The sequence below is a fragment of the Haliotis rubra genome, unplaced genomic scaffold (genome assembly GCF_003918875.1).
Source record: "Haliotis rubra isolate DU_JTF1 unplaced genomic scaffold, ASM391887v1 Scf46, whole genome shotgun sequence".
Classification (NCBI taxonomy): Eukaryota; Metazoa; Mollusca; class Gastropoda; order Lepetellida; family Haliotidae; genus Haliotis; species Haliotis rubra.
The window spans coordinates 49,498-301,016 of record NW_025767146.1 but is presented as its reverse complement, the minus strand read 5'-3'; the positions used below and the strand labels follow the sequence as shown (position 1 = coordinate 301,016).

The 251,519-nt window shown below is 41.6% G+C and overlaps 7 protein-coding genes and 1 long non-coding RNA gene across 16 annotated transcripts; 5 read left to right on the top strand and 3 right to left on the bottom strand.

The window, feature by feature from the left end:
* Positions 1-22,335: 22,335 nt before the first annotated feature.
* Positions 22,336-31,174, bottom strand: LOC124290250. Its single transcript, XM_046726962.1, is given in 6 exon segments — positions 22,336-24,061; positions 25,305-25,421; positions 26,715-26,748; positions 26,750-26,847; positions 28,135-28,440; positions 31,044-31,174. Coding segments are annotated over 6 exon segments (1,683 nt in total). The 5' UTR covers positions 31,090-31,174; the 3' UTR covers positions 22,336-22,979.
* Positions 31,175-49,327: 18,153 nt separating this feature from the next.
* On the bottom strand, positions 49,328-50,467 carry LOC124290207 (uncharacterized protein K02A2.6-like). The gene has a single exon (XM_046726920.1). The coding sequence runs from the start codon at positions 50,465-50,467 to the stop codon at positions 49,328-49,330; it is 1,140 nt and encodes a 379-aa protein (XP_046582876.1).
* A 16,620-nt stretch (positions 50,468-67,087) lies between these two features.
* On the top strand, positions 67,088-184,423 carry LOC124290257 (interferon alpha-inducible protein 27-like protein 2A). Of its 9 annotated transcripts, none has more exons than XM_046726981.1 (5): positions 84,981-85,169; positions 90,420-90,508; positions 92,514-92,614; positions 113,840-113,966; positions 184,004-184,423. In XM_046726981.1, exons 2-5 carry the CDS (start codon positions 90,445-90,447, stop codon positions 184,099-184,101), a joined length of 390 nt encoding a protein of 129 aa, XP_046582937.1. In that variant the 5' UTR covers positions 84,981-85,169; positions 90,420-90,444; the 3' UTR covers positions 184,102-184,423. The 9 variants fall into 9 exon arrangements, 8 of the variants coding, with proteins under 8 accessions (XP_046582937.1, XP_046582936.1, XP_046582934.1 ...); XM_046726980.1 differs by lacking the exons at positions 92,514-92,614; positions 113,840-113,966; positions 184,004-184,423 and adding exons at positions 99,695-99,698; positions 102,983-103,203; positions 114,104-114,302; XM_046726978.1 differs by lacking the exon at positions 184,004-184,423 and adding an exon at positions 114,104-114,302 and having other exon boundaries at positions 84,983-85,169.
* Positions 69,416-78,684, top strand: LOC124290260 (interferon alpha-inducible protein 27-like protein 2). The gene is made up of 4 exons (XM_046726986.1): positions 69,416-69,424; positions 72,908-72,996; positions 77,936-78,163; positions 78,307-78,684. The coding sequence occupies exons 2-4, from the start codon at positions 72,933-72,935 to the stop codon at positions 78,402-78,404; spliced, it is 390 nt and encodes a 129-aa protein (XP_046582942.1). The 5' UTR covers positions 69,416-69,424; positions 72,908-72,932; the 3' UTR covers positions 78,405-78,684.
* On the top strand, positions 112,441-114,219 carry LOC124290206 (interferon alpha-inducible protein 27-like protein 2A). The gene is made up of 3 exons (XM_046726919.1): positions 112,441-112,504; positions 113,739-113,966; positions 114,104-114,219. The coding sequence occupies exons 1-3, from the start codon at positions 112,441-112,443 to the stop codon at positions 114,217-114,219; spliced, it is 408 nt and encodes a 135-aa protein (XP_046582875.1).
* LOC124290261 lies at positions 139,863-159,204 on the bottom strand. The gene is made up of 4 exons (XR_006901871.1): positions 159,146-159,204; positions 158,415-158,614; positions 152,068-152,074; positions 139,863-139,872 (listed from the first exon to the last, which is right to left on the bottom strand). It is a non-coding gene; the product is annotated as an uncharacterized LOC124290261 (long non-coding RNA).
* A 3,007-nt stretch (positions 184,424-187,430) lies between the features above and the next one.
* LOC124290258 (interferon alpha-inducible protein 27-like protein 2A) lies at positions 187,431-199,675 on the top strand. Its single transcript, XM_046726985.1, has 4 exons — positions 187,431-187,501; positions 193,045-193,132; positions 198,960-199,187; positions 199,325-199,675. Exons 2-4 carry the CDS (start codon positions 193,069-193,071, stop codon positions 199,420-199,422), a joined length of 390 nt encoding a protein of 129 aa, XP_046582941.1. The 5' UTR covers positions 187,431-187,501; positions 193,045-193,068; the 3' UTR covers positions 199,423-199,675.
* A 12,715-nt stretch (positions 199,676-212,390) lies between these two features.
* On the top strand, positions 212,391-234,967 carry LOC124290182. Its single transcript, XM_046726878.1, has 4 exons — positions 212,391-212,418; positions 224,017-224,020; positions 233,326-233,414; positions 234,714-234,967. Exons 1-4 carry the CDS (start codon positions 212,406-212,408, stop codon positions 234,965-234,967), a joined length of 360 nt encoding a protein of 119 aa, XP_046582834.1. The 5' UTR covers positions 212,391-212,405.
* The last annotated feature ends 16,552 nt before the right edge of the window (positions 234,968-251,519 follow it).

The window sequence follows — 251,519 nt, the reverse complement described above, 5'->3', positions numbered from 1 at the left end:
GGGTTATAATGAGAGGAGATTCTTCTACGCTTCTGGGGTTATAATGAGAGGAGATTCTTCTACGCTTCTGGGGTTATAATGAGAGGAGATTCTTCTACGCTTCTGGGGATATAATGAGAGGAGATTCTTCTACGCTTCTGGGGTTATAATGAGAGGAGATTCTTCTACACTTCTGGGGTTATAATGAGAGGAGATTCTTCTACGCTTCTGGGGTTATATATAATGAGAGGAGATTCTTCTACGCTTCTGGGGTTATAATGAGAGCAGCTTCTTCTACACTTCTGGGGTTATAATGAGAGGAGATTCTTCTACACTTCTGGGGTTATAATGAGAGGGAGATTCTTCTACGCTTCTTGGGTTATAATGAGAGGAGATTCTTCTACGCTTCTGGGGTTATAATGAGAGGAGATTCTTCTACGCTTCTGGGTTTATAATGAGAGGAGATTCTTCTACACTTCTGGGGTTATAATGAGAGGAGATTCTTCTACGCTTCTGGGGTTATAATTAGAGGAGATTCTTCTACGCTTCTCGGGTTATAATGAGAGAGGAGATTCTTCTACGCTTCTGGGGTTATAATGAGAGGAGATTCTTCTACGCTTCTGGGGTTATAATGAGAGGAGATTCTTCTACGCTTCTGGGGTTATAATGAGAGGAGATTCTTCTACGCTTCTGGGGTTATAATGAGAGGAGATTCTTCTACGCTTCTGGGGTTATAATGAGAGGAGATTCTTCTACGCTTCTGGGGTTATAATGAGAGGAGATTCTTCTACACTTCTGGGGTTATAATGAGAGGAGATTCTTCTACGCTTCTGGGGTTATAATGAGAGAGAGATTCTTCTACGCTTCTGGGGTTATAATGAGAGGAGATTCTTCTACACTTCTGGGGTTATAATGAGAGGAGATTCTTCTACGCTTCTGGGGTTATAATGAGAGGAGATTCTTCTACGCTTCTGGGGTTATAATGAGAGGAGATTCTTCTACGCTTCTGGGGTTATAATGAGAGGAGATTCTTCTACGCTTCTGGGGTTATAATGAGAGGAGATTCTTCTACGCTTCTGGGGTTATAATGAGAGGAGATTCTACGCTTCTGGGGTTATAATTAAGAGGAGATTCTTCTACGCTTCTGGGGTTATAATGAGAGGAGATTCTTCTACGCTTCTGGGGTTATAATGAGAGGAGATTCTTCTACGCTTCTGGGGTTATAATGAGAGGAGATTCTTCTACGCTTCTGGGGTTATAATGAGAGGAGATTCTTCTACGCTTCTGGGGTTATAATGAGAGGAGATTCTTCTACGCTTCTGGGGTTATAATGAGAGGAGATTCTTCTACGCTTCTGGGGTTATAATGAGAGGAGATTCTTCTACGCTTCTGGGGTTATAATGAGAGGAGATTCTTCTACGCTTCTGGGGTTATAATGAGAGGAGATTCTTCTACGCTTCTGGGGTTATAATGAGAGGAGATTCTTCTACGCTTCTGGGGTTATAATGAGAGGAGATTCTTCTACGCTTCTGGGGTTATAATGAGAGGAGATTCTTCTACGCTTCTGGGGTTATAATGAGAGGAGATTCTTCTACACTTCTGGGGTTATAATGAGAGGAGATTCTTCTACACTTCTGGGGTTATAATGAGAGGAGATTCTTCTACGCTTCTGGGGTTATAATGAGAGGAGATTCTTCTACACTTCTGGGGTTATAATGAGAGGAGATTCTTCTACGCTTCTGGGGTTATAATGAGAGGAGATTCTTCTACACTTCTGGGGTTATAATGAGAGGAGATTCTTCTACGCTTCTGGGGTTATAATGAGAGGAGATTCTTCTACGCTTCTGGGGTTATAATGAGAGGAGATTCTTCTACGCTTCTGGGGTTATAATGAGAGGAGATTCTTCTACGCTTCTGGGGTTATAATGAGAGGAGATTCTTCTACGCTTCTGGGTTTATAATGAGAGGAGATTCTTCTACGCTTCTGGGGTTATAATGAGAGGAGATTCTTCTACACTTCTGGGGTTATAATGAGAGGAGATTCTTCTACGCTTCTGGGGTTATAATGAGAGGAGATTCTTCTACGCTTCTGGGGTTATAATGAGAGGAGATTCTTCTACGCTTCTGGGGTTATAATGAGAGGAGATTCTTCTACGCTTCTGGGGTTATAATGAGAGGAGATTCTTCTACGCTTCTCGGGTTATAATGAGAGGAGATTCTTCTACGCTTCTGGGGTTATAATGAGAGGAGATTCTTCTACGCTTCTGGGGTTATAATGAGAGGAGATTCTTCTACACTTCTGGGGTTATAATGAGAGGAGATTCTTCTACACTTCTGGGGTTATAATGAGAGGAGATTCTTCTACGCTTCTGGGGTTATAATGAGAGGAGATTCTTCTACGCTTCTGGGGTTATAATGAGAGGAGATTCTTCTACGCTTCTGGGGTTATATATGAGAGGAGATTCTTCTACGCTTCTGGGGTTAGAGAGGATTCTTCTACGCTTCTGGGGTTATAATGAGAGGAGGAGATTCTTCTACGCTTCTGGGGTTATAATGAGAGGAGATTCTTCTACGCTTCTGGGGTTATAATGAGAGAGAGATTCTTCTACGCTTCTGGGGTTATAATGAGAGGAGATTCTTCTACGCTTCTGGGGTTATAATGAGAGGAGATTCTTCTACGCTTCTGGGGTTATAATGAGAGGAGATTCTTCTACGCTTCTGGGGTTATAATGAGAGGAGATTCTTCTACGCTTCTGGGGTTATAATGAGAGGAGATTCTTCTACGCTTCTGGGGTTATAATGAGAGGAGATTCTTCTACGCTTCTGGGGTTATAATGAGAGGAGATTCTTCTACGCTTCTGGGGTTATAATGAGAGGAGATTCTTCTACGCTTCTGGGGTTATAATGAGAGGAGATTCTTCTACGCTTCTGGGGTTATAATGAGAGGAGATTCTTCTACACTTCTGGGGTTATAATGAGAGGAGATTCTTCTACGCTTCTGGGGTTATATAATGAGAGGAGATTCTTCTACGCTTCTGGGGTTATAATGAGAGGAGATTCTTCTACGCTTCTGGGGTTATAATGAGAGGAGATTCTTCTACGCTTCTGGGGTTATAATGAGAGGAGATTCTTCTACGCTTCTGGGGTTATAATGAGAGGAGATTCTTCTACGCTTCTGGGGTTATAATGAGAGGAGATTCTTCTACGCTTCTGGGGTTATAATGAGAGGAGATTCTTCTACGCTTCTGGGGTTATAATGAGAGGAGATTCTTCTACGCTTCTGGGGTTATAATGAGAGGAGATTCTTCTACGCTTCTGGGGTTATAATGAGAGGAGATTCTTCTACGCTTCTGGGGTTATAATGAGAGGAGATTCTTCTACGCTTCTGGGGTTATAATGAGAGGAGATTCTTCTACGCTTCTGGGGTTCTAACGCTGGGGTTATAGGAGGAGATTCTTCTACGCTTCTGGGGTTATAATGAGAGAGGAGATTCTTCTACACTTCTGGGGTTATAATGAGAGGAGATTCTTCTACACTTCTGGGGTTATAATGAGAGGAGATTCTTCTACGCTTCTGGGGTTATAATGAGAGGAGATTCTTCTACGCTTCTGGGGTTATAATGAGAGGAGATTCTTCTACTTCTGGGGTTATAATGGGAGATATATACGCTTCTGGGGTTATAATGAGAGGAGATTCTTCTACACTTCTGGGTTATAATGAGAGGAGATTCTTCTACGCTTCTGGGGTTATAATGAGAGGAGATTCTTCTACGCTTCTGGGGTTATAATGAGAGGAGATTCTTCTACACTTCTGGGGTTATAATGAGAGGAGATTCTTCTACGCTTCTGGGGTTATAATGAGAGGAGATTCTTCTACGCTTCTGGGGTTGTAAGGAGAGGAGATTCTTCTACGCTTCTGGGGTTATAATGAGAGGAGATTCTTCTACACTTCTGGGGTTGTAAGGAGAGGAGATTCTTCTACGCTTCTGGGGTTATAATGAGAGGAGATTCTTCTACACTTCTGGGGTTATAATGAGAGGAGATTCTTCTACACTTCTGGGGTTATAATGAGAGGAGATTCTTCTACGCTTCTGGGGTTATAATGAGAGGAGATTCTTCTACGCTTCTGGGGTTATAATGAGAGGAGATTCTTCTACGCTTCTGGGGTTGTAATGAGAGGAGATTCTTCTACGCTTCTGGGGTTATAATGAGAGGAGATTCTTCTACGCTTCTGGGGTTATAATGAGGAGGGAGATTCTTCTACGCTTCTGGGGTTATAATAAGAGGAGATTCTTCTACGCTTCTGGGGTTATAATAGGAGGGAGATTCTTCTACGCTTCTTCGGTTATAATGAGAGGAGATTCTTCTACGCTTCTGGGGTTATAATGAGAGGAGATTCTTCTACGCTTCTGGGGTTATAATGAGAGGAGATTCTTCTACGCTTCTGGGGTTATAATAAGAGGAGATTCTTCTTCGCTTCTTCGGTTATAATGAGAGGAGATTCTTCTACACTTCTGGGGATATAATGAGAGGAGATTTTTCTACACTTCTGGGGTTATAATGAGAGGAGATTCTTCTACGCTTCTCGGGTTATAATGAGAGGAGATTCTTCTACGCTTCTGGGGTTGTAATAAGAGAAGATTCTTCTACGCTTCTGGGGTTGTAAGGAGAGGAGATTCTTCTACGCTTCTGGGGTTGTAAGGAGAGGACATTCTTCTACGCTTCTGGGGTTATAATAAGAGGAGATTCTTCTACGCTTCTGGGGTTATAATGAGAGGAGATTCTTCTACGCTTCTGGGGTTATAATGAGAGGAGATTCTTCTACACTTCTGGGGTTATAATTAGAGGAGATTCTTCTACACTTCTGGGGTTATAATGAGAGGAGATTCTTCTACGCTTCTGGGGTTATAATGAGAGGAGATTCTTCTACGCACCTCGGGTTATAATGAGAGGAGATTCTTCTACGCTTCTGGAGTTATATATAATGCGAGGAGATTCTTCTACACTTCTGGGGTTATAATGAGAGGAGATTCTTCTACGCTTCTGGGGTTATAATGAGGAGATTCTTCTACGCTTCTGGGGTTATAATGAAAGGAGATTCTTCTACACTTCTGGGGTTATAATGAGAGGAGATTCTTCTACGCTTCTGGGGTTATAATGAGAGGAGATTCTTCTACGCTTCTGGGGTTGTAAGGAGAGGAGATTCTTCTACGCTTCTGGGGTTATAATGAGAGGAGATTCTTCTACGCTTCTGGGGTTATAATAAGAGGAGATTCTTCTTCGCTTCTTCGGTTATAATGAGAGGAGATTCTTCTACGCTTCTGGGGATATAATGAGAGGAGATTTTTCTACACTTCTGGGGTTATAATGAGAGGAGATTCTTCTACGCTTCTCGGGTTATAATGAGAGGAGATTCTTCTACGCTTCTGGGGTTGTAATAAGAGAAGATTCTTCTACGCTTCTTGGGTTGTAAGGAGAGGAGATTCTTCTACGCTTCTGGGGTTGTAAGGAGAGGACATTCTTCTACGCTTCTGGGGTTATAATAAGAGGAGATTCTTCTACGCTTCTGGGGTTATAATGAGAGGAGATTCTTCTACGCTTCTGGGGTTATAATGAGAGAGAGAGATTCTTCTACGCTTCTGGGGTTATAATGAGAGGAGATTCTTCTACGCTTCTGGGGTTATAATGAGAGGAGATTCTTCTACGCTTCTGGGGTTATAATGAGAGGAGATTCTTCTACGCTTCTTGGGGTTATAATGAGAGGAGATTCTTCTACGCTTCTGGAGTTATATATAATGCGAGGAGATTCTTCTACGCTTCTGGGGTTATAATGAGAGGAGATTCTTCTACGCTTCTGGGGTTATAATGAGAGGAGATTCTTCTACGCTTCTGGGGTTATAATGAGAGGAGATTCTTCTACACTTCTGGGGTTATAATGAGAGGAGATTCTTCTACGCTTCTGGGGTTATAATGAGAGGAGATTCTTCTACGCTTCTGGGGTTGTAAGGAGAGGAGATTCTTCTACGCTTCTGGGGTTATAATGAGAGGAGATTCTTCTATGCTTCTGGGGTTATAATGAGAGGAGATTCTTCTACGCTTCTGGGGTTATAATGAGAGGAGATTCTTCTACGCTTCTGGGGTTATAATGAGAGGAGATTCTTCTACACTTCTGGGGTTATAATGAGAGGAGATTCTTCTACGCTTCTGGGGTTATAATGAGAGGAGATTCTTCTACGCTTCTGGGGTTGTAATAAGAGAAGATTCTTCTACGCTTCTTGGGTTGTAAGGAGAGGAGATTCTTCTACGCTTCTGGGGTTGTAATGAGAGGAGATTCTTCTACGCTTCTGGGGTTATAATAAGAGGAGATTCTTCTACGCTTCTGGGGTTATAATGAGAGGAGATTCTTCTACGCTTCTGGGGTTATAATGAGAGGAGATTCTTCTACGCTTCTGGGGATATAATGAGAGGAGATTCTTCTACGCTTGTGGGGTTATAATGAGAGGAGATTCTTCTACGCTTCTGGGGTTATAATGAGAGGAGATTCTTCTACGCTTCTGGGGTTATAATGAGAGGAGATTCTTCTACGCTTCTGGGGTTATAATGAGAGGAGATCTTCTACGCTTCTGGGGTTATAATGAGAGGAGATTCTTCTACGCTTCTGGGGTTTCTATAAATGAGAGGAGATTCTTCTACGCTTCTGGGGTTATAATGAGAGGAGATTCTTCTACGCTTCTGGGGTTATAATGAGAGGAGATTCTTCTACGCTTCTGGGGTTATAATGAGAGGAGATTCTTCTACGCTTCTGGGGTTATAATGAGAGAGAGATTCTTCTACACTTCTGGGGTTATAATGAGAGAGAGATTCTTCTACGCTTCTGGGGTTATAATGAGAGGAGATTCTTCTACTACTCTGCTTCTGGGGTTATAATGAGAGGAGATTCTTCTACACTTCTGGGGTTATAATGAGAGGAGATTCTTCTACGCTTCTGGGGTTATAATGAGAGAGAGATTCTTCTACGCTTCTGGGGTTGTAATGAGAGGAGATTCTTCTACGCTTCTGGGGGTTATAATGAGAGGAGATTCTTCTACGCTTCTGGGGTTGTAAGGAGAGGAGATTCTTCTACGCTTCTGGGGTTATAATGAGAGAGATTCTTCTACGCTTCTGGGGTTATAATGAGAGGAGATTCTTCTACGCTTCTGGGGTTATAATGAGAGGAGATTCTTCTACGCTTCTGGGGTTATAATGAGAGGAGATTCTTCTACGCTTCTGGGGTTATAATGAGAGGAGATTCTTCTACGCTTCTGGGGTTATAATGAGAGGAGATTCTTCTACGCTTCTGGGGTTATAATGAGAGGAGATTCTTCTACGCTTCTGGGGTTATAATGAGAGGAGATTCTTCTACGCTTCTGGGGTTATAATGAGAGGAGATTCTTCTACGCTTCTGGGGTTATAATGAGAGGAGAGATTCTTCTACGCTTCTGGGGTTATAATGAGAGGAGATTCTTCTACGCTTCTGGGGTTATAATGAGAGGAGATTCTTCTACGCTTCTGGGGTTATAATGAGAGGAGATTCTTCTACGCTTCTGGGGTTATAATGAGAGAGAGATTCTTCTACGCTTCTGGGGTTATAATGAGAGGAGATTCTTCTACGCTTCTGGGGTTATAATGAGAGGAGATTCTTCTACGCTTCTGGGGTTATAATGAGAGGAGATTCTTCTACGCTTCTGGGGTTATAATGAGAGGAGATTCTTCTACGCTTCTGGGGTTATAATGAGAGGAGATTCTTCTACGCTTCTGGGGTTGTAAGGAGAGAGATGAGATTCTTCTACGCTTCTGGGGTTATAATGAGAGGAGATTCTTCTACACTTCTGGGGTTGTAAGGAGAGGAGATTCTTCTACGCTTCTGGGGTTGTAAGGAGAGGAGATTCTTCTACACTTCTGGGGTTATAATGAGAGGAGATTCTTCTACACTTCTGGGGTTATAATGAGAGGAGATTCTTCTACGCTTCTGGGGTTATAATGAGAGGAGATTCTTCTACGCTTCTGGGGTTATAATAAGAGAAGATTCTTCTACGCTTCTGGGGTTATAATGAGAGGAGATTCTTCTACGCTTCTGGGGTTGTAAGGAGAGGAGATTCTTCTACGCTTCTGGGGTTATAATAAGAGGAGATTCTTCTACGCTTCTGGGGTTATAATGAGGAGATTCTTCTACGCTTCTGGGGTTATAATGAGAGGAGATTCTTCTACGCTTCTGGGGTTATAATGAGAGGAGATTCTTCTACGCTTCTGGGGTTATAATGAGAGGAGATTCTTCTACGCTTCTGGGGTTGTAAGGAGAGGAGATTCTTCTACGCTTCTGGGGTTATAATAAGAGGAGATTCTTCTACGCTTCTGGGGTTATAATGAGAGGAGATTCTTCTACGCTTCTGGGGTTATAATGAGAGGAGATTCTTCTACGCTTCTTCGGTTATAAATGAGAGGAGATTCTTCTACGCTTCTGGGGTTATAATGAGAGGAGATTCTTCTACGCTTCTGGGGTTATAATGAGAGGAGATTCTTCTACGCTTCTGGGGATATAATGAGAGGAGATTCTTCTACGCTTCTGGGTTGAGGAGATAATAATGAGAGGAGATTCTTCTACGCTTCTGGGGTTATAATGAGAGGAGATTCTTCTACGCTTCTGGGGTTATAATGAGAGGAGATTCTTCTACGCTTCTGGGGTTATAATGAGAGGAGATTCTTCTACGCTTCTGGGGTTGTAAGGAGAGGAGATTCTTCTACGCTTCTGGGGTTGTAATAAGAGAAGATTCTTCTACGCTTCTGGGGTTGTAAGGAGAGGAGATTCTTCTACGCTTCTGGGGTTGTAAGGAGAGGAGATTCTTCTACGCTTCTGGGGTTGTAAGGAGAGGAGATTCTTCTACGCACCTTGGGTTATAATGAGAGGAGATTCTTCTACGCTTCTGGGGTTATAATGAGAGGAGATTCTTCTAGGCTTCTGGGGATATAATGAGAGGAGATTTTCTACGCTTCTGGGGTTATAATGAGGGGAGATTCTTCTACGCTTCTGGGGTTATAATGAGAGGAGATTCTTCTACGCTTCTGGGGTTATAATGAGAGGAGATTCTTCTACGCTTCTGGGGTTATAATGAGAGGAGATTCTTCTACGCTTCTGGGGTTATAATGAGAGGAGATTCTTCTACGCTTCTGGGGTTGTAAGGAGAGGAGATTCTTCTACGCTTCTGGGGTTATAATGAGAGGAGATTCTTCTACACTTATGGGGTTGTAAGGAGAGGAGATTCTTCTACACTTCTGGGGTTGTAAGGAGAGGAGATTCTTCTACACTTCTGGGGTTATAATGAGAGGAGATTCTTCTACACTTCTGGGGTTATAATGAGAGGAGATTCTTCTACGCTTCTCGGGTTATAATGAAAGGAGATTCTTCTACGCTTCTGGGGTTGTAATAAGAGAAGATTCTTCTACGCTTCTGGGGTTGTAAGGAGAGGAGATTCTTCTACGCTTCTGGGGTTGTAAGGAGAGGAGATTCTTCTACGCTTCTGGGGTTATAATAAGAGGAGATTCTTCTACGCTTCTGGGGTTGTAAGGAGAGGAGATTCTTCTACGCTTCTGGGGTTATAATAAGAGGAGATTCTTCTACGCTTCTGGGGTTGTAATAAGAGAAGATTCTTCTACGCTTCTGGGGTTGTAAGGAGAGGAGATTCTTCTACGCTTCTGGGGTTGTAAGGAGAGGAGATTCTTCTACGCTTCTGGGGTTATAATAAGAGGAGATTCTTCTACGCTTCTGGGGTTGTAAGGAGAGGAGATTCTTCTACGCTTCTGGGGTTATAATAAGAGGAGATTCTTCTACGCTCCTTCGGTTATAATGAGAGGAGATTCTTCTACGCTTCTGGGGTTATAATGAGAGGAGATTCTTCTACGCTTCTGGGGTTATAATGAGAGGAGATTCTTCTACGCTTCTGGGGATATAATGAGAGGAGATTCTTCTACGCTTCTGGGGTTGTAATAAGAGAAGATTCTTCTACGCTTCTGGGGTTATAATGAGAGGAGATTCTTCTACGCTTCTGGGGTTATAATGAGAGGAGATTCTTCTACGCTTCTGGGGTTATAATGAGAGGAGATTCTTCTACGCTTCTGGGGTTATAACGAGAGGAGATTCTTCTACGCTTCTGGGGTTGTAAGGAGAGGAGATTCTTCTACGCTTCTGGGGTTGTAATAAGAGAAGATTCTTCTACGCTTCTGGGGTTGTAAGGAGAGGAGATTCTTCTACGCTTCTGGGGTTGTAAGGAGAGGAGATTCTTCTACGCTTCTGGGGTTGTAAGGAGAGGAGATTCTTCTACGCACCTTGGGTTATAATGAGAGGAGATTCTTCTACGCTTCTGGGGTTATAATGAGAGGAGATTCTTCTAGGCTTCTGGGGATATAATGAGAGGAGATTCTTCTACGCTTCTGGGGTTATAATGAGGGAGATTCTTCTACGCTTCTGGGGTTATAATGAGAGGAGATTCTTCTACGCTTCTGGGGTTATAATGAGAGGAGATTCTTCTACGCTTCTGGGGTTATAATGAGAGGAGATTCTTCTACGCTTCTGGGGTTGTAAGGAGAGGAGATTCTTCTACGCACCTCGGGTTATAATGAGAGGAGATTCTTCTACGCTTCTGGGGTTATAATGAGAGGAGATTCTTCTACGCTTCTCTGGTTATAATGAGAGGAGATTCTTCTACGCTTCTGGGGTTGTAAGGAGAGGAGATTTTTCTACGCACCTCGGGTTATAATGAGAGGAGATTCTTCTACACTTCTCGGGTTATAATAAGAGGAGATTCTTCTACACTTCTGGGGATATAATGAGAGGAGATTCTTCTACGCTTCTGGGGATATAATGAGAGGTGATTCTTCTACGCTTCTGGGGTTGTAAGGAGAGGAGATTCTTCTACGCACCTCGGGTTATAATGAGAGGAGATTCTTCTACGCTCCTGGGGTTGTAAGGAGAGGAGATTCTTCTACGCTTCTCTGGTTATAATGAGAGGAGATTCTTCTAGGCTTCTGGGGTTATAATGCGAGGAGATTCTTCTACGCTTCTTCGGTTATAATGAGAGGAGATTCTTCTACGCTTCTCGGGTTATAATGAGAGGAGACTCTTCTACGCTTCTCGGGTTATAATGAGAGGAGATTTTTCTACGCTTCTTCGGTTATAATGAACCTTTTTTCATGTCGTTTTCTTCACTCCTGGCTGTGAGTCATGACTTTGCCAAAGATATCCACAATAACATGGAGATTTCCCTGCTGGGACGCCTGCTGATAACCGTTCGCTTGTGGTGACTATATCCTGACTCTACTGTTTGCTTTGTGTCATAATTTGCTCTATATTTATTAATTGCCCGTGAAGATCCATGTTAGAATTGGTCTTCAGTAACCCATGCTTGTCGTAAGTAACCCAACTTGGTTGACACATGTCATCGTATCCCAAGATCAATGCTCATGATGATCACTGGATGATCTGGTCCAGACTCGAATATTTACAGACCGCCAGCATGTAGCTGGAAAACTGCTTAGTGCGGCGTTAAACAAACAAACCTTGCTGAGAGACATAAAAAACATACTCACTCACCCATAGGGGACCGTTCATTATTTATGGCTAGGGGCATGATGATGATTTTTATGGAGAAGCATGTACATTGTGAATGACTCCCCCTAAAATTTATGTACAAAATCAATGACCCCCTCCCCTTTCCATAATTTCTAAGCACATTGCTGACACCACCACCACCCCCCAGCACGAGTGTACAACGTGATGCCCCAATTTCCCAGAACAAAATGGGTGACAACCCTTAAATCATCATCAAACACCGCCTAGCCATAAATTATGAACGGTCCCTATAGGAGGCAAGGATTGGCAACAAGATCCCTTATCTCCATGAGAGATCCCTTGCGATACAGACTTGTCACAATAATGTCTATTAGCGGATATATTAGAATCAGAAAGAAACCTTTCATCCTTCTTCAGATTCTTAGTCTTAGTTGGTACTGAAGAATTTTTGGGCGATCCCGATTGCCTTGATCTGTCCAGGCTATAGCCTCAGATGTGATCGGATATGTTAAATGATATTTTGATGTTTTCATTTCTTGAATATCCAGTTTTATTGCCTACAAAGCATAGGGTTCTCCCCACAACAAAAATATGTTCTCAGTGAATAAAACGTCTGTTGAAAATCCAAAGAATTTGTGATGACAGTCAAAACCAGATTAATGGCTATGACGTCACTGATTTAGTTTAAACAAAGGAATAATTTGTACCCATGTTGGAAATGTATATTTCACGGACTAACCGACATGTTCAGCAGCATTACAGATTGTTGTGGAACGTGGTCACATATCAGGTTAATTGGTGGTGGAATTGGGTTTAATGTGGTGCTTGAGAATATTTCGCTCATATGACAGCGTGCATGCGTGTGTATGTGTATATGCGGCTGCTTGTACTAGCCCAGACTGAAGCTGGTTTTATAGTGCTAGCTCACTGAGATACCATGCCGCAGTGTAGCATGAATACCCCACTCAGACACATTATACTGACTCCGAGCCGACCAGTCCTTGTTGTACCCATTAATGCCGAGCGCCAGGCAGGGAGCAACAAGTACCATATTTTAATGTCTTTTGGTATGACGCGGTCGGGGATCGAAACCGCGACCTTCCGCACTCCGGGCGGACGCTCTAACCACTACACCACGGAGGCGGTCTATCAGGTTAAGAAACATCGGTCATAAAGAATAGTTGGATGGGTGACTGCCTTGGGCTTCTTGATTTCTGGAGAGCTTTGGTCTGGCCCCGCACAGAAGCACGTGTTGTAAATATGGCTCCTTCTTAGAGACAGACCCATGGGTCACCTGTTTCCTTGATACTTTGTGGAAAGAATCGCTGACTTGTTATCTCTAATGTTCCAGTTAGTGAGTGAATCTGAGAGAACCTGACAGCACCATCGGTGATATTCCAAGTACATAAGGGGCGATGGGGTAGCCTAGTGGTTAAAGCATCCGCTCGTCACGCTGAAGACACGGTTCGATTCCCCACTTGGGTACAATGTGTGAAGCCCATTTCTGTCGGGGGACACCAGAAATGGGCTTCACACATTGTACCCATGGCAGGAAACAAACCCGGGCCTTCCACATGACGAGCAAACGCTTTAACCACTAGGCTACCCACCGCCCCACTGCTATTATTCACATAGAGTCAGATTAACGTGGGAGGAAAACTTGAACTGATGCCAGCCACCCTGCAGTCACCCATCAAAGCTGGAAATATCTGAGCTGTTTTAAAGCAACAACAACACTGTTTACTCTGTGAGGGAACAACAAACAATGTATTCAAAGCTGAATATATGTAAACCTAATAGATGGCAAGGTTAAAGCAGCACTGTGCCAGTAACTAAGTCCCAATGCTCTCTACAGCAAATGCATTAACAAAATGTACAACCACTGAGAAAGGAAATATAGGTGGGTGGTACAGACAACACACCTGGGTTATAAATCAACATCAGGCTGGGGTACCTGTCTTTCATTTCAAAATCCTGATATGAAACATAGGTTGGCGTTAATGGTGAAAATCCAGATGTAACCTTCACAAAAAATGCTTAAAGTACTGAAAATATAAATCAAGTAGAAAAATCAGCTCATACATCTTGTGAAGTTAAGAGGGCTAAGAGTCTTAAACACAAATGAATACATAAGAAAATTAATATAAAAGAGATTTTCAAAGTATAGCACAACCCTATACAATACCAACATTTAATTCGTACAAAAACTTGCTGAAAGTAAACAGAATTTAATTCAAAATACCAGATTAAAATTAATTTAATTCAGTAATTATGAATATATGGGAAATAGTGAGTTATCATTTAGATTGGTTGTATAATGATAACAAAAAGTATGAGATCTTACACAAGACCATTCTCATGTATCCAGGGAATAATATCTTCCGTCCATTATGATTAATAACCTCAACACATTATCATACATTTGTCTTGGCAAGGTCATCATGACAGAAGTTTTCGTTCAAGGGCTTCAAATAACAACCAATCAAAATGCCTTGTCTGACAAGATGTTTTTCTTCGAGTTTCAAGAGAGGGCTGTGAAGTCCTGATGCTACAGGGTGTCTCAATAATAGTTACCCAGCAATTATACAACTCTTTTGAGATGCAGTCTTCTGTTCAAATTTCTATTATAATGTTAGAAATCATGAATATTTTGGTGGAATATCCACAAATCTCCAAAATATACCCAAAAATATTCATGACCTTGAATTTTATTTTGTTCAGTATGTAGTCATATTCTCAAGTAAAGTCCCAGTAATGGGCTAGGATGTCGATTTCTTACAGGCTGGTGGTCCAGGAAGTTTATCACTGGTACTTACAGGCTGGTGGTCCAGGAAGTTTATCACTGGTACTTACAGGCTGGTGGTCCAGGAAGTTTATCATTGGTACTTACAGGCTGGTGGTCCAGGAAGTTTATCACTGGTACTTACAGGCTGGTGGTCCAGGAAGTTTATCACTGGTACTTACAGGCTGGTGGTCCAGGAAGTTTATCACTGGTACTTACAGGCTGGTGGTCCAGGAAGTTTATCACTGGTACTTACAGGCTGGTGGTCCAGGAAGTTTATCACTGGTACTTACAGGCTGGTGGTCCAGGAAGTTTATCACTGGTACTTACAGGCTGGTGGTCCAGGAAGTTTATCACTGGTACTTACAGGCTGGTGGTCCAGGAAGTTTATCACTGGTACTTACAGGCTGGTGGTCCAGGAAGTTTATCAGGCTGGTGGTCCAGGAAGTTTATACTTACTTACAGGTTGGTGGTCCAGGAAGTTTATCATTGGTACTTACAGGGTGCTTAATATGGTGAGGTACAGCTGAATATGAGTGAACGAGCGTGAATTGAGCATATGCGCAAACTAACCACTGCAACCATTCCTGTTGCTTGTGGTATCTATGACATGTATGTTAGAGATTTACATAACTACAAGCATTGTAGCAACTAATTATGCATACATAATGAAATGTTAACCCATAACAGCATACATGTGTATATCTTGTCAATATAATGAGCACAGCTAAATTCCTATATAAAACATTTTCATATCAAAAGTAAAAACATTTAGATGTCTTTCATTTCTTCAAAATTCATCAATTACGATTCACTCTGTAACATTTTAATTTGATTGAAAATATCATACAATATAGCATACAGATTAAAAAGTAAACCTTACAGAAGTTTCTTTGTAGACAGATGTAAAGGATGAAGATGTAAAACAATTAAGAAAATATCAAACAGTTAAGCCGAACCTTCAAAATATTCGGAAAGAGTTCTCAATTTTACACCTGTTTCTATAAGTTAATATACAATGAAAGGTTGAATGAATGAGTGTAATTTTACACCGCTTTTAGCAATATCCCAGCAATATAACGGCAGGAGAAACCAGAAATGGGCTTCACACATTGTACCCATGTGTGGAATCGAACCTGGTTCTTTGGCATGACAAGCTAACACTTTAACCACTAGGCTAACCCACCATCACAGACAGGTTGAGAGAGAGTTCGGCAAAACAGAAATTGCTCGACAAGGTAGCAGTGACCGAGATGTGAATCTGTTACAGTAACAGCAATTTTCAGTCTTTCATCTATTTCTGAACTCAATACCTTAGTTTGTTATAAGAATTGGTACACTATAATGCTCCTGATGGTCTTCCCACCCAAAAGAGTGAGTGAGTGAGTGAGTGAGTGAGTGGTATGACAGTGTGTCATTTTGATGTGTGGAGTGATGCAGGTATCAGACTTTAAACCATTTTCAAATTTTCTGTAAACCCAGAAGGCACTGTCACAATGTGGCTGAAATACTGCCAATGAGATTTTAACTCACTCACTAACTCACACAGAGGGCAATGGTGCTGACAAACCAAGAAACTATCGAGAGCAATCAGGATTCAATTATAGGTCTGCTCAAGACATACAACCCTGCACAGTACACCTTTGAAGACTGGGCCAACCATGCCCTACTGGTCAGAACAGGTCTTGTGGTAGATCTGTGTCAGTATATTGTAACTTACTAACAAAATATGAAATGTGCTAAACAGAAAAAAAAAAAGTTATCATCCTAATCATAATATCGTGAAAGAACAGATAACTAAGAAAAGTGATTTTTCTGATAGAACAATTTTGATATAATGTATAACTACACTGCTATATCATTCAACAGCACTGATTCAGATTAAACATCAGCGGTCAATACAAGGCCTTGATGTCATTTGAGCTCACCTGGTGCATGGAACAACAAAGGGCAGATAACTGTAGTATCTTAATAATAACTGTAATGTGAATCGTAATTGGGATAAAAGAGTGATCTACAACTACATAATGGCTATGTACAAGATGTATAAAAACAGACACCTTTCATTGGCAAAACTAGCTGCAAAACACAGGTAATGGTCATGAAGCCTTACTCTAGAAGTTTACAGAACTGTGGTCAAATCAGACATGATGGAACCAATTGGTCAGTATGAGCCTTCTGAATACACTATCTTCACATGATGCATGCATTGGTTACTGTGTTGGATTAGCACAGCTTAGAACTGTATCTGAGCGTTCTTTACTTGAAAAGTACAGTCTTATTAAAATCAGATCTTTTACTCAAAAACGGTACATTATAATTGCAGATCTTACAAAACATGCAAGAGGATGGATCAGGAGAACGTTCCAATCAGATAATCTGAATCAGACTTTGCGATATGAACCCACATGTTGAACAAAACAAGAACATGTGTGTCTCTCGCTGGTTACCATCATCAGTCTTTACACAGAAATACCTGTTTTATAAAGCCAACCTAGCACTATGACAAACAAAGTTCCATGCTGGGTATAGGAGCTCTTACACTTGCAGTGTTGGGACAACAATCAGTATTCAGAGGAACCTGGGATTTCATTAGAGACACTGTCTCCATTCTGGTAAAAATCATTATTTATTTCTTAATAAATTCCTGTGTCTGTCCCCACCCAGCTGGCATATGAAATGGCTGGTCCATTCGGTCTATTATAATACAATGATTTAAATATACCGCTAGGACTAAGATACTTTTACGAGCCAATGGCCAGCCTGGTACACAAGCTTCTTTCCGATTTCTAACTCTGTAGATACATGTGCATGTACATCAAAAACAGGATTGGTATAATATTTTGGGAGCAGTCATTTACTGAAGAGGTGGGTGGGTCAGATGGAATCAGGATCACTAAAACATATGACAGTGCCTAGGGTTATAACAAATAATACATATATTTGGCTGGGGTCATAAAGAAAATGACATGTTATGACCAAATTTCATTTTCATTTCATTGCAGGGAGGGTCATGAAAAAACCTTCAAAGTGATATTTGGTGGGTCATGCAAAACTATTGCAAGAAAATAGGGAAGGGTCAATATTTTCAGTACATTAGAGCATCCCAAATCTCTGAACCCACCTCCATGTAATAAATGGCAATATTTCCCTATCTATCTGCTCATCATATGCAGCAGAAACCCAGTTCTGGTAAGTATTACTTCTATTTACATGTACCTATATAATAAGCAAAATATTCATACAGACATAAAAAAGTAAAAGTGCCATTACATATCAAACAATGCTCATAGCAACTCCGAGCTTTTCAATGATTTCTCCCAAGCAGCCAATAAGCAGGGGAGATGACTCTATCAGACCTTACCTGAATTGAACACTATATAGCGAAACATTCAAAGTTACCGAGTAAAATAAATCATGTAAATCTGGCACAAAAACAAAAATATATTATATGTTGTATAAGGAAGCACAAAGCAAAAATCTATTAAGTTTGGGATGGTTTGGATACAACTTCAACTGATGAAAAAATACCTGAACTGCCACTACCAATACCAACAATGTGCATGACAAAATGTTTTTCATAACACCCAACCCCCAATTTTTTCATACGTTATTCTCTCACCAAATGAATAGTTATGAATGGTCAGCTGTTTATCTGTGACAATCATTCCATTTCCAATGTTTTAAGGAATAAATAACAATATCATTTTTTAAGTTTATATTTTGTGTTATTTTTCATAACATTATTCCTTTCTATTCTATCAAAATAACCATACTGAATCATATTTTGTTTAATTATGGAAACAGTAATAGGTTGACAGCCACTTCAGCTGATAATATATTTTCAGATGATTCTAAAACAATACCAAACTTTGAGATGCACATCATACATATACCTTGAAATAATCATGGCATATTGTTTAAATAAAAACACAACTGAACCACATATGGATACTGTCATAATGACAGGTTTACTTGAACTGAGCTGCATATTGACTGACCCGTGCATGTATTGTTATTGAAATAGAAAAATAAAGTTAACAATTCTAAAAGACGTATTTTGATCGAATCTCTCTTTGGTGATCTAAAAGCACAGTAACGTATACAAAGAACTGTTACTAAGTAAATCTCTACTGACTCAATGAAGGACCAGGTTGGACAAGGTCCCATGGACAACAGCAAATATTACAGAAAACATAGTTGAACAATTATCAGACAGTTTCTTACTTAAAACGTGCAAATATCATGCATGTGAAAAGCTGCGTTTTGGTGTAAAGTTTGTTACGAATTCGTCAATTTTCACTGAGTTTTATCATTTATTGAACTCATGACAATAATTTTGTCAATGTTACAAATGTGTTTTACAATACATCAGTTCATGTGTAAACAGTACCTTTAAACAGTATGGAAAGTTTTGCAAAATTTAGTTTAGAACAGATGACTTAAGTAAACGGCTACATTTACACTAGCGAGTCTAAACTTTTGATGGGGAGTATACATAAGAAGAATGGATTGCTATGTCATTAGTCAGTCTTTGTTTTGTGTACAGGAGCAGCTGCTTAAAACAGCCAGTGTTACCTAACTGGGCAAGTATCTTTGGTAATATCTCTTGGGCCCATAGCGCAATGTTTCGTTGACATAAAGATCGGCAGCATAACTAATCACCATTGTAAACACTACCGTCACTCTCAAACATGTCTGTCTCCACCACCTAACATCTGGATTGCACGTTAGTTAAAAGGAGCCCAGAGACTTCCAAGTTTATTAATATTTTATCGACTTCCATTAAATCTAAAAAGGCTAATGACAGTAATTTTTGCCAAAATACTATGCAAAATATGACATTATAATCATAATAATACAATTCAACAGATCTACAAAAACAATATTGCAGTGCCTATACAAATAGGAGCCAGCCTATATATAAAAACACCAGAAATCAGCATTTCCAGATGATAACAGGTGTGTTAAAAAAACCCATAAACACTGCAGAAAAATAGCCGAAAAAGTGAGAGTGGAGATAATTTAGCATCCCATGATCTACACAAAATCATAACATCACAATAATTCATACTTCTTCCATGTTACAATTGCTAAATCAGCAATTCTAAGTAAGTTGGCCTATAAAAAACATGTTCTGTAATTGTGACATGTGGCCTTGAGAGATGAAGTCAGCTGTTACCATGGCTACCAAGGAGGTGAGGTGAGGTATAAACAATTGGTAATAACACGACTTTCTAGATTTGACACAATATAAGGTAGAAAACTGATGAAATATGAAAAGGAAGACAATATTCTGGAAATTATAAAAAACATTCTCATTTGTTAGTCTAGATTTGTACCCACTGTTCTGCCTTCACTGTAAATACACATTTCATGTGTGGTGTCATAGTGATGAATGCTAATTTAGTCAGGTAAGCAAAGGGGACCCTACACAAGCAAACATACAACTCCAAATCTGTGTATGAACTTTGTGTGAACCAAACTGAAGTGGACAACAGTGACGCATGCTGCATGACAAAATTGTGCATTTGTTTGTCGTTAAATGCCACAATGAACAGATATCCAACAGTCCGTAACTAATGGAGTGTGGACCAGACAATCCAGTGAGCGACATCATGATCATCGATCCATGCATGCAGCGAGCGAATCTGATCCATTAGTTGCCATTTATCACAAGTATTGGTGCTTGCATGAGAAATATTGCCATTTGTTTGATACAACCAATGTGCTTACTGTTCTGAGCACTTGCATGTCTCCCTCTAACCTGGCCATAGTTAAAATCACAGTAAATAGGACGTAAATACAATTACATTAAGTATTTGGCCTAGTTAATAAACATTGTTTCTGGTGCTACTTTTTAGTGCTCCAGTAGCCCTTCCATTACCATACTGCAAATAATATAATCAGGGAAAACTATAAAATCCAATTTCCTAACTTATTTCGGTCACATATTTCCTTAATGTTCATCTAAGTCCAAGAAGGACAAGTCTCACCATTCGTTACCAATCATCATCAGTATTATTGTCTAAAACAGGTTAATACCTTTTAAAAGCAACATTTTTCGAGTGCTTCAGTAACATTTTATACTGTTGAAATGAAACCGAGATAGAGTTGTCATTCTTGTTTGACTGACTGACTGACTGAGTTTAGTTTTACGCAGCTTTTAGCAATATTCCAGCAACATCACGGCGGGGGACACCAGAAATGGGCTTCACACAATGTACCCATGAGGGGATTCGAACCCGGGTCTTCGGCGTGATGAGCCAACGCTTTAACCACTAGGCTACCCCACCGCCCCCATTCTTGTTTGAAGTAGTTCCAGAGGGGCATGAGTCAGTATTCGGCTTGTCCCAGAGTAACACAAGTGGGTCATGAATGATTCTTGCACATGTGTGTTTTTGTTCAAGCAATAATATGATTCCATAAAAACATTTGATTCAGAGGGAAAATTTTGGTTTGTTAAGTACGAAAAACAGCAGTAAAAATGCAGCCTCTTTGGAGAAGGAATTACAAGATAACAAAATAATACTTCAGACTATTGTTGAAGACTGGAATAACAGAAATGGTAAATATATTCAATATTTCACAAGTAAATGCTTTTTCATTGTGACTGGATTGTTAGGCCTTCTCAGTAAGGAAGGTCAAGGTGACTATGTCAGCTGCCATTGACATCCATGAGCTGCACAGGTCACAATAACTATAACGATGATCCACGATTGTGAGTGAGTGAGTGAGTGAATGAGTTTAGTTTTATGCCATTTTTAGCACTATTTCAGCAATATCACGGTGGGGGACACCAGAAATCAGCTCTCACATAGTGCCCATGTAGGGAATTGAACTCGGGTCTTCAGCGTGACAAGCGAATGCCTTAACCATTAGGCTACCCCACCACCGCTCCATGATTGTGATAATGTACCATAACCTGTATTAAATAATTCTTTCAATATTCATCATAACAATCCAATAAAATAAACAAAAATATTGAAAATGCCATTTTTAAACCAATGAATTTTGATTAGTTTCATCAACAAAATGAGACACCAAATGGGTGATGTTTGCTTCATAAGGCCAGATTAATTTAAGATTCTGTTTTCAGAATTTTATCACCCACAAATACATGCAGGAAAAATTTATTTTTTGTGTGTGTTAACATATAAACACCAATGACTCAATCAACAGCATAGTGTCTATGATCATATTTTCTTGAGTACATCACGTGCAGGTTATCCACTGTTACCATGCATTATTCCCCTTGACATCATCATCATCATTGTTTGTAACAAGTCAAAATATTTTAAAATCTTTTTTTTTTTGCTTCGGTAATGTTTGTTACTGTTAAAATTAAACGGGAAATGGATCTGTCATCTTGTTTGAAGTAATTCTGATGTTCACATGCCAATATGAAATCCTTTCCGAGGGCCTGTGTTGCTATTCGGCTTGACCCTGAAGTTACAGGTGAATCAATATAACATGAAGTCAAATTCATCTGGCCTCACATAACATCTGGCAAGTTAAAATGAATCAAATAATGGTTGTTCCCTCAGGATACATTTCTTCACTTCATATCATGGAGGTAGTTCTACTTATTTATCATTTTAAAACAAATACACTAAATTATGTTTTGCTATGACACGGGGAAAGTTGCAATACTGAGTTGCATAACAAGAACATTTAAATAGGAAAATTTTCACCTCGTCTTGTGTAGATACAAAAGATATATGTGATGAAGTTTTTTTCTCTCAGTCCAAAGTATAGTCTGTTTGCAGTGAAAACGTACCGATGAATTTCACTTTAAACAAAAAAGTAAATCAAATAACGTGAAATTAAGATTGCGAATCCTCATAATTTTACCTTGCCAATTGGACATTTAAATTTCAGGATTTTATTCAACTTAGGATAAAAGTTGTTTAACAAACAATCATAGTTTCAAATCGCTATTATTGGTTTGTATTACAAGGGGGTACGCACAGTAGTTGGAACAGTGAAACAAATGCACGTGCGGTGCGTGATGAGCGTTAACTTAGACTACCGTAGAAACCAACCCTTCCTGTTCTCAGGGTTTCATTCAATTGTGCTTACACTGCAAACAGACTATAACTACTTAAAGAAAGCTGAATAACACAATGTTTTAAGGCTGTGCATTGCACGACCCACTATGACCGATTAACTTTAAACTTACAGAAAAATTGGGTGTTCTTTAAATTATTTTGTATAGGATATTTTGAGCGTAAAACTGTTTACTGAAACTCATTGCTTACAATGATCACCTTTAAGTACAGAAGCTATATGCTTTGTATCTATTAAAATGTATAGAACTGGAGTACAAGGCCATTACCAACGTGTTCACTGAATTCACACATTAGAAATCCTTCCAACAGTAAAAGAAACTAAAGTAATGGGAGTAATTGTCGACCAAATGCAAAATAAACTACTTTTCAATATGACTTAGATAAATCTTAATCAAAGCTAACTAAATAATGCTTCATCGGTTTGGCCATTTGAAGTCAAATATTAGATGCATCAGTACAGCTTTCAACATGATAACAATTCTTTGACATTAATGGACAGTAGACATGTATATAATCAATACCCTGTGAATCTACTATATGTTTGTTCATGTTTCTTTTGGTCTGAAAATAATTTGTCCATCACGCACTTCAAGCTCCCCTGTTCCTCTCATGACACTATCTGTGTTGAGGGGCGACTGGACTCCGAGGTCACTACGAGTCACATCAGTAAGCACTATCTGACCTGCCTTGACCTCCAGGTGACACTGTCGAGGTCGTGTGTCATCCTGAGATGTGTTGAGCTGGTTACTTGAGCCTGCGGGTTCCAAATCTTCGGCACTTAACACAATTTTCCCACCTTGAACAGCCAGTCTTGCTGGCCTGGGCAGGGACATGGACCCGGTGTTGGACGCTAACGACTGACGTGAGCGTGACACTGTATCAGAGGTTGATGGGTTACAGTCTCTACTGCTATCATGAACCGACTCTCTATTGCTACTGGGGTTAGAATGGGAAGAGGTAGGGGTTGCAGCAGCGAGCCCTTGACCAGCCGCCACACCCCAGGCACTACCAGGATACACAGGAGGGTTAACGTCACTTCTACTGTTCCGTGATTCTTCTGTGGTTTCAGAAGTCAACGCCTCTACTAAATCTGAAATATCTTCCTGTATACTGGACATATCAGAGGTCTGGGGGGCTGTTTCGCGCACATCACCACCATTGGGGTTGGCGTGATCCTCAGGGGTGGCACCTGTCCCCCCTGGCTTTTGCCGTGGGGTGCGGTCTATTGTACTGTAAGGGGCCGGGGGAGAGCTGTCTCGTTCCAAGGCAACCACTTCATGGTATGGGGTCGGGGAATCCACAAACGAAGCAAAGTCCCCGGTTGGCACATATTGGACGCCATTATTAACATTGACAATAATATTGCCGTAATGAGAATTGGATCCTATAGCTAAGAACGGATCTTGTTCCTGGTTTCGACACTGGCTGGAGCTGCCTTGGTGCTGACGATGACGCTCAATTGCACGAGCGATTCGTCGGGCTCGTAGTCTTTTCATTTTTACACGGAATACAACAATCACAATCAAAGATATAAAGATGACAACAGCTACTGTGCAGCCAATCACTGTGTAGACAGTAGTTTTCAACCAATCAAAATGGTCATCTTCTGGAAAGGCTGGAGTTCGATCTGCAACAACATAAAGAGGTCCCTTCAGAAATTATGTCCCATGTGATATGACTGTGACATGGCAGTCGGTACTGCTGAAAAATCATTACAGTCCGTTTTGGTTCAAATGAGAACGATGACTGATTAAATAACCCAAAATAGGGATACGTGCACGAAACATAAATAAGACACATGGTCCTGAAACCTCTGTACCCTACAGGATCTGAAATCTGACGCTTTTTGGTCGATCACGGAAAATGTTGTCTAAGAAACTATCATGTAATATTTACTATTTTCACGCTTCACACCAAGGGGTGACAAACAGCTGGTGGAACACCGATGTCACGCACTGCAATTGCAGCTCAGCACAGCCAGGTGAGATGACCCCCCATTTGTCAGGGAACAGGACCATGTGTCTTATTTATGTTTTTGTTCATTAATCCCTCTTTCGAGTTATTTAATTATTCATCGTTCTCATTTGAACCCAAACAGACTGTAGTTGTATTTATCTGTGGCAACAAATTATAGAAGGGCCAGTAAAATGGCATGTGGAATTTGGAGTTATCTACCCATGGTTGCTACACAGGCATGACAGGCTTGATCATTAACCTTCCAGGATGAAACACTTTCTATAAGGCTGGCTGTACTTACATATTATACTACCAAGAGTGTGATTTGAGGTCTTACAGTTCGTAGCTTTGTAATATTCTTACCCACTGAATACAATATAATCTTATCACCTATAATGCAAACCCTACTATTAATTGTTTTGGAGATCACTTTTTGAAAAAGTGCAATCACCAAATCCCTATTTTTGCATCAAAAGAAATCTTAGTTGGACAAATTGTGGGACAAACAAACTTCTAATGTAAACATATATTTTTAACAGAAAGGTAACTTAACATAGTTGATAACATGTTGACTGGGGATGTCGCTCGGCATTATTCTTAAATTTATGAAATGCAAGGCAGTCATCATAAATTTTGAATACTTAATTCTTTTCAAAGACACTTTACAATTTTTCACCAGTTTCATAGTTGTCTCATCAATCCATCATCATATGGGAATTTCTGGGAGTTGTATAATGACATGGAATGTATTATTACTATCTGTGCACCCATTCTATGCAGTTGCATTTACTACTCAGAAGAAAACAGACATTATGTCCACAAAAATTGGGTAGAGTTATCCCCCTTTTCATTCGCCCAAAGGAGCTGTGTGAAACTACATCAGTGAATGGTGCTGTTGCCATGGCAATCATTACCCTCCTGACATCGCTTATCCTCGTCTGAGTTGTCCCCACAGTCATCCTGTTTATTGCACTGCAAGTCTTTGTTGATGCATCGGTGATTGTCACACACAAACTTGTCGGCACACTTGTCTGTAACAAACCATGACAAAGTTCAATGCTACTTTCATTTGTACTCTACATAATCTATTGCACTCATGTCTAATATTCGGATTTTGTTTTAGTGAGTGAGTGAGGAAGTAAGTAAGTTTAGTTTTACGCCGCTTTTAGCAATATTTCAGCAGCATCACAGCAGGGGACACCAGAAATGTGATTCACACATTGTACCCATGTGGGGAATCGAACACGCATCTTGGTAAGAGAGGCAAATACTTTAACCACTAGGCTACCTGTTCTGTTAAGGCTGCATATTCCAGCTATGACATGGTGGCCTTTAATCCATTTCGAAAAACCAGGGATTGGCATTACAAACGACTATCAACAATCAATTGTGTATTGAATTGTGTATTGAATTGTGTATTGAATTGTGTATTCATAACTATCAACAATCAAGCTTTGAATCAACACACAATCAAGTGAGTGAGTGAGTGAGTATGGTTTTATGCCACTGTTAGCAATGTTCCAGCAATATCAATACCAGAAATCGGCTTCACACATTGTACCCATGTGGGGAATCGAACCCAGGAGTTTAGCGTGTTGATGGCATGCTTTAACCATGTCAGACTCCAAGGTCGTGGACCCATGTTCCAAACACAATCACATGATTATCTTAAGTTTATGTTCCCCAATGCAATCACAACAATATCACTATTGTAAGTTTATGTTTAACGTATGTGAGCTGTGGTCACTGAAGCACAAAGAACACTTTGTGGCACAGGCCCAGCACAGGATAGAATCTTTCTGTACAGATAATAGGACCTTGAAATAGAAACTAATATTTGTACTAAAACATTACTCTGACAAAAGAAGTAGAAATCCACTAGTTAGCTCTGTTAATTCTTGATTGTTTGCAGAAACCAAAACTGGTCAAAGGGAGATAACTGCATACCCCACAACACCAAAACAAGCATATCTCACTGTAAAGTGCCAAATGGTGGTAGAATAACTCCACATTTGAAATCTTTACACACTTGTTACTCAAAACATTTCAGTATATCAACCGTCACTTGTAGTTTTGGCATTGTTTTTAGTGTATTTCATTCTTAGTTTGGGGCTAGTATTGTGTGATCAGATAACATCTGACTACACTCAAGCTTCGGACTAGTGGCTCAGGTCTCAGACTGTTTAAATACGAGGCGTCCCAGGTTAAAGATACTCATCAGGTCATACAGAAAGGGATGGCTCTGGAATTCCAATACCAATTTGTGAACCCAATGTGGAGTTGCAAGAACATGTGTACCAAAAAAGAACAAGATTGTTGTTCACCTTTCTCACAGTTGGTTTCATCGGAGCCATCGGGGGCAGTCATCGAAACCATCACAGCGGTACCTTTGGAAGATACAGTGACCTTGCGGCACACACTTGAACATCGGGACTGAACACTTCACTCCTTGCCTATCTGTAAGACAAAACACACAAAGTCCCTTAACCTTCCTTCCACCCAGCCCTAACTGAAATTGCAAAACTCTAAATGAAGCAAGTCTAGATTTCCCTCAGGTTCAGGATGTCCCATCTCACTGTGGCTCCTTTTCAATTTCATTGTTTCTGTATATATTTTCAGAGACTAAGCATTAGTCTGGCCCTGACTAAACTCTTCAGGCCCTCATTAAAACAGACTGCAGCATATTTCGTTTGTGTTGGGTGTTGTTTAACACTGCACTCAGCAATATTGCAGGTAGATGGCAGCGGTCTGTAAATAATCATGTCTTGACAAGCAGTGTGCGAAATGTTCGCTGATCCTGTGGTGCCTGACCAGTAAACATTCATCAGGACCACCAAATGACAAGTTTGCAGTGGTCATGGTGGCCAGTGACTGACTGAGTTTAGTTTTATGCCGCTTTTAGCAATTTTCCAGCAATATTACTGCGGGGGACACCAGAAATGGGCTTAACACATTGTGCCCAGGTGGCCAGTGAATTCTCCCCCCAAATCTACGAATGTTATTTTGGACCAGTGAAATACAGACAGGACCACTGATTATTGTCCACTCACTGGTCCTCTGGTCTTGCGTGAAATTTTGAAAGGTTTCTTTCCCTGACTAAACAACACAGTAATAAACAGTATGAGCATCAATCGATGAAATTGGAATATGAGGGCCATGTGGCAACCAAGTCAGCGAGTCTGACCACCCGATCCTGCTAGTCGCCTCTTATGACAAGCAATGGGTTGCTGAGGACCAGTTCTAACCCAGATCCTCGCAGCTTAATTTGACCAATAAACTGACACGTAAATTTACTGCAGCCGATAAGGACCAATACAGATTTGATACTATAGGTCCAAGTCAAGATTTCCTGCCACTGACCTACTGGCAGGCACTTATTTTGAACAATACTACTGACACCATGATAAATAAACAGTACAGTAGTTTGTAATGGACGAGGATTCCACATGGCTCACTGGAAAAGGAAAACCTTAAACTTTCCTTCTATTATTTTTTTGTTGTTGTCATCAGTACAAATAACATTAAAGAAACACTGATTTTTCAAACCTCAAGATGAAATGTAAAGCTAGTAACTTTGAGCAAATGTGTGACCAAGTTTGATTTTTTGTAACTGCATCATGGAACACTACTGGGTCCCGTTCCTCAAAGCGATCGTAGAACTCCCATACTTTAACATAGACTTACAATAGTCGTAGCGCTACGATCGCATTGAGGAACGGGGCCCTGCTCTGTGTCCCTACTAACCTTTAGGGGAAATAAATATGGTCAGCTTTTCCTTGACCTCATAGCTGTCTTGAGCTATGAGGATGCAGCTGTATCGCCCAGCATCGGAGGATGTGGATTTGATGGTGAGTTCCACGATACAGCCATTGTTGATGATCTTCTGCTGCAGGAAGCGCTTCTCGTGGGCCTCCCAGTAAAACCGCTTGTACAAGGAAGAACAGTTGCGAGGGGCATTACGTATCCTACATGGCAGTTTTTTCTCCCTACCCTCTGGAACTCTGATGGAGTGTCCAACATCGAGGGCAGGGTACTGTTTGGACAGCCCCCCTGCAAATAATAACAATGATGATAAAACCTCTTCACCTGAAGAAGAAGTAAGAATTAACTATGAAAGGTCTTATTAAACAAATATAGAAATTGATATCCAAAAACTCTTTGACTTATGTTTATCATTTTTAAAAGCCCTTCAAAGAATACATGATAATATAGGTCAGGATTGGATAATACAGGCCATTGGCTTCTGCATTTACCTTATAAATTAAAATTGTAGCTATGAACTTGTTACCTAATCAGTGCATTTCCAGTGTTCAAAACCCAAAGGAAAGTCAAAGAGTCCTAGTCAGAACTGTAACAATTCTAATATTAAAATTTAAATTTTAGAGGATCATAACACACAATCACCTTTGGAGTGAGCACAAATGACTTTTCTTAAATTAAAACATTACATTTCCTAAAGAGGGATAACTGACCAAGCTGTGTTCAGTTAATTATTATAATTATTCCACTATTACTTAAGGTGTCTACTTAGGACCAATAACCTGTGAAACTAATTGGCTATATCCTCATCACTGTGGCCATGGATGATCCTTACCTCTGCAAAACTGACACACTATAGATTGTATGGCACAAGCTGGTCTGTCTCTTAGACCCTAAAGAATACATTTATACTAAATTATAGTTGTCCTACTCAAGGTTAGAACTTAGAGTGGCTTGGCAAGTCTAGATGGCCACAGCTATATGGAACTAAGCTAAGATATTAAGCATAGCTCTGGACTCCATTTGAATTTGTTTTGTAGAAAAATATTCTTTTATATTTTTATAAGGAACTGGGACTCAGTGTCAGCCTAGGTACAAAAAGTTGGAATTCTTTGCAAATATGAGTTGAGAACTTACGTATATATATATTTATGTAACGCCAATATCCAGATCACCTGCTCAAAGGTGCTTTGTTTTTCCCTCGAGCATTGGATGTCAGTCTCAAACGGCACAATGCATTATCAATCTCAACTCCCTGGGGAGCATACAACTCTTGCAGCCACTAGGCGCACCGAGTTGATGTGGCTTTCCCATCCTAACGAGGTACCCATTCACAGCTGGGTGGACTGGGACACGTAGTCACAGTATTTTGTCCAAGTTTACAGCACGTTGCTGTACCCGCAACTAGGTGTTTGCACATATTCATGTGGCCACCATCTGGTCATATACCAACGGATTCGTGGGTTGTTTTAAGTACACAGGGTTGTGTACTGTACACTAGGGGTTGTGACAACACTGAGAGAGTCTGCACGCAAAGTTAACTCCAAGGTTTTTACACTCGGTCACAGGTGGGCTCGATCCCGTCACCTCAAGCTCGCTGGATCACTAGCCTGGCACCTTAGCCAGCTTGCCCACCATGCCCCCGAATAACATTATTAACCATCATAACTGGGTTTTGTAAAATACATATACAGCTCAAACGTAGTTAAAGAACACTTAATTTGTTCATTTGACTACAGTTCTCTGTAATATCATATGAAAAGATAGGTTGCTCTTGAACTTCTTTTGACAGGCATATAATAGGCAGTGGCTTAGCAGCTTACTTTGAGCATTATCTCATCATTCTGAAATCGGTAACATAGTCTCATGCAGCATATTAAAATACATTCTCTTCCCACATAGGTTACTTGTCATATCTTCCTACGAAACTCTGTTCTAATACAGCCATATTTCCCAGTTCTCGTAAAATCCCCTAGCGGCAAAGAAACGCAACACAAATTATCTCCCTTCTTCTATCCAATCAGAACATGTGTTACATCGACTTAGATCCAACTTGATACAAGCATATGTGGGGCCACAAATATCCCTCCTCTGCCGGTGACTTGTGTTGATGTGACACACAAGACATTGCTACCCTGTCTGTTGTCAACGAGGGCAATAATTGATCCACCATTACATGACTTCTGTCTAGAAGAAACGTTTGCGCATTACGCTGGGAAAGAGGTTTTAGTTTTCCTGAAGCATGCGGAAATAACTGAGGCCTTGTGAATGATCACTTTTGAAACAACATCGCTGATTGCACAACTAAATCCGATTGCAACGAATCGCGAATCCTGAACACTTGCACCATGAAAGGGGAGTATTAGAACAGAGGTTCGTAGGAAGATATGACAAGTAGCCTCAGCATGCAGAGAATGATTAAAATAGTGTATTTGGTAAAATGCACAAGTACAGCCACTGTTCTTCGTTTCTCAGCTTGGGGGTGAAGGGTGAGGTCAGTAAGTCCCCATGACATTAATACAATTCCATTGCGGGTAGCTACCAACTTGCCATTTTCATATCTTAAAACATCTTGAAAAAATATCTTCAAACACTCAGGTAAACGATCTCGTTTTCTCAATGCAAATGTGTGCTGCAACGATAAAATTGTCATGGGAAATTGTAACGCAGTGCCACGACAGTAAATTACCAGTGACATGTATAAGATCAACTATTACTTCCGTACTTGCTATACACAAATGCAAAAGAGCAACAAGTGGGGAATGACAATTCTGTAAAAACTTGTTAATTATACGTTTGCAAAACACTCCGAGTTTTATTACCCAAATCAAGGCCCACAAAGAAAATAAACTTTCGAAATTGCAAACAAAATAAAGCATGAATATTGCACATACACTGGACGTCTGCAGTGGCAAGAATTAGGAAGATGATGACTTTCATCCTCCAACCATTTTCTATCACGCTAAATAATTCCGAAATTCATCAATATTTCTGCTTGGAAGGATCGACGCCATCTTTATCACAAAGGTAGCTAACTCTGTCTCCGGTCCTATTGCGTCCCGCTAAAACGATTCAACGCGTTCCCTTAAATGCATACAGCAGTAGGCTATGCCGATGAAGCAGCAAAGCCGAACTTGGATTTTCTCAAAACTTCAAACCTGAACATTAAGATAGCCAGGAACATCGTATCCCAAGGAGTGGGTGAGGATCCCAGACAAAATGTGCACACCTCTGGGGACTCCTGTCAATAGTGTGCGAAAGAGCCACTGGCCCGCTAGCCCATGGCTAGTACAAATCCAGTCGGGCCAGTAAATCTCCACAGTCACTGGCCCGACTCACTTGTGAATTTTCTTGGGGTCATTTTTTAATTATATCACTCTCTCCGACTTGTTAAGTTATAATACACTTTTAAATCATGCAAGATTAAGGCCTGATAAATTATTTTGTGGGCTAGTAACTTTAAGACATAGCTTTCCCGACTGGCTAGCAAAACGTGGAAACTTTTGCGCACACTGCCTGTCAAGAACCGACCCCCAAAATCAAGCCTTGTGACTGCCATGTCCAGTGGGACGACAAAAGTGAAGTTAAAATGTGATCCAGCGAATTGTGTGTCATTATAACGCTTACCTCGGGGGTCACTGCTTATGGTTTTAAACCCTTGATTTAAATGACTACGAAGCAAAGCGTGGTTAAGTGTTCGCTCGTGGTTAAAGTGTTCGCTCGTGGTTAAAGTGTTCGCGCGTGGTTAAAGTGTTCGCTCGTCACGCCGAAGACCCGGGTTCGAATTCCCACAGGTATTAAATGTGTGAAGCCATTTCTAGGGCCCCCGCCGTGATATTGCTGGAATAGTGCTTAAAAACGGCATAAAACTGTACTTACTTACTCCTACTGTGTCTGCAAAGAATTCGTAGCCGAAATCTTTCATAACCCATTGTCCCTTCTGTACAGTGAAATATTTTTAATTGCGAACTAACCGTATAAGGTATAAACTTTTCAATCACTGCCGTTTACAACACTGAACTAAACGATATTATTTTTTTTAAAAATTATTACCTCTTCCAGACCGTGTGAAAGCCGTGTGCATGGAAGTGTAGCAAACGGAAATATTTGCTGAGTTAAAAAGAGAAAAAAACATCGATCAAAGGATTAACCGATAACACGTTGATTGATTGATTAATTACTTTAATCTCGCACAGCGGATTTGTCAAAAGGTAATATATATATATGTAGATGTACTGAATATACACACATTCTGTCGTGAAATGATTGTGTAAAAAACAACGTTTTTCCTTCAAAGAATTAACCGCCAATACGTTGATTGGTTGCTCATTGTTGTCTAACTAAATTATTTTTAAAAGAATGGCGGACATCATGTAGATAGTTGCCTGGTGTGCTACCTCGGGAGACCAGTGAGACTTTACACCACTGTGAAAACCTTGAAACAAAGTCACGTGACCAGTTGAGAAACTACCACTAGTCATATACAATTTGTCTATATTAAACTGATAAAAGACACATGACATGGAGCAGATTTTTTGTCAACTGCAAATGGACGGCATGTCGTTCTTCTATGTGGATATTAATGGATACATGCATTCCTCGAACAAGGTATATTATTGATATAGTCGGTTTTAATTTGGATAGTTGTATTTTGTTTTTATTCATTCAAAAAGATCATTCCATTTCATATTTTTTTTGCCGTGAAGTTCTTCGATCCGAGACGGACACCATGCACTAGGTCGCACTTAGGGCGTGTGCGAGTGTGAAACATGAATCACTTAGGCAATCTACAAAGTGTCCAGATATTACAGTCATTTTATAAATTCACTAAACAACAGATTGTGTACTTTTTATGAAGTTCCAAATTGATTAAAAATATAATGATAAATTAATTATGTTAGGATTATATGGCAAAAATGCAAAACATACATTGACTTCGTTTTCTTTCAGATCTAACATTTTTTACCCTTGGCAGATAAAGTTAAAACACAACTTTGCAGATTCTGATACCTTTCGGTATGGACTTACCAAAAACAAATCATCAAAAATGCAAATTCAACTTATAAAGTTGAAAAATAACGCGATGAAAAAAAACGCGCGAAATCGGAGTTCAAACGATTCACTAATTTTCCCCCGACTTTTCGGAGTAAAACTGGTTTCAACAGCTGGGCTGCGCTTATAGCACGTGCGCAGTGAAAAAGGTTCGCGCAACTTGGAAGCGGGCTGTCCGGTGAATACTCGGTGAAGGCATTGGTGTGAGCTATTTTCCTAATGTTTTGTTGATATCTCACAGGCGCGAGCTTTTTATATGTTATGACAGTAAATTAACTGTTTATATAATTTCATTTGTCTATTTCACCACACGTTCTTCTTACCGAGTCACTTTCTCAGTTCGATACTTAAAAGCAATGTCATTATTTAGCGTTGACAGAATTTCTAACTGTGATATAGATATGTCGTTGTTACAGACAAAACTCAATGTCTTGTTTTATTGACACCTATGTGTCAACTGGGATCACTGACCACATGCAATTTGAACTTAACACCAATCAGGCTATACACCATAAACAAAATGCATTGATTTATGGCCCGAGTTCGGTCTCTGTCACATTTTGTAATTACACAGACAGGCAGGTGTGATACTTGAACACATGACATGTTATGATGTCTGTTGATTGCAAAATGTTATCCACAAAAAATGAGCATGTATTTACAAAACCCAACATCTCTATATATACACACACAATGAGCCGCGAGGGCATCTGCAAATGAACCAGCCGTTACACTTGAGTGCACACCCACCCACTCTGACTGGGTTCGGTATCCCGGCTGCTTCGTTTCTTGGGAAGTAAACCCAAGTACACAATATTGCACTTTTGATTTGCGATTGTACGCTTATAATTTTGTTTATATGTTTGTTCATAATCAGCAATGTATATTATATGTCATGAATAAGTGATAATTGTGTTTTAATTATGTTTGATTTTTTGGTTGCATGTGACCTTTAAACTTCAAAAAGGTTTCATTTGTTATCATGATCACGAAGGAAATATTAATGGGGACAAAAGATGACTACATTTTCCAATTAATTCCAAGACGAAACTTAATTTCACCCTCGTTTATCAATGTTAGGATGCACCCTTATACTACAATTGCGCTTGTTGGGTTGCGCAGCAGAGATCTCTACCTAGCCAAGAATTATGGGATATTATCAGGGTAGTCTCGGGAGAAAAACAATAACAAATGCAACAACCAGTCCACGGAAATTGCTATGGATCAGTGCCCCTTTAATTTAAAGTTTAATTAATAATCTTTGCCTAATGAACTAACTCCTTTGACTGTTTATCAACAAAAATCACACATACAGTACTTATTTTTGTTTTGGCCGAAAGACCTTTTACAAAATGTAATTTATATTTCCATCACCGACACATAAATGGGAAAATAACATTAATGTCATAAAAAAACACGAAACCTTGGTATACTGATGACAATAGAAACTGTGTTTTCAGGCCATTCTCGTCATCACTTTTTTAATGCTATTTTTGAAACCCTTCAGGAAACGGAAAACAAAAGCCTAGGGGCTGAAACCCTGTTTAAAATGGCCCCCGCGCTCACCGACAGCCCGACCTACTTTTCTATTCCAGCTTTTCTATTCAAAGCTGAATGTAGGGTGGTGTTGAAAGTACATACTACCACAGTGGAGACTGGGGCCTACCTTTAGAATACAGCACCACAAACTTTAAAAATACGCCATAATACCCTTTTACGTAATGTAATGTGATTTTGTTCGAAAGCACGTTCTCGAAACAATGCCCTATGACACCTGCATGGCAACACTGTTGTCTGGCTCAGCGAGTGCGTATATAGAGAATACTACACGAGGTCTCATTACATACGAATTATACGAAACGAGTGTCCTTCCTGTGGTATCTGACCGAGCGAAAGCGAGGTCAGATAACATATAGTCCATTGTATTATGTATTTTCGTTCAAAGAAATTGGAGATTAGCAACAGTATACATTTTCTTAAACCAATCACTACACTTGATGTAAAAAACAATGTTTCCAATTTTTCCCATCATCCCATTGGCGGCCATCTTGGATTTCAAAATGGCCGCCACATTCAATAATGTGCCACCCTTTTTTTCACTTTTAAGTACAATTCTGGTTCTATTTTCAGTACATGTATATATTTGAAGCTTTTATGCTGTAAAGGATTACTTGTATACACCCCAGTATCAAAGACACTGTTAATGTGTATACATGAAGGGGAAATGTGTTATTATATACAAAATCTAAACATTACATATTTCATATCAGCTATTTATGATATATATCTATACACTGAACTCCCAGACACTTGTATTTTGTTATACTTATTTTGCTCTGTATAAAACAAGAATATTATGAATCTTATGATAACCACACTAGCTGTTAAAAATCAATGAAACTACTAACTTGTTGATCAGTGGTGTAAGCGTAGGAACAGGTTGAAGATGAATGTCCACAATGTCACAGAATTGATAGCTTAATGTCTATCCTCAGATGTTGCAATCTTCAGACAATATAAGCACCAAATACACAACACCATTTACAGCAAGTCATCAATATCATCGTGATTTCCATTTCAGACATGTAATCATATCTCCAATCGAAAAGTTGTCATTAATGATGAAAGTATATATCCACAATGTCACCGAAAGGAGAGGTCTTTCACACTCATCATAAGATATATTTACAGCAGTTCATCAAAGTTATCATCAGGAACTGTTTCCTCCACTTGAGACTCTTCATTCTCACACTGATTACTGCATTGACAAAGTTCAGTACATGGTAAGTCCTTTGATTTGCATGTACACCGCTGAGTTGAACAGTCTGTCTTGCACTGGCATCGAACCATCTCGAGAATAGCCTGGGCAGCTGGCAGAACATCTGTGGTGACTGGTCTAAGATGAGCATCTTTATCCCTATGAAACCCGTATCTCATTGGGTCCAAGAAGACTTGTTTGGCAACATGAACTTGAGCCCATACCCATGCCTGCATCTGAACTCTGTGAATGTGCTGTTTCAAGGCACCAAGTGTTGGAGGGAGCCTATCACTTTCAGCCATGTGCTTGCAAAAGAGATACCATCTGAGTTCAGGAATTTCATTCAAGGTGATTGTTTTTGGACAATACACAGCACATACAAATCTAGCTAATGTTGAAAAGGTTTCTTCATCAAGATCTTCTCTACAACACAGCAGCTGCAAAGCTTCAACAGTGTCTTCGGTGGCTCTTAGAAACGTCTTGAACCTTGTCTTCCCAATGCGAGAAAATCTACCTGTGTTATCAGCTCCAGAAAAGGCATGGAAGGCTGGCAGAGCCTTCGCTTTTTCAACCCCAAGTGATTTCCATATATGCTGTATTTGTACTTCACCTGATGCCATGCAGATAGATGTCTTTACTGGCAGGTGGTCATAATTTGCTATGATTAGCACGAGGACGTCAGTATCTGGAGAGAAGAAAACAAGTTCAGAGTCACACGAGTTTCGCTGAGATGCACATATGGCTTGGTAGATCATCAGTGTGTCAGCCTCTTCATGGTTGTTTGACTCAAAGTTGATGCTGCTGTTACTTCTTGTGTTACCCGAAGCTGAGGTGATGAAGAGCTTTGATGAATCCTTGTTGTACTCCATGGTCTTTGTTGCTAGGTAATCTGCAAGGTCATCCTTGGTTTGGTCGTGAGATAAGAATCGCTTCAATGTGATGTGCTTGATTCTTGTTTCATCAGTTATTTGGTACTGGACTGGATCCTTGCCATGACGTCTTTTTTCCCTTGTTGACCATTTAAGTGAATCAGGTTTATAGGTATCAAACACAAGAATGACTTCATCAAATTCTCTTGTAAGGCTCATCAGTCGGTTATTGAAGCACTGACTTAGATCCTTTACTGTCTCCACTGCAGGAGGTAACTGTGTCATCTTCTGAAGAAGAACCATACCATCAACTACAGCAATCCTATACACTGCAGAGTTAATTTGGTCAAGTTGAGGGGCCATTTCCGGATCACTGATCATATGACTTTTACCCAGTTCCTCAAGGCAACTGATGAGTTTTGACTTGTCTGTACATTGTAACAACATGCCATCCGGGGAAAAGAATGCCCTTGGTGTCAGTGTGAATTCATAGTTCCCTATAGCATGTTTCAGGTCAATATCGCGGCTTGATCTGGCTAAAATCATCAGCCGTCCATACAAGTCCTTTGTTTCTTTCAGGTCCACAATCTTGTCCCGAAGTTTCACTGTTTGTTTCTTGCTGTCAGACATGTAGAGATGGTTGTTTTCCTTCTTCACTGGCGCCCATAGGCTGACTGTTCCATTGATTCTTTCTGCCACATATTCTTCATACAACTTTTGCCCGTCTCATCTATGTTGAGTATCTGAGAGACATACTGATCTTGAATATATGCATGTGTTATCAGATTCTGCAGCTTGTCCCTTCAACAGTAAAAGGATTCCCATGACTCAGGATAGCATTCTTGATTTTGTCAACTGCAATATGGTCCCGCTGGATAACACCTGGTGCAAGGTCATGATGCTCCTTGACTTTAGCTGCTTCAAAATCAAACTGACTTTTGAACTCATTTGCTAAGCGTGACAACTCAGGTGCTGCCAGAAAAAAACGCTGTCTTGCATTTGCATTCCGTGATATGCCAACGAGACCAGAGTGTACCTTCATTAGTCTGTTCAGTTGTTCACATGCATGATCAGCTCCAATGGACACAAAGGGGATACCTTTCTTCGAAACTGATATATTTCCATTAGCCAGCTCATTCCATGTGTATGGATCCTTTGACCTCAGTGCATACATATCTGCTAAGTATCTGGGCCACAGTCTTTGTATTTGATCCGATCCATTGCAAAAAAGAGTTTGCTCAGTTCTTCACCAGCCTCTAGATGCAACCTAAGATCTGCATTCCTTGATGCAGCTATGAAGAAGAGAATGTCTTCAGCACGGTGCAAGTAGTTCATCATTGACTTGAACATGGCATGTTTGCACATCTCTTGCTCCCAGGACTGAAATTTGGTCATTAGATCATCCATGGCAATTTGTCTAAGCAGCTTGGAATTTGCACACTTCACGGATTCTGCCTTTTCACTTTTGTCAACTACATTACAGGCTCTGACAATTTCCTTGGTGAAATCAGAGTAAACCACTTGAAGCCCAGGATTATTCCTGAAAAACTCCTCAAGTGATAACTCATACAGTGCAGTGTAAGAGTACAGATGAGCTCGGAGGCAGCGTTTGTAGTGGATACATTTTAGTATCTGTCTTGTTGTTGTTGGACCAAAAACATCAGCTTCCATCCAGGCATCATCAATTCCAGAATTTTCAATAGATGTACAAGAGCTCTAAGAGCAGCCATAACAACATGCAACTCACCAAGCCTGGGCACAAACTGTCTTTTCAAGTCAGGACTGGAATCCAAAAGTTTAACAACTTTCTCGTGATAGAGCCATGTCTAATGATATAACAGTTGGGTGATCTTTCCAATTGCCAGTTCTTTCAGATTCTGAGCCTGTATCATTACTGTCAGTAGTGTTGACCATTCGTGTGCGACTTCAGGGAGTAATGGCAAAGCACCCACTTGTGTCATTGTCTTGCTTTCAGACAGCAAAGAATTGTATGCAGCCCAGCCTGGAATCATGTTAGCTTCTCTCTTCCCTCATTCTGGACATCACTGATGCTACTATCCATCCAAAGTGTGTCAAGTAATAGCCTTTTGAAATACCATCTCTATTGAAGTCCAGTTTTGTCCCATTTGTTGATAACTGAGATGTTGTTTTCAAGTCTGGTTTTCTGCAGGGGATCAGCTTTGTATGATAGGGAGCAACTGTAAGATTTTGGCCTTCCTGTATGTCCAGGGGTTGGGATATCAGTTCTCCTGAGGCATCAGCCTTCTGGTAGACAGCAGTCACTGTTCCATGTGTCGTTCCCTTCCCATCAGGTTTGTCTTCTGCAAAGTCTATGTTGTCAACAGCAAAGAAGACAAATGAACTTTTCCGAAGAAATGGTGGAACGTATAAACCGTTGAAGTGTCTTGTATTTTTAACTACAGCATTGGCAAGTGAAGTTTCTAGAAGAAGAGCACGCCTGTAAGGAATGCAGTAGTTGTGGGCACTGAGGAGATCCATGATCATCTTGTTTCTGGTGTTGTAGTGAACTGCAAGGGCTAATCCAAGCACCTGAGGATTTTCCTTTCCACGTAATCTAAATGCTCCAGACTCTCTTTGCTGTTTATATTTTACCTGTCTTCTGGATTTGACACCATACATGATATTTTGGCAGATTGTAAGTACACTTCTGTCAACAGTACTTGTCTTTTCTTCACTGCTGAACTCAAGTTTTGTTCCTGCCATTATCCAACGAATGAGAGAGTAGAGTTCAGAAGGAACATCATCTACAGTACTTGTAACTTGCATAGAAAAGTTGCTGTTATCTTCTTTCTGAAAGGCCTCAATGCTCTTGCGTACCAGCTTGGCAGATTGGTATATGTGTTTCATATTTTCCATGCTGTTGTCTCTCTCAATAGCATTATGGACCATTTCTTCCTCACAAGCATTTGGGGAATACAGCACAGCAGGTTTCCGGCGGTCTTGTTGAAGGGCAGATTTCACATTGGGAAGCTCGGAAAGGATCTTTTCCTTCAGCCACTGCCTTGTGTAGGTAGGCACATGCTTGTCCAACGTTTTAACCCCTCCAAGCATAGAGATATATGTTTTCTCAATTTCCTCTAGTGATAAAAAAAAGCCTTGTTTGCTGTTTGCTGGTCCACCAAATCAATCAATTCAGTTATACATGCAGTTTGAACTGGATGCTTACTTTCCTTGTTTTCCTGGCGTAGGACATGGAAAACATGGTTGGTCCAACAAGTCTTGTGATATCGGACATCAATGGCATGTGCATCAGTTGGAGAAATGGTAGAGTTGAATCTTGTTTTCAGAAAAGGATTTCTTGAAATCTCAATTGCATCTCTGAGGGTTGAGCCAGCTTTTTCTGTCCTGACTTTGAAAAGCTGCTGTTGATCATCCTGTTGACAGAAGAAACAGAGATTGTTGTAAAATGGAGATGTTGATGATCTTGTGAAAGGAATTGCTGAACATTCAGGCTGACTTTCGTGTTCAAACCCCTTTCTTTTCCTTCCCCTCTTGCTGCATGCGATTTGTTCAAAATCCTGAGTTTTATGCTTTCTATTCCTGGCACTTTGTATTTGGTCTTTATTTGTTGCATTAGAATAGCAGCCTTGTGTAATTCAAGTGTCTCCTTTGTGCAACCTTCAAGTCTCTGGCAGATATCAACGTACGGTCCATCTTTTAAAGTAGCACGCTCATGTATGATTTCCAACAAGTTGTCATATGATTCCAATCCTGGTTGTGATACAAGAGGGAGTTTGATTTTGTCAGTGGTAGCATTTTGACATAAAATGCACAAACTCCAGTTAAGGTCCTTCTCATTTGTTGTTCCATGACAATGACTTAGCTGTGGTATTGTTGTCATGGTGACCTGAAAATATAAATATAATTCATCTATTTTTTTGTCATATCAACCCACATGAATTAGTTATTGTAAAATAATCACCTTGCAAACGTCTTTTCAAAAACCGCACAATTCATGACAAAATGTGAAGCAATTATAGTAAAATCACTACATTATGATCAATTGCAAGTCAAAATCTTACATGGAAATAATAGTATAAATTCTTTAACAAATAATCACAATAAGTACCAAAAATAAGCATTTTATAAACTGTAATCACTAAAGGATACAAATACAACACCTAAGTAAATTTAACTATAAACTATCTTGCAAAATTGAGATATTTTGTAATTTGGTTCACCACAGGACCCTATAAGGAAACATTGTTCTTGTTTGTTGTAATGAAATTATCATCTGTGACTGCATCATAACATATTAGGGGCCCTTTTAGGGGAGGATGTTTTAATGGCAATATTGTGGTGATACAAACCATGTTTCCTGATTTAAATAATTAAAATACATTCTATATTGTCAGAGATGTGGACTTAATAAAACACTTGATATATAACATCATGAGAATAGCCTTAAGAACACATCATATACAAAACAAGTAAAGAATATCCCCAAAAAAGGCCCCCTATGTTGCATACAAGCACAAAGACCAAACACTTGCATTTCACTTATTTAAGCAGATATGTAACATTCTATCTATATGATAGCATGTCAAATACTATGAAAATGTCAATCAATTTACTACTAAATGACTCAGGAAATGACATATACATCTAAAAATCAAAATAATGCTAAGGAGGCAAGTGGTCTCATGTGATAGAATTAATTGATATCACATTTTATAAAGTATTCTCAATCAAAATATATAGAGAGATATGTCAACACTTGAAAATATTGTTATACTGACCTTCAAGTCATGCTTGATATCCACTGTGTACCATCCTTTAGACACAAAATTGTCTACAAGTTCTTCCTGTTTTGCAAGTCATCACTGCCATGTTGACTTCATAGGACAGGGTCAAAAAGGGAGACAACTCATACGGCAGTAATCTCCTACAACTTATTATGCTTCCACAACTGGGAAGGAACTTCATGGTGCCAACTATAATGAAGTTTTATTCACTTTAAGAGAAAGTGAAAATTTGGAAACATTGTTTTTTTGTAGAAAGTAAACCCTAAAGAGTGTAAAATAACACAGAGAAACAAATCTCCAATTTTTTTGAACGAAAAATTAAAAGTGAACATAATGCAATGGACTAATAGGAAGGTCACGAGTTTCGTATAATTCGTATGTAATGAGACCGAGTGTGGTATTTTATTTATTACCCACGTCTTACATACATTTAAATTGACAAAATAGCGTATTTTTGTTATGTTTTTTGTTTCAAACCGAAACCGGTTTCATAAAGAGGTTGCGGAAGAGTTTTGTACAGTAGTACAATATTTGCATGACGTCACACTAATGACGTCACTGCCATGGTAACCGACGTCACGATGCATGTCAGTTGTCATCGCCTCGTACAGCCTCCTACAGTAAACTACTCCGTTGCACCTCGTTTCTTGGTTTGCAGTTGCTTCATTCGGCTAACATCACTGGTGGAAACTAGGGCTGGGACGGGTAGGAAAAAATTGGAATCGAGTACCCGCATGTACTTACCCGAATCGGAATCGAGTACCCGGAAATGTAAGGAATACATAGCTTCAGTCAACTTTCTGAATATTCAATCACGATTTGACCAAACCTCAAAGGATGGCAATGGGACATTGGAACTGATCTTAGGCTATTTGATTTACGTCTGTTTATAACTAATATAAAGAGTAACACCATTACTTACATTGTTACTTAAAACACAAAACATTTGTTAAAACACAGAAGTTTTCATTCCCGCTGTTACTGTGATTTGACTTCTCACTGCTCATGCGCAGATAAATTACCGTCGTTGATAATAACCTCCATTAACTGGACAATGCAAAAAATGTGTGTTACGTTAATAATGAAAAAGACCAGTTATTCATTCAGCCAGTGAACAACTACGTTCATGTGTGATATTCTAACTGAACATATAATGTTTTACATGCAGACTTTATGTAAACTTGCATAGAATACAATTTGATTGATGTATTTACTGACCGGAGAATTGTGTACGAGATATACAGACAGGCAAACTCTAATGCAACTGAGTTAAGCAATATAGCAAAATGCTTGGCTCGCATCTGGGAAGACTGGTCATTTTGCTCTGTTGCGCAACTCAGTTGCATTACAGTTTCTATTAAATGAAAACAAAACTATTGTTAAATCGATATTCTAAAATTGTATCTCTTCATTGGAATAACTGTATGCTGATTAATATTTGTTAAACTATAAAATGTATATGTTACGTGAGTTCTGCTTCTATTTCTGATCATCTTCCTTCTTATTGTAATGATAACCAGTCGAACATTGTATTTGCAAATCAGAATGTTAATTCCTTAGTTTTAATTTATATTCCCAACACATTCAATCATTTAATTGCAATCTCTTTAATAGTCAATGTATTCATGTTAAACGCAAATGTAAAAACTGTGTTTCATGAAATTGAAATAAAATAGAAATGTACATGTAATCTTAAAAGCTTGATAAGCAATGAACACAAGTACACAATGTAATGAACACGTTTATTGTTTAGGTTGTGTTTTAGTGCAAGATGTTTTGCATTGACCTTGTACAGCTTCCGCAGTAGATTGACATATTAGATTGAAAACCGTATGGGTCTTCAAATTTGTAACTGTGTTAAATTATGAGATTAAGTATATCCTGATCTTGGCGTGTCAGCTTCATAAGGGATGAAGCCCAGGAGTAGCGCAAGTCCCACACCTTCACCACTTCAGTAGAATTCACTTGCAGGGTCTAACACTGATAAATCTCAAAACCATAAGCAGACTGTACTATCAATTTCAGACATGATACCACAGAGTCGGCATTTGGTTCTCTTGCCATTTGCATCAAGCTCAAATTGAGCCCAAACACTCAACTTAGCATGCGTGTCGTCCATATTGCTCTAGGTTAGAGTTACCTGCCCTTGTCATTACTGAGTTCTCTCCCTTTCCGGGTACTCGATTCCTTGAAATAGGACTCGATTCCAGCTGTACCCGACCCGGATTCGAGTACCCGAGTATCCGTCCCAGCCCTAGTGGAAACATTGCGTTTATGTTTTTCGACAGATATAATGTCTCAGTTCGACTCAATATTATACAGCGACACGGCAACGTTCGCAATACATTCCCACCCACGTGTTTGTTAAGAATGAAAAAATAGTTACGTCAGAATGTGACCTAATTGAGAGGTCATCGGTTATCCAATCAAATCGTTAGAATTTCAGGTCAAGTCGTTACGACACAGGTCAACGCGATACGACACTCGTGTGACGTACGAGATTAATATGCAACTACCCATACGTTGACCACGTGGGTAATAAAAGCTCCGCTCACTGGTGTTTCATCTCTACGAGCTATGTCATTGCATAAGCCCAACGATGTTGAGAGTTTCCAGTAGTTGTATACCGGCGGATACTTTGCAAGCACCAGTTTGAAATATTTTTCTTTTTTCACTAATACGCTCATATTTATTTGTATTACGGGGTGCTGAGGTGTTATGCTTTGTGTATTTTGTATTTTGTATTTTTTAAATTTACGAAAAGTGTTTTATTAGTATTTTATTTTTCGAAGCAGTAATAATGCATTACACTAGACACGTCAGTCATGTTTGTGCCGGTTCGATCAATGCATTGCTATTTATTAGGATTAATTCAAGGGGTTAAGGTTAGGGTTAGGGCTAGAGTTAGGTTTAGGGTTTAGGGTTAGGGTTAAGGTTAGGGACCTAATCCAATATAGTAGGTACATGTCCGGTGTAATACGTGAGTACCATTTGTTGTTTTTCCTCTTGCATTTTAATATTTTTTTTCACACAAAAACGGGAAACCAAAAACGTCGAAAGTACACTATGAAATGGTTTAACGTAGAAATTTTGGCCTGGTTCGCTTCTTGGGAAGTAAACCCAAGTACACAATATTGCACTTTTGATTTGCGATATTACTCTTATAATTTTGTTTATATGTTTTTTCATAACCAGCAATGTATATTATATGTCATGAATAAGTGATAATTGTGTTTTAATTATGTTTGATTTTTTGGTTGCATGTGACCTTTAATGAACCCGTGTTTGTTCTAGTGCGATCATGCCATCTGTAATGAAACCCTTCATGAAACAATAAACAAAACCTAGTCCATGAAGGCCTTATAATACAGCAGGGCTGAAATCCTGTTTCAAATGTTTCACCAGCTTTTCTATTCAAAGCTGAACGGAGGGTGTGTGTTGAAAGTACATACTACCACAATGGAGACTGGTTGTGCCAACACGGGTTGGGAGTGGGAATGTATCATTCTAATAGATGTAGCAAAAATATGTAACATTTTTAGCTAAATGAAAGTGAGCAGAAAATGATTGAATTCGTATGATGAGCTATTGAACAAATGGATAACTTTAAGACATCTAAGTTTCGGAGCATTTAAACAGAAACTATTTTAGTATATCTAATATAGAAAATAATGTGTCATCTAGAAAGTGTATGGAAGTCATGATCATTATTGGGAAAGGGACGTAAACTGTTTTGTCATGGAACTTTTGACGCGAGGAAAGTGATTTATGTTTAAAATGTTCATCCTTAATCCGAAGAGAAAAATTATTTTATCATCGAAATTGTAAATGCCAGGAAAATGTTCATACGTAGATACAGGTTCCTATTGAAAATTGGATACAGGGTGTGACTTGAAAGTTGACTAAAGGCTGCTGTATAAGGTTAGGCATGACTTATCACAGTTTACAGTTAATATGTCCTGGAGTGGAATGTACAGGAAGGAGACAAATACAGCAGTTACACAAATAACAACAAGCGGAGATTTTGGTCAGTTTAGACATGCAATTAAATACACCGGGATACCGAACCCAGTCAGAGCGGGTGGGTGTGCACTCAAGTGTAACGGCTGGTTCATTTGCAGATGTCCTCACGGCTCATGTGTGTATATTTAGAGATGTTGTGTTTGTACGTACATGCTCATTTTTGTGTATAACATTTTGCAATCAACAGACATCATAACATGTCATGTGTTCAAGTATATCACACCTGCCTGTCTGTGTAATTACATAATGTGACAGAGACCGAACTCGGGCCATAAATCAATGCGTTTTGTTTATGGTGTATAGCCTGATTGGTGTTAAGTTCAAATTGCATGTGGTCAGTGATTGAAGTTGTGTATTGAATATTGTCATTAGCAGACAGGCAGGCAGACACACAGTTGTCAATAAAACAAGACATTGAGTTTTGTCTGTGACAACGACATATCTATATCACAGTTAGAAATTCTGTCAACGCTAAATAATGACATTGCTTTTAAGTATCGAACTGGTGAAATAGACAAATGAAATTTTATAAACAGTTAATTTACTGTCATAACATATAAAAAGCTCGCGCCTATGAGATATCAGCAAAACATTAGAAAAATAGCTCACACCAAAGCCTTCACCGAGTATTCACCCGACAACCCGCTTCCAAGTTGCGCGAACCTTTTTCACTGCGCACGTGCTATGAGCGCAGCCCAGCTGTTGAAACCACTTGAATTCCCCCCAAACGCTGGGGGAAAATTAGTGAATCGTTTGATCTCCGATTTCGCGCGTTTTTTTCATCGCGTTATTTTTCAACTTTATAAGTTGAATTAGCATTTTTGACGATTTGTTTCGGTATCGGAAAGGTATCAGAATCTGCAAAGTTGTGTTTTACGTTGCATGTGACCTTTAACTACAGGGGCTTGTATTGCTGAAAATAATACGTCCTGGGTCCTACAAGCGTACACTGATATCCATATTTCTAAGATGCCTAGCGGTTAGAACAATCGGAAAACAAATACATTATCAGACAATAAAGGTATAGTTTTTTGATGACGTAACAATTGAATGACGTTATCCCGTCACTGCGCCATTCTAGTGTGCCCCCTCGTAATCGAACCATTTTACATTACGTCACAATGTAAGCGACGTCACGATGCATGTCAGTTGTCATCGCCTCGTACGGCCTCCTGCAGTAAACTACACCGTTGCATATGGATTCTGCCATCCAGTTTCTTGGTTTGCTGTTGCTTCACGCAGCTAACATCACTGGTGGAAACATTACGTTTATGTTTTACGACGGTTAAAATGTGTCATTTCGACTCACAAGTTTTCAGCGACACGGTAACGTTCGTAATGTTTACATTCCCACAATGCAATTGTGGAATGTCGCTTGACTACTCAACTTCCTCTGGATGCACTGATCTAAACTTACGCTGGTAGTAGAAATGCAACGTTCATATTGCCCCATATGGTTTACGTTAATGACAAATGTAATTAAAATAATTCAGAGAAGATAGTTAATCCGAACGTAAACCGTCATCAAACTGTTGTCATTTGTTTTTTTCTGGTAACGTTCGTCTTAACGTAGGGGGCAGACACATCAATAGAACAGCGCGCCAGTTAGCCCTGTGCGAGGATTCTTAATTTAGGTCACCGACACCGTCGTTTGTTTTCTGCCTTAAATTAATCGTAATTATCTTTAGAAAGTATTAAATTTGGCATCTTAGAAAAGAAATACACTTCGCCCTACCACCATGTATAGTGTAATAAAACACACTTTCGCCCTGAACTATTATAACGTTAAAGCACTCGGACGCAAGCGTCCTCGTGCTTTAACTATAATAGTTCAGGGCAAAAGTGTGTTCGTCCGAGTGCTTTAACGTTATAATAGTTCAGGGCGAAAGTGTGTTTTATTACACTATACATGGTGGTAGAGCGAAGTGTATTTCTTAAACATATAAAGAAGGAAAGGGATGTAACGCACACAAACTTGTCAAAAACCCCCCTCTCGTAAATGGGCGAAATCTGGGTGGGAAATTGTGAAAGACATAACCTTTTCGTAATCGCTAGATATTCCGCTTTCGCATTACAACATCTCAAATGAAATGAGTTACTGATTTTACCTGCCATACACGACTTTATTGGAAAATTAGCGGTATCGAGTGATCGACGCCACCATGGTTGTCCTTCACCTTCAATAGACTCGCACCAACGACGAGCTACTCTCTGATTGGTTAAAAATAAAATGTTGTAATGCGAAAGCGGAATATCTAGCGATTACGAAAAGGTTATGTCTTTTCGCCGATTGCGTGTTTTCCATTGAAATACTTAGTATTTCTTCGCCGAGAGGCGATGATTTTCGTAGGCAGGTTTTTGGCGTACAAATGAAAAAGTTGTCTTTTCCCGAGTTCCAAGCAAAGTTACTCGGTCAATAGTGCACCGATTTTGATAATTTTGGATTTAATCGAAAGGGAATTCATCTGGCTTTATTTCAGTAAGAATCCCGGCTGTGTATTTCACAATTTCCCACCCAGATTTCGCCCATTTACGAGAGGGGGGTGTTTGACAAGTTTGTGTGCGTTACATCCCTTTCCTTCTTTATATGTATATGGATATCAGTGTACGCTTGTAGGACCCAGGACGTATTATTTTCAGCAATACAAGCCCCTGTGCCTTTAACTTTATTTGCCAAGGGTAAAAAATGTTAGATCTGAAAGAAAACGAGGTCAATGTATGTTTTGCATTTTTGCCTTATAATCCTAGCATTATTAATTTATCATTATATTTTTAATCAATTTGGAACTTCATAAAAAGTACACAATCTGTTGTTTAACCTTTAACCTTTCTGACCTGAAATGGTGGAGATCTGCAATGAGAGTAAACACATCATGTACAACATAGATAATTAAATAACATATAATCCTCTATCCCTCCCTAGGTCATTGTCGGATCTTGACAAAGATGTGGCAAGGACTGAAAGAAACAGTTCTGACTAGAACTCGGGTTTGAGTTAAATAAAGCATAATGTCTTGAATTGTCCTTAAGTGATTGGGAAAAGTCTAAACGTTTGGAACAAACTGGAATAAAGAGAGAAACTGGCAATAAAGCATTCAGGGCTTTCACTGGGTAGACTGTCCTTTGGCCCAGGGACTATTCTGACTCAATAACATGCACGTAATCAGACAGCCAGTTTGGCTTTTTCTTGGTGCGGGTAGAACGTCGTGGGTGGATCACACTTGTGTCTACTGTTAGGGTCGATGAAGGATCGATGCTTGGTGACTCTGTCAGGACAGTGGGTTCTCTGATCACAGGACAGAGTGGACGGGATCTATCAGGTGAGGGTGGTGTGGATTGTGAGACATCAGGCGTAGCAGCTGGTCTGGACGGCACTGGCTGTTGATGCGGAGTGCGTTGTTTGTCACCAGTAGAGACTGTTGTTGGTGTGGTCAAGTGTTCTGATGTTGACTGAGCCGGATGTGGACATAGTCTGGGGGTGGTGGTATTGTCAAGGGTAGATGTTTGTGGCCTTAGCAAGTCATCAGCGATTGAGCGTCTAGATGGAGGTTGGAAAGCAGGGATGTACTTCCTGAGGAACTTCCGATTGCGTACTACCTGATCCGTCTACCCGTACAGCATACTGGTCAAATTGACGAACTTCGACCACACATCCTGTTTTGTCCCATTTGAGAGGGTGAGGCCCTATCTGGTTCTGGATTCTGACAAAGTCACCAACTGCGAGAGGTGGGAGCTGTTTGGTGTGCTGAGTGAGACGTTCTGCCATCTTCATGTCGGTTTCTGAGTGCCTCCTCCCTCAGTAATAGTGTATCGCTCCATGTCTCATGAGGTTTGTACCGACCGGGTAGGATGGGGATGAAGTCCTTTATGGCTCTGCCAAAAACACTCATAGCAGGAGATAACTTTGTGTCTCTGTCTGGGGTGTTCCTGTACTGAAGCATTGCCCGCTGGAAAGCATCCGTGTCAAGTTCACCTTGGGGTCCGGTGTTGTCAGTGATCATGCGTTTGACTGTCTTCACGCCAATTTCTGCCCTGCAGTTGCTGTGGGGGAAGGCGACAGAAGATAGTCGATGATGTACTGACCATGTGTGAAGGAACTCTCTGGTTGCAGAGGCTGTGAATTCGGTTCCCCCATCAGAGGAAAGTTCATCAGGTATGCCAAATGTGACAAATGTGCGTCGTAAGCAGTTGATGAGTCCAGGTGCACCTCCAGCAGTTCTCTCCACTATTGGCCAGTTGGAGTATCTGTCGACCAGCACTAGATAGTTGACGCCCTTGTAATGAAAGAAGTCAGCGCATAGACATTGGAAGGGGTAGGATGGGTATACTAGTGGTGTTGGTGGGGCTGATGGTTGTGATGGAGCCATCCGATTGCAGTGAGCACAGTTGGTTCGGAGGGTTGTAACGGCCAATGTGAGTCCGGGACAGAAGATAGATGCTTCAGTTCTGGACATCATTGATGAGACGCCTTGGTGTGCAGAATGGAGGGCAGTAAGGGCATCTTCACGTAGTGCTGGTGGGATCACAATCCGGTCCTTGTATAGCACAACTCCGTCTACCATGTGGAGATGCTCTCTGAACTGATGATATTCACGTAGTGCGGTAGAAAGTTCAAGGCGGGATTCTGGCATCCCAGTTTCAATAAGATCAACGAGTTTGGCCATGGATACATTGCTAGTGGTGGCAACTTTCACCTTGTTCCACGTGATTGGTTCCAAGGAGCTGATTGCAGATGCAGCAGACTGGAGAGTGGCATCCTCTACACTGTAGTCAGGCTCTTCACTGCATCTGATGGAGGCAAGGATGTTATGACAAACATCCAGAGAAGGGGAAAGTTCAGTACAGTCCATGGCTGCAATATCATCCAATAGAACTATCCTCTCAGGGTTACCAGTTGGGTGACGAGATACAGCATCGGCAGCTCTGTGTTTGGCTCCGGGGGATGTGAACCATGTGGAATTTGTACCGCAAGGTCTTTTCCTTCAGGTTACGTAGTCGAGCATTCGAGATGCATTCAAGTGATCGATCCCCAAAGATCTTTAGTAGAGGTTTGTGGTCAACTGCAATGGTCAAATCATTACATCCAAGGACAAAATACCTTGCTTTCTCCAGGGCATCAACCACTGCTAGTGCTTCCCACTCGACGGGTGCATAGCAGGATTCCGCGGCGTGGGTGAAACGACTTCCCACCAGGGTGACTTTCCATCCATCTCTACAGCAAAATGGCAGGGTCTTTGGGCATTGACAGTGCTTCTGGAAGAGCCAAAATCCAATTCCGTGTTTCGACCAGTCTGTTGCAAGACAGGTCGGTTTGTTTGCGTCAAAGATGCGCACACCTTTCTCAATCTCATTGACAATGACGGTCTTGGATTCCTGAAACAAACGGTCCAGATTGTCATCCCAACGAAATGGTGTTCCAGGCTTTAAAAGTTGACGAAAAGACTGCAACCTCTCAGCCATGCTGAATGCGTATGACACTTGATTGACAAGTCCAAACCAAGAACGCATGTCCGTTATGTTCTTTGGTGTAGGAAAGTCCATGATGGCTTGTAGGTACTTCAAGCAAGGTCGAACACTGGTGTAGCAGGGTCACAATGACGACACGCAAAAAGTGAATGCAGGGTTGTACGTTCTGTTTATTCCAAGTGGATGTAGATTTCAACATACACGATAAACGCTGAAACAATTGTAGCAACAATATAATAACAATATAATAACAATGTTCGGCATGCTTGTAGAACATACATTGACATCTATTTATATATATTCAGTGTATTAACATTATAAATGTTAATAGAGCTTGAATGCATGAGCGCCGACAATATTATCTGTACATTAAAACATTACGGAAATATAATGATCGCCGAGGGATTGAACTTTACAAAGATCAGGGGCGATAACTCATGACATGACTTAAACAAAGCCATAAATGATATCGGCGGCAATCACCGCACAACATACACTATTTACCTTAGAAGGTTAATATAAAGGAACGATGATTCTGTATGCTAGAATTATATATACACATGATATAAACAGTATTGTACGGCACATTCTTGATCTGGTCCCCAAATCCAGTTGATTCGTTCCAGAGGTTTCCACGACTTGGATTTCTTGACTGTTCCTTGAGGGATTAGCATGGAAAGGGGTCTTGCAATCGAAGAGAAATCCTTGACAAATTTCCGGTAATATCCTGCGAAACCGAGGAACTTCCTGACCTGATCTGGGTTTGCTGGAGTTGGCCAATCTTGGATCTTATTTACCTTGTCTGGATCTGTCTCAATGCCATCCTCTGAGATGATGTATCCCACATACTTTACTCGTCTCTTGAAGAACTTACACTTCTTGGGGGCTAGTTTCAATCCTGTCTCCTGAAGACGACGCAGTACAAGTTCCAACCTCTCAATGTGCTCTTCATATGTCCGTGAAAAAATAATTAGGGCGTCCAAATATATCAGGCAGATATTTAGGTTCAGACCGGCAAGGCACTCCTCCATGAGACGCTGGTATGTAGCTGGGGCATTACAGAGACCAAAGGGCATTCGGTTAAACTCGTAGAAGCCTAGAGGACCAACTGTGAAGGCTGTTCTCTACTTGTGCTCCTCGTACAACTCTACCTGGTGGTAATCGCTTTTCATGTCCAGCACAGAAAAGTACTTCATTCCACCTAAGTGGTCCAAAAGTTCTTCTATTCTTGGCAGGGCGTAGGAATCCTTGATACTTCGTTTGTTGAGCTGGCGAAAATCAATACACATCGCGCGCAGCTTGCCATCTTTTCTTGCGTGCCAGTACCACGCTTGATGCCCAGGGACTATGAGATTCTATGCGTATGACTCGCACTAAGTAGCTGAGTCAAGTGACTTCGAACTTCATCATACATGGACGGAGGTATTCGTTGGTGCCTCTGTTTGAATGGTGCATCATCTGTTAGGTTGATCTTGTGCTTCACAGCAGAGGAATGTCCCAAATCGTCATCACTCTTGGAGAAAATGTCTTGAAACTTGAGGATGAGTCCAAGTCCTTGATCGATCTGGCTGTCAGTGAGATCCTTCAACTCAACATCAATGTCCTTTAAGAGAGTGTCTTTATCCACTGGCAAACCTGTGACAGGTTCCTCAAAGAGAGACTGGTTGTAACTTCGCAGAGGAGGGCTTTAGGTGGCACAACAACTGTCCTGGTAGTCACGTTAGAGATGTGCACATCAACAATCCCTGGAAAATTGGCATCATAATCCACAACAATAGGAGCTATGTCGAGGTCCTGAGAGATCCTACTATCAACAGTGGGTTGCAGTAGAGCACAAACCTTGGGAAACTGCAGTGCTTTCGTTAGCTGACCCTTGATCACTACTCTGCTATTTGGTCCAATCAAAACACCTGTTGGTTCACAACTCCTGACATAGGCAAGTCTCCAGTTGTTCCGACGGATGTCCTTCTCCTGTAGTGCTATGGTCCTAAATGCCAAATAGTATGGTGTAAACAATTCTGCTTTCTGTAGGAACTTGGTGCCATACAAAGTCTTACACTCTTCCAGTAGAGGTTTGAGCACATGGTTCCAAGGAGCACTGGTACTCGGGAGTTGTACTGGGTCTCCGGAACTACAAGAAGGAGGCACGATCTGGAAGAAATGGAAGAACTGATGGTCTGTATTACAACATCCACATATCCAAGGTAGGGCAGGTTCTCCCCTCCAGCACATTCAATATCAAGAAGGTCTCCTAGAGGATGAATGGGGATGTGACTAAGATGACTCCTATGAAATGATTGAGACATTACTGAAACTGTGGCACCTGTGTCCAAAAGTGCCGGAACTGATATGTCCTCCACAATAATGTCCACTTCTGTTGAATGTCCAACTAGTCCATCCGGTATCTGTGAAGTGGAGCAATCCTGAAAACCTATGGGCGACCCCTTCCCATAGGCCTGCGAAAGTTTAAAGGTCTCATCCTATGATCCGTCCTGACAGTACATGAGTAGTGAAGATGCCCTGTATATCCACAGTTCCAACACACAGCATCCTGTCTTCTCTGTCGATAATGTGGTTGATTCTGGTTGAACGTCGTGTATGGAGCACTTTCACTTGGTCCATAAGGTAGGTGAGGTTCAAAGTTAGACGGATCCTGAGATGTCGCTGTGTATAATGAGTTATCATATGATACTGTACAGGATTGAGGCTCAGGAACAGATCCTGAAGGCTGGAAATCCATGCTAACGTGTCCTCTTCCCTCTCTTCCAGAAAAGCGAGGTCCCCTGCTTTTATTCCGGGTGTATCCGTGTACTTGATTTGGCTGATGAAAAGTAGGATTGGCCTGTTGACTCTTCAACTCCGAAACCTGAGTAGTCAATGTCTTGATCATGGTCTGTAGGTTCCCGATCTCCTTCTTCCATTCCGCTCAGATGTGGAAGCCATCTTGACAGATGCTTGCCGCTTAGAAGTGTTGCTGTCATCCACCTTGGCCTGATCCACTTCTATCTCACGTAGAGCCTTGAGGAGATCGTTCAAGTTTGACGTCTGATCGAACTTGTATCCTGATTGGTTCTTCAGTTCAGGTCTCAAACCACTCCACAGCATGTTTCTGAGCATCTCATCTTTCCTAGCCACACTGATGTACTCTGGGTTGTTCTCCAATGCCTTGGATAGAAGAAGCTCTAGACGACAACACCAGGATGAGACAGACTCCTTGTCCTTCTGCCTTGCACTATAAAAGTTAGACATCCGGCTCTCTGTCTTGTCAACCTCACCAAACATACTCTGGAATTTGGATAGCAAAGTAGCTGTGCTTGCCTGTGGTCCAAGATTCCTGGCTATCATGGCAGCTTCTCCCTTCAGTGACCGTCGGATTATTTCATAGAGATCATCTTCAGAGAGCTTAGTCCTCTTGTTTATAAGGCATGCCACTTCATATCGCCAGTGTGCATAGTCCGCATCCTTACCAGAGTCTCCACTGAAGAACGAAAGTTTTGGTAACTGATGGTAGAACAATCGAGGATCCGGTGTAGTTGAAGCGGATGTGCCAGGCATAGGAGGAACATAGTTTGAATCCAGCCCTGAGTGTAACCGTCCAGACAACTGAGAAGCAGCGGGCAAAGTACCATCTATTGCATGGTATTCCTCTTCCTCCAAATCCTCTTGTTTGAGAGCTGCATAGAATCGAACCAGGACTCAAACTCCTCAGGTGTATCAGCAGTAGGCTTCACATTCTTCCTACGAAACACTTCTAACATGTTTTGGATCTCCTTATCCGTAAAATCCATCGTTGACACACAAGTGTAAAACGAAGATAAAACCAAGTATAGAGAAACACAAACCACGAAATTATTTGTGACCACCAGCAACTTAATTGCTGATAAGAGGGTGTAAGAAACTAAGCTAAGATGTTTCTGTACGCAAGCGCTTGTGTAACAAGTGTGGTTACAAGTGTGGATGCAAAGTAATCAAACGAATAATGAAGCAAAGTTGTAACCTAAAAGATAACAACTTTAAACCAATCACTTCCGGAACCTGAAAGAAAAAATAATGTGAAATAAAGCGTTTGCTTGTTTGTTTACATGAAAGAAAACAAATATGTATATCAACAAATTCAAGAAATAAACAACAAACACAGTGCTGTTGCGTATGTGTGCATTGCAATATGGTGAACTGTCAACGTACCGTCAAGTTACTTGTCAAGTCACTCGTCACCAAGCTTAGTTATTTATTAACTGAGCTTTACTTAAAAATAATTTGAGAATATGTTGTTGAGGCTTAATAAGAGGAAACACAAACACACCTGTCAACCATTCATCATAAATGCACAAGTAAGGCAAATAATAATGAAGCAAAGTACTAACGTATACGAATTAAGAATACAAAGAAATGATATGCTAACTAAACTTTTAAGAAAAGATAATTTAAACACTAAGCTGTAATGCCGTTTGAAAAACTATATGAGAAATGCAAATTACACTACTGAATTACTTTTCAACTAGAAAAAAAATCAGCTGAATTAATAACTTATTAATACCAATTTAAATGTAAACAAAATCAAATGTAAACAAACAATATAGTCGACTAAAAAAATATAACTATAAATGTAAACAAACACTTAACAAAGTTTACTTGAAGTTAATCAAAATGTAAACAAATGAAAAAATGCACTATCTATGAGCTCATAACATAATACTACAAGGCGCCAAGAAAGTCAATATGCTAGCTAGCAACAAGTAAAGTCACAATACCACGGTATTATAGGAATGTCCAATAACACAAACATAAGTGACGAATCGTGGGGGTGTGTGAAGACATCACGTGACGATCGTAGACCCGGGGTGTTGTATCTCACTAGGCAGAGGCAGTGTCCATCGCTGAAACTTTTTCAAGTCCACAAATCACTGGGGGCTCCATTTTGTAGCAGGGTCACAATGACGACACGCAAAGTGAATGCAGGGTTGTACGTTCTGTTTATTCCAAGTGGATGTAGATTTCAACATACACGATAAACGCTGAAACAATTGTAGCAACAATATAATAACAATATAATAACAATGTTCGGCATGCTTGCAGAACATACATTGACATCTATTTATATATATTCAGTATATTAACATTATAAATGTTAATAGAGGCTTGAATGCATGAGCCGACAATATTATCTGTACATTAAAACATTACGGAAATATAATGATCGCCGAGGGATTGAACTTTACAAAGATCAGGGGCGATAACTCATGACATGACTTAAACAAAGCCATAAATGATATCGGCGCAATCACCGACAACATACACTATTTACCTTAGAAGGTTAATATAAAGGAACGATGATTCTGTATGCTAGAATTATATATACACATGATATAAACAGTATTGTACGGCACATTCTTGATCTGGTCCCCAAATCCAGTTGATTCGTTCCAGAGGTTTCCACGACTTGGATTTCTTGACTGTTCCTTGAGGGATTAGCATGGAAAGGGGTCTTGCAATCGAAGAGAAATCCTTGACAAATTTCCGGTAATATCCTGCGAAACCGAGGAACTTCCTGACCTGATCTGGGTTTGCTGGAGTTGGCCAATCTTGGATCTTATTTACCTTGTCTGGATCTGTCTCAATGCCATCCTCTGAGATGATGTATCCCACATACTTTACTCGTCTCTTGAAGAACTTACACTTCTTGGGGGCTAGTTTCAATCCTGTCTCCTGAAGACGACGCAGTACAAGTTCCAACCTCTCAATGTGCTCTTCATATGTCCGTGAAAAAATAATTAGGTCGTCCAAATATATCAGGCAGATATTTAGGTTCAGACCGGCAAGGCACTCCTCCATGAGACGCTGGTATGTAGCTGGGGCATTACAGAGACCAAAGGGCATTCGGTTAAACTCGTAGAAGCCTAGAGGACCAACTGTGAAGGCTGTTCTCTCCTTGTGCTCCTCGTACAACTCTACCTGGTGGTAATCGCTTTTCATGTCCAGCACAGAAAAGTACTTCATTCCACCTAAGTGGTCCAAAAGTTCTTCTATTCTTGGCAGGGCGTAGGAATCCTTGATACTTCGTTTGTTGAGCTGGCGAAAATCAATACACATGCGCAGCTTGCCATCTTTCTTGCGTGCCAGTACCACGTTTGATGCCCAGGGACTATGAGACTTGCGTATGACTCCGGCACTAAGTAGCTGAGTCAAGTGACTTCGAACTTCATCATACATGGACGGAGGTATTCGTTGGTGCCTCTGTTTGAATGGTGCATCATCTGTTAGGTTGATCTTGTGCTTCACAGCAGAGGAATGTCCCAAATCGTCATCACTCTTGGAGAAAATGTCTTGAAACTTGAGGATGAGTCCAAGTCCTTGATCGATCTGGCTGTCAGTGAGATCCTTCAACTCAACATCAATGTCCTTTAAGTGTCTTTATCCACTGGCAAACCTGTGACAGGTTCCTCAAGAGAGACTGGTTGTAACTCGCAGAGGAGGGCTTTAGGTGGCACAACAACTGTCCTGGTAGTCATCACGTTAGAGATGTGCACATCAACAATCCCTGGAAAATTGGCATCATAATCCACAACAATAGGAGCTATGTCGAGGTCCTGAGAGATCCTACTATCAACAGTGGGTTGCAGTAGAGCACAAACCTTGGGAAACTGCAGTGCTTTCGTTAGCTGACCCTTGATCACTACTCTGCTATTTGGTCCAATCAAAACACCTGTTGGTTCACAACTCCTGACATAGGCAAGTCTCCAGTTGTTCCGACGGATGTCCTTCTCCTGTAGTGCTATGGTCCTAAATGCCAAATAGTATGGTGTAAACAATTCTGCTTTCTGTAGGAACTTGGTGCCATACAAAGTCTTACACTCTTCCAGTAGAGGTTTGAGCACATTGGTTCCAAGGAGCACTGGTACTCAGGAGTTGTACTGGGTCTCCTCGAACTACAAGAAGGAGGCACGATCTGGAAGAAATGGAAGAACTGATGGTCTGTATTACAACATCCACATATCCAAGGTAGGGCAGGTTCTCCTCCAGCACATTCAATATCAAGAAGGTCTCCTAGAGGATGAATGGGGATGTGACTAAGATGACTCCTATGAAATGATTGAGACATTACTGAAACTGTGGCACCTGTGTCCAAAAGTGTACGGAACTGATATGTCCTCCACAACAATGTCCACTTCTGTTGAATGTCCAACTAGTCCATCCGCATCTGGTGAAGTGGGGCAATCCTGAAAACCTATGGGCGACACCTTCCCATAGGCCTGCGAAAGTTTAAAGGTCTCCTCCTATGATCCGTCCTGACAGTACATGAGTAGTGAAGATGCCCTGTATATCCACAGTTCCAACACACAGCATCCTGTCTTCTGTCGATAATGTGGTTGATTCTGGTTGAACGCCCACTGTGTGGAGCACTTTCACTTGGTCCATAAGGTAGGTGAGGTTCAAAAGTTAGACGGATCCTGAGATGTCGCTGTGTATAATGAGTTATCATATGAAACTGTACAGGATTGAGGCTCAGGAACAGATCCTGAAGGCTGGAAATCCATGCTAACGTGTCCTTTGGTTCCCAACACTCCGATCTCTAAGGTTGCAGCTCTTGTCCTGAGATCATAGTTAGTCTTCTGTCGTGACTGAGCAGTACTGGTATTCTTCACTGCCAGGTCATATGCAGTCTTGAGTCGGTCTTGTAGTGCCTTTGTGTACTTGGATACAGATGATGACTTGGCATTGGTGATGTCCAATCCAAAAGCAAGGTCAATAGGCAGACGGGATGGCGCCCAAACATCAGGAAAAAAAGCGGTGGTCTCGTCTGGTACAATTATAAGAATGCACCAATGGTCCCACGTAGCTCTTCCAGTCTTTCTTCTTGTCTGGATACAACTTCACGATCCGATACAGACTAGGGAAAACTAACATTGATGCGGATACGCTGTCAAATTGAGCAAGACGAAGGAGGACCAAACTCCCACAGATTCTGTACAAGCCATCTGCAACCTCGCAAATACTACCAACTTTGTGGAGAGTCTCTGTTTTGCAACCAGTATCACCATGGAGGATGAAACACCACTAACAGATGATATATGTGAAACCAATGCACGAGACTGGAGGAGAACTCAGGGCAAGGATCCAGTCTTATCCATCATCATGGAACGTGTACGATCCGGCCAACGATTGGATAGAAGCCAGCACCTTGGTGATCCTGAAGTTCTCAGCTACTCAAAGGTGTTTCAGAGCCTTAGGAGTAGAGGAGTGCTTTTTCGTATCATCACAGTGGATGGTGAGGAACAGGAACAACTTGTTCTCCCTAAGAGATGTCGGCCATCAGCCCTGCAAAGCCTTCATGATGATGTCGGGCATCCTGGACGAGATAGAACATTATCACTGATACGGGAGCGATTCTTTTGGCCAGGGATGACAAAGGACATAGACAGCCACCTTCAGAGGTGTGATAGATCAAATCGCAAATCAACCACGATGAGAGCACCTTTTAGAAGGCATTCAGACGTCACAGCCACTGGAGCTTGTGTGCATGGATTTCCTCACACAGGAACCTTCTAAAGGTGGACAACAACACATTCTCGTCGTGACAGATCACTTTGCAAAGTATGCCCAAGCCTATCCTACCAAGAATATGACTGCCAAAACCACTGCGGATGTGTTCTTCAACAACTTCATTGTATACTCCTGTTGCTTACCCAAAAGGATACATTCTGATCAAGGCCAGAACTTTGTTGGAAAACTCATGACGGAACTGTGTTCTCTAACTGGAATGGACAAGTCCAGGACAACACCCTACCATCCAATGGGCAATGGGATAACAGAGCGCTTCAACAGGACTCTCCTAAGCATGTTGGGTACTCTTGATCCAGACAAGAAGAAAGACTGGAAGAGCTACGTGGGACCATTGGTGCATTCCTATAATTGTACCAGACACGAGACCACTGGACAGTCACCGTTTTCCTGATGTTTGGACGCCATCCCCGTCTGCCTATTGACCTTGCTTTTGGATTGGACATCACCAATGCCAAGTCATCATCTGTATCCAAGTACACAAAGGCACTACAAGACCGACTCAAGACTGCATATGACCTGGCAGTGAAGAATACCAGTACTGCTCAGTCACGACAGAAGACAAACTATGATCTCAGGACAAGAGCTGCAACCTTAGAGATCGGAGACAGAGTACTGGTGAAGAGAGTTGCTTTCGAAGGCAAGCAAAAACTAGCAGACAAGTGGGAGGAGGAAGTATATACTGTGTTGCATCAGCCCAACCTCTCCATACCAGTCTTCACTTTGGCTAAGGAGAACGGAGATGGACCTAGAAGAACACTTCACCGGAATCTTCTTCTTCCAATAGGTTCATTATCACCCCAGCAGCAAGTGAAGACACCACCTATCCCAAGGCCAAGGAAACTTAAGCCAGAGAGCATTCCAAATGTCACTGAGGATGTCACCATCGAGGCAAATGATGAAAGTGAGGAAGAAGATCCAGTAGAGATCCTCGTCTTCTCATCCAAACCTGCGGTAGCAACTGATAACCCAGCTGCAAGGCCAACCGAGGAGAATACAGAAGACACTGAAGATGCCACCAGTTCACAAGTAGTGCCACTACCATCGGAACAGGAAGAAACTTCAGTGAGTACTGAACCAGCATTGGAGCTTGATGTTCATATGGATGAGGACCAACACGTGGATGAATCTGGAGATGTTCACGACTCTGGGCATCAGGAACCTCAGGAACTGGACATTGACGCAATAAAGGAAGAGCCTCAGGATCCAGAGGAGGAGACACTCACAGAGACTACAGTGTCTACTGCAGTACCATCACAGGAGACTGATGGTTTGGAGGAGCAGTCCACGGAGGAAGAGACAGTCCCAAAGACATGTGACGTGGCCCCTGTAAATCCATCACCGGAACCTGATGGAACAGCCGAAGAGGTACCTTCTACATTGCAATCACCACCGAGAAGAAGACGACTGTTACTACCGCAAGTACCAGTTACAGCTTTGAGGAGATCGACACGGCAAAGAAGAGCACCTCAGCGCTATGGTGACATTGTGATGTCAACGTCCGCATCTCAGGCAGCCTGGAGGGAGAGGGCCGAGTATCTGAGGTCACTGTATGATGACGGAGCTTTCGACAGGATGCCAACTCACATCTCAAGAGCCATCATGGACCTGGTACATTGCAAGCCCTAATGATGAGGACATCATTCCCCTGTGGAGGGAAGTGTGTGGCAGGGACATACTTTGTATGTCTGAGTGTTAGGATTAGTTTGCGCCAGTTAGCTTTAAAGTATTGTAAATAATCATTAATTCTCTGTCTTTATTTCAGCATCCAATAGGCGCTGATATATGCAATGTACATATGTATTTTAATATATTGCTTTGTTTCAACTCACTACGCAGTGACTGAAAATGAAACACCACTAACAGATGATATATGTGAAACCAATGCACGAGACTGGAGGAGAACTCAGGGCAAGGATCCAGTCTTATCCATCATCATGGAACGTGTAATGATCCGGCCAACGATTGGATAGAAGCCAGCACCTTGGTGATCCTGAAGTTCTCAGCTACTCAAAGGTGTTTCCAGAGCCTTAGGAGTAGAGGAGTGCTTTTCGTATCATCACAGTGGATGGTGAGGAACAGGAACAACTTGTTCTCCTAAGAGATGTCGGCCATCAGCCCTGCAAAGCCTTCATGATGATGTCGGGCATCCTGGACGAGATAGAACATTATCACTGATACGGGAGCGATTCTTTTGGCCAGGGATGACAAAGGACATAGACAGCCACATTCAGAGGTGTGATAGATGTCTCAGGCGCAAATCAACCATGATGAGAGCACCTTTAGTAAGCATTCAGACGTCACAGCCACTGGAGCTTGTGTGCATGGATTTCCTCACACAGGAACCTTCTAAAGGTGGACAACAACACATTCTCGTCGTGACAGATCACTTTGCAAAGTATGCCCAAGCCTATCCTACCAAGAATATGACTGCCAAAACCACTGCGGATGTGTTCTTCAACAACTTCATTGTACACTACGGCTTACCCAAAAGGATACATTCTGATCAAGGCCAGAACTTTGTTGGAAAACTCATGACGGAACTGTGTTCTCTAACTGGGATGGACAAGTCCAGGACAACACCCTACCATCCAATTGGCAATGGGATAACAGAGCGCTTCAACAGGACTCTCCTAAGCATGTTGGGTACTCTTGATCCAGACAAGAAGAAAGACTGGAAGAGCTACGTGGGACCATTGGTGCATTCCTATAATTGTACCAGACACGAGACCACTGGACAGTCACCGTTTTTCCTGATGTTTGGACGCCATCCCCGTCTGCCTATTGACCTTGCTTTTGGATTGGACATCACCAATGCCAAGTCATCATCTGTATCCAAGTACACAAAGGCACTACAAGACCGACTCAAGACTGCATATGACCTGGCAGTGAAGAATACCAGTACTGCTCAGTCACGACAGAAGACTAACTATGATCTCAGGACAAGAGCTGCAACCTTAGAGATCGGAGACAGAGTACTGGTGAAGAGAGTTGCTTTCGAGGGCAAGCACAAACTAGCAGACAAGTGGGAGGAGGAAGTATATACTGTGTTGCATCAGCCCAACCTCTCCATACCAGTCTTCACTGTAGCTAAGGAGAACGGAGATGGACCTAGAAGAACACTTCATCGAATCTTCTTCTTCCAATAGGTTCATTATCACCCCAGCAGCAAGTGAAGACACCACCTATCCCAAGGCCAAGGAAGCTTAAGCCAGAGAGCATTCCAAATGTCACTGAGGATGTCACCATCGAGGCAAATGATGAAAGTGAGGAAGAAGATTCAGTAGAGATCCTCGTCTTCTCATCCAAACCTGCGGTAGCAACTGAAAACCCAGCTGCAAGGCCAACCGAGGAGAATACAGAAGACACTGAAGATGCCACCAGTTCACAAGTGGTGCCACTACCATCGGAACAGGAAGAAACTTCAGTGAGTACTGAACCAGCATTGGAGCTTGATGTTCATATGGATGAGGACCAACACGTGGATGAATCTGGAGATGTTCACGACTCTGGGCATCAGGAACCTCAGGAACTGGACATTGACGCAATAAAGGAAGAGCCTCAGGATCCAGAGGAGGAGACACTCACAGAGACTACAGTGTCTACTGCAGTACCATCACAGGAGACTGATGGTTTGGAGGAGCAGTCCACGGAGGAAGAGACAGTCCCAAAGACATGTGACGTGGCCCCTGTAAATCCATCACCGGAACCTGATGGAACAGCCGAAGAGGTACCTTCTACATTGCAATCACCACCAAGAAGAAGACGACGGTTACTACCGCAAGTACCAGTTAGAGCTTTGAGGAGATCGACACGGCAAAGAAGAGCACCTCAGCGCTATGGTGACATTGTGATGTCAACGTCCGCATCTCAGGCAGCCTGGAGGGAGGGCCGAGTATCTGAGGTCACTGTATGATGACGGGAGCTTTTCGACAGGATGCCAACTCACATCTCAAGAGCCATCATGGACCTGGTACATTGCAAGCCCTAATGATGAGGACATCATTCCCCTGTGGAGGGAAGTGTGTGGCAGGGACATACTTTGTATGTCTGAGTGTTAGGATTAGTTTGCGCCAGTTAGCTTTAAAGTATTGTAAATAATCATTAATTCTCTGTCTTTATTTCAGCATCCAATAGGCGCTGATATATGCAATGTACATATGTATTTTAATATATTGCTTTGTTTCAACTCACTACAGTGACTGAAAATGAAAAAGTTAACAATTCATGTATTTTAAATAAGTTTCTTGATTTCAGCTCATATCAGCTCTGAAACAATTCATATAGTTAATCGCTTAGTTTTAGTAATACAACCAATAGTGTCTACCCAACCGTGACAACACGTTACGATTGGTCCATTCAAACCTGCATGCTTTTTCTATGCCTGAACACCTCGCACCCTGACACAACTGACAAAACTTGTGTGAGAGACAGACAAACATAGGCGTCAACTTAATTTTCATCAGCACACAGTATTCCATCGTCTGCTATGGCAGCCAGGCATAAACACGGGCCCCTGTGCCATACATAGGGGTTTATCGTGTATGTTGAAATCTACATCCACTTGGAATAAACAGAACTTACAACCCTGCATTCACTTTGCGTGTCGTCATTGTGACCCTGCTACACTGGTATGAGTAATCTCAAAGCCTGCAAACTCCACGGTGTCTTGTGCAAAAGTGAACTTTTCAGGGTTTAAAGTAATGCCATTCCTTCCACAGATGTCAAGCCAATTAAATGCCTGGAAGAAGGATCTCTCAATGTCATCAGCCCACAGGAGTGCGTCATCCACACACTTGGTTTTGTTTGGCACATCAGACACAATCTCGTCAAAGCGTCTTGTGTATCCATCTCCAGAGGCGATATATCCTTGTGGAGCAGTGCGATATCTATATCGGCCCCATGGTGTGATAAATGTGGTAAGGTGTTTATCCTCATCTCGAATGGGGACACTGTGGTAGCCATTCCATGCATCGAAGACAGATTTCTTCTTATTCTGTGGCACTGATCTGGCTTGGTGGAAGGGGGATTGTGTGTGATGTGTCTCTCTAATGGCATGGGCATTGAGAGCCTGAAAGTCAACAGTGCGTCGCGGCTTGCCATTCTTCTTTGGACAGACGACCATTCTGTGGCACCATGTAACCGTTTCTCCAATTGGCACTGGCTCCAGCACACCTAGTCTGACATCCTGGTCTAGTCCGGCTTTGACGTCTTTCTGCCAGTGAAGTGGGACAGGGACAGGAGTGTGGTGAGCAACAGGCTGGGCTACCAGATCGACCATCAGTTTCATGGGAGGTCCATCAATGAGGGGGGAGAGGTTGGTGCTAGGGAGATGTTGAATGTGCTGGACTTATAGAGGTCAAGTAGGTATTCTTCCAGTTTACCGCGGTTCTCTTCTGTTGCGGGGGAAAGGTAGTTTGGTTGGCAATTTAGGAGGTGGTCCACGCTTTGGGCAGTCACATTTCACATCATTTATCTCTGAAGCATCGCTTAGTGTAGAATCATCATTGAAGCTGTCATTTCTGGGCACTTCCCCAATTGTGGGAAAATTTCCTGTGATCATCCCCAGTGAGATACAAGCCTCACGACTGAGGAAGAACTTGTCAGAGTTGTCTGTGATATAGACCACCTGTCTTGTTTCAATTGTTTTCCCTGTTGGGCTCCTGCCATACAGCCGTGTGATGAGGGCACCAAGGATATTGATACCCCTGTTATTGGCAGCACGCATCTTGAGAGTCACCGGAATGAGATTCTGTGTTTTCAGTCCAAGTTTGTGTGCGATCTTAATGCCAGCAAGGCAGCTCTGACAACCTGTGTCTGCCATGACGACAACAGAGGCTCTTCTTGGTCTTGAGGATAACATTGAGCCAAAGCCTAGTCTGTCATAGTCTTCTGCATGGACAGCCATCGATAGGTTGAGGGAGGGCTGGGGCCGGGAGGCTTGTTTAGTCCATGTGTCCATCAGCTGATCATATAGGTGGTGATCAAGGTGAAGTGTCTTCTTTCCTTGGCGCCAGCTGATGTCAGTGAGTGAGCAGAGCATGTCAAAGACCGCACCGTGGAGGCTTCTCAGCTCTCAGTTTCACTTTGCTCTGGCACACTGTGTCAAAGTGATTGTTGCGGTTACAGGATGAACACATGCGACAGAAGGCAGGACAGTGTTTTTTTCCTGATTTTCAGGGATGCACTTTTTCCATGCCCCTTTTCTTCCACAGTAGAAGCATGACTCGGACGTATCCAGTTTCTTGGATGAATTAACAGCTGTGTTCTTGTTTCTTCGGTAACCACTGCTAACAGCTTCCACAGACTGGGAGTCCAAAAGTCGAGATGCCGAGCTTTTGCCTGATTCCTTGGCTTCCACAAATTGAAACACCTGTTCGAGATTCATGTCTTGGTTCTTGTCTCCAAGGAGATCTAACTGGATTTCAGGGTCATTTAGTCCACGGGTGAGTACATCGCGTAGGATTGTCTCCGTGTAGTTCACCTCCTGATAGCACCCTGGACATGCAATGGTGAATTTGCAGACGCCAGCCTGACCTCTTAGCCTTGCACCGAAGGAGCGAACAGTTTCATCTCGATCCTGAGTCATGCTGTGGAGGGTAACGCGAGCTACCATGGTGTTCTCCTCTCTGACAGCAAGGAGTCTAATGGCCTTCAGGACATCTTCATCGGATTTTTCTGTGAGGGATCCGCCAGCCGAACGTGTGAGATCTCTGCGCAGTGTCTCGTCACAGCATTCAAGAAGCTTCCTTCCCTGTGACCTTGGTCGCCTGGACATAGTCTTTCCATCTGGATTTAAAGTATGACCAATCTTCGCTTGTTCCGGCAGATGATATGCTTGGTCGTTTCACTTTTTCTACTTTGGCAGAGACGGCAGGTCCTGTAGTGTGGACTGTTGCATGGGCTGTTAAGAGTGCTGCTACCACCACAGAATCAAGGTCTTCTGTCACGAAGTCGCATGACGGAATAGGGCATCCAACGACTGGCATGTTTGTGTCTTGAAACTGTAGGTTAGAATCTCTGATGTACCAAGTTGCAGAGGTGAAAGATCTCCATCATAAATAAGTAGGCAATACTTTTTACAGATGACTGTTTATTCACGGTCGATCATAAATGATGGAGATCTGCAATGAGAGTAAACACATCATGTATAACATAGACAATTAAATAACATATAATCCTCTACTCCGAAGTCCAGGCACCCTGGCTTCTGTGCTCTCACCCGTGGCAGTACGATCATGCAGATGTAGTACCCGGATGTGAAATTGTCAGCTATGTAGACATATTGAAATGCAAGTCTAGACAGTTTCCTATGAAATTTAATGTGAATATACAATGCCTTTTAGAAATGATCAATTCCAGCATGTGGTATGTTTACGCCTCTGGATCAATACTAGGTTGGTGAAAATCTGTTACGCGAAGCAGCAGTGAGCTATTCATCGTTTCAGGGAGCTATTCAGGTATTCAGGGAGCTATTCAGTGTTTCAGGGAGCTATTCAGTGTTTCAGGGAGCTATTCAGCTCATATGTATATTCTGGATTACAGTAAAGTACAGCTGAAGGAATTTTGGGAATTGAGCATGTCATAAGTCACGCACTATCAAGACACTGAGCACATCGTGGGAATTTTCATAATTGTAGTATGAGTCAGATGGATTATTGACAGGGGCAGCAGTGAGGTGTAAAACTTGGGGGACATAGCAGCAGGACCCAGCGTGGCTTCGTAGCGTCGGTCGGAACTATGCATATAGTCACAGATGGCGACAATGACAACTGTATCGACATTGCTAATACAGTATGTAACTAATTTATCAATAACGTTGGCGAGCCTCAGCCCAGACACGCCCGACTCCAGCATATATATTTTGTGGTTTATTCTCGACGAAAGTTGCACGCTGTGAATGAGTAGCCGACCAAATAAAACTTCTCAATCTTTTCATTTCTTTTTCAAAACAATTAATCTATGAGTCCCAGTGGTAATGTATCCAAATTTAATGCCCACCGAACGTGATACAGCATAAGAATTCGATTCCGTAAAGTCAGCCCGTCCATTATAATAAAACCAGATGCGTTATCCAATGTACTTATAGAACGGTGTCTGCACAGGACGTCGACCCTTGGGTGAAATGTCACGGTTCAGTTAAGAAAAAAGGTCGACGTCCTGTCCATTTGACCTTATACCAATTAACAGGGGATTAGAAAAGACAAAGAAATAATCCAGTGTTTTCACAAGGCGATAATACCAATTATGCGGTTGAGAGCACAGACAACAGGAGAAAAGTACTGTATTTCGTCCATTTTATTTCTTATACAAAATCATCCAACATGAAGTAGGTGAGATGCACCATTTGCAAACTGGTTCATCTGAAAGATAGTCAAAGTAAATTTATTATTTCCTTTTACACATTATTTTACAAAGACCACGTTACACCTCTCTACTGCTATATACACATAAATATATATGTATAAATTGTAAGAATTGTTAACAAAATCTATTAAACGATATGCAAAACATGGTCACGTACATTATTCAGATTTGATATATCTATTTTACTTTTATATGTTCCTTAGTAACAGATTGATATCAGGCATTGACAAGATGCTTACCGTTATGTCTACTTGGACACGGGGATGAGCATGGTCACCTTTCATCATCGTCACAATGTCACTGACAGTTGACGCAGTGAAATTACACTTCTTGTCTGTGCACTTCCAGGATATCCAGTTTCGCTTCACTCATAAATCCACCAACACACAGGTATCTTCCACCACCAGATGTAACTGTGTATTTGCCATTTCGAAATTGAATGCAATCTACCGCGTGTTCCTTCCTTAAATATGTTCATCATTGTGAAATTCACTCTCATATGTATGATAACATTGATGACATGTTGAGTGAACTATGTTCACGCCTTACGCGATGCTCCGGTTATGGAAAATCTTAAAACAACACCTACTAGCGGATTAGCGTGACTCTAGCAACGCCTTCAACATCAAAGTTTACCGGGGGTCGACTTCATGTCCATAGCGAAATTTCAAAAGGTCGACTTCTTGTCCATAAACCTATAAACATATATTGACTGTTTTTGCAACAATTTTGACAACATTATAACCAACACAAGCCCCTTATCAGCACAAGCCCCTTCCATATATTTCTTAACTGGGGTGTGGAAGAGATCTGATTGGGTATTTAAAGACATGGATATTGAAGTGGAACAAATCCTAACTTAGCTGATTTTCTGTTCAGTTGTTCATAGACTTGTGTAATGCAATGTTTAGCCACATCTAAATGCTTGCAGCAACAGGTAAATGCTTTCAGCAACAGGTAAATGCTTGCAGCAACAGGTAAATGCTTGCAGCAACAGGTAAATAACCCAACAGGGCGTGTGTATTGTGTTACATGTAACCTGTGACACGAGTTATATTGACAAATAAGGTTAAGGTTACATCCGGCTATAAGTTAGCTTTCATAGCATCAAGTATAGGGTTATCATGCATGTGTTAGAAACAATGTTCCACATCAAACCCATGTACTCTCTTAGTGACACCAAGACACAAAAATAATGTACATACAGCTGTGAGGGTCACGTGCTATTCTATGACTAATAACGTCACCAGACCAAAGATAGTTCCAGAAACGAAAGTGAAAGTAGAACGGTTTCTGGTAGATACACGCCCCTTTAGGAACGTTCCACGTGATGCCACGTAGCTCATATATTGACTGACGAGCTTACGTCCATATAAAAGCCGAGCGCTTCACAACACACGCAGAAGACTGTTGGGGTAAGTCATTCATTCCTTACCAGTCAGTTTCTTATCAAAACTGGCCGTCTAGTTTTTCTTAGTTATTGTACTGGATCCAGTTGTATCATTGCTTCATTAACTAATGTCAACCTTAAACCCTAATGATACATTATATCCTTAATCCATACCAAGTCATTGCAACTCAGATCACTTGGCGAGAATTTGTTGTGAATAAGGACACTATATTTTCGTACGAAAGCCCAGAGGGGTCAAAATGGTTTTTTGAATTTTCTGTTTTAAAATTGGTAACTACCACTTTTTTCTGGTAATTGCCACTTTTTTCTGGTAAATACCACATTTGAAACAAGTAATTTATATATTTTAGATTTTACTTATTCATATTCATTTTATGAGTTTTAAAATAATCTCTTAATATCACGATTGAACTTTCATTTTACATACTGAATGTTATGTAATTGTTTTTCCATTTTAAAAAATAACGCCATCGATTATTGATTGTTGCATTTAAGTTTGCATATAGCTTCTACAAATATATTTTTATCATTTCAGATTATCTAGATACAATTGTAACATTTTCAGCTTCGGTATTAAAGATAAGCCAGAGCTTACATTTTTTATGACATTAATGTCTTGTCTAAATCTAGAGTTTATTTTGTGCATTTTCATTTTGTAATTGACTGATGATTAAACTTCAACTTACTCGTTTAATACACATGTATAGAGAATCTCACCCGAGTGTCTTTGATTATCAAATATATCACCACAAGTTGATAAAGTCACAAATATCCGAGGCATGTCGAGGATATTTTTACTTTTATAAACGAGTGTTGATATACCTGCATTTGATATCAGAAGACACGAGGGAGAGATTCTATTTATCATGAAAAAATCACTCTTCATTAGTTTTCAATATAAAAAGTGTACATCTCTGATCTGGTACTGCCATTAGACTTGCACAGTAGCGATGATTTTGCATTACCATAGCGGAATGATGCCCCCTTATCTTTATAAACATACATGACCTTTATGTAGCCATTTGACGTGATAGGGGAAAATCCATTTCAACACATATACAAGATTGAGTGTATAACGTTATATACAAGAACACAAACTAATTTAATACATACCTATGTCATTCAGGTATCAGGCAGAATTTTGTTCGCTCACACTTTCCGTAAAGATGCCAAATTGAAAATATAGTAGCACAGTACTTTTATCAGTGCACGATAAAAAGCAGAGAAATTTACTGTTTTTAACGCATAACAAAATTAGGAGTAACATTTAGCAGTGTCTACTTTTCAAACCGAGTTTATACCATGAGATAGGACATTTAATACTCTAGATTTCTGTGTAATTTTATAGCTGTAGGTAGATCCAGTGCGGCGCAAACGAAATTCTGGCGCAACGTTCACTTTTCCAGTAAGTTTGACCCGTGAAGATCCGGGGTAGAATAGGTCTTCAGCAACCCATTCTTGTCATAAAAGGCGACTATGCTTGTCGTAAAAGGCGACTAACGGGATCGAGTGGTCAGGCTCGCTGACTTGGTTGACACATGTCATCGGTTCCCAATTGTGCAGATCGATGCTCATGCTGTTGATCACTGAATTGCCTGGTCCAGACTTGATTATTTACAGACCGCCGCCATATAGCTGGAATATTGCTGAGTGCGCCGTAAAACTAAACTCACTCACCCACTCACTCATTTTCAGTAAGTTTAATGACGCTCTAATGATACCCTAGGACCTTCATTAAGTTAATGACACTCCAATGACAACACGACGTCATTAAAACGTTAGTACAACAGAATTTAATGATACATTACGAAATGAACGTTTAATGGCATGTAAATACGTCATTAAAGTTTGATACAACCGGGTCCTGGGCTTTCGAACAATTTCCGCCAAGCCCACTTTATGGCGAAGGAAGATATGGGACATTATCGGCGACATTCACGTGATCAAACGTGATAAAATGAAGATGTCATCGATATTTAATTAATGTGGAATGAAGAATGAGGACATTGTTAATCGATATACAACTTATTTATTCTGCATAGGCGACGTTTCGACATAGATTCTGATGTCGTTGTCAAGCAAGTGGTACATGGGAAGTAATTTGGGTGATTATATACATGTGATGTTTATACAACAGATGAGGGATGAGGCGAAAATGGGTTGTTTATGCAATAGAAGAGGTTGAAAACACAGATGGTATACAGGATTAAGTAGATTGATTGGAAGCCAGTTGAGAGGATATACATATGTTGATTGTCAGCCAGTAGAGAATGATGTTCATATTTGTTTACACAGATGATTAAGGCGTCAGGAGGAGAGTATCTTATGGCTGACAACTTCTTTATTATGAGGAATACACGTTTCGGAGTATATCCTTACCCCTACATCAGGTGAATGAAGGAGTGAGGATATACTCCGAAATGTTGTGTTTTTCATGATAAGGAAGTTGACATCCATAGAAAAAACTCTCTTCCTTGCCTTGTGTGTATCACTTCTTTAATGACATTCAAAAGACCTCATTCTTCATCTCCTCAACTTCTAGAATGCCAATCAGAGAAGTTAATTATCCCCCGCCGCGCGTTTACAGCGAAGCGGGGCATATAGTATTAGGCTCCGTCCGTCCGTCCGTACGAATTGGGATACCTTAAGAACCATTGACTAGATTCTTTTCATATTTGGTACCTAGGTTCATCACAGTATAAGAAAGGTCCCAGTCAGGTTTGGTGACCTTGACCTTCATTTCAAGGTCACCAGGGGACTTTAAAGTTTTTCTCTTGTCAACGAGATATCTCAAGAACCATTCACTTCATATTTGACATCAAGCTTAATCTGGGGAAAGTGCAAGGCCTAGTCGATTTTGGTGCCCTTCACTTAATTTTCAAGGTCACAAAGACTCTTTGAATATTTCAGCACGTTAAATTGTATGTTGAGATAGTCAGCAAGCTTCATCTAATGAAGGCGCAGGGCCCAGTCAATTTTGGTGACATTCACACAATTTTTAAGGTCACTGTGACACTTTGAAGATTTCAGCATGTTAACCTGAATTCACTGGATTTACTTCATATACTTTCAAGACTTTCCTTAAATGTTTTTCAATAAGCAATTTCTTTTGTATCATTTTTGCATACTTCATACACTATGTATTCATGTCAAGGTCAATGTCAGTCTTGAAAGTATTTGTGTGTTTGAACAACTAAAGAGCAATATATCAAGAGAGGTTGACTAGTCATGTTTTTGTTGACATTTAACTTCAGTTTAAACTTTCATTACTTTTTACGTTTGATTTGATAATTTGCGGTTGGGGATTATGTCACCTTACTGACAATGCTTGTTATAATGTTCAGTTCGATGTATTGTGTGCACAGTTTCGTGACAATAGCGAGCTGATACTTAATATAACACGCACAAGTCAGTGTAATTTAAAAAAAATGTTCACATGCTTAAGTTAAACATTGTTTACTAACATTCCGCTGTCTTTCATCCACAGACTATTTACAATCACTTGTAACAACATGTTGCGAACGTACGTCGTATGTTATCTGCTCCTCATCAGCGGTCTGGGCGTCCGTGGCACAGGTAAGTGGACCATCACAACCACCTGTCATGTTCCGTTAGGAAGCAGCTTCTTCACGACAATGTTCGGCTGTACTGACGGTACTTCAGCTTCTTCACGACAATGTTCGGCTGTACTGACGGTACTTCAGCTTCTTCACACGACAATGTTCGACTGTACTGACGGTCCTTCAGCTTCTTCACACGACAATGTTCGACTGTACTGAGGGTACTTCAGCTTCTTCATCACAATGTTCGTCTGTACTGACTGTACTTCAGCTTCTTCACACGACAATGTTCGTCTGTACTGACGGTACTTCAGCTTCTTCATCACAATGTTCGTCTGTACTGACGGTACTTCAGCTTCTTCACACGACAATGTTCGGCTGTACTGACGGTACTTCAGCTTCTTCACACGACAATGTTCTGCTGTACTGACGGTACTTCAGCTTCTTCACACGACAATGTTCGGCTGTACTGACGGGACTTCAGCTTCTTCACACGACAATGTTCGGCTGTACTGACGGTACTTCAGCTTCTTCACACGACAATGTTCGGCTGTACTGACGGTACTTCAGCTTCTTCACACGACAACGTTCGACTGTACTGACGGTACTTCAGCTTCTTCACACGACAACGTTCGACTGTACTGACGGTACTTCAGCTTCTTCATACGACAACGTTCGACTGTACTGACGGTACTTCAGCTTCTTCACACGACAACGTTCAACTGTACTGACGGTACTTCAGCTTCTTCACACGACAATGTTCGGCTGTACTGACGGTACTTCAGCTTCTTCACATGACAATGTTCGGCTGTACTGACGGTACTTCAGCTTCTTCACACGACAATGTTCGACTGTACTGACGGTACTTCAGCTTCTTCACACGACAATGTTCGGCTGTACTGACGGGACTTCAGCTTCTTCACACGACAATGTTCGGCTGTACTGACGGTACTTCAGCTTCTTCACACGACAATGTTCGGCTGTACTGACGGTACTTCAGCTTCTTCACACGACAATGTTCGACTGTACTGACGGTACTTCAGCTTCTTCACACGACAACGTTCGACTGTACTGACGGTACTTCAGCTTCTTCATACGACAACGTTCGACTGTACTGACGGTACTTCAGCTTCTTCACACGACAACGTTCAACTGTACTGACGGTACTTCAGCTTCTTCACACGACAATGTTCGGCTGTACTGACGGTACTTCAGCTTCTTCACATGACAATGTTCGGCTGTACTGACGGTACTTCAGCTTCTTCACATGACAATGTTCGGCTGTACTGACGGTACTTCAGCTTCCTCACACGACAGTGTTCGGCTGTACTGACGGTACTTCAGGTTCTTCACACGACAAAGTTCGGCTGTAATGACGGTACTTCAGCTTCTTCACATGACAATGTTCGGCTGTACTGACGGTACTTCAGGTTCTTCACACGACAAAGTTCGGCTGTAATGACGGTACTTCAGCTTCCTCACACGACAGTGTTCGGCTGTACTGACGGTACTTAAGCTTCTTCACATGACAATGTTCGGCTGTACTGACGGGACTTCAGGTTCTTCACACGACAAAGTTCGGCTGTAATGACGGTACTTCAGCTTCTTCACACGACAGTGTTCGGCTGTACTGACGGTACTTCAGCTTCTTCACACGACAACGTTCGACTGTACTGACGGTACTTCAGCTTCTTCATACGACAACGTTCGACTGTACTGACGGTACTTCAGCTTCTTCACACGACAACGTTCAACTGTACTGACGGTACTTCAGCTTCTTCACACGACAATGTTCGGCTGTACTGACGGTACTTCAGCTTCTTCACATGACAATGTTCGGCTGTACTGACGGTACTTCAGCTTCTTCACACGACAATGTTCGGCTGTACTGACGGTACTTCAGCTTCTTCACACGACAATGTTCGGCTGTACTGACGGTACTTCAGCTTCTTCACACGACAATGTTCGGCTGTACTGACGGGACTTCAGCTTCTTCACACGACAATGTTCGGCTGTACTGACGGTACTTCAGCTTCTTCACACGACAATGTTCGGCTGTACTGACGGTACTTCAGCTTCTTCACACGACAATGTTCGACTGTACTGACGGTACTTCAGCTTCTTCACACGACAACGTTCGACTGTACTGACGGTACTTCAGCTTCTTCATACGACAACGTTCGACTGTACTGACGGTACTTCAGCTTCTTCACACGACAACGTTCAACTGTACTGACGGTACTTCAGCTTCTTCACACGACAATGTTCGGCTGTACTGACGGTACTTCAGCTTCTTCACATGACAATGTTCGGCTGTACTGACGGTACTTCAGCTTCTTCACATGACAATGTTCGGCTGTACTGACGGTACTTCAGCTTCCTCACACGACAGTGTTCGGCTGTACTGACGGTACTTCAGGTTCTTCACACGACAAAGTTCGGCTGTAATGACGGTACTTCAGCTTCTTCACACGACAACGTTCGACTGTACTGACGGTACTTCAGCTTCTTCATACGACAACGTTCGACTGTACTGACGGTACTTCAGCTTCTTCACACGACAACGTTCAACTGTACTGACGGTACTTCAGCTTCTTCACACGACAATGTTCGGCTGTACTGACGGTACTTCAGCTTCTTCACATGACAATGTTCGGCTGTACTGACGGTACTTCAGCTTCTTCACATGACAATGTTCGGCTGTACTGACGGTACTTCAGCTTCCTCACACGACAGTGTTCGGCTGTACTGACGGTACTTCAGGTTCTTCACACGACAAAGTTCGGCTGTAATGACGGTACTTCAGCTTCCTCACACGACAGTGTTCGGCTGTACTGACGGTACTTAAGCTTCTTCACATGACAATGTTCGGCTGTACTGACGGGACTTCAGGTTCTTCACACGACAAAGTTCGGCTGTAATGACGGTACTTCAGCTTCTTCACACGACAGTGTTCGGCTGTACTGACGGTACTTCAGCTTCTTCACACGACAATGTTCGGCTGTACTGACGGTACTTCAGCTTTTTCACACTACAACGTTCGACTGTAATGACGGTACTTCAGCTTCTACACATCACCATGTTCGGCTGTACTGACGGTACTTCAGCTTCTTCCCACGACAATGTTCGGCTGTACTGACGGTACTTCAGCTTCTTCACACGACAATGTTCAGCTGTACTGACGGTACTTCAGCTTCTTCACATCACAATGTTCGGCTGTACTGACGGTACTTCAGCTTCTTCACACGACAGTGTTCGGCTGTACTGACGGTACTTCAGCTTCTTCCCACGACAATGTTCATCTGTACTGACGGGACCTCAGCTTCTTCACACGACAATGTTCGGCTGTACTGACGGTACTTCAGCTTCTTCACATCACAATGTTCGGCTGTACTGACGGTACTTCAGCTTCTTCCCACGACAGTGTTCGGCTGTACTGACGGTACTTCAGCTTCTTCACACGACAATGTTCGACTGTACTGACGGTACTTCAGCTTCTTCACACGACAATGTTCGGCTGTACTGACGGTACTTCAGCTTCTTCAAACGACAATGTTCGACTGTACTGACGGTACTTCAGCTTCTTCACACGACAATGTTCGGCTGTACTGACGGGACTTAAGCTTCTTCAGACGACAATGTTCGGCTGTACTGACGGTACTTCAGCTTCTTCAAACGACAATGTTCGACTGTACTGACGGTACTTCAGCTTCTTCACACGACAATGTTCGGCTGTACTGACGGGACTTCAGCTTCTTCACACGACAATGTTCGGCTGTAATGACTGTACTTCAGCTTCTTCACACGACAATGTTCGGCTCTACTGACGGTACTTCAGCTTCTTCATCACAATGCTCGGCTCTACTGACGGTACTTCAGCTTCTTCACACGACAATGTCCGGCTGTAATGACGGTACTTCAGCTTCTACACACGACAATGTTCGGCTTTACTGACGGTACTTCAGCTTCTTCATCACAATGCTCGGCTGTACTGACGGTACTTCAGCTTCTTCACACGACAATGTTCGGCTGTAATGACGGTACTTCAGCTTCTACACACGACAATGTTCGGCTGTACTGACGGTACTTCAGCTTCTTCATCACAATGCTCGGCTGTACTGACGGTACTTCAGCTTCTTCCCACGACAATGTTCGGCTGTAATGACGGTACTTAAGCTTCCTCACACGACAATGTTCAGCTGTACTGACGGGACTTAAGCTTCTTCATAGGACAATGTTCGACTGTACTGACGGTACTTCAGCTTCTTCAGCACAATGCTCGGCTGTACTGACGGTACTTCAGCTTCTTCACACCACAATGTTCGGCTGTAATGACGGTACTTCAGCTTCTACACACGACAATGTTCGGCTGTACTGACGGGACTTCAGCTTCTTCAGCACAATGCTCGGCTGTACTGACGGTACTTCAGCTTCCTAACACGACAATGTTCAGCTGTACTGACGGGACTTTGCTTCTCTCAGATACAAAGTCGGGGTGTAAATGGGGATGCAGAATGTATTTTCTCAAATTTGACCATGGTTGCTGCAAATGGTGGTCTCAACCGAGCGAGTTTAATGGCAAAATATCTGTCATATAAATGGAATATATTAAAGGTGTACCAGCCTCTTTATAAACGTTATCCTCAAGATGAGATTTCTATCGCCTTATTTTATGGTTACCTATAAGGTGATGAAACATGGGTTTAACCGTCACCGCTTGTCAGTCTGACGACAAAATATAAATAAACATGTGGCATGTGTAATGATTATTCCATTCTTAAACTAATGTGAATACAGACAATGTGAACTAACACTCCCAGAACTAGAATGTTCTCGCATGTTTGTGGCTGAAATTTAGTATCGAGGTCGTCAGTTTTGTCATCTTGACTTTCTACCTAGTCCCGAATACCAATTTAGAAGAATAATAATCCTAATGCATGAGATATTTATTCAAGGGGGCAAGGAGAAGAGTTTCTGGGATGACCCGTGGTGCTGGGGCCCCGCTCTTGTGGGTGGAGCTATGCTAGGGGCGGTACTCGGGACATTTGCTCTTGGGGCCGTGCTCGGAGGAATGGGGTTCACAGGAGCAGGGATTACAGCAGGCTCCCTGGCAGCGGGTGCGATGTCTACAGCTGCGACCACGGGAGTGGGCGCGGGGGTCATTGCAGTAGCACAGTCTGCAGGTACATTTGGAGCTTCTCCTAGTTAATTAATCACATAATCATTAATAACATTCTTACATTTTTAATTCGACCTTGGTAAATCAAATACTAGTATATGTTGTCAGCATGATCTTGCAATATGAAATACTTTTGTCTTGTCACAGGGGCTGCTGGTGTAGCTGTAGGAACGAAGGTAGCAATGGCCGCGGGCGGGGCCGTCATAGGCTACTTCTCTAGCGGGTGCAAGGAGCCAAATTGTTAAAAAGGAGACGAAAACAATTTGATAAGAAACTGACGATGTCAACTGGTTGCAGGTCGCAAATAAACATCCATGTGGCCGAAGATCACAGATTCTATTAAATAGCACATGTATATTTCAAACCTTGAATTTGATGTTGAACCATACAAAACAACACTTCCAACTGTCCAAACAACTTAGCAATCTGTAAGTTAATATTTGATGCAAAATAAGCTTTCATACATAGTCAATGTTGTTTAGGTGAACTTCAGCAGTGTATTCTTAATAAAGACGTTGACATCCATACAAGTGTTTTTTAATGTGTACAGTGAGTTTAGTTTTACGCCGCACTCAGCAATATTCCAGCTGTAACATATGTTATATTGGGATTCCACTTTCTCCGTAAAGTACAGATTCTAGTACTTTTATTGAGTACTTGTATTGAGTCCCGTCCAGGATTCGAACCCACACCCTCAGAGTCAGGCACCTAGTCGCCAGCACACAAAGTCAGCCGCCTAACCCGCCCAACCACCGCGGCTTCCATCGTGTGGCTGAGCGGTATACATGTTATATTTGACCACTTTTTAAATGACATTGTTTTTAATACTCAAGCTATATGTCAGCGGTCTCTAAATGGTCGAGTCCGGACCAGACAATCCAGTGATCAACAGCATGAACGCCGATCTACGCGGTTGGAATATGATGACATGTGTTATCCAAGCACGGGCAAACTGTAGCGCAAATAGGGTTGCCCAATAGAGAGACAAATGACCAGTTTTTCTATAGGCGAGCAAAGGTTGGCAACGTGCTTCCCTTGTTTCGGTTTAAAAAATATTTTTAATATCCAAAATTCCGCTGCCAGATGTATCACCCACACTACTCGTCATGATAATATCACCCAGTACTACAGTCTCTAAACTGGCTCCCCATCTCTGCAAGAATTACCTTCAAAATCCTCATTCTGACTCATGACTGCCCCTACAACGATAACTTTACCGACTATCTCAAACATCTCGTCTCCGTGTATCCCCAAAGAAGTCTCCGATCCCCTTCTGACTCTCTCCTCACCCAACACAGATCTCCAAACCAACTGTCTGACAGTCTTCTTCTTTGACAGCCCTCAACTGTGGAACTCTCCTCCAACGGAAATCAGGAACACCTCATCGAAACTTTTCAATCCCTGCTAAAAACCCATCTGGTCACTGCTGCCTTTCTGTAAAAACCCATATGAACTACCTCCTTCCCCAATATTGTCGCAGCTCCACTGAGCATCTCTACGGTTGGTATTTATAAATTATTATGTTTTACAGATTAAAGATGAAAATGCTGCAGAAAAGGTTCGGGTGATCCTGACACAGTCAGGCTGGTAAGGCTCATCATCAGCTCAGGGCCCTTGCCCCCTCTACACGCAGCCCAGACAGCAAATGGGACTTCTCCTAGGAAACACTAACTAGTTAAAAACTTTCCGGAGAATATGAAGGCTCCCCAACACTGCAGCCATCTGCATTACCCAGAGTGTCAGAAGGGCTGTACTCCCAGTGGAGAAACTGGGCACTCTCCTGATCAGGAGATCAGGAGGTACCAAACCTAGGGAACCGAGAACAATGGGGAGCCTGACGACAGTGTACTTGGGATGCACGCAAGACATTTCAAAGGCGAGGTCCGCATACTTAGTATGCTTTTCCTGAATCTTGCCAATCACATTGCTGTCAAAAGGGACAGACAATTCAATGATATAAATAGACTCATTGTGTGTGTATATTTAGAGATGTTGGGTTTTGTAAATACATGCTCATTTTTTGTGTATAACATTTTGCAATCAACAGACATCATAACATGTCATGTGTTCAAGTATCACACCTGCCTGTCTGTGTAATTACATAATGTGACAGAGACCGAACTCGGGCCATAAATCAATGCATTTTGTTTATGGTGTATAGCCTGATTGGTGTTAAGTTCAAATTGCATGTGGTCAGTGATAGCAGCTGTGTATTGAATGTTGTCATTAGCAGACAGGCAGGCAGACACACAGGTGTCAATAAAACAAGACATTGAGTTTAGTCTGTGACAACGACATATCTATATCACAGTTAGAAATTCTGTCAACGCTAAATAATGGCACTGCTTTTAAGTATCGAACTGAGAAAGTGACTCGGTAAGAAGTATCCAAAGGGTTTTTTAATTTACCCAGCCCTTTTACCTGCCAGGTAGTTGCGTTACCTGTCAGTTATCCCACACCTGGGAGGGCGTTTCTTACCGGAACTACGGTATACCCTCGTACTTCGGTCCTGACGATAAGGGATGTGCGAGAGGTACCGTGTCAGTACCCGAGGGCCCTTTGGACCTTTACCGTAGTTCCTCCAGCAACCACAAGACGATGATCTTCGTTCCACAGTTTTATTAACACTGCGTTGCTGGTCCAACCCACTCTATTTGTCACATAATTAGAAGACTTCAGCTGGGAAGCTTCAGTCTCAGTCGAAATGCTGGTGCTTTGAGTTTGTTTCTTAGTACGAAAGTTAGTGACAATCAGATGAGAGCTGATGCGCCCTAGACCCCAGGCTTGGGGTTCCTAGGAGCACACTCGTTCTCGGCTTCAGGTCTCGCACCACTCTCTCGTCTCTGAGCTTTGCTCCAGCTTAAAGCTGGGTTCCTACGTCACAGCCAACACCCTTTCCCATTTTTTCTATTGGTCAATAACCCATAACCTGACTATCTATTACTCTCCCCCACCTCTATTTCGTACCCCCAATACCATATTTGTAAGACTGTGAGGTGGATTCCAGGAATCTCAGAGTCTCTCTCCCCTAGCCATATATGACTCGTAGAGTACCAAGAACTGGTAGCTAGGTCCCGGACACGCCGCTCCGTCTTGATAGTGTAGTAGTTTTTTCCTACCTAAGCTATGAGTCACCTCATCTTGCCCCCATCAGCTCCAACGACCTACTTTCATGTTTATTACCTCTGCTACTGACTTCCCACCTTACAACGTTATCAATCACTTCACATCTTAAATATATTATCAAATCCTCTCATAATTAGTATCTTATCACCTCCCAATCACCTTTTATTAATAATGTCAATTGTATATCTATTATTGTAGCAAGTACAATAATCTCATGCCTATAATAGAAGAACGTGTGGTGAAATAGACAAATGAAATTATATAAACAGTTAATTTACTGTCATAACATATAAAAGCTCGCGCCTGTGAGATATCAACAAAACATTAGAAAAATAGATCACACCAAAGCCTTCACGGACAACCGCTTCCAAGCTGCGCGAACCTACTTTACTGCGCACGTGCTATAAGCGCAGCCCAGCTGTTGAAACCCGTTTTCCCCTGAAAAGTCGGGGGAAAATTAGTGAAACGTTTGAACTCCGCGTCTTTTTCGCGCGTCTTTTTTCATCGCGTTTTTTTTCAACTTTATAAGTTGAATTTGCATTTTTGACGATTTGTTTCGGTAAGTCCATACCGAAAGGTATCAGAATCTACAAAGTTGTGTTTTACGTTGCATGTGACCTATAAAGGTCACATGCAACCAAAAAATCAAACATAATTAAAACACAATTATCACTTATTCATGACATATAATATACATTGCTGGTTATGAAAAAACATATAAACAAAATTATAAGAGTACAATCGCAAATCAAAAGTGCAATATTGTGTACTTGGGTTTACTTCCCAAGAAACGAAGCAGCCGGGATACCGAACCCAGTCAGAGCGGGTGTGTGTGCACTCAAGTGTAACGGCTGGTTCATTTGCAGTTGTCCTCACGGCTCATTGTGTGTGTTTATTTAGAGATGTTGGGTTTTGTAAATACATGCTCATTTTTGTGTATAACATTTTGCAATCAACAGACATCATAACATGTCATGTGTTCAAGTATCATACCTGCCTGCATCTGTGTAATTACATAATGTGACAGAGACCGAACTCGGGCCATAAATCAATGCATTTTGTTTATGGTGTATAGCCTGATTGGTGTTAAGTTCAAATTGCATGTGGTCAGTGATAGCAGCTGTGTATTGAATATTGTCATTAGCAGACAGGCAGGCAGACACACAGGTGTCAATAAAACAAGACATTGAGTTTAGTCTGTGACAACGACATATCTATATCACAGTTAGAAATTCTGTCAACGCTAAATAATGGCATTGCTTTTAAGTATCGAACTGAGAAAGTGACTCGGTAAGAAGAACGTGTGGTGAAATAGACGAATGAAATTATATAAACAGTTAATTTACTGTCATAACATATAAAAAGCTGACGCCTGTGAGATATCAGCAAAAAATTATAAAAATAGCTCACACCAAAGCCTTCACCGAGTATTCACCGGACAACCCGCTTCCAAGCTCCGCGAACCCTATTTCACTGCGCACGTGCTATGAGCGCAGCCCAGCTGTTGAAACCACTTGAATTCCCCCCAAACGCTGGGGGGAAATTACTGAATCGTTTGAACTACGATTTCGCGCGGTTGTTTTCATCGCGTTATTTTTCAACTTTATAAGTTGAATTTGCATTTTTGACGATTTGTTTCGGTAAGTCCCTACCGAAAGGTATCAGAATCTACAAAGTTGTGTTTTACGTTGCATGTGACCTTTAACCTTTCTGACCTGTGACGTCCTGCATCCATTACTGTTGCGAAAATGTTGTACTTTCAAACATGTATAACTCGTCCACGAATAGACTTTCAGCAATGAATTTTTACATCAGTTTAGAAGAAGTTAATGTCTATACAACCAAGTGGATAATTTTAAATAACGGAGACGTTGAGCGCGATGGTGACCACGTAGCACGGTCCCGATGTCGGGTCTCCTGGCTCTCAGTCCAATCTCTCTCAACCTGTTCCGTACAGCTTGACCGGATATCCTCCGAAGTCCAGGCACCCTGGCTTCTGTGCTCTCACCCGTGGCAGTACAATCACGCAAATGTAGTACCCGGATGTGAAATTGTCAGCTATGTAGGCATATTGAAATGCACGTCTTGACAGTTTCCTATGAAATTTAATGTGAATATACAATGCCTTTTAGAAATGATCAATTGCAGCATGTGGTATGTTTACGCCTCTGGATCAATACTAGGTGCTATTCAGCTCATAGGTATATTCTGGATTACCCTTTCTCAGTAAAGTACAGCTGAAGTTATTTTGGGAGTTGAGCATTTCATAAGTCACGCACTATCAAGACACTGAGCACATCGTGGGAATTTTCATAATTGTAGTATGAGTCAACTGGATCATTGACAGGGGCAGCAGTGAAGGGTAAAACTTGGGGGACAAAGCAACAGTACCCAATGTAGGCGTGGCTTCGTAGCGTCGGTCGGAACTATGCATATAGTCACAGATGGCGACAATGACAACTGTATGGACATTGCTAATACAGTATATAACTAATTTATCAATAACGTTGGCGAGCCTCAGCCCAGACACGCCCGACTCCAGCATATATATTTGGTGGTTTATTCTCGACGAAAGTTGCACGCTGTGAATGAGTAGCCGACCAAATAAAACTTCTCAATCTTTTCATTTCTTTTTCAAAACAATAAATCTATGAGTCCCAGTGGTAATGTATCCAAATTTAATGCCCACCAAACGTGATATACAGCATAATAATTCGATACCGTAAAGTCAGCCCGTCCATTATAATAAAACCAGATGCGTTACCCAATGTACTTTTAGAACATATATTGACTGTTTTTGCAACAATTTTAACAACATTATAACCAACACAAGTCCCTTATCAGCACAAGCCCCTTCCATATATTTCTTAACTGGGGTGTGGAAGAGATCTGATTGGGTATTTAAAGACATGGATATTGAAGTGGAACAAATCCTAACTTAGCTGATTTTCTGTTCAGTTGTTCATAGACTTGTGTAATGCAATGTTTAGCCACATCTAAATGCTTGCAGCAACAGGTAAATGCTTGCAGCAACAGGTAAACAACCCAACAGAGCGTGTATATTGTGTTACATGTAACCTGTGACACGAGAAATATTGACAAATAAAGTTAAGGTTACATCCGGCTATAAGTTAGCTTTCATAGCATCAAGTATAGGGTTATCATGCATGTGGTAGAAACAATGTTCCACATCAAACCCAGCATGTACGTTCTTAGTGACACCAAGACACAAAAATAACGTACATACATTGTATTCAAATTTAGTGGAGAATGAACCTGGCATTTGTCCAAAAACACCAAATTCCAAATTCCAAATTCACAAATTCATGCACAAATTAAATATGCAAACCTAACGACCCATGCGGGTCGCCTTGCCTTTCGGTCAAAATCGCCGCCCCCTCTGAGTAATCCTTGCTGTGTCTAAAGGTATGTAGGAGGCTATGATCGATCTATGTCTGTGTAAACAGAATCAATGCCAGGCTGGTGTCAGTACATATATATTCATGCTAATAATGGCTGTTTCCCCCTTCAATTGTATTAATAGGCTAGGGGGTGGCAACCATTATTGGCATGAGTATAGTTCTACGCCCTACATTGGTTATTGTTAGCCCCCCAGCCCCCAAGCTTTGCAGCTGTGAGGGTCACGTGCTATTCTATGACTAATCGTGCTATTCTATGACTAATGACGTCAACAGACCAAAAAGAACATACTTCCAGAAACGAAAGTGAAAGTAGAACGGTTTCTGGTAGACTTTAGGAAAGTTCCACGTGAAGCCGTGTAGCTCATACATTGACTGACGAGTTTACGTCACAGGTATTACAACCATATAAAAGCCGAGCGCTTCACAACACGCGCAGAAGACGGTACACATAGGACTGTTCGGGTAAGTCATTCATTCCTTACCAGTCAGTTTCATATCAAAACTGGCCGTCTAGGTTTTCTTAGTTATTGTACTGGATGCAGTTGTATCATTGCTTTATTAACTAATGTCAACCCTAATGATACATTAAATCCTTAATGCATCATTAGTTAATGGCAACGTTAAAAACGGTTGTATCAAACACTTATGAGCGTATCATTATCTAATGACGTCCTAATGTAAATATTTTCATTAAATCCGGGGATTTATCCTAAATCCTAAATTTTTCCCACAATTCCGCGACGTAAACACGGCTAAACCTCGGAACAAAAACAAATATTTCGCCGCTGTGAAGAAACACGTCTAACTAATTCTGTAACGTCGCCGATAAATCAAGAATCGGTTGGGATGTTTTGGAAAATACATGAACACGAACGCCGAAGTGAGCTTTCCGCCATATTGGATAGACCATTCTTAATGAGGCCTCATGAATATTCATATCTGTACCAAAACGAGGCTAAATGGGGCAAGGACACAATCGCATAATGGCGACAAATCTCAATGTATACTTCCTGGTTTCAATCTATTATATGGTCTCTGGTGGGACACAATGTGCAAGACAAAACCGGATGATTTTTTTCAAGTTTTTTCTTGACTGATTTGGAGGTGAATAATTAATTTACCTAAATGGACAAGTGGTACCTGCATGGGGAATATTTGAACCAATTTTCAATACTGTGTTACTATACCATAAAATTGATTTATTGTAGATCAGGTGTATTTATTCTGTTCCACTGTAACTGAAGACATTTTTAAGGAGAACATATCATAAGATTAACATAACAGGATTCACACTACAGCAAACAATTAACCCAAATAAATAACGAACACCTGGAGTGCAGTTAATAAAAAGAAAATTTGAAATGGTGTCTGAAAAGTCCAATAACAATAGACACATTCACAATAGCTTCCAACTGTAATACTGATGAATAACAATAAAATTTTCAGAGGATGCAAATTGAAAATATATTGGGTGCAATATTTATGTTGATAGAAGTATCCTTTTAGATTAGTCTGACATAAATGGCAACAATTACAGCTGGATCAATGCATAATTTATCATAGTTTTCTGCCCTTACACATTATCATAATCTCTTACCTATGAATGATATTTTTTTCTGATTCCCAACTAACACTTTTCAAACAGGATGAAATACATTCTTTTTCATCAGTTATTAATTAAACAGCAGCAAATGAGTTACATCTACAACTATGCCATTATGAAACACCTTTCTATTATTCAGTTAAATCCATCAATGTGTATGTATTACAGCTGTCTCTTTTTTCATCCATCATTTACACAACACAAAAGCACCAAACAATTTCATTTACATTCATGTCTGTCAATTTTTGTGCTGTTTGGGCAAGGTACTTCACAAAACCTGGGAAGATATTCAACAAATGAAAAAGTTCCAGCTAATCAGTGCCAATGTTTGAAATGATGGAATACTGTAAAATGTTCAATCAATTTTTATCATCATACATGAATTTACAAACTCCAAACTTTCCAAGTTCAAGTTTTCTGTTCAATTTTTCTTTTTTGTCATCCTTTTCCTTGAGTTGCCTCCCCTGTTCATGTAATGTTTGCTGGAGTTGTTCCATGTAGGACTGGGGGTCAGTGGCTGCTGTATCACTCTCTGCTTCACTGTAATATAAGCATTGTAAAGCATCAGTATTATCTCTTCGACCACACAAACAATAAATATATCTCTGGAATCAGTGTTTCCGTTCTCTGGTATATAGGAAAATTTGTTAGGGACCGGTAAATTGAAAGCCAGCTGGACACTGTGTCCGGTAAATAATCATGTACCGGTATTAACATAAAAAAATCATGGGTAAGCGAAATGACAGTCTTGGCTGTGCTTCCGTGGTCGCAAAAATTATTATGTTTTGGAAATACCCAGGCTAAAAATAACTTTAAAATGAGTACTTACAGTATGGTAACAGGATATGACCGGCAAATTTCATTCATGTCCGGTAACATTTTAGGTCGCCAGACACAGTGTCCGATACATAATTAAGTCAGCGAAAACACTGGGAATTACAAATATACATCAAGGAATAGAGGCTAACATCATTTCATATTTTAGACAGTATGGGCAATCAATATTTTTATATGTAAATAACATAGCATATAGGTCAAAGTTCAGTTGTATTAAATTCTTCAAAACCATGTCAGTTGGCAATATTAACTTAATACGATCTGACATTCTTACTGTATCTGAGATGGTGACTGTGGTAGATTCCTTATGGGAGGTTCCTGAGCTGGTGACATGCTCTCTGACTCTTAATTAGCAGCATCTGAAATGGATATTTAAACACTAAATATATTTCAGTTGGTGTAATTAGATTGTCCAGTAATATGTCCTGTATCCCTGAAGTACTGGTCAGTATGCAGTAATTTTGAAAGTAGATACATATTTAAGATTTTTTAACAGCATGTGTATGTCCTGCATATATACATGTATATGTACTTGAAATGTTACTTTGATTTGCAGCCAATCTAATTTCACGGATACAGAATATTTGCAAATAAAATTCCCATGCCATCATGACAAGAGTGTCTGCACATGTCCATATGCTTAATTTTTTTTAATATATTGGACCGTTCATAATTTATGACTAAGGGGGTGATGATGATTTTAGGTGCGGTGTTTGTGGGGGTTGGGGTGTCTCCCAGTTTGTTTTTGGGGGGAGGGTCAATTGTGTACATATGAACTAGGGGTGATCACTGATTTTGAACATGACAATGTGTGGGGGTGGGGGCGGGGGTGGGGTTTGAATGTGTCTGTGTGTGTGTGACATTCACATTGTACATGTGCCCCTGATATTAAAACCTTGCATAGTGAACAGATTGCACATTACACGGCAGATCTAGACTATGTCATGTGCCGTAATTATTTTGTACTTACTATGAATCATTTTCCAGGATCTCTCCGTATTTTCGTCAACCACTGCCTTCTTCTGATCTTATTCTTGGAAATATGGTGAACCACATAGGCAATTATCGGCATTTCTGACTTTTTCAATGAAAACAATAAAAACAAATAACCATACGCAGATAGTCAGAATGTTTCCGATTACTTACAGCATACATTTATGGACAAAGGTTCCCTCGCAAAATCGTGGGCACCCATATCCACCAAGCCGCCATTTCATGAGAAATCTGTCATCGTTAGTGATGTCAACATTTGTTGGACATATGCGGCAATTTCTTTGAGATGAAGGTCGGTTGAATAAGAGTAAACACAATCACACTGTCCTGTGGATTACACTTTTATTATTAATGTATATACTTTGCGTATCGTTCACATCGAAGTTAGTTTTTATGAAACTAACTTCATTATCAACATTTAGTATTTTAAACCTAAGTAAAACTGACACAATAAATAAATATGATTTATTTATATCATGAAATGTATATGTGCACACGTTTTAAAGGATATGTCTTGTTCATTGAATTTGTTTATGTTGTGTTATAGACAAAACAATGGCGAATAATCATTGGCCAGGTGCGCGTTTGTCACAAATGTTTTGAGTATAATTGTTTTCGATAATTCCGTGAACAAAGCATCACGAAAATATAGTGTCCTTATTCACAGCAAATTCTCGCCAAGAGATCTGAGTTACAATGACTTGGTATGAAGCATAGCGGAGTGAGGCCCCCTTGTCTTTATAAGCGTACATGACCTTTAAGTAGCCATTTGACGTCATAGGGGAAAATCCATTTTCAACACATATACAAGATTGAGTGTATAACGTTATATATAAGAACACAAACTAATTTAATACATACCTATGTCATTCAGGTATCAGGCAGAATTTTGTTCGCTCACACTTTCCGTAAAGATGCCAAATTGAAAATATAGTAGCACAGTACTGTTATCAGTGCACGATAAAAAGCAGAGAAATTTACTGCTTTTAACGAATAACAAAATTAGGAGTAACATTTAGCAGTGTCTACTTTTCAAACCGAGTTTATACCATGAGATAGGCCATTTAATACTCTACATGTCTGTGTAATTTTATTGCGGTAGGTAGATCCAGTGCGGCGCAAACGCAATTCTGGCGCAATGTTCACTTTTCCAGTAAGTTTGACCCGTGAAGATCCGGGGTAGAATACGTATTCAGCAACCCATTCTTGTCATAAAAGGCGACTATGCTTGTCGTAAAAGGCGACTAACGGGATCGGGTGGTCAGGCTCGCTGACTTGGTTGACACATGTCATCGGTTCCCAATTGCGCAGATCGATGCTCATGCTGTTGATCACTGGATTGTCTGGTCCAGACTTGATTATTTACAGACCGCCGCCATATAGCTGGAATATTGCTGAGTGCGGCGTAAAACTAAACTCACTCACCCACTCACTCATTTCCAGTAAGTTTAATGACGCTCTAATGATACCCCAGGACCTTCATTAAGTTGATGACGCGCTAATGACTAATGACAACACGACGTCATTAAAACGTTAGTACAACAGAATTTAATGATACATTACTTAATGAACGTTTAATGGCACGTTAATGCGTCATTAAAGTTTGATACAACCGGGTCCTGGGCTTTCGAACAATTTCCGCCAAACCCACTTTATGGCGAAGGAAGATATGGGACATTATCGGGTACATTCACGTGATCAAATGTGATAAAATGAAGATGTCATCGATATTTAATTAATGTGGAATGAAGAATGAGGACATTTTTTTATCGATATACAACTTATTTATTCTGCATAGGCGACGTTTCGACATAGATTCTGATGTCGTTGTCAAGCAAGTGGTACATGGGAAGTAATTTGGGTGATTATATACATGTGATGTTTATACAACAGATGAGGGATGAGGCGAAAATGGGTTGTTTATGAAATAGAAGAGGTTGAAAACACAGATGGTATACAGGATTAAGTAGGTTGATTGGAAGCCAGTTGAGAGGATATACATACGTCGTTTACGTAGGAGATTAAGATGTTGATTGTCAGCCAGTAGAGAATGATGTTCATATTTGTTTACATAGATGATTAAGGCGTCAGGAGGAGAGTATCTTATGGCTGACAACTTCTTTATTATGAGGAATACAACGCTTCGGAGTATATCCTTACCCCTACATCAGGTGAATGAAGGAGTGAGGATATACTCCGAAATGTTGTGTAATATAAAAAATGTTCACATGCTTAAGTTAAACATTGTTTACTAAAACTCTGCCGTCTTTCATCTACAGACTATTTACAATCACTTGTAACAACATGTTGCGAACGTACGTCGTATGTTATCTGCTCCTCATCAGCTGTCTGAGCGTCCGTGGCACAGGTAAGTGGACCCTCACAACCACCTGTCATGTTCCGTTAGGAAGCAGCTTCTTAACGACAATGTTCGGCTGTACTGACGGTACTTCAGCTTCTTCACACGACAATGTTCGGCTGTACTGACGGTACTTCAGCTTCTTCACACGACAATGTTCGGCTGTACTGACGGTACTTCAGCTTCTTCACAGGACAATGTTCGGCTGTACTGACGGTACTTCAGCTTCTTCACACGACAATATTCGGCTGTATTGACGGCACTTCAGTTTCTTCACACGACAATATTCGGCTGTACTGACGGTACTTCAGCTTCTTCACACGACAATATTCAGCTGTACTGACGGTACTTCAGCTTCTTCACACGACAATATTCGGCTGTACTGACGGTACTTCAGCTTCTTCACACGACAATATTCGGCTGTACTGACGGTACTTCAGCTTCTTCACACGACAATATTCGGCTGTACTGACGGTACTTTAGCTTCTTCACACGACAATGTTCGGCTGTACTGACGGTACTTCAGCTTCTTCACACGACAATGTTCGGCTGTACTGACGGTACTTCAGCTTCTTCACACGACAATATTCGGCTGTACTGACGGTACTTTAGCTTCTTCACACGACAACGTTCAACTGTACTGACGGAACTTCAGCTTCTTCACACGACAATGTTCGGCTGTACTGACGGCACTTCAGCTTCTTCACACGACAATGTTCGACTGTACTGACGGGACTTCAGCTTCTTCACACGACAATATTCGGCTGTACTGACGGGACTTCAGCTTCTTCACACGACAATGTTCGGCTGTACTGACGGTACTTTATTTTCTTCCCACGACAATGTTCTGCTGTACTGACGGTACTTCAGCTTTTCATACGACAATGTTCGGCTGTACTGACGGTACTTCAGCTTCTTCACACGACAATGTTCGGCTGTACTGACGGTACTTCAGCTTCTTCACACGACAATGTTCGGCTGTACTGACGGAACTTCAGCTTCTTCACACGACAATGTTCGGCTGTACTGACGGGACTTCAGCTTCTTCACACGACAATGTTCGGCTGTACTGACGGAACTTCAGCTTCTTCACACGACAATGTTCGGCTGTACTGACGGGACTTCAGCTTCTTCACACGACAATGTTCGGCTGTACTGACGGAACTTCAGCTTCTTCACACGACAATGTTCGGCTGTACTGACGGGACTTCAGCTTCTTCACACGACAATGTTCGGCTGTACTGACGGTACTTCAGCTTCTTCACACGACAATGTTCGGCTGTACTGACGGGACTTCAGCTTCTTCACACGACAATGTTCGGCTGTACTGACGGTACTTTATTTTCTTCCCACGACAATGTTCTGCTGTACTGACGGTACTTCAGCTTTTCATACGACAATGTTCGGCTGTACTGACGGTACTTCAGCTTCTTCATACGACAATATTTGACTGTACTGACGGTACTTCAGCTTCTTCATACGACAATGTTTGGCTGTACTGACGGTACTTCAGCTTCTCTCAGATACAAAGTCGGGGTGTAAATGGGAATGCAGAATGTATTTGCTCAAATTTGACCATGGTTGCCGCAAATGGTGTTCTCAACCGAGCGAGTTTAATGGCAAAATATCTGTCATATAAATGGAATATGTTAAAGGTGTACCAGCCTCTTAATAAACGTTATCCTCAAGATGAGATTTCTATCGCCTTATGTTACGGTTACCTATAAGGTCAAGGTCAGGGGAGCACGTTTGATTAAACGTGGGCTTAACCGTCACCGTTTGTCAGTCTGACGACAAACTATAAATAAACATGTGGCATGTGTAATGATTATTCCATTCTTAAACTAATGTGAACACAGTGAATACAGACAATGTGAACTAACACTCCCAGAACTGGCGTGTGTGGCTGAAATGTAAGATCGAGGTCGTCAGTTTTGTCATCTTGACCTTCTACCTAGCCCCGAATACCAATTTGGAAGAATAAGAATCCTAATGCATGAAATATTTATTCAAGAGGACAAGGAGAAGAGTTTCTTGGATAGCCCGTGGTGCTGGGTCCCCGCTGTTGCTGGTGGAGCAGTAGTAGGTGCGGTATTTGCTCCATGGGCCCTTGGGGTCGGGCTAGCAGGAATAGGGTTCACAGGAACAGGGATTACAGCAGGCTCATGGCAGCGGGTGCGATGTCTACAGCTGCGACGACGGGAGTGGGAGCGGGGGTCCTTGCAGCAGCACAGTCTGCAGGTACATTTGGAGCTTCTCCTAGTTAATTAATCACATAATCATTAATAACATTCTTACATTTTTATTCGACCTTGGTAAATCAAATATATGTTGTCAGCCATTATCTTGCATTATGAAATACTTTTGTCTTGTCACAGGGGCTGCTGGTGTAGCTGTAGGAACGAAGGTAGCAATGGCCGCAGGCGGGGCAGCCGTAGGCTACTTCACCAGCGGGTGCAAGGAGCCAAATCGTGAAGGAGACGAAAACAATTAGATAAGAAACTGACGATGTCAACTGGTTACAGGTCGCAAATAAACATCCATGTGACCCACGATCACAGTTTCTAATACATAGTATATTTCAAACCTTTTTGTCCTGATGTTTCAAACATTTTCATTTGATCTACCATGATGTTGAACTACACAAAACAACACATCCTACTGTCCAATCTGCAAGTTAATATTTGATGCAAAATAAGCTTTGATACATAATCGATGTTTTTTGGCGAACTTCAACAGTGTATTCTAAATAAAGACGTTGACATTCATACAAGTGTTTTCTAATGTATAATGTGAGTAAGTTTAGTTTGACGCCGCCGCTCAGCAATATTCCAGCTGTAACATATGTTATATTGGGATTCCACTTTCTCCCTAAAGTACAGATTCTAGTACTTTTATTGAGTCCCATCCAGGATTCGATCCCACACCCTCAGAGTCAGGCACCTAGTCGGCAGCACACAAAGTCAGCCGCCCAACACGCCCAACCACCGCGGCTTCCACCGTGTGGCTGAGCGGTATACATATGTTGTATTTGACCACTTTCTAAATGGCATTGTTCTTAATATTCAAGCTATATGACAGCGGTCTGTAATTAATTGAGTTTGGACCAGACAATCCAGTGATCAACAGCATGAGCAATTGGGTTGCGCAGCAGAGAGGAAAAATTACCAGTTTTTCTATATGCGAGCGAAGTTAGCAAATGTTGGCAACGTGCTTCCCTCGTTTCGGTTCGAAAAATATTTTTAATATCCAAAATTCCGCTGCCAGATGTATCACCCACACTCCTCGTCATGACCATATCACCCAGTACTACAGTCTCTACACGGGCTCCCCATCTCTGCAAGAATTTCTGACTCATGACTACCTTTTAGTCTAAGTAAACTTACAAAACGGTTTTGGGATTTTTCTTCCCCTGATCGCTGACACTGATCCATCAACAAACAAAAATCCGCACAAAACAGAGATATTTGACCTGCAGTATATACGCTTATGGCATTCGTCACCACTCGCCTCTTTCCATAACCTCCATTCGTCATCACTCGCCTCTTTCCGTAACCTCCAAGAAGACGCTATTCGGCTTGTCCTGGAATAACACGAGTTGGTCACGAATGACGCTTATGGGTTTCTGATGACATGGTTACTATTTGCTTATATTTTAGCAAGATGACATCCTTGAATATTGACAAACACGCTATTTTTAGTGACTGTTTACTCACTGCGTGTATCACTCGGAAGCGATCGTGTGGAAAATAGCAATTCGGAATCGTTCGAGTATTTTAGGTAAAGGTTCAAACGGTATGTGCGAATGTTAACTTTCGCGATTTGGTAAGCTGTATTCTGATTGGTCAGTCCTAAAGGTTAGCTAACGCGACCTTCTACTAGGTTTTGTTAGACTCAGTATAGCAGTGTAACGAATAATATTGAGCCGAGGTTTACTTAGACTGGACTGCCTCTACAACAATAACTTTCCCGACTATCTCAAACTACTCGTCTTCGTGTATGTACCCCAACGAAATCCCCAGTCCTCCTCTGACTCTCTCCTCACCCAACACATATCTCCAAACCAACTGTCTGACCCAGCCTTCACCTTTGCCAGCCCTCCACTGTGGAACTCTCATCCAAAGGAAATCGCGAGCACTTCATCAAAACTTTTCAATCTCAGCTAAATACCCATCTGTTCACTGTTGCCTTTCTGTAATACACATATGAACCATCTCCTTCCTCAATATTGCCACAGCGCCACTGAGCATCTCCACAGTGGGTATTTATAAATAAAGTATGTTTTACAGATTAAGATGAAAATGCAGAAGAGAGGGTTTGGGTGATCCTGGCACAGTCAGACTGGTAAGGCTCATCACCAGCTCAGGACCCTCGCACCCTCTACAAGCAGCCCAGACAGCGAATGGGACTTCTCCCAGGAAACACTGCCTAGTAGAACTTTCCGGAGAATATGTAGACTCCCCAACACTGCAGCCTTCTGCATTACCCAGAGTGTCAGAAGGGCTGTACTCCCAGCAGCTGGGAGTATGCATTTAATGTCCAGATCTGATATATTGTGCAGATACACACTAAACTCCAGACTTCCTATACTGGCTAGTTCTTTCCAGAGATTGTCGCGGAGTGTCATCGTGAGGTCACAGCCTGTTACTGCATGTACAGTTACATTGTCGTAAAACAGTCCTCACTTATGGCACAGTATATCTGATGGTTGAGTCCCATTTCGCCTACATCCTTTTTTGCCTACAGAAAACAGGTAGGCGAATAGGGAATAGACATTGCATCCCTGTTGAGAGAATGGCCTTGACTTGGAATTAAGGAAGGTCAGTTTCACAATGTGTGAGTAAAAAGATAAGTACATCTGATGTCGAGCTCCTCACAGAGGCACACGACCCGTGAAGGTTCCGGTTAGAATATTGGCCTTCAGTAACCCATGCTTGTCGTAAGAGGCGACTAACGGGATCGGGTGGTCAGGCTCGCTGACTGGGTTGACACATGTCATCGGTTCCCAGTTGTGCAGATCGATGTTCATGCTGTTGATTACTGGATTGTCTGGTCAGGAGTCGATTATTTACTGACCGCCGCCATATAGCTGGAAAATTGCTGAGTGCGGCGTAAAACTCACTCACTCACTGACAGAGACACACAGTAGAACATGGAAGTGTGCACTGTAATATGGGGGTACAGCTTACACAGCTTCCATGCGGAGTGCGTCTCTATTCTTGGGTGAATCTGTCTGAATATGTCGAAGTCTCTTTTGTTTGCTATTCCATCAGAGGCCATGTTCGATTTACGTCTCTCTGCAAACTTGATTAGTGCAGTGTATGAAACTCCAAAAATTTCAGCCCGACCACAGGGTTGGTTAGTTGTAAAACTTGCCAGCCCTGACCAAAACTTACCTGCCCACAAAATGTCTTCATGTACATGTCTAAATTTTAACCCGACCGTCGGGCAGGTGAATTTGAGAATCTGGCAGGTCGTGTTGAAAATAACCCGTCCCGGGTGGTCGGACAAGCAGCTATTTCGAACGCTGATTAGTGTCAGGTGGATAAAATCATTGTGCTACACGGAGCAGTTGTGTGGGTCACGAGCTATTTAGTCACTGGTAACGACACGAGACCCAGATGCTCATAGTTGAACGGTTTCTGGTAGATGGATGCCCCTTTAGGAAACTGCCACATGATGCAACGTAGCTTAAACATTTAATGAGGAGCTCACGTCATGGGTATTCCCGCTACTGTTGACAACCATATAAAAACTGAGCGCTTCACAGCACACGCAGAAGAGAAGTGGTAGACATAAGACTGTTCGGGTAAGTCATTCATTCCTGCCTTCTGGTTTTTCTTAGTTATTTTACTGGGCGTTCGAACAGCATTTGCCCTATACCCGACTGTGACGCCCCTTAACAACTACACGTCTAACACAGTGAGGCAGGCTGTGCTTTGCACGGCTGAGATTTATTTATCCAACTGTAATTGGGCTTCAACGAATTCATTTTCTTTGACTCGTGTACTCGAGGGGTCAGACTCGACTCGGACCCGAGTGGTTGTATCCCATTAGTCATACGCCCATTTCTCATACGGCCACTAGTCATACGGAACGGATCGGATTAGGGGCATGCTCCCATCGATACAATAGCCTCGTCCGCTTTTCTTGTGCGAGATACAAGATGATAGTCAAACATTATTCAATACGTCTACTCTGCATACCGATTGTTTTGAATATGTTCTTAGAAAAGGGGGTGGTGGAGTGGGGTAGGGTAAATATACTGAGTCAAAAAAGAAACTTCACAAAATGTAATTTGAAAAATAATGAATAATTTTTCTCTGATGATACATTTATGTATCCGAAATGGGATCCCTATCTTTCGACTCTAGAAAAACGTTAGCAAAACCCACTCAAACCCATCCATTCGTCGTGCAAATGACGTTAGTGCCAAATCAGGTTTTGCACGTGCAGTCGATCACGTGATCTTCGCACCGAGGTTTTCTTCATATGCACGTGTTTGTACTGGCCTCAAGAATTGAAAAAACACTTTTAAACCACAGTTATAACGGTACTTGAAATGCCACGATTGTCAAATGTGCAACGTGAACGTGCCGTTGGCATGTTGCAAGCGGGAAGATCAGTTATTGACGTCGCAAGAGCAATGGGATGCAGCCGTCGTACTGTGTATGACTTGCGAGGTCGTCTACAACAAACTGGCACCACTTCTGATCGCCCAAGGTCGGGTCGTCCACGTGTGACGACACGAGCAGAAGACCGTCAAATCGTCCTACGTCACCTACGTGACAGATTTCTGCCGGCTACACGAACCAGGGCTGAGATGTTTAGAGGTCGACTGTCCTCACAGACCATTCGAAATCGGTTGTGGGCTGCCAGTCTCCATTCTCGACGTCCATATCGTGGGCCAATATTGACGCCGTTTCATCAACGTCAACGTCTGCTGTGGGCCCAACGTCACCTCCGATGGACCGAGAGAGACTGGAATCGAGTCGTCTTAAGCGATGAATCCAGGTTTACCCTCAGATTCGCCGACGGCAGGCATAGATTCTGGAGACGACGTCGTGAACGGTATGCCCAATGTTGTGTACAGGAAGTCGGCAGATTCGGGGGGCGGAAGTTGCATGGTGTGGGGTGCTTTCTGTGGGAACAACCGTTCCCGACTTCTGGTCATCCGTGGAAACCTCACAGCTGCTGCTTACCGCGACCAGGTGCTCACTCCTGAACTCGTTCCTTTCATGATTTTTTTTCTTTTCAAAATGACGTTACAAATTTCATAACTGTAGTGACGCAATTTCCTGAATTTTCTAATAAAAAAGGGTTAAATATGATAAATGAAATGTCTTTAAGCTAGCATAATTTATGTTTTGCATAGTCAGATTACTACAAACGTAATCAACAACATTTCAAAGTGAAACAAGCAAACAAAACATGCCTACATGAAATATGCACAAATTTGGAGACTGACTCAAATAAACTCGTGTTCAATTCATTTTGTTTCGTTTCATGAATATGGATCATTCACTGTACCTACAGAGGTACTACGGGTTCATATATACGAGCAATCAACCATGTTTATTCAGACGCATGACTAATGGGCTGACACAACCCGAGCAATCGAAATACATAAGAACATTAAAAATAAATTAAAAATATCAGCAGAACATAACTCCAGATTCAAAGACAGGTGAACAGTTAGTATTTTGTCAAGTCACCATGGGCAGCAATGCAGGCTTCAATGCGGCGGGGCATACTACTGATCAAAGAAGTAAGAAAGTCGTGGTCCATGCTGTCCTAATATCGGACCACCTCTTCTTTCATTTCAGCAATATTTGTCAGATTTTTCTTATTGACACTTTCCTTCATAAGTCCCCAAACATTTTCTATTAGATTTAGGTCAGGGCTATAGCTTGGCCAATCTAATAATGTCATATTTTGGGTCCGAAACCAGGCCTGTGAATGCTTTGGACGATCATTTGGGTCGTTGTCCTGCTGGGAAATCCAAAAGTTTCCATAGACCACGTGAGCAGATGGAAGTAAATGTCCCTCGAGAATATCTGTGTACGCTCACTGTTCATATTCCCTTCAAATACACAGAGGGGCGTTGCCCCTAACACAGATATGCCACCCCACACGTTAAATTTCGGACTGTACTTTGGGCGCTGATATTATGGTTTTTCAGTTTGTTTGGTCCAGAATTTCAGTGTATTAGGAAACAGACACACAGAACTTTCATCTGAGAAAATCACATTGTCCAAGTTAAAATGTCTATGCTGTAAGCACCAGTTCAACTTTCGCTTGTTTCTTTCAGGTTTCATGATCGGTGATGGAATTCCTCGACTTTTCTGCCAACCCATTGCATGCAGCTCAGTTCTAATTGTCTCCTTACAGACAGCCACAGTTCCTCTATCAATCATATCCAGCCTTAAGTTTTCTTAACTCCTTCGTTTGTTTTTAGAAACAAGAATACCAAGCCGCCTCCTGTCACCGACAGTCTATTTTCTGGGCCTACCTGCGCATCCCTGGTGCTCAATGCCATATCCATTTGCAATATTTTTCAAAACACGATAAACAGTGGACAAAGGGATGCCTGTTCTAATTGAATTCACTTTAGCTTATCTGATGTCCTTGTTATAATACTCTAAAATCAACTTCCTCTTCTCTAAATCATCCATACTGAGGATCACTGAAAATGTCGTCTGCTAGCAAGTAAACAAAGGGGGATAACTCTTCACCAACTAATGAAAAAGGATTAACGGAGTTGTCTCTCTTGAATGAAACCAAGTACTTGATAGCTGGTCAAGGTTGTTTATACTAGAAATCCAATTAAATATATTCCTAAAATTCCCAATAAATTCTGGTCATACTATATCACTGCACAGGGGGTATTCGACTGTACATTAAAACCGGATGTTGTACCTCTGCAACAACCCATTTTCCACTGTACAGTGTTCCAGGGACAACCCAGCCTTCACGTTCACGGTAATTACAGACAATATTTTGAATAGAACCGGCTTAAAGTGTGTGTGTCGACAGATGAAGCTTTCTTGTAAAAGTGTCGAATACAGTGATATAGATGGTTTCTTTCATACAGTGTTTTCCTGTGCAGGCAGATTTTATTATATACATGCCGAATGCATGTATTGTGAATGTTTCAAGCCTTTGTTTTGACTGAAACTAAACTGTACGCTGAAGAGTGGTTGCTACTGTCCCAGGCTGTGACTGTACGGGTAGTTGCTACTGTCCCAGGCTGTGACTGTACGGGTAGTTGCTACTGTCCCAGGCTTTGACTGTACGGGTAGTTGCTACTGTCCCAGGCTTTGACTGTACGGGTAGTTGCTACTGTCCCAGGCTGTGACTGTACGGGTGGTTGCTACGGTCCCAGGCTGTGACTGTACGGGTAGTTGCTACTGTCCCAGGCTGTGACTGTACGGGTAGTTGCTACTGTCCCAGGCTGTGACTGTACGGGTAGTTGCTACTGTCCCAGGCTGTGACTGTACGGGTAGTTGTGCCTTTACAGAGTGACTGAGTCCTGTGATAGGTATTCGGAAAAGGTAATTTCTCAAAGACTTGCATGTTTATTTGGTGTATCATAAATAAGTTTCAGTATATCAGTTCCGGGTGGATATTTGTGAACATTTGCAGGTAAATGTGAAGTCCTAGCTATGTACATAGTTAAGATTCAGCTATCCGACAACTTCTTTACTAATTACATCACTGTTACGCCATATGCTATGTTTTGAACACTCATTTAGGAAAATAAATCGTGCTATACTAAAGTGAACATGCAGTTCGACGTGTACTGCACGGATTAAATTCTTTTCAGAAATGAATGTTTAGGCCCTAGGCGAGTCTAACCTTTCCTTAAAATCGTTACAAGTTGTCACAAGTACCACAACTACGACACTCATATGCGATGGATGCGGGCGAAGCTTCAAAACTAAGTGTGGCTTTAAGCTTCAACCTGACCGCATCTACAAGAACAAATGGAGATTCGAATGTGTTCAAGTCAAAACATGGATTACACAACAGTCTCGTTTCCTGCTGACTGGGTTCCGTTAATACACGACACATATGGTTTGTGATTGAACTTTCAGAGGATTTGAAGTATTTGTCACTTCATGGTATTTTGTTTAATGTGTATCCTGCTTTCCTAAAGTTTGCTTTCACACAGTTTGGACAATGTTTGTAAGTTCAGTATGTTTTATCCTGCACTGTACTTCCTGGGGATTAGTTAGTCTATCAAGCAAGAACACAGTTACAATGTTAAGGAAACGTGTACTCCAAAGCTTGGTAAAACGGGCCATGACTGCTTTCTAGGTGTGTGTTTTAATCGGTTTAGGTGGTTATCCCTTGTTCTAACGACCATTTCAGTGTTAGGATTCTCTAAGAGTGTACGTATCTTGTTAACTTGTTATATTTTCAAAAGTTTTCAATTCTTGTTGAATTCCCGTTGGATTTAAGCAGCCCAATATGTTACCTTGGCAAAATAAGTGATTTCACTCAAATACAACGTGATATTTTTTTCTATATTTTCGAGAGCCATTTGCACCGTTAACGTGAGAGCGTTATTTAAAGTGTCCATGGATATGTGAATTAAATAACATGCATACAGTAAATCCTCCATTAGTTCCTGTTTGCATTCGTTGAGGAACACGATTCCAGAGTATGTTATTATGCGGCGGGCAATAGCAAGATGACGGTATGGGAGGGTCGGGAGAATTTCAATGGAAATTAACAGTTTCGAACTGTCTCCTAACCACTCTCCGACAAATCTCAGTTTTGTATCATTTTTGTTTTCGTTTCTGAAGCCTCGTAATCTGTGAAGTGATGAACGTTTCACAGTCGTCAATATGTTGATTTTCAATAGCTACGCGAATTTGATTTAGTGAATTTATTGTCTCTTCATTGAACATTCGTTGAATTTTGTCACCCTCCCAAGTCCATGCATAATCCTTTTCAGCACGCAATTTCTGGACATCTTTGGTGGTCTGGTGAAATTCTTCTTTCAATGTTCAGATGTGGTCATTAGGGTTTCACCAAACGGACGCAACTCTTCACATCGAATTAAGCAAACGGACATTTTTGGGGCATTATTCACCTATTTACACATTACAGTATTGTTTACAACTGTCTTTCATCCACAGACTATTTACAATCACTTGTAACAACATGTTGCGAACGTGCGTCGTATGTTATCTGCTCCTCATCAGCAGTCTGGGCGTCCGTGGCACAGGTAAGTGGACCCTCACAACCACCTGTCATGTTCCGTTAGGAAGCAGCTTCTTCACGACAATGTTCGTTTGTACTGACGGTACTTCAGTTTCTTCACACGACAATGTTTGCTTGTACTGACGGTACTTTAGCTTCTTCACACGACAATGTTCAGCTGTACTGACGGTACTTCAGCTTCTTCACGCGACAATGTTCGGCTGTACTGACGGTACTTCAGCTTCTTCACACGACAATGTTCGGCTGTACTGACGGTACTTCAGCTTCTTCACGACAATCTTCAGCTGTACTGACGGTACTTCAGCTTCTTCACAAGACAATGTTCTGCTGTACTGACGGTACTTCAGCTTCTTCACGAGACGATGTTCAGCTGTACTGATTGTACTTCAGCTTCTTCACACGACAATGTTCGACTGTACTGACGGTACTTCAGCTTCTTCACACGACAATGTTCGACTGTACTGACGGTACTTCAGCTTCTTCACACGACAAGGTTCGGCTGTAATGACGGTACTCCAGCTTCTTCACACGACAATGTTTGGCTGTAATGACGGGACTTCAGCTTCTTCACACGACAATGTTTGGCTGTAATGACGGTACTTCAGCTTCTTCACACGACAATGTTCAGCTGTACTGACGGTACTTCAGCTTCTTCACGCGACAATGTTCGGCTGTACTGACGGTACTTCAGCTTCTTCACGCGACAATGTTCGGCTGTACTGACGGTACTTCAGCTTCTTCACACGACAATGTTTGGCTGTACTGACGGTACTTCAGCTTCTCTCATATACAAAGTAAATGTAAATGGGAATGCAGAATGTATTTGTTCAAATTTGATCGTGGTTGCCGCAAATGGTGTTCTCAACCGAGCGCTTTTAATGGCAAAATATCTGTCATATAAATGGAATATATTAAAGGTGTACCAGCCTCTTAATAAACGTTATCCTCAAGATGAGATTTCTATCGCCTTATGTTACTGTCACCTATAAGGTCAAGGTCAGGGTAGGACTTTTGATGAAACGTGGGCTTAACCGTCACCGTTTGTCAGTCTGATGACAAAATATAAATAAACATGTGGCATGTGTAATGATTATTCCATTCTTAAACTAATACAGACAATGTAAACTAACACTCCCAGAACTAGAATGTTCTGGCATGTGTGTGGCTGAAATGTAAGATCGAGGTCGTCAGTTTTGTCATCTTGACTTTCTACCTAGCCCCGAATACCAATTTGGAAATTCAAGAGGACAGGGAGAAGAGTTTCTGGGATGACCCGTGGTGCTGGGGCCCCGCTGTTGTGGGTGGAGCTGTAGCAGGGGCGGTACTGGGTCCAGTTGCTCTGTGGGCCGGGCTTGCAGGAATGGGGTTCACAGCGTCAGGGATTACAGCAGGCTCCCTGGCAGCGACTGCGATGTCTACAGCTGCGACGACGGGAGTGGGCGCGGGGGTCGTTGCAGTAGCACAGTCTGCAGGTACATTTGGAGCTTCTCCTAGTTAATTAATCACATAATCATTAATAACATTCTTGTATTTTTATTCGACCTTGGTAAATCAAATATATGTTGTCAGCCATTATCTTGCATTATGAAATACTCTTGTCTTGTCACAGGGGCTGTTGGTGTAGCTGTAGGAACGAAGGTAGCAATGGCCGCAGGCGGGGCAGCCGTAGGCTACTTCACCAGCGGGTGCAAGGAGCCAAATTGTTAAAAAGGAGACGAAAAGAATTAGATAAGAAACTGACGACGTCAACTGGTTGCAGGTCGCAATTAAACATCCATGTGGCCCAAGATCACAGTTTCTAATACATAGTATATTTCAAACCTTGAATTTGATGTTAAATAGTAAAAACTTATAATCTAATCTGCAAGTTAATATTTGATGCAAAATAAGCGTTGATACATAGTCGATGTTTTTGGCGAACTTCAACAGTGTATTCTAAATAAAGACGTTGACATTCATACAAGTGTTTTCTAATGTATAATGTGAGTGGGTTTAGTGTTACGCCGCACTCAGCAATATTCCAGCTGTAACATATGTTATATTGGGATTCCACTTTCTCCGTAAAGTACAGATTCTAGTACTTTTATTGAGTCCCATCCAGGATTCGATCCCACACCCTCAGAGTCCGGCACCTGGTCGGCAGCACACAAAGTCAGCCGCCCAACACGCCCAACCACCGCGGCTTCCACCGTGTGGCTGAGCGGTATACATATGTTGTATTTGACCACTTTCTAAATGGCATTGTTCTTAATATTCCAGCTATATGGCAGCGGTCTGTAAATAATTGAGTTTGGACCAGACAATCCAGTGATCAACAGCATGAGCATCGAACTACGCAATTGGGTTGCGCAACAGAGAGAAAAATTACCAGTTTTTCTATATGCGAGCGAAGTTAGCAAATGTTGGCAACGTGCTTCCCTCGTTTATGTTCGAAAACTATTTTTAATATCCAAAATTCCGCTGCCAGATGTATCACCCACACTCCTCGTCATGACCATATCACCCCCCGTACTACAGTCTCTACACTGGCTCCCCATCTCTGCAGGAATTTCTGACTCATGACTGCCTTTCAGTCTAAGTAAACTTAGGCTCAGTATTATTCGTTACACTGCTATACTGAGTCTAACAAAACCTAGTAGAAGGTCGCGTCAGCTAACCTTTCAGCGACCTATGACCGCCCAATCAAACGCGAGACTGCCGAACGGATTCACCCAGTCCGACTACTTGTTAGGGTTCGGCGGGATTTACAAAACGGTTTTAGGATTTTTCTTCCCTGATCGCTGACACTGAGCTATCAACAAACGCAAATCCGCACAAAACAGAGATATTTGACCTGCAGTATATACGCTTATAGCATTCGTCACCACTCGCCTCTTTCCATAACCTCCATTCGTCATCACTCGCCTCTTTCCGTAACCTCCAAGAAGACGCTATTCGTCTTGTCCTGGAATAACACGAGTTGGTCACGAATGACGCTTATGGGTTTCTGATGACATGGTTACTATTTGCTTATATTTTCGCAAGGTGACATCCTTGAATATTGACAAAAATGCTATTTTCAGCGACTGTTTACTCATTGCGTGTATCACTCGGAAGCGATCGTGCGGAAAATAGCATTCGGAATCGTTCGAGTTTTTGAGGTAAAGGTTCAAACGGTATGTGCGAATGTTAACTTTCGCGATTTGGTAAGCTGTGTTCTGATTGGTCAGTCCTAAAGGTTAGCTAACGCGACCTTCTACTAGGTTTTGTTAGACTCAGTATAGCAGTGTAACGAATAATATTGAGCCTAGGTTTACTTAGACTGGACTGCCTCTACAACAATAACTTTCCCGACTATCTCAAACTACTCGTCTCCGTGTATGTACCCCAACGAAATCCCCAGTCCTCCTCTGACTGTCTCCTCACCCAACACAGATCTCCAAACCAACTGTCTGACCCAGCCTTCACCTTTGCCAGCCCTCCACTGTGGAACTCTCCTCCAAAACAAATCACGAACACTTCATCGAAACTTTTCAATCTCAGCTAAATACCCATCTGTTCACTGTTGCCTTTCTGTAATACACATATGAACCATCTCCTTCCTCAATATTGCCACAGCGCCACTGAGCTCCTCCACAGTGGGCATTTACAAATAAAGTATGTTTTACAGATTAAGATGAAAAAGCAGAAGAGCAGGTTTGGGTGATCCTGGCACAGTCAGGCTGGTAAGGCTCATCATCAGCTCAGGACCATCGCACCCTCTACAAGCAGCCCAGACAGCGAATGGGACTTCTCCCAGGAAACACTGCCTAGTTGAACTTTCCGGAGAATATGTAGACTCCCCAACGCTGCAGCCTTCTGCATTACCCAGAGTGTCAGAAGAGCTGTGCTCCCAGCAGCTGGGAGTGTGCATTGAATGTCCAGATCTGATTTATTGTGCAGATACACACTAAACTCCAAACTTCCTATACTGGCTAGTTCTGTCCAGAGATTGTCGCGGAGTGTCATCGTGAGGTCACAGCCTGTTACTGCATGTACAGTCACATTGTCGTAAAACAGTCCTCACGGCACAGTATATCTGATGGTTGAGTCCCATTTCGCCTACATCCCTTTTTTGCCTACAGAAAACAGGTAGGCGAATAGGGAATAGACATTGCATCCCTGTTGAGAGAATGGCCTTGACTTGGAATTAAGGAAGGTCAATTTCACAATGTGTGAGTAAAAAGATAAGTACATCTGATGTCGAGCTCCTCACAGAGGCACACGACCCGTGAAGGTTCCGGTTAGAATATTGGCCTTCAGTAACCCATGCTTGTCGTAAGAGGCGACTAACGGGATCTGGTGGTCAGGCTCGCTGACTGGGTTGACACATGTCATCGGTTCCCAGTTGTGCAGATCGATGTTCATGCTGTTGATTACTGGATTGTCTGCTCAGGAGTCGATTATTTACAAACCGCCGCCATATAGCTGGAAAATTGCTGAGTGCGGCGTAAAACTCACTCACTCACTCACTCACAGCGACACACAGTAGAACATGGAAGTGTGCACTGTAATATGGGGGTACAGCTTACACAGCTTCCATGCGGATTGCGTCTCTATCCTTGGGTGAATCTGTCTGAATATGTCGAAGTCTCTTTTGTTTGCTATTCCTTCAGAGGCCATGTTCGATTTACCTCTCTCTGCAAACTTGATTAGTGCAGTGTATGAAACTCCAAAAATTTCAGCCCGACCACAGGGTTGGTTAGTTGTAAAACTTGCCAGCCCTGACCAAAACTTACCTGCCCACAAAATGTCTTCATATACATGTCTAAATTTTAACCCGACCGTCGGGCAGGTGAATTTGAGAATCTAGCAGTACGTGTTGAAAATAACCCGCCCCGGGTTGTCGGGCAAGCAGCTATTTCGAACGCTGAATAGTGTCAGGTGGATAAAATCATTGTGCAACACGTAGCAGTTGTGTGGGTCACGAGCTATTTAGTCACTGATAACGACACGTCATGGATATTCACGCTACTGTTGACAACCATATAGAAGCTGAGCGCTTCACAGCACATGCAGAAGAGAAGTGGTAGACATAAGACTGTTCGGGTAAGTCATTCATTCCTGCCTTCTGGTTTTTCTTAGTTATTTTACTGGGCGTTCGAACAGCATTTGCCCTATACCCGACCGTGACGCCCCTTAACAACTACACATCTAACACAGTGAGGCAGGCTGTGCTTTGCACGGCTGAGATTTATTTCTGCAATTGTAATAGGGCTTCAATGAATTCTCTTTGACTCGGACCCGAGTGGTTGTATCCCATTAGTCATACGCCCATTTCTCATACGGCCACTAGTCATACGGAACGGACCGGATTAGGGGCATGCTCCCTACGATACAATAGACTCGTCCGCTTTTCTTGTGCGAGATACAAGGTGATAGTCAAACATAAGGCAATACGCCTACTCTGCATACCGATTGTTTTGAATATGTTCTCAGAAAAGGGGGTTGGGGGTGGGGTAGGGTAAATATAATTCCATTTCCGATTTGAATTAATATATCATGCAGATTTAAGGAAATGCTCTAATTGTTTTTTTAAATTTGAGTCTACTGATGTTGTAGATTGTTTAAGAATAACTACATATATATTGATCTAAGATGGAAGAATCATCACTAGATATTCCAATATGTATGTACATTGAATAATATCAGTTTTGGATTTTTTTGTCTTTTCAAAATGACGTTACAAATTTCGTAACTGTCGTGACGCAATTTCCTGAAATTTCTAATAAAAAGAGTTAAATATGATAAATGAAATGTCTTTTAGGTAGCATAATTTATGTTTTGCATAGTCAGAATACTACAAACGTAATCAACAACATTTCAAAGTGAAACAAGCAAACAAAACATGCCTACATGAAATATGCACAAATTTGGAGACTGACTCAAATAAACTCGTGTTAAATTCATTTTGTTTCGTTTCATGAATATGGATAATTCACTTTACCTACAGAGGTACTACGGGTTCATATATACGAGCAATCAACCATGTTTATTAAGACGCATGACTAATGGGCTGACACAACCCGAGCACTCGAAATACATAAAAACATTAAAAAAAAAAAAAAAAATATTAGCAGAACATAACTCCAGATTCAAAGACAGGTGAACAGTTAAGTATTTTGTCAAGTCACCATGGGCAGCAATGCAGGCTTCAATGCGGCGGGGCATACTACTGATCAAAGAAGTTAGAAAGTCGTGGTCCATGCTGTCCTAATATCGGACCACCTCTTCTTTCATTTCAGCAATATTTGTCAGATTTTTCTTATTGACACTTTCCTTCAACATTTCCCAAACATTTTCTATTAGATTTAGGTCAGGGCTATAGCTTGGCCAATCTAATAATGTCATATTTTGGGTCCGAAACCAGGCCTGTGAATGCTTTGAACGATCTTTTGGGTCGTTGTCCTGCTGGGAAATCCAAAAGTTTCCATAGAACACGTGAGCAGATGGAAGTAAATGTCCCTCGAGAATATCTGTGTACGCTCACTGTTCATATTCCCTTCAAATACACAGAGGGGCGTTGCCCCTAACACAGATATGCCACCCCACACGTTAAATTTCGGACTGTACTTTGGGCGCTGATATTAAGGTTTTTCAGTTTGTTTGGTCCAGAATTTCAGTGTATTAGGAAACAGCCACGCAGAACTTTCATCTGAGAAAATCACATTGTCCCAGTTAAAATTTCTATGCTGTAAGCACCAGTTCAACTTTCGCTCCTTTTGTTCAGGTTTCATGATCGGTGATGGAATTCCTCGACTTTTCTGTCAACCCATTGCATGCAGCTCAGTTCTAATTGTCTCCTTACAGACAGACACAGTTCCTCTATCAATCATATCCAGCCTTAAGTTTTCTAAACTCCTTCATTAGTTTTTAGAAACAAGAATACCAAGCCGCCTCCTGTCACCAACAGTCTATTTTCTGGGCCTACCTGCGCCTCCCTGGTGCTCAGTGCCATATCCATTTGCAATATTTTTCAAAACACGATAAACAGTGGACAAAGGGATGCCTGTTCTACTTGAATTCACTTTAGCTTATCTGATGTCCTTGTTATAATACTCTAAAATCAACTTCCTCTTCTCTAAATCATCCATACTGAGGATCACTGAAAATGTCGTCTGCTAGCAAGTAAACAAAGGGGGATAACTCTTCACAAACTAATGAAAAAGGATTAACGGACTTGTCTCTCTTGAATGAAACCAAGCACTTGATAGCTGGTCAAGGTTGTTTATACTAGAAATCCAATTAAATATATTCCTAAAATTCTCAATAAATTCTGGTCATACTATATCACAGGGGGTATTCGACTGTACATGAAAACCGGATGTTGTACCTCTGCAACAACCCATTTTCCACTGTACAGTGTTCCAGGGACAACCCAGCCTTCACGTTCACGGTAATTACAGACAATATTTTGAATAGAACCGGCTTAAAGTGTGTGTGTCGACAGATGAAGCTTTCTTGTAAATGTGTCGAATACAGTGATATAGATGGTTTCTTTCATACAGAGTTTTCCTGTGCATGCAGGTTTTATTATATACATGCCGAATGCATGTATTGTGAATGTTTCAAGCCTTTGTTTTGACTGAAACTAAACTGTACCCTGAAGGGTGGTTGCTACTGTCCCAGGCTGTGACTGTACGGGTAGTTGCTACTGTCCCAGGCTGTGACTGTACTGGTAGTTGCTACTGTCCCAGGCTGTGACTGTATGGGTAGTTGCTACTGTCCCAGACTGTGACTGTACGGGTAGTTGCTACTGTCCCAGGCTGTGACTGTACGGTAGTTGCTACTGTCTCATACTGTGACTGTACGGGTAGTTGCTACTGTCCAAGGCTGTGACTGTACGGTAGTTGCTACTGTCCGAGGCTGTGACTGTAAGGGTAGTTGCTACTGTCCCAGGCTGTGACTGTACGGGTAGTTGCTAATGTTCAAAGCTGTGACTGTACGGGTAGTTGCTACTGTCCCAGGCTGTGACTGTACGGGTAGTTGCTACTGTCCCAGGCTGTGACTGTACGGGTAGTTGCTACTGTCCCAGGCTGTGACTGTACGGGTAGTTGCTAATGTTCCAGGCTGTGACTGTAAGGGTAGTTGCTACTGTCCGAGGCTGTGACTGTACGGGTAGTTGCTACTGTCCTAGGCTGTGACTGTACGGGTAGTTGCTACTGTCCCAGGCTGTGACTGTACGGGTAGTTGCTACTGTCCCAGGCTGTGACTGTACGGGTAGTTGCTACTGTCCCAGGCTGTGACTGTACGGGTAGTTGCTACTGTCCCAGGCTGTGACTGTACTGTATGGTAGTTGCTACTGTCCTAGGCTGTGACTGTACGGGTAGTTGCTACTGTCCCAGGCTGTGACTGTACGGGTAGTTGCTACTGTCCCAGGCTGTGACTGTACGGGTAGTTGCTACTGTCCTAGGCTGTGACTGTACGGGTAGTTGCTAATGTTCCAGGCTGTGACTGTAAGGGTAGTTGCTACTGTCCCAGGCTGTGACTGTACGGGTAGTTGTGCCTTTACAGAGTGACTGAGTCCTGTGATAGGTATTCGGAAAAGGTAATTTATCAAAGACTTGCATGTTTATTTGGTGTATCATAAATAATGTTTCAGTATATCAGTTCCGGGTGGATATTTGTGAACATTTGCAGGTAAATTTGAAGTCCTAGCTATGTACATAGTTAAGATTCAGTTATCCGACAACTTCTTTACTAATTACATCACTGTTACGCCATATGCTATGTTTTGAACACTCATTTAGGAAAATAAATCGTGCTATACTAAAGTGAACATGCAGTTCGACGTGTACTGCACGGATTAAATTCATTTCAGAAATGAATGTTTAGGCCCTAGGCGAGTCTAACCTTTCCTTTAAATCGTTACAAGTTGTCACAAGTACCACAACTACGACACTCATATGCGATGGATGCGGGCGAAGCTTCAAAACTAAGTGTGGCTTTAAGCTTCAACCTGACCGCATCTACAAGAACAAATGGAGATTCGAATGTGTTCAAGTCAAAACACTGATTACACAACAGTCTCGTTTCCTGCTGACTGGGTTCCGTCCTATTGCGTAACTTAGTACAATAACCAGTCCAGAATTTTGAGACAAATTCATTCAACTCGATACATAGATATTAATCAGTATTATTTGATATATCTAACCACTTGTATATTGCAACACTGCGCTCCTTCTAATCCTTGCAAACATGTCGTGCAGCGTGCTCTGTCGTACAGCGTGCTCTGATAAACAGCTCACTGATAATATAGATATTATATGGTCTCTGGTGAGCTTCAGTCGGGGAGCCGCTTGAAATAGACATTTATCTGATTCCAAATATGTGGAGAAAGTCTTTATATTCTCATATTTAAAATGTTGCATTTGTTAAAGGTGGGGAAATAATCGATCCCAGGCATGCTTATTGAATCGTTATATGATTGTTTTCAGTTTCAGTATCTTGAAATCTGCCCAGTTTAAGTCCATCTGAGGACAAGACAGTGTTTCTGAAGAGATGGCGTTGTCTGAAATGTTCGTTACTTATATAGTGGTTTATATTTAGTGGTTGGAAAACCATGTTTCCTCCTTAAATACACGACACACTTATGGTTTGTGATTGAACTTTCAGAGGATTTGAAGTATTTGTCACTTCATGGTATTTTGTTTAATGTGTATCCTGCTTTCCTAAAGTTTGCTTTCACACAGTTTGGACAATGTTTGTAAGTTCAGTATGTTTTATCCTGCACTGTACTTGCTGGGGATTAGTTAGTCTATCAAGCAAGAACACAGTTACAATGTTAAGGAAACGTGTACTCCAAAGCTTGGTAATACGGGCCATGACTGCTTTCTAGGTGTGTGTTTTAATCGGTTTAGGTGGTTATCCCTTGTTATAACGACCATTTCAGTGTTAGGATTCTCTAAGAGTGTACCTATCTTGTTAACTTGTTATATTTTCAAAAGTTTTCAATTCTTGTTGAATTCCCGTTAGATTTAAGCAGCCCAATATGTTACCTTGGCAAAATAAGTGATTTCACTCAAATACAACGTGAATTTTTTTTCATTATTTTCGAGAGCCATTTGCACCGTTAACGTGAGAGCGTTATTGAAAGTGTCCATGGATATGTGAATTAAATAACATGCATACAGTAAATCCTCCATTAGTTCCTGTTTGCATTCGTTGAGGAACACGATTCCAGAGTATGTTATTACGCGGCGGGCAATAGCAAGATGACGGTATGGGAGGGTCGGGAGAATTTCAATGGAAATTAATAGTTCCGAACTGTCTCCTTACCACTCTCTGACAAATCTTGGTTTTGTATCATTTTTTTTTTTCGTTTCTGAAGCCTCGTAATCTGTGAAGTGATGAACGTTTCACAGTCGTCAATATGTTGATTTTCAATAGCTACGCGAATTTGATTTAGTGAATTTATTGTCTCTTCATTGAACATTCGTTGAATTTTGTCACCCTCCCAAGTCCATGCATAATCTTTTTCAGCACGCAATTTCTGGACATCTTCGGTGGTCTGGTGAAAGTCTTCTTTCAATGTTCAGATGTGGTCATTAGGGTTTCACCAAACGGACGCAACTCTTCACATCGAATTAAGCGAACGGACATTTTTTTGGCATTATTCACCTATTTACACATTACAGTATTGTTTACAACTGTCTTTCATCCACAGACTATTTACAATCACTTGTAACAACATGTTGCGAACGGACGTCGTATGTTTTCTGCTCCTCATCAGCTGTCTGGGCGTCCGTGGCACAGGTAAGTTGACCCTCACAACCACCTGTCATGTTCCCTTAGGAAGCAGCTTCTTCACACGACAATGTTTCGGCTGTACTGACGGTACTTCAGCTTCTTCACACGACAATGTCCGGCTGTACTGATGGTACTTCAGCTTCTTCACACGACAATGTTCGGCTGTACTGACGGTACTTCAGCTTCTTCACACGACAATGTTCAACTGTACTGACGGTACTTCAGCTTCTTCATTCGACAATTTTCGGCTGTACTGACGAAACTTTAGTTTCTTCACACGACAATGTTCGACTGTACTGACGGTACTTCAGCTTCTTCACACGACAATGTTTGCTTGTACGGACGGTACTTCAGCTTCTTCACACGACAATGTTCGGCTGTACTGACGGTACTTTAGGTTCTTCACACGACAATGTTCGACTGTACTGACGGTACTTAAGCTTCTTCATTCGACAATGTTCAGCTGTACTGACGGTACTTCAGCTTCTTCACACGACAATGTTCGACTGTACTGACGGTACTTCAGCTTCTTCACACGACAAGGTTTGCTTGTACTGTCGGTACTTCAGCTTCCTACCACGACAATGTTCGGCTGTACTGACGGTACTTCAGCTTCTTCACACGACAATGTTCAGCTGTACTGACGGTACTTCAGCTGCTTCACATGACAATATTCAGCTGTACTGACGGTACTTCAGCTTCTTCACACGACAATGTTCGGCTGTACTGACGGTACTTCAGCTTCTCTCAGATACAATGGGAATGCAGAATGTATTTGCTCAAATTTGACCAGGGTGGCCGCAAATGGTGTTCTCAACCGAGCGCGTTTAATGGCAAAATATCTGTCATATAAATGGAATATGTTAAAGGTGTACAAGCCTCTTAATGAACATTATCCTCAAGATGAGATTTCTATCGCCTTATGTTACGGTTACCTATAAGATCAAGGTCAGGGGAGCACGTTTGATGAAACGTGGACTTAACCGTCACCGTTTGTCAGTCTGACGACAAACTATAAATAAACATGTGGCATGTGTAATGATTATTCCATTTTTAAACTAATGTGAACACAGTGAATACAGACAATGTGAACTAACACTCCCAGAACTAGAATGTTCTCACATGTTTGTGGCTGAAGTGTAAGATCGAGGTCGTCAGTTTTGTCATCTTGACTTACTCCCTAGCCCCGAATAACAATTTGGAAGAATAAGAATCCTAATGCATGAAATATTTATTCAAGAGGACAAGGAGAAGAGTTTCTGGGATGACCCGTGGTGCGTGGGCCCCGCTGTTGTGGTTGGAGCTGTAGGAGGTGCGGTACTGGGTCCAGTTGTTCTGGGGGCCGGGCTCGCAGGAATGGGGTTCACAGGAACAGGGATTACAGCAGGCTCCCTGGCAGCGGGTGCGATGTCTACAGCTGCGACGACAGGAGTGGGCGCGGGGCTCGTTGCAGTAGCACAGTCTGCAGGTACATTTGGAGCTTCTCCTAGTTTATTAATCACATAATCATTAATAACATTCTTGTATTTTTATTCGACCTTGGTAAATCAAATATATGTTGTCAGCCATTATCTTGCATTATGAAATACTTTTGTCTTGTCACAGGGGCTGCTGGTGTAGCTGTAGGAACGAAGGTAGCAATGGCCGCAGGCGGGGCAGCCGTAGGCTACTTCACCAGCGGGTGCAAGGAGCCAAATTGTGAAGGAGACGAAAACAATTAGATAAGAAACTGACGATGTCAACTGGTTGCAGGTCGCAAATAAACATCCATGTGGCCCACGATCACAGTTTCTAATACATAGTATATTTCAAACCTTGAATTTGATGTTAAATAGTAAAAACATGTTTCCTGATGTTTCAAACACTTTCATTTGATCTACCATGATGTTGAACTATACAAAACAACACATCCAACTGTCCAATCTGCAAGTTAATATTTGATGCAAACTAAGCTTTGATACATAGTCGATGTTATTTGGCGAACTTCAACAGTGTATTCTAAATAAAGACGTTGACATTCATACAAGTGTTTTCTAATGTATAATGTGAGTGAGTTTAGTTTTACGCCGCACTCAGCAATATTCCAGCTGTAACATATGTTATATTGGGATTCCACTTTCTCCCTAAAGTACAGATTCTAGTACTTTTATTGAGTCCCATCCAGGATTCGAACCCACACCCTCAGAGTCAGGCACCTAGTCGGCAGCACACAAAGTCAGCCGCCCAACACGCCCAACCACCGCGGCTTCCATCGTGTGGCTGAGCGGTATACATATGTTGTATTTGACCACTTTCTAAATGGCATTGTTCTTAATATTCAAGCTATATGACAGCGGTCTGTAATTAATTGAGTTTGGACCAGACAATCCAGTGATCAACAGCATGAGCAATTGGGTTGCGCAGCAGAGAGAAAAATTACCAGTTTTTCTATATGCGAGCGAAGTTAGCAAATGTTGGCAACGTGCTTCCCTCGTTTCGGTTCGAAAAATATTTTTAATATCCAAAATTCCGCTGCCAGATGTATCACCCACACTCCTCGTCATGACCATATCACCCAGTACTACAGTCTCTACACGGGCTCCCCATCTCTGCAAGAATTTCTGACTCATGACTGCCTTTCAGTCTAAGTAAACTTAGGCTCAGTATTATTCGTTACACTGCTATACTGAGTCTAACAAAACCTAGTAGAAGGTCGCGTCAGCTAACCTTTCAGCGACCTATGACCGCCCAATCAAACGGGAGACTGCCGAACGGATTCACCCAGTCCGACTACTTGTTAGGGTTCGGCGGGATTTACAAAACGGTTTTGGGATTTTTCTTCCCTGATCGCTGACACTGATCTATCAACAAACAAAAATCCGCACAAAACAGAGATATTTGACCTGCAGTATATACGCTTATGGCATTCGTCACCACTCGCCTCTTTCCATAACCTCCATTCGTCATCACTCGCCTCTTTCCGTAACCTCCAAGAAGACGCTATTCGTCTTGTCCTGGTATAACACGAGTTGGTCACGAATGACGCTTATGGGTTTCTGATGACATGGTTACTATTTGCTTATATTTTCGCAAGGTGACATCCTTGAATATTGACAAAAACGCTATTTTTAGCGACTGTTTACTCATTGCGTGTATCACTCGGAAGCGATCGTGCGGAAAATAGCATTCGGAATCGTTCGAGTTTTTGAGGTAAAGGTTCAAACGGTATGTGCGAATGTTAACTTTCGCGATTTGGTAAGCTGTATTCTGATTGGTCAGTCCTAAAGGTTAGCTAACGCGACCTTCTACTAGGTTTTGTTAGACTCAGTATAGCAGTGTAACGAATAATATTGAGCCTAGGTTTACTTAGACTGGACTGCCTCTACAACAATAACTTTCCCGACTATCTCAAACTACTCGTCTCCGTGTATGTACCCCAACGAAATCCCCAGTCCTCCTCTGACTGTCTCCTCACCCAACACAGATCTCCAAACCAACTGTCTGACCCAGCCTTCACCTTTGCCAGCCCTCCACTGTGGAACTCTCCTCCAAAACAAATCACGAACACTTCATCGAAACTTTTCAATCTCAGCTAAATACCTCTCTGTTCACTGTTGCCTTTCTGTAATACACATATGAACCATCGCCTTCCTCAATATTGCCACAGCGCCACTGAGCATCTCCACAGTGGGTATTTACAAATAAAGTATGTTTTACAGATTAAGATGAAAATGCAGAAGAGAGGGTTTGGGTGATCCTGGCACAGTCAGGCTGGTAAGGCTCATCACCAGCTCAGGACCCTCGCACCCTCTACAAGCAGCCCAGACAGCGAATGGGACTTCTCCCAGGAAACACTGCCTAGTAGAACTTTCCGGAGAATATGTAGACTCCCCAACACTGCAGCCTTCTGCATTACCCAGAGTGTCAGAAGGGCTGTACTCCCAGCAGCTGGGAGTGTGCATTTAATGTCCAGATCTGATATATTGTGCAGATACACACTAAACTCCAGACTTCCTATACTGGCTAGTTCTGTCCAGAGATTGTCGCGGAGTGTCATCGTGAGGTCACAGCCTGTTACTGCATGTACAGTCACATTGTCGTAAAACAGTCCTCACTTACAGCACAGTATATCTGATGGTTGAGTCCCATTTCGCCTACATCCCTTTTTGCCTACAGAAAACAGGTAGGCGAATAGGGAATAGACATTGCATCCCTGTTGAGAGAATGGCCTTGACTTGGAATTAAGGAAGGTCAGTTTCACAATGTGTGAGTAAAAAGATAAGTACATCTGATGTTGAGCTCCTCACAGAGGCACACGACCCGTGAAGGTTCCGGTTAGAATATTGGCCTTCAGTAACCCATGCTTGTCGTAAGAGGCGACTAACGGGATCTGGTGGTCAGGCTTGCTGACTGGGTTGACACATGTCATCGGTTCCCAGTTGTGCAGATCGATGTTCATGCTGTTGATTACTGGATTGTTTGGTCAGGAGTCGATTATTTACTGACCGCCGCCATATAGCTGGAAAATTGCTGAGTGCGGCGTAAAACTCACTCACTCACTCACTCACTCACTCACAGAGGCACACAGTAGAACATGGAAGTGTGAACTGTAATATGGGGGTACAGCTTACATAGCTTCCATGCGGAGTGCGTCTCTATTCTTGGGTGAATCTGTCTGAATATGTCGAAGTCTCTTTTGTTTGCTATTCCTTCAGAGGCCATGTTCGATTTACGTCTCTCTGCAAACTTGATTAGTGCAGTGTATGAAACTCCAAAAATTTCAGCCCGACCACAGGGTTGGTTAGTTGTAAAACTTGCCAGCCCTGACCAAAACTTACCTGCCCACAAAATGTCTTCATGTACATGTCTAAATTTTAACCCGACCGTCGGGCAGGTGAATTTGAGAATCTGGCAGGTCGTGTTGAAAATAACCCGTCCCGGATGGTCGGGCAAGCAGCTATTTCGAACGCTGATTAGTGTCAGGTGGATTTATCATTGAGCAACATGTAGCAGTTGTGTGGGTCACGAGCTATTTAGTCACTGATAACGACACGAGACCCAGATGCACATAGTTGAACGGTTTCTGGTAGATGGATGCCCCTTTAGGAAACTTCCACATGATGCAACGTAGCTTAAACATTTAATGAGGAGCTCACGTCATGGGTATTCACGCTACTGTTGACAACCATATAAAAACTGAGCGCTTCACAGCACACGCAGAAGAGAAGTGGTAGACATAAGACTGTTCGGGTAAGTCATTCATTCCTGCCTTCTGTTTTTTCTTAGTTATTTTACTGGGCGTTCGAACAGCATTTGCCCTATACCCGACCGTGACGCCCCTTAACAACTACACATCTAACACAGTAAGGCAGGCTGTGCTTTGCACGGCTGAGATTTATTTATCCAACTGTAATTGGGCTTCAACGAATTCATTTTCTTTGACTCGTGTACTCGAGGGGTCAGACTCGACTCGGACCCGAGTGGTTGTATCCCATTAGTCATACGCCCATTTCTCATACGGCCACTAGTCATACGGAACGGATCGGATTAGGGGCATGCTCCCATCGATACAATAGCCTCGTCCGCTTTTCTTGTGCGAGATACAAGATGATAGTCAAACATTATTCAATACGTCTACTCTGCATACCGATTGTTTTGAATATGTTCTTAGAAAAGGGGGTGGTGGAGTGGGGTAGGGTAAATATACTGAGTCAAAAAAGAAACTTCACAAAATGTAATTTAAAAAATAATGAATAATTTTTCTCTGATGATACATCTATGTATCCGAAATGGGATCCCTATCTTTCGACTCTAGAAAAACGTTAGCAAAACCCACTCAAACCCATCCATTCGTCGTGCAAATGACGTTAGTGCCAAATCAGGTTTTGCACCTGCAGTCGATCACGTCATCTTCGCACCGAAGTTTTCTTCATATGCACGTGTTTGCATTGGCCTCAAGAATTGAAAAAACACTTTTAAACCACAGTTCTAATGGTACTTGAAATGCCACGATTGTGAAATGCCAACGTGCCGTTGGCATGTTGCAAGCGGGAAGATCAGTTATTGACGTCGCAAGAGCATTGGGATGCAGCCGTCGTACTGTGTATGACTTGCGAGGTCGTCTACAACAAACTGGCACCACTTCTGATCGCCCAAGGTCGGGTCGTCCACGTGTGACGTCACGAGCAGAAGACCGTCAAATCGTCCTACGTGACCTACGTGACAGATTTCTGCCGGTTACACGAACCAGGGCTGAGATGTTTAGAGGTCGACTGTCCTCACAGACCATTCGAAATCGGTTGTGGGCTGCCAGTCTCCATTCTCGACGTCCATATCGTGGGCCAATATTGACGCCGTTTCATCAACGTCAACGTCTGCTGTGGGCTCAACGTCACCTCCGATGGACCCAGAGAGACTGGAATCGAGTCGTCTTAAGCGATGAATCCAGGTTTACCCTCAGATTCGCCGACGGCAGGCATAGAGTCTGGAGACGACGTCGTGAACGGTATGCCCAATGTTGTGTACAGGAAGTCGACAGATTCGGGGGCGGAAGTTGCATGGTGTGGGGTGCTTTCTGTGGGAACAACTGTTCCCGACTTCTGGTCATCCGTGGAAACCTCACAGCTGCTGCTTACGGCGACCAGGTGCTCACTCCTGAACTCGTTCCTTTCATGGCGGCTCATGGCCCAGGTCTACAGTTCCAGCATGATAATGCTCGGCCGTATACCGCGATGTTGACACGAAATTTCCTTCAAAACGCTGGAATCAACGTCATGGACTGGCCATCGAGGTCCCCTGACCTTAATCCAATAGAGCACGTTTGGGATGCACTTGGGAGAAGGCTCAGTGGTCTTAGGAACCAACCTCAGAATTTGCAGGAACTTGGCGCTGCCTTGCAAGAGCAATGGCGCAGAATCCCCAACCACGTGTTCACAAGCATCAGGCAGTCGATGAGGAGACGGTGTTTGGCAGTGGTGAATGCGCGGGGCGGCCATACACGATATTGAACTGAGAAATTTCGCATTTTTATTCTTGTGACTTGACATTCTGTATACCTATGTTTTGGAACGGCGGTGTAGCCTAATGGAACTGATTATGGCACTGTCAGTGTATCGAGTACATCACACAGATCTCAGCAATGAAATAATAACAATTTAACCATCTAACCATCTCTTGTTCTTTTATAGTGCCCTGAAGAAAGAATGTGAAGTTTCTTTTTTGACTCAGTATATTATGCAGATTTAAGGAAATACTCTATTATTTTTTTTAATTTGAGTCTACTGATGTTGTAGATTGTTTAAGAATAACTACATATATATTGACCTAACATGGAAGAACCGTCACTAGATATTCCAATATGTATGTACATTAAATGATATCAGTTTTGGAATTATTTTCTTTTCAAAATGACGTTACAAATTTCATAACGGTAGTGACGCAATTTCCTGAAATTTCTAATAAAAAGGGTTAAATATGATAAATGAAATGTCTTTAAGCTAGCATAATTTATGTTTTGCATAGTCAGATTACTACAAACGTAATCAACAACATTTCAAAGTGAAACATGCAAACAAAACGTGCCTACATAAAATATGCAAAAATTTAGAGACTGACTCAAATAAACTCGTGTTAAATTCATTTTGTTTCGTTTCAATAATATGGGTCATTCAATTTACCTACAGGTACTACGGGTTCATATATACGAGCAATCAACCATGTTTATTAAGACGCATGACTAATGGGCTGACACAACCCGAGCACTCGAAATACATAAAAACATTAAAAAATAAATAACAAATATTAGCAGAACATAACTCCAGATTCAAAGACAGGTGAACAGTTAGTATTTTGTCAAGTCACCATGGGCAGCAATGCAGGCTTCAATGCGGCGGGGCATACTACTGATCAAAGAAGTTAGAAAGTTGTGGTCCATGCTGTCCCAATATCGGACCACCTCTTCTTTCCTTTCAGCAATATTTGTCAGATTTTTCTTATTGACACTTTCCTTCATAAGTCCCCAAATATTTTCTATTGGATTTAGGTCGGGGCTATAGCTTGGCCAATCTAATAATATCATATTTTGGGTCCGAAACCAGGCCTGTGAATGCTTTGAACGATGTTTTGGGTCGTTGTCCTGCTGGGAAATCCAAAAGTTTCCATAGAACACGTGAGCAGATGGAAGTAAATGTCCCTCGAGAATATCTGTGTACGCTCACTGTTCATATTCCCTTCAAATACACAGAGGGGCGTTGCCCCTAACACAGATATGCCACCCCACACGTTAAATTTCGGACTGTACTTTGGGCGCTGATATTATGGTTTTTCAGTTTGTTTGGTCAAGAATTTCAGTGTATTAGGAAACAGCCACACAGAACTTTCATCTGAGAAAATCACATTGTCCCAGTTAAAATTTCTATGCTGTAAGCACCAGTTCAACTTTCGCTCCTTTTGTTCAGGTTTCATGATCGGTGATGGAATTCCTCGACTTTTCTGTCAACCCATTGCATGCAGCTCAGTTCTAATTGTCTCCTTACAGACAGACACAGTTCCTCTATCAATCATATCCAGCCTTAAGTTTTCTAAACTCCTTCATTTGTTTTTAGAAACAAGAATACCAAGCCGCCTCCTGTCACCGACAGTCTATTTTCTGGGCCTACCTGCGCCTCCCTGGTGCTCAATGCCATATCCATTTGCAATATTTTTCAAAACACGATAAACAGTGGACAAAGGGATGCCTGTTCCACTTGAATTCACTTTAGCTTATCTGATGTCCTTGTTATAATACTCTAAAATCAACTTCCTCTTCTCTAAATCATCCATACTGAGGATCACTGAAAATGTCGTCTGCTAGCAAGTAAACAAAGGGGGATAACTCTTCACAAACTAATGAAAAAGGATTAACGGACTTGTCTCCCTTGAATGAAACCAAGCACTTGATAGCTGGTCAAGGTTGTTTTTAGTAGAAATCCAATTAAATATATTCCCAAAATTCTCAATAAATTCTGGTCATACTATATTACAGGGGGTATTCGACTGTACATGAAAACCGGATGTTGTACCTCTGCAACAACCCATTTTCCACTGTACAGTGTTCCAGGGACAACCCAGGCTTCACGTTCACGGAAATTACACACACTATTTTGAATAGAACCGGCTTAAAGTGTGTGTGTCTACAGATGAAGCTTTCTTGTAAATGTGTCGAATACAGTGATATAGATGGTTTCTTTCATACAGTGTTTTCCTGTGCAGGCAGATTTTATTATATACATGCCGAATGCATGTATTGTGAATGTTTCAAGCCTTTGTTTTGACTGAAACTAAACTGTACGCTGAAAGGTGGTTGCTACTGTCCCAGGCTGTGACTGTACGGGTAGTTGCTACTGTCCCAGGCTGTGACTGTACGGGTAGTTGCTACTGTCCCAGGCTGTGACTGTATGGGTAGTTGCTACTGTCCCAGGCTGTGACTGTACGGGTAGTTGCTACTGTCCCAGGCTGTGACTGTACGGGTAGTTGCTACGGTCCCAGGCTTTGACTGTACGGGTAGTTGCTACTATCCCAGGCTGTGACTGTACTGGTAGTTGCTACTGTCTCAGGCTGTGACTGTACGGGTAGTTGCTACTGTCCCAGGCTGTGACTGTACGGGTAGTTGCTACTGTCCCAGGCTGTGACTGTACGGGTAGTTGTGCCTTTACAGAGTGACTGAGTCCTGTGATAGGTTTTTGGAACAGGTAATTTCTCAAAGACCTGCATGTTTATTGGTGTATCATAAATAATGTGTCAGTATATCAGTTCCGGGTGGATATTTGTGAACATTTGCAGGTAAATTTGAAGTCCTAGCTATGTATATAGTTAAGATTCAGTTATCCGACAACTTCTTTACTAATTACATCACTGTTACGCCATATGCTATGTTTTGAACACTCATTTAGGAAAATAATTCGTGCTATACTAAAGTGAACATGCTGTTCGACGTGTACTGCACGGATTAAATTCTTTTCAGAAATGAATGATTAGGCCCTAGGCGAGTCTAACATTTCCTTAAAATAGTTACAAGTTGTCACAAGTACCACAACTACGACACTCATATGCGATGGATGCGGGCGAAGCTTCAAAACTAAGTGTGGCTTTAAACTTCAACCTGACTGCATCTACAAGAACAAATGGAGATTCGAATGTGTTCAAGTCAAAACATTGATTACACAACAGTCTCGTTTCCTGCTGACTGGGTTCCGTCCTATTGCGTAACTTAGTACAATAACCAGTCCAGAATTTTGAGACAAATTCATTCAACACGATACATAAATATTAATCAGTATTATTTGATATATCTAACCACTTGTATATTGCAACACTGCGCTCCTTCTAATCCTTGCATGTCGTGCAGCGTGCTCTGTCGTACAGCGTGCTCTGATAAACAGCTCACTGATAATATAGATATTATATGGTCTCTGGTGAGCTTCAGTCGGGGAGCCGCTTGAAATAGACATTTGTCTGATTCCAAATATGTGGAGAAAGTCTTTATATTCTCATATTTAAAATGTTGCATTTGTTAAATGTGGGGAATACCTTAACCATACCGTGAACGTGAAGCCTGGGTTGTCCCTTAAAATCTGTACAGTGGAAAATGGGTTGTTGCAAAGGAGCAACATCCGGTTTTCATGTACAGTCAGTGACCATATATATGCATATATAATATGGTCTCTGGTACAGTCGAATAGGCCCTGTGTATATATTATATCGTCTCTGGTACAGTCGAATAGCCCCTGTGTATGAGCTTCGGCCATTATCATTCATTCTCAATAACTGGGTGCAAATGCGGTCGCCGCCATGCTTCTAATAAACTTCATTAGCAAATGTTATTACGAGTATGGTTGGATAATGCATATGGTACCACCCTGGCCAACATCTATAATGCATAAACAGACCAATAACACAAAAAAGTATATTTGTTACAGCTCCGGCCAATTTGAAATGTTCGTTACTGTCGCCGGTAACAAAACCTTACTTTGCAGTTAAACTTATGCAGTTTGGTATACAAATACTTGGATATTAGTACATTAGGACATTGATATTGGTCAAAAGTTTCATTTTCTGCAAATTGTCAAGACAATGCATTCTTTTTAGACAAATGAATGTGTTCAAATGCCACGTCTCGAGGAAATGTCCGTGACCAATTTTCAGGTTGACATGTACATATGTAGAACAAAGCATACGTTTACATTAATGGTACTTGTCATTTATTTGGGCTCAGAATATCTCTCTGCATAGTATATCTCAATAAACAGAAAACATTCCATGTGTTTAAATAAGAGCGAAATGTGTTACCACCGCCAAATTAGGGAATTGAACTTTTTTTCACATAGTTTAAGTTACATTTAGAACACAAAGTATGCCAGATGGGAAAAGAAAAAAACAATTCAATGTTAGTGTGTGGTTAACGGTAACTTACTGCTTGATTTGCCAGAATATGAAATCTCCGTTACTGAAATGTTCGTTACCAGGATATTCGAACTAAATTGCTTGTGAAGTTCTGATACTATTTTCAAATATCACGTCACTGCTATCCCATATGGGAAGTGAAATAGGAAGTAACGATGTAACGAACATTTCATTTCTAAATAAAAGATTGACATCATCACTTACTGTTTAGTTATTAGTAACGTTTCGGAGTTTACAAAGTAATGTCACTCTGTATTTGATAAGACAGACTTACATTTGGGCAATAGAAACATTACCATAACATCAATAACAACCACAAGGAACATTTCATCCTAGTAACGGACATTTCTGTCTCTTCGATTGGATTAAATTGAGCTTCAGTCCTATTATTTCCAGATTTTTTGTTGCTTGTCTCATGTTAAATAATTACAGCATCATTATTTGAAATTTATACCCCAAAAAGATTGAATGATAATAAGTAGATTTGAGAATAGTTTACTTTCTGCATTTAAACTGTTAAGATTTATGAAGATAATGTCAATTTTTAGTTTGAAAAAAAAATAGATCCCAGGCATGCTTATTGAATCTTTATATGATTGTTTTCAGTTTCAATATTTTGAAATCTGTCCAGTTTAAGTCCATCTGAGGACAAGACAGTGTTTCTGAAGAGATGGCGTTGTCTGAAATGTTCGTTACTTATACATTGGTTTATATTTAGTGGTTGGAAAACTATTAAACCATGTTTCCTCCTTAAATAGACGACACATATGGTTTGTGATTGAACTTTCAGAGGATTTGAAAGTATTTGTCACTTCATGGCATTTTGTTTAATGTGTATCCTGCTTTCCTAAAGTTTGCTTTCACACAGTTTGGTCAATGTTTGCAAGTTCAGTATGTTTTATCCTGCACTGTACTTGCTGGGGATTAGTTAGTCTATCAAGCAAGAACACAGTTACAATGTTAAGGAAACGTGTACTCCAAGGCTTGGTAATAAGGGCCATGACTGCTTTATAGGTGTGTGTTTTCATCGGTTTAGGTGGTTATCCCTTGTTATAACGACCATTTCAGTGTTAGGATTCTCTAAGAGTGTACCTATCTTGTTAACTTGTTATATTTTCAAAAGTTTTCAATTCTTGTTGAATTCCTGTTGGATTTAAGCAGCCCAATATGTTACCCTAGCAAAATAAGTGATTTCACTCAAATACAACGTGATAATTTTTTCAATATTTTCGAGGGCCATTTGCACCGTTAACGTGAGAGCGTTAGTGAAAGTGTCCATGGATACATGAATTAAATAACATGCATACAGTAAATCCTCCATTAGTTCCTGTTTGCATTCGTCGAGGAACAGGGTTCCAGAGTATGTTATTACGCGGCGGGCAATAGCAAGATGACTGTATGGGAGGGTCGGGAGAATTTCAATGGAAATTATTAGTTCCGAACTGTCATTTTTGTTTATTTTCGTTTCTGAAGCCTCGTAATCTGTGAAGTGATGAACGTTTCACAGTCGTCGATATGTTGATTTTCAATAGCTACGCGAATTTAAAATTGATGAAAAATATGATGATAAATTAATTATGCTAGGATTATATGGCAAAAATGCAAAAACATACATTGACTTCGTTTTCTTTCAGATCTAACATTTTTTACCCTTGGCAGATAAAGTTAAACTTCAAAAAGGTTTCATTTGTTATCATGATCACGAAGATGGAAATATTAATGGGGACAAAAGATGACTACATTTTCCAATTAATTCCAAGACGAAACTTAATTTCACCCTCGTTTATCAATGTAAGGATGCACCCTTATACTACAATTGCGCTTGTTGGGTTGCGTAGCAGAGATCTCTACCTAGTAGATACATGGAATCATGGGATATAACCAGGGTAGTCTCGGGAGAAAAACAATCACAAATGCAACAACCAGTCCACGGAAATTGCTATGGATCAGTGCCCCTTTAATTTAAAGTTTAATTAATAATCTTTGCCTAATTAACTAACCCCTTTGACTGTTTATCAACAAAAATCACACATACAGTACTTATTTTTGTTTTGGCCGAAAGACCTTTTACAAAATGTAATTTATATTTCCATCACCGACACATAAATGGGAAAATAATATTAATGACATGAAAAAACACGAAACCTTGGTATACTGATGACAATAGAAACTGTGTTTTCAGGCCATTCTCGTCATCACTTTTATAATGCTATTTTTGAAACCCTTCAGGAAACGGAAAACAAAAGCCAAGTCCATGAAGGGGCTGAAACCCTGTTTAAAATGGCCCCCGCGCTCACCGACAGCCCGACCTACTTTTCTATTCCAGCTTTTCTATTCAAAGCTGAATGGAGGGTGGTGTTGAAAGTACATACTACCACAGTCGAGACTGGGGCCTACCTTTAGAATACAGCACCACAAACTTTAAAAATACGTCATAATACCCTTTTACGTAATGTAATGTGATTTTGTTCGAAAGCACGTCCTCGAAACGATGCCCTATGACGCCTGCATGGCAACGCGGTTGTCTGGCTCAGCGAGTACGTATAAGCTCTGCTCACTGGTGTTTCATCTCTACGAGCTTTGTCATTGTATAAGCCCAACGGTGTTGAGAGTTTCCAGTAGTTGTATACCGGCGGATGCGCAATATTTTGCAAGCACCAGTTTGAAATATTTTTCTTTTTTCACTAATACGCTCATATTTACTTGTATTACGGGGTGCTGAGGTGTTATATTTTGTGTATTTTGTATTTTGTAGTTTTTAAATGTACATAATCAAATATAGTAGGTACATGTCCGGTAGTTCGGTCAATGCATTCTATTTATTAGGATTATTTCAAGGGATTAGGGTAAGGGTTAGGGCTGAGGGGTTAGGGTTAGGGTTAGGGCCCTAATCCAATGTAGTAGGTACATGTTCGGTGTAATACGTGAGTACCATTTGTTGTTTTTCCTTTTGCATTTTAATACTTTTTTTCACACAAAAACGGGAAACCGAAAACGTCGAAAGTACATTATGAAATGGGTTAATGTAGAAATTTTGGGCTAATGGAAATTGGTCTGGAATTTGCACTCAAGACTCTTTCACACGCAACATATATTTTGTAAAGTAATGATTCGAAGGCTAACTCACCCGAGTGCCGTCACTACACAAGCTCATGTTTCCCTCGTTCCTTAGTGCGATCCACATTATCCTTACAGTGTTCCCTACATCACTTTTCTGTCACAAAATCACCGATTTATATAAAAGCGCGTCATTCATGCACACACCTTGAAATCTACGTCTGACGCCTGACGTCAACAACCCTTTTCAGTTTCAGGCATATCGGCTCATTCCACGCCACACGTTATTTTGCAGATTACGGAATGGGACGAGTGTGCCAAATGGCATCGGGTCCATTCGGCAATTGTCCGTAGATTAAAATCACGAGACACCAAGTCTACCTCTAACCTTCGTAATTGTCCGTGACCTATTCGACTCTTTCCGTTCATTTCCGTGACTGTCACAGGAATGACTCGATAAATTTGCACATTGTGCAACAGTGTGGACGTAGATCAGTCGGTTAGCTGTAGAGCTTACAATCCGAAGGTCGCGGGTTCGCGTCCGACGGGTTCCCACAAACTGGTTGCTTGTCTTAATGACACGTGACCTACGGCAGAGATCGTTCTCATGAGAAGTTGTGGTGCTGTATTGTAAAGATGCTCCCAAACATAAGCTGGTTCCCGGCTCCCTTTGCGCGCGCTAACGTTCGCCAGAGCTAGGAGCCGGTATAGGCTGCCATTTAAAACGCTCTGCTCGTTTATTTGACGTCACATCCGGATTGGTGACACTGGTAAGTTCTGGAAATCATAAAGTTAACGTTGTGCAAGAATTGCGCTTACATGGTATATTGCGAGATGGGGCCCAGTTTACTCCAAAACATCGCTCACACCATTGTATTGTTACGTCGTCAGCTGTGATGACGTCATTAAAATCATATTGTGACGTAAAGTCCGAATGACGTCACAAATGAGCAGTTCCAGATGCTTAGCTGGGCCCCGTCTCGCATATCGCAATAGGGCCGGTAAGTAGGTCACGGCGAGAGCACCTTTAGAATACAGCACCACAACTTCTCGTGAGGACGATCTCTGCCGTAGGTCACGTGTCATTAAGACAAGCAACCAGTTTGTGAGAACCCGTCGGACGCGAACCCGCGACCTTCGGATTGTTAGCTCGACAGCTAACCGACTGAGCTACGTCCACACTGTTGCACAATGTGCAAATTTATCGAGTCATTCCTGTGACGTCACGGAAATGAACGGAAAGAGTCGAATAGGTCACGGACAATATTATGAATGCTACGGGTAGACTTGGTGTCTCGTGATTTTATTCTCCGGACAGTTGCCGAATGGATCCGATGCCATTTGGCACACTCGTCCCATTCCGTAATCTACAAATTAACGTGTGGCGTGGAATGAGCCGATATGCCTGAAACTGAAAAGGGTTGTTGACGTCAGGCGTCAGACGTAGATTTCAAGGTGTGTGCATGAATGACGCGCTTTTATATAAATCGGTGATTTTGTGACAGAAAAGTGATGTAGGGAACACTGTAAGGATAATGTGGATCGCACTAAGGAACGAGGGAAACATGAGCATGTGTAGTGACGGCACTCGGGTGAGTTAGCCTTCGAATCATTACTTTACAAAATATATGTTGCGTGTGAAAGAGTCTTGAGTGTAAATTCCAGACCAATTTCCATTAGCCCAAAATTTCTACATTAACCCATTTCATAATGTACTTTCGACGTTTTTGGTTTCCCGTTTTTGTGTGAAAAAAAGTATTAAAATGCAAAAAGGAAAAACAACAAATGGTACTCACACCGGACATGTACCTGCTATATTGGATAAGGTCCCTAACCCTAACCCTAAACCCTCAGCCCTAACCCTAACCCTAACCCCTTGAAATAATCCTAATAAATTAGAATGCATTGACCGAACCACCGGACATGTACCTACTATATTCCATTAGGTCCCCAACCCCAACCCTTACCCTAAACCCTAAGCCCTAACCCCAACCCTAGTCCTAGCCCTAGCCCTAGCCCTAACCCTAACCCTAACCCTGAATTAATCCTAATAAATAGAATGCATTGACCCAAGATTGACCGAACCGGCACAAACACGACTGACGTGTCTAGTGTAATGCATTATTACCGCTTCGAAAAATAAAATACTAATAAAACACTTTTCTATGTAATGGTGCAAATTACTGAATGACAAAAATATATATGTAAATCAAAAAAATTACAAAATACAAAATACACAAAACATAACACCTCAGCACCCCGTAATACAAATATATATGAGCGTATTAGTGAAAAAAGAAAAATATTTCAAACTGGTGCTTGCAAAATATTGCGCATCCGCCGGTATACAACTACTGGAAACTCTCAACATCGTTGGGCTTATGCAATGAAATAGCTCGTAGAGATGAAACACCAGTGAGCGGAGCTTATACGCACTCGCTGAGCCAGACAACCGCGTTGCCATGCAGGCGTCATAGGGCATTGTTTCGAGAACGTGCTTTCGAACAAAATCACATTACATTACGTAAAAGGGTATTATGACGTATTTTTAAAGTTTGTGGTGCTGTATTCTAAAGGTAGGCCCGTTGTTTAGTACTTCCGGTGACAAACAACCTTTTTTTGGCAATGGCGATAACACTGTTACATGGGGTATGCCGTGGATAATCATACTCGACACTGGCTGTGTGAATCAGAAACCTATGCCATGTAACATATATATATAGGAGCCTCACGCACACAATAGAATGTATATAATTAGGTATCCGGTATTCTGTAAGTGCACCGAACTCTACAGTGTGGGAACACTCTGATGGTCAGTGTTTTTTGATTGGTAAGGTAAGGTAGGTAAGGCTTTTAAATAAAGGGGGGTATCCCCTTTACCCCCATTATCTTACCTTTTTTTAGCTTTAATATTGTTTAATATTTAATATTGAACGCTGCTTCAACACGGCCTTCATTCATGGCGTGCCGTTGCTAAGGAAACAAAACGGAAGTGTGCAAAAATAAATGCGCAATCAAAATGGCGGATAGGTATCCGGTATTCTGTAATCTTGCCAAGAGTTCCTTTTCCCAGTATGCATTTGAATAAAATTTCAACACACGATTACTTTTTACTCTGTTTACGTCAGTGAACGCTGTTAAAATCCCCAGTTTAGGTCTCCTAAACCGGAAGTAAGGTGAGGAATTCGATTTTAACCTTATTTTTTACCTTAAAGTCGTATTTTTATTGGATCGCTCGCAGGCTCGCGCTCTCTGTTTCTTCTCTATATAGGAGCCTCACGCACACAATAAAATGTATATAATTAGGTATCCGGTATTCTGTAAGTGTACCCAGAGTTGTCACAGCGTCGTCTTCAGGCTGGCCCATTCATTAGTCGAGGTAAGTTTGTTGCATGGATTTCTTTGTTTTCATTTAAAGGCTGGTATTGTTTAAGCATGGCACGCACAGTAAGGGTGGAGTTGACGGAAAGAGTTCCTTCCGCCTCCAACTCTAAACCTAACCCTAAACCTAACCCTAAACCTAGCCCTAACTTAAATTTTGGACTTTTAATCATTTTGTGTGTTCTCTAGTAATTGTTGCGTTAAGTTTCGTTTATAATTCTAGAATATTTATACATATTGTTTGGGATGGGGGAACGTGAGGAACTCTTACCAAGTTGACATGTGTGCAGATTGGTGAATTGTTTGATTGCATTTGATATCTTACAGTGGCAGGCAGGTATCCGGTATAATGCATGTGTACATAAAAAACTGTGTTAATAAATGAGGTATCTTGCAGTTGGAATTATCCAGAAGATAACTTAATGTGCAATGAAAATCCAGGTTTAATTCTAAAAAAATAAATGTAATGAATTAAATAATAATTTAATAGCGCGTAAACAATGATGATTATATCCACACTTTGATTGATACCAATAGCTCTGAATAGGTGTCTCTCACAAAGGTATTCTACAATATGAGCTTGATTAATATATTATTACAACTCCATTTAGCCTTTGTTTATGGTGCAGCATGTTCAGTTAAACATAACATCCACATGCTTAATTTATCAATAATATCTTGATGTCAACATTGTAAGGAACTGTTTACATTTTATTAAGTATATCATACTTGGTCTCACGTGTGTTATGTATTTTTTTCAGTTGGAACAGATGCACATCTTTAAGAGGAGAAAGAAGGAGGAATAGATTTATTTATCACCACAATTACCATTGACATCAAGAGCAACACAAACTGAAACAGACCTTTAGATTTCTTTTAACATCTGGTGGTCAAGCAATATACATTGCAAATGAAGAAACAGCAAGACATTGAAGTGTTGTATATACAGTTATAAAACATAATAAAGCCCTACACATCATCCTTTGGACACTTGCTGGAACAGGAAATGCTTGTAACAAGCAAGGTGTTGTGGAAAGTCTTGTGACATCTTGGGACTCTCAGATAATTCAGTGAGAATTTAGATGAGTGACCATGAAAGAACATTTGTATTCCAGATGATACTGTTACAGTATTTTTTCAGGTTTAGCATCTGGGAAATGCAAAGAATGTTTGATATGTTATCAGTAATTATGTCTTTGGAATAAAATTGCAGAATAGTTCTAAAACTTGTTTTTTGTTTTTAAGTGTGGATAACGCAAGCACAAATTGAATGGTTTGGAAGATTTCTGCTTTTAGCCATGATATTGATTGACAGTAAATATACAACGATGGATGTAGGAGATTAGATTTTCAGTGTATATAGCAAAGGTTTCCAAGTGAGAGAGTTGGGTTTTACACCGCTTTTAGCAATATTCCAGCAACATCATGCTGGGGAGAGCAGCAATGGGCTTCACACTTTGCACACATGTGGGGAATCAAACCCGGGCCTTCAGTGTGACAAATGTCAACAGTTTAACCACTAGGTTACCCTACTTCTCCAGTTTCCATGAAAAAAACATATTTACCAATTAAAAAATTCTAGTCAATGCATAGGCATGTGATTTACATGACATTGAATTTTGTTGAAATATGAAATTTTGTTTTTATTTGCTGTAAGATTACAACACTGGTTCATAGCACAATAACCAGTACACATTATTCTTTTTCCATTATTTTACAACATATTGGTCTAACTGTATAGTTGAAAATATGGAATGCCAGTTGACAACCTTGGCCTCACTGGCAGAATATTTGGAATATATAAGTTACTAAAAATGGGTGAAAAACACTGTATTACATGACAAGTAATCATACTCATGCTGCTATCAGCCAGTGTCTGCAGAATCTACAGTCATGACATAGTATATATGCACATTTAGTTTCCCCATGTATTGATCAGTATATTTTACAATACAGGAAATGTCTTTGAGTGATTACTCCATATTTTGAGTGTATTTGGTCTTGCATTTTTGCCAATTTTGCTGTGTGCTGCTTCATATTTTGCTTACAGCATAGCAGAACCTCACCCCTGCATAACCAAGAACTAAGTAACACTCATGTACTTTAGATCATGCTACATAGTTCACTCACTCCAAGACATCTAGTACAAAGTGTGTTAAATATTGTCAAACAACCAGTTTTTATATATCACCTCTAAAATAATGTTTACATAATTTGATAAATAATTGTTTCATGATGAATATTCATATGGCTGAGGGTTTTCACATTTTTGTTTTGAATATCTGACAGTAGTAACCGAAATAATTGTAACCATGCCATCAAGGTTATTTTGTCGAGCTGTTGATTGATTTGTGACACTATGACTTCTTGTGTGAATAAAAACGTCACCATAAATGGGAAAGTTCATATATTTATAAAAAAAAATTATAATGTTACAAGAACTGCTATTTATTCCAGGCATTGGGAAAGACAGGGGCCATTTTGCACATTAGAATAAACATGCCCCATTAAAATTTTGAAGTTTACTATTGATACAAGGGCAGTGGCCCATTCTAAATTCAGAAAATGGCTAATAATCCTGAAATTGTCGAAGGTCTCCATCCCAATCCCTGTATTCAATATATCATTATCAGTATATTTACAGCATGGCAAAGAAACAATCTGACACATGCAGATCCCTGTCATCTATCTAAAGTAAAATTTATAATGCATTTTCTTTCACATTTGCAAAACAACAAACAATTTATTTCTTGTATCTTTGAGTCATTCTGTCACCTGAACTTGCACACAGTCATCCCTTGGACTTGGAAGAGAGTAAAATTAATAAGCCTACCAACTAGTTTATAAAGTATTTATATTAGTACCTCAAGTATTTATACACACGCATTTTGCATTGCATTAAGCCAATTGTCTCTATTGAATATTTTGTAACTATCCCAAATTAAAAAACTATTTTTTACATATCAATATTGATATTTGTTAGAAACTATTTGATCTCAAATAGTTCCTAACAAATATAAATATATTGAATATGTAAAAAATAGTTTTTAATTTGGAATAGTTACAAAATATTGCTGCAGCATAACAAATGTATTTAGAAAATAGATAACAAATTAAACAAACAAAAATATTCTATTTGGAATTACATACTTTAATTGAAAAGGGAAATGACAGAGTCAATGTGGCCAAATATGAATAGAACATCAACTTGATAAAGTTGGTAACACATGGCTGTTTTATGAATAGCAGTATATTAATTAATAGTTTTATTACTTCAATATAAATACAGTTTACTCAAATGCATTTTACGTTAACCATGTCATTGGTTCCCGAAATACAGTTTTGTGACAACAAACACTGTCCGCGATACTGAAAAGAAACACGTTTAGCGATAGAACTGCACTGGTTGTCAAAAATATATTATAGCTAAAGAAAGGTACTCATATGTTTTCGAATTGACTCATGGTTGTCGGTTGTCAGTAAGGAACCGATAATCCTTGAAGGAATAATAATTTTTCGATCTGTTACGACTGTCACCAGCTATGACAGCCAAGCATGGTAGTACACTTGGTCCGGTCTAGTAAGGTCATATTAGGCGGTCGCGCAATTTGGCACCACAACTGGTTCATGCGTATTCGCTTGTCACCGGAAATCTAGTAGCGGAAGTAGTGCCTCGCGAGACTTACGGGCCCTATATACGAGCCGGTACAGGCCAAAGAGACGATGGCTGTGAAGGCCTACGAAAACCAACATTGACAATGTTATGTCATTTTCCATTGGTTGCTATTTTTAGACGGCCGCGCTGTCCTTCATTGGAAGACGTCCAAAACACATTTTGTATCGTTTTTAAAAATCGGTCGTGCAGGCGTTTGAAAGACCTTTGAAAATATGAATTGTTCTTATTTCTTGGAAACTTCTTTTTCAAAATTCTTACATTCTGTTATTTTACATATATGATGTCAATATTCACGAGAAATAACAGTGAACGTAAATATTCGTTTTATTTGTGTGAAAGGATCGTTGCTTTCCAAATGCACACCCTAATTTCCCTATGCGACAAAGATCTTTATTATGAGCTTGTGAGAAAACTGTGAACGAATAAAATCATCTCTGATGCATGAACGAGACAAATATGCAGGTAATTTATACATGTGGACATCGGTGGAGCAAATTAAAACTCGTATTGCAAATATTCTAAACTTCCTCGGAGATGACATTAGAAAGGTATGTGTGTTTTAGAGCGTGTAGTTGCGCCAACATTGGCACAAAATCAGTAGTAAGTCGGAAAATGAATTTATACGATTTTGTGGCGATATATAAGTATTGATTTATTAACTTAGAAAAGGCTGACTTTGTCCTGTAGACACTTTAGTACAGCAACAAGAAAACTTTTGATGCAATGCATCAACACCGCGGCAAACTCTTTGTTCATCAATTTTCACCAAATATTAAATCAATATGGGTAGGCTCTTGTCATCAATACAAAGTGGTTATATGAATGTTGTATACAGTCTGGAATAGACGAAAAATGACGTCATCATCGAACACCTGGCTGACCTCATTTCACAGGGGTGTCAATGACCTTGTACTGAGCTGACCTTGGGATAAACCACTTTCCAAGGGGTATTTTTAGACTCAAGTGGGCAATATAAGGCCCCCGAACACTCCCCATGTAGATTTACATGTGTAAAAGTGTGATGTTCATTGTACAATACTGTGTGTATTTGTGACAATTTGAGAATAAATCAATTTTGGTTGTCATTGGTTGACGTGGTGTATAAAAGTCCTAACAAAAAGGTAGGTGAAGGGAGAGCAGAGTGGCACAGTGGAAGCGCACTGGGCTCATAACCCAGAGGACCGTGGATCGAAACCACGCCCTGCTAGCAACATGTTTTTTAGGAGTTAGAATTAGGGCTAGCATACATCTATATAAAGGACAGAAACGGTGATTTAGCTTCATTTAGCCGTGGACCCGTGATAGTGACACTTCATCTGAAACCTCTGTTTGAGAGTCAGTATTCATTCTGAACAAGAAAATGCACAGAAGATACTGAAGACCCTATTTGGACGATCCTAAGAAATGGACCAAATATTACTATTTGCAGGCTAAAGGATATCCCAATCCCTTTGCAGGCGAACGGGGAAACTGAAGCCAAAATAATGACTTCCTCCCAGTGTCGCACAAAGAAACGGAAGACGAGTTTTTAGATAAAAGCAGCTAGTAGACAGGTTCTTTGCCATTTAGACTCGGACCACCATGCAGTCAGCAAAGTGTCCCGTGTGCTATCAGACGTTTTCCAGAAGGGATGCCATACTTAGACATCTCAGGAATCAACACAGACGAGCAATGTAGCCACCACCACCACCACCACGAGCACCACACCATCACCACCACCACCACCACGAGCACCACCACCACCACCACCACCACCACGAGCACAACCACCACGACCACGACCACGAGCACCACCACAAGTACCATCACCTATGACGCAACCAGTGCAACCACATGTGGGTGCTTTGGAAGAATTTAGACTGATACACCCCTTCACCATGATTGTCTCAGGGCCCACCTCCTGTGGGAAAACGTACTTAGTGAAACAGATTCTAGAATGGATGAACATTAAACCTTATCCTCAACGTATTATTTGGCTCTACAAACGCTCTCAAACCCATGTTTATCCCTAAGGCGATCTCGAAAAATGGCAGCCCTAGTATAATCTGTTTACGGAAGGAACCTTCGTAACTCAGTGAAACCCATGTATTTTATCCCACACAACGAAGAAACTGCCTATCTGCTTCTGGCAGGACTTTGGCGAGGCAAATGTATCCAGGTAACACAGACCGTTTCATGGAGCCGTTTCAAAGGGCTATCCAGAAACCATATGGCTACTTGTTGGTTGATCTAAAACCCCAAACACCTCCCCATTTGCGACTTTGCCCCAATGCATTCAGCTTAAATGGAGACATCCAAGCTAGGACCATTCAGTCCGAGTTAGACTTTCGGCGTGAGCAGACGTGTGAAGAAAACTTCCCAGCCATGCCATCTTGTGATGACTGTGGACTCATGTTTCAAGACGTGCATGATTTGCAAAAAACACAGAAGAAACTGGTGTCCTGTAAAGTCTTCAGTGGGTCCACCGGGAATACCTCAAGTTAAAAGGAAGTGGGAGGAAGACGACAACTTCTCTCCTGTGAAGGCACCACGTACACTGTCAGATTGTGACTATTTTGGTCAAGTGTTTAGCAATAACCACAACTTACAAAGACATTTACAAGATAAACAATGTCCTGAAGTGGAAAATGATGATGATGATGAATCATTAAACGATGTCACACAAAACAACAGGAAAAAAAAGATGGCTGATCTCGAAGAGCAAGGTATAAGACAAATGTATTCACGTACACGTGAGCTGAATAAAGACTTTTTTGGATGAGAAACGACAGCTGTACATGAAAAGAGGTTTAAACGAAGACACGATTCAAGCCAAACTGAACAAATCCATGTGGAGCACGTTTAAAGAGACGTATGCCCGGTTTATTACTTATCTGTACCATATGCATTATGGTCCAAATACACAAGGAATACTGAAACAAGTAGGAGACACAAATAATCTGTATCATGACGTGTTTTCCAATCTGTACCAATATAAGTCTTGGGTCGAAGGCATGACTGAAGATGATAATGCAGACATAACATCTGATGAAGAGAGTGAAGGCCAGATGGATGAGGAAGGGTAATAAGACAACAGATGTAAAGTAGACTTCTGGGAGCGCTCCTATCCCGTAGTTTAACTCGTTTGAAACGGAGCTAATAAAAAAAATGAAATCAGTTTATCTTTTATTTTTGTCATGTATACCTCGTTAGGAGCCACATTAACTTGGTGCGCCTAGTGGCAGCAAGGTGCTCCCCGGGGAGTTGAGAATGGTAATATGGCTGTGATTGACATCCAAGGAAGCATTTGAGCATGCATGCGGGATGGACTATAGTGCTATATAAATACCCATATAATAATAATATACACCAGTGCGTTGTCATACTCTTTCATGCTAACACTATACAATTACACCCCATTCCTGATGAAATTTTAGAAAGTTGAAAGTTGCATTCCCAAATATGATGTACAAACCCCATGACGAGAATGCACATTTCTACAGTCAAAGCTGACACGCCCTAGCTAGTGTTCATTCTAACGAACATTTTTTATTTATGGGTGTTTTTACACTCGCGAGAAATGTCGTCAGGCTAACTGTCGACATAAACCTCCCTCCCTCTGCCACAGCAGTGCCCCCCGCCCCTCCCCTACCCCTCCCGTCACAGTATAGTCCCACACACGCAAATGTGGGTCACCAGATCGCGTCTAGACACACGACACAATCCCAGATATAACATATGTTATATTTACATGGAAGGTGCAATATTAGTCTCATGTGTTTTGGTGGTTGATTCATTCAATACAATCACAAAAATATTGGATTTGGGTATAACATCTCAATATCATCCCTGATTCCTAAATTTATGGCATTACAAGGCAGGATACAATGACAATATGGATTGGATATTCAAATATGGAATGTGAATAGCGGTAGGTTTGAAATACATTTGAAATTCTATTGAGTTGGGTTGTTTTGGTGATGGTCAAGACAAACTCAAACCATTTTCATGTGGCATTGAACGCTGATTGCATTGAACAAATGTGTTATAAAACCCGTGAACTGAACCCGTATAATTTCTTTTACACATATGTGTGCACATGTTAGACTAGACTAATGTTTAGTCTCTGAATGTATTATCTTGATAGTAACAAACAAACCTATTTAAATTGAAAAGGAGTCCCGGAAGACCTGGGGGAAATCTAGACTTCATTTAGAGCCTTAGCACTGCAGGGAGGGCTAGGCTGTAGGCAAAATAATATGGTTCAGGGACCGTGAGACAGGCTAATGTTAGACCAATGGTTTTGAATACAACTTGAGGAGGTATCATATTGCACCTTGGCTGAGTGAGACGAGGGAAGTGTGTGAAGGCAGCCAGTTTAATTCCCCATGCCTCAACGGCGCGCGCTCTGAGATAACAGATTTTCTCCACAGGCCACAGAAAAGGTTATTGAGTATGGAAAATATAAACATTTTGTAAGAGGACAAAATGATAACTTCAACTCACTGTCAGAGGGTTTTTTTAATAGGTAAGATTGAAACCGGATGAAACTAGTTTGTGGTCAGTGGTCAAGTGAGTTCCGTAGGTGCTATGCGCTGATTGGTGCAAATTAATGGCGTGATGTCATGGTGTGATGCTATGATGTGTTTCCCACGGGGTGCGCGGCCATTGACCCCTCAGTCAGCGTGAGTCACACCGGAGTGAATTTAATAGTTGCTGATTGGTCCAAAATAATGGCGTGATGTCATGGTGTGATGCTGTGATGTCACGCCGGATCCCACGGTCATTGACACCCCTGTGAAATGAGGTCAGCCAGGTGTTCGATGATGACGTCATTTTTCGTCTATTCCAGCCTGTATACAACATATGAAATTGAGCAATATAGATAAGGTGTGAAAACGAAGGCGGTGCAAACTGTACTTGTTTAAAATGTAAACAAATCATAACAATTCAGATCTTTAGCTTTAAGATTATGAACATTTGATAATTAGTTGGTTTGAACATACTTTAAGAGTCGTACGCACATCCAGGACCACGCAAGCGCAATTCTCGCACAACGTACACTTTTCAGACTTTATATTATTCAGTACGACGGAGTCCAGCTTGACCAAACGTCAAATAAACGAGCAGGGTGCCGTTCCACTAACCGATCTTAGCCCTACGCCAATCGTAAACCCCTTAAATCCCAATCTTAATAGCGTGACGTTAAGATCGGCATACCGTTCCACTAACCAATCTTACCTAAGTCAATCGTAAAGTTAAGATCCAAAGTCTAAGCTGCTCATGACCAGCTTAGGATCGCTAAAATCAATCGTAGAGAAACCAAAATGGCGACTTTCATTATTGTATGTGATTGATCTTAGTTAAGATCGGTTAGTGGAACGGCACCCAGAGCGTTTTAAATGGCAGCCTATACCGGCTCCTAGCTTTGTCGAACGTTAGCGCGCGCAAAGGGAGCCGGGAACCAGCTTATTCCAGATGCTACCATGGGAGACAGCCGAAACGGCCGGCTGATGACATTTCACTGCCGTACCCGTACTCGATGTCAATGAGTGCAGACACAAAAACGTGTGTGGACCTTTTGGTTTACTTTTGTGTTTACAATGTCGATAAACATCATGCGTTGGCCAAATTCCAGGTGTTATTGAGTATTTGAAGCACGGAAATATTTCATTTGCAACCTCAATTCCCGTGCTTCAAATACTCAATAACACCCGGAAATTTGCCAACATATGATGTTTATCTCCTAAGTGAATGTCGAAAGTGGTGAAATGCAGAAGGATCACACAACAAGTAGATAAAGTTTCAATAACGAGTTTATTTATGAAGCACCAAACTGAAAATACAAGGTCTCGACACGATACTGACTGTCATCTTGACTGGATACTTTGCTCGTTTTCCTGTGTCCTTGTGGCTGTCGTAGTCTTACAGTAATCTTGTAGTACTGTATCCCACTCGCGATAGAGATCCCTGGGCAGTTAAAACGAATTAACAGTACAATAAACTTCGAAACTTTAAAGTGTACGAACTTGCAGCAACCGGAACTGGATCCAGATAATGTAAACAATACATTCCGGAAGTCACGTGACCCGGAATGAATACCAAGGAGGCCACGCCTCCGACAGCTGTCAAAATGTGATACAAGTAAGAAAGGAAACAAATCCTAATTATGACTTTCAGTGAAGGGGTCCTAGTCAAAATGGCCACACGTCAAAATGGCCATAAAAAATCCAAATCAAACTGGCCACAAAAAGTCAAAATGGCCACAAACCCCTAGTCAAAATGGCCACACCAAAAAGTACAAATGGCCATAGAAAAAGTCAAAATGGCCACTCATTTATTTTATATATGTTTTAATACTGATAACTTTCCCCATGTTGCTTTATGTGATAACAAGGTGTAAAAATGACAAAAGAAGTTATATCAGACAAAACTTGATGTTTATTACACATCAACAAATAACAAGACAGATAAATGTAGGTTTTTTCTTCATGTACATGCACTTTTGTATTTGTTATATTTATATTTGTTAATATAATAAAACCCAAGTACCAAATATTGCACTTTTGATTTGCGATTGTACTCTTATAATTTTGTTTATTTGTTTTTTCATAATCAGCTATGTATATTACATGTCATGAATAAGTGATAATTGTGTTTTAATTATGTTTTTGTATTTTGGTTGCATGTGATCTTTAAGTAAGGTTACCCAATGTATGTAATCACATGTTGATTAGTAATTAACGAGCCAGTTAAAGGATAAGTGATCATTTTTTTAATACCCATGCATCTTACCTTCATCTTCACTTGTGACTCCTGAAGTTGTGACTCCTGACTCAAAGGGATGGGAGGTTAGGTCCATTCTACCCTTTTCTTCTTGTTTACAATAAACATATAACCATTTACATGTATGTATCTTCCATCACGAGAAGTAGGAAGAAATTTATTGTGCATTTGCCATAACTGCATTTGTGGACATGATGATGAAAACTGTCAGGTCAAACATTATTATAGCATGCAAGTTTATGTAAGAAATTGAACAACTCACAAATGAATTGAGTGAACTAAATTACTCACTAACCCGCTGGTTCACATGTCAACCCGCTAGTACATAACCGTTTTCACAACATCAAATATCAAAGGATTTTTACCTCGACCCAAAGGTCGAACTTACAGGACTACCCCGGATGGGAGTGTGGGGAAGAGCCCTTAGTAAAGGTGTCCTGGTCACTTGTTGTCATGTTATCAAAAACACTGCCCAATGATCAAAGGGTTTTGAAATAACACATGAAAGTATTAATTGAGTAAACATTGCGAGAGTATTTATACAGCTCAAAGTATTACATAAGAAAACATCTCAAAGTACAGGACAAAAAAAATTCTCAAAATATTAAATAAGTAACAATCTCAAAGTATCAATTAAGGAAGCATTTCAAGAACAATACTCATTAATATGAAAAAAAAATAATGTATGGCCATTTTGACTTTTTCTTTGGCTATTTTGACTTTTTGGTATGGCCATTTTGACTAGGGGTTGTGGCCATTTTGACTTTTTTGTGTGGCCATTTTGACTAGGGTCAGTGTGGCCATTGTGACCTGTTCCCGCAGTGAAGTACGTATATCTCGGCTTCAAAAGACCCCGTGGAAGAAACCCTTAGCAGAGACTGTAACTTGATAATGTAAACATAGCAGGTTGGAATGACATTGGACTCCCCGGATCGCGAATGCAATCAGCGACTGTCAAAGCAATGAATAAACTGTGAACTGTAATATTTCGTACTGACAATAAATCACCTGCGACTTGTGATTGCTATCTGTGACTGTGATTAATAACTGTATTTGTACTCGGTACATTTAAATCCGTCGGAATGAATCCGGATCGACTGTCGGATTCTCGGAACTGTCAGGCGAAATCCGGATGTCAACAAAGTTGATAATAACCCCCCTAAAATCACTTATCCACAACTGGATACTTAGACAGCAGACCAAGTGTTAATAATAGCATTGTCAATTAAAAGTTATACAAAAAAATGTCTTATAAAGTGAAAATGAGAATTTAGCTGTGACGTAACCCTGGAACCCTACCTTGCTTGTCAAAGTAAAAATTGCCGCACAGACGCTAACCTTGACAGCTCTATAGGGAATACTACACGTGGTCTCATTACATACGAATTATACGAAAGGAGTGTCCTTCCTGTAGTATCTGACCGAGCGAAAGCGAGGTCAGAAACCATAGGAAGGTTACGAGTTTCGTATAATTCGTATGTTGTGAGACCGAGTGTGGTATTTTATTTATTACCCACGTCTTACATGCATTAAATTGACAAAATAGCGTATTTTTGTTATTGTTACGGTTTCAAACCGAAACCGGTTACATAAAGAGGTTGCGGAAGAATTTTGTTCTGTAGTACACGTTTTGCATGACGTCAGACTGTAATGACAAATCAAAGTCTTTGTCTGGACAATTTTCCCCGAAAGTATTGATCACATGATGGCCATGTATGAAAAACCCGAAAAATGCCGAAAAAAACATTGGACAGCTCACAATTGATCTGAAATCTAGCACGAAAGACAAGGATCAACTGCATGTCAACTTCATAAAAGAAGACCACGGGAGAGCAACAGCTCAGTCTGAACCCAACCTGCTGGTAGACCAGTTCACCTTGAATGACTCTTTTGATATTTCATTGACTTCCGAGATAACAACAACAGAACAGAGGTCGTCTCCCGATCCTTAACTCACTCGACAAGGAGACATAGATTCAGACACGAGATTTGAGGGATCCATTACTATGGCCATGGCGTGTGCAGACTGCAGCGTGCTCATAGATAACATGCCCGACTTACAACGACATATCAAAACTTGTTATCCGGAAAATGCCCTGAAACCAAAGAGAAAATGTGCCAGATACGAGAGCGAGCACGGTAGTGTCAATGATGATGTTAACTACTTACCCTCCCAGAAAGGGCTGTACATTTACTGACATGGAAGCTGAGGAAAGGCAAACTAAAAATTCAAACACAACACTTATACCGTGAATTGTGTTTACAATGGACTTATACAACTGCAGAACTGTTGAAGTATAAACTATCTACCACGCCTATCAGCAGCATGTGAATATAGAGACTGACCTCAAACTGTTTTCATTTTATCACAGTCTATATATAGTCGAAGAAGGTTTTGTAGACCTGTGTTTTATTCCAAAACGTGATACATTCATTACTTGTCCAGGGATAAAAACCTACATGAACATTCATTCATACTTCACCACTATTCATTTAAATATATTTAATACTGGTTACATTTATGACAGATAACACATACACAACAAATAAACAAAGGTTCAACATGGCAAAAACCCATGACCTCTTTGATTTAACTACCTTCAAAATAAAAATGCATCCGCTCTTACCTATAATGTAATATATACGGTGAATGTATCGCTTCACTGGTTAAGCAAATACGTTCGTCACGAATAGATTGAATCTGGGATAATCTACGTCTTCTATTGTCCCTGACTGAATAGACTTCAAACCGAAACATGAGTCTCATTAACCTATTCAGATTATGATCTAGTTTTGAGCCGATCCGAATTTTCTCGTGTGAAAGTGAAATTAGACATCACAAACAACCATGGTTACACTGAATTCCAATTCCTTGTTTCATCAGAAAATGGTGTTTACAAATTAATTTTAATTTTAAACATCGTATTTCTATATTTTATTGCGAGGTGTAGGCAGCATGGCCTTAACTAAGACGTCACAGACTGCCCCTGTTTGATGAGGTCGAAAAATGATTCACAATGCATCTGGCTCATTGGTTACACCTATTATGTGTTTTTTGCGCTCATTCAGTGTAGTTCTGTAACGCACAATGTGATTGATATCATATCAATTCCGTACCAGACCGCCAAACTTGTCTAGCGGCAGAGCCTCGTTTTGAGATTTCCACGATTTCCAGGTTGCCGTTTGTCAGTGCTCGCTGTTCCACAGAGCACGCTGCACAACGTGTTTGCAAGGATTAGAAGGAGCGCAGTGTTGCAATATACAAGTGCTTAGATGTATCAAATAATACTGAATAATATTTATGCATCCAGTTAAATGAATTGGTCTCAAAATTCTGGATTGGTTATTGTACTAAGTTCCCAGCGGGCACACAACGTTGAATCAACGTTGAATTTTGGTTGTTTGGTTGATCAACCTTTCATAAACGTTGATTCAACGTTTATCATGCGACCAAAGAAAGTTAGTCGAGATTCGTTTAGTTGTCAACGTTGTTTCAACGTAAGGAACCAACAAAATGTCAACTAATTGTTTCCTTGGCAAATTTGATACATAATTCATATTGGTAATAGGTATCCAACTTAGCAACTATCATTTCGGAACATTATTTTCATAAAAGATCAAGATCGAGCTAGTGACAGATATAATCTTATATATTGTTGGATTGTGCATCGATCAACGGACGGAAATATTACGTAAATCGCAATTTTAGGTATAAAGTCATCAGTTATCCAAATTGCAGTACATTTGATATTTTCCAACAAAACTGTGAAAATTGTATAATTCCCGACAATTTGCTTTCAAACACATGCCAGATGTTGACCTTTCGATCGCCTCGTTTGGCCATATCCGGACATGCGCACAATTATCGCGCGCGCAAAGGCAGCTGATCGTTGTCAGTTCACTTTGGCGAAGTTCAACGCAATATCGTTCTATTTTCGCCATCTTCACGGCATGCTGGTGTTTATTTGGTAAGTATGTCCTTCATGTATTCTGAAAACGTAGGAATCTAGCAGGTCAAAGTAGCAAGAAACTCCGAATTAGGGCTCATGTTTTAACTCACAAGGTTACCGGTATGTCACAGTACATGTTTCTCAAAATTTAGTTGAAGCCCGTGTTTTCCATGAACTTGTTTTGTTATTTTTCAATATATTTACATGCATATATTTGGCATTTTATTATATAATCGAATAAGATTTCCTTTCGTACCCATCACTTGGTTTGAATTTTGCAAATAAACATTTTCAAATAATCAATGAAGTACATCAATATAAGGAACCGTTCATAATTAAATATATGGCTGCGGGTTGGGGTGATGATTGTAAGGGGTGAGGTGTCACCCATTTTTTTCAGGGGAGCTAAGGGGTCAGCATTTTTGTACACACGCACTATGTTTAATATGATGCTTAGAAATTATTGGAAGGGGAGAGGGCGTCATAGATAATGTACATGACATGCAGGGTGGGCCGTCTCACATTGGGGGAATTCACATTGTACATGCTTCTCCATAAAAATCAACATCACCCCAAAGCCATACATTATGAACGGTCCCTAAGGGCAGCTATACAAAATCGGATAGGATTAATCAACATTTTATATTGCATCCCATTATTATGAACATTTGTTCGTTTGAATAGATCTATCAGTAAATTATGCATTGAGCACGCCCTGAACCCTGTCAACATATGTATATTATTTGGGGGGAAGGGGGTGGTGGAGAATGGCGTAAGGAAATGCAACGAAATTTTCACATCAAAATGTCTTGTGAAAGTCTTTGTTAAGGATGAAATTGTATATAATTTATTTGAACTTTTATTTATTTACAAAAAGTGTAACTTCACTAATGATTCTTTGATGGGACAATTAACAAAACTGCACCCACAGACTTTCATTCTTACACTTGTTTGGAAGGGATATGATAATTCATGTCTCTTAAAGGTTAAAATCTTACATACAAAAAAGAAGTAATTTTAAAGTAAGGAACATTTAATTATGAAATAAGGTATCATTTTAATGGAATTTGCAGAAATCTCATCTTCGAAGACTGGGTGGCAGCAATTTTATGGATCACATAAAAGGAGCAATGCTAAGGTAACACGTTTTTAACATTTCACTTGTTTCCAGTATATCCACCACAAAGTTTAATAGAAAGATGATAATGCTCTTTCATTACCACCTGTTTTGAATATTTGTGATAATGTTTTGTCATTTTTGGTGATAATAGTTGGACTTTATTTTCATTTATATATTAAGGTTGATCATTTAAGAGAAAAACTTGACAATGATTTCTCCCGGAGATGTTTAGTTTAATGAGCACTCCCTTGCTTGGCGCCATATTGTTTTTCGCCGTAAACAGCTGGATGAGAGATAGGATGCGAGAGGACAGAAGTCATACATTTATAGATATATATAGATGTTTATTGCTGGAAGACACACTCTTCAGGTATTTGGTCAGCTGTAGAATTTGAATATGATGTTTTTTATTATTGTCAAAGGGTAGGTTTTTCATTATTTGCAATCTAATATGTGTGCAGTGAAACATACTGAGATTTGGAAGAGTCGAGTATTTAAAGTACAGGTGTTGTTAGATATCAGCATTTTATGTACATGTTCCCTTGTTAAGATCATCTATCGAGTATATTAGAGAGAAGGTGTATATTTGTAGTGTTTTAAATCAGAGTTATTTTCAGTGAATGACCTACATTTCCATATGTTTTGGCCACCTGTCACCCCTTTGGTCAAATAGAGTAGGACTTCCATTTCTTGGAATTGAGAGTCAGAGATGAACTGTTTCCAAGAATTTGCGTGTGCCAGCGATGTTTTTTACGAGTACATTTAAGTCTTTTTGAGTGTAGATTGGAGTTGTAAGAGATGTTATTCAATGTCTTATTATTCAGGGTATGATAGATTATTTCTGGCAGTGTAGAGTTTAATCTCATTATTCTATTGTTCATGATTCAGAGAAGCATAGTTATGACGTCGCAGATAATACGCCCACATAATTCATTATATGAGAGATTTTCTAAGCGTTCCTATAAGATATTAAGTGTAAACATTTATGAATTATAAAGAAGTTATTTATCTGAGTTTTATGAGTGTACAAATGACAAAGAGAGAGAGAGAGAGAGTAGATAATAGAGAATATATTGTATACTTATGAGAGCTCATTATTGTTTTCACAACTCCATGATCCATACTTCCTTGTGTTTGGGAACAAATGGTGTTGGGAGACCTCCCACAATAGACTTGTTCTTTGACCTGTGAACCACCACCCATTTTGTTTTCTTATCATTTAATGTAAAATGGCTTTTGTGAGTGAGTGAGTGAGTGAGTTGAGTTTTACACCGCACTCAGCAATATTCCAGCTATATGGCGGCGGTCTGTAAATAATCGAGTCTGGACCAGACAATCCAGTGATCAACAGCATGAGCATCGATCTGCGCAATTGGGAACCGATGACATGTGTCAACCAAGTCAGCGAGCCTGACCACCCGATCCCGTTAGTCGCCTTTTTACGACAAGCATAGTCGCCTTTTATAGCAAGCATGGGTTGCTGAAGGGCTATTCTACCCCCGACCTTCACCTTCAAAATTGCTACATCAGTACAACTCCTATTAATTTGAAATAATCATTTCCGAGAATCTCTAAAGAAAACTAAATCTGACAGAATAACAACAATCTTCCATTGTTTTGCAGGACAATGTCAAACAATTTGATGTCAGGAGTGAATGTTGATGGGCAAAACGGCTAGTTTTCTTTTAAGAATACAAGGTTGTATTCAATCATCTCTGGTAAGTTAATTACCAAGTGCAGCATATTCATCATGACCATAGCAAATAATATATGACAGTAAAGCATCATTTAATTCATCCTAATTCATAGTCTAATTGAATAATCAACTTGCAATTGAGGATTTTCTTTGAAAATGTTTAAGAAAACTTCCATTCCTTCGGTTGAAAATATAAATTGTTTACACTTTTCGTCATATTTTGTATTGATGCTGTTCATATGTTCACATGCCAAGTTACAGCAGTGAAATGAACCTTTCAAGTGATTGATTAAACAAATACTTGAATTATTTTAAAGACAATATATCTTCCATATAACTTATCATGTATTTAAATATCAAAATTTCAGAATGTGTCCTATCTCATGGGAATGAGATGGAATGCATCGAAGCAAATTTCAAGAAAGAGTTAGGGGACGTTTCTGAAGTATCCACCTGACCGCCAGGCTGGGAGTGGCAGAAAGAAGGGGAGCTGATAATTGTGTTTTTGGAGTTGTAATTGTGTTGAAAAATCTGAACTGTGGTATTGAAATTGGTGGCGTAAATGTCACTTTGATGCTATATGCAGATGATATTGTGTTATTAGCACTGTGAGATCACCTGCACAGACTATGTCATGTGTGATGTTTTACATTATGCATTAAACCACGTTTCTCTGTGCGTGTGTGTTCATAAAGATTTTCATGAAAAGTGACTTGTTTTATGTGCTGTTTTAAGGTATAGTTCCTGGTCATCTTGGATCCCTTCATGGTGAAAAGTAATTGCATCGTGTTTATTCAGGGGTCTGTCTAATAGCTGAAACTCCAGACAAAATGTCTTCTCAGGACAATTTCCACCTTTTCAAGATAACAATACAACAGTAAATAGTTTTTCTTAATTTGGAATACTTTTCTTTCTTGCTGGTATTATACGTCCAACTGACATAAAACTTATATGAACATTATATTGAATGTGGAATTTTAACCAAGTATTTTATCAGGTAAATATTTTACTGCAATTTTCTGTTTGAACACTGTTTATTGCAGGTAGCTTTTGGGTATTTTAGCTGGATGCAGGAGTTTGGTGCTACTTTAGTGTAGCGTTTTAAAGATGAAGTGCGAGTCTATTTACAGGAAAGCGTAATCCGTTCATATACAATTCAACGTTGACGGTCAAACTTCAACGTTGATTCCACGTCGGATATCAGGAAACGTCAAGACGTTGTTGTGTGATCAATCTATTTTCAACGTTGGAATGAATCATTCTCAACGTTGAGACAACTATTCTGGGATTCGATTCATTTATTGATCAATATTTTGACTTGGAATGTACGGAGACAACTATTGATTCGTACCTGTATGCTCAATTCAAAGGTATTACTGAACTGTTTAAATAAGACTGTGTAAGTAATTGCATGTCTAACCTGACCAAAATCTCCGCTTGTTGTTATTAGTGTAACTGCTGTATTTGTCTCCTTCCTGTACACTCCACTCCAGGACATATTAACTGTAAACTGTGATAAGTCATGCCTAACCTTATACAGCAGCCTTTAGTCAACTTTCAAGTAACACCCTGTATCCAATTTTCAATAGGAAGCTGTATCTACGTATGAACATTTTCCTGGCATTTACAATTTCGATGATAAAATAATTTCTCTCTTCGGATTAAGGATGAACATTTTAAACATAAATCACTTTCCTCGCGTCAAAAGTTCCATGATAAAACAGTTTACGTCTCTTTCCCAATAATGATCATGACTTCCATACACTTTCTAGATGACACATTATTTTCTATATTAAATATACTAAAATAGTTTCTGTTTAAAATGCTCCGAAACTTAGATGTCTTAAAGTTATCCATTTGTTTAACAGCTCATCATACGAATTTAATCATTTTCTGCTCACTTTCATTCAGCTTAAAATGTTACATATTTTTGCTACATCTATTAGAATGATACATTCCCACTCCCAACCCGTGTTGGCACAACCAGTCTCCATTGTGGTAGTATGTACTTTCAACACACACCCTCCATTCAGCTTTGAATAGAAAAGCTGGTGAAACATTTGAAACAGGATTTCAGCCCTACTGTATTATAAGGCCTTCATGGACTAGGCTTTGTTTATTGTTTCATGAAGGGTTTCATTACAGATGGCATGATCGCACTAGAACAAACACGGGTTCATTAAAGGTCACATGCAACCAAAAAAATCAAACATAATTAAAACACAGTTATCACTTATTCATGACATATAATATACATTGCTGGTTATGAAAAAACATATAAACAAAATTATAAGAGTACAATCGCAAATCAAAAGTGCAATATTGTGTACTTGGGTTTACTTCCCAAGAAACGAAGCAGCCGGGATACCGAACCCAGTCAGAGCGGGTGGGTGTGCACTCAAGTGTAACGGCTGGTTCATTTGCAGATGTACTCACGGCTCATTGTGTGTGTATATTTAGAGATGTTGGGTTTTGTAAATACATGCTCATTTTGTGTATAACATTTTACAATCAACAGACATCATAACATGTCATGTGTTCAAGTATCACACCTGCCTGTCTGTGTAATTACATAATGTGACAGAGACCGAACTCGGGCCATAAATCAATGCATTTTGTTTATGGTGTATAGCCTGATTGGTGTTAAGTTCAAATTGCATGTGGTCAGTGATAGCAGCTGTGTATTGAATATTGCCATTAGAAGACAGGCAGGCAGACACACAGGTGTCAATAAAACAAGACATTGAGTTTTGTCTGTGACAACGACATATCTATATCACAGTTAGAAATTCTGTCAACGCTAAATAATGACATCGCTTTTAAGTATCAAACTGAGAAAGTGACTCGGTAAGAAGAACGTGTGGTGAAAAAAGACAAATGAAATTATATAAACACTTAATTTACTGTCATAACATATAAAACGCTCGCGCCTGACAGATATCAACAAAACATTAGAAAAATAGCTCACACCAACAGGCCTACCATACAAACGGTGAACAAATCAAAACTGAACTCATATACACCAAAACAGAACAAAAACCACCAAAACTGCAACAATATCCTCTAAAACCGAAACAATACATCTGTAATGGAAGACTAATCGTTTGAAATGGAAACAAAACTCGCGTATCAGCTACAAGAGCGCGCGAGAACGGTCGCCGAGCGTACAAAACAGCATTCATAGCATCCCAAAACGGCATACAAATCGTCAAAGATGGCGGCGAGGGGAGACGAATAGGCTTTGGTACATAATTGTTTTTCGTCACTATGAGTCTAATCTTGAAAATTTGATATCGGGATGTAGTGTATAAACCCCCTATTGTAGTAAGCTTCAAACCTATGTCCATACTTCTCAGTGTCAGGCTTGCAATTCTACACAATGTGGTCCCTCGTTCGACCGAATAGGATTTCTTGTCAGCATGCCGTGGTCCTGTTTCTTTTCAGTTTTGTAAATAAAGTATTCATAGCATCACATTCAACATTACTATATTTTATTGATTTAAAAAGTTTACAAAACCTATGTTCATTTTTCGTGAATTACATATATAAGTGATCATTTTTAAAGTGTACGAGTGCAAACTCAATCCACTGATTAGGGCAGGGACTTCTGTTTCAAGTCCACAGGAGGCGACTTCTTGAGACTTACAATAACAAAGACGGACGCATGTTTGTACCTCAAGTTAAGCTTTATTTTTTGATAAATGATGTAAAATGTTTGGGATTGCATGGAATACTTTGAAGTACATGGAAAAGATCAAATTGCAGAATGATTAACTCTTTCCATGATATAACATAATAGGTGTTGGGGATACGATGCCAATTTTTATTCACATTGACACATAAAATAACAAACTTTTCATATAAATACATAAAATCCTCCTCTCTTAACACTAGTAAAAATCTATCAGTAAAACAGGTTGCCCAGGGAGGTGGGCGGGTGTCTTTACACGTCGACTGCAGCCGCGAGACTGACTCTTCGTCCCGTATGACGACGAGTCGCATGCCCGTACGCACGCCGCGCACGTGCAAGCTTGCGTGGCGGGGTGCCGTTTTCCCGATACTGGCGGTGAGGCGCCCGTCTGTCCATGACCTGGAGTTAAACTTTAATAATATAAATTATTACCCCTTAACTCTTTCCATGATATAACATAATAGGTGTTGGGGATACGATGCCAATTTTTATTCACATTGACACATAAAATAACAAACTTTTCATATAAATACATAAAATCCTCCAAACCCCCAACACCTATTCTGCACATGATGCTGCTATTATCATTGCTTTTGAAAGTTTATCATGGGTTACTCCATCTACAGAAACGTATCTTTCGTAAGCGTTTGATTTCCAGTCTCCATGGAGTTTAATGAGCATGGGTGACACGCCTATCTTGTAAGCGAAGGTACACCCCCCTCGCCTGAACGAATGGCCACTGTAGCTATCTGCCGGGTACCCACAGGCCCCCAGCACTTTCTTTAGTGCTGTAATAAAGGCGGTATACGTTAGACCACAGATCTTACCATCACACATGAAAGAAAACAGATGATTTGTAGGCGGTATCTTGCCTTGGATCTCACGCAGTGACCTGAGCGCTGTAACGGGGCACAAAGGGGAACCCTTCAGACTGGCCAGTGGCAGTCGTAACACCCTCTGTCCGAACTGAATAGTCTTAGAATGTCGAATGGTCACATAGGCAGTAGCATCATTAACAATAACATCACGAACACACAATTGGCGATCAGGAGACTTACTTTGTTTACCAGGTAACAGTGTAGACTTTCTCATGAAGGTGAAGAAAGCCACCAAACATGCACTCCAAAATGCGATGTTAAATGGGATAGATAAATCGAGTTTAGATCTGATTTGTCGCAGAATGGTTGGCGTGATAGGTAATTTCTGTGCCGGTGGCTTGCCTTTAATACGCATGACACCCCTTCTAACTAGACTTAACGTCCATGCAGTGAGGGGTTGTCAAAGCCAGAGTTGAGATGTAGTAGTCTGATGACGTTGAGGTATCCGGGTATACTGTTAGCGTTGAGAGAGCGCTAGGAAGGCTATGTACCGGCCTATAGTCAAAGTAGAAGCTGGAAGTGGTGTAAGACTGAAATATACGCAGAACCTGAGATAACATCGTATCATCGCAGAGTAGGTTTTCTTAGTCGTGTATGCATAGGCCGCCTGCTTGTATGATGTCAGCTCGGCGTCTAACCGACACAGATCTGCTACCACTGGGCCTGCAAAACGTCATAGAACTGAGAGTCATATGGTTTAACAAATTCATGTCATAACCAGCATTTTGTAACCATGGCATATTGTCTTTTCTGTGGAGCCGAGAGATTTTGTCACTGATTGTGTTCCTCACACCCGGAATGTGTCTAGAGGTTAAGTGAAAGCCGTAGGATGCAGCTAGCCAAAATAAATGCCTTACTATCTTCATTGCTGCTGGGTTATGTGAGGTACCTTTGTTAATAGCGTACATAGTTGCCGAGTTATCGGTATAAATAATCACATGTTTCCCGCTCCATGCCGCCGCCCATCTCCTCGCCGCCACGCCAACGATCGCAAGTTCCTTGATGTTGATATGTTCATTACACAAGCATACCATGCATTTACACGTCGACTGCAGCCGCGAGACTGACTCTTCGTCCCGTATGACGACGAGTCGCATGCCCGTACGCACGCCGCGCACGTGCAAGCTTGCGTGGCGGGGTGCCGTTTTCCCGATACTGGCGGTGAGGCGCCCGTCTGTCCATGACCTGGAGTTAAACTTTAATAATATAAATTATTACCCCTAAAATCTTCCTGACACATAATTCACAGTTGAAAGCATAAGAAAGTTCATGTTTCCTTCTCTGATGAGAACGCAATGTTACCCGAGTTTTGAACTTCTCTTTATAGATAGATAGATAGATATTCTTTATTTCCTCCAACTGAATGAAGATTACAATGTGTGGTGATAATATATTTTACATCAAATGATTAAGATAGGTTATTGATAGAGTCACAAATGTTCATATACATACAAGTGTTTTAGCAAGTATCGCCATTTCCTTATAAAATGGCTTACATTAATTATTACTTTTGCCCATACATCTCTTTCTAGTTCCATTATGCACGCAATTGGACATCCACCAAGTAAAAATGCAAGAATAACATCATCATCTTGATCCCAGATCTTAACAAAGTTTCTACATCCAGAATATCACATATGGAGTTAAAAGTTCATTTCTGTCATTCATATTTATCGTACATGACATAAACACGTGCTTTACAATATCATTGGCGACAGTTTTACATGAACATTCTCTTGAAACAATTTCAGCTGATCCATAGTATACAAGTCTTGCAATATCAATTAACTGGTCGTTCTTCTCTGCAGCTAGCATCCAGAGATAGTGTTCATTATTGGATCTTATATTGATATATCTTGACAGACTAAGTCCTGAATTAAGATGAACATAAAATAGATTTTTCTCGATGAGATTTAGTAGCATCATTTACGGCATTGGACCAGCATTTCTTACTGATGAATTGACCATTATTGACATAGTTAGCTAGTATATCGTGTTTAGGTTATACTTATGTACAAGTTGCAGCATGTTGTATATCGGGGATTTTCTACTATATACATTGCATGTAGGGCTATCTGTACACATAAATTGACCAAGGCGAACTAGAAACATTACTTTAAAACACAGTTATACTTTGCATTACATAACTTTCCTAATAGGTAGAGGGCTGTTTTATCTATGTAATACTGTAGTGGCATGATACCGATACAATCAATACAACAATACTGGGAGTGCGCTTGTGTAGTCCCTGAACTTTACAAAATTGTCGTTGTACAACTTCAAGTATTTCATACTCTTTAAGAGGAAGTTTACCCCATACGTTACATCCATAGAGGCCACATGATAAGATTACCCTCTCCCAGATACGTGCTGCAGATATTGGGTTAAGACCTCCAAAATACAATCCATTATTATGATTAGTGTTCATGAGTACTCGTAGCTTTTCACATGCAGATTTTGTACGTTCAAGTGATGATCTATCTGTACTGAGATATACACCTGCATATTTAATAGATTTCCTTTGTGGAACATGTATATCACCAATTAATACATTACTGATGTTAACGTTATTGTTTGAGCATTCAAAGTGTAGAACCGCACTCTTGCTTACATTATATTTTAGCTGCCATTTATGAGCATAGTTTTTAGCGACATCGAGAAGATTTTGCAGGCCTTTGGTAGAGGAACTCATCAGAGTAGTGTCATCAGCAAGAAGAATCCCAGGGCATTTACCCCATGGCAAAATTAAGCCAGAATCTGAATTCCCAAGTTCATATAGGAGGTCATTAATAAATAATGTGAATAGCCAGGCGGACATTACTCTACCTTGGCCTACTCCTTGATTGACGGGGAATGTATCCGATTTATACCCTTCAAAGCATACAAATGATTTCATGGAGCTATAGGAGAGCCTTAATATTCTCCATAGTTTACCCGTTATTCCAATATCATACAGTTTAATAAATAAGCCATCAAGCCACACCCGATCAAATGCCTTTTCATTATCTAAGAATGCACAGTATACAGGCGATATCCTTTCATTGTAATATGCAATGTTTTGGTATCACAGAGATATCTGTAAGAAATATATTCACTGAATGACTTCATAAAGTAAGATGAAACTAGAAGATCTTCGTCTGAGAACATGACCATACGTGCAGTGTGAAGCGGTGGCATACAAACATACAAACTAAGAAGAATATGTCAGATGACGAGAGGACTGACACGTCTCTCTCAGGAATCTGTGAATACAAGTTTGAGAAATTAAAAAAAAAGGCAGTTTGGGAAGTCAAAGTAGAAATGATCACTTAGGTATGCAATTCACAGAGAATGAACAAAGTTTTTGTAAACTTTTTAAATCAATAAAATATAGTAATGTTGAATGTGACGCTATGAACACTTTATTTACAAAACTGAAGAGAAACAGGGCCACGGCATGCTGACAAGAAATCCTATTCGGTCGAACGAGGGACCACATTGTGTAGAATTGCAAGCCTGACACTGAGAAGTATGGACATAGATTTGAAGCTTACTACAATAGGGGGGTTTATGCACTGCATCCCGATATCAAATTTTCAAGATTAGACTCATAGTGACGAAAAACAATTATGTACCAAAGCCTATTCGTCTCCCCTCGCCGCCATCTTTGACGATTTGTATGCCGTTTCGGGATGCTATGACTGCCGTGTTGGGATGCTATGAATGCTGTTTTGTACGCTCGGCGACCGTTCTCGCGCGCTCTTGTAGCTGATACGCGAGTTTTGTTTCCATTTCAAACGATTAGTCTTCCATTACAGATGTATTGTTTCGGTTTTAGAGGATATTGTTGCAGTTGTGGTGGTTTTTGTTCTGTTTTGGTGTATATGAGTTCAGTTTTGATGATTTGTTCACCGTTTGTATGGTAGGCCTGACCAAAGCCTTCACCGAGTATTCACCGGACAACCTGCTTCCAAGCTGCGCGAAACTATTTCACTGCGCACGTGCTGAGCGCAGCCCAGCTGTTGAAACCACTTGAATTCCCCCCCCAAACGCTGGGGGAAAATAAGTGAATCGTTTGAACTACGATTTCGCGCGGGTTTTTTCATCGCGTTATTTTTCAACTTTATAAGTTGAATTTGCATTTTTTGACGATTTGTTTCGGTAAGTCCCTACCGAAAGGTATCAGAATCTGCAAAGTTGTGTTTTACGTTGCATGTGACCTTTAACCTATCTGACCTGTGACGTCCTGCATCCATTACTGTTGCGAAAATGTTGTACTTTCAAACATGTATAACTCGTCCACAAATAGACTTTCAGCAATGAAATTTTACATCAGTTTAGAAGAAGTTAATGTCTATACAACCAAGTGGATAATTTTAAATAACGGAGACGTTGAGCGCGATGGTGACCACGTAGCACGGTCCCGATGTCGGGTCTCCTGGCTCTCAGTCCAATCTCTCTCAACCTGTTCCGTACAGCTTGACTGGATATCCTCCGAAGTCCAGGCACCCTGGCTTCTGTGCTCTCACCCGTGGCAGTACGATCACGCAAATGTTGTACCCGGATGTGAAATTGTCAGCTATGTAGGCATATTGAATTGCACGTCTAGACAGTTTCCTATGAAATGTAATGTGAATATACAATGCCTTTTAGAAATGATTAATTGCAGCATGTGGTATGTTTACGCCTCTGGATCAATACTAGGTTGGTGAAAATCTGTTACGCGAAGCAGCAGTGAGCTATTCAGTGTTTCAGGGAGCTATTCAGGTATTCAGTGAACTATTCAGTCACTGATTATCACAGGGGACCAAAAAAGTCATAGCTCATATGCATATTCTGGATTACCCTTTCTCAGTAAAGTACAGCTGAAGTTATTTTGGGAGTTGAGCATTTCATAAGTCACGCACTATCAAGACACTGAGCACATCGTGGGAATTTTCATAATTGTAGTATGAGTCAGCTGGATCATTGACAGGGGCAGCAGTGAGGGGTAAAGCTTGGGGGGACATAGCAACAGTACCCAATGTAGGCGTGGCTTCGTAGCGTCGGTCGGAACTATGCATATAGTCACAGATGGCGACAATGGCAACTGTATCGACATTGCTAATACAGTATATAACTAATTTATCAATAACGTTGGCGAGCCTCAGCCCAGACACGCCCGACTCCAGCATATATATTTGGTGGTTTATTCTCGACTAAAGTTGCACGCTGTGAATGAATAGCCGACCAAATAAAACTTCTCAATCTTTTCATTTCTTTTTCAAAACAATTAATCTATGAGTCCCAGTGGTAATGTATCCAAATTTAATGCCCACCGAACGTGATATGTTCAAATATACACCATAATAATTCGATACCGTAAAGTCAGCCCGTCCATTATAATAAAACCAGATGCGTTACCCAATGTACTTATAGAACATATATTGACTGTTTTTGCAACAATTTTGACAATATTATAACCAACACAAGCCCCTTATCAGCACAAGCCCCTTCCATATATTTCTTAAATGGGGTGTGGAAGAGATCTGATTGGGTATTTAAAGACATGGATATTGAAGTGGAACAAATCCTAACTTAGCTGATTTTCTGTTCAGTTGTTCATAGACTTGTGTAATGCAATGTTTAGCCACATCTAAATGCTTGCAGCAACAGGTAAATGCTTGCAGCAACAGGTAAATGCTTGCAGCAACAGGTAAATGCTTGCAGCAACAGGTAAATGCTTGCAGCAGCAGGTAAATGATTGCAGCAACAGGTAAATGCTTGCAGCAACAGGTAAATGCTTGCAGCAACAGGTAAATGCTTGCAGCAGCAGGTAAATGCCTGCAGCAACAGGTAAATGCTTGCAGCAACAGGTAAATGCTTGCAGCAACAGGTAAATGCTTGCAGCAACAGGTAAATGATTGCAGCAACAGGTAAATAACCCAACAGAGCGTGTGTATTGTGTTACATGTAACCTGTGACACGAGTTATATTGACAAATAAGGTTAAGGTTACATCCGGCTATAAGTTAGCTTTCATAGCATCAAGCATAAGGTTATCATGCATGTGTTAGAAACAATGTTCCACATCAAACCCAGCATGTACTTTCTTACTGACACCAAGACACAAAAATAATGTACATACATCGTATTCAGATTTAGTGGAGAATGAACCTGGCATTTGTCCCAAACACCAAATTCCAAATTCACAAATTCATGCACAAATTAAATATGCAAACCTAACGACCCATGCGGGGCGCCTTGCCTTTCGGTCAAAATCGCTTTGCAGCTGTGAGGGTCACTTGCTATTCTATGACTAATAACGTAGTTCCAGAAACGAAAGTGAAAGTAGAACGGTTTCTGGTAGATACACGCCCCTTTAGGAAAATTCCACGTGATGCCACGTAGCTCATACATTGACTGACGAGCTTACGTCACGGGTATTACAACCATATAAAAGCCGAGCGCTTCACAACACACGCAGAAGACGGTACACATAAGACTGTTCGGTAAGTCATTCATTCCTTTCCAGTCAGTTTCTTATCAAAACTGGCCGTCTAGTTTTTCTTAGTTATTGTACTGGATCCAGTTGTATCATTGCTTCATTAACTAATGTCAACCTTAAACCCTAATGATACATTATATCCTTAATGCATACCAAGTCATTGCAACTCAGATCACTTGGCGAGAATTTGCTGTGAATAAGGACACTATATTTTCGTACGAAAGCCCAGAGGGGTCAAAATGGTTTTTTGAATTTTCTGTTTTAAAATTGGTAACTACCACTTTTTTCTGGTAATTGCCACTTTTTTCTGGTAAATACCACATTTGAAACAAGTAAAATATAATTTTTAAATTTTACTTATTCATATTCATTTTATGAGTTTTAAAATAATCTCTTAATATCACGATTGAACTTTCATTTTACATACTGAATGTTATGTAATTGTTTTTCCATTTTAAAAAATAACGCCATGGATTATTGATAGTTGCATTTAAGTTTGCATATAGCTTCTACAAATATATTTTTATCATTTCAGATTATCTAGATACACATGTAACATTTTCAGCTTCGGTATTAAAGATAAACCAGAGCTTACATTTTTTATGACAGGAATGTCTTGTCTAAATCTAGAGTTTATTTTGTGCATTTTCATTTTGTAATTGACTGATGATTAAACTTCAACTTACTCGTTTAATACACATGTATAGAGAATCTCACCCGAGTGTCTTTGATATCAAATGTATCACCACAAGTTGATAAAGTCACAAATATCCGAGGCATGTCGAGGATATTTTTACTTTTATAAACGAGTGTTGATATACTGGTAAATACCACATTTGAAACAAGTAAAATATAATTTTTAAATTTTACTTATTCATATTCTTTTTATGAGTTTTAAAATAATCTCTTAATATCACGATTGAACTTTCATTTTACATACTGAATGTTATGTAATTGTTTTTCCATTTTAAAAAATAACGCCATGGATTATTGATAATTGCATTTAAGTTTGCATATAGCTTCTACAAATATATTTTTATCATTTCAGATTATCTAGATACAGATGTAACATTTTCAGCTTCGGTATTAAAGATAAACCAGAGCTTACATTTTTTATGACAGGAATGTCTTGTCTAAATCTAGAGTTTATTTTGTGCATTTTCATTTTGTAATTGACTGATGATTAAACTTCAACTTACTCGTTTAATACACATGTATAGAGAATCTCACCCGAGTGTCTTTGATATCAAATATATCACCACAAGTTGATAAAGTCACAAATATCCGAGGCATGTCGAGGATATTTTTACTTTTATAAACGAGTGTTGGTATACATGTATTTGATATCAGAAGACACGAGGGTGAGATTCTATTTATCATGAAAAAATCAGTCTTCATTAGTTTTCAATATAAAAAGTGTACATCTCTGATCATGGTACTGCCATTAGACTTGCACAGTAGCGATGATTTTGCATTACCATAGCGGAGTGAGGCCCCCTTATCTTTATAAGCATACATGACCTTTATGTAGCCATTTGACGTGATAGGGGAAAATCCATTTTCAACACATATACAAGATTGAGTGTATAACGTTATATACAAGAACACAAACTAATTTAATACATACCTATGTCATTCAGGTATCAGGCAGAATTTTCTTCGCTCACACTTTCCGTAAAGATGCCAAATTGAAAATATAGTAGCACAGTACTATTATCAGTGCACGATAAAAAGCAGAGAAATTTACTGTTTTTAACGCATAACAAAATTAGGAGTATCATTTAGCAGTGTCTGCTTTTCAAACCGAGTTTATACCATGACTAGTATATATAATGATAGTCCTGGATCAAGTCCAACAAAAGCCTCTGCAAAGCCTTATTTCACAAATAAAGCTTTTGTTAGGCCCTTAGATCTCGCCACCATTGTATGTACTATTTTTTAACTTCCCGACGCTATGACCTCGAATATACCTAGAGAAAGAGAGAAAGGTTCTAAAAAGTAGTAAAATGTCAGGTTGCCGTCGACTTTCGCGATGGCCTGCATGATCAAGTGAGAGTCGTACCCTCTCAAGTTGTGGAAGACCACGGGGATGTTTATTGTCTTGGGGGTGATTCTAAGCTTGAGGTTGCACGCGTTGTGAGCGGCGCCTCTATACTTACCGGTGACGTGGCAGTGATCTCTCACCGAATCACCGTTCAGTGGTGAGTCACACACGTGGCATAGAGTGCTGCAGGCGTGAGCTAGCCTGTCGGCTTGGGTCATACGCATGGGAGCGACTGTATACAGTGTATTCCTAATACTTTTCTCTTCCTCCTGCAAACACTTTAGAAACTTTTCAGCCGCGTCGGGATCCCTCTACACTACCGGAGCTTTCGTTTTCCCATCACATCGGACAAGCACGTATCCAAACCCACAGGCCTCATGCTCCTGTGTTTTCTGTGTGGTTGGGGTACCCCCAACAGCCCCGCCGGCTGCAGCCTCAACGGGTTTGACCAAGGCTTCAAAGTCGGCGTAGATGACATAAGGCACAGACATTTGGTTCTTGTGGTTGTCGAATTTTAGGATATTGTCACCTTCCTTAGGCATGTCGACTCGTATTGCCGTCTGTCCCACACCTTGGCAATCCCCCCGGTGGGATTCTAATAAATCAGCTCGTGTGAAGCCGTGTAGGCATCGTATGCAAAAGTGTTTTTTCCCAACGTGTTTCGACTGGTCGTGCAACAGCCTGCTAAGGTGTTTTATCCACGTGTAGTGATACTTATCGCCTCGCTGGGTCATGAATATATTGATAACGCGGCGATCCAACACTGAGCTGACCCTGTGCACTATTGTTGTGTTACCTTCGTGCCCTAAGATGTTTATGGCTATATTATTCTGTTTTTCTACTTTAGTGATCTGAGATATGGGGGTGGGTTCATCTATACCATCCCAGTTGAGCCCATCATCTTGGGGATAGCTGGAAGGCCTGTTCGAATTAGTGTCAGCTGGAAACAAGGCTGACCTGATAGCTAACCTCAGGCAATCGTCTCCTCTATTCTTGACGTTGACCATGGCCTGTTTTGCTTTGTAGTAGGGGGGCAAGTCTAGGTACGACCCGCCTCTGAACGGCACGTAGTTAGCTATGTCTAGATAAACATTATCGATTTTATCCACGACCCACCCGGACCCCATGTGTGTGTAGCGTTCTAGGTATTCTCGTATCTGCTGAAAACTGATATCGATTGAAGCATCTATAGTCTCGATATGAGTCACGACTTCTTGTTTACCTCGGAAGTAAGGCTGAACGTACTCAATGACCCCAGCAGTGGGGTTTCCCCCCACGTTCTGCTGTTTATCGAGCGACATTTTCACTGTGATTTGAACTTTTATACTTCCCAAATCATTGAGTTCCTCATTGACTTTATCAGCGATTAGAAGCTTGATATCGGCAATGTCTATGTTCCTATCAACATGCATGCGCCAGCCTCTCAAATAGTTACCTACAGCGCGCTCAGTGCGCATGAACTCTAGGTCAATAGCTCTATTCTGCCGTAATAGTTCTACAAGCTGTGGTTTCCTCATACGGGAATAACCTACTAAACCCAAATCGTGTGCCTCTTTCTTCAATTGTTTTACAGTGCGGGGCTTTGCTACGGGGTCGTGTAATAATAATGCCACTAACCCGGCTCTCCCCAGGCGGGAATAACCCGTCAACCCTAGCTCTTTTGCTCGGAGTTTTAGTTGTTTTACCGTGGGAGGGGCTTGTATGTTAAGTAACCTCAACAATGCTGGTTTGGTCATTCGAGAATAACCAATTACACCCCGCCGCCTGGCGATCTGCTGGAGCTCGCGAGTAGTAGACATAGTTGCGTACACACCTAAGTATATCGATCTCTAATTGGGCCGCCGGCAAGGGAGGTACCTTGATAAAAAAATAGTGAGGCGCCCATAAAATCCTTTAGTAAATATCTAGATAAACCTTATCGATTATACCCTCGACCCACCCGGAACATGCGCAGCATAGTAGGGTGATTTGTATTACTTGCAACGAGTCATCAACAAGTATATCTATCTCCCCATGCACATCTACTCGGCCACCATCAAAGTAATTCCAAGTGTGCCCAGCCCACGGAACATCAAACCCTACTTTCACCATGATTGTAAACAAGCACCCCTTATATAGTTCGCTAACAATCATGGGTTTGAGGACCCTGATATCTATACTTTCCCCCACATCCATCTTCCAGCTTCTCAGGCAACGACTTTCCCTGGGCTCAATTTCCACAAACATTGTTATACCTAGGTGTGCCCACAGTCTTTAATTGGGGCACTACACTGCTATCCTGAGGAGGCGCCTACGTTCTTTTCTGTAGTCCTTTTTCACCTCGTAGATGAGATGATGCCTGACTACGTTTGCCCCGTGAGCTTTGCATAGGCAGTAGTGCCCTTTCACCCCAATACCACACACAGAACACGTGTAGTTCGGGCTTCCCATGTGGAAACAACAGTACCCCTCAGTCCTGCAGTTTCTACCACAGGCCTCTGTCTTCCTTAAGTATATATTGGTATCGGTACGGAGCAGGTCTCATCTTTGGTATACCCATATGAGTACTTAGTATAATTGTTTTGCAACCAACGCAGTCGCTGCTAGACCCAGCGCGATAAAGATCAATTCCCGGTCCATTTGCCCAGGGGATGGTGTGTAGTACTGAGCGAGTGTGGGCTTATGGAGTGGTTCTAGCTGTTTACCTGTTAGTAGGTAGTATTCTCTCGCTGCGTCGTCGACATCATGGAATGTTTTAACGGCATGGTTCTCACGCCTGAGTTGTTCGTTAATGTAATCGATCCTCTCGACACGTCTCTTCGCGTACTCAGATTGCGCTGCTTGAAATTTCTCAAAGGCCAAATCGTGACGCTTCCGTTCAGCTTGTATCTCAGCCGCGTGTGACTCCCGTAGTTTCGAGAAGAGGAAATTACTCCTGGAAAATGCCAGGGCGTTTACTAACGCCCCGCCGACCATCATGGCAATCGTAGCCATCCTATATATAGTTACATTTACTTCAAAATATTTTCCGGTAGGATCCCTTGTTTTACTAGGATGTCCTTGGTGGCCATCGCCATACCCAGGTACATTATGAGCATACCCATATCCTGCAGGTTGAAATCTAGCTTGATAGTCGGTTGTTTAAGCACCATTTTTGTCAACCTAGTGTACCCTACAGCTAGACTGGCGACCACGGTGGCGTGGTATGCGTCGTTGACAAACGTTTTCCCCTCAGACATTATGTATATTATATAAAAAAATATATATTTATAACATGATATGTGGGTTGACCTCTAATTGTGGGGGTTCCTCCCAGGGCTCCCTGTGGGGTTATTTGTTATATAACCATGAGATAGCCACGACAGCAGTTGCGCCTGCAATCAACAGGAGTGGAGCCCGGCTCCACGTGTTACTTTTATGTTGGTTAGACCACCTTTTTTTACCGGCAGCTACTCTCTTAGGGTTCTTCTGCCTGGTGACTGTAGGGGTCACCTCCCTGGGGGTTTGGGGTTCCCCCAACGTGGGGATTTCCTCTGAAGGGGTTTGGGGTTCCCCCAGTTGGGGTGGGGTCTCCTCCGGAGGTGTCACCTCCTGTGTCATTTCTTGGGCAGCATCCATCTTGTATACTATTATCATTATTTTTCCCATCCTTAAATTGGCAATGCTTTGCCGTGATAATCGCCGCCGTCACCGGGGCTAAAAACATACCGTATTTGTGGTACAGCACGCAGCTGATAGAGCTCAAGGCGTGTTCAATAAAAGGGTCTTTCTCAAGGTCCTCCCACAGGTAAAGTCGGCGTTCCTGGGGAATGGGAAGGAAGTACGATGCAATACCAGTGTATATCTGGGTCATAGCCGATCCTATAGTCTTTGTCATCTCGGCCCCGAGAAGGTTAAATTGCACACAACGAGATCTTAAAGAACTATAGAACTGTAACAATTAATTTCTAAGCGCTAAGCATTGCTAAGCTTTGCTAAGCTTTGCTAAGCATTTGCTGAGCATTGCTAAGCTAAAACACCCTATAGGCTACGGGTTGGTCGGTCTTGAGACGAGCTTAGCATGTTTAGTTTCAGCGAGCTGTTTCTTCACACGTTCCCTATCATGTTTGCTCATCACATCGTTCTCTCTCAAACACTCCTCGAACGAATCCCTGTCCTTGCAGTGGACTAAGGCCACCCATCGCGTTTGCTCCGTGAGGTCTTTCAACACCGAGTTGAACTTCTGCGTTAGTACCCAGATGCTGTGCTTCGCGTGCCGGCCGGAGAAGGCCAGGTACGATAGCATGTCTCTCTTTTTTGTTATCTCACGATTAGCGCTGCAGTCGTCCAGTATGAACAGCATCGACTCCCCTTTAAATTTGTTGTGATAAGCCTTCAACCAGTCCTGCAGACGTGTCCCCTGGTCGACTCTGTGTACGTCCGGGTCCGTCATCACCCAAGGTCTTTCCGTGTACGTTCTATTCTTGTGCAGAGTAGGGCACATGATAACAATGTTATCAAACACATCCCGGTAGTACCCCTCCAACATATCCAGCACGAAAAACGGTCTTCCCACAGCCCGTCTGTCCGCACACTATGGCGCAGTGCGGGTCGCAGGGCAAATCAATAGATGGCCTGCCGCCATTAGTAGATGACTTGCACGAATCTCCCATTCTCTAAATTAAGTTGCGCGTCCATAATAACGTACAGATGTAATTTCAACTTGCCCGCGGGTTGAGCCTTCTTGGTAATCTGGATTGTTATCCCCTCGCTGCCGTTGTCTATGCGGCGACCGCTACCGTGCAGTTTATCGTCATCGGTGGATCGCATGTCCAACCATAGCGCGTACTTGGTGGTCAGGTGGTCGAAGTCGAGCGGCACGCGGAACCTGTTCCCGTACGCTTGGGCGATGGCCTTTTCACCGTCCGTGATCTTGTCTAGCTGGTCTGCCGTGAAGCCGTACCCCATGCGCAACCGAGTCGATTTGCTGATACCTTGGTACACGTCATTGACGCGTTCTCCCTCGCTTTTCCAGAGGTCCCCGTAGCAGTGAAACACGTCGCTGTCGTCGATGCTCAGCACCTCGTTACCGCTGATCTTGATGGTGGTTTTCTTGATGATGGCTCGACCTACGTTCTGCACTAGCTCGCGTTTGTCGTTGTCGGAGGTCAACGTGAGGTTGAACGTCAGTCGAACCGTGCCTGGTACGATAAGGTCATTCTGGCCCAGGTTTGGAAATCTAACCAGCAGCGTTTGGTTCTGGTCTATCTTGCTGGGATTGTTGGTGATGGTCACCGACTGGCGCACGGCTCTGATGCCTAGAGGCTCTCTTGATCTTCGGAAAGGATCTAGTTTCCTACCATACATTGTTATATAGATAAAATATAAAAGTTTAATATTAAATAATGGCTGAAGGCGGTCATGAGTACATCCCTATGGATGATATGTGGGATGCAAGTGCTGAACTTGTACAGCCGGCCGTCGATGATTATTACGACGCAGTTGAAAAGAGAGACAACATCAAGCCGTTGGGGCGGGACTATGCCAAGTTTACCGTCAATAAGAAGGGCACACGATGCGATTGAAGGCTCACCCGGGGGTCGATATCATAAAAAAAGACGGAAAAGGACCGTATGCTTTGTCAACACTCACCAGTCGCCCTGGTGGGAGTCAACTGATCCGTGATGAACTAGGCTTCATAGATTACGATGGCGCACGGCCTAAGCTTCCCCTGAAGGTCGACCAAGATCTGCAAGCAGCCAGGCCCGAACTCAGTAATACCGGGGACATACCCCAACGTGCTAAAGAAACATCAGACAGTCTCGGCAAAATATTGGCCACATACCATGCCCACCCCTTGCCTGGCCTCGAATTTACCCTGAGGGAACGCGAGAAAATAAAACTCGCCGAATCGGACGGAATATGATATGAAGCGTCGATTAGTAGAATAAAAAACTTGGAAGACGAGAGACGGACCCGGTTGGAATCCGCTTCCTCGAACCGTGAAGCCCTCCGATCACAGATCAGTAGTGTACGGGAAACCATCGATCAAGTCCTAAATGAGGACACCACGTTGGCCAACAGGATCCGAATCCTCTTCCGGGAGCAAGGGATCACCATCGCCAGCATTCTGACTGCATTGGGCTTCATCATATCAACCCTGGTGGTGTCACTGATGCCTGCCAGCGGCAGTGGTACACCAAGACCCCCAAGTGGTGGCACACCACCAAGTGGTGGTAACTGGATAAAAAACCACCTGAAATCCCTCGGGGAGGCCCTGGCTAAACTGGCTTGTAAGGCCGCCGAAGCCCTGCCCGGCATCCTGGGTAGCATCATCTCGTGGTTGCTGAGTGCTCTGGCTAAAACTGCCACGTGGCTCAGTCAAAACCTGTGGGCAGCCATGTCGCCGTTGCGGGTCGGGTGTACGTAGCGGCTAAGGAATTTTTAACCAAATGAGTCCCAATCCGGCCGCGACCCCACCAACCACCAGGGCTGTTTTACGGTCGATGTGCTGCTGATTGGATTGGGGCTGTGGGGGTGTGGGTTGAACCCTAGGCTCTGGGGGTGGCGCCACTATACCCGTTTCACCGGTCGTGGGTGGCGGGACTTGGGGGGTGTTAACATCGGGGTTGACGCCCAACTTTTTGGTCTGCCGTGGCTATGACTATTTCGTTGTTGTAGCCCACCACTTTGTTTACTCTCAGTCCCACGTCAAACACGTAGTCGACTCTCGACCCGGGCGTATTACAACACGTCTTGGTAGCGTTTGATGGCACTCGGTAGATCAACTGGAGCATTGATAGCATCCTCAACGTTAACAACAAACTGTTTCTGCGGGTCGTAAGCAGTCCCCTTACCGAGGATGTTGGAACGCGTTTGCGTCTGTGCACCCAACAGCCCCCACACGTACGTTCGAATCGAGTCGTTCAAGCGTTCGGTGCCGGCACGAGTAAACCCTTTCGACGTGTCCAGCATGAACATTTTCCAATCATCCGCGGGCCCCTGCTCGAACTCCAGACTCGGTAATCCTTGCTGTCATCGAAAGCCATGTAACGGTCATCACACTTGTTTGTTGTGATATGATACGACTTGTAACCCCAATCTTTCACCAGCTGTTTGCTGGCTTCCGCGATATGCATATTGTGAGCGATTGGGATACCCAACCCATGGTTCGGGCGCCCGGCAAACGCCAATCCGTCTTCGGGTCTAGTTCGAATTTGTTGCAAATACTTTCGTAGGCCCGTCTATCGTACTGGTTGTTTACTGCGTCCCATGCTTTGTGCTGTGGGATCGGAGCGCTGATCTTTTTGAGGATACGCCTGACCTGGTAGTACACGTGGAACGTGAACACAGACTGACTCAGCGGTCCCCACCGAATGTCGGCCAATGTCACACCACACCCTGTTGTAGCAAACAACACGGCGAAGTTGAGTTGATTCTGCCAGAACTGCATCGGGTTGTTGAACCAAGCGTGGACTACCTTAGCGTTAGTCACCGAAAACCTATACCTAGCAAATACATCTATAAACTGGTCGTTGAAATACAACCCAGCAGCGACCACGATCTTGTGTGGGAAATCTATGTCCAGTTTAGGGTAAAACACTCCCGGCTTGTACATTTTTAAAGTATTATATAATGGATATATATACTCTAACATGTACGTAACACTTCCAGGAATAACGAGCGGCGAGGCCGTTCAGCTGATGCACGCGATCGATAACACATCGGGTCAACTCGAAGTCGCACTCTGCGATATCCCCTACCTACCGCGATGGACTAACATCAATGTCAACAACAACAAGCTGTTCGTCAGTGGCGCCCGCAATCAGATAACTGACGGCTACTACAGCGTGTGCTCGCTAAGCGACGAGGTCTTCAAGCCCCTGGGAGCCGAACTCAAGATGAACGACTCAAACGGCACAGTGGTGTTAATCAACAATGGAAGAAACTCCTTGAGGCTCGGTTGACCATTGGCGAGGACACTCAGTTTGTCACCTGACGAGATAAAACCAACAACTACCGACACAGGCACGAAGTTACCCGACCTAGTACCGTACCGAGAGCTGTGCATTCATCTCAACCAGCTGAGCACAACGGACAACATTCAAGGGGGTCACCCTTCCACGATACTGAGAGCCGTACCGGTGAAAACAGAGAAATACAACGACGGCAGAACCGAGTCGTTTTCACCGCGGCAGTATAAGAGGTTAACCCGGGGCAACATCCCTGAGCTGATAATATCGGTGTTAGATATAAATCATAACCCTGTGAATATAGGATACCTCAGCATAACGCTGCACATAAAATGACTAGCGCACAAGGCCCCGGGATGAAGTTGAAAAAATGCATCAATGCGGGGATCTCCGACCTCGGGGACACACGCGGATTCGACGACCCCGGAGTAGATGGTAAATTGTACGCCTTGCAACTGAGAAACAACATTTACAAACGCGTTGAAGTCCCCTCCATCAGTGGTACTAGAAACCTAAGTGATATAGTAGATACCTCAAGAGCGGTCGTCAACACTCGGTACGCCCTAGCCAACACCGGTGATGATAAATGGATAGTATACCCATCGTTCGGGGGCAAACTGTACGACTTAGAAGATGTTGAGAGCACTACCGTCGCCCGAAACAAGCCATATACGCTCGTCTTCACCGACGATGACAAGTGGGTGTTGTTACCCGCTAAAGGCGACTGGTTTCTCAATATTAGGCTCGGCTCCCCCTTCGTGTTCACGGATAACAAAGACAACTACCGAAACAAAGTCGTGAACAACGGAACCCTGCTCGTGGCTTACGTCCCGGCTCAGAGGCGTAGCGTAGTCACCAGCCCAGTCGCCAGTATGGCAGCCCACATGCTATCGAGTAAACCGGGAGTGCAAGACCGGGCATTGCAGTTGGTGTCTGAATTCACTGGCGTGGTCAACGTCCTGGTGAGCATACCGGCGAACTCCACGCTGATCATCAAAGTCTACCTAGGGGAACCATCGACGGATGAAGTCGAAATCGTGAAGGGGGTTAAACTCGGGTGGGTGAAACGGCACCAGTATCAGGTTTGCACTGTTGATGTGCGGTTGGGTGTCGATTCCCACACCAGTCTGCAGGGGGGTCATCGTGGCCGTGGAAGACACGATATCACTCACCAAGATCTTCCTACCCGACAACATACACTTCATGGGGGTGAAGTGCACCCCTGAACTATTATCAGAAAAACAATTGGAAACTATATCGTAATAGTATTAAAGCAATGGCCAATCGGCATCGGCCCAACGCCACACTTAACGATCTAGGAGACATGGAGGGATTCGACCAGCCTGGCGAGGAAGGCGCCTTGTATGCCCTACGCTTGAAAGACAACGTGTATAGGCGGGCAGCAATAGTCGATCGCCCCAACGTCACACTTAACGATCTAGGAGACGCGGAGGGATTCGACCAGACCGGTGAGGAAGACGCCTTGTGCGTCCTACACTTGAAAGACAACTTGTGTAGGCGTGTATAGGTGTCCCTAGCAGACTATAAAGAACCCAAATGGTTGATCAGCATAACCCTCACCGCACCTTATATATCATTAGACAAAGATGGCTATGTCTCCGAAATTAAGAACAACGGCTTCATCCTCACGTCTTTCATTCCATCTCGCGAAAAGATGATAGTTTCTAAAATACCATTTTACTCGGGCAACGTGTTAGTTTCATCCGGGTGGTCACAGTTAATAGCCAACAGATACGATGCCATAGCAGGGTTTAGGACTATGGCCCCAGGCTCCACACTCATCATAGAAGTCGCTTATAAGGGCGAGTTTGATGATTCAGACCTGAACCCAGAGCTGCGACTTTTAGATGGGGTGAAAATAAGTTGGTATACCTTCGCACACATCTCCATACGTTGCCGTATCATTATACGATTGGGGGACCAGCCACTGGGATTACTGCCCCACTAAATAGACGACGAGAATGTTAGCATACGTCAGCATTTACCTATTGATCCTTCCCGTATCTCCACATACGAGAATCTAAGCGTTATAAGCCTCAAGTACATTGATCGGCTATTAACTGAAGCCCAATTAAAAAATATCTTATAAGATATATTATATGCACACAGGATGGGGCTGTACCTGGTCGTAGAGGAAGTAGCGAAGACCTTGGAAACCGTAGACGGGTTCTGCTTGAGACAGTTATGTGAGTGATGTAAAAGGCCAACTAGAACAAGACCGCGACACGCGGAAAGCACTATATAAGAAGTACCATAGAGCTTTCAATATCGTGGACGGGACTGATACTGCCCTTATGGCAACCAGCACGGGACTAGGGGCGGCAGGTGTTGGGTTGTTAGCTACCATCGTGGCTGCACCTATAGTGCTAGGCATCGAAATAACAGCTGGGGTGGTAGGGGTGGCAGGGTTGGTGTTTAAGTTTGCATCACGCAGACTGCATCGTAAGGCATTGAAACACGACGAGATCAGGGTTCTGGCTGAAGCAAAACTGAACACGGTAAGTGAGCATATATCAGCAGCACTCACTGACAGTAAGATCTCGGAGGAGGAGTTTCGCTCAATCCTCTCTGAACTCGACAAGTACCGTAAGATGAAACAAGAAATCCGGTCCAAGTCTCGTAAGTCTGCTATCAGCGAAGACGAGAAAAAAAAGGACATAGAACAGGGGGTACGAAAAGCCCAGCAAGCCTTTATTACGAACACCAAAGAGATCATAGGCGATTCACATTAAACTGTTTCATCGATGTCAACACGTCATAGCGGCACAATAGTGTCACGCGTGGTCGGGAAGTTAACTGGGGGATCAAAAGTAGTAGATACGATGGGGGCGAAATCTAAGGGCCTGACAAAAGCTTTATTTGTGAAATAAGGCTTTGCAGAGGCTTTTGTTGGACTTGATCCCGGACTATCATTATATATACTACTCCTTGAGATAGGACATTTAATACTCTACATTTCTGTGTAATTTTATAGCTGTAGGTAGATCCAGTGCGGCGCAAACGAAATTCTGGCGCAATGTTCACTTTTCCAGTAAGTTTGACCCGTGAAGATCCGGGGTAGAATAGGTCTTCAGCAACCCATTCTTGTCATAAAAGGCGACTATGCTTGTCGTAAAAGGCGGCTAACGGGATCGGGTGGTCAGGCTCGCTTGGTTGACACATGTCATCGGTTCCCAATTGCGCAGATCGATGCTCATGCTGTTGATCACTGGATTGCCTGGTCCATACTTGATTATTTACAGACCGCCGCCATATACATGTACCTGGAATATTGCTGAGTGCTGCTTAAAACTAAACTCACTCACCCACTCACTCATTTCCAGTAAGTTTAATGACGCTCTAATGATACCCCAGGACCTTCATTAAGTTAATGACGCGCTAATGACTAATGACAACACGACGTCATTAAAACGTTAGTACAACAGAATATAATGATACATTACTTAATGAACGTTTAATGGCACGTTAATGCGTCATTAAAGTTTGATACAACCGGGTCCTGGGCTTTCGAACAATTTCCGCCAAACCCACTTTATGGCGAAGGAAGATATGGGACTTTATCGGCTACATTCACGTGATCAAATGTGATAAAATGAAGATGTCATCGATATTTAATTAATGTGGAATGAAGAATGAGGACATTTATTTATCGATATACAACTTATTTATTCTGCATAGGCGACGTTTCGACATAGATTCTGATGTCGTTGTCAAGCAAGTGGTACATGGGAAGTAATTTGGGTGATTATATACATGTGATGTTTATTCAACAGATGAGGGATGAGGCGAAAATGGGTTGTTTATGAAAAAGAAGAGGTTGAAAACACAGATGGTATACAGGATTAAGTAGGTTGATTGGAAGCCAGTTGAGAGGATATACATACGTCGTTTACGTAAGAGATTAAGATGTTGATTGTCAGCCAGTAGAGAATGATGTTCATATTTGTTTACACAGATGATTAAGGCGTCAGGAGGAGAGTATCTTATGGCTGACAACTTCTTTATTATGAGGAATACAACGCTTCAGAGTATATCCTTACCCCTACATCAGGTGAATAAAGAAGTGAGGATATACTCCCAAATGTTGTGTAATGTAAAAAATGTTCACATGCTTAAGTTAAACATTGTTTACTAAAATTCCGCTGTCTTTCATTCACAGACGATCACTTGTAACAACATGTGGCGAACCTACGTCGTATGTTATCTGCTCCTCATCAGCGGTCTGAGCGTCCGTGGCACAGGTAAGTGGACCCTCACAACCATCTGTCATGTTCCGTTAGGAAGCAGCTTCTTAACGACAATGTTCGGCTGTAGTGACGGTACTTCATCTTCTTCACACGACAATGTTCGGCTGTATTGACGGTACTTCAGCTTCTTCACACGACAATGTTCGGCTGTACTGACGGTACTTCAGCTTCTTCACACGACAATGTTCGGCTGTACTGACGGTACTTCAGCTTCTTCACACGATAATGTTGAGCTGTACTGACGGTACTTCAGCTTCTTCATCACAATATTCGGCTGTACTGACGGTACTTTAGCTTCTTCACACGACAATATTCGGTTGTACTGTACTGAAGGTACTTCAGCTACTTCACACGACAACGTTCGGCTGTACTGATGGTACTTCAGCTTCTTCACACGACAAAGTTCGTTTGTACTGACGGTACTTCAGCTTCTTCACACAACAAAGTTCGGCTGTACTGACGGTACATCAGCTTCTTCATATAACTATGTTCGGCTGTACTGACGGTACTTCAGCTTCCTACCACGACAATGTTCGGCTCTACTGACGGTACTTCAGCTTCTTCACACGACAATATTCGGCTGTACTGACGGTACTTCAGCTTCCTACCACGACAATGTTCGGCTCTACTGACGGTACTTCAGCTTCTTCACACGACAATGTTCGACTGTACTGACGGTACTTCAGCCTCTTCATCACAATATTCGGCTGTACTGACGGTACTTCAGCTTCCTACCACGACAATGTTCGGCTCTACTGACGGTACTTCAGCTTCTTCACACGACAATGTTCGACTGTACTGACGGTACTTCAGCCTCTTCATCACAATATTCGGCTGTACTGACGGTACTTTAGCTTCTTAACACGACAATATTCGGCTGTACTGTACTGACGGTACTTCAGCTTCTTCACACGACAATGTTCAACTGTACTGACGGTACTTCAGCTTCTTCATCACAATATTCGGCTGTACTGACGGTACTTCAGCTTCTTCATCACAATATTCGTCTGTACTGTACTGACGGTACTTCAGCTTCTTCACACGACTATGTTCGGCTGTACTGTACTGACGGTACTTCAGCTACTTCACACGACAGCGTTCGGCTGTACTGATGGTACTTCAGCTTCTTCACACGACAATGTTCGGCTGTACTGACGGCACTTCAGCTTCTTCACATGACAATGTTCGGCTGTACTGATGGTACTTCAGCTTCTTCACACGACAGTGTTCGGCTCTACTGACGGTACTTCAGCTTCTTCACACGACAATGTTCGGCTGTACTGACGGGACTTCAGCTTCTTCACATGACAATGTTCGGCTGTACTGACGGCACTTCAGCTTCTTCACATGACAATGTTCGGCTGTACTGACGGGACTTCAGCTTCTTCACACAACAATGTTCTGCTGTACTGACGGTACTTCAGCTTCTTCACACGACAGTGTTCGGCTCTACTGACGGTACTTCAGCTTCTTCACGACAATGTTCGACTGTACTGACGGTACTTCAGCTTCTTCACACGACAATGTTCGGCTGTACTGACGGTACTTCAGCTTCTTCACACGACAATGTTCGGCTCTACTGACGGTACTTCAGCTTCTTCACGACAATGTTCGGCTGTACTGACGGTTCTTCAGCTTCTTCACACGACAATGTTCGGCTCTACTGACGGTACTTCAGCTTCTTCACATGACAATGTTCGGCTGTACTGACGGAACTTCAGCTTCTTCACACGACAATGTTCGACTGTACTGACGGTACTTCAGCTTCTTCACGCGACAGTGTTCGGCTCTACTGACGGTACTTCAGCTTCTTCACACGACAATGTTCGGCTGTACTGACGGTACTTCAGCTTCTTCACGCGACATTATTCGGCTGTACTGACGGTACTTCAGCTTCTTCACACGACAATGTTCGGCTCTACTGACGGTACTTCAGCTTCTTCACACGACAATGTTCGGCTCTACTGACGGTACTTCAGCTTCTTCACGCGACAGTGTTCGGCTCTACTGACGGTACTTCAGCTTCTTCACACGACAATGTTCGACTGTACTGACGGTACTTCAGCTTCTTCACGCGACATTATTCGGCTGTACTGACGGTTCTTCAGCTTCTTCACACGACAATGTTCGGCTGTACTGACGGCACTTCAGCTTCTTCACACGACAGTGTTCGGCTCTACTGACGGTACTTCAGCTTCTTCACACGACAATGTTCGGCTGTACTGACGGTACTTCAGCTTCTTCACATGACAATGTTCAGCTGTACTGGCGCTACTTCAGCTTCTTCACTCGGTAATGTTCGGCTGTACTGACGGTACTTCAGCTTCTTCACGACAATGTTCGACTGTACTGACGGTACTTCAGCTTCTTCACACGACAATGTTCGGCTGTACTGACGGTACTTCAGCTTCTTCACGACAATGTTCGGCTGTACTGACGGTACTTCAGCTTCTTCACACGACAATGTTCGACTGTACTGACGGTTCTTCAGCTTCTTCATCACAATATTCGTCTGTACTGACGATACTTTAGCTTCTTAACACGACAATATTCGTCTGTACTGTACTGACGGTATATCAGCTTCTTCACACGACAATGTTCGGCTGTACTGACGGCACTTCAGCTTCTTCACATGACAATGTTCGGCTGTACTGATGGTACTTCAGCTTCTTCACACGACAATGTTCGGCTGTACTGACGGCACTTCAGCTTCTTCACATGACAATGTTCGGCTGTACTGATGGTACTTCAGCTTCTTCACACGACAGTGTTCGGCTCTACTGACGGTACTTCAGCTTCTTCACACGACAATGTTCGGCTGTACTGACGGCACTTCAGCTTCCTCACATGACAATGTTCGGCTGTACTGACGGTACTTCAGCTTCTTCACACGACAATGTTCGGCTGTCCTGACGGTTCTTCAGCTTCTTCATCACAATATTCGTCTGTACTGACGATACTTTAGCTTCTTAACACGACAATATTCGTCTGTACTGACGGCACTTCAGCTTCTTCACATGACAATGTTCAGCTGTACTGGCGGTACTTCAGCTTCTTCACACGACAGTGTTCGGCTGTACTGACGGTACTTCAGCTTCTTCACACGACAATGTTCGACTGTACTGACGGTTCTTCAGCTTCTTCATCACAATATTCGTCTGTACTGACGATACTTTAGCTTCTTAACACGACAATATTCGTCTGTACTGTACTGACGGTATTTCAGCTTCTTCACACGACAATGTTCGGCTGTACTGACGGCACTTCAGCTTCTTCACATGACAATGTTCGGCTGTACTGATGGTACTTTAGCTTCTTCACACGACAATGTTCGGCTGTACTGTACTGACGGTATTTCAGCTTCTTCACACGACAATGTTCGGCTGTACTGACGGCACTTCAGCTTCTTCACATGACAATGTTCGGCTGTACTGATGGTACTTTAGCTTCTTCACACGACAATGTTTGGCTGTACTGACGGCACTTCAGCTTCTTCACATGACAATGTTCGGCTGTACTGATGGTACTTTAGCTTCTTCACACGACAATGTTCGGCTGTACTGACGGTACTTCAGCTTCTTCACACGACAATGTTCGGCTGTACTGACGGCACTTCAGCTTCTTCACGACAGTGTTCGGCTCTACTGACGGTACTTCAGCTTCTTCACACGACAATGTTCGGCTGTACTGACGGTACTTCAGCTTCTTCACACGACAATGTTCGGCTGTACTGACGGTTCTTCAGCTTCTGCATCACAATATTCGTCTGTACTGACGATACTTTAGCTTCTTAACACGACAATATTCGTCTGTACTGTACTGACGGTATTTCAGCTTCTTCACACGACAATGTTCGGCTCTACTGACGGCACTTCAGCTTCTTCACATGACAATGTTCGGCTGTACTGATGGTACTTCAGCTTCTTCACACGACAATGTTCAGCTGTACTGACGGAACTTCAGCTTCTTCACATGACAATGTTCGGCTGTACTGATGGTACTTCAGCTTCTTCACACGACAATGTTCAGCTGTACTGACGGTACTTCAGCTTCTTCACAGGACAATGTTCAGCTGTACTGACGGTACTTCAGCTTCTTCACAGGACAATGTTCAGCTGTACTGACGGTACTTCAGCTTCTTCACACGACAATGTTCGGCTCTACTGACGGCACTGCAGCTTCTTCACACGACAATGTTCGGCTGTACTGATGGTACTTCAGCTTCTTCACACGACAATGTTCGGCTGTACTGACGGCACTTCAGCTTCTTCACATGACAATGTTCGGCTGTATTGACGGTACTTCAGCTTCTTCACAGGACAATGTTCGGCTGTACTGACGGCACTTCAGCTTCTTCACATGACAATGTTCGGCTGTACTGATGGTACTTCAGCTTCTTCACACGACAATGTTCAGCTGTACTGACGGAACTTCAGCTTCTTCACATGACAATGTTCGACTGTACTGACGGTACTTCAGCTTCTTCACGACAATGTTCAGCTGTACTGACGGTACTTTAGCTTCTTCACACGACAATGTTCGGCTGTCCTGGCGGTACTTCAGCTTCTTCACGACAATGTTCTGCTGTCCTGGCGGTACTTCAGCTTCTTCACACGACAATGTTCGTTTGTACTGACGGTACTTCAGCTTCTTCACACGACAATGTTCGTCTGTACTGACGGTACTTCAGCTTCTTCACACGACAATATTCGGCTGTACTGACGGTACTTTAGCTTCTTCACACGACAATGTTCGGCTGTCCTGGCGGTACTTCAGCTTCTTCAAACGACAATGTTCTGCTGTCCTGACGGTACTTCAGCTTCTTCACACGACAATGTTCGGCTCTACTGACGGTACTTCAGCTTCTTCACACGACAATGTTCGGCTGTACTGACGGAACTTCAGCTCCTTCATCACAATGTTCAGCCGTACTGACGGTACTTCAGCTTCTTCAGAGGACAATGTTCGGCTGTACTGACGGTACTTCAGTTTCTTCAGAGGACAATGTTCGGCTGTACTGACAGTACTTCAGCTTCTTCATCACAATGTTCGGCTGTACTGACGGTACTTCAGCTTCTTCACACGACAATGTTCGGCTGTACTGACGGAACTTCAGCTTCTTCACGACAAGTGTTCGTTTGTACTGACGGTACTTCAGCTTCTTCACACGACAATGTTCGTCTGTACTGACGGTACTTCAGCTTCTTCACACGACAATATTCGGCTGTACTGACGGAATTTCAGCTTCTTCACACGACAATGTTCGGCTGTATTGACGGTACTTCAGCTTCTTCACACGACAATGTTCGGCTGTACTGACGGAACTTCAGCTTCTTCACGACAATGTTCGGCTGTACTGACGGTTCTTCAGCTTCTTCACACGACAATGTTCGGCTCTACTGACGGTACTTCAGCTTCTTCACATGACAATGTTCGGCTGTACTGACGGAACTTCAGCTTCTTCACGACAATGTTCGACTGTACTGACGGTACTTCAGCTTCTTCACGCGACAATGTTCGGCTGTACTGACGGTACTTCAGCTTCTTCACGACAATGTTCGGCTGTACTGACGGTACTTCAGCTTCTTCACGCGACATTATTCGGCTGTACTGACGGTACTTCAGCTTCTTCACGACAATGTTCGGCTCTACTGACGGTACTTCAGCTTCTTCACGACAATGTTCGGCTCTACTGACGGTACTTCAGCTTCTTCACGCGACAGTGTTCGGCTCTACTGACGGTACTTCAGCTTCTTCACACGACAATGTTCGACTGTACTGACGGTACTTCAGCTTCTTCACGCGACATTATTCGGCTGTACTGACGGTTCTTCAGCTTCTTCACACGACAATGTTCGGCTGTACTGACGGCACTTCAGCTTCTTCACACGACAGTGTTCGGCTCTACTGACGGTACTTCAGCTTCTTCACACGACAATGTTCGGCTGTACTGACGGTACTTCAGCTTCTTCACATGACAATGTTCAGCTGTACTGGCGGTACTTCAGCTTCTTCACTCGGTAATGTTCGGCTGTACTGACGGTACTTCAGCTTCTTCACACGACAATGTTCGACTGTACTGACGGTACTTCAGCTTCTTCACACGACAGTGTTCGGCTGTACTGACGGTACTTCAGCTTCTTCACACGACAATGTTCGGCTGTACTGACGGTACTTCAGCTTCTTCACACGACAATGTTCGACTGTACTGACGGTTCTTCAGCTTCTTCATCACAATATTCGTCTGTACTGACGATACTTTAGCTTCTTAACACGACAATATTCGTCTGTACTGTACTGACGGTATATCAGCTTCTTCACACGACAATGTTCGGCTGTACTGACGGCACTTCAGCTTCTTCACATGACAATGTTCGGCTGTACTGATGGTACTTCAGCTTCTTCACACGACAATGTTCGGCTGTACTGACGGTACTTCAGCTTCTTCACATGACAATGTTCGGCTGTACTGATGGTACTTCAGCTTCTTCACACGACAGTGTTCGGCTCTACTGACGGTACTTCAGCTTCTTCACACGACAATGTTCGGCTGTACTGACGGCACTTCAGCTTCTTCACATGACAATGTTCGGCTGTACTGACGGTACTTCAGCTTCTTCACACGACAATGTTCGGCTGTCCTGACGGTTCTTCAGCTTCTTCATCACAATATTCGTCTGTACTGACGATACTTTAGCTTCTTAACACGACAATATTCGTCTGTACTGACGGCACTTCAGCTTCTTCACATGACAATGTTCAGCTGTACTGGCGGTACTTCAGCTTCTTCACACGACAGTGTTCGGCTGTACTGACGGTACTTCAGCTTCTTCACGACAATGTTCGACTGTACTGACGGTTCTTCAGCTTCTTCATCACAATATTCGTCTGTACTGACGATACTTTAGCTTCTTAACACGACAATATTCGTCTGTACTGTACTGACGGTATTTCAGCTTCTTCACACGACAATGTTCGGCTGTACTGACGGCACTTCAGCTTCTTCACATGACAATGTTCGGCTGTACTGATGGTACTTTAGCTTCTTCACACGACAATGTTCGGCTGTACTGTACTGACGGTATTTCAGCTTCTTCACACGACAATGTTCGGCTGTACTGACGGCACTTCAGCTTCTTCACATGACAATGTTCGGCTGTACTGATGGTACTTTAGCTTCTTCACACGACAATGTTTGGCTGTACTGACGGCACTTCAGCTTCTTCACATGACAATGTTCGGCTGTACTGATGGTACTTTAGCTTCTTCACACGACAATGTTCGGCTGTACTGACGGTACTTCAGCTTCTTCACACGACAATGTTCGGCTGTACTGACGGCACTTCAGCTTCTTCACACGACAGTGTTCGGCTCTACTGACGGTACTTCAGCTTCTTCACACGACAATGTTCGGCTGTACTGACGGTACTTCAGCTTCTTCACACGACAATGTTCGGCTGTACTGACGGTTCTTCAGCTTCTGCATCACAATATTCGTCTGTACTGACGATACTTTAGCTTCTTAACACGACAATATTCGTCTGTACTGTACTGACGGTATTTCAGCTTCTTCACACGACAATGTTCGGCTCTACTGACGGCACTTCAGCTTCTTCACATGACAATGTTCGGCTGTACTGATGGTACTTCAGCTTCTTCACACGACAATGTTCAGCTGTACTGACGGAACTTCAGCTTCTTCACATGACAATGTTCGGCTGTACTGATGGTACTTCAGCTTCTTCACACGACAATGTTCAGCTGTACTGACGGTACTTCAGCTTCTTCACAGGACAATGTTCAGCTGTACTGACGGTACTTCAGCTTCTTCACAGGACAATGTTCAGCTGTACTGACGGTACTTCAGCTTCTTCACACGACAATGTTCGGCTCTACTGACGGCACTGCAGCTTCTTCACACGACAATGTTCGGCTGTACTGATGGTACTTCAGCTTCTTCACACGACAATGTTCGGCTGTACTGACGGCACTTCAGCTTCTTCACATGACAATGTTCGGCTGTATTGACGGTACTTCAGCTTCTTCACAGGACAATGTTCGGCTGTACTGACGGCACTTCAGCTTCTTCACATGACAATGTTCGGCTGTACTGATGGTACTTCAGCTTCTTCACACGACAATGTTCAGCTGTACTGACGGAACTTCAGCTTCTTCACATGACAATGTTCGACTGTACTGACGGTACTTCAGCTTCTTCACGACAATGTTCAGCTGTACTGACGGTACTTTAGCTTCTTCACACGACAATGTTCGGCTGTCCTGGCGGTACTTCAGCTTCTTCACACGACAATGTTCTGCTGTCCTGGCGGTACTTCAGCTTCTTCACACGACAATGTTCGTTTGTACTGACGGTACTTCAGCTTCTTCACACGACAATGTTCGTCTGTACTGACGGTACTTCAGCTTCTTCACACGACAATATTCGGCTGTACTGACGGTACTTTAGCTTCTTCACACGACAATGTTCGGCTGTCCTGGCGGTACTTCAGCTTCTTCAAACGACAATGTTCTGCTGTCCTGACGGTACTTCAGCTTCTTCACACGACAATGTTCGGCTCTACTGACGGTACTTCAGCTTCTTCACACGACAATGTTCGGCTGTACTGACGGAACTTCAGCTCCTTCATCACAATGTTCAGCCGTACTGACGGTACTTCAGCTTCTTCAGAGGACAATGTTCGGCTGTACTGACGGTACTTCAGTTTCTTCAGAGGACAATGTTCGGCTGTACTGACAGTACTTCAGCTTCTTCATCACAATGTTCGGCTGTACTGACGGTACTTCAACTTCTTCACACGACAATGTTCGGCTGTACTGACGGAACTTCAGCTTCTTCACACGACAGTGTTCGTTTGTACTGACGGTACTTCAGCTTCTTCACACGACAATGTTCGTCTGTACTGACGGTACTTCAGCTTCTTCACACGACAATATTCGGCTGTACTGACGGAATTTCAGCTTCTTCACACGACAATGTTCGGCTGTATTGACGGTACTTCAGCTTCTTCACACGACAATGTTCGGCTGTACTGACGGAACTTCAGCTTCTTCACACGACAATGTTCGGCTCTACTGACGGTACTTCAGCTTCTTCACACGACAATGTTTGGCTGTACTGACGGAACTTCAGCTTCTTCACACGACAATGTTCGGCTGTACTGACGGAACTTCAGCTCCTTCATCACAATGTTCAGCCGTACTGACGGTACTTCAGCTTCTTCAGAGGACAATGTTCGGCTGTACTGACGGTACTTCAGTTTCTTCAGAGGACAATGTTCGGCTGTACTGACAGTACTTCAGCTTCTTCATCACAATGTTCGATTGTACTGACGGTACTTCAACTTCTTCACACGACAATGTTCGGCTGTACTGACGGAACTTCAGCTTCTTCACACGACAGTGTTCGGCTGTACTGACGGTACTTCAGCTATATGAAATATGTTAATGGTGTACGAGCCTCTTAATGAACATTATCCTCAAGATGAGATTTCCATCGCCTTATGTTACTGTTACCTATAAGGTCAAGCTCAGGGGAGCACTTTTGATGAAACGTGGGCTTAACCGTCAACGTTTGTCAGTCTGACGACAAACTATAAATAAACATGTGGCATGTGTAATGATTGTTCCATTCTTAAACTAATGTGAACACAGTGAATACAGACAATGTGAACTAACACTCCCAGAACTTGAATGTTCTGGCATGTTTGTGGCTGAAATGCAAGATCGAGGTCGTCAGTTTTGTCATCTTGACTTTCTACCTAGCCCCGAATACCAATTTGGAAGAATAATAATCGTAATGCATGCAATATTTATTCAAGAGGGCAAGGAGAAGAGTTTCTGGGATGACCCGTGGTGCTGGGGCCCCGCTCTTGTGGGAGGAGCTGTAGGAGGGGCGGTACTGGGTCCATTTTTTTCTGGGGGCCGGGCTCGCACAAATCGGGTTCACAGCGTCAGGGATTACAGCAGGCTCCCTGGCAGCGGGTGCGATGTCTACAGCTGCGACCACGGGAGCGGGCGTGGGGCTCGTTGGAGTAGGACAGTCTGCAGGTACATTTGGAGTTTCTCCTAGTTAATTAATCACATAATCATTATTCTAAGATGCCTAGCGGTTAGAACAATCGAGAAAAAAATACATTATCAGACAATAAAGGTATATTTTTTTGATGACGTAACAACTGAATGACGTTATCCCGTCACTGCGCCATTCTAGTGTGCCCCCCTCGTAATCGAACCATTTTACATTACGTCACAATGTAAGCGACGTCACGATGCATGTCAGTTGTCATCGCCTCTTACGGCCTCCTACAGTAAACTACACCGTTGCATCCAGTTTCTTGGTTTGCTGTTGCTTCACGCAGCTAACATCACTGGTGGAAACATTACGTTTATTTTTTACGACGGTTAAAATGTGTCATTTCGACTCACAAGTTTTCAGCGACACGGTAACGTTCGTAATGTTTACATTCCCACGATGCAATTGTGGAATGTCGCTTGACTACTCAGCTTCCTCTGGATGTACTGATCTAAACTTACGCTGGTAGTAGAAATGCAACGGTCATATTGCCCCATATGGTTTACGTTAATGACAGATGCAATTAAAATAATTCAGAGAAGATATTTAATCCGAATGTAAACCGTCATCAAACTGTTATCATTTGTTTTGTTCTGGTAACGTTCGTCTTAACGTAGGGGGCAGACACATCAATAGAACAGCGCGCCAGTTAGCCCTGTGCGAGGGTTCTTCATTTAGGTCACCGACACCGTCGTTTGTTTTCTGCCTTAGATTAATCGTAATTATCTTTAGAAAGTATTAAATTTGGCATCTTAGAAAAGAAATACACTTCGCCCTACCACCATGTTTAGTGTAATAAAACAAACTTTCGCCCTGAACTATTATAACGTTAAAGCACTCGGACGCAAGCGTCCTCGTGCTTTAGCTATAATAGTTCAGGGCAAAATGCAAGCGTCCTCGTGCTTTAACTATAATAGTTCAGGGCAAAAGTGTGTTGTATTACACTATACATGGTGGTAGAGCGAAGTGTATTTCTTAAATAGCATTCTTACATTTTTATTCGACCTCGGTAAATCAAATATATGTTGTCAATCGTGATCTTGCATTATGAAATACTTTTGTCTTGTCACAGGGGCTGCTGGTGTAGCTTTAGGAACGAAGACAGCAATGGCCGCAGGCGGGGCAATCGCAGGCTACTTCTCCAGCGGGTGCAAGGAGCCAAATTGTTAAAAAGGAGACGAAAAGAAGTAGATAAGAAACTGACGATGTCAACTGGTTGCAGGTCGCAAATAAACATCCATGTGGCCCAAGATCACAGTTTCTAATACATAGTATATTTCAAACCTTGAATTTGATGTTAAATAGTAAAAACTTGTTTCCTGATGTTTCAAAAACTTTCATTTGATCTACCATGATGTTGAACTATACAAAACAACACATCCAACTGTCCAATCTGCAAGTTAATATTTGATGCAAAATAAGCTTCGATACATAATCGATGTTTTTGGGGCGAACTTCAGCAGTGTATTCTAAATAAAGACGTTGACATTCATACAAGTGTTTTGTAATGTATAATGTGAGTGAGTTTAGTTTGACGCCGCACTCAGCAATATTCCAGCTGTAACATATGTTATATTGGGATTCCCCTTTCTCCGTAAAGTACAGATTCTAGTACTTTTATCGAGTACTTTTACTGAGTCCCATCCAGGATTCGAACCCACACCCTCAGAGTCAGGCATCCAGTCGGCAGCACACAAAGTCAGCCGCCCAACACGCCCAACCACCGCGGCTTCCACCGTGTGGCTGAGCGGTATACATATGTTGTATTTGACCACTTTCTAAATGACATTGTTCTTAATATTCCAGCTATATGACAGCGGTCTGTAAATAATTGAGTTTGGACCAGACAATCCAGTGATCAACAGCATGAGCATCGATCTACGCAATTCGGTTTGCGCAACAGAGAGAAAAATTACCAGTTTTTCTATATGCGAGCGAAGTTAGCAAATGTTGGCAACGTGCTTCCCTCGTTTCGGTTCGAAAAATATTTTTAATATCCAAAATTCCGCTGCCAGATGTATCACCCACACTCCTCGTCATGACCATATCACCCCCAGCACTACAGTCTCTACACTGGCTCCCCATCTCTGCAAGAATTTCTGACTCATGACTGCCTTTCAGTCTAAGTAAACTTAGGCTCAGTATTATTCGTTACACTGCTATACTGAGTCTAACAAAACCTAGTAGAAGGTCGCGTCAGCTAACCTTTCAGCGACCTATGACAGCCCAATCAAACACGAGACTGCTGAACGGATTTACCCAATCCGACTACTTGTTAGGGTTCGGCGGGATTTACAAAACGGTTTTTGGATTTTCTCTTCCCTGATCGCTGACACTGATCTATCAACAAACGAAAATCCGCACAAAACAGAGATATTTGACCTGCAGTATATTCGCTTATGGCATTCGTCACCACTCGCCTCTTTCCGTAACCTCCAAGAAGACGCTATTCGGCTTGTCCCGGAATAACACGAGTTGGTCACGAATGAGGCTTATGGGTTTCTGATGACGTGGTTACTATTTGCTTATATTTTCGCAAGATGACATCCTTGAATATTGACAAACACGCTATTTTCAGCAACTGTTTACTCACTGCGTGTATCACTCGGAAGCGATCGTGCGGAAAAATAGCATTCGGAATCGTTCGAGTTTTTTAGATAAAGGTTCAAATGGTATGTGCGATTGTTAACTTTCGCGATTTGGTAAGCTGTGTTCTGATTGGTCAGTCCTAAAGGTTAGCTAACGCGACCTTCTACTAGGTTTTGTTAGACTCAGTATAGCAGTGTAACGAATAATACTGAGCCGAGGTTTACTTAGACTGGACTGCCTCTACAACAATAACTTTCCCGACTATCTCAAACTACTCGTCTCCGTGTATGTACCCCACGAAATCCCCAGTCCTTCTCTGACTCTCTCCTCACCCAACACTGATCTCCAAACTAACTGTCTGACCCAGCTTTCACCTTTGCCAGCCCTCAACTGTGGAACTCTCCTCCAAAGGAAAACACTTCATCGAAACTTTTCAATCTCAGCTAAATACCCATCAGTTCACTGTTGCCTTTCTGTAATACACATATGAACCATCTCCTTCCTCAATATTGCCACAGCGCCACTGAGCATCTCCACAGTGGGTATTTAGGAATAAAGTATGTTTTACAGATTAAGATGAAAATGCAGAAGAGCGGGTTTGGGTGATCCTGGCACAGTCAGACTGGTAAGGCTCATCACCAGCTCAGGACCCTCGCCCCCTCTACAAGCAGCCCAGACAGCGAATGGGACTTCTCCCAGGAAACACTGCCTAGTAGAACTTTACGGAGAATATGTAGACTACCCAACACTGCAGCCTTCTGCATTACCCAGAGTGTCAGAAGGGCTGTGCTCCCAGCAGCTGGGAGTGTGCATTTAATGTCCAGATCTGATTTATTGTGCAGATACACACTAAACTCCAGACTTCCTATGCTGGCTAGTTCTGTCCAGAGATTGTCGCGGAGTGTCATCGTGAGGTCACAGCCTGTTACTGCATGTACAGCCACATTGTCGTAAAACAGTCCTCACTTACGGCACAGTATATCTGATGGTTGAGTCCCATTTCGCCTACATCCCTTTTTGCCTACAGAAAACAGGTAGGCGAATAGGGAATAGACATTGCATCCCTGTTGAGAGAATGGCCTTGACTTGGAATTAAGGAAGGTCAGTTTCACAATGTGTGAGTAAAAAGATAAGTACATCTGATGTCGAGCTCCTCACAGAGGCACACGACCCGTGAAGGTTCCGGTTAGAATATTGGCCTTCAGTAACCCATGCTTGTCGTAAGAGGCGACTAACGGGATCGGATGGTCAGGCTCGCTGACTGGGTTGACACATGTCATCGGTTCCCAGTTGTGCAGATCGATGTTCATACTGTTGATCACTGGATTGTCTGGTCAGGAGTCGATTATTTACTGACCGCCGCCATATAGCTGGAAAATTGCTGAGTGCGGCGTAAAACTCACTCACTCACTCACAGAGACACACAGTAGAACATGGAAGTGTGCACTGTAATATGGGGGTACAGCTTACACAGCTTCCATGCGGAGTGCGTCTCTATTCTTGGGTGAATCTGTCTGAATATGTCGAAGTCTCTTTTGTTTGCTATTCCATCAGAGGCCATGTTCGATTTACGTCTCTCTGCAAACTTGATTAGTGCAATGTATGAAACTCCAAAAATTTCAGCCCGACCACAGGGTTGGTTAGTTGTAAAACTTGCCAGCCCTGACCAAAACTTACCTGCCCACAAAATGTCTTCATAGACATGTCTAAATTTTAACCCGACCGTCGGGCAGGTGAATTTGAGAATCTGGCAGTACGTGGTGAAAATAACCCGTCCCGGATGGTCGGACAAGCAGCTATTTCGAACGCTGATTAGTGTCAGGTGGATAAAATCATTGTGCTACACGTAGCAGTTGTGTGGGTCACGAGCTATTTAGTCACTGATAACGACACATCATGGGTATTACTGTTGACAACCATACAGAAGCTGAGCGCTTCACAGCACACGCAGAAGAGAAGTGGTAGACATAAGACTGTTCGGGTAAGTCATTCATTCCTGCCCTTCTGGTTTTTCTTAGTTATTTTACTGGGCGTTCGAACAGCATTTGCCCTATACCCGACCGTGACGCCCCTCTACACATCTAACACAGTGAGGCAGGCTGTGCTTTGCACGGCTGAGATTTATTTCTGCAATTGTAATAGGGCTTCAATGAATTCTCTTTGACTCGAGTACTCGAGGGGTCAGACTCGACTCGGACCCGAGTGGTTGTATCCCATTAGTCATACGCCCATTTCTCATACGGCCACTAGTCATACGGAACGGAGCGGATTAGGGGCGTGCTCCCTACGATACAATAGACTCGTGCGCTTTTCTTGTGCGAGATACAAGGTGATACAAACATAATTCAATACGTCTACTCCGCATACCGATTGTTTTGAATATGTTCTTAGAAAAGGGGGTGGGGGGTGGGGTAGGGTAAATATAATTCCATTTCCGATTTGAATTAATATATCATGCAGATTTAAGGAAATGCTCTAATTTTTTTTTTAAATTTGAGTCTACTGATGTTGTAGATTGTTTAAGAATAACTACATATATATTGACCTAAGATGGAAGAATCGTCACTAGATATTCCAATATGTATGTACATTAAATAATATCAGTTTTGGATTTTTTGTCTTTTCAAAATGACGTTACAAATTTCGTAACGGTAGTGACGCAATTTCCTGACATTTCTAATAAAAAGGGTTAAATATGATAAATGAAATGTCTATTAGGTAGCATACTTTATGTTTTGCATAGTCAGAATACTACAAACGTAATCAACAACATTTCAAAGTGAAACAAGCAAACAAAACATGCCTACATGAAATATGCACAAATTTGGAGACTGACTCAAATAAACTCGTGCTAAATTCATTTTGTTTCGTTTCATGAATATGGGATATTCAATTTACCTACAGAGGTACTACGGGTTCATATATACGAGCAATCAACCATGTTTATTAAGACGCATGACTAATGGTCTGACAACACCCGAGCACTGGAATACATACCTTTCAAGCAAACCAGAGCGTAACTGGCATGACATTACACGATACGATGATTGTTTGATCAAGTTTGGAGTTGGTAACTAAGTAATACACAAAGTTATCTTACTTTTATGTAAAATACTTTAATTTCATTGGTCGCATTAACAAGTTTCCGTGTCACCCCTCCCAGGAGGGTGACAACTGGAAATAATATCACCTGCTACCATGGTAACCGCCAAACTCACCCGCTTGATTAAGCATATTGCTTGATTTATTTTCATGGTCGACTAGATAGTTACCTAATCATTTTAAGAAGTGAAGTCTCAAACAATGTATGATATCAGACGTGGAAGGAGAATTCTAGACAATTGCAATTTTTGCTGAGTGAAACATTAAGTCATCAGAAACAGGTACCCCAATTTTTAATTAACAGATATGGTTATATATAGTACAACCAGAAATTATTGAGAATTTAAGATTGTATTTTATTATTTTTTTCACTCATTACTCACGTATTTAATGTGAATATTAGCAGAACATAACTCCAGATTCAAAGACAGGTGAACAGTTAGTATTTTGTCAAGCCACCATGGGCAGCAATGCAGGCTTCAATGCGGCGGGGCATACTACTGATCAAAGAAGTTAGAAAGTCGTGGTCCATGCTGTCCCAATATCGGACCACCTCTTCTTTCATTTCAGCAATATTTGTCAGATTTTTCTTATTGACACTTTCCTATTAGGAAACAGCCACACAGAACTTTCATCTGAGAAAATCACATTGTCCCAGTTAAAATTTCTATGCTGTAAGCACCAGTTCAACTTTCGCTCCTTTTGTTCAGGTTTCATGATCGATGATGGAATTCCTCGACTTTTCTGCCAACCCATTGCATGCAGCTCAGTTCTAATTGTCTCCTTACAGACAGCCACAGTTCCCCTATCAATCATATCCAGCCTTAAGTTTTCTAAACTCCTTCGTTTGTTTTTAGAAACAAGAATACCAAGCCGCCTCCTGTCACCGACAGTCAATTTTCTGGGCCTACCTGCGCCTCCCTGGTACTCAATGCCATATCCATTTGCAATATTTTTCAAAACACGATAAACAGTGGACAAAGGGATGCCTGTTCTACTTGAATTCACTTTAGCTGATCTGATGTCCTTGTTATAATACTCTAAAATCAACTTCCTCTTCTCTAAATCATCCATACTGAGGATCACTGAAATGTCGTCTGCTAGCAAGTAAACAAAGGGGGATAACTCTTCACAAACTAATGAAAAAAGGATTAACGGAGTTGTCTCTCTTGAATGAAACCCAGCACTTGATAGCTGGTCAAGGTTGTTTATACTAGAAATCCAATTAAATATATTCCTAAAATTCTCAATAAATTCTGGTCATACTATATCACAGGGGGTATACGACTGTCAATTAAAACCGGATGTTGTACCTCTGCAACAACCCATTTTCCACTGTACAGTGTTCCAGGGACAACCCAGGCTTCACGTTCACGGTAATTACAGACAATGTTTTAAATAGAACCGGCTTAAAGTGTGTGTGTCGACAGATGAAGCTTTCTTGTAAATGTGTCGATCACAGTGATATAGATGGTTTCTTTCATACAGAGTTTTCCTGTGCAGGCAGGTTTTATTATATACATGCCGAATGCATGTATTGTGAATGTTTCAAGCCTTTGTTTTGACTGAAACTAAACTGTACGCTGAAGGGTGGTTGCTACTGTCCCAGGCTGTGACTGTACGGGTAGTTGCTACTGTCCCAGGCTTTGATTGTACGGGTAGTTGCTACTGTTCCAGGCTGTGACTGTACGGGTAGCTGCTATTGTCCCAGGGTGTGACTGTACGGGTAGTTGCTACTGTCCCAGGCTTTGACTGTATGGGTAGTTGCTACTGTCCCAGGCTTTGACTGTACGGGTAGTTGCTACTGTCCCAGGCTTTGATTGTACGGGTAGTTGCTACTGTCCCAGGCTGTGACTGTACGGGTAGTTGCTACTGTTCCAGGCTGTGACTGTACGGGTAGTTGCTACTGTCCCAGGCTGTGACTGTACGGGTAGCTGCTACTGTCCCAGGCTTTGATTGTACGGGTAGTTGCTACTGTTCCAGGCTGTGACTGTACGGGTAGCTGCTACTGTCCCAGGGTGTGACTGTACGGGTAGCTGCTACTGTCCCAGGCTTTGACTGTACGGGTAAGTGCTACTGTCCCAGGCTGTGACTGTACGGGTAGTTGCTACTGTCCCAGGCTGTGACTATACGGGTAGTTGCTACTGTCCCAGGCTTTGACTGTATGGGTAGTTGCTACTGTCCCAGGCTGTGACTGTACGGGTAGTTGCTACTGTCCCAGGCTGTGACTGTACGGGTAGTTGCTACTGTCCCAGGCTGTGACTGTACGGGTAGTTGTGCCTTTACAGAGTGACTGAGTCCTGTAATAGGTATTCGGAACAGGTAATTTCTCAAAGACTTGCATGTTTATTTGGTGTATCATAAAAAAGTTTCGGTATATCAGTTCCGGGTGGATATTTGTGAACATTTGCAGGTAAATTTGAAGTCCTAGCTATGTACATAGTTAAGATTCAGTTATCCGACAACTTCTTTACTAATTACATCACTGTTACGCCATATGCTATGTTTTGAACACTCATTTGGGAAAATAAATCGTGCTATACTAAAGTGAACATGCAGTTCGACGTGTACTGCACGGATTAAATTCTTTTCAGAAATGAATGTTTAGGCCCTAGGCGAGTCTAACCTTTCCTTAAAATAGTTACAAGTTGCCACAAGTACCACAACTACGACACTCATATGCGATGGATGCGGGCGAAGCTTCAAAACTAAGTGTGGCTTTAAGCTTCAACCTGACTGCATCTACAAGAACAAATGGAGATTCGAATGGGTTCAAGTCAAAACATTGATTACACAACAGTCTCGTTTCCTGCTGATTGGGTTCCGTCCTATTGCGTAACTTAGTACAGTAACCAGTCCAGAATTTTGAGACAAATTCATTCAACTGGATACATAAATATTAATCAGTATTATTTGATATATTTAACCACTTGTATATTGCAACACTGCGCTCCTTCTAATCATTGCAAACATGTCGTGCAGCGTGCTCTGTCGTACAGCGTGCTCTGATAAACAGCTCACTGATAATATAGATATTATATGGTCTCTGGTGAGCTTCAGTCGGGGAGCCGCTTGAAACAGACATTTATCTGATTCCAAATATGTGGAGAAAGTCTTTATATTCTCATATTTAAAATGTTGCATTTGTTAAAGGTGGGGAAATAATTGATCCCAGGCATGCTTATTGAATCGTTATATGATTGTTTTCAGTTTCAATATCCTGAAATCTGCCCAGTTTAAGTCCATCTGAGGACAAGACAGTGTTTCTGAAGAGATGGCGTTGTCTGAAATGTTCGTTACTTATACAGTGGTTTATATTTAGTGGTTGGAAAACCATGTTTCCTCCTTAAATACACGACACATATGGTTTGTGATTGAACTTTCAGAGGATTTGAAGAATTTGTCACTTCATGGTATTTTGTTTAATGTGTATCCTGCTTTCCTAAAGTTTGCTTTCACACAGTTTGGTCAATGTTTGCAAGTTCAGTATGTTTAATCCTGCACTGTACTTGCTGGGGATTAGTTAGTTTATCAAGCAAAAACACAGTTACAATGTTAAGGAAACGTGTACTCCAAGGCTTGGTAATAAGGACCATGACTGCTTTCTAGGTGTGTGTTTTCATCGGTTTAGGTGGTTATCCTTTGTTATAACGACCATTTCAGTGTTAGGATTCTCTAAGAGTGTACGTATCTTGTTAACTTGTTATATTTTCAAAAGTTTTCAATTCTTGTTGAATTCCCGTTGGATTTGAGCAGCCCAATATGTTACCTTGGCAAAATAAGTGATTTCACTCAAATACAACGTGATTTTTTTTCATTATTTTCGAGAGCCATTTGCACCGTTAACCTGAGAGCGTTATTTAAAGTGTCCATGGATATATGAATTAAATAACATGCATACAGTAAATCCTCCATTAGTTCCTGTTTGCATTCGTTGAGGGAACACGATTCCAGAGTATGTTATTACGCGGCGGGCAATAGCAAGATGACTGTATGGGAGGGTCGGGAGAATTTCAATGGAAATTAATAGTTCCGAACTGTCTCCTAACCACTCTCTGACAAATCTTGGTTTTGTATCATTTTTTTTTTTCGTTTCTGAAGCCTCGTAATCTGTGAAGTGATGAACGTTTCACAGTCGTCAATATGTTGATTTTCAATAGCTACGCGAATTTGATTTAGTGAATTTATTGTCTCTTCATTGAACATTCGTTGAATTTTGTCACCCTCCCAAGTCCATGCGTAATCTTTTTCAGGACATCTTTGGTGATCTGGTGAAATTCTTCTTTCAATGTTCAGATGTGGTCATTTGGGTTTCACCAAACGGACGCAACTCTTCACATCGAATTAAGCGAACGGACAATTTTGGCATTATTCACCTATTTACACATTACAGTATTGTTTACAACTGTCTTTCATCCACAGACTATTACAATCACTTGTAACAACATGTTGCGAACGTACGTCGTAATTTATCTGCTCCTCATCAGCGGTCTGGGCGTCCGTGGCACAGGTAAGTGGACCCTCACAACCACCTGTCATGTTCCGTTAGGAAGCAGCTTCTTCACGACAATGTTCGGCTGTACTGACGGTACTTCAGCTTTTTCATACGACAATGTTCGGCTGTACTGACGGTACTTTAGCTTCTTCACACGACAATGTTCGGCTGTACTGACGGTACTTCACCTTCTTCATCACAATATTCGGCTGTACTGACGGTACTTTAGCTTCTGCACACGACCATGTTAAGCTCTACTGACGGTACTTCAGCTTCTTCATCATAATATTCGGCTGTCCTGACGGTACTTTAGCTTCTTCATACGACAATGTTCGGCTGTACTGACGGTACCTCAGCTTCTTCACACGACAATGTTCGGCTGTACTGACGGTACTTCAGCTTCTTCACACGACAATGTTTGGCTGTACTGACGGTACTTTAGCTTCTTCACACGACAATGTTCGGCTGTACTGACGGTACTTCAGCTTCTTCACACGACAATGTTCGGCTGTACTGACGGTACTTCAGCTTCTTCACACGACAATGTTCGGCTGTACTGACGGTACTTCAGCTTCTTCACGACAATGTTCAGCTGTACTGACGGTACTTCAGCTTCTTCACACGACAATGTTCGGCTGTACTGACGGCACTTCAGCTTCTTCACAGGACAATGTTCGGCTGTACTGCCGGTACTTCAGCTTCTTCACACGACAATGTTCGGCTCTACTGACGGTACTTCAGCTTCTTCACACGACAATGTTCGGCTGTACTGACGGTACTTCAGCTTCTTCACACGACAATGTTCGGCTGTACTGACGGTACTTCATCTTCTTCACACGACAATGTTCGGCTGTATTGACGGTACTTCAGCTTCTTCACACGACATTGTTCGGCTGTATTGACGGTACTTCAGCTTCTTCACACGACAATGTTCGGCTGTATTGACGGTACTTCAGCTTCTTCACACGACAATGTTCGTTTGTACTGACGGTACTTCAGCTTCTTCACACGACAATGTTCGGCTGTATTGACGGTACTTCAGCTTCTTCACACGACAATGTTCGGCTGTATTGACGGTACTTCAGCTTCTTCACACGACAATGTTCGGCTGTACTGACGGCACTTCAGCTTCTTCACACGACAATGTTCGTTTGTACTGACGGTACTTCAGCTTCTTCACACGACAATGTTCGGCTGTACTGACGGTACTTCAGCTTCTTCACACGACAATGTTCGGCTGTAGTGACGGTACTTCAGCTTCTTCACACGACAATATTTGGCTGTACTGACGGAACTTCAGCTTCTTCACACGACAATGTTCGGCTGTATTGACGGTACTTCAGCTTCTTCACACGACAATGTTCGGCTGTACTGACGGTACTTCAGCTTCTTCACACGACAATGTTCGGCTGTATTGACGGTACTTCAGCTTCTTCACACGACAATGTTCGGCTGTACTGACGGTACTTCAGCTTCTTCACACGACAAAGTTCGTTTTGTACTGACGGTACTTCAGCTTCTTCACACAACAATGTTTGGCTGTACTGACGGTACTTCAGCTTCTTCACACGACAATGTTCGGCTGTACTGACGGTACTTCAGCTTCTTCACACGACAATATTCGGCTGTACTGACGGTACTTTAGCTTCTTCACACGACAATGTTCTGCTGTACTGACGGTACTTCAGCTTCTTCATCACAATATTCGTCTGTACTGACGGTACTTTAGCTTCTGCACACGACCATGTTAAGCTCTACTGACGGTACTTCAGCTTCTTCATCATAATATTCGGCTGTCCTGACGGTACTTTAGCTTCTTCATACGACAATGTTCGGCTGTACTGACGGTACCTCAGCTTCTTCACACGACAATGTTCGGCTGTACTGACGGTACTTCATCTTCTTCACACGACAATGTTCGGCTGTACTGACGGTACTTTAGCTTCTTCACACGACAATGTTCGGCTGTACTGACGGTACTTCAGCTTCTTCACACGACAATGTTCGGCTGTACTGACGGTACTTCAGCTTCTTCACACGACAATGTTCTGCTGTACTGACGGTACTTCAGCTTCTTCACGACAATGTTCAGCTGTACTGACGGTACTTCAGCTTCTTCACACGACAATGTTCGGCTGTACTGACGGTACTTCAGCTTCTTCACAGGACAATGTTCGGCTGTACTGCCGGTACTTCAGATTCTTCACACGATAATATTCGGCTCTACTGACAGTACTTTAGCTTCTTCACATGACAATGTTCGGCTGTACTGACGGAACTTCAGCTTCTTCACACGACAATGTTCGTTTGTACTGACGGTACTTCAGCTTCTTCACACGACAATGTTCGTTTGTACTGACGGTACTTCAGCTTCTTCACACGACAATGTTTGGCTGTACTGACGGAACTTCAGCTTCTTCACACGACAATCTTCGGCTGTATTGACGGTACTTCAGCTTCTTCACACGACAATGTTCGGCTGTAGTGACGGTACTTCAGCTTCTTCACACGACAATATTTGGCTGTACTGACGGAAATTCAGCTTCTTCACACGACAATGTTCGGCTGTACTGACGGTACTTCAGCTTCTTCACACGACAATGTTCGGCTGTACTGACGGTACTTCAGCTTCTTCACACGACAATGTTCGGCTGTACTGACGGTACTTCATCTTCTTCACACGACAATGTTCGGCTGTATTGACGGTACTTCAGCTTCTTCACACGACATTGTTCGGCTGTATTGACGGTACTTCAGCTTCTTCACACGACAATGTTCGGCTGTATTGACGGTACTTCAGCTTCTTCACACGACAATGTTCGTTTGTACTGACGGTACTTCAGCTTCTTCACACGACAATGTTCGGCTGTATTGACGGTACTTCAGCTTCTTCACACGACAATGTTCGGCTGTATTGACGGTACTTCAGCTTCTTCACACGACAATGTTCGGCTGTACTGACGGCACTTCAGCTTCTTCACACGACAATGTTCGTTTGTACTGACGGTACTTCAGCTTCTTCACACGACAATGTTCGGCTGTACTGACGGTACTTCAGCTTCTTCACACGACAATGTTCGGCTGTAGTGACGGTACTTCAGCTTCTTCACACGACAATATTTGGCTGTACTGACGGAACTTCAGCTTCTTCACACGACAATGTTCGGCTGTATTGACGGTACTTCAGCTTCTTCACACGACAATGTTCGGCTGTACTGACGGTACTTCAGCTTCTTCACACGACAATGTTCGGCTGTATTGACGGTACTTCAGCTTCTTCACACGACAATGTTCGGCTGTACTGACGGTACTTCAGCTTCTTCACACGACAAAGTTCGTTTGTACTGACGGTACTTCAGCTTCTTCACACAACAATGTTTGGCTGTACTGACGGTACTTCAGCTTCTTCACACGACAATGTTCGGCTGTACTGACGGTACTTCAGCTTCTTCACACGACAATATTCGGCTGTACTGACGGTACTTTAGCTTCTTCACACGACAATGTTCTGCTGTACTGACGGTACTTCAGCTTCTTCATCACAATATTCGTCTGTACTGACGGTACTTTAGCTTCTGCACACGACCATGTTAAGCTCTACTGACGGTACTTCAGCTTCTTCATCATAATATTCGGCTGTCCTGACGGTACTTTAGCTTCTTCATACGACAATGTTCAGCTGTACTGACGGTACCTCAGCTTCTTCACACGACAATGTTCGGCTGTACTGACGGTACTTCATCTTCTTCACACGACAATGTTCGGCTGTACTGACGGTACTTTAGCTTCTTCACACGACAATGTTCGGCTGTACTGACGGTACTTCAGCTTCTTCACACGACAATGTTCGGCTGTACTGACGGTACTTCAGCTTCTTCACACGACAATGTTCTGCTGTACTGACGGTACTTCAGCTTCTTCACGACAATGTTCGGCTGTACTGACGGTACTTCAGCTTCTTCACACGACAATGTTCGGCTGTACTGACGGTACTTCAGCTTCTTCACAGGACAATGTTCGGCTGTACTGCCGGTACTTCAGATTCTTCACACGATAATATTCGGCTCTACTGACAGTACTTTAGCTTCTTCACATGACAATGTTCGGCTGTACTGACGGAACTTCAGCTTCTTCACACGACAATGTTCGTTTGTACTGACGGTACTTCAGCTTCTTCACACGACAATGTTCGTTTGTACTGACGGTACTTCAGCTTCTTCACACGACAATGTTTGGCTGTACTGACGGAACTTCAGCTTCTTCACACGACAATCTTCGGCTGTATTGACGGTACTTCAGCTTCTTCACACGACAATGTTCGGCTGTACTGACGGAAATTCAGCTTCTTCACACGACAATGTTCGGCTGTATTGACGGTACTTTAGCTTCTCCACACGACCATGTTCAGCTCTACTGACTGTACTTCAGCTTCTTCATCACAATGTTCGGCTGTACTGACGGTACTTCAGCTTCTTCACACGACAATGTTCGGCTGTACTGACGGTACTTTATTTTCTTCACATGACAATGTTCTGCTGTTCTTACGGTACTTCAGCTTCTTCCCACGACAATGTTCTGCTGTACTGACGGTACTTCAGCTTCTTCATACAACAATGTTTGGCTGTACTGACGGTACTTCAGCTTCTTCATACAACAATGTTCTGCTGTACTGACGGCACTTCAGCTTCTTCACACGACAATGTTCGGCTGTACTGACGGTACTTTATTTTCTTCACATGACAATGTTCTGCTGTTCTTACGGTACTTCAGCTTCTTCCCACGACAATGTTCTGCTGTACTGACGGTACTTCAGCTTCTTCATACAACAATGTTTGGCTGTACTGACGGTACTTCAGCTTCTTCAGACGACAATGTTCTGCTGTACTGACGGCACTTCAGCTTCTTCATACGACAATGTTCTGCTGTACTGACGGTACTTCAGCTTCTTCACACGACAATGTTCTGCTGTACTGACGGTACTTTATTTTCTTCACATGACAATGTTCGGCTGTTCTTACGGTACTTCAGCTTCTTTACACGACAATGTTCGGCTGTACTGACGGTACTTCAGCTTCTTCATACAACAATGTTTGGCTGTACTGACGGTACTTCAGCTTCTTCACACGACAATGTTCGGCTGTACTGACGGTACTTCAGCTTCTTCAGACGACAATGTTCTGCTGTACTGACGGTACTTCAGATTCTTCATACGACAATGTTTGGCTGTACTGACGGTACTTCAGCTTCTTCATACGACAATTTTTGGCTGTACTGACGGTACTACAGCTTCTTCATACGACAATGTTTGGCTGTACTGACGGTACTTCAGCTTCTCTCAGATACAAAGTCGAGGTGTAAATGGGAATGCAGAATGTATTTGCTCAAATTTGACCATGGTTGCCGCAAATGGTGTTCTCAACCGAGCGAGTTTACTGGCAAAATATCTGTTATATAAGTGGAATATATTAAAGGTGTACAAGCCTCTTAATGAACATTATCCTCAAGATGAGATTTCTATCGCCTTATGTTACGGTTACCTATAAGGTCAAGGTCAGGGGAGCACGTTTGATGAAACGTGGGCTTAACCGTCAACGTTTGTCAGTCTGACGACAAACTATAAATAAACATGTGGCATGTGTAATGATTATTCCATTCTTAAACTAATGTGAACACAGTGAATACAGACAATGTGAACTAACACTCCCAGAACTCGAATGTTCTGGCGTGTGTGTGGCTGAAATGTAAGATCGAGGTCGTCAGTTTTCTCATCTTGACCTTCTACCTAGCCCCGAATACCAATTTGGAAGAATAAGAATCCTAATGCATGAAATATTTATTCAAGAGGACAAGGAGACGAGTTTCTTGTATAGCCCGTGGTGCTGGGTCCCCGGTCTTGTGGGTGGAGCTGTAGTAGGTGCGGTATTTGCTCCATTGGCCCTTGGGGCCGGGCTAGCAGGAATGGGGTTCACAGCGTCAGGGATTACAGCAGGCTCCATGGCAGCGGGTGCGATGTCTACAGCTGCGACCACGGGAGTGGGCGCGGGGCTCGTTGCAGCAGCACAGTCTGCAGGTACATTTGGAGGTTCTCCTAGTTAATTAATCACATAATCATTAATAACATTCTTGCATTTTTATTCGACCTTGGTAAATCAAATATATGTTGTCAGCCATTATCTTGCATTATGAAATACTTTTGCCTTGTCACAGGGGCTGCTGGTGTAGCTTTAGGAACGAAGGCAGCAATGGGTGCAGCCGGGGCAGCCGTAGGATACCTCTCCAGCGGGTGCAAGGAGCCAAATTGTTAAAAAGGAGACGAAAAGAATTAGATAAGAAACTGACGACGTCAACTGGTTGCAGGTCGCAAATAAACATCCATGTGGCCCAAGATCACAGTTTCTAATACATAATATATTTCAAACCTTGAATTTGATGTTAAATAGTAAAAACTTATAATCTAATCTGCAAGTTAATATTTGATGCAAAACAAGCTTTGATACATAGTCGATTTTTTTGGGGCGAACTTCAGCAGTGTATTCTAAATAAAGACGTTGACATTCATACAAGTGTTTTCTAATGTATAATGTGAGTGAGTTTAGTTTGACGCCGCACTCAGCAATATTCCAGCTCTAACATGTTATATTGGGATTCCATTTTCTCCGTAAAGTACAGATTCTAGTACTTTTATTGAGTACGTGTATTGAGTCCCGTCCAGGATTCGAACCCACACCCTCAGAGTCAGGCACCTAGTCGCCAGCACACAAAGTCAGCCGCCAAACCCGCCCAACAACCGCGGCTTCCATCGTGCGGCTGAGCGGTATACATGTTATATTTGACCACTTTCTAAATGGCATTGTTCTTAATATTCAAGTTATATGGCAGCGGTCTGTAATTGGTCGGGGGGTCCGGACCAGACAATCCAGTGATCAACAGCATGAACGCCGATCTACGCAGTTGGAATACGATGACATGTGTCATCCAAGCACGGGCAAACTGTAGCGCAAACAGGGTTGCCCCAACAGAGAGACAAATGACCAGTTTTTCTATAGGCGAGCAAAGGTTGGCAACGTGCTTCCCTTGTTTCGGTTTGAAAAATATTTTTAATATCAAAAATTCCGGTGCCAGATGTATCACCCACACTCCTCGTCATGACAATATCACCCCCCGTACTACAGTCTCTACACTGGCTCCCCATCTCTGCAAGAATTACCTTCAAAATCCTCATTCTGACTCATGACAGCATCTCTCCGGTGGGTATTTATAAATTATTATGTTTTACAGATTAAAGATGAAAATGCAGCAGAAAGGGTTCGGGTGATCCTGACACAGTCAGGCTGGTAAGGCTCATCATCAGCTCAGGGCCCTTGCCCCCTCTACACGCAGCCCAGACAGCGAATGGGACTTCTCCCAGGTAACACTGCCTAGTCGAACCCACCAAGAACTTTCCGGAGAATATGAAGGCTCCCCAACATTGCAGCCCTCCACATTACCCAGAGCATCAGAAGGGCTGGGCTCCCGATGGAGAACCCGGCACTCTCCTGATCGGCGCCAAGAGATCACGAGGTACCAAACCAGGGGCACCGAGAACAATGGGGGAGCCTGACGACAGTGTAATTGGGATGCAAGCGAGACATTTCAAAGGCGAGGTCTGCATATTTAGCATGCTTTTCCTGAATCTCGCCAGAGGGACAGAAAATTCAATGTTGTAAATACATTCATTGGCCTTTTCAAAAGAACAAGCTCAAGTTTGTTGGCATGAATTCTTTTGAGGCTGTATATGGTCCTATTCGTATTCATTCGCTCGTCACGCCGAAGACCCGGGTTCCACTCCCAACATGGGTACAGTATGTGAAGCCCATTTCTGGTGTCATCGTCATCATTATCAAACACCTTCAAACAGCAGTCAAATTTAAAACACTTCTTATTTTTGTCATTCTCTATTAAGTATATCTCTTTTCTGTTAAGCCAGGTCGCGGTATACCTGCCACCTGTTTCAGGTTTAGGCAGAAGTGTTATTTCTCTGTCATCATATATTCACGAGGCCATGTTCGATATAAACCTTTATTTGCCCCAGTAAGGTCTAGGAAAGACATGCAGAGAGGGACAGTGGAGATAAAGACATATTTGAGTTGAGAGATGCCAGTGGTAGAAAAGGGTAGAGAGACAGATGATGGTGGAGACTCAGTCAGAGATGAGATAAAGATACAAGGGTAGAACACTAGGAGAGAATGACAGAAGAAGAAAGCGTGAGATAGAGACAGATAAGGGTAGAGAGATGACGAGACAGGTAAAGAAGTGCAGAGATGACAGACAGACATAAATGTAGAGAAAGGGGCAGACAGGCAGACATGGTATATCAATTCAGAATGTCTTTTTCACACGATTCTTCATGCATCCACATTGCAATGACCGGAAAAGTCGAGGTACCGTCGACTCATGGCTTTCACAAACTCGACAGCTGTCGAGAACTGTTCTTTCTCTTCAGCACATAATAAGTCACTGTTTTCTCTGGCAGCTGGGAGATCTGAGTTATTGTGCAGATACACACTAAACTCCATTTTTCCTATATTGGCTAGTTCTGTCCAGAGATTATCACGGAGTGTAATTGATTTTGTACATGACATGCAGGAGGGTCACTGATTTTGTACATAAATTATAGTGGGGATCATTCACCATGTACATGCTTCTCCATAAAAATCATCATGACACACCACCCACTCAACCCCCACCCACCAATCAACCAACCAACCAACCAACCAACCAACCAACCAACCAACCAACCAACCAACCAACCAACACACACACACACACACACCGCCCAACCCCCAACCCGTCCTAGCCATAAATTATGAACGGTCCCTTAGTCACTCATAACGACACGAGACACATAGTTCCAGAAACGAAAGTGAAAGTAGAACGATTTCTGGTAGATGGATGCCCATTTAGGAAGCCTCCACATGATGCCACGTACCTTGTACATTATATGAGGTGCTTACGTCATGGGAACCGCCTCCGTGGTGTAGTGGTTAGAGCGTCCGCCCGGAGAGCGGAAGGTCGTGGGTTCGATCCCCGACCACGTCATACCAAAAGACTTTAAAATATGGTACTTGTTGGTCCCTGCTGGTCCCTCCCTGCAGTACTACTACTGCGGTAGACGTAAGACTGTTCGGGTAAGTCATTCATTCCTAACCAGTAATTTTCTCATCAACACTGGCCTTGTAATTTTTCTTAGTTAGTTTACTGGGCGTTCGAACAGCATTTGCCCTATACCCGACCGTTACGCCACATAACAACTACACATTTAAAACAGTGAGGCAGGCTGTGCGTTGTGCGGCTGAGATTCATTTATCTAATTGTAATTGGGCTTCAATGAATTCTCTTTGACTCGAGTACCCGAGGGGTCAGACTCAACTCGGACCCGAGTGGTTGTATCCCATTAGTCATACGCCCAAATGCTGATGATGATTTCAAGTTTAACGTCGGCTTCTGGCTGAGGCCAATGTCGCCGACGGGGTAGATGGGAGCTAATATAATAATGAATATGATTATGATAAGGAGTAAAATCACCATACCCCATACGCCCATTTCTCATACGGCCACTAGCTATGCAGAACGGAGAGGATTAATTAAAACAACAAGAGTCATGCTCCCTACGATAAAATAGACTCGTCCGCTTTTCTTGTGCGAGATACAAGGTGATAGTCAAGATAATCTGACTAACCAAATTTCATTAAGTCAGCTTTTAAAGTAAAAATATAAAACTGGTTATTATTAAAAATGTCACTACCGTTATTGTGTAACCGTAACAATTAATGCCACTGCCCATGCCATAACATTTTACTTATTTAATTAAAATTGATTTATCTATTTATGTCTGGAATTTGTAGTACAAGTATGTTTGGTAGTAGTGCTTCAAGTAAGCATAACATAATTCATACCCTCATTTTGATTTTTTTTGCTACATATTACTTTATATTTGCAAATAAGAAATAAGAGGAATTTTTGGGGTCGTTGTTCCTTTTAAGCAATAAATTTATAATTTCAAAACTCATTAGCCATGTTATATTGTAAAACTAGATATTCCAATCTGTATGCACATTAAATAATATCAGTTTGGGATTTTTTTCCTTTTAATATGACGTTACAAATTTCGTAACGGTAGTGACGCAATTTCCTGAAATTTCTAATAAAAAGGGTTAAATATGATAAATGAAATGTCTTTAAGTTTGCATAATTTATAGGGGTGACTGTTGAGGGGGAAACAACTATTGCGATAGTGATAGTCTATTGCAGCATAACGCTAACGCTAACGCCGGGTATCAAGATGGATGCGAGATTGTTTGTGTACTCGTTTATGCTTATTGTCTTGTCGGGAGACGTTGAAAGCAACCCTGGACCCAGATCAGGTGCTCGGTACTATAATAGTGACTCCAGTAAGAACGGAGTACAAACAAGATTGTCAACAAAAGACGTGGCGGGCGAATGTATACCGGATGGGAGTGAACAGGCACAGTCCGACCTGGTTAGTATGGCTGCCATTGCAAAGACGTTGAAAACAATTCAGGATGAGATATCATCTATGAACTTAAAGTTTGATAGATTTTCTAAGAACTTTGAAGATAAATTAGTTGACCTAAAAGCAGAAAATGAGGATTTGAAACAGAAACTGTTTGATTTAGAAATTAAAACTGACAACATCGAGGCACAATCACGTAGATCAAATCTGATATTTCATGGACTCACTGAAAAAGGGGTGAATCGTGGGAGGATAGTGAAGCCAAAGTGAGAGATTTTCTTCGCGATACCCTTAAACTAGAAAACGCTGATACTGTACCGATAGAGCGGGCACATCGACTGAAAACAAAAGCAGCAAATCGCCCTATCATTATAAAATTTGCTTCATACAAGGATACAAGTAACATCATTACAGCTGGAAAATCACTCCCGACAGGTGATAAAAACTTTCGCATCTCATAGTATTTCACGGACAGGGTGAGATGTCTTAGATCACAACTCTTCCCTTTCATGGACAATGCACGTGGTGAGGGTTGTACTGCCTTCTTGAGTTATGACAAGCTTGGTATCAACGGCAGTGTCTATATTTTTTATGAACTTAAGCACGATCTAAAGCAGATCGGTCAGCGACGTAACTGGACCCAGAGACCCGCATCTACACAATGTAAGGACAAGGCCGACGCTCCGACGGGCGATAACTCCTACAGCATGACGTCAGAGACGTCCATTCCAGGGCGACCGGATACTGCATAGGAGCTCGGCCGTGGCCCCAGTGATACTCCGACTTGTACTGACCCGTCCCGTAACTCACCTGATGAAACTGTTTCCTTCTGTACGTGGAACATAAATGGATTAAGATCAGCTCTAACCTTTCAAGATTTTGTACCCTTTTCTAACATGTTTGACGTTATAAGCTTTACAGAAACTATGTGTAATGATACACAAGTTCTGCTTAGCCCTACACTGCCTACCTATTTCTGCTTTGCAAGCGAAACAAAACGTCGCCACAACCGTGGCAAATATTCCGGCGGTGTCGTTGTATGTGTTAGAGATCGGTTCAAGATATATTTTTCTAGGATTAAAGATACATGGGACAACTGTATTGTCCTTCAATAAGATAATGTTGATTTCCCTTATCCTATCTTCTATATATGTACGTACGTACACCGGGCAGGGGCGCCAGAGTACGACGGTCTTGATGATAGTGGGATCGACTTTCTGGAGAACAAACTTCACCAACTGAAAACAGAATTTGGTGTGAATTCAACTTTCATTGTATGTGGAGATTTTAATGCGAGCACAGCAACTGACGATGATTTTATCTTTGATGATAATGCCAATTATATACCTGTAGATAATGACTTGTATACTGAAGACCCCTACGTAACACCGAGATTTTCCTGTGATACAGTTGTGAATAAGCATGGTCTTGAGATGCTCACCCTTTGCAAAACCATGAACATGCATATTGTCAATGGACGTACTACCAGTGACACCCCTGCTAACTGGACATTTATTTCCAACAGTGATACAAGTATAGTAGACTACTTTGTTATCAGTACTTGTTTATTTCCTAATGTGGTGGATATGTCAGTCCTCACAAGAACCGAGTCAGATCACCTACCACTTGTATGTACTTTCACTAATATCTTACCTACTCAGGAATGTGAAAATGCCCATAATGACATCCCGATGGTACCAATCCCTCGCTTTAGAATGAATGATACTAGCTATGAACACTTTGAGGCAATGGTTTCTGATAATAATATAGATTCATTTATTGAGGAGTTTGTCTCATTCCTAGAGGTTGATGTCAATGTCGCTGTTTCCAAGTTAACGGATATTTTCCCACTATTCTGCTCTAATGTGGGCTATAATGCAAACAACTATAAAGAAAAAAGTAATAACCAACTGCCATGGTTTGACGGTGAGTGTAACTTTCAGAAAGCAGAGAAATATAAATATCTCACTAAACTTAGAAAGTATCATTGTCAAAATAACGTAACAAACAATTTGCAAGCAAAAGCAAACTTTAAACGTTGCTGCAAGTTGAAGAAAGCCCAATACCATAAAACACTTGCAGATGAGATTTCAAATGCAGCCTCACAAGGTGATTGTCAAGTTTTCTGGAGAACCGTGAAACGCCGATTGTTATCTGATAAAGGAAAGAGCAATATTACACCAGATGTATGGCTTTCCTACTTTTCTGATCTACTCAACCCAAAGGAAAATCCCGAAAATAACTGTTTCGATGAAGAAGTGTATAGTTTTATCGATAACCACACCTGTGAATTTTGTGATAATCTCCCAACAGACCTTACTAATGACATATTGAATAGTGTAATCACAGAAAAAGAGTTACTTGACAGTATTCGGGACTTAAAACCAGGTAAAGCCCCTGCTGATGACGGTATACCACCTGAACTTCTAAAGCTTAGTAGTTCATATTTCTTACCTTTTCTTCTCTTATTGTTTAATAAAATCTTGGATAGTGGCGTATTTCCCGATAGCTGGAACGTTGGTATGATAATCCCGTTATATAAATCAGGGTCAAGAAATAACCCAAACAACTACAGAGGCATATCTCTCTTGTAGTGCTGTGGTAAGATTTTTACATCAATTATAGAAAAACGTTTAAGAATCTGGTTAGATATTAATGAACTAATTGCTGAATCTCAAGCTGGGTTTCGCCCAGGGTATTCCACTGTAGACCAAGTATTTAATTTACAGGCCTTATGTACAAAATATCTGGGTAAGCACAATGGTGGAATTTACTGTGCATTTATAGATTTTAAAAAGGCCTTTGACCTCGTTGACAGAAGAAAACTGTTATATCTCCTTGTAAAAAATGGATGTCATGGTAAAATCTATAATGTCTTAAAAACATGTATTCCTCCGTAAAAGCAACTGTTGAAGTTTGTAATCATAAGACAACTTCTTTCAGTACACCAGCTGGAGTTAAACAAGGGGTGTATTTTAAGCCCTGTACTATTTATATTCTTTATCAATGAACTTGTACAGGAAATTTATAAAGCCTGCAATTACGGTATATTTGTTAACCAGAGTATTAACGACTTAATGTTGTTGTTATTTGCAGATGATGTTGTTTTATTTTCGTTTTCCACTATTGGCCTACAAAGGCAATTAGATGTCTTATTTGAGTATTGTTCAAAATGGGGACTGGGTGTAAACATAGACAAATCAAAAATCATTGTTTTCAGAAATGGAGGTATTCTTTCCAAACATGAAAAATGGACTTATAATAACATAAATCTTGAAACTGTAACTTATTACAAGTACTTGGGTATTGTGTTTTCCTCAAGATTGATATGGACAAAGGCCTGTGAAACTTTGGCTATGCAAGTACGTAAAGCAATGGAACCAGTGTTGATTTTGTTGAATAACAAAAGACATATTGATTTTCGAACTGCCTGTAAAATATTTGATTCCAAAATATCTCCTATTCTCACATATGGGTCAGAAATCTGGGGGGTAAAATACCACGAATTTATAGAAAAAGTACAAACAAGCTTCCTCCAAAGATTTCTTGGGGTGGGTAAATATGCTGCAAACAAAGCTATTCTTGGAGAAACCGGACGATATTGTTTATTCATAAAAACGCGGATAAAACTTATAAAATATTGGATTAAGTTACTAAGAATGAATGTTTCACGTAATCCTTTACATTGTTATGAAATGCTTAAATAACATGACGAACATGGTAAAATTAACTGGGTTTCTCACATTCGTGAGATGTTATTTACAAGTGGTTTTAGCTATGTATGGATTATGCAAGATGTTGGTGATGCCACTACTTTTATATCTACATTCAGAAGACGTTTGATTGATATGTACATTCAATCCTGGCAGCAAAGTATTGAATCATCATCATATTTATCACACTATTCTAGTTTAAAGAACTTATTCCAATGCGAAACATATATCCATAAACTTGATAATAGAAACTTAGTTAGATCGATGTGTAAATTTCGTATATCTGTTCATGATTTCAGGGTAAATCAACAACGTAAAAAGAACGTCAATGATAATTCTGATATAGAATCTAATTGTTTGCACTGTGTATATGAATGTTGTAGAAAATGAATACCATGTTTTCTTTATCTGTAATACATATTTTCTGCTCCGTAATGAATACTTCTTGTCCATCAAAAAATATTGTAAAACTAGATTAACTTTGCAACAAATATTAAACACACATGATGTAAATATACATGTATTACGTTTAACATCCATATATCTGCTAAAAATATTTAGCTTAAGATCTTCTTAATGTAATTTTGGTCATGTGACAACGACTGTATGTCTTACAACACAATTGTACTATGGGTCATGTGACCTCAAATACGGAATAAAAATTTGATTGATTGAGTATTGCAGCATACTATTGCGATTGCGATAGTCTATTGCTACCAACTATTGCAATAGCTTTTATTCTCCTTGAATTGTCTCATTTGAAGTCATTTCCCAAATTTATGCATTATATGAAATAAAAACAAGTTGAAGTAGTGCCAGTCTCGTTTACAAACTGACAAGAAATCCAGATCAAGTAAACAGTTAAAACATAAACTCAATGAAGTTGCAAGTCTGCACCAAAACATTCTGTATTTATCGCTGCGCATTTATCGATGCATCGATAGTTTTCGTTTCTACCATCGACTTATTGCTATCGGAGACTCAGCAATTGCAATCAATCGATAATTCGATGCATCGTTACAGCCCTTATTAATTTATGTTTTGTATATTCACAATACTACACACGTAATCAACAACATTTCAAGGTGAAACAAGCACAAAAAACTTACAATTTTGGCCTACATGAAATATGCACAAATTGAGAGAAAGGCTCAAATAAACTCTTTCTAAATTCGTTTTGCTTCGTTTCATGAATATGGGTCATTCCATTTTACCTACAAAGAGAAATCAACCATGACATGGGTTACGACTAATGGGACGGATGACTAATGGGCTGGCACCACCCGAGTACTCGAAATACCTCTCAAGCAAAGCATAGCGTACCCGGCATGACATTACACGATACGAGGATGGTTTGATCAATATTGAGTGAGTGAGTGAGTTTAGTTTTACGCCGCTTTTAGCAATATTCCTGATCAATATTGAACTTAGTAATACACATACATGTTGTTAAACCATTACAGGCATGCAATATGTTCCCATCATGCATGTTAATACTTACCTCATTCCGACTTGATATCGTGACTTACATTTTCCATTGGTATAATAATGTAAAATCAAAGACTACTACAAAATAAGGAAAACCACAGGCTTGAGTCTGCATATTGATTTATTTATTTTCATGGGAATTTCAGTTGTCGACAAGATAGTTACTTAATCATTTTAAGAAGTGAAGTCTCAAAGAATGTATAATATCAGACGATCACGGTCGCTCAATGTTTAGTACATGGCAGAGAGACAGTCTGACAACGTAACCCAATTAGAGTTACCGCCCCTTATCGAGTCCTCAAGTCCTAGAAAATGGACTCTAGTCAAGTTAAACCCGACGTGGAAGTGGAAGCCCTAGAATGAACATATGCCTTTAAGGCCTTTAAGGCATATGTTTATTCTAGTAGTAAATTCCAAGGTTAACCTTTGACATCACCAGGCTTTTGCAAGGCACCCATTGCCGTAGTCTCACAGCCCCTGAACCACATTATTTCCCCTACTGCCTAGCCCTCCCTGCAATGTAGTCTGTCTCACAGCCCCTGAACCACATTATTTCCCCTACTGCCTAGCCCTCCCTGCAATGCTATTTAAAGGGCCACTGATGCAGAGCAATTTCCGTGGACTGGTTGTTGCTTTTGTTACTGTTTTTCTCCCGTGAGTACCCGAATGATATCCCAGAATTCATGACTGGTTCATTACCTCTGCTGTGCCACCCTCATGCACAACTGATAGTATACGTATAGACTGATCAACGAAGATGAAATCTTTTTTACCCGATAATCTTGATTTTGTTGTAAATTTATGTAGACTGCATGTGATGAATAATTTGGTTTCTTATAAAAAAATATTCACTTTGATAAAAATGCTGATTTTGATGTAAAATTTTGATTTCAGAGTAATGTTGACTTGATAAAAATGTTAACGTAAATGTATGTAGAATTTGATTTAAGAAATAGTTTGACCTTGAATTTGGTGAGAAGCCTGATATAATAGCATTGTTTGAAATTAAGGCTAACTAAGCACATGGGGAATCTTGGGGAGAGTAGTGAGCTTGGGTTCACTACTAGTCAATCTGAACGTTTATTAAATGGCAATATTTTGCAAACAAATGAAAACAGTTTAAGTTTAACCATCTGCCAGTGGTTAAAAATGTTAGGACTGAAATAACGAAGTCAATGAACGTCTTTATAGTTTGTCTTATAATCCTAATTAGTTTATTATCATATTTGTATGCATTTTGAAACTTAATAAAATGCACACGATCTGCGTATACTTAGTGAATTTATAACATGACTGTTATATCTAGACATCGTATAGATTGCCATCGTGTATCATATTTCACACACACGCCCTTAGTGTGACCTAGTGTATGTTGTCTGCCTCATTAAACTTGACAGCAAAAAAAATGATTCTGTTGAATGCCATAACAAACAAATTAAAACAAAATGCAAACATTAAAATTTAAAACAGACTAAAGTTATAGCAACGATATCATGCTATTACCTTGTTAGGGGGAAATATCCATCAATATCCACTTAAAGGAATGAGATGCCATTCATCTGCAGCTGACAAAGAATCTTGTTCCATGTCATGTGTCTTTTAGCAGTCTAATGTGCGAAAAAGTGATCTATCGTTTCAGTTTTTTCACATTGGTATTATCCTATTGGTCCGCCATTCTTTATAAAGGTAATTTAGTTAGCCAATAATGAGCAATCAATCAATGTATTGGTGGTTGATCCTTTGAAGGAAGGACGTTGTTTTTACAAAGAGACTTTACGACAGGGTGTATTCAGTATAGATTAGTAAATATACATCCATAAACACTACCTTTTGACAAATCCGCTGTGCAGGATAACAGCAATTAATCAATCAGCGTATTATCGGGATTATTTCAGGATAACCTATTATCAATTGTTTCTTCTGTGTCAGAATAGACTCCGAGTTTATCGAGGATGATCTGCTGGAATACACTGAAACTCAAAACCATTCGTACTGGGACTTTCTTATAGACTATTTCCATCTTAAACGGTTCTCCGCCGACAAGGTTATAAACAGGTTTGGTAAAACACTTCTTGACATGTGCTCCGTTTTTAATATTCATATTATGAATGGTCGTTGTGGCAGGGGTGCACAACTCGGAGATTTTACTTACATAGGTCTGAATGGTACCAGTGTTATTGATTATGTTATTTCGTCAGCAGCATTATTTGACTATGCAAATGATTTCAGTATACAATCACGCATAGAATCAGACCATCAATCAAAAGCAAACTTGAAAAGTTGGTTTGACTCAGATTGCGAAAAACTAAAAACCGAAAGATGCAAAATTAATCAATAAGTTCCGGAAATGTAAAGACAAGCATTCATTTGATCAATATTGCATCGTAAGAAACCAATATAATGCACTTTGCAAGAAAAAACGTATTGACTATTTTAGAGAAAAACGTATAACAATAGAAAATAGAATATCTAATTCCAAACATTTCTGGTCTGAACATAAACGTTTAACTAACCATCAAGTAAGGCAAAACAATATTCAGATACACGACCCAGTTTTGCCAACATTGCCAACGTTGGGCCAACGTCCGAATGCTATCTGGGGATTGGTTGGCACACTTTGGGCAACTCTTTTGTGGTGTTCAAACAGTAGATTATAAAAATGACCATGATTATCATGACTATACAGAGCAGACCAACCTGAGCCGGCAAAATTCAGAACTTACGGCAGATATACTTGATTCACCAATCACTAGAGAAGAGATTTTTGAAAGTATTTGACAATCTTAAATCAAACAAATCACCAGGATTTGATGGCATGATATCAGAATTCTTTAAACGCTCGTCCTACCTTATCGCACCATACCTAGAACTACTATTTAATATCATATTGGAAAATGGTACTTTCCCACACTGTTGGACGTTTGGTATCATTGTTCCGATCCATAAACATGGTGGTGCAAATAACCCAAATAACTATAGTTAGTTAATATACTTAGTATATTTAGTAAAAGTTCACTTTTATAGTTAATAAGAGACTTGTAAGCTGGGGAGGTACAATGGATGAGATAAATGAATCTCAAGCTGGATTTAGACATGGATATACCACTGTTGACAACATGTTTATTTTACAAAGTATAATACAGAGATATTTGAATTTAAAAGGAGGAAAAGTATATGCCCTATTTGTAGATTTTGCGAAAGCCTTTGACTCTGTCCAACGCAACAAGCTTTGGTCTCTATTTCAATGTCATGGTCTCAGTAACAAAATGAGTAAACTTTTGACTAATATGTATGAGAACGTGAAGGCATGTGTTAAAAATAATCAAGAATTTTCGGAAACGTTGGAATTACAACTTGGTGTAAGGCAAGGATGTATACTTAGTCCATTCCTGTTTTCATTTTTCATCAATGAGCTTACTGTTCAAATCGAAACTAATTGTTCAAGTGGTATACAACTTCATCCAGAAATAGTTAAAATCTTCCTTCTGTTGTTTGCAGACGACGTTGTGTTGTTTTCAAGCACCGTTAGTGGCCTCCAAAATCAAATAAATGAACTTGAACATTACTGCGATAAATGGAAATTAACAGTAAACATACGTCATTCATGCAGTCGTTAACCATAAGACTCAAAGACATATATCTTCGAACATGGTGTGAGAAAATATCTTTGTCAAGTAAATGTTTTTACTATTCAAAATTTAAAAAAGATCTATTCAATGAAGTATACTTATCATGTGTTAATATAAAGAAATTTAGGCGATCACTAGCAAGATTCTGATGTTCATCTCACGATTTGTTGATTGAAAGCGGCAGATATAAAAATGTTAAAAGAGAAGAGAGAATATGTACACTTTGTCGTTTAAATGAAATTGAAGATGAATATCACTTTCTCCTCATCTGTCCATCATATAATTCAATACGTTGTAAATACATTAAAAGATATTACTATATCCATCCAAGCATCATAAAAATTCTCTACCCTTATAAGCAGTAAAAGTCAAAATATATTACAAAATCTAGCCATGTACATCCACAACGAAATAAAGATTCTATTCCATTATCAGTTAATCCTTTGATCGATGCTTGTTTTGAAACTCAGCTGATAATTTCTCTTGCTGCACTTCCATTCGCATATTACATAAGATGTAATACATTTGCCACATCAGACCTCAATTTCTAATGATGAGTATTTACTCCAGACACAAGAAATGCCAAATGGGAACCTTTGTCGGGTAATCTGAGTAGTGTTATCACTAATAATACCTGTTATAAATTCATTAACTGACCATCAAGTGCATGATGACAAATAACGTGTAGGTTTACCACCAAACAAGGGTTACAGCAAGAGAGTAGTAATCGCTGTATTGCATGCAAGTTTGATTGTCTGAAAAAAACTTATGGGCCGACACTGTTTTGAGGATACGAACAGCATTTGCTGTGTACTTCGTTAAAAACTGTATATACCTAAGTACCTCAGTAAAATTTCAGATTTCATTTAGCAATGGCAAAGTGGGTTTTTTAGTTTATGGATTCAAATATATCAAATGTGTGTTTTTGATATCATAGCATACGTAATAGACATCATATTTGTACACGATTAAATATCCAGGTAAAAACGAAGAAATAGGATCAAATTGGATCAGTCACTATACCATCCAAACATTTGAAAATCTGAAAAAGCCTACACTGCCTGGGATACTTTATAAATCAGACAAGAACTGTAGGGGATATTTTCAAAAAACGGCATCTTATGGGTATCCACCCTTATTATCATAGGGGGTCATTCTCTCTTATCTAGCACGTTTTGTGTTTTAGCATAACTATTAATCCCCTTAGCTGCTGGGTGAACGAGAAGACCCCTTCCTAATGTCCCACTGATTAGGTTGAAGAAATTCTGCCACAGTGGACAGCAGCCCATACCCCGTGTCCGTCACGGTCGAGGGAGCAGGGGCTGACCAATTTGCAGCTAGGTTTCGTAATTAGACTGTTGGCTGGAAACATTAATCGCTCTGCATCAGTGGCCCTTTAAGCCCTAAAAGAAGCAAGTCTAGATTTTCCCAGGTTCAGAATCTCCCAACTCACAAGGACTCCTTTTCAATTTAAATGAGTCTATTTGTTATTATCCAAATTATACAGATTCAGGGACTAACCGTCAGTCTACCTTAGCCCCACAGTCCTGTCCTGTAGATAACATCTACACTGCTGAGGAGTAGCCAATGGGAGACTCCGGCATGCATATTGTCAGTACAAATGTTCTTATTGTTGGTTCCTAGGTTGCGGTCTACGCATAGCGATGTAATTAGGTAACGCAGCATAAAATATACTTGTTAAGTGGTTTCATCAGCTGGGCTGCGCTCATAGCACATGCGCAGTGAAATAGGTTCGCGCAGCTTGGAAGCGGGTTGTGCGGTGAATACTCGGTGGAGGCTTTGATGTGAGCTATTTTTCTAATGTTTTGTTGATATTTCACAGGCTCGAGCTTTTTATATGTTATGACAGTAGATTACCGATTTAACTGTTTATATAATTTCATTTGTCTATTTCACCACACGTTCTTCTTACCGAGTCACTTTCTCAGTTCGATACTTAAAAGCAATGTCATTATTTAGCATTGACAGAATTTCTAACTGTGATATAGATATGTCGTTGTCACAGACAAAACTCAATGTCTGTTTTATTGACACCTATGTGTCTGCCTGCCCGTCTGCTAATGACAATATTCAATACACAACTTCGATCATATATGGGATAATTGTACGATTGAACAGGCGATTTTACTGGAAAACTTACACTTAGACGCATTAAGAACTATATGCGGAGCGGTTCGTGGCACCAGTCATGATAAAATATCCAAGGAAACCAATTATAGCACACTGAAACAAAGACGATATCGCTCTGTATCATCGTCTGACTCCTGATTATCTAAATGATCTTGTACCAGGTAGAGTATTTCAACAAAGCAACTATAATATTAGAGATAGTACTTCCATTCAAACTACTAACTGTAGGACGCAAAGATATTCTCAATCATTTTTACCGAGCGCGATTATGTCGTGGAATTCATTGCCCGATGGAGCTGTTAACGCTATTTCCGTGAGGCAGTTTAAAACCATGATAAATCCAACAGAAACTGACAACTACTTTGATTTAAATTTTGGGACTAGATTTTGTCAAATCATCCATTGTCGCCTCAAGCTCGGCTGTAGTGATCTGAACGCAGACAGATATAATCGACATATATCAGTAACAGCTAAGTGCTCATGTGGTCATTATAACGAAGACGTCATTCACTACCTTTTTACATGTCGGAACTATCAAAATTTAAGAACAACGGTGTATTTTTATATTCAAGGATACGATGTGAAAACTACCTTATACGGTAACGGCGCATTGGATAACTCAACAAATTGTGACATTCTCAACTCATTACACCAGTTCATTTCTAAAAGTAAGCGCTTCCAGTGATTATCACCTCTACATATACGTGTATATTCAATGCAAGACAAGATTGATATAACTTGATGTTCTGCGGCAGCTCTTTTCGTTGCTGGGCACAACCAACACCATAACCAAATATTTATTATTCAATCATTTTTCTGAGTGTAATTTGTCTCAGTATTATTCTTTTCTTGTCGGACTATTTCGAATATGTATCCAGCTATATTGGAACCGTGGACTGGAGCGGCGTTTATATAAGGCACTTGGCTTGTTCGCCTATCCAGGTTTCTGCATTGACGGAATACAAATATGTTTAAACCAACTTCGATCACTGACCACATGCAACTTGAACTTAACACCTATCAGGCTATACACCATAAACAAAACGCATTGACTTATGGCCCGAGTTCGTTCTATGTTACGTTATGTAATTACACAGACAGGCAGGTGTGATACTTGTACACATGCCATGTTATGATGTCTGTTGATTGCAAAATGTTGTACACGAAAAATGAGCATGTATTTACAAAACCCAACATCTCTAAATATACACACACAATGAGCCGTGAGGTGGATTTGCAAATGAACCAGCCGTTACACTTGAGTGCACACCAGTAGTATATAAGTAATCAGTTTCGGACATCAAAGCATTCCTATGGAGAACAATAGCATTCCTAAGGAGAACAATAGCATTCCAGGGGAGAACAATAGCATTTTTAAGGAGTACTCCTACATACCAAAGGAGTTTTCAGGAGCACATTCCATAAATTCCAGGAGCTGTCCTTTAAACCCTTAACCCTATTGTATACAATGATAGCCTACACTTTGGTTCTATACCAGCCGGTAAAGAGTTAAGTGACGTCTTTATTTAACATCATGACTCACGGAGATGGGTATGTGTATTGAAATGTTATGAATAGGAACCAAGCAAATTTGATATATTGAAATCATTGCTATTAAATTTGAAATGGGTGGAATGTTGGCCACCTACATCTTTTAAATATTTGTGTTGTTTGGCATTCCATTTATCGTGTCTTGTTAACCAACCAATCAGACAGCATGTGTACCACTCTACATCCAATCAGACAGCACAAGCACTACACAATCCCATGTTGCACCTTCCACTATAAGACATTTCAAATCAGTTATCATTGCTATCATAGACCAGAAGAGTTTTGGAAAAGCATTTCTGCTCGCAATCAATATGGCGCAGAAGGTGTTGGACATGAGACGTATAGGCTTCTCAACAGACCAGTTACTTACTAGTGTGTTTCAAGAAGTGAAGGATATTGTGAATACTCAGGTACATTTGCATGAAACTATGATGCGAACAAGTGAGTTGTACAAAACCACATACACCGAGATGGCAGAGCGAATGAAGACCTTAGAAGAGAAACTGCCATCAGTATCGCCCGCTCTCTTGAGTTTGCTGTTGGATTACATGAAAATTGCTGCCACATCTGCCAACGAGAATTCAGAGAACGGAAAGCAAAAATCTCCCATCGCATCTCTTCCTAAGGCTAAGAAAACTAGAAAAGTGAAGGAGAACGAGAGCAAACCAGTGGCAAAGAGTCCACCTTAAATGACTTGTGGTTGGATTACACTCAACTCATGGAAGACATTGAACAGCAAGAGAAACAACTCATGGAGATGAATGTCGCAGGTGATTTAACAGCGGAAGATCCATATGAAGAAGAGAAACTTACTCCTTTTCAACGAAATTGTAGCATTTGTCGTCACAATACTATGCTGCGTCACGTGAGTTGCAATAGTGGAAAAGTCCAGTGTCACGTGTGTTGTAATGAACTTATTGACTGTTTGTGTGACTATGATCCAGAGGGGATGATGGAAGACATGTTATCTCAAGATTTTGAAGGACATATCCTATCGGTGTAAATTCAGAGGTGTTTTAATCATGCTTTGTAACATGGTGATGATCATTATGTACTGTAACACACTTTTGTGAATTGTAATAGGGGATAGTGGTGGAATGAATAAATAATCAAACCAAATGTGTTTTATGTTATATATATTGTTTAGTAAGTCACATTCTCCTCAGTACAACATGAGTTCCCAAAAGAAAAGCAGTGAGTTGAAACAGCAAAAAGCATTAGAAAAGTATTATTATGACCCTCACAATCCGGGCGCTTATTATGGACCCTCCAAACTGCGTGATGAATTGAAGAAAAAGAGTCACCATAGTATCAAGCTATGGAAAGGTGGAACGATTTGTGAACAACCAAGATGCTTATAGTTTACACAAACCAGTCAAACATAGATTTAAAGGATGAAGTAGGAACTGAATATCTCAATCTGGTGAAATCGGGAAATGTGAGACTTGAAATTGAATTCAAATCAGCTCTCACCAAAACTTTGAGTTGTGTCATCATGAGTGAAAGAAACTCTATCATAGAAATTGATAAGGCAAGGAATGTGTATATCAAGTAATCATCAACATGAAAGCTTCAGAATTGCAATGTGCCATACAGTGTGATTCAGTCTTACAGAGACATGTCTTGGGAGTGTATGCTAAAGATACTTTACCCACACTCACACCTTCACTGTTGAAGAAAGGAGTGGGTGTCATTGTGAATACAGACAGCAGACAAAAGAGTGGTCGCCACTGGGTGGCTATGTATTCCAAAGGAACTAGAGCAGAACTGTTTGATAGTTTAGCAGAACCAGTTGATGCTGTATTTGATAGTTATCTAAAGTCTTATGTTAAATCTTACTTGCACAATGGTGAACGGTTACAATCTGTAGATTCAAATGTATGTGGCTTCTATTGTTTGTATTATCTCTTATGCAAATGTAAAACCAACTGGAGTTTTCATTATATGGAATGACACTTTTGTATCTCAATATATTTGTCACTACTTCAAATACTGTACACATTCTTGTTTCAGTTGTCAATGATGCTATTGATATATGTGGAAAAAAATGGAAAAAAAAGTAGTTTAGATCAAAATGATGTTTTGTTGGGTATAAGATGTGAGGTGAAATTGGGTTTTACGTCGTACTTGAGAATATTTCGCTCATATGACGACGTGCATGCGTGTGTATGTGTATGTGCGGCTGCTTGTACTAGCCCAGACTTAAGCTGGTTTTATAGTGCTAGCCCACTGAGATACCATGCCGCAGTGAAGCATGAATACCCCACTCAGACACTTTATACTGACTCCGAGCCGACCAGTCCTTGTTGTACCCATTAATGCCGAGCGTCAGGCAGGGACCAACAAGTACCATATTTTAACGTCTTTTGGTATGACGCAGTCGGGGATCGAACCCGCGACCTTCCGCTCTCCGGGCGGATGCTCTAACCACTACACCACGGAGGTCTGTTGGGTATAAGAAAAATATACAAATGCAAATATCATTTGCAAAAATATCCTGCATAGTAAGAAAGTAGAATAATACTAAACTGAAGTAAGTAATGACTGGCATTTCACTCTTGCCTGCTGACGGATAAGACGTCATTTTTCAACATGAGGAGAGCTTCTGGGGATATATTTGGCCCTACACCCATGTTCACAAAGTTTGGCAAGAGCAAGTCAACAAAAACGCGTCAGAGAAAAGCAATGGGATCGCTGAATAGACAGGTTATATCTAACAAGAAAAAAAGAAGGGCAACTGTGAAGGGCAAAAAGAAGACTGCACTGAAAATACAACCTGTGTCCAATATCATTATGAAACGGACTAAAGCTGCCTTTAACGTAACATGGCTGTAATCACCCACTCTTGTTACATCACTATGGAGCTTACTACCACCTGTCCAGACTGTGACAAGAGATTTACGTGAAAAGATAATTCACAAAGACATCAGAAGCAGATGCATATGCATGGATCAATTCAAGAGTTACATCCTCCTCTTCCTCAGGATAAACAATTTCCTTCTCCTCCTCCTCAGGATAAACATTTTCCTTCTCCTCCTCCTCAGGATAAACAACTTTCTCCGCCTCAGGATAAACAACTCCTCCTCCTCCTCCTCCTCCTCCTCAGGATAAACAACTTTCTCCGTCTCAGGATAAACAAATTCCTCCTACTCCTCCTCCTCAGGAGGAGCACAAGAAGCACGAACGATTCAAATTTCTGATTCCCTCCAATGGCATCATCGTCGGACCCAGTGGATGTGGAAAGTCAGTGTTTGTCTTCAACCTATTAAGACATGGATTCATTCAACCTCAACCTGACTGTATAGTCTGGTGTTATACTGTGTGGCAACCTCTTTACGATAGCATTCTTCAAACTTTACCCCAAGTACGTTTTGTGAAAGGAATACCTTACAATATCGAAGATGAAAACTACTTTGATGCCCACAACCAGAACATGATGGTGTTGGATGATTTTCTGTCTGAAACGATAAGCGGATTTCCCGTCTGTTTACTGAAACCTCCCACCACAAAAATGTTATTATCTTTTTGCTATTGCAAAACCTCTTCCCAAGAGGTAAGGAATCTCGTGACATTGCTCTAAATTCACATTATGTAACACTTTTCAATTCACCAGTGGACAGACAGCAGGTGAAGTTATTTGCCAGAAGGATATTTCCTAACGACATTAGTAGATTTATGACTCTTTATGAAAAGGCTGTTGAAACACCTTATGGACACATCACAGTGGATCTCAAACCTAGTACAAGTGAAAAAAATAGACTCCATGTCAATCTCTTGAAAACCAACCTCAATACATCTGATCAACAGAGTGGTTTGCAACAAAAACAGGTAAAAGAGGTCTCTCCACTATTAGACGTTCAGACAGCTTCCGACATGTGTGCTGATCACACATCCAAAGAAAGATCTCTTAGCTTTGACAACGAAGCTGAAACAGCATTCATCTCGAGTGACGACACAGGACCTCTCACCATGGCCACTGCGTGTACCGACTGCGGCGTATTGATAGACAATATGCATGATCTACAGTGACATATCAAAACATGGTGTCCAGCAAACACCAGTTTGAAATCCAAGAGGAAACGTCTCAGATATGATAGTGACGACAACAGTGAAGGCGAGGAACAACTTCCTGTACAGAAAGGAGGAGGTTCTGCTGGAAAACAATGTCGTGGGAAGCCTTCAAGCACTGACATGGAGGAGTGGCAAAGTGTGGGTTTACAACGCATCTGGAATCGTGTGTACAACATCAACCATGACGTGATGAAACTCAAAAGGAAAAAGTACAGACAACAGGGTCGAACAGAAGATTGGATTGACAGAAAAATGAAACAGATATGGGGAAATGAATTGGCCAATAGCCTTAACAATGTCATAGAGTTCACTCAATACTTTAAACAGGCACCTCTATTTCAACCCAACCTAGACAGCCTGAGTGATATGGACCCTGGCACTGATCAATCTATCATCAAAAACAAGATAACCCGTTTCATGAAAACTATCATGAAAGACATTCTGACTCGTATAGATATGCCCGAAGTAGAAAGTGACAGTGAATCTGTCATGGCTGCCGATGACGATACTGATGATGATGATGATGATGAGGGTCAGCAAGAATAAAATCCTTGTCTTGCGTTACAACCCTTCAGTCGAGATTTTATCATCCCATAATAATGACACAGAAGAATCTGTAACCAAGCCGACATAAAGGAAGGAAGAGATGTGGACTTATCCACATATTAAAAACACAACCTGCCAAGAAGACAAAACAGTTTTCTCGAAATGACACCAACAGCTCCCTATCAAAGAAACACTTGGTCCTATACATCAGGAGAGCAGCCAAGTTGGGACCCCCCAGGACACAAACATCTTTCTGTGGCATAAATGCCGCTAAGCGATAGTCTTCTCTGTTCTATACCTGCTGTATCTGAGTTGTTTCATGTTTCATGTTAAGACTAAAACACAATACAAGCTTTAAAATCATTGAACCAAAAGATTGCTTTTTTTCTTGTGAAAAATCCCTTGAATCCTACACTTGTGAAGAATGACACCTTATGTTGTTAAAGGTCACATGCAACCAAAAAATCAAACATAATTAAAACACAATTATCACTTATTCATGACATATAATTTACATTGCTGGTTATGAAAAAACATATAAACAAAATTATAAGCGTACAATCGCAAATCAAAAGTGCAATATTGTGTACTTCGGTTTACTTCCCAAGAAACGAAGCAGCCGGGATACCGAACCCAGTCAGAGCGGGTGGGTGTGCACTCAAGTGTAACGGCTGGTTCATTTGCAGATGCCCTGACGGCTATTGTGTGTGTATATATAGAGATGTTGGGTTTTGTAAATACATGCTCATTTTTTGTGTATAACATTTTGCAATCAACAGACATCATAACATGGCATGTGTTCAAGTATCACACCTACCTGTCTGTGTAATTACATAATGTGACAGAGACCGAACTCGGGCCATAAATCAATGCATTTTGTTTATGGTGTATAGCCTGATTGGTGTTAAGTTCAAATTGCATGTGGTCAGTGATAGCAGCTGTGTATTGAATATTGTCATTAGCAGACAGGCAGGCAGACAAACAGGTGTCAATAAAACAAGACATTGAGTTTTGTCTGTGACAACGACATATCTATATCACAGTTAGAAATTCTGTCAACGCTAAATAATGACATTGCTTTTAAGTATCGAACTGAGAAAGTGACTCGGTAAGAAGAACGTGTGGTGAAATAGACAAATGAAATTATATAAACAGTTTATTTACTGTCATAACATATAAAAAGCTCGCGCCTGTGAGATATCAACAAATCATTAGAAAAATAGCTCACACCAAAGCCTTCACCGAGTATTCACCGGACAACCCGCTTCCAAGCTGCGCGAACCTATTTCACTGCGCACGTGCTATGAGCGCAGCCCAGCTGTTGAAACCCGTTTTCCCCAGAAAAGTCGGGGGAAAATTAGTGAAACGTTTGAACTCCGATTTCGCGCGGTTTTTTTCATCGCGTTATTTTTCAACTTTATAAGTTGAATTTGCATTTTTGACGATTTGTTTCGGTAAGTCCATACCGAAAGGTATCAGAATCTGCAAAGTTGTGTTTTACGTTGCATGTGACCTTTAATAAAAGGTCTGTTGCAATTTTTGTTTCGTTGTTTTTAATTCATGTTTCTGTGGTGTCATACACATTGTAAATATGTTTCAGCAATCCTATTGTTCAAAACAATATGATCTTGATACTGACTGACTGAGTTTGGTTTTACGCCGCTTTTAGCAATATTCCAGCAACATCACGGCGGGGGACACCAGAAATGGGCTTCATACATCGTACCCATGTGGGGATTCGAACCCGGGTCTTCGGCGTGACGAGCCAACGCTTTAACCACTAGGCTACCCCACCGCCCCCGAACCCCCGAATATAAATATATATATTGCTGACACCAGTGTAATTGTCTTTTCACAAGACCGCCCCCGCTCTGGATCGGGTGATCAAGTAGTAGCATAACCTTATATGGAAAGGTCTGCTACGCCATGTTTTGGCTGAATGAAGAGTCTAAGTTAATATAGCATTAGTGTATTAGCATCTGTCATCACGTCTAACCTTAATGTCATGCAGACATTGCGTGTGTATGAGTGTTCATGCACTTTACATAACTACCGAGAGGTAACAACAAAGCAAGTTAAAGAAGCTTTGACCAAATAAGCAGAAAAACCTAAAGTATTTACCAATGAAACTATTCCTACAATACATCCAGGTGGTGTTGTTGAACTCGAATGTTTCGTGTGAAGAAAACACAAAACGATTACAGCTTAGATAATTTCATATTTTTGCAAAATGCTGTTCTTCGAATTCTGCTATCTACCTAAAAAGCTCACAAACAGGTTGTTGACACACGGCATCACTTTTCAATAGTGTCAAGTCGCAGCCCCTACACTAGTCAGTTGTGGCTCATGATCTATAATAACATCTCAACAATGACCACACAGTGAGCTTGTCACGTGAATACACATTCCTTTCTGTGTCAGCACTTCCCTATTTGGAAATGGCTACTACGTTTTTATACTATCCATTGTTTTGCTTTAATGAAGGCTGAGATGGCTGAATGTATCAGTGCATGAGAACAATACACCCAACCATGACTTGGCTGACTTGTTACGCCATGCATATCTTTAGCTATTAATGACTGACTTACTGACTGAGTTTGGTTTTACGCCCCTTTTAGCAATATTCCAGCAAAATCGCGGCGGGGGACACCAGAAATGGGCTTCACAAATTGTACCCATGTGGGGATTCGAACCCGGGTCTTCGGCGTGACGAGCCAACGCTTTAACCACTAGGCTACCCCACCGCCCCTAGCTATTAATGAGTTACATACATACTAAATAACCTTCCACAGAAAACACATGAAACTAAATCTGACCTCAGTTTAATATAAAGGTTGTAGTTGATGAAGTATCAATAAAATAGTTTGTGGCACAACTATTGCAATACAATGCAATAATCAGAAATTGTGTAACGAGGTCATATGGTATACTTTCTTATTTGTCTGCAAACAAAAAAGTTTGCAAACCTTAATCGTGACATTTTTAATAGAATATGTGTACTGAAAATTCAAAGGAATTGTAAGTCATGATATAGTGTAATATAAATCGTGACATTTTCTGAATAGCGTCTACCATTAAACATTCAAAATAAAGTGGTAAGACATTGAAGATATACGTGATTTTATTTTATGTTGGTATAAAAATATCACAGGTACAGGTGAACGCACACATCTCTGCCGGGCGTGTGATTCAGCTGAATGATAAGCAGTTGTGTGAAACTATACCTATCCTTAAAAGCAAAGTGAAAAAAGTGTTATCAATTCAAGACCAGGAACGGTGTTTCTGCAAACCCTATGTTGTTCAGTTGAAGGTATGTAATTGAAACTTTGTACAAATTGTTAGAATTGATTGACTTATAAGTAACATTTCTCATCCATTGAGCATTTGATATTTCATTTCTTGCAGAGAATAGTCTTAATTTTGACCTGCTTGTATACTGCAGAATTATATTCATATGCAGACATGTACAATGAGCTAGAAAAGGTGAGCTGTATTTCATACATTCTGTTAACCCTTTACCTGCTGGAGTAGAGAAATACTCAGTTGACATGCAATACACATTCCAATCTCAGAGAGTTATGTTTGTTGCAGAATTACGGAAATCGGAAATGACCTTGTTTTGTAGAAGCATGACCCATATCGAATTCATGCAAGTTGGCTGTGTAATGATATCTTGCAGGGTTTTGTAAATAATTAATCTTTGCCGCAGGTACCATTTACCTGTATTTTTACTTAATTTTCACTAGTGAGTTTAAGCTTTTGATGGGTAGTATATCTTAGATTGAACAAATTGCGATCCGCTGGAGTGTAGCGCCAAAACACAACTTTGAGGCGAGATGACCCAACTTTCGTCCCACTTTAACGTGGACGGTTGCGTTTGGGTGAATATTTTCAATTTCAGTAACTGACATTCCAGTCTGCGTGACTCACCAGGCTAAGCCTTCCATTCATATTGACATATGTTTGTACTTCTTTTCAAACTATTTGATTTAAACAATATGTTATTTCCAAAGAAGCTATATGGCCATGGTTTGAACATTGATATTACATATAAAAGGAAATAGACTGCTGCATTTCTAGGTTGGAATTCTGATGGAATATAACGTAAGAAGTGATGCATGCTTACAAGTTAGACTAACAACTAGTCTCCAAAATGAACATATTTTACTGAAAAAAGTTCATAATAAAAATAATAATAATATAATATAATGAAAAGGAGCCCTGAGACTTTCTTCATTTTCAGAAGGTGAGGAAATCTAGACTTGCCACATTTTCTAGACTTGCGTGGGCTTTCTTGGATATATTTGCTTCAGGGTCTGTACGACAGACTAGCTAACAAGTGTTAACAAATAAGATGTACTACTTAATGAACATATTATTTATGGTACCAAGCACTTATTGAAAGCGGTTAGAATCAGCTATGAATTTATAGACATGAGCAACATTCCACCCATTTCAAATTTAATTTCAATATATCAAATTTGCTTGGTTCCTATTCATAACATTTCAATACACATTCCAGTCAGCATGAGTAATCTCATTATATAATGATGTCATGGAATAGGTTCAAAGGACAGCTCCTGGAATTTATGGAATGTGCTCCTGAAAGCTCCTTGAGTATGTAGGAGCGCTCCTTGAAAAATGCTATTGTTCTCGCTGGAATTTATGGAATGTGCTCTGAAAACTCCTTTGGTATGTAGGAGTACTCCTTAAAAAATGCTATTGTTCTCCCCTGGAATGCTATTGTTCTCCTTAGGAATGCTATTGTTCTCCTTAGGAATGCTTTGATGTCCGAAACTGATTACTTATATACTAAAAAAAAATTCAATGTGGTCTTAAGTCACTTTCCAGGGGTGGGGGCAGGGGTGGGGGCGGGGTCCGAACTCCCTGAAAACACCCCCACCCCTGGATTCGCCACTGGCAGTTATGTTGATAAATCTAAGTCAGTAGAGGTGCCAGGTAAAAATAAGAGAAGGGGCCTTTAGTCATTCTGAATGTCTTATTGTATCTAATTCTAAGATGCCTAGCGGTTAGAACAATCGGAAAAAAAATACATTATCAGACAATAAAGGTATAGTTTTTTGATGACGTAACAATTGAATGACGTTATCCCGTCACTGCGCCATTCTAGTCTGCCCCCTCGTAATCGAACCATCTTTACATTACGTCACAATGTAAGCGACGTCACGATGCATGTCAGTTGTCATCGCCTCGTACGGCCTCCTACAGTAAACTACACCGTTGCATCCCGTTTCTTGGTTTGCTGTTGCTTCACGCAGCTAACATCACTGGTGGAAACATTACGTTTATGTTTTACGACGGTTAAAATGTCTCATTTCGACTCACAAGTTTTCTGCGACACGGTAACGTTCGTAATATGTACATTCCCACAATGCAATTGTGGAATGTCGCTTGACTACTCAACTTCCTCTGGATGTACTGATCTAAACTTACGCTGGTAGTAGAAATGCAACGTTCATATTGCCCCATATGGTTTACGTTAATGACAGATGTAATTAAAATAATTCAAAGAAGATATTTAATCCGAACGTAAACCGTCATCAAACTGTTATCATTTGTTTTTTTCTGGTAACGTTCGTCTTAACGTAGGGGGAAGACACATCAATAGAACAGCGCGCCAGTTAGCCCTGTGCGAGGATTCTTAATTTAGGTCACCGACGTTTGTTTTCTGCCTTAAATTAATCGTAATTATCTTTAGAAAGTATTAAATTTGGCATCTTAGAAAAGAAATACAGTTCGCCTTACCACCATGTATAGTGTAATAAAACACACTTTCGCCCTGAACTATTATAACGTTAAAGCACTCGGACGCTATAATAGTTCAGGGCGAAAGTGTGTTTTATTACACTATACATGGTGGTAGAGCGAAGTGTATTTCTTAAATCGAGTGATCCGAGTGAATCGAATAAATCGAATGAATCGAATTGAATCGAATGACCTAGGCCTTAACCAGTGATCGTATTTATAGGCATCATCCTTTATCATATGGTATTGTCCTTATGTGATATAAAGTGTCCGAAAAGATGGAACATGTTGGACAAATGAGATTTGTGCTAGCGTGTGATATAACAAGAATAAGGGCAACGATATTTTCAGGCCAAGCGACGGGACGACATTTTGTACGTCAAATGTATGCTAAGACCATTGACAACTTAGGCCCAGTGTAGTGTCGCCGGATGTATTTCCCCATACATTTGCGTATCTCTAACTTCATTCCTCTCTGCTCATTTACGAGCGCTTCTTCTCTCACTCTGGTTGTAATACCAGTAGTATCTCGTGCATTCCCTGTTCCGTGACATCGCGTGCATTACCTGTTCCGTGACGTAGGCATTTTCATATTTGCCTCTTCATGTCACGCCACGGCCGAGGTGAGTTGATACACCCCTCGGTCATACATCATCAACTGATGTTCTTATATATTTTACAGGAATGTATCTTTTCTGTATACTTTCGTATTATCATAAAGGTTCGCGATATCGTAATATTGATAAGATATCTATTGTATGGTGTCTTTGTCACCAATACCAACTGTCCAGATAAAATGAGACGAAACATATTGGGTGTGAAAACGAACGCTGTGCTCGAAAGACTGCGCTGGTTCGAAATGTAAACAAAGACAAATTCCGATTTTACACTGCGTAGCATTTTCTGAATATTTCCAACATTCATCCGTCTACTCATTGCTTGCAATGGCTAAATACCTTTGGGATATGCATGGTAAGAGTATCGTACTAAGAAATAAGAAATTATGAATAGATACAATGCAATGATTTGATAATTCATAAGAAATTGTCAAAGTTTCCGTGCAGCGTGACGCCATGACTGAAGGCAACATCACGCAGAACGACAACTGTAATTATCAGCATTTCTGGCTTCTTCTCTTACTTACAGTGAAAACGATAGAAACATATAACAATACACAGATAGTCAGAATCATTCTGATTTTTTACATGTCATATTTATGTACAAACGATCCCTGAATCAATGGAAGGGTCCTCGCAAAATCCTGTGTATAGTTGTCAGCAAAGCCGCCATTTTGTAAGAAATAGGTCATCGGTAGTGATGTCATACATCAACATTGTTGTACATATTAGGCAATTTCTTTGCGGTGAAGGATGGATGGATAATTGAAAGTTTGATAGGTGTTCGGGCAACTGGGCCCATTTACACCTTGCCCATCATAAAGGTTTGCTACGTTTATACATGTTTACAAAGTAGTAAAGCTGCCACAAGCTTTAATGTAAGCAAGAATGACATTCTGAACATCATTGCGAGTGATATTACTTGTACACAACAATCCAGTCAAGGAGAGGTCAATATTGCGGTGAAGGTCGGTTGAACAAGAGTAAACACAATCGCCCAATCCTTCCGATTACACTGTCAGTATTATGATTTATATTTTGCGGATAGTTCAGATACTTTTTCATTAAACTGACCCCAGTATGTACATTTAGCCTTGTCCAATATCATATCACACGTGCATATAGGGTTTACGGTGTTTTATTCTTTGAAAGTTTTTGATTGTTTGAATAATATTTACATAAGAAATTGACACATTTAGTGCAGTACACCATATTCTAAACCTTTACACAATTATTAGAAGATCAAACGTAGCCATAAATGCAACAACTTTAGTTCCTATGATGTACAATATTCAATGCATTTGAACTAATATTGCAGTTTCACATGAACAGGTTAATGAACGGCGATTTGATTAAACCTTATAAGTAAAACTGATAATATTTAATGAAAATGATTTATGTATGTTATGAAATGTATATGCACACACATTTAAAGGAATTGTCTTGTTCATTGCACATTTTTGTGTCGTTTTATAGAGAAAACAATGATGTATATTGATTGGCCAGGTGCGCGTTTGTCGGAAACGTTTTATGATTCACTATCATTGTTTTCGATAATATAATCAATTCATATTCGATTTAAACCATGTCATGTCTTAATTTGGACAAATCTTACATCCATATTCTAATATATAGTACGTACTAGTTCCATATATAAAAAGCTATCTTTTTTGCATCTTCCATTGCATACTTATGAAGAGAAATAGCTACATAATTATAAATAAAGAAAATTCTTATCCTAAACAAAATATTCGGGTGTTGTGAAATGTTATTTTTCATTTACGTTAAATTGATGCCAAACAGGTGCGCGTGTTGCTCATGATAAGATACACAGTCGAACTGTCTAATTGTTGATATGTTCAGGACACTATTTAAATGGAAAAACCAGTCATTTTATGTTTTGTCTAAAGAGTGTTAATTCTGACAAAGAATTCGAGACCTTTCACACAATTAATGGAAATTAGGTGAGATATATACTAATCAAATGCATAAAACAAGCAATGACGTCAACTAAAATGTTGTCAAAATACATCTACACAAACAGGAGAATATGGGAATCTAAGAACTGACTTATATATCGGATAGGGCCATCCAAACCGCTATTACGTGCTTTCACATGTAGTACGTTGTCATCTTTTCTTATATATTGTGAAACTACCAAAGCGTATCCGCTCACATTGGGGAACTTTGAATTGGAATAATTTGGTTCACCGTGAACAAAAAACCCCGAAAATATAGCGTCCGTATCCACAACAAATACTCTCCATGTGATCTGAGTTACATTGACCTAGTGTTAAGCATAACGGAGTTATGCCCCCTTATCATTATACGTGTATGACCTCTCTGTCGTCGTGTGACGTCGTAGAAGAAAATCCATTTTTGACATTTATTGCGAGTCATTTTTAATGTTGAGCGTATAATGTTATGCATAAGCACATAAATCCAATTCATATACACTTATGTCGTTCAGATATCAGGCTGTATTTTCTTCGCACACACTTTCCGTAAAGATGCCAAAATAAAAAAATCGTAGCACAGTGCTTTTATCGGTGCGCGATAAAAAGCGGAGAAATTTACTGTTTTTTAACGCATAACACAAATTTGGACAACATTTAGCACGGTCTATTTCTCAAACCGCAGAGGTAGTTGCACTCATATTATACCAACGGATAGGAAATTTAATATTCTACATTTCTGTGTAAAATTATAGCCGTACGTAGATCCAGGACCACGCGAGCGCAATTCTCGCACAACGTTCACTTTTCAAAGCGTATGAAAATGTGCGCCTGAAAAAAACCTCGGCATCCAGGGTGTTAATCTGCTCATAATATTCTACTTTATATCAAGTGCAATATTATATAAAATACTGTAAATACCATACCATGAATGCAATTTGTGCAATGGTAAAGAATGTGCGATTTTGATATTTGCGACTTCATGTCACGCCAAGGCCGAGGTGAGTTGATACACCCCTCGGTCATACATCAACTGATGTTCATATATATTTTACAGAATAAACAGATTTTAATCAACTACGCCTCAGTCTCCGGCCAGGACCTGCGACAGTAGCATCAATATTCCCTGTATCCAGGAATTGATGTCCTATGTGTCCTTTAACAATGCGGACACTAACAAGATTGCTAAAATATTTGGTAAATGCAAACAGAGAAAACGGACAGCAGACTGTCAATTAGTGCCTTGAATCAGGGAGACTATATAACGTGTTGTACATTATCCCTGCTTGAATGATTGTCGGCAACAAATGTCAAAACACGGAACGACTGTCATATTGCAGGTACAAATGTAGGAAATACAGGTTATATATTGTCCTCTATTTCTTAAAACAATGTATTTCTACCATAGAATGCAGGAAAATACCATATAATGAATATGTGGCTTTGATATAAAAACGGACATCCTGTTTGTGATTAGTCACTCAGCCTAACGTAAATGTTTTTTTGACAGGTCACCGCAACCTGAGAAATATCAAACAGATCAAATTCGTTATTCAGTGCAATCAAGTGTAATTTTCATTAGTTTCCATCATGGAATACACTTTAAAACACTTCTGAGCAAGAAAGTTATCAGAAAATCGTCATTAACAAGTGTAATAAGTCATTGTTTATCTGGGTGAATAGTCACACAAACTTTCTATAAATGGCCACGAAGCAGGAGTGTACACAAGAAATAGTCCCTGACAAACATCGTTGTTATCACTCAAAATACATACTAATTCCAGACAGTGAATAAATATATCATATGGAGGCATGAAATACATAAGCCTGCACAATAATAACACAGAATGACATCAGTAGTAGAATCCTTCATGGATGTAAATAGCGTAGTGACACACAGTGGTAGTTAGGTCATGTCTGACAAGTGCGGGTCCTGGCCGCTGATAAATCGGACTGAGGCGTAGTTGTAAAATACATATATGGACATCAGTATAATATGATGTATGGCCGAGGGGTGTATCAACTCACCTCGGCCGTGGCGTGACATGAAGTCGCAAATATGAAGATACGTTATCACGCGAGTGTGTTTTGGGATGGTTAATATCCTGCATTAGGAATAATAATTGTATTTAGCAAGCCTTGGCTGAGGAGTAGCCAATGTGAGACTCACTTTGATTAGCGATCCTTAAACTGCCATTTAAGTACGGTTTTGATGAGCTCTCAGCCAGTCAGAATCGAGTATCACACAATGTCTTGCTGGAATATAGATTTATCATCCAAACCAGTGTTCCACAAGAGATATTGCTTGTGTGAGATCAAACAATATCTCCTAGGGGATATCATTTTGACAGTAGATTTTGTACAATGCCCTGACAAGGCAATGACGTCATGAACATGAAGACCTCACAATGCTATGGTTTCGCTGCACTGCAAGTTTAAAAGCAGAACCGTGTTCAGATATGGATATGATAAAAAGAATCTCACCCACGTGTCTTCTGATATTAAATGTATCAACATTCATTGATAAAGGTAAAAAATATCCTCGGCAAGCCTCGGATATTTGTAACTTTATCAACTTGTGGTGAAATAATTGTAGCGCTAAGAATAAGATCATTCTGTGCAAGTGGACCCAGAAGGTCAGATTCTCTAATTCCCCAGGTTCAGGAAATCTGGTCTCCCTGGGGCTTCTTTTCAGTTTAAATGGGTTTATTACTGTACACTCGGTAATCTCACTACTTTCTTTTTAAATACATATTTGGGCGTTCCCATGGTGACCATGCAATTTTTCAGAAAACATGACTGCTATATATGAAGGAATACATTTTCACTATGAAGTGTATTTTCACCATTTTTGAGAATGCATGTGCTGATCCAAGCACTGCTCCACCGAACCATATAAAGCAATGTCAAGGTCAAAGGTCAAGGTCACAGTAATCCGATTTATTTGCTATTTGCTATTTTTGCCTGAAATGCTATGTTTTGCCTCGAAACTGCTGAGTATGGTGTAAGCTCAACGCCATGTATTTGGTATCATAAGACACCTCACATACCCAGCTTTCTGACAAAATACATTTCAGATGAGTTGGAACACTTGGGATTCAGGGCGTTTCCATGGTTACCATACATTTTAAGTGTATCACAGAAATGCATTATATGAGGCTTTTATGTAACTAAATGTTGCTTTTCAATAGTATTTACATGTGTTCATGATATAATGATCCCTAGGTGATAACCACATGTGAATAAAGCATCTTCAAGGTCAAAGGTCAAGGTCGCAATAACTTTGGCAGCAAATCTGGACTAAAATTGATTATTTCCTCATGTATCTTTTGTATTTCAACACAAATAAGACAGGCTACATTGGTTCAGAGCTCAGAGTCACTATTCAATAAAACCAATTGTTGCCAAATGAAAAGTGTCATACAATATACAATGATTATTGTGAATGAATCAAATATGACATTGGCATTTTGCATTATGCATATATAGTGTTTGCTTAAATAACATACAACTCAACTGTTTACAAACAAGGATATGAACATTGTGTAAAGGTCAAGGTCAAATAGACATACCTGATAATTTTAAAACAAGGTCAATTTCATATCAGTTTTGCAGTAACTCTCAACAGTTGCATATTTTCTTCCTTATGTTGGTTTGTAAACACAAATATTCGACAGGCATCATCGTTTCAGACACCACTTTCTCAACTTTATCAAATTCGACGTTGCAAAGATGAAAAATGGTGTACGGTACTATTTAAAGGGGTATGGGAGGAGAGGGAGAACTTCCATGGAAATTAATAATTCCGAACTGTCTAACAACAACCCTCTGACGAATCTGCTGTTTTTATCAGTGTATTGCGTTTCTGAAGCCTCGTAATCTCTGACGTGATTAGCGTTTCAGAGTCGTCGATACATTGATTTTGAATTTGATTTAGTGAATCTATTGTCCCTTATTGAAATTGTGTTGAATTTTGTCAACCTCCCGTCTCCATGCATAATCGTTTTCAGCTCGCAGTTTCTGACATCTTTGGTGGTCTGGTGAAATTCTTCTCTCAATGTTCCGATGCGGTCATTAGGGTGTCACCTAAGGGACGCAACTCTTCACATCGAATTAAGCTAACGAACATCTTATTTTTTCATTTTTCATGTGTTTACTTTTTTGTAGTTAAGTATTGTTTACTAAAACTCTGCCGTCTTTCACCACAGACTATTTACAATCACTTGTAACAACATGTTGCGAACGTACGTCGTATGTTATCTGCTCCTCATCAGCGGTCTTGGCGTCCGTGGCACAGGTAAGTGGACCCTCACAACCACCTGTCATGTTCCGTTAGGAAGCAGCTTCTTCACGACAATGTTTCGGCTGTACTGACGGTACTTCAGCTTCTTCACACGACAATGTTCGGCTGTACTGACGGTACTTCAGCTTCTCTCAGACACAAAGTCAGGGTGTAAATGGGGGTGCAGATTGTGTTTGCTCAAATTTGATAATGGCTGTCGCAATTGGATTTCTCAACCGAGCGCGTTTTTTGGCAATACCCCTTGGGAAAAATCTGTCATATGAAAGGATGATATTAAAAGCCTCTTTATAAACATTATCCTCAAGATGAGATTTCTGTCGCCTTATGTTACGGCTACCTTAAAGGTCAAGGTCAGGTGAGCACTTTCAATGAAACGTGGGTTTACCGTCGCCGCTTGTCACTCTGACGATAAACTATAAAAAAAATACAAGTGGCATGTGTAATGATTGTTCCATTCTTAAACTATTGTGATATAATGAACATAGACAATGTAAACTAACACTCCCAGAACTAGAATGTTCTCCCATGTTTGTGGCTGAAATTTAGGTCGTCAGTTTTGACCTGGAAAGTGTCGGTGATTGAGATACTTCTGGCTAGAAAGGTTTGGTGAACATTGTTCCTGGTTGTAAGAAAATCCAATGTCAAGGTCAGCGTATGAACATCAGGGTCAAAGTTCCGTTTGTATGCATGGTTGAATCAGCATCAGTTGTAAGGTATTGTCATGATAAAATGATTAAAGCAGCAAGACCCTTCGCTAGTCATGAAACACATTAAACCATTCACTATGTCTGCCCAATGTCAAAACCATTAATGTTATTGTGGTATTGTGGGTTTTAATAAGGGGACAGTGTTGAAATCATTGTGAAGAGAATGATTCTATGTTTTTTCAAGTACCAACTGTTACTCTACGCCTTCTTGACTTTCCACCTGCTGGCAAACAAGGATAAGTTGGACCGGTGCAGACAACGTGTTTACGAGAAGTAGGCGGTTCACGGCAATGAGCAAACCCATTTGGTTTGTGAAAGGAAGAGCAGATGTAGGCTAGTGCACGTGCATTGCATGACGATGGAATTGATTCCTGCCACTGTCGAACTCGGTGTTTGCTGAGACAGGCCACGTGCTTCACCCATTGCACTACACTTGATCGCGGGCAACCTGAGGCCCCTTTGCTAACAACTCATACATGCTAATATGGGTCAATTGTCAAGTCGGTGCTCAATTTATCCTTGTTTGCCAGTAGTCCCGAATACCAATTTGGAATATGAATCCTAATGCATGAAATATTTATTCTAGAGAGCAAGGAGAAGAGTTTCTGGGATGACCCGTGGTGCTGGGGCCCCGCTGTTGCAGGTGGAGCAGTAGCAGGTGCGGTACTGGGTCCATGGGCCCTTGGGGCCGGGCTAGCAGGAATGGGGTTCACAGCGTCAGGGATTACAGCAGGCTCCATGGCAGCGGGTGCGATGTCTACAGCTGCGATGACGGGATATGGCACGGGGGTCGTTGCAGCAGCACAGTCTGCAGGTATGACATCAGTGGAGTACAAGTAAGAATATGATCAGACATGTTGTCTGTTGAGGTTAGGAACACAGCATTGTTTCTGATGCCGATACCTTTTTTTCTTTCTTTTTTTCCTTTTTCTTTTTTTATTGGTTCCCAAGATTACAATGTCATATGTACAAAAGTGATGTACAGACAGATAGATGATGTACAGGTACTATGCCAATATCATGTTAATACACATATGTAAGTCAATAAAAGAGAAATATGATATCAGGTAAATATGGATACATTTTAAATTCATCAAAGTACTGGGAAGAGAGGGACCCATTTATGATTGAAATGTTCTATTTTATTATTTCTTTTGCATATATACTACTCAAAACAAGTTAAGGGTCAAAACTTTTAATGGCCTTAACTACAAATATAAATAACAGTAAAATGTAGCGATCATATAACAACTCGAGCCAACATTTCATGATAACCATAACGGGCGACAAAAACAGCAGGAATGTCAGTGATTGCTGATCAATAAGGTCAAAGTGACCTACTGTCAGAAGTGAAAACTCAAATGCCAACATTGGACTAATAACGGATGTAACCACCTCGAGCAGTAAGACAAGCAGTACACCTCTGTCTCATACTGTTCACCAGACGTTGGAAGAAGGCTTAGGGTATTGTCTGCCATTCTGCAATGAGATACTGGGACAGTTCTGTACGGTTGTTTGGAGGGCCGTGGTTGTTACGAAGCCGACGTCCTTGCTCGTCCCAAGCATGTTCCATAGGGAATAAATCTGCTGAATATGCCGGGCATTCCATGTGCTGAACATTGTTCTGTCTACGGAAGTCCGTCACAACACGGGCACGGTGTGGTCGGGCATTGCCACCTTCGAATATGGATCCGAAGCCGGTACATTGTAAACATTGCAAAACAAGGTGTCTGATAATCTCCCGTAGATAGCGATTTCCGGTCAGGGTACCATTAATGACATAGAGAGGTGTCCTTTGATGAAAGGAAAACGCACCCCAAACCATGACACCCCCGCCTCCAAATGGCAAACGTTGGTTGACGTTAACGTCAGCAAACCTCCCTCCTGGACGCCGATACAACCAAGTTCTACCATCATTGAACTGTAGAGTAAACCTAGACTCGTCGGAGAAAAGAACTGATGCCCACTGGAGCACGTTGCCAACGAACATGGCGTCTACACCAGTCATGTCTTGCCGTCGTGTGTCGCTGAAGGAGCAGTGGTTGTACTGCTGGTCACCGTGCCCGAAGATTGTTCCTCGTCAGTCGGTTCCTGACAGTCTGATCAGATACCAGGGTACTTGTGGCAGTTCTCAGTTGGTCACGGAATTGACTTGCAGCTACTGTGCGTTGTGGGAGAGCAATATTTGTCAGGTATTGGTCTTCTCTAGGAGTTTTTGATGGAGGCCTGCCAGAACGTGGTCGATTATTCAGCGTTCCAGTGACACGAAACCGGTGCCATAACCTTCCAATGACACTCTGACTCATATTTAGTCTCTGAGCCACACTGCGTTGAGGTTCGCCATCTTGAAGCCACGCAAGAGCTCTTCCTCTGTCTGTCATGCTCAGTTGACGTCTTGCCATTGTTGAATTTCAAGTGACAATAACAATGCGACAATCACAAGTTTTATAGGGAAAATAAGCATGCACAGCACTAATCCCACGAAGAACACGTGCACATGTTGTTCATGATGAAACATCATCTTTTACACGCACAGTGGTGGAGCTTCTGTGAAGCACTCGATGTTTCAATTTGTTCATTTTTTAACACCCTGCCACATGATGACTGTTGGCACCACGGTTATCTGCAGCCTTTATCCAGGTTCTGCAATGGTTTTGAATAAACTTCCATACACGGAAAGTAAAATTTTATTTATACATGATGCAACCAGCCTCATCAATAACATTACATGATGACATCGCATGACCCTTAACTTGTTTTGAGTAGTATACATGTGTATGGTTTTCCACAAAGAATACTTCTTTCAGAGTTTTTATAAATACAGTTATGTTTGGATAAGTATTCTTAATACTTCATACGTAAATGTGTCTTTTTGCTGCAATGATGATGTGATTTAGTAATATATTATGATGTAGAGTACCAAACCAAACCATATGTTTTGATAATAGCAATGGATGAGGGTATAAATTGTTAAGCCAAATTTGTAGGTTTTTCCAAAAAGTTTGTGTCTCCTGATATTCCCAGTACACATGACAAACACTCTCATTTAGATCATTGCAGAAACAACATAGACTGCTATCAACTTTTTCATTTTAAGCAATTCTCTTTTTGTATAAATAACACCTTGTAGAACTCTATTCTGAAAAAAAATTATAAGTTTTGTCTTGCAATCCTTTTCTGTACACTGTAAATATATTTTTCAAATCAAAGTCTATTTCAGGAAATAGCAGCTGCCATTTATTACAAATAGTTGGGTGTATATTATTGGAAATAAGTTTATCATAAAAAGTTCAACAGCCTTTAGATGTTTTTACTAGATAGATCTGGCATTGGTTAATGTTTAAGTTTTAACTAATCCTGCACTATTTACTTCCTGCACTTACTGCTTACGACTCAAAACGTGGCTGTGCCAGACGATTGATGTTGAAACTATAGACTGTGATCACTTCCTGGTCTCGGGTAAACATCCGTCTGCGCACGCATCACCGGAAGGTGATGCCAGCCACCTCAGCTTATTGCTTTCACACGCCTCGCAACACGTGTGGTTTGCCAGCTCGACTGATTTGTACCATATGAATTGTGTTTATTGATAATAAACTGACTTTTGGATGTTTCCTTTGTTCTTCACAGGGTGTAGGTATTACCCTTCTGTTTAGTCTTTTTTGTTGTACTGTTGTAGTGATGGTGTTTGTGATAAACACGATAGTTTTCATCACTATTATCGGTCACTTCGCCATTCAGAACACATGGCTTCGATGTATTCGTAGTGGCTTGTTCTTGGCTCATGCTTATTTGTTATACTATTATCGTATATTAAGCCTTAATTCTGGTCTCCAGTTTTTGTCAGTATTTGTGAGACATTTGTTCTCAATTATGCTGTTATACCCCGTTACTATTATACTGTTTCCCCGTGTGTTCCTCATTACTATTGTAATATTTTTCACTATGTGTTTGCTGGGGGTTTCAGCTATGTTGCAGTTTCTATACGGCACACGCTGTATAGTTTGTAAGGCGGGGTATCTCATAAGTGCCTTCATTCATACTGTTTGAATTGCACTTTTCCGTGTTTTCTCCCGTTTTTCACGTGAATGAATGTGCTTGTTGCGCTTTCTTAATATATCATCTTAACACCTTTTTTTTCCGTCTATGAAGCGCCAGGTCCAACATCGACGTTGCCTATGGCAAGCACCTAAATACTTGCCACACCACTGATGTCCACTAACTCTAGGGCATCTGGCGCTCCGTCACCATTCTCCAGGTTGCTGTTTTCAGAGTTCCATGGCAGGCGTCATACTCCTGACGCCTAAGATCCATGCGCCGCACGCTCAGCAGTCACTGGATGTATCTAAATCCATTCCACACTTGACTTAGTTAGCAGGGCAGTCTGGTACAACAGCGCCACTGCTGATCATAACTGCAGCGTCTGTACGGCGCATCTACCACATCGACTACGACCTCGGCGTTCAGCAGTTGGTGTCAGCGTCTCCGTCGCCATACGTACCTGTTCCAGCTTCGTTCCTGACTACAGCAAATGTATGGTCTACCTGATCCAGCGCCTGTACGGTGTCTGTAAACCATACTCCCTCACTCCAGAGCCTGTATGGCGTTTCCACCAGATCCAGCGCTTGTATGGCGCCTGTAACACCATACTCACTTGTTCACTCCAGCGCCTCTCCGGCGGGTTCTACCCGATCCACTGCTTGTACAGCGCCTATAAAACGATCCTCACTCACTCCAGCGCCTGTCCGGTTTTTCTACGGCACTACCAGCTGTACGGCGCTTCTTCGAGATCCAACGCCCATACCATCATACTCACTCACTCCAGCGTCTTGTCCGGCTTTTTTTACCAGATGCAGCGCCTGTATGGCGCCTCTGCAAGATCTAGCGCCTATAAACCCATACTCACTCCAGCAGGAAGACACTGTGTTGGACTCTGAATACTGTGTTCCAGCGGCGTTTTTGCCAGATTCAGCATCTATATGACGCTACCACTTTATCAAGTGCCTCAGGTGTATAACATACTGCCTCACTGCCTCCAGCATCTTTAGGGTTCGGCAGCTGTTGGTTGCGCCACTGTTTCCGATGGCCCCTACGTCGGGAGACGAACACATCTTACCCTCGAAGACTTCAACTATTATGGCGCTTAAGGCCTTGCGTGGCGTTTACGCAATCCCTTGTCAAGAAATTCAGCGTGTGACAGTTTTCTTCGTACAGTGCGTCTTACAAGGCGTGTGTCTCAAGGGATGACGGCCCTGATTTGGAACTCACACAGATGTTTCATCCTATGTCAAACTTAGCTTCGGCTATTAGCACTGTCTCTCCAGAGCTGACCTGAGATCGTCACCTCTCTTCTATGATGGCTTGGTAGTGGATGGTCCTCACTGTCCTTGGCGAACACTTACGGGCAGATCTCGCCAATGCATGTGTTATTCGAGGTGAAGGATTTCTCTCCCCTTTTCCGGTTGGGATTCAAAGTTTCAGTGGAATCAATCTGGCCAACCCCAGTCCTTGACTACCATATTTAATAACGAGTTCAAGGCCGTCTATCGAAAATTGTGCGACTTTCCTCAGAGGGAGATAGCGTTGACGGCCTTCCAGCAAGTCCAACATCCCTCATCACATGAATCCAGTACCTACTATTGCCTCGACACCACACTGTTAGGCGGGCTTGGAATCAGGCTCCGATCCGTGGTTGGAGACGTGGTGACAAGTCTCATATCGACAAGGGAGGATATGAACGTAGCTGCGTCCCCTTCAAGGGTGACGGAAACAGGGGCAAATGAAGCTCAAGATCCACACGACTGGACACTCCCTCCTCCAGAGGCCCTTGTATTATCCAAACACCTGTACATTGGTGACTACTGCGTTTCTGACGTAATTGGTTATTTCTTGAGGTTCCATACGTCACGACATCTGGAAACATGTGTTCCGGCTCCTCATAGCTCTGCCTCAACGATGTCCCTGGTTCCGGAGGTTTTTACTTTCGACCGGGATTACCTGCGCTTTGATAATTTGGTGATTTCACGTGCTCTCCGCCATATGGCGTAATTTGCATACGGACAGCAGCCGTTTTTCACCATACGTCTTTATACTAGCTGGATTAATTAGCTCGATTGACTTGTCAACCGGGACGTTTCGGACCTTGTACCATCACACACACTGACGTACATTTGAAGCCTCTTTCAAGCAGACAAGATCCTCATTCGGAATCCGCCAGATACAGGTTTTAGACCCTCATCTCATGTGTGCTGTTCGACCAATGTCCACACGGGAATGACAGGCGGACATTCGTCAACGTGTCGGTCTCCTGCCTCACTTACCTCGGGTTTTTTTTCTTGTAGTGCCCATAGATGTCAAAGCTGCATTCCCCCTGTCTGAGCGAGTTCCGAACTACCTACATTTAGGTCGGCTCCTCCATGTAGAATTGAGGTGCCCCCTGACTATATCTGATAATCTCAGGGTTTCGGTCATGAGCTCAATCAGCAGTTTGGAGCTCTAGGCAGTGTTCCTCGCTATCCGTCACTGGGCGCATTGTCTCCCGGGCAACCCGATTGTTGTGTGGTTTAACAAGAGTTTGACTGGGTTACTGTTTCCAGAAGTTCCGTCTGTTTTCCAGTAATAGCCGACACCCATGTCTGTCTGAGAACTCAGCATATTCCTGGGTGCAGGTACATCTTAGCGGACGCGGTACATCCAGTTTGAACGACGCAGTCATGGTTCTGTACCTCTGGGTAGTTTATGGGGATTTCATCACTACACACGCGTTGCCAGTTAGGGTGAAATAATCGACGGCTCTCTATTTCGCCCTTATTGTCTGTTGTCGGCATGAAGACGTTCCTGTGTTCAGCTGGTGTACTCAGTTTGTACATTAAGCGAACTCCAGCCGTCAGAGGCATGTAAGCAAACCCCGAGTGTTTTGTGGATACGGACTTCCATTATTCATGCGTATAATGCGGCTGGTCCAACCTCCAGTACTTCGCACACTCGCCTCTACTATGGCGCTTCACTGTCTCTGTACAGTAGCGCTACACTGTTACTATTCAGTGACATTGATAATGCAAGAGTGTTTCTAGAAGTCGGACACAGTCTTCGCCAAGCAGTATCCACACCATATGTGTCCAACGCTTTGGACCATTGGTGCCAGACCAGCACCTCAACAATCCCCGTAGGATATCACATCCTACATTGTTGTTTGCAATGAAGCACGACGATGTCGTGTGGGGAATGAGTTGTTTTGAGCAAAACATCTGGGTATGTCAGTTAAGGAGTAACACTTGGATAGACTCCGGTCCATGCTTCTTACTGCATTCCCTAAAGCTAATAACGCTTTAAAAATCGTGTGGCCTTTTCCATTTAAGTGTACATGGCTTTATATGTGAATTACCACTGAGATGTAATCCCTCTCTGACGACCATTCTTTCAGATTCCAGGAAGGTGTCTTCATTCAGGATATTTCTTCCCACGAGGCATGATGTCGCCGTGTGGAAAAAGAAGTTAATTCGGGGAAACAACTGGGTGTGTCAGTTAAGGAGTAACACTTCGAGAAGAAAAGATCGCATCAACATAGCCTCCATCTGTGTATTGCCTTGCTGTAGGCTCGCTGCTGCCTCAAATGCTTCCTACGTGCACTGACCCTGTAGAGCTAAGCAGTGTAGAGGAATTAGGTCAATCCTTTTTACTGAATTTCCCTAAAGCTAATCTCGCTTTAAAAATCGCGTGGTCTTTTCGATTTAAGCCTACATGTCTTACATGCAAATTACCACTGAGAGATAGTCACTGTCTGTTGACTATTCTGCCAGGTGCAACGAAGATACCTTCCACCATGCTTTCTCTTCCCATGAAGCACGCCGACGACGTATGGGAAAAGAGTTGTTTCAGGAGAACAACTGGGTCTGTCAGTTAAGGAGTGACGCTTGGGTTAATCTGAGTCACTGCTTTTTACTACATTTCCCTAAACCTAATAAGGGGTTTAAAAATCGTCTGGTATATTCCATTTAAGGATACGTGTCTTATATGCGCATATTGGCCACTGCCTGATCGTCACTCGCTGTCCGCTCAAGGTGCGACAACGGGTTTCCACCACCGAGGCGCACTTGATAGCATTGACCGAGCTGTCTTTGTTTACCTTGCGAGGCGATACCCACAGATGAGCATGCCCTCCATCCTGTCTGTCCGATAAATGTGCAGGGAAGTAAGTAGTGCAGGATTAGTTAAAATTTAGTAAAAACTAAATATTTTTTTATGTTGTATACTTATCCTGCACTACTTATGATAAGAGCCCACCCTGCGCTTTCAGCTACCTCCCCTCTTTGTTTTCATCTGTGGGATTTACGGCAATAATCAGAGATGGCTGACATCACCCTTCCGGTGATGCGTGCGCAGACAGATGTTTACCCGACACCAGGAAGTGATCACAGTCTACGCTTTTCAACATCAATCGTATGTCGCCAGTCACGTTTCGAGTCGCAAGCAATAAGTGCAGGGAAGTAAGTAGGTGCAGGATAAGTATGCAAATATAAAAAATATGTTAGATTTTACTAAAATGCCTGACTGGTATTAAATGACAGTGGTTAAGAGTATTTTTTCCAAGTGTCAGGTAATACATGTAACAAATATCTATAATCTAAAAGGTACCTTTGATACCATATATTTCTTTAAAGATTCTATTGACGCCGATACCTTTCTATTTCTATATAAATAACTCCAATAAATTGTGATAAAAGTAACGAAAAAAGTGGGTAATCTAGAAATGTGCTACGGTATTTATTGATCTCCAGTTTATCTCAAAGGAATTGTTGCGTGGTGGTTTCGAACTTGAAAACAAAGGTTAATCCAGAAACAAGCTACACAATGAGACAATACAAGGAACAAATAATCAGACGAAATCAATGAATGCTTAACGAATAATATAGATAGGCAGGATTAGGTTTGCAACTGATATGAGTGTGTGTGTGTGTGCGTGTGTGCGTGCGTGCGGGTTTCCATCATGTTATTCTTCCACTGCCATTCCACCAAGTCCTTCCTTCCTCCTCCACTCAGTCCATTTCCTTTCCACTTCCGTCCTTCCTTCCTCCATGTCTATTATTATATTTATATTATTCTTTAATATTCTTCGTTCATATCCATGTTTATGGAGTTGAATAAGTCCTTTTCTATGCTTTCTCTTCATATTTGTGTCCTTCCATTTGTGTTCTTCATGTTTCTTTCCTCCACCACCACTCTGTATTTTCTGTGTTTTTTCCTCCAGTGCCACTGTGTCTGTTTCACCTGTGTGTCCATGCCTGTGTGCTTGTGTGTGTCTGGTGTGTCTCACTGTGTCCTGTGTCTGTCTGGTCACAGTGTGTCCTGTGTGTGTGTGTTCTTCCTGGTCACAGTGCTGTCTGTGTGCTGTGGGTCTCCGTGCCTGGTGTCTCTGTGTGTTGTTTCTGGTGTCCTTCCTGGCCACGGTGTGTCTCCATGGTTTCTGTGTCATTTTCCGTGTCTTTTCTATATACTGTGCTGTGTGCCACTGTGTCTGTGTCTGTCACTGTGCCATGTGTTCGTGCTGGTGTCTTGTGTGTCCTGCTGTGTGTCTGTGTGTGTGTCTGTGTGTCCATGTCTTTGTGTCTGTCTGTGTCTGTCTGTCTCATGTGTGTCTGTGTCTCCATGTGTGTGTCCTGTGTCTGTCTGTCTGTGTCTGTCTGTGTGTGTCTGTGTCTCCGTGTGTGTTCATGTGTCTGTGTCTGTGTGTCTCTGTGTGTCTGTGTCTGTGTCTCCTGTGTCTCTTCTGTGTGTCTGTGGTCTCTCTGTGTGTCTGTGGTCTCTCCGTGTCTGTGGTCCTCTCTGTGTGTGTTGGTGTCTCTGTGTGTGGTGTGTGTGTGGGTCCATCATGGTTTCAAGTCATGTGTCTCTCATGTCTGTGTGTCCGTGTATGTCCTGTGTCTCCATATGTGTGTCTGTGTCTCTCATGCGTCTGTGTCTGTTGTCTGTCTGTGTCCATGTCTGTGTCTGTGTCCATGTCTGTGTCATGTCAGGTATGTGTCTCAGCTGTCTCCATGGGTCTGTTTGGTGGTCTGGGTCCGTCAGGTCCGTGGTCGGGTCCTGATTCTACCTTATGGTCGTCTCCTCTCCTTGGGTTATCCGATCCTTGGTTCCGTCCTTATGTGTCATGTCCCTGTGCCTTTCCTGTGTCTGTGCCTGTGTCTGTGTCTCCATGTGTCTGTGTGTCACTGTAGTGTTGTCCATTCTCCATTCTGTGTGTCTCCATGTCTGTGTCTTGTGTCTCATTCTGTGTCTGTCCAGTTGTCTTCGTCCTGTGTCTTCTCCGTGTGTCCGTGTGTGTGTGTGTTTGTGTCTGTGGTTCGTGCCTTCTGTGTGGTCTGTGGTCCGTCGTGGTCGGGTCCTGGATCCTTGTCCAGTGGGTGTTCGTCTTCGTTCAGCTGTTCGGTCCATGGTCATTCTTTTCAGTTATTTCTTCACGTGCCTGTGTCCTTCCTGTGCCTTCTGTGTGTGTCTGTGTTCTGTGTGTCCTTCCTGTGCTGTCGTGCTGTGTCTTCCTGGGTTTGTCTGGATGGATCCTGCTGTGTCTGTGTCTGTGTGTTGGTCGGTCCGGGTCCTTGGATCCTGCCTGTGTTCCTCTCGTCTTGGGTTCAAGTTGTTCTGATCATGGTCTGGGTCCCTTCCTGTTCCATGTGGTCGTTTCATCCAGTTCCTGTTCTGTATGTCACGTGCCTTTCTGTGTCCACTGTGTCTCGATGCACCCATGTGGGCAGATGTCTCGATGCCATGATCCACCACCACCACTGCTTTCTGTCCCCATACCCTTTCCTGTCCTCCACCCCTTTCCACCCCATTCCACCTTTCTATATATACATACCTGTCCTTTCCATTCCATTCCATTCCTGTCTGTCTACATTCTTTCTGTATACCACCTTTCCTTTCTGTATACCATCCCTTCTGTATCCTTCCATTCTGTCTTTCTCCATCCCCTTCCTTCATCCACCCATTATCCCTCCTTCTTTCTTTCTGTCTTCATCCCTGTATCCCTCATCCACCATTTTCTGTCTCATCCACCACCCATCCACCACCTATTCTTCATCTGGGTGTCCATTCATCCCTGCTGTTCCTTCCACTATAGTCTATTTCATTCTCAGTCCATTTCCATAAATCAGTCGTCCGTTCTACCACCTGGTGGTTTATAAATCTTCATTCCATTCCATTTCCTTGTTCCATTCCATATTATTTATATTCTCTTTGTCCATGTGTTTCCTTCAGTTATATTCTATTCTCCCTAAACCACATGCTTTCTGTATCCCATCCACCACCTTTCTATTCCTTTCTTCCTTATGCCACCTTTTTTCCTTTTCCTGTGTCTACCACCACTCTGTGTCTGTGTCTTCCATACCTTTTCTGTGTCCTTTCTGTGTGTGCCTTTCTGTGTGTCTCGGGTCCCTCCACGTGCTGTCTGTCTCGTGTGTCCTTTCTGTGTCCTGTCCACGTGCCTTCTGTGTCTGTCTGTCTCTTCATCTACCATGTTTTTCCATGTCTTCCTGTGTATACCACGTCATGTTTCTGTGTGTGTCCTTGTGTCTTCACACCTGTGTGTGTGTTTGTGTGTCCATATTATGGTCTCTTGGTGCAATGCCTGTGGTCCTTATGTCAAGGTCCGTTCTGGGATCCTCAGATTCTATGTCAGTTGGTTTCTGTTCAGTTGTTCAAGTCCATTTATATTGGTTTGTGCATGGGTCCGTGGTTCCAGTTGTTCTGTGTCCACGTGTGTCTGTGTCTGTGTCTGTGTCTGTCTGTGTCTGTGTCAGTGTGTCTTTCTGTGTGGCTCGGCCTGTGTGTTCTGTGTGTGTGTGTCCTGGGTTTCGGTTCGTCACATTGCATTCTGTGCCTGGGTCGTTGGTCGTCGGGTCTGAATCCTCAGATTCTACTGCCTGGTGGTTTCCTCGTCTGTGTAAGTTGATCCATAGTTCCGGGTCCTTATATTGGTTCTGTGTGTCTCATGGTCCTGTCGTTTCCTGTCCAGTTATCTGTGTCCTTTCTGTGTCTGTGTCTGTCGTGCCTGTGTGTGTCCTGTGGCTCTCCATGCATGTGTGCCTGTGCCACTCTGTGTCTGTGTCCATGCCTGTGTCTGTGTCCTGGCCATGCCTGTGCTCGGCCTTTCTGTGTCTGTGTCTCCACGTGCCTGTCTGTGTGTCGTGCCTTTCTGTGTCCTGTCTGTGTCTGTGTGCCTGTCTGTCTTCCGTGTCTTCGTCACCTTCCACCGTGTGTGCTGTGTGCTGTCCTTATGTGTGTGTGTCCTGGGTGTGCCTGTCTGTGTGGTTTGTGCCATGTCTGGTCATGGTCTGGTCCATTCCGGCTGTCTCCGTCAGGTCGTGGTCGGGTCTGAGTCTGTCCAGTTATTTTAATCCTGGGATTGTTTCCTGGCTGATCATGGGATTTCAAGTCCATTGGTTTGTGGTCCTCGTTCATCCCTGCTGATTCTGTCTGTCCACCCATTTTTCCTGTGTCCTTTCCTTCTGTGTGCCATGTGCATGCCACGTACCTTTCCTTCCGTGTGCCTTTCCTGTGTCTTCTGTCCTGTGCGTCATTTTCTGTGTGTCCTTTGTGGCCGCACCTGTGTGGGATCCTTCCTGGGTGTCTGGTCCGTGCCTTGTGCGGCCACATGGTCTGTTTGGTCGGTGATTCGGGTCGGGGTCGGGTCCTGGATCCTCGTTCTACCATATGGTCTGGTTTCCTCGTCCTTGGTCAGTTGTTCTAGTTCAAGTCTTGTGTCGTGGGTCGGTGGTGCTTGGTTATCTCTGTCTGTGTCTGTGTCTGTCTGTCCTCTGTGTGTCCACATGCCACTCTGTGTCCACCACCTTCTTCCTGTGTGTCTTTCTGTGTCTCCACCTTTCTGTGTCTGTCCTTTCTGTGTCTCCATCTCACTGCTCTGTGTCCTGTGTCTGTGCCTTCTGTGTCCTGTGTGTGTGGTCCTGGGTCCTCCACGTGCCTGTCTGTGTGGGTTGTCTGTGTCTGTGTCTGTGTCCTGGATCTGTCTCTGTTTGTGTGTGGTCCTGTCTCCGTCCGGGTCGTGTCGGGTCTGAATCCTTGGTTAGTTCTCGTCTTCGTTCAATAAGTTGTTCCTGGGTTCGGTCATGATTGGTCTCATGATCGGTGATGGATTCATCCTAGCCAGTTATATTTCTGTATACACAAATTACACCCACATTACCTTTCATACACAAATGCACCCCACACACCTTTTCTTAATACACAAATACACCCTACGTTCTTTCTTTTGTATGCATGGATGCACCCCACATGCCCTCTGTATGCACCGTGCACCCATGCCGCTTTGTGTGCCCATGCCCACTCTGTGCCTGATGCCTCCATCCACCATCTGTGTCCCCTTTGTGTCCTTCCTTTCATCCACCACCCTTCCTCCATCCACCCTTTCCTCCATTCCACCCTTTATCTATACCCTTTCCTCATCTCCTGTCCATTTTGTCCACCACATCTTTCCTTCATCCACTGTTCTGTATCTACCACTGTGTCCACCACACCTGCCTGTGTCCATCTGCTCTCCATGTCCTCCATCCCTTTCCTTCCTGCTTTCCATACCTGTCCTGCTCCATTCCATTCTGTCCACATTCTTTCTGTCCACCACCTTTCTATTCCACTCCATCCACATTACCTTTCTTTTCTCACATTCCTTCTATTATCCACCACCACTCAGATCTGTTTGGCTGTCTCCATTGATTCATGTCAGATAAAGTCCGTTCTGGATCCATGGTCAGTTTCCTCTTCCGTTCCATTCCATAAGTTGATCATGGTCCTTCCTCAGTTTCTCCTTGGTCGCCTGATCAGATTCTCATCTATGGGGTTATGTTCTGTGTCCCTGTCCACCACATTCCACCTTTCTTGTCTCATCCACCACCTTTCTGTATACCCTTTCTGTCCATGGGGTCCTCTTCCTCCTCACATGCCCTGTCCCTGTGTGCCACTGTGTCCATGTGTCCACCCTTCCTGTGTCTTTCCTGTGTCACCTGTTTCTGTGTGCCTGGTCCTTCCTGTCTCTGTGTCTCTTTGTCCTTCTGTGTGTCCACTGTGTCTGTGTCTGTGTCTGTGTCTCGTGTTTCTGTGTCTGTTTTCTGTTGTGTGTCTGGGTTTCCTCCACGTGCCTGTCTGTGTGTCTGTGTCACTGTGCCTTCCTGTCTGTGCCTTCGTTCGGTTGGTCTGGGTTGGTCACTGTCTCGTCAGGTGGGGTCGGGTCTGGATCATATGGTCTGGTTCTCTCGATCCTTCCTGATCCTTCCGTGGGTTTGTCTCATGTCAGTTCGTCCTTGATTGTTCTGTGTCCTGTCTGTGTCCACCTTTCTGTGTCTGTGCTGTGTCCTGTGTCTGTGTCTGTGTGTGTGTCTGTGTCTGTGTGTGTGTCTGGGTCCTGTGTGTCTGCTGTGTGCCTGTGTCTGTCTGTGTCTCTGTGTCCGTCTTTCTGTCCTGTGTCCTTTTCCTGTGTCACTGTGTCTGTGTCTGTGTCTGTCTGTGTGCCTGTGTCTCGTGCTGTGTCTCGTGTGTCCGTGTCTGTGTGTCTGTGTCTGGTCCTGTCTGATTCTGTCTGTGTGTCCATGCCGTTCTGTGCCTTTCTGTGTGTGTGTGTCTCGTGCTGTGTGTGTCTCCACCTGTGTGTCTCTGGGTGTGTCTGTGTGGTTCGTGTTCTGTGTCTCAGTGTGTCGGGTCCTTCTCGGTCGTGGTCGGGATTCTGGGTCATGGTTTGTTCTTCGTTGGGCAGATCCTCAGTTCAAGTCCATGTATTGGTTTCTGTCCTTGTCTGTCAGTTATTTCCTGTGTATTCCTGTTCGTTGTGTCCTGTGTGTTTCTGTATATACATACACCCAACGTGTTCCTCAGCACACACAGGTACACTCCACGTACCTGTCTGTATGTACAAATACACCCCCACGTACCTTTCTGTATACACAAATATACCCCACGCACCTTTCTGTACACATAAATACACCCCACGTACCTTTCTGTATACACAGATACACCCAACGCACCTTTTTCTATACACAAATACACCCACGTACCCTTCTGTATACACAAATACACCCCACGTACCGTTCTGTATACACAAATACACCCATGTACCTTTCTGTATGTACACATACACACCCACGCACCTTCCTGTATACATAAATACACCCGTCGTACCTTTCTGTGTAAACAAATACACCCCACTTACCCTTATGTACACAAATACACCCCACGCACCTGTGTGTATGTACAAATACACCAGACGTACCTGTCTGTATGGACAAATACACCCTAATGCAATCTCTTCTGTACACACAAATACACCCCAAGTATAGTCTGCAGTGAAACGTACCGGTGAATTGCACTTTAAACAAAAATGTAAATCGAATAAAGTGAAATTAAGATTGCGAATCCTCATAATTCTACCTTGCCAATTGAACATTTAAATCTTAGATTTTATTCAACTTATGAAAAAAGTTGGTTTACAAACGATCATAGTTTCAAGTCACTTAAATATTGGTTTGTATTATAAGCGGTTAAGCACAGTAGTTTGAACACAAATACAACCCGGTTATATTTCTGTATACACAAATACACCCCACGTACCTTTCTGTATACACAAATACACCCAACGCACCTTTTTCTATACACAAATACACCCACGTACCCTTCTGTATACACAAATACACCCCACGTACCGTTCTGTATACACAAATACACCCATGTACCTTTCTGTATGTACACATACACACCCACGCACCTTCCTGTTTACATAAATACACCCGTCGTACCTTTCTGTGTAAACAAATACACCCCACTTACCCTTATGTACACAAATACACCCCACGCACCTGTGTGTATGTACAAATACACCAGACGTACCTGTCTGTATGGACAAATACACCCCACGTACCCTTCTGTACACACAAATACACCCCAAGTATAGTCTGCAGTGAAAACGTACCGGTGAATTGCACTTTAAACAAAAATGTAAATCGAATAAAGTGAAATTAAAATTGCGAATCCTCATAATTCTACCTTGCCAATTGAACATTTAAATCTTAGATTTTTATTCAACTTATGAAAAAAGTTGTTTTACAAACGATCATAGTTTCAAGTCGCTTATATTGGTTTGTATCATAAGCGGGTAAGCGCAGTAGTTTGAACACAAATACAACCCGGTTATATTTCTGTATACACAAATACACCCCACGTACCGCTCTGCATACACAAATACAACCCCACGCACCTTTTCTGTATACACAAATACACCCCACGTACCCTTCTGTATACATAAATACACCCCATATACCCTCTGTATACACAAATACACCCCACATACCCCTTTGTATACACAAATACACCCCATATACCGCTCTGTATACACAAATTCACCCGACATACCCCTTTGCAAACACAAATACACTCCACATAACGCTCTGTATACACAGATACACCCCACATACCCCTTTGTATACACAAATACACCCCACATACCCTTTTGTATACGCAAATACACCCCACATACCACTCTGTATACACAAATACACCCCACATACCCTTTGTTTACACAAATACACCCCACATACCCTTTGTTTACACAAATACACCCCACATACCGCTCTGTATACACATATACATCCCACATACCCCTTTGTATACACAAATACACCCCACATACCCCTTTTGTATACACAAATACACCCCACATACCGCTCTGTATACACAAATACACCCCACATACCCTTTGTATACACAAATACACCCCACATACCCCTCTGTATACACAAATACACCCCACATACCGCTCTGTATACACAAATACACCCCACATACCCCTTTGTATACACAAATACACCCCACATACCTTTCTGTATACACAAATACACCCCACATACCCCTTTGTATACACAAATACACCCCACATACCGCTCTGTATACACAAATACACCCCACATACCGCTCTGTATACACAAATACACCCCACATACCCCTTTGTATACACAAATACACCCCACATACCTTCTGTATACACAAATACACCCCACATACCCTTTTGTATACACAAATACACCCCACATACCCTTTTGTATACACAAATACACCCCACATACCCCACTCTGTATACACAAATACACCCCACATACCTTTGTATACACAAATACACCCCACATACCCCTTTGTATACACAAATACACCCCACATACCGCTCTGTATACACAAATACACCCCACATACCGCTCTGTATACACAAATACACCCCACATACCCCTTTGTACATACCCCTTTGTATACATCTGTAATACACCCCACATACCCCTTTGTATACACAAATACACCCCACATACCCCTTGTATACACAAATACACCCCACATACCTTTCTGTATA

Bases quoted from the DNA above. Each gene is read 5' to 3' on its own strand.
- LOC124290258 (XM_046726985.1), top strand. From the start codon at position 193,069: ATGTTGCGAACGTACGTCGTAATTTATCTGCTCCTCATCAGCGGTCTG. The intron at 193,133-198,959 runs GTAAGTGGACCC...TATTTATTCAAG, and splicing joins TCTGGGCGTCCGTGGCACAG to AGGACAAGGAGACGAGTTTC. The intron at 199,188-199,324 runs GTACATTTGGAG...GCCTTGTCACAG, and splicing joins TGCAGCAGCACAGTCTGCAG to GGGCTGCTGGTGTAGCTTTA.
- LOC124290206 (XM_046726919.1), top strand. From the start codon at position 112,441: ATGTTGCGAACGGACGTCGTATGTTTTCTGCTCCTCATCAGCTGTCTG. The intron at 112,505-113,738 runs GTAAGTTGACCC...TATTTATTCAAG, and splicing joins TCTGGGCGTCCGTGGCACAG to AGGACAAGGAGAAGAGTTTC. The intron at 113,967-114,103 runs GTACATTTGGAG...GTCTTGTCACAG, and splicing joins TGCAGTAGCACAGTCTGCAG to GGGCTGCTGGTGTAGCTGTA.
- LOC124290260 (XM_046726986.1), top strand. From the start codon at position 72,933: ATGTTGCGAACGTACGTCGTATGTTATCTGCTCCTCATCAGCGGTCTG. The intron at 72,997-77,935 runs GTAAGTGGACCA...TATTTATTCAAG, and splicing joins TCTGGGCGTCCGTGGCACAG to GGGGCAAGGAGAAGAGTTTC. The intron at 78,164-78,306 runs GTACATTTGGAG...GTCTTGTCACAG, and splicing joins TGCAGTAGCACAGTCTGCAG to GGGCTGCTGGTGTAGCTGTA.
- LOC124290207 (XM_046726920.1), bottom strand. From the start codon at position 50,467: ATGGACTGTACTGAACTTTCCCCTTCTCTGGATGTTTGTCATAACATC.
- LOC124290257 (XM_046726977.1), top strand. From the start codon at position 172,769: ATGTGGCGAACCTACGTCGTATGTTATCTGCTCCTCATCAGCGGTCTG. The intron at 172,833-182,677 runs GTAAGTGGACCC...TATTTATTCAAG, and splicing joins TCTGAGCGTCCGTGGCACAG to AGGGCAAGGAGAAGAGTTTC. The intron at 182,907-184,003 runs GTACATTTGGAG...GTCTTGTCACAG, and splicing joins TGGAGTAGGACAGTCTGCAG to GGGCTGCTGGTGTAGCTTTA.
- LOC124290182 (XM_046726878.1), top strand. The intron at 233,415-234,713 runs GTAAGTGGACCC...TATTTATTCTAG, and splicing joins TCTTGGCGTCCGTGGCACAG to AGAGCAAGGAGAAGAGTTTC.